The following is a 280,523-nucleotide window of genomic DNA, read 5'->3' as shown; positions in this document are numbered from 1 at the left end:
AGAGTAATCTGCCATAGGTTCATGATTGATGCATTTCCTCCATATTTCCTGAAAATCATCATCGGTTGTATACAACTCCTTTAAGCACTCGAAACCCACAACTTCTTGGGAAAGAGTGATTAGCAATGATGCTCGTCTACTCAAGGCATCGGCAACACGGTTTTGAGCTCCAAATTTGTGCTTGATAACAAATGGAAATTTTTGCAAGAACGTTACCCATCTGATATGCATTTTATTAACATGCTTCTGATTGTTAATAAACTTCAAGGCTTGATGATCCGTGAATAACACAAATTCTTTCTGAATGAGATAGTGTTCCCATTGTTTTAAAGCTCGAATCACCGCATAAAACTCCTGATCATAAGTTCTCCATTTTTTACGGGCTTCACTTAGCTTTTCAGAGAAAAAAGCTATAGGTCTCTTCTCTTGGGAAAGGACAGCACCCACTCCCACTCCACTTGCATCACATTCGACTTCGAATACTTTCTCAAAATTTGGAAGAGCTAACACCGGAGCAGTACAAAGCTTCTCTTTGATCAAAACAAAGCTTTGTTCTTGTTCATCTCCCCAACGGAACTTGCCTTTCTTCAAACATTCTGTAATGGGTGCGGTGATGGTGCTGAAATGCCGCACAAATCTCCGATAAAAAGTAGCCAAGCCATGGAAACTCCTCACGTCGGAGACGGACTTCGGAGTTGGCCATTCTCGGATGGCCTTGGTCTTCTCATCATCCACTTGAATACCATTTTCACCAACCACAAATCCTAGAAATAGCAATTTACTTGTACAAAATATGCATTTCTTGAGATTCATATACAATTTATTTTCTTTCAAAACACCCAAAACGTGTCTCAAATGCATCATGTGTTCTTCTCTGGTCTTGCTATAGATTAAGATGTCATCAAAGTAAACCACAACAAAGAGACCAATGAAGGGACGAAGAACCTGATTCATAAGCCTCATGAAGGTACTCGGTGCATTAGACAATCCAAATGGCATCACTAGCCACTCGAACAGTCCATCCTTGCTCTTGAACGTCGTTTTCCACTCATCTCCAGGCCTGATTCGAATTTGATGGTAGCCACTGCGAAGGTCAATTTTTGAAAATAATTTCGAACCTTCAAGCACATCTAGCATGTCATCTAATCGAGGTATTGGAAATCTGTATTTGATGGTGATTCGGTTAATAGCTCGGCTGTCTACACACATACGCCATGCCTTTTTCTTTTCCTTGTCTTTCTTTGGAACCAATAGGGCAGGTACTGCACAAGGGCTCATACTTTCTCGGATAAACCCCTTTCGCAGCAAATCTTCAATTTGTTCCCTCAAAATCTCATTTTCTGCAGGGCTCATTCGATAATGGGGAAGATTTGGTAGGCTTGCTCCAGGTACCAAATTAATTTGATGTTGGATGTTCCTCATGGGAGGAAGCTCGTTAGGCAACTCGTCAGAAATGAGTTCATGAAATTCCTCCAATAATTGCTGCACTTCTGAAGAGATTTGTTCCTCTTCTTTGTTTTCTGTCAATAGTCCCTTCATCACGATCGGAAAGAAAAAATATGCTTCTTTTATGGCCCCTTCAATCTCCTTCTTATCACTAATTAGAGTGAGGAAACTAGTATTCTTTGCTTTTGGTACTTCAGAGGGCGAAACATGAGCCATCGCAATCTTCCGATTATTCTAAGTAAATAACACCACATTATCTCGACCCTTCAATGTCGAATCCACATCAAACTGCCACGGTCTCCCTAATAGTATATGACAAGCATCCATATCAATAACATCGCAAAATACTTCATCACAGTAATGCTTACCAATGGAAAGTGGGACACGACAAGTTTCTGTGACATAGACGGAAGGTCCTTTCTTCACCCATCCAAGTGAGTATGGGGTGACATGAGGCTCCGTTGGTAGCTGTAAACGCTCCACCACTTTCTTGGCCACAAAATTTTCACAACTTCCATTGTCTACAATCATTTCGCAAACTTTGCTGTTGATGGAGCAAAGAGAACGAAAAATGCAATGTCGTTGCCCATCCTCTTTTGGTGTTAAAAGAACTCGCTGCAACACCAAAGCGAGACGATCCATTCCTTCTTCAGTTGCGAATTCAACGCCTTCATAGTCATCATCACCCACTTCTTCTTGGTCCCCTTCAGCCTCCAACAAATTGGCTTGTCTCCGTTCAGGACAAACGTTAGATCGATGCCCGATTTTGTTGCAACGATAACAAATGTCTCCCATAGGCTTGGCGTACGGATTCTCTCTTGGAGGTTGGTTTCTATTCTGCCCCTTGTTAAAAGTTCTGCTACTCCCTTCATTTGCTGCTTGAGAAGAACAACTTGAAGGTTTCAATTCTCCCGAACTTTGTGGCACAGGTTTTCCTTTGTCGGTGGACGAGACGACAGGGTTTTCAAAATGCTCCGTCACGTTCCTCCGGAAAGAGGTTTGTCGCCTTTCTTTCTCTATTATCTCCGCCTTCAAGGCCATGTTAATGGCCTCTTGCAAACTCCACAGATTTTGCAGCCCAATCTTTTCTTGAATTGAGGGTTTCAATCCATTCACGAACCTTGCAACCCTTTGATTTTCTGTCTCCATCAAATTGTTTCGCTTCGCAAGTCTCATGAAATCATCCGTATAATCAGTCACGTTTCTGTTGCCTTGGACGCAGCTGATGTACATACGATACAAAAGTTGTTCATAATCCGCAGGTAAGAAACGATCCATCAAGAGTTGCTTCATTTTTCTCCAAGTGCGGATTCGATTCTTTCCTTGCCTCTGCCGAGTATTTTGTAATTGATCCCACCAAACAGCGGCAGTTGCTTTGAGACGGAAGGCCACCATCTTCACCATCTTTGTCTCGGGAACCTCCATGACATCAAAGAATCTTTCTACTTCAACTAGCCAATCCAGGAAATCTTCGATTTTAAGGTTTCCTGCAAAAGTTGGAATGTCGGCCTTAATCCGAAAGTCATCAAAGTTGTTGCGGTTTTGATGGTTTGGATTGTTAGCTGCATGTGGTTCCACATCTTCTTCTTCGGACTCCGATTCGCTGTCTTGAACACGGAGCCTAGGAACTCGTAGATTATTGACTCCAACAGCTCTATGATTATTTGGACCAATGGCTTGGACCAAAATCTCACGAAGTTCTCCAATTTGAGTAGTCAAGTTTGTAATCTATTCAGCTAGAGCATCCAAGTCTGCTCGAGTGATAGGGGCAGGTTCACGATCACGATCACCCATGGATAGATAGGATAATCAACGATGCCAAGACGAGAGAAACTCGCTCTGGTACCAATTGACGCAGCACGAAGCAATGAAAGGGTTACCAGCGTAATCCCTTGTAGAACAAAGTTTACTGGAGTCCACCAGTTGATAGAAATCCCAAAGGATAATTTGATTAATTGATAAAAAGATGTCCAAATGATTACAAAGCCATGGCTTAAATAAGCCTTTTACAACCTCTTGGAAAACTCAAAAGACTTAGGAAATTAAAATGAAAATAACTGACATATAATAAAGCCCTTGAAACCCCAAAAGACTCCATTTATTAGTAGGCTGCTGTCTTGATGACTTTCTGCAAAAGATGGCTCAAGCCACTTTTGTGGGAGAATTATTTTAACACGTTTCTGCGAAAAGTGGCTCAAGCCACTTTTATGGGAAATTAATACCCCTTTTATGATTGCGCCCTTTTGTCTTCAGACGTTCCATCTCCTCCTCGATCCATTCCGCCATTTGTTCTACATCAAATATGCGAACACGCGGTAAAAATACAGCTACTTATTTTCTTTCTACAGAAGCACCAATGGAAAGAAAGCCTCCCATTAAATTTGGTTTATAACATTAATGTACTGAAAAGTAGTGATATTTAAAACAGAAAATCACAAAAGGAAATTCCACCCAAGCTGATTATTTTTCCTCACCCCACCAATGTCTACATTCTCTTTTACATCCTCATGTAACGGGAAAGAGGAGAATTAGTTTTATGCACAATATGTTCCAAATAATTCCTAGCCTTCCTTATGATCAAAACGATTGGAAGATAAAAATAATTGGAAGATAAAAACTATTTTTGGGTTAAAACCTAAATTTTCTGAGCTAAAATTTAGGTTTTAATCTCAACCACTGGAGTTGGTCTATGGCGAAATATTGTCGCACATTAATTACCCTCAGAAAAATGATCCAATAAATTAAGTCAAGTACTAGGGCGCCTATCAGGTCTAACTAATTCTATGACAAGGGGCTGTAACTTATGCTAACCATGCACCATTCCTCTAGAAGAACAATGGTCATCATTTATAAGATCATTCTGCAACAATTTAATGACACTGCAGTATAGAAGGGGCCATATTCATTACTACCAAACCAACGAGTCACCATAGTATAGGTTTCAAGATGCCTCGGTTTATCTTTCATTAGAGAAAAAGCAAAGGCGACATAGTTTTTAACTTTTCTTAGCAACATAATATAAGCTTTCAAATCGTATGCTCTTTCGAAGCTTGCAGGGGTTTGTTGCAAGTGCTATTTTCCTTGCGTATGCATGTATGATATGAAAGAAATACAATTGTCTAATTCAGTCTAATTTGAGGCACCAAATGAGCTTTCTGAGTTCTGAGTTAGAACAGACATGACAGTTGAATTATTTCGTCCTTCTTATCAACCAGACGGGTCTGCTAAGTTCTTAGTTAAACCGTGTGCGGCGGTTCGATTATTTCGTTTATAAGTCTTTCTATACTAATCAGGCAAGCCTTCTGAGTTATGAGTTAAATCAGGCACGACAATTGGATTATTTTGTCTATTTCGTTTTCTATTTCATTCTAAATCATGTGGATTATTCTTCAATTTAATATTAGATGTCGTATGAGTCATCTGAATTAGCTATGGCATGACAGTGGGACGACTTCACCTATTTCGTCTTATTATGGGATTCAATTCCAATTATCTCCTTTCTTGGTTTGATTCCAACTTTTGATGGGAAGTTTTGTAATCTCATCTTTAAGATTTGGAGGATTCCTCTTCCTGCCTCTTGGGGAATTTTAACATTTGAGCTTATCCGTACAACAGTTGAGACATCAATTCATCTCTCTCTGTTGGATCTGTTTTCAAGCCATGTTTGTCCCTTTTATTCCACAAGCATCTTTATCAATGCTGGGATTTATTGACAATTCAGCAAGTGCACTTATTGCAATTGGGGTTGAAGAGTCGTAAATTTCATTATTTACCCTACTCAAAGAAAGTGAGTCAAGGGTAGTTCTGATGTGTACTTAGATTGGATTGGATAACTAACAAGGTTCAGAATGGAAATTAATCACATAATATAGAAAGACGAAATAGATAAAATAATTTAACCGTCTCGTCCAGTCTAACTCAGAACTCAGAAGCTATGTTTGTCTCTTTTTGAGGGAGGACTGTCTTAGGTTTTTCTGGTATGATTTAGAGAAAAAGATTTAAAACGAGTTGATGAAATTTGTGGTCTGCCCCGTTGTTCTGATACAACTATTTGTTGTGGGGGAGGGGGGGGAAGCCTATGTCTTGTTGATGGAGATCCTGTAATTGTTGGGATGGAGCTGCAGGTGAAAAGGTTCCTGGTTCTGGCTGTTGAAGAAACATAAGATGGTCAGAATTATGGAGGAAAGTCGTTAATTGGCGCGACAAGGGTGAATTTGGTGGTAACAGTACATAGTTTGTTAGTTTGCATACGTGTTTTCAAAGCATAACATTACAACTCTTACTCGTTGGTGTTCTTGTGTAGGAATTATAGCCCTGTAATTTGTATTTTATAACCTCCGTAGTACACAAAAATCCCAGAAGGATTAAGGGAATATTGATAAATTTCAAATGTTGATCGATTGTCTTGAATTTGTGTAAAGGTTAAACAGAGATCATCTCAGTAAAAAAAGTTCAATTTTCATACTAATGATGGATTGTTTGATCTTGAATTATTTACAACTTTTGGCTCCCCTTTCTCTCCTAATATTTTGCATATCTGTTTAGCGCTGATGGCTGTCGAGTTGCTTGGGGCCTTTTTACGGTCTCTCTATAGCTTGGGATAAGGGGTTCCGTCATGTTCTTGTGGACATGATTTTGCTGTTGTTCATCTTGTTCTTATAGAGAATTGCTGTTGTACCCCAATGGAAGCTTTATTTTTGCCTTGCAAAACTCTATTACACAGGGATTGGGTCTGTCTCTAGATTAGGGAGTTACTGTTTCTGAGACTCCTCCTTGTTCTTAGAGATCACGATTTGATACAAATTTCTAAGCCGAGAGATGTTGTCGTGTAGTTTTTCGCTTTGTTTAGCCATTAAATTTGATATGTTATGTTTGGCAATACATACTCCAAATATTCTCCGGAGAGTTGAGTTGTGTGCTTCTTTGTTTGAGTTATTTGCTAGATATTTAGGTTGGTAACCTCAAGGGCTGAGATGACCCAATGACCTAAGGTAACCCAGAAGCAAGGGAAGGAAGATGAACAAGGCAATGTGGCAAAAATAAAAAGTTAGGACGATAGGCAAAAGTGGTTGTAGGATGGGGAGTCGAGCCGGGCAGCACGCTAGGTAAAGGCATCATCATCTGCGGGATCTGGGCAGCCGGACAGCTGTTGTACCCCTTCACGCCCCGGCCTAAAGCTCGTTGTTGGTTTGCTACCCACCTTTAGAGGGTGGGGTGCCCTACTAACCCGAGTAGCATAGGGCGTGCTTAATGCAACCTCACACCCCATACGATGGTTTGTGAACAGATTTCAAACACTATTACCCACCCGGGTCGAGCTCCACTTTCATCAACCACCTTAATGCCCTGCTTAGTTTCAAGCCCACGCTACTAGGCTCGGCAATATAACTGTGTGTTGTAACATCTTATAAACTGCTGTGTCAGTAATAGTATTGTTCGATGTGGGATTTGAGCAAGAGCAAAGAGGTAGGTGTATTTCCCCCGTTCAACGTGTTTCTTTTATTCAAGCGGCATGCCTCTTAGTCAATAAGAGATCAAATAATGCTTTGTACACACATTCACGACCAATGTGATCACTGCATCCCCAATTCCGTTGCTTCTGGTTGTCTTTGTTCTCCAATGTCACTTTAGCTTGGTTACTCAACTACTGGTCTCTCGTCATGCCTTGACGCACGTGAAGCTAAAGATCTTCTTACTGAACATGTTTTATTTCCACTGCTTCGGGTTTCTTTCCCCGACGACGCTTTCGTTGAAATGTTAAAAGAAAAGGTTAATAAGAGAACTACTATGTCCTCAAAATTAACTGATTAAATAAAACCAGCGGGTAATAGAGGTTAATTACATCGCAGATGAATTGTCAAGTGTCGAGTATTAAATTCTGCAAAAGTTTACGTATACAGGAACAATTAACATTTTGTACACCAAGTGAAGAACAGATGCCTAATAATTGCCGATTTCGTGTTTGCTTAGCACCTTAGCATTTGAAACCTCCGCAGGCGATAAGCCATATTATGATGATCAGGATAAGGACTCCACCTCCAATCATTAGCTTCATTTGGAGACTCTGCAGCCACATCTTACGTCGCAATTGCCTGCCTTGCCTCTGGAAGCTGTCAGCCTGTATTCAATACAAACATCCCAAGTAGCACGTCAACTACAAATGCCTAGTGAACTCAAACCGGTATTAAATTATAAGACCAGACCAGTTAAGTGAAGTGATGGCATGTACCTGGAACTGCAGATTTTCTGTTTTATCAACCAAAAGCTCAATTCTCTCACCGCGATCCAAAACCTGCCACCAAGAGATGGGATTGATTCAATCAACTCACAACGAACCACTCATGGGTTGGATGACTCGCAAATATGCGAACACGCGGTAAAAATACAGCTACTTATTTTCTTTCTACAGAAGCACCAATGGAAAGAAAGCCTCCCATTAAATTTGGTTTATAACATTAATGTACTGAAAAGTAGTGATATTTAAAACAGAAAATCACAAAAGGAAATTCCACCCAAGCTGATTATTTTTCCCCACCCCACCAATGTCTACATTCTCTTTTACATCCTCATGTAACGGGAAAGAGGAGAATTAGTTTTACGCACAATATGTTCCAAATAATTCCTAGCCTTCCTTATGATCAAAACCATTGGAAGATAAAAACTATTTTTGGGTTAAAACCTAAATTTTCTGAGCTAAAATTTAGGTTTTAATCCCAACCACTGGAGTTGGTCTATATGGCGAAATATTGTCGCACATTATTACCCTCAGAAAAATGATCCAATAAATTAAGTCAAGTACTAGGGCGCCTATCAGGTCTAACTAATTCTATGACAAGGGGCTGTAACTTATGCTAACCATGCACCATTCCTCTAGAAGAACAATGGTCATCATTTATAAGATCATTCTGCAACAATTTAATGACACTGCAGTATAGAAGGGGCCATATTCATTACTACCAAACCAACGAGTCACCATAGTATAGGTTTCAAGATGCCTCGGTTTATCTTTCATTAGAGAAAAAGCAAAGGCGACATAGTTTTTAACTTTTCTTTGCAACATAATATAAGCTTTCAAATCGTATGCTCTTTCGAAGCTTGCAGGGGTTTGTTGCAAGTGCTATTTTCCTTGCGTATGCATGTATGATATGAAAGAAATACAATTGTCTAATTCAGTCTAATTTGAGGCACCAAATGAGCTTTCTGAGTTCTGAGTTAGACCAGACATGACAGTTGAATTATTTCGTCCTTCTTATCAACCAGACGGGTCTGCTAAGTTCTTAGTTAGACCGTGTGCGGCGGTTCGATTATTTCGTTTATAAGTCTTTCTATACTAATCAGGCAAGCCTTCTGAGTTATGAGTTAAATCAGGCATGACAATTGGATTATTTTGTCTATTTCGTTTTCTATTTCATTCTAAATCTTGTGGATTATTCTTCAATTTAATATGAGATGTCGTATGAGTCATCTGAATTAGCTATGGCATGACAGTGGGACGACTTCACCTATTTCGTCTTATTATGGGATTCAATTCCAATTATCTCATTTCTTGGTTTGATTCCAACTTTTGATGGGAAGTTTTGTAATCTCATCTTTAAGATTTGGAGGATTCCTCTTCCTGCCTCTTGGGGAATTTTAACATTTGAGCTTATCCGTACAACAGTTGAGACATCAATTCATCTCTCTCTGTTGGATCTGTTTTCAAGCCATGTTTGTCCCTTTTATTCCACAACCATCTTTATCAATGCTGGGATTTATTGACAATTCAGCAAGTGCACTTATTGCAATTGGGGTTGAAGAGTCGTAAATTTCATTATTTACCCTACTCAAAGAAAGTGAGTCAAGGGTAGTTCTGATGTGTACTTAGATTGGATTGGATAACTAACAAGGTTCAGAATGGAAATTAATCACATAATATAGAAAGACGAAATAGATAAAATAATTTAACCGTCTCGTCCAGTCTAACTCAGAACTCAGAAGCTATGTTTGTCTCTTTTTGAGGGAGGACTGTCTTAGGTTTTTCTGGTATGATATAGAGAAAAAGATTTAAAACGAGTTGATGAAATTTGTGGTCTGCCCCGTTGTTCTGATACAACTATTTGTTGTGGGGGAGGGGGGGGAAGCCTATGTCTTGTTGATGGAGATCCTGTAATTGTTGGGATGGAGCTGCAGGTGAAAAGGTTCCTGGTTCTGGCTGTTGAAGAAACATAAGATGGTCAGAATTATGGAGGAAAGTCGTTAATTGGCGCGACAAGGGTGAATTTGGTGGTAACAGTACATAGTTTGTTAGTTTGCATACGTGTTTTCAAAGCATAACATTACAACTCTTACTCGTTGGTGTTCTTGTGTAGGAATTATAGCCCTGTAATTTGTATTTTATAACCTCCGTAGTACACAAAAATCCCAGAAGGATTAAGGGAATATCGATAAATTTCAAATGTTGATCGATTGTCTTGAATTTGTGTAAAGGTTAAACAGAGATCATCTCAGTAAAAAAATTCAAATTTCATACTAATGATGGATTGTTTGATCTTGAATTATTTACAACTTTTGGCTCCCCTTTCTCTCCTAATATTTTGCATATCTGTTTAGCGCTGGTGGCTGTCGAGTTGCTTGGGGCCTTTTTACGGTCTCTCTATAGCTTGGGATAAGGGGTTCCGTCATGTTCTTGTGGACATGATTTTGCTGTTGTTCAGCTTGTTCTTGTAGAGAATTGCTGTTGTACCCCAATGGAAGCTTTATTTTTGGCTTGCAAGACTCTATTACACAGGGATTGGGTCTGTCTCTAGATTAGGGAGTTACTGTTTCTGAGACTCCTCCTTGTTCTTAGAGATCACGATTTGATACAAATTTCTAAGCCGAGAGATGTTGTCGTGTAGTTTTTCGCTTTGTTTAGCCATTAAATTTGATATGTTATGTTTGGCAATACATACTCCAAATATTCTCCGGAGAGTTGAGTTGTGTGCTTCTTTGTTTGAGTTATTTGCTAGATATTTAGGTTGGCAACCTCAAGGGCTGAGATGACCCAATGACCTAAGGTAACCCAGAAGCAAGGGAAGGAAGATGAACAAGGCAATGTGGCAAAAATAAAAAGTTAGGACGATAGGCAAAAGTGGTTGTAGGATGGGGAGTCGAGCCGGGCAGCACGCTAGGTAAAGGCATCATCATCTGCGGGATCTGGGCAGCAGGACAGCTGTTGTACCCCTTCACGCCCCGGCCTAAAGCTCGTTGTTGGTTTGCTACCCACCTTTAGAGGGTGGGGTGCCCTACTAACCCGAGTAGCATAGGGCGTGCTTAATGCAACCTCACACCCCATATGATGGTTTGTGAACAGATTTCAAACACTTTTACCCACCTGGGTCGGGCTCCACTTCCATCAACCACCTTAATACCCTGCTTAGTTTCAAGCCCACGCTACTAGGCTCGGCAATATAATTGTGTGTTGTAACATCTTATAAACTGCCGTGTCAGTAATAGTATTGTTCGATGTGGGATTTGAGTAAGAGCCTAGAGGTAGGTCTATTCCCCCGTTCAACGTGATTCTTTTATTCAAGCCGCATGCCACTTAGTCAATAAGAGGACAAATAATGCTTTGTACACACATTCACGACCAATGTGATCACTACATCCCCAATTCCGTTGCTTCTGGTTGTCTTTGTTCTCCAATGTCACTTTAGCTTGGTTACTCAACTACTGGTCTCTCGTCATGCCTTGACGCACGTGAAGCTAAAGATCTTCTTACTGAACATGTTTTATTTCCACTGCTTCGGGTTTCTTTCCCCGACGACGCTTTCGTTGAAATGTTAAAAGAAAAGGTTAAGAAGAGAACTACTATGTCCTCAAAATTAACTGATTAAACAAAACCAGCGGGTAATAGAGGTTAATTACATAGCAGACGAATTGTCGAGTGTTGAGTATTAAATTCTGCAAAAGTTTACGTATACAGGAACAATTAACATTTTGTACACCAAGTGAAGAACAGATGCCTAATAATTGCCGATTCCGTGTTTGCTTAGCACCTTAGCATTTGAAACCTCCGCAGGCGATAAGCCATATTATGATGATCAGGATAAGGACTCCACCTCCAATCATTAGCTTCATTTGGAGACTCTGCAGCCACATCTTACGTCGCAATTGCCTGCCTTGCCTCTGGAAGCTGTCAGCCTGTATTCAATACAAACATCCCAAGTAGCACGTCAACTACAAATGCCTAGTGAACTCAAACCGGTATTAAATTATAAGACCAGACCAGTTAAGTGAAGTGATGGCATGTACCTGGAACTGCAGATTTTCTGTTTTATCAACCAAAAGCTCAATTCTCTCACCGCGATCCAAAACCTGCCACCAAGAGATGGGATTGATTCAATCAACTCACAACGAACCACTCATGGGTTGGATGACTCGCAAATATGCGAACACGCGGTAAAAATACAGCTACTTATTTTCTTTCTACAGAAGCACCAATGGAAAGAAAGCCTCCCATTAAATTTGGTTTATAACATTAATGTACTGAAAAGTAGTGATATTTAAAACAGAAAATCACAAAAGGAAATTCCACCCAAGCTGATTATTTTTCCCCACCCCACCAATGTCTACATTCTCTTTTACATCCTCATGTAACGGGAAAGAGGAGAATTAGTTTTACGCACAATATGTTCCAAATAATTCCTAGCCTTCCTTATGATCAAAACCATTGGAAGATAAAAACTATTTTTGGGTTAAAACCTAAATTTTCTGAGCTAAAATTTAGGTTTTAATCCCAACCACTGGAGTTGGTCTATATGGCGAAATATTGTCGCACATTATTACCCTCAGAAAAATGATCCAATAAATTAAGTCAAGTACTAGGGCGCCTATCAGGTCTAACTAATTCTATGACAAGGGGCTGTAACTTATGCTAACCATGCACCATTCCTCTAGAAGAACAATGGTCATCATTTATAAGATCATTCTGCAACAATTTAATGACACTGCAGTATAGAAGGGGCCATATTCATTACTACCAAACCAACGAGTCACCATAGTATAGGTTTCAAGATGCCTCGGTTTATCTTTCATTAGAGAAAAAGCAAAGGCGACATAGTTTTTAACTTTTCTTAGCAACATAATATAAGCTTTCAAATCGTATGCTCTTTCGAAGCTTGCAGGGGTTTGTTGCAAGTGCTATTTTCCTTGTGTATGCATGTATGATATGAAAGAAATACAATTGTCTAATTCAGTCTAATTTGAGGCACCAAATGAGCTTTCTGAGTTCTGAGTTAGACTAGACATGACAGTTGAATTATTTCGTCCTTCTTATCAACCAGACGGGTCTATTAAGTTCTTAGTTAGACCGTGTGCGGCGGTTCGATTATTTCGTTTATAAGTCTTTCTATACTAATCAGGCAAGCCTTCTGAGTTATGAGTTAAATCAGGCACGACAATTGGATTATTTTGTCAAATTCGTTTTCTATTTCATTCTAAATCATGTGGATTATTCTTCAATTTAATATGAGATGTCGTATGAGTCATCTAAATTAGCTATGGCATGACAGTGGGACGACTTCACCTATTTCGTCTTATTATGGGATTCAATTCCAATTATCTCATTTCTTGGTTTGATTCCAACTTTTGATGGGAAGTTTTGTAATCTCATCTTTAAGATTTGGAGGATTCCTCTTCCTGCCTCTTGGGGAATTTTAACATTTGAGCTTATCCGTACAACAGTTGAGACATCAATTCATCTCTCTCTGTTGGATCTGTTTTCAAGCCATGTTTGTCCCTTTTATTCCACAACCATCTTTATCAATGCTGGGATTTATTGACAATTCAGCAAGTGCACTTATTGCAATTGGGGTTGAAGAGTCGTAAATTTCATTATTTACCCTACTCAAAGAAAGTGAGTCAAGGGTAGTTCTGATGTGTACTTAGATTGGATTGGATAACTAACAAGGTTCAGAATGGAAATTAATCACATAATATAGAAAGACGAAATAGATAAAATAATTTAACCGTCTCGTCCAGTCTAACTCAGAACTCAGAAGCTATGTTTGTCTCTTTTTGAGGGAGGACTGTCTTAGGTTTTTCTGGTATGATATAGAGAAAAAGATTTAAAACGAGTTGATGAAATTTGTGGTCTGCCCCGTTGTTCTGATACAACTATTTGTTGTGGGGGAAGGGGGGGGAAGCCTATGTCTTGTTGATGGAGATCCTGTAATTGTTGGGATGGAGCTGCAGGTGAAAAGGTTCCTGGTTCTGGCTGTTGAAGAAACATAAGATGGTCAGAATTATGGAGGAAAGTCGTTAATTGGCGCGACAAGGGTGAATTTGGTGGTAACAGTACATAGTTTGTTAGTTTGCATACGTGTTTTCAAAGCATAACATTACAACTCTTACTCGTTGGTGTTCTTGTGTAGGAATTATAGCCCTGTAATTTGTATTTTATAACCTCCGTAGTACACAAAAATCCCAGAAGGATTAAGGGAATATCGATAAATTTCAAATGTTGATCGATTGTCTTGAATTTGTGTAAAGGTTAAACAGAGATCATCTCAGTAAAAAAATTCAAATTTCATACTAATGATGGATTGTTTGATCTTGAATTATTTACAACTTTTGGCTCCCCTTTCTCTCCTAATATTTTGCATATCTGTTTAGCGCTGATGGCTGTCGAGTTGCTTGGGGCCTTTTTACGGTCTCTCTATAGCTTGGGATAAGGGGTTCCGTCATGTTCTTGTGGACATGATTTTGCTGTTGTTCAGCTTGTTCTTGTAGAGAATTGCTGTTGTACCCCAATGGAAGCTTTATTTTTGGCTTGCAAGACTCTATTACACAGGGATTGGGTCTGTCTCTAGATTAGGGAGTTACTGTTTCTGAGACTCCTCCTTGTTCTTAGAGATCACGATTTGATACAAATTTCTAAGCCGAGAGATGTTGTCGTGTAGTTTTTCGCTTTGTTTAGCCATTAAATTTGATATGTTATGTTTGGCAATACATACTCCAAATATTCTCCGGAGAGTTGAGTTGTGTGCTTCTTTGTTTGAGTTATTTGCTAGATATTTGGGTTGGCAACCTCAAGGGCTGAGATGACCCAATGACCTAAGGTAACCCAGAAGCAAGGGAAGGAAGATGAACAAGGCAATGTGGCAAAAATAAAAAGTTAGGACGATAGGCAAAAGTGGTTGTAGGATGGGGAGTCGAGCCGGGCAGCACGCTAGGTAAAGGCATCATCATCTGCGGGATCTGGGCAGCCGGACAGCTGTTGTACCCCTTCACGCCCCGGCCTAAAGCTCGTTGTTGGTTTGCTACCCACCTTTAGAGGGTGGGGTGCCCTACTAACCCGAGTAGCATAGGGCGTGCTTAATGCAACCTCACACCCCATATGATGGTTTGTGAACAGATTTCAAACACTTTTACCCACCTGGGTCGGGCTCCACTTCCATCAACCACCTTAATACACTGCTTAGTTTCAAGCCCACGCTACTAGGCTCGGCAATATAATTGTGTGTTGTAACATCTTATAAACTGCCGTGTCAGTAATAGTATTGTTCGATGTGGGATTTGAGTAACAGCCTAGAGGTAGGTCTATTCCCCCGTTCAACGTGATTCTTTTATTCAAGCCGCATGCCACTTAGTCAATAAGAGGACAAATAATGCTTTGTACACACATTCACGACCAATGTGATCACTACATCCCCAATTCCGTTGCTTCTGGTTGTCTTTGTTCTCCAATGTCACTTTAGCTTGGTTACTCAACTACTGGTCTCTCGTCATGCCTTGACGCACGTGAAGCTAAAGATCTTCTTACTGAACATGTTTTATTTCCACTGCTTCGGGTTTCTTTCCCCGACGACGCTTTCGTTGAAATGTTAAAAGAAAAGGTTAAGAAGAGAACTACTATGTCCTCAAAATTAACTGATTAAACAAAACCAGCGGGTAATAGAGGTTAATTACATAGCAGACGAATTGTCGAGTGTCGAGTATTAAATTCTGCAAAAGTTTACGTATACAGGAACAATTAACATTTTGTACACCAAGTGAAGAACAGATGCCTAATAATTGCCGATTCCGTGTTTGCTTAGCACCTTAGCATTTGAAACCTCCGCAGGCGATAAGCCATATTATGATGATCAGGATAAGGACTCCACCTCCAATCATTAGCTTCATTTGGAGACTCTGCAGCCACATCTTACGTCGCAATTGCCTGCCTTGCCTCTGGAAGCTGTCAGCCTGTATTCAATACAAACATCCCAAGTAGCACGTCAACTACAAATGCCTAGTGAGCTCAAACCGGTTTTAAATTATAAGACCAGACCAGTTAAGTGAAGTGATGGCATGTACCTGGAACTGCAGATTTTCTGTTTTATCAACCAAAAGCTCAATTCTCTCACCGCGATCCAAAACCTGCCACCAAGAGATGGGATTGATTCAATCAACTCACAACGAACCACTCATGGGTTGGATGACTCGCAAATATACGAACACGTGGTAAAAATACAGCTAATTATTTTCTTTCTATAGAATCACCAATGGAAAGAAACCCTCCCATTAAATTTGGTTTATAACATTAATGTACTGAAAAGTAGTGATATTTAAAACAGAAAATCACATAAGGAAATTCTACCCAAGCTGATTATTTTTCCCCACCCCACCAATGTCTACATTCTCTTTTACATCCTCATTTAACGGGAATGAGGAGAATTAGTTTTACGCACAATATGTTCCAAATAATTCCTAGTCTTCCTTATGATCAAAACCATTGGAAGATAAAAATCATTGGAAGATAAAAACTATTTTTGGGTTAAAACCTAAATTTTCTGAGCTAAAATTTAGGTTTTAACCCCAACCACTGGAGTTGGTCTATATGGCGAAATATTGTCACACATTAATTACCCTCAGAAAAATGATCCAATAAATTAAGTCAAGTACTAGGGCGCCTATCAGGTCTAACTAATTCTACGACAAGGGGCTGTAACTTATGCTAACCATGCACCATTCCTCTAGAAGAACAATGGTCATCACTTATAAGATCATTCTGCAACAATTTAATGACACTGCAGTATAGAAGGGGCCATATTCATTACTACCAAACCAACGAGTCACCATAGTAAAGGTTTCAAGATGCCTCGGTTTATCTTTCATTAGAGAAAATGCAAAGGCGACATAGTTTTGAACTTTTGTTAGAACTCTTTAGGGAGAATATAAAAATCGAAATATGACTAATGTCAAAGATAATGTGGGACACACTTCTAATCTCTACTAAGACATTAGGCCTATAGCACAACTTTGATCTGGCAAAAGACCCAGATGAACATGGGGAGATAAACTGCAAAAGTATAAATAGAAGATTTGAGCCATGACCTACAAAAAGGGCCGGACTGAAATAAGAGTTAAAGCAATAAATAATAAACCAAATAAGCAAACCCATTGAGAATGCAGACAGCGTTAAGATCTACAGATCAGCACTCTTTTCCATGAGAAGTTGCCCCTATGAGGAATAGAATTCTTGCACATGACATGTATATATTTGTCCTTGTGCACAGGAATGAAGAAACAACACATAGCAACATAATATAAGCTTTCAAATATGAGTTGCCAAAGTTGCCACAACTTGTAGAGATACGTAGTGTCTATAGCAGTTCAGCTCCCTCCAGTACCACCCCCAAATACCGTAACCAAAAAAATAATAACATTAAGCCACAATATCATTCTTTTGAAAATCCAGGATGTAAAAAGCTCATAGTCTCAAGTGAAGAAGCCAGCATACATAAGCATAAAATAACCATATGCTAAAAAAGTTCCATAGCCAATAGTTATATAATCTTTTACCTTCTCAATATTGTCCATCATCACACCCTTCACCTCCGTGATTTGGGCCTTCAATTTGGAAAGCTTACTTATTTCTTCTGGATGCTCCATGCAATATTGCATGTGCTCCTTAAGCCTTGGCCTGTCAAAGAAAAACCCAATATTTACTGTCCATACTAAATTGCATAGAAGATTAATATTTAAACACCAAAAGGCAAATACACACCCAAATTCTCTGTCAAGATTGTAAGCGATGCTAAATCGATCTTCAAATAAGTCATCCTCTTCATCATCATCATCAAGAGGATGCGGCCCTGCATTCTTAATATCTGCAGCATACCGCTGCTTGAAATCCTCTTTCACTCGTTCAAGGAACACAAAAGGCACACTCCTTCCGGCCGATTCATCAGCAACAACAAGAAACACTGCAAACCCATTTAGCAGTTTAAATTATACATTCTGCAACTAGTATCTAAAACAAGCATAATTGCGATTCTCGGAACTTAAAAAAGAATGCGTACCGAATCCACTGTCAAGTAGGAAGTTAAAAGTGTAGCCATCGCACGAGTAGGTGTACTTGCTGCTGCTGGAAGGTAGCTTCTGCAAGCATTGAACAGCAATGGTACTAAAGTTTCCGGTGAAGGTCGTGTGTTCTGCTAAAACAACACTTCCTTTTGCAACAAAGCTATATATTAATCCTCTGTGACTCATATCTGGATTATCAATTCAAACGCGCGAACACCCCGCGAAAGAAATATCACCAGTACCTAAATGCAGCAGTAAACGTAGAGAAATTACACACAGTATCAAATCCCCAAACCCAAAATCCAAAATACAGGATTACAATTAGCTTATCATATTCAGGAAACCCGCCACCGCCAAGTAAATTTCTAAAATTCGAGTGCGAGTATTCACATATTTGAGTCAATAATAATGCTAACTTCAATTAGACGGGTTTTCGATGTGCTTGAAACCCCACCACCGTCACTTAACCAACCATAACCTCTCAATTTTCTCGGCAACCAAACAGAGAAAAAGAAAAGGGTATAAGAATTAGACAAATTAAAGGTCGGGGATTGCAAAATCTTATTTGAAAATCTTAAAAAACAAAATGAAATTACATCTTGATCTGCAAATAACACCGAGAGATAGGGAAGGAGGAGGAACATACTTGTCAGATCAATCCGAGAGAGAGAAGAGAGATGACTCCGTCGGGAAGTTGGGGAAATCCGAAGTCAGTAAGGCGACGTGGTCCAGGTCGTTGCTTGCTTGTTTAGATTGGTTTTATTGGTTTTTTGGTAAATAAATGATGTAATTGTGACTGACATTTCCAGGTCTGGCTTGCATTGGATTACTCAACTAGATCATGACGTCTTTTCCCGCAAAGGAATAAACTGTCATTCCATTTTCACCCCTTAAATTATCTGTCTGTTTCAGATTGATCCTCTTAATAAGAACTCAACCTACAAACAAGATAGACATTTATCGATTTTACCCCTCCCCGAACTTTAATTTTAGTCTATTAATCTCTTGAACTTTTATAATGAGCCAATTTTCTCTTAAACTTTAATTTTAAACCGATTACCTCCTAAACTTTTATATTTGGCTTTTTTTTTTTTTATGTTTTGCTAGTCACACTCTTCTATCTCAATAAATAAATGTTGAAACTTGAAATTAAAGAGAACTAGATTTGTTAAAATGAAGTGTGGGGTTAGGAGTATGAACGAGGACTTATATGGCACGGGTAAACAGTAGATCGCCATGCCAATGAAATGAAGACGTGTATGTTTTAGTCCACACGTCCTTATCTTATTGGCATTGGAGACGGTGTACATGTGCCATGTAAGTTTTTCTCAAGGCGTAGAGTCTAAAGGACATAAAATTACACATGCAATACGTACTAGTTTCAAGGAAATTGAGTCACAAGTTTTTACAAGTACAACATAGCATTCAGGAGAAGCTGAGCTCAAAAGTGTTTGATTTCCTTCTTCAAAAATCGAACGAATCTGAAGAATGATAACGAAGGTCACAATTATTGGAGTCTGCAATGGAACAACAAACAAGTACAACCCTCCAACCCCAAATGCTTTCTTTCAGAATGTTCATATTTGGTTAGCGACTGCCAGATATAGCGCCAACAAGAGACGGAGCTCTGCCTCTGGTTTCCTTGATGTAGGAAACATAGTCGTTGTGGTCCATGGTGCATAATGAGCTCTGGTAGCGGGTCAATCGTATGCTCTTCCGAAGCGGCTCAGTGATGCTGCCATTATATCCAGATTTCCGCATCAATGAGTCAATTGCTTCTGTTTTTGTCCAACCTGAAACCAAACCAAATCAGACCAGACTAAGAACCAAAACATTAACCAAACACAAATTCGCGCAGAAATCCCAGCTTAATGGTGATTTACAGCCCACACATCGCATTGCGTGCCTTAATTTTCATTAGAAACCTAGCTGCAATTGGATCCTTATTCCAAACTAAAGTAAGGAACTGTTTGCAAAGCATATTTTCAAATATAATATCACCTGACTTCTGTTCAATAGATGAGCAACAACAGAAATCATAAAGCATACATTAAAACCTGGGAATAGGTAACCCTGTGTCAACTAAATTTACAACTCAATCTACTGCGTCAAAACCTTGTCCATAAAAGATAGGGTCGTTTTAGTTTTGGTAAAAAAGACTTGGTTTATAAAACTATGTCGTTTTAGTTGAGTTAAAATTATGTCGTTTTTCTTTTTAGACATAGCAGACGTAGAAGAATTGTTTAAGGTTATTTTGGGCTACAATGTTGTTGAAACCTTTGAACAGTAACAGTCACAAAACTATATTATTCACAAACCTAATAATGACTGCATGAAATCCATACAACTGTGACTGAGTCGTAGTAACAGCTTACCTCAGTTGTTTTTCATCGAACCAGTTTAAGGCTTAGTTTTTCAACTTAGTTTCTAGACTTTAAAGCTCAAAGAACTCAAACCCAAATCCTATGCCCTAAATCCTTGTCTATCTTAAACTTCAACGAGACTCAAGCAGTGACACGAATGTGTGGCTGCAGTGAAGTTACAACACAGTTCTAGATGAAGGAACCATCTATATGAACCCATTTGAACGGTAACTTTGAAAGCCATACCACTCACCTTCTTCGTCATTTCCCAACTCTTCCCCTCCCCACCTTTAGCTTGCCATGGTATGCCATGGAAAGTAGTCGGTGTCTGTATCAGGGGCACCAAAATGGACTCTTATGCCCCTTTGAGGGGCCCATCACAGGCAACTGTCTTAGGGCCAGGGCAGCAGTATTCTTTTGTCTAATTTAAAATAAATAAAAGGATGTGGAAAAAAAAATAATCATGAGATATAATTGTAATTTTATTAATAAAATAGAAGAACCGAGCAAAGAAATGAGTTTATTAAAAGATCACATTTGTAATTCTATTTCCATTTCAAAGGTCAGCGTTGAAGTTGTACCTCCAGAATTTTCAAAGATACTACTTTAACTTATTTTTGCTCATAAATTTCAAGTAAATAATGAGTGGGGAGAATTACCTTCATGAGCAGCAACCTCAGGCAAGTATGTGGCACTGCGCCTTGTATTATAGTCAGGATCAGTAAATTCAATAATTATACCATGTTTCCCAATCTGCAATATTTATTAATCATGATAAGAGAGAAAACAAAACTTTAGTATCTATCAATGTTTTAAAAGGCGAAGGCATAGGTAAGATGTTTCACGGATAGCCCTGCCTACGCGAAAGCCTTGAGGCCTCACAAAACCTACATTTTTTAATATATACAATATATATAATTATATAGATATGTATATATAATATTTTGGTGGGATACAGAGTCTTAAAGGAGAAAAACAAGGATAACATAACGTTTATTTAAGTAAAGAATAATATAATGTTACCAAAAAAAAGAATGTTTTTTTTTTCCTGCTGACCAATCACCTTTTTTAAGGAAAGAATATATAACATTACAAGATGCTTTCATAGAAATGTCTTATTTTCAATATTTTGAGATCAATAAAATATTATTAGAAACAAAAAGTCCAACCGAAAGGAATATGGTGGGGTAACAAATCTCATTAAAAGTAGTTCAGTTTAAAAAGAAAAAAGAAAAAAGAAACTATAAAAAACACGAAAAATCAGCAAACATAAACCACTCGCAATGACGCCGTCTTCTTCATCTTCTTCAGAGTACAGCTGGCTCTGCAACTAAAAAATTTTTAGATTTCAACTAAAAATTTTTCAGATTTCAGCAACTTAAAAAAAAAAGAAAAAAAAAAGACGCCCAGTCGAACGCCTCAGACACGCCTCAACCACGTCTAGGCAAGTTTAAGCCTGCTCCAACTGGGCAGAGGCATTTTCATGGTTTCATCCGAAGCTGCCGAGGCACGTCTTATGGCGCGTTTTTTTTAAACATTGGTATCTCTATTCATTAATCTAAAAACAAGAGTATATTACAAACATAATTTAAGTAACGAAACCAACTATGTAGCATGCAAAATAGCTGATTAAGCCAAAACATTAAAGATCCTTACAAATATCCCAGCAGCGGAAGAACTTGAAACATACCTCCCAATCAAGGTAGTGACTAGCAGTTTCATAATCAGTCAGAATGGAAACTGTGCATTCCAACTGAGGTATTTCCTTTGCTTGTATTGGGGAAAACCTCCGGTCCTTCAAAGCACTGCAGAAAATTACAAACAGGAAGAAATCATTATATGTTGCACCAAAAAACAAAAGATCATAAAGAATAGAAAACCCCACATCAGCAGAGGAAAATAAAGTGCATTATGCAAATGCAGTTGGATGTCTCATGTATTCGGTGGTTTTTGCACAAGCCCTGTCCTAGCTCAAGCAATAAGCGTTGTTCCAAGGTATATGGCAGATCCAGGAAAGCAACACTGTAGCATAGTTCCATGGTGATAAAATGTGACAGCCAAAGTGCTATTTTCTAAGTCAAGAATCAAGTATTTCATTGAAGATCAAAGCATATTGATTCGTTATCACTGGAGTAGGGACTGGGTAGAGTTAAAGAAAATTAAGGTTCCAAAGGTTCATACAGCGGAGAATGCTTGTGAAACATCAAAAAACATGATGTGACCAATACCAGGAAGATCAAGAATGTGGATCCTACCAAGAAATGCAGTACAAGATTCAACCTTGTGACATCACCCAACAAGATTGCATACATTACCTAATCTCTTTTAACAATCAAGTGTATTATTTAGTGCAACGTATAAATCCTAATCTTAATTTAATTCCAGCAAAAAAAAAAAAAAAAAACCACGCACTATTTGAGCAAGGCTATAATCATCATAACACACACAAATTAGAAGGAATTTAGATGATAGCTAACTAAAGGGAATTTAGAAGCATAATTATAAGGGAGGTAATTGGTAACTAAATCCTCTAAAGGCTGAGGTAGCAACCTTGAGCACCCTTTTGGTGTGGGCTTCGCCAATTTCAACTCAATTTCTAGCCCATCTCCTTTGCAGTTCTTCAATCACTAGACACATACATGTGCTTTCCCACACACAACCACTCATAGGATCATCATAATACTGAACAATATGCTCTTCCACGAACAAATTATGATTTCAGAGTTCTGACACATGGTTCATGATTTAAAAAAACAAATGAAAGTTTCCCTAAAACATAAAAGGAAAACCCAAACAAGCATGCCCAAAAAATACACATGCACATGTACGTAGATCACATATGTATAGGCTGCCAAACACATCTCAAATAACACAGGAAAGAAAACATGCAGAGATAGTACTCTATGTACATGTAGGACCACGTATGATACAGTCAAGATGAAAAGTACAAAAGCTGTCATAATACCTGGTTAGAGCGTAATCCCTGAATCCATTAATCAAGCCCCGAGGTTCTAGTGTTCCTATGCATCCACGCAAACGAGGTTCACCACCATTCACCACTTTCTTCCAAGTAACGAACAATGGACTGAGACCCAAGCATCGTTAATGTCAGATGAGAACATCGAAAGAATCAATGTCCTGCTTTATAAGACATGAAGCAATCCATACTCTTACAATTGATATGCAAGTCTACAAGTTAAGTTCCCAACTTCACCCACACATTCCCAACCACACACACACACACACACACACACACATATAGATTCTATTAGCAGAAGAAAACATGAAACTAATATTACTGGCTATTTATAACTCATAACCCCAACGACAAAGGGTAATATGAAAAGCACATGCCACGTAATTGGAGTCAATGCAATATTTAAACTAAAAGCAAATAAATCTCACACCAAGTATTGGTAAAAGAAACTGCAAGATATATAGCCTAGTTGGTACATACACCACTCTTCTAAAGAGAAGGTGTCAAGTTCAAAACTTCCAGTCCCTAAATGTCATAACTGGTATAAGAAAATTATTAGATCTATCTATCCTTTGTCTGGCCCAAGAAAATACATAAAAGAACAAGGGAAAAAATAGGTCATTTAACATTTGTTGCTATACTTTTTCCTCCACCGTTGGATTAAGATCGAACAGTAAGCGACTGCAATTTCCTTGAACCATGGGTCTAGGAGACTAATAGTCACAAACACAACACAAACTGAAACCGTGCTCTTGCTTTTGCAAATGACTGCACTTTGCTATAAAAATAACAACACTGCAAAAATAGGAACAATTCACTCAACAAGTTCATTCTCATAGACAATCAAAAAGCCAATGCTATAAGCTAAGCCAGCACACCGAGCAGGCTCCAATAAAGGGCCTCCACAGCTCTACCTCCTCCTGCATATTGAAGCGAATTACCTAATCCAAATGGGCTTCAATCAAGTATCGAACTAATCATCCATCCTATCCCCTCTTAGGAAAACATGGGACCAATCCACGCAGCCTTCCAACACCACTCATAATTTACTGACCGACGAAAATGAATGTTGTTTTGAATGCCAATACAGATAAGCTGTACTGTACATGGCTGAGCTAATGTACTTTGGGAAAATTCAGCAATGGCATGAGAAAATCATCTTGATCTAAGCAAAGCCACTGAGACTGGTTCAATCAGTACACATAAATTAATTTTTTTTATATATATATTTGTAGTTCATAGTAGAAGAAAAATAAAACAGAATTATCATGGCAACAGATTATTCTAGAAAACTATCTATGCAATAAATAAATAAATGAAGCCACCCCACTAAATGCAATATCAAGAATCTGCAGCACAAGTAAAACCATGGCAACAGATTATTCTAGAAAAATTAAATATAATAAAATTGAAAAGAAATTGTGTACCTGCGTGCGTTTGAGTGAGATTGTATTATGTATATGTGTGTGTGTGTGTGTGTGTAGAGGGAGAGAGAGAGAGAGAGAGAGTACTGCTGGCCGTCGTCGAAGGCTGGAGGAGCAGGTTGTTCGATGCTGTAGTGAGCGAGGAGAGTATCGAAGCAGTAAGCCACCATGTCCTTGTCCGCCGACACCATTTTTGTTAATTATGTAATCGGTATGAATGATCGGTTAGTTCGTATTTAATTTGACCCTTGAAATTAGGGTTTTTGGGAAAGGAAGAATGGAAGTATAAAAACCAAACTTGTTTGGTCCCAGAAGAACCAGCAAGAAGCCAGAAATAATTGAAGGAGAGAAGAAAGCAGGAAAAAGAAAAAGTAGAAATATTTCTTTTCTTTGCTCGACCATCCACCATCCTCAAGTAACCGAAAAGAAAAAATTAAAAATTATTTCTCTTGTACTATAACGTGGGATTGAACTTCATCTACAGTTAATTTAACAAAATCTATTGTTTGACATTTACGGTAAATTAAGTAGGCTTGGTTTGGTACCAATGAATTTTGATTAGAACTCATATTGGGTTGGGTTAAGAGGACGTCTTGGATATGGTAAACCAAACCAAACCAAACTCAATAAATGATCGGATTGGGTTTGAGCATCCTTTTTTTATTATATCTTGACGAATAGAGTTTAAAATTGAAGCTAATTTTCACACGTCATTTGAAGCCTCTCACGTACTCTTGTTTGATTTATTCAGCCGAGTTTAAAAATTATCTTAAAAGTTAGCATTTTACTTTTTGTTGGCTAGAAATCTAATGGACGGAATACAAAATATCCAACTTGGTTGGAGAATGTAAACAAAAATGTCAATTTACATCTTTTCTTACATTAGGAGATGGACCTGGTTAGAATGAAATCACAAATTTACATATTTCCATTAAAGTAGAACTCATATTTACAGCTTCCCAAAAACGTAAATAAAATGTAAACGTAACTTTTACATCCCCATTTAAGATGCCCTTGAAGGATTGCTTCTATCATGCCGGATGCTAAGAATTTCCTTACGAATCTTTGCACACTTTTAATGTATTTTTCGAGAAGCAAATACAATTGCGGAACATGAATTGGCTTCACTAGGAAACCATGAATCAAATACTTTTACTTTATGTTTGGATGAAGAAATTTAAAATTACTATGGAATTTTAAAATGACGGAAATTGAAATGACAGGATTTTATTTTCTAGAATTTGTGAATTTTGTTGTTTGATTAACCTAAAAAAACAATAGAATTGAAAACGGAATTTGTTAATTTTAAACTCTCAATCATAGGAATTGAGAAATGACACCTATTTACATGGAATTTAAACTTAGGAATTGGAGGCCCCAAATTCCAAGTTTTTTTTTCACTCGGAAATTCTAAATTTCTATGTTATCAATCCAAACAAGGGAATTTGTGCATGTCAATTCATAAATTCTGACTTTTATCCAAATTCCAAGTTTATTTCCCTCATCCAAACATAGTGTTAATCTGGTTTGGTAATTTTCCTTCCTACGAAGATTTGAAAAGTATACATTTCAAGAGGTTGCATGTGTTCCCGTTTTGAAAAATTATTGGCTTATCAAATTATCTATTGAGTCATGAAAAAGATTCAACAAAAGACAAACAAATCCACTCTCTGTTTTACATCATGCAATACGTGGAGTAACTCCCGAACCATGAAAAAGTGTGCTCCATAGAAGGACGAGGCCAGTTCTCCTAGACCCAATGGTCCAAGAATATTATGATCACCGACGGTTCAATCTTAATCCAAGGTGGAGAAAAAGTACAACAACAAAGTTAAAATGTCCATGTGTCGGTCAATTAAGACCGAACAGTAAGTGACCACAATTTCCTTCTACCATGGAGTCTAAGAGAACAAGACTGGTAATAGGACATTCTTACCATATGAATCTCAAAATTCAAACTTTGCATGCAGAAAAAGGCAAGAACCAATAACATCGAAACCGTATTCTTTCAAGATGCGATCCAACAGTAAATATGAAAGAAAATTTGAACCTGGAATCGCAAGTATGCCCAAATTTACATAATCCTGTATCAAGCATTTCCACAGTAAATATCAACAAAGGGAGGCAAGCCATCAATAATTTGACCGAGATCATCTATATTTCTACATTTGTACAAACTATACACATCAAGCAGGGTGTGACACGAACACATATATGACGAGGGGTTAGGCAACCGTTAAATAATAATGTACAACTTCACTAGCATTGTGCTATGTATGTACAACATAATATCTATCACGTTGTCAATCACTTCCAAACCTTAATTGCCCCATCTCTACCACTTGATATTAAGTGTCTCTGATTTAACTTAACCGAGGCCAAGGATAGGATTGAATCGCGGTGGCAGCCAGCAGAATCAGTGGCAGCAGCCGCAAGGACTGCCTTGGCTGTCAGCTTTGATGTTAGAGGTCGTCTTTTTGTCTCCTATATTTAAACCAAAAACCAATTCAAGAATTACGTACCAAATTAAAATAATAATAGTAACTTTCTTCAACTTAGCAACTGATCTAGTATCATATTTGTTACAACGCAAACACCGAGACCAGGAACACAATAGAACAACGACCTGTGACATAAAGTTTAAGCAGCTTATAAAAGAAATATAATAACAGCAAGCACATCCTATTGCCAGTTCCATGAAGGTTCTTCGAAACTACCAAGTCATTTTATTTTAACTGTGGTTTTAGGAGGATAAGTTAAATAATCTAAAGATCGACGTCATCATACCCTTCCACCGAGGATAGTTTACTATGCCACCTAATTTCATAGATATATGACTACAACTGATTAATCATACCTGCACAACTTGCACACCAAAGCTAGATCTTGTTGCATAGAAATCATCATTACCGACTCCCTTCAAGTTTGGCCCACATATTGAGTAACTTCGATCGGGGCTGCAATATATGGATAAAGCCAATTAGATAACAAGACCCTTTAGTAAACCAAGAAAGTACTATTGAACTTGTGTACAAACCTGTAATGATCCCATCGACGTATCTTCAAATCGGTTCCTCCAGTTATCAAATCACCCCCAGGTAAGGGTAGCAATGAACGGATGCCAGGAAGACGAGGAGTGGGTTCATTTAGTTCATCAACTCTGTAGTGGGGATTGCCATTCCGTCTCATATCTGGTTTGGAACTTTTACTTGATGACTTAGCCAAGGCCCAAGGCACTTCAGACATTTCAGCATCACTTTCGTAACTTGCCACTCTCAGCACCTGCAGGAAAATAATAATAATATCTCAACATTTGAACAAATGAAGGTAAACCTAACAAAAAAGGGGCCATGTGTAGGTAATGAAAATAAAAAATAAAAAAGAGAGAAATAATAAGCATTTAAAAGGTTTGGTAAAACTCAAAGGCTGAACAGACCATCCAAGGGCCAAGAGGCACTTGATAGTTTTGTATATACAAATTTAACCTTTTTCTTAATCAACAAATTACCATCTCCAAAGTAAAAATTTGAATAATCCAATCTTAAGCACCCTCAAGTTTTGCATTCCTATTGGTTATGGGGTTCATGAGGGCGAGGGAGAAGCAGGGGGCTGATTCTAGGAGTCATCAAGAATCAGTAAAATAAAAATTTGGACTACAAGAAACTAATATACTACCATTCAGCTAGTCTGAAGAAAAGAAGTTGGAAATTTTGGTAAACCACAGAGTAAAACCAGCAATCCTTCAATTTTAACCTAAAAGAGGTGCATGGATGAAATGCCTCTTAACTCTCCAATTCATGATTTCTGCTCAAACCCCATCCTGCTTGTATAAAATAAGATCTGATCTTTGCTTTCAGTTTTCTTTGTTTTTACGCTTTGAAAAAAAAGGGCAACCAGGGGAGTGTAATCTATGCATACGATTTTATCATCTAACTTTTCCAGTACAATCCATATCTAATATCTAACATCTAACAAAACTTATATACGATGATTTCTGTGTTAAGTGTGCAAACCGATAAAAGATAATTTTTATGTACCTGGTGGCAGCTTCCATTTTCAGCATTCCAAAGTGAAACTTCGTTGCAACCTGCAGCAACATAAATAAGGGGCCTTGCAGCAGCAGACACAGAGGCATTAGGTGGAGGAAGAAAAAGGCACATTTTCTCTATAGGGCAAACAGAAGAATACTGCCATGAGTTTACAGGAATAAGGAACCTCATATCCCAAAGAGTAAGCACACCCCTCGAAGATCCTGACACAAACCAATTTTCACAGGAGCCTGTTACCAGCGAAGACACGTAGCCCTCCTCAGGAGTTGCTCTCAATGTCCAAGAATTGGTGTTCAACCTTGTATCCCAAAGATGGATACCACAATTTTGGGTGCTGTACATAACCATCTGATTTGTGCAGTTATCCGCTGAGAAATTCAACAAGCTCAATATGGCACCTTCCTTTATATCCTTCTTCTTGATATCAGCAACACCTGAATACTTTTCAACCACATTACCAAGTCCCCTGGAGATGTAATCAACAGAAAACATATGTATCATGCCATCACATGCTCCTACAACGACTCGAGCAGACCCCCGGAGCATTGCACTGCAAAGTGCACGGCTTCCCTCTAGATGATAAGTCAACCTTGACCGAAATGATATGTCCTTTTCCAACTTTCTTGAATCCCACACCTTAACAGTGGAATCATCAGATGCGCTCACAAAAAAGCTATGATCAGTTGAAATGGCTATGTCATTGACAGCAGACCGATGTTCTTGCAGGTGAGCAACCAACACCCCACGAGGCCTCCAACCAGAGTCTGGAATTGATGAATTTCGTGCAGAAGGCGGCATTCCTGTTAGATCACTTGAAGTGGATGCATCTTCCAAGGGTATGGCACTTCCTTTTGTAGTGCCAGATAATCCCATATTTTGAAGCTTGCTATTAGCAAAGGCGGTTTGATCATTATCCCTACCATCTGGCTCATGTACAACTCTATAGAACTGTTTGGAACCATTGCCAAAATTGAATGATCCTGACACAAGCTTAGGTGCTGGAACAGAACTAGCCAAACTAAATGATTTATTTACTGGCTCCATCCAAGGCATGGCTGATGCACCAATTCCTACGGGATTCACTTGTGAAGGAGAATCAGATGCTGGAGAAGGAACTCCCACTGCTCGCTTGTCCATGCTAAAGGAGTATAAAGGTATGCCAACTGATGATTTATCACACATGAAGCTATTCACATAACTTCCCTGTGGCCACATAAAACCTGAAAATTGCATTTTTTCAGAGGACAAAGGATCATGAATGTCAACTGTGCTAGAAGCGGGCGTAAAGCTTCCCATACTTCTCAACTTAGCCTCACCGTCATCACATTCAGTTAACTCTCCTTGTTGCAAGGCCTTTCCGGTAAGTTTATGATTTTCAGGACTCTGGTGCTCGGCTGGCCAGCTTTTTGTTGAACTCAGTTCCTCAACCCCTTGCTGAAGCAAGTCAACACTTTCCCATTGTTTAGACTGAGGCCAAGAGTTGTACCATATCTTTCTCTGTCTTTCCAACATGTCTGAACTCCTTGCATTTTCTAGAACTTGGTAAAAAACCTGTCTTGAGACTGGAGGTTTTAAAGACGAAAGGAGAGCCTTTTCAGAAGCAAGAGATGCTGGCTGTCTGCGGAGTAAGGGCCGAATAACAGGGGCTAGAAAGACATAGGAATCTACAGCACCTAAGCTTTCACTACTGGCTGCAATAAAAGTGACAGCTGACCTTCTTACCCACTGACTGGGATAGCATAACAATGGAAATGCACGCTCAATCATTTCTAGAAGTATCCTCTTCGTCAAGAAACCACTTTTGCACAAAATGGCCAGACAGTCCAATGCATTGACAATGACAGCCTCTGTTACATCACTTACAGCCTGCTCAATATAAGGTAAAAGATATTCTTCCACACTTCTTTGACCCACAAAGAAACACACATATACAATTTGCCCATAGAATACTGCTCTCAGCTGCTCATCTCGATCATTCAGAAAAGCAGGGAGAATGGGTAACAAAAAATCATTACTCTGTCTCTGGCCAAAGAAGCAGCATAGGTTGCTAATGTCCTGAAGGAGTGCTCTCCTGATATTTGGAGTTTGCTTTGGACCCATAACAAGTTCTTGAATGACCTCAGCTATAGATTTCCTCAACACTGCAAGCTGTGCATCGCTATTCACCCTCTGCAGTTGACCAGATGTCTCACTAGATGATACCAGCGGCTTTTTTGCAGAAGTTAATTCATCAAGTACCCCAGCCTCACTCAAGCGTATTGAGTGAACCAAGAAACCATAAGCAGTTAATGCCAGCTTAGCTATATTACTGGCATAACATATTCTCACGCTTTCCTCTGGGTCATCGGGAAGCATGGAAAGCATTGGCAATATATACTCCGGAAAAATTTTTGCATCACTGGGAGGAAAATCCTGGACTAGAGGGAGAATGTCACACAACGTCTCCAAGGCAGCACAACGCACAATTGCAGCTGAATCTGAAAGCATTGCAACAACATATGGAATTACACGTTGCAAACGATCTTCATCATCAATGTACAAGGCAGACGATTTCAGCAAGAGTATGGCCCTCCTCCTTAAATGAGGCAATTTTACATTACGTATGCAGGAACAGAGCAGCGAGGTAATCAGAACCATGCCCTCACATCTGATACTGTCTTCAGGTAAAGGCAGAAACGGCATGCCAAAGGTATCTGACTGGCTGTCATACTTGGACATCAATGAATTCAAATCATTCAATGTAATCTTTTTCAGAAAAGGATGATCGTTTCTCCTAAATGCATTGGAGATAGATTGAAGTAAATCACCAGGAGATTGCATGCCATAGTTTCCAAGATTCGGGGAAAACGCAGAATCAGGAATATCATTCAGCATTGCCTTGGTAGCAGAGTAATTATTACTTTGTTTAACATCCCGAAGAAGAGTATTGATATCACCAAGAAGTTCTAATTGATCACATTTTAAGCCTTTACCCATCTCTTCTCTCTTTGGAAACGAGCCCTTTGTCAAACTCTTGTTCTGCATTCCAACCGCCTCCTGAGAAGTTCTACCACTAATAGCATTGGCACTTGAAGGAGCTCCCAGTCCGTTTCCACTGTCCTCAGTTGACCTACTGCTCATCATTTGTTTAAGTATCTCATGAAAAACACTCTGGCAAAGTGCAACCTACATACAATAATTACAGAGTAAAATATTACTTTAACGTGAGTTCCAAAAATTATGAAATGCCAGTCTTATATTATGCACCAACATTTCTTACCCTCATATCTGAATGAAGGGGATTCCAGAAACAATGAAAATTATGCAGAAACGGAGAGAAGTAACTTGGAAACACAACAGTTGTATACTCCTGTAGGTAGCTATCAGCAGAAAGTCGCAGCTCTGGTTCCAACTGAATCATATGAAGTATCATCTTGCGAATCCCAGAATCAGGTATCTGCATTCAGAAGTGCATATAATAACCATGTACATCAGTTAGGCAACACTAGAACAAGTAAGATGAAATATAATATCCAAGGGTTGTCCAAAATATAAGGTTCAAGACTAGAGAAGCAACTAGATAAGGAGTAATATAAAACACTACGGCAAGAGATGTGATGAAAACTCAAACAGAATTGTATACTTAGTACTGAGAGAGTACCTTTTCAAGAAGTTGGCTAGGATCATACTGCCCTCTACGATAAGCAAGAAGTTGAGAGAGTTCGAATAGTGGCTGGCCCTCAAGGAAAAGCTCAGCAATTACACACCTAAAACAACGTCGTGAATATGATGATGCATCCCAAGAGAAAATCATAATGATTGTGGTGATGATTAAGCATGAGCACATTTGCATTCGGGCTTTGACAATGCAAGGGTTAACTTGACATATATCATTATCACTCTATATCTGAGATTTCAACTTCAAATGTGACATAAAAATGAAACAGTCATGCTCTGAAAAGAGAGATCCTAACATCACAAAAGCTCACCCTACAGCAAATATGTCCATAGATGGCCTTAATGGTGCATCTTGTGCAACCTGCATCTCACCTCCATGCTCATAAAATCTCTGAAAATGAAGGCATTTGAAGAAACTTAATAATGTAACCGCGTTATTAACGAAAGCACACATCATGACTGGTTAGTAAGATCATTCTTAAAATTAGTGGTCAAACTTCTAAGCTGACTCCTAAAAGACGCAGAAAAAAAGCTATTCAATAAATTTAGTATATTTAGATGCATAACAAGATGTTATAAATGGCCAAGTGAGTGACATAAACTATAGCCCGGTGCTAAGAAATACATTTTACGATGATTCGTACTGCATTGGAATTTGTATCAAATATTGTTCCAGGATAGCAGCCACATTATCAAATTCACAAACCCACTCCGATCAAGCTGGATCTTATGACTGCAAGCCGTATCCCTTTTATGAGTATATATGTTTGTGATGTATGCATATAATTACATAACCGCTTACAACATCAGAAAAAAAGAGAGAAAATGTATAAAAGTGGGCACCTCCTTGGTAGAGAAATGGAAAGAAAGCAAACGCAGAAGAGAGATAGAAAAGCGAACCTCAGGAGCAAGATAACAAAGCCTTCTTCCTCCAGTGTCAAAGAAAAAAGAGAAATCAGAAGGATCGTCATATGGTATGTAGGTGGGTTTGAAAGATGCGAAGTCAGCAAGGTAAAGCCAATTCCAAGAAGTCACCAATACATTCTCGCACTTAATATCACCTAATACGACAAAAAATAGAAAACCAATAACATTACCATGACATTGAGAAGATAACACTGGTGAAATTCCAGAACTAAACTGAACTGACCGTGACATATTCCTTTGTCGTGGCACTGCTTCAGAGCAAGAAGTAACTGCACCAACCACCACAAAACAAAAAGCTCAGCAGAACTACAAACATTACAAACTTAAAAATCAGGGAAGACAGACAGAGAGAGGGTGAGAAAGAGAGACCTGAAAAGCCAACCATTTCTTCTCGATTAGACTGAGAAAAGGGCGTGTGCTTAATCGGTCATGCAGATTGTTGAAGAAGAACTGCCTCACAAGATAAGCTGCTTTATCTGTCTCTTGCCAAAACTGCAAGAACAGGACATCGGGGGGCACCATATACTCAAAAGTTTGCTTCTTTATAAACTTGGAAACATCAAAGTTTGAAATGATACTACTCAGAAACATCAAAACAACTCAGACCCACTAGGAAACATCAGCTTCCATGCAAAACCCAGGAGTTTTAGCATTAATTAAACTCGTATGCCATAGTAATACATAAATTATACTAAATTAAACTAATTGAAAGTTGACTAATCCTGTTTATGCTAATCAAATACAAAAGAAATGGGAAAAAGGACCTGGAAGGGCCAAACGTGAGGGTGATCGAGAGCACGGAAGGTGTCCTTGATGTGGTAAAGACGGCGCTCGTATTCACGGAGATCAATGGAGTCGCCGCGCTTGAAATAGACCTTGACCAGGACCAAACCCTCGTCGTGCTTGCACTCAATCGACTTGAAGAAGCGGCTCCGCCCTAGAACCTCCTTCAGGACCAGGTTGTAGGACGACGGCAGGTCGTGGAGGTAGTACTCGGACGCCGACACTTGCGTCGTTCGAGCGATCTTGTTCCCCATCGATTGTCCCTTTGCCTTTGCCTCCCAATCCGCAATCAATTAGGGCTTAACATTAAACTTTGGGGGCACGCAACCTCCTAAACCAATTGAATGAGAAAAAAAAATGGGGAATTTAGAGCTTAGGATTTCTGCATGTCGGAGGAAGTGGGAAGAGGAAGAACACGAGGGGGTCGGGTGACTAAAATCTGGAGGAGGGCCGGACTATGACCCAGGCCCCAACCCAGCCCAGTCCGGCTTATTAAGCGGCAAGATTCGCCTTCAAAATATCGTCCTTTGCCGAGATTTTTCTTTTTAATTATGAAACGATATTCATTGTCCAATAAGGCCTCTTCCTGATGAAGACCAAAGAAGTACAGTAAGGCCTCGTTTGACATGTTTTATTAGGTCATCGGATAGTACTAATAATACGAAACAGGTGTTTGGTAAGTTTGGTATTAAATAAGCACCGGATTATTTAATCTAGCCTCACCATTTTAATACATGTCCCACCCGCTTCATTATGCCCTCCACAACCTTGGTATTATTAGTCAGACTCTTGCCAAAGAAAAATCACGGTCGCCTTTCTCAAACCTATCCTACCATCAGCTCTTGAGGGTCACAACCTCCGATTAACACCAAGCATATACGAAGAGAGGTAGCAAATTGAATGATTCACACCAAGCAGATACGAATAGAGAACTGGAGGTAGCAGATCGAACCCAAGTGGGCACCATGACCTCTGTTCATGGGCATTGCGACCTCTGGCATCGTGACCTCCATTCTTGGGCGTGCGACCTGATCACTCATATATTTCATGCATTTATATCATCCATTTCTAAAGTCTTTGTGATGTTTTTGTGTTAAAATTGTGGCATTTTACCTTACCTTGTGTTAATGTACAGTTAATTTTGTTTTAGGATTAATTTCAAACAAAATGGGCTGAAAAGAAAATAAAAGACACTGAGCAACATAAATAAATGCGACGGAAAGGAAAGCACGGCATGGCAGATAAGAAAATGCGGAAGGAATAAGAAAATAATGAAATGAGAAAATGATGGACTTGGTGCTTTGAATTGTCATTGCCCTTTGGCTAAAGGCAACGGACAAAGAAGAGAAAAACAAAGGGGCACTTCAGATACAACATAAAAAAATCAAACAAAGAAAGCAGAAAGCATAAAATCATGATGAATGATTAACATACAGCAGCAAATGCATGAAGGGGACACGGAATGAATGGCAAGCAGAAAAGAAAAATAAAAGAATAAGAGGTGGGGGAGAGACCAAGAGAAACGGGAGGAGCAGAAATTAAAAGAAGACGACTGACAGCGCAAGAAGAGAAGAGTGGGGATGGCAGTGGAGTGCAGCGCAGAAAGAGGAGAATAAAAGGAGTGCAAGACAGCGCAAAGGAAAGGACAGCAAAAGGAAAAATAATAAAATAAAGACTGAGAGCAGTATAGACGGTAAACAGAGAGAGGAAGGCTGATTGGAAAAGAAAAGAAGGCGGGCGCAGAAACAGAAGAAGAAAATACAGAAAATAGAGAGAGGACCGACTGGCATAAGAAAGACAGAGGGCAGGGAATTGAAAGCACAGGGCAAGCACAGAATAAAAAAAGAATAGACGCGGGGAGAGAGGAGACAGAGACAACGGCAGAGAGCAGGGAGAAGAAGTTTCACTTCATTTTTCTTGGTTTTATCTTCTCAAACCTATGTTTAACTTTTAGTTTAATTTGAGAATTATATGTAACTAAATTTTAGTAGTTAGGGGTTGTTTTGAAGCTCCGAATATGATCGTAAATTTGTTGTGATATTTTGTTTGAATGACTTTTATGAAAAGATGAAAATTGTTTCACTACTTATGTCATTGATAAATTCTTTATGTGTTTCTATGGATGCATACATAGTGAGCATATCTAGGATTTTAATGCTATGAATATATGTCTGTCTGCCCTTGTTGAATGAGGACCTACATATGTTCTAGAGTAGCACTTGTTAATTGTGGTTAACATGTGAAACGATTTCTAGGATAAGTAAGACAACACCAATACTTACGATGTCTTGTGATGACTCAAACTCTTTTTATTCTTAATGATTTCTACTTGTTAAATCTATGAACACACCATTTTAGATTGCATGTTAGGGACTAAGTTAAGTTGAAAACGCCATTCTCTTAACATACTACCTAAGAAAGAGTAATAGGTTGAGTTCTAACAGTGAGCCAACTTGAGCATCTTCATCCGGAAATAAAAGGGATTTGAATGAAACATAACATACTTACATGATTATATGGTGGTGGATAGCATGTCCCCTAACTCGTTTTCTTAACTTGTGAATTAAAATCTATTGGTATTATTTAAAATTGGTTTCTGTACTGTTTTTGTACGATTTAATTTAAATATCAAATCAACTCCAAAAATCTCAAAACTTTGTGTGAACATAGCTTGGTGTGTCTAGTTTATGTGTATAAAATTTCGTTGCATTTGGATAAGTTTAAGTTAGTATAATAATTATTGTTCGGTGGCTGGTCAGTAGAGACAGTCACCCCGTTTTTGTGACATTTTAAGTATTTGGATAAAACAATCTTCTGCGGGAAAGACCCTTATTTTTATATGCTACAATTGACAAATCTTAGTGTTAATAAGGAAAATTAATAGGATTATTGTGTGCTACTTTGTGGTGCGTTATAATTACTACCACGACCTCCGTTTCTGGGCATCGTGACCTCCGTTTCTGGGCATCATGACCTCCGTTCCTGGGCGTTGCGACCTCTATTTATAGGCATCACAATTCGAATATCTGGGTTTGTGGCTTAATTGCTAATTGATTTTGTTGGTGTGTGGGGATTAAATTCAAAATTGGGAGAGATTTCATGTGGGTAATGGTGTAATGGCTGATGGGTTTCCAAAGAATGTATTTCTGACGTGGATTAAGATCTCAATGGATACGAGGAAGCCAGCTGCGGGATATGACGAAGCCAACTGTGGCGGTGCCACTAACTAGGTTCTTTCTGCATTTGACAACTTTGTTTTTTATTTTTTCTATTCTTTTTCTTTTCCATTAATCATCAAACTGGGTTATTTTTGCATTTGACAACTTTGTTTTTTGTTTTTTTTATTCTTTTTCTTTTTCATTAATGATTCCTTTTTTTTTCTTTTAAAAAATAATAGTTATAAGTTTTCTTATCTGGTACCGTACAAACACAATATAAATAATACGACTATTAGTCTGATACTGCACCAAACGCTCGACTAATTAGTCAGTACTATCCAATGACAAATTATCATATCCGATTGAAATAGTCAGTGCAGTCCGAGCTACCAAACGAGGCCTAAAATATTTATATAGTCATAATGTTGGAATTAAACTAATTTTATATTTTTAGGGAGATTATTACTGAATAGAGATGTAGTTAAAAAAAATATTAGGGTTTTTATCACAATTAACTCTCACAATCAAGATGGTCTTTGAAATTAAAAATCAATCAATGCAGTCATTGAAAATAGGTGTCGCAAATCAATGTAGTATTTCCGTTACAATTCTGTTAAGTGCTGATGTGACACATAAATGGGTCTCATAAGTCATTTTTTTCTCACAAATGGTCTTTAAAATTGACCCACGACATCAAAATGATCTCTAAAATTAAAAATTGATCAATGTAGTCCCATAAGTAAGTGTCTCAAATCAATGTAGTAATTCCATCACAATTCTATAAAAAAAATTCTATTATGTGCTGATGTGACACATAAATGGATCACACAAATCTAATTAAATTAAAAAAAAATTCAAATAGGATTAATAATTTAATAGTTAATAAAAAAATTATCAACCCAAAAACTCAGTCATGCAATCACCTTCAATTCTAGTCCACATTTCTCTACCTCATTCGCTCTCTATTCTCTAAAAAAAATATCAATACACACATCTTTACACACTTAGACACCCTTCACTGATTGAACTTGGATCGATATCACCTTTGGTGATGGCTTGGCCCATCGGCAACGACTTCTAAGACATTACCGTTAACATTTAGGTGATCAACATCCTCACAACCTTAATCTTGGAAAGCTTGTTCGGTGCTTCCCTGGTGGTCTGGTGGTGCAAAGAACAGCAAGGTCTGCCTTGAGATAATGAGCTTATAACCGAGATGTGTCTATCGTTGGTTGAAAAATATTTCCACACCCCCTCTTAGGCCTTGGTTAAGCCTTCTGTCTCTGAGAATTTATGGAAGGGATCTCTCTTAGGAGTAGGCCCTATTATAAGAAAAAAAAATTCCATGGTGCAAAAAGGTATTTAGACAACTTTTTTAATTAATTATTACCCACATCAATACATAGCAAATTTTTTTACAGAATAGTGGTCATATTGATATACGACACCTATTTTCAAGGACTATATTGATTGATTTTCAATTTTTAGGGACCATATTGATGGTGTGAGTCAATTTCAGGGACCATTTGTGATAAAAATCTATAAATCTTGTGGGGCCCATTTATGTGTCACATTAGCACTTAACGAAATTTTTAACAGAATTGTGACGGAATGACCAGATTGATCTGCAACACTTTTTTTCATGGACTACATTGATTGATTTTTAATTTCATGGACCATCTTGATAGTGATGGTCAAGTTAAGGAACTATTTGTGATAAAAACCCAAAATATTATTCATTAGTTATGCTCAATAAAAGCGGTATAGGTAAGCGAAGCCAATTAACGCCCACACGGGTCACTTGACCATTCTCTCCATCTTGAAAATATATCTTCTTGTATGTTATATCCAAAAATTTTCATATTTATACGGTGATATTTGTCCCATTAATCATAATCTAATATCATATGTGCTGAAGGATCAGGAGACTTACGACATGTTGAATTAAAGGTGCATGTCACTTCATTCATTGCCTCAAGTTTTTTAATTTATTCAGATGTGTGTCTTGAGTTTGTTTGATGTTTTTAATAAATTTAAATCAGCATTTGATATTTTTATTATCACGAACGATATGCGTCCCTAAAGATTTTGCAACAAACCGCACACAACAAACATTGTAAGCAACAAACAAAGTCCCCCCTTGTTGTAATTACAACTGTAGAAGTCTTCTTCCTTTTAGCACCTTCACATTTAGCATCCAACATCTTGGTACTAATTTTGAATCTTGTTGGCTTAGAGATTAGCAAGAAAGGAGCAACATTAAGACAAAACTCAAATTTGAAAATAAAAATGGAAACCACATACAAATAAACCCAAATTGAGGAAAGAGTGTGGGAGAAAGACTCGGCGATGTAAATCCTGACTTTTATTGCATTAACATCTCTGTCTAGAATGTAACATACATCCCACATAAAAAACTTAAAGCATTTTATAACAACAGTGGAAAACAATCATGTCTATGCACCTTTGTGCGAGTTCGATATGAAACTTTCATGAAACATATCTCTTTCTTTTCCTTACTTCGTCAGAAACCAAAAATTGGAGTTACGCCTCAGATGTGTCCTGGGAGTTTGGATTTAGTTTTGTTTTTTCACGTTTGGAGGAAGCGGAAAAAAGGAATTGAGAAAACGGTTGTGGGAGGTTACTCGTGACCGTGAGTGGGTGAATGAAACTATAGACATCGAAATTTCGGTGAAATAAATGTTGACCAATAATTACAATTTCAATGCTCATGTGTCATATAAATTTTACACGTAGCGTGTGGCTAAACGAAAAATCAAAATAAATTGGAAAAGTCATCAAATAAGGACACATGTCAACACCTGGCAAAAATGATTTATTTTATCTGAATATTATATTCAAAATTAGGCCTTGAAAATTTCTATAAATACAAGGCCATTTCATTCATTTGGGGGGAGCAATTCATAACCAATTCACATCACACCAAAACCTTGATCAAGCCCAAAGTTCAATTCACATCACACCATCCTAAGATCAAGCCCTAACGGCCATTTGGATCAACAACATCAACAAATCCAGACATTCAACTGTTCTTCAAGATCAAGCCCAAAAGCCCTTGAAGATCCATTCATCAACTGTTCATCAAGATCAAGCCCCAAAGGCCCTTGAAGATCCATTCATCAACAGTTCTTCAAGATTAAGCCCAAAAGCCTTAAAGATTCGTTCATCCATCAACCTTCAAGATCAAGCCCAAAGGCCCTTGAAGAAACTTCCCTCAACCTTCAAGATCAAGCCCCAACGGCCCTTGAAGAAACTTCCAATTGTTCATCCAAGATCAAGCCTCGACGGCCTTTGGATCAATCGCACATCCACAAATCAACACCTTATGGAGATCGAATCGGATGATCAAATTTGAGCGAGATTGTAACCCCGAAATCATTAATACAAAATATTATTTTGTACACGTGTTCTTGTCTCATTCATCGCAGGAATTTCCGTGTTTACAGAAACATCTTATTTGCCCGCCCAGTAAATGCCATCGACCGCCCAACTCCACCCTGTTTCTTTTCTAAAAAAAATCAGCCCCGCTCTGTACCCGCTTCAAACCATACTCGCCCCGACCTGTGGGTCCTCGACTCGTTTGCCCACCCCTACTTCATCCTTTTAAGTAAATTTTCTCTAACAACGAAGGACACATTCCATGTTGATGAAGAAAAAAGAATTATTAGGGATTTCCGTGTTGAGAAACTATTTAACTGTTTTTTTGTCTTCGATTCTAAGGAAAGGTTGAGTGCAAGTTTTAAGGAAGTAAAATTTTATGAGGGGACCTTTCACGTCAAGCTCTCACCTTCTACACATTTATTATGCCCACTAATTTCCAACCCAATGAAACGAGAATGATTTACATGGAGAACAACTTACTAATTTTTTTATCCTAACTATGTTCACCCTTACTGTGCATCTCGGTCTACCAATTCAATGTCACTTGTAAATTTTTTTTTATCATGGAAAACAACTTACACATGATATTTTGTTTTAATAATACAATATCATGTGTCAAAAATTTATACATGTTATTGTTTGTTAAAAAAAGACATAATAATAGACGTGAACCCATCCAAATAAGTCATTTTCCTTCACATAACATTTGAACTATTTGATCGCAATGATACGGCAGCAAGATTCTCTTTCCATGAAATTACTTTCCAACAAGAATGGAATACTTAAACCAATGAGAAGTCTGAAACGTAAAGAATATGTAGTGCTAACAATGAGTTGTGTATAATAAGACGTACTCAAAATATGTAAATGGATTTTGTTGATGCACAAAACTGGAGGGGTCTTGGAACAACGTAAATTCGACCGTGAATCTGCAAGAAAGTAAATAACACAAGATGTATCGTGGTTCACCCCAATGTTTGGGTTACGTCCACACTGATTATTGTATTTCTTTGTGAGGGAGAGAGTCTCTCTGAATAGGAGAGTGAGGCTTCTAAGGGTGGGCATTAGGCCTAAGAATTGGCCTATGTTTAGGGGATGAGAGACCTCCTCCCATTGTGAGGGTGATGAGTCCCTTTTATAGAATAAGGGCTCCTCACTTATTACATATTTGCCCATTCCTTTATTACATAATTACATTTGAGTCCCTCGAGTATTTATACGAGATCTAAATACGGAGGCCCTAAGTATGGTACAAACAGTAGTCCCCCAAGTCTTCAGTCAAGAGAGTCTTTTGGTTTGAGACTTGAAATTCAGTCCATGTGTGGGCCGAAGTAACTAGATGTCGTCTAGAACCGGTACTCAATATGAGGCGGTGCCCAATCTGAAATGATGTTCAACTAGAAGTAGCACATGTTGTGAGGCTGCTCTGTTTGTGGCTTATGTTGCCTTGGTTGGCTCGACTTGCGGTGTTGAAGGTGAGAGAGTCCCTTTTATAGAATAAGGGATCGCTCATCAATACATAAATGATGGGCTAGAGTTGATGCTCGCGGCGAGGCGGTTGCTCAGTAGGCGGCGATGCTCTCTAATGATGGTGAGGGAGTTTTTTTTATAGAATAAGGGCTCACTCCTTAATACATAAGTGATGGGTTAGGAGTATGCTCGCGGCGAGGCGGTTGCTCAGCTGGCGGCGATGCTCTCTAATGAGGGTGAGGGAGTCCCTTTTATAGAATAAAGGCTCGCTTCTTAGTACATGAATAATTAGGGGTGGTTCGGTATGGGATCCCATACCGAAACCCTTGTCTCGATTCCCAAACCGAAATTTTCGGGAATCCCAATTTCAATACCGATCCCAAACCAAATTTTTGGGAATCCCAATTTTCGGGAATCCCGAAATACTTTCGGGATTTCGGGACAAATCGGGAATCCCGAAATGATTTTGGGCTTTTGGGCTTTTAGACTAAAATTTGACGTATTATGCTTTTAGGCCCAATCTGCTAATTTGTTTTTACTAATCTGCCAATCAAATGGCAAGGCTTGTTTCTACTAATCTCTACTTAATACTAACACTTAGTTTTCATTTCCATACAGAGAGTGATGGATCAACTACAAAATAGTGAAAGAAAACTAAGAAGCTCAAAACTATACACAAAAACCAAAATCAAGCAAAACGAAGAAGCTCAAAACTAAACATTGCAAAGTAACCTGTTAATCATGCCCGAAAAATTTGATCACAGAAACTGAGCAAGCATGCCAAGAATCAAACAAACCCCACAAGAGTCAAGAAATGATAATTGATCCATTCGAAAAGTACCCAGACAAGTTCTGTGCACAAATTTGACATAGTTTCATAGTATATATATAACCAATCTGCCCACTGCCCATATGTGCAGTGGTGAAAAACTTTATCAACTAAATAGAATGATGTGTTGAAAACTCTGTTAAAATCTCATGGCCATAATTTTTTTTCCCTTAAAGAACTTGACTTTTAAAATATCAAATTTTTTAGACTTTTATTTGGTCCAAAAACACTGGCAATGTGATAGCGAGGACCGCAATCACAAGCACTTTACGGCCGACTGCCGAGCGGCGTATTAAAAAACTAAGCAGTTCTTTAGTTAATGGCAAGGAGATTTAACAGTTTGTCTATCCACGTACAACACAACAACATTAATTTCCAAACGCTACAACATCATTGATCTTCATCCAGCTAAAATCCCGATTACCCATGAGTTCAAAGTTCAACCAAACAGTCTTAAATCCCAAACATTAATTCAAACAGAACGACATCTACATCCAAACAGTCTTAAATTTACGAGTAAGAAACACGAAAGTTACAAACTTTTTTACCTGAGGTGGAGGAAGAAGAAGAAGGAAGAGGATGCTTGAGGCGGACCGTGGGTTGTGGAAGGAAAGGCCGAGGAAGAAATGAAGTAGTGAACTCTGCAATTCATCAGGTGTAGTGGTGGGCCGGTGGCTGGCCGGAATTAGTCACACAGAGAGAGATGAGATAAAGGCTCGTCGGCTAGATGAGGGAGAGATCAGAGACGAGAGATTAGGGCTCGGCTGTTCGATTCGATAGAAACAATGGAACGAAAGTGAAGTTTATGAAATGGTATTCTGACCTAAAAACATATGGACGGCAAAGATTAAATCCAAAAGAATGAACGGTTGAAATAATTCTCTTATAATTAAAATATATATATATATAATATTTATTTTCGGTTCGGTACGGGAATACCGAAAATTTGAGATGTAAAACCAAATCCCATACCGAAAATTTCGGTTTGGTTCGGGATTTTTGGTTTGGGATCGGGATTTTTTCGGTTTGGTTTGGGATTTTTGGGATTTTTTTCCAGCCCTATGAATAATGGGTTATGAGTGATGCTCGCGGCGAGGCGGTTGCTTAGCTGGCGGCGATACTCTCTAATGAAGGTGAGGGAGTCCCTTTTATAAAATAAGGGCTCGCTCCTCAGTACATGAATAATGAGTGCTCTTTAATGAAAGTGATGGAGTCCCTTTTATAAAATAAGGGCTCGCTCCTCAGTACATGAATAATGGGTGCTCTCTAATGAAAGTGAATGAGTCCCTTTTATAAAATAAGGGTTCGCTCATCAATACATAAATAATGGGCTAAGTCCCCCAAGTATTTTTTTTATGAGGCCCAATATATGGTACATCGTGTAGTCCCCCAAGTCTTCAGTTAATACAGTCTGTTGGTTGGAGACTTCAAATTGAATCCATGTATGGGTCGAAGTGGCGATTGCTCGGAGGCGGTATTTGTATACCCTGCACTGAAGCTTTGTAGGTGAAGCTTTGCAAGTGAAGCTTTGAAGCTAGAGCTCTGTAAATGAATCTTTTGAAGCTAAAGCTCTGTAAATGAAGCTTTTGAAGCTAGAACTCTATAAATGAAGCTTTCGAAGCTAGAGCTTTTGTAAATGAAGCTTTCGAAGCTAGAGCTCTGTAAATGAAGCTTTTGAAGCTGATTGACATGAGTGATGCTCATGAATGTTTATATGAGTGATGCTCATGAATGTTGACATGAGTGATGCTCATAAATGTTGACATGAATGATGTTCATGTATGATTGACATGAGTGATGTTCATGAATATTTATGTATGATTGACATGAGTAATGCTCATGAATATTTATGTATGATTGACATGAGTAATGCTTATGTATAATTTGGAGTACTTGACGTACTTTTGATCACCTGGTTGGTGATAATGGCGGCAGGCTGCCGAATAATTTTTAGAGTACTGGGCGTACTTTTGATCACTTGGTTGGCGATAATAGCGGAGGGGTGCCGAATAATTTTTTGTAGTACTAGGCGTACTTTTGGTCACTTGGTTAGTGATAATAGCGGCGGGGTGCCGAATAATTTTTTGTAGTACTGAGCGTACTTTTGGTCATCTGGTTGGTGATAATAGCAGCAGGGTGCCGAATAATTTTTTGTAGTACTGGACGTACTTTTGGTCACCTGGTTGGTGCTATTTTGGGCTTATGGGCCTTTGCCCTCCACACAACATTCCAGCCCATTTATTTTGGGCTTTGCCGTTTTTTTTTTTTATTACCCTCTGATGGGGTTATACAGATGTCTCTGAAAGATAAGAAAAATAAATTACATCATTCTGGTTGGGTGTTTATTCCTTGCTTTTGCAATGTCCCCATGTGCCTCCTTTTTGCTTTCTCTTTATTTTTCTTTCTTTTGGCAGATGACAGACAAGGGAATAATGCCATTTCCTTTTTTTGCTTTTGCTTTTGCTTTCATTTTTTGTTTCCTTTCTGTCTCTCCGCTCCTTGCTTTTGCTTTCTGTATTCCTTTTCTCTAAAGTGACAACACTTGCTTTTCTTGATCTCTCTGCCCAGATGAAATCCAATCGCATCCCAATCTCACCCACCACAATCTGACAACCACTGTGCCTCTTGAACAGATCCTTGTTAACCGTCTCCAGAGACTCAGAATCCAGAACCAGACTTAGTAGCTAACGCGCCACCGGCCTTGCCTGAGAGTCTCCGACCACCACGACCCACAAGCCGTTGAGCAGATCGGATGCGTCGAAACGACCCAGATCACTTGCCCTCTCTGCAATGCTTCTGGGATGAGTTGCACAGCCACGCTTAGCACGGATTTTGCAAGGAACAGAATCTTCAGGGATGTGCAGTAGCTTATCTATTGTTGCCATTGCTAAAGATGTCTGGGGAAGGCTAAACTGAGATTCCAAAGCATTGAGGCAGTTAAATATGTCCCCATCCATATTTTTAGCTTGCTTACTTGGTGGAGCTGAAAAGACAATCGAATTGGTATTATCCCAGGATTCCATCCCAAAGCTAGTGGCGGGATAAGAATGCATGGCACTATGGTGGCCGTTGCCAGTGCTAACACCTTCACCAGCATTTTCACTTACTTCAGAGATTTGAGAAAGAGAATCTTACCTAGTGAAGCTCAACTGCGACTTTAATCTTGTTACTCTGTGACCACCATTATTGCCCCTTTGTGATCTATAGCTTCCAGTTCCTCTTGTAACTGAGAATCCTCCATTATTCTTAGGGGCGATGAGATGGTTGAAGAAGCCAGCTGGAGAGATTCGCTGGTGAACCAGAGCCGCCGACGACGTCGAAGAACTAGAAAAAGAGTTGAAAGATCCAATCTCGTTCAAACCGTGCGATCAGAGCAATGGCTTGGTGATGCTGGTGCCCATGTGGCTGCAATTGGATAAGTTGACTTTAAAGTTGGACTCGGAGATAGTGAGGGAGGGAGAGTCGCCGCCACCTTCTCCGGAAAAGTAGTGGCCTCATAAGTGCTGCGGTCGGAGGGATGAGAATTCGCGGTTGGCGGCGGCTTCCATAACGGAGTTCACGACTGAGTTTAGGAAGGATCCTGGGGCGGAGCCGTAGTGGGTCAGGCCCGTTGTGCTTGGTCTCGAGGCCATGGGCTTTTAAGGCGAGGAGGATGAGTTTATGGGATACATTTATATGTATACAGCGGCGGCAGCAGCAGCTCACTTCTGGTGTTTTGAGATTTTAGAGAGAGAAAGAGAGAGAGAGAAGGGAAATTGGTCTTTTTCTGTTTCTGGGTTTTTTAGGAAAGCTTGGGGTTCTTGGGTTTTTGCAGATTCACGATGGAGGTGAAAAAACGAAAGAGAACCGACATAGTTTTTCATGTCGATTCCCACAGACGACGCCAAATGTTGATGCACAAAACCGGAGGGGTCTTGGAACAAGGTAAATCCGACTGTGAATCTGCAAGAAAATAAATAGCACAAGATGTATCGTGGTTCACCCCAATGTTTGGGCTACGTCCACATTGATTATTGTATTTCTTTGTGAGGGAGAGAGAGCCTCTGAATAGGAGAGTGAAGCTTCTTAAGGTGGGCGTTAGGCCTAAGAATTGGCCTCTGTTTAGGGGATGAGAGACCTCCTCCCATTATGAGGGTGAGGAGTCCCTTTTATAGAATAAGGGCTCCTTACTTATTACATATTTGTCCATTCCTTTATTACATAATTACATTTGAGTCCCCCGAATATTAATACGAGATATAAATACGGGGGCCCTAAGTATGGTACAAATAGATTTCATGGGGGCCAAGTCCAAATATTCATTTGAAGAGAAGTGCTATTCTTAAAAGTGGGACTCGGATTCTGTCTTCTCAGGTATATATATTTTTTTAACAAACGATATTATTTACACTAAATGGTAGTGGATTGGGCTAAGCCTCATAATGAGCTAGCAATAATGTGGTTTAAATTCTCATTTGGCGAGAATCGAATCTAAGACCTCTCGCTTACAAGTGAAGATGAATATTACTAGACCGTAGTATTAAATGGCTTTGTCTCCTCAAGTTTTTGACATAATATTTTATAATGTTAGCACGGAAATTAATGTTAAACTGTGAGTAACAAAAAGTCTATAGAGTTGTTTTTTTTTTTTTTTAAGAGAAGGATAACTGGTGTCAAGTTACTGTTATCCAACTGGAAAAAAGCTATGGGTCAACTTTATTCTTGACTTTGGTTGACGTCTAATAATAATGGTATTGTGATTGTGTGGTCCCCTAGGTTAGGTTTTTCTTTTTCTTTCCTAGTCAAGGACTATTTTCTACAGTTGGTGGTGGAATTGAAGGGGGTGATTTGGATGGCTGAAAAAAGAGCCCCAAAAAAAAAAAAAAATATGAACTCGAACCTAACCATATTGAACTCGACCTAAAAAATCGAACCTGATAGTCCAAATCGTTCGGTAACTGAAATCGAATTAATGAAAATGTCATTGTAGTATTTGATTGATTTCCATGAAGGGTTGCTCGATAAGACAGAACCGAACTGAAAATATATTTTATTATTATTATTAAATGAATTAATATTAACTGTTGGACCTGGTTGAAATTGATATTCAACCGTCGGTTTAAAATCAACTCTCTCTCTTTGGTCTTTACTCAGTTTCACTCTCTGTCCTCTCAACTTCGACGCTTCCTCTCCGTCTCTCAACTCAGTTTGTAACTTCTCTGGCAACACCATACCATGTCACACCACCCTCAACTCTCTTTCTATATACCTTCAACCCTATCTTCCTCCTCTCCGGCGTCGTTCCCCACCACCAACTCTTCAACCATTTCGCCATCGACCACACATACACACATGTGTGCTCTCTCCAGCGTTCAAGGTACGATATTGCATATTATTAAGATAGGAATTTACAAATTGAATTAGGGCTTTTCGATTGAAGGGTTGGGGCATCACCTTCCTCAGACGAGATTCAATGTCGAATTTAGAGAAATGGCTAACGTCTTGGAGTAGTGGATTGTGTTGTTGGGTAGGGAACTTGTAAATATCAGTTTACCTGAGCCAACCGAATACTAAATTTGTTTTCGATTTTCTTGACTTTCAGTAAATAAAAAATAAGGGTTCGATTTTAGTTATTTTTTTTCTGTTACCGAAATTATCGTTTCGATTTTGGTATGAGGTTTTCTCTTATCATGAGAACTTAAATAAAATACATTATGCACCACGTGACATATTGATCTAATAATGCAATGTCATGTGTTAAAAACTTACACATGCCATTATTTATTGAAAATGAACACATTAACAACTGTAAACCTATTCAAATAAGTAATTTTCCTTTTCATAATATTGAATTATTAAATTGCAACGTCACGGTAGTGGTGTTCTCTTTATATGTAAATTGCTTTCAAACTAAGAATGGAAGTGAGAAACGTAAAGAATATGTAGTGCCAATTTTGGGAAAAAAGTTGTGCATCAATATAAGACTTGTATCCAAAATAGGTTAATGGGATGTTGCGGGTCCACTTTATTCTTGGCTTTGGTTGACGTCTAATAAATAATATTGTGATTTTGTGGTCCCCTAGATTCTAGGATTTTCTTTCCTAATCAAGGACTGTTGTCTTTTCCATAACAAAAGAGGACTGTTTTCTCTAGCTGGTGGCATTGAAGAGGGTGACATTTGAGTTCAAATTCAATGAAAAAGACATACTTTTCCTCGAAGAAGAGTCACGCAGCAATCAATAAAACAAATTTTTTATGGTGATTTGGATGGCTGAAAAAAATAGGTAGTGCTATTCACATTTTTCTTTTTACTTTTCACATACGTTCTGTTAATTTTTGTCTTTTGATATTCTTCAATGCATTCGATTTGATGATTGAAAATTTAGAGAAATATTAGAGAGCCAAAGTAGTTTCACCTAGCCTCTCTTTGAGACACTGCCCAAATCGTTACGCCTTTCGTGCGAGTTGATATTCTTCGGTCGCTAGGTCGCCTGTCATCAGGTCACCAACTTCTTCGACATTCCGACACTAGGCAGGCATCAACCCTATACATGGTCTTAAAATCGGTGTATAGATAACACCACCCAAAAAATAACCCGGACCTAACCATACCAAACTCGAGCTTGGAAAATTGAACCTGATAATCCTAAATCGTTCGATAACTAAACTCAAAACTTACCGAAAATGTCAGTATGGTATTTAGTTTCCATGAAGTGTTTGTTTGGTAAAATAGAACCAAACATAAAATATCTTTTATTGTTTTTATTAAATGATTAATGTTATATGTATGATTTGAGTGAAATTGAATCTTAATTCTCAGTTTAAAATCAATTCTTTCTCTTAGGTGTTAACTCAGTTTCACTTTCCTCTCTATTGACTCCTACACCTTCTATCGACTCAGTTTGCAACTTCTCTGGCCACACCACACCATCAACCCTCTCCCCCTCTCTCTCTCTATATCCTTTCGACCCTCTCTGTTTTTCCTCTACGGCGTCATTACCCACCACCAACCTCTCTATCATCTCGTCGTCGACCACACATGTGTAATCTCTCTTTGACGTTCAAGGTAGGATATTGCATATTTTTAAGATTAGAGATTTGATATTTTAATTTTAATTTTAGGAATTTGTACATCGAATCCGGCTTTTGATTGAAAGGCTGGCGACACCACCTGCCTCAGATGAGATTCGACACCGGATCTAGAGAAATGGCTATCGTCTTGGGGCACTGGATTTACGGTGACGATCAAGGAACATGCAAAAATTGGTTAACATGACTCGATCAAATAATGAATTTTTTTAAGTTTTCTCGATTTTCAGTAAACCGATAAAATGGGTTCGGTTTAGATTATTTTTTGCCTTCATGGAAATTATCGGTTCAGTTTTTTTGTAACCAGCCCTAAATATGAGATACTCCAAAAGTTTTATTGATTTTTTTTTTTAAAAAACTTCTTAGTATTGAATGATACGAAAAATGATAGCTGATATTAAAATAGAAAATCTAAATATTTGTGAAAATCAAATATACCAGTTAAAACACATGTAATATTAAATGATACGTAGTATGAAAATCATTTTAACAGTTAAGTTTTAATTTTGAAAATTTAAACAAGTATCTAACTGTTAAAAATTTCAAAACATGCCACTTAGTACTACGATTTAGCGGTATTCATCTCCACTTGTGAGTGAAACGTCTTAGATTCGATTTTCGTCAAAAAACGAATTTGGACCATATTATTACTAGTCCATTATAAAACTTAGTTCATTTCTTGACCTGATTAGTGCATGTAATATTGTTTGTGCAAAAAAAAAAAATGGAAACATGTTTATAGCCGAGAGTGCCGAAGCATCATATAAAATCTGAGAAGTCTAAGGGGTGGTTTGGGAGTCAGGTGCTTAAAAAAAAAGCACCAATGAAAAAAAGCTATGAGGGTTTTAGGTGTTTGGTAAACTGAAAAAAATAGCTTATTTTGGAAGCTGCTGTGAGAATAAGCTGAAATCAAAGGAAAAAGCTGAAGCTGCTATTTGCAGCTTTGGAAAACTAATTTTTTTTTCAAAGCACATGGAGCTACAGTGCTCCTTTAATGAAAAGACCCACTATCAGACTGCTTTTATTTTCCAAAAGCACTTTTACAAAAAAATTTACTAAACACTCTATTGATTTATTTCACAGCCGTTTATTCTCACAGAACAACCGCTTATTCTCAGAACAGTTTATTTTCAAACCTGCCTTAGGTCACGAACCCGGCGACTGGTGTGGGAGGGCAAGTAAAATTAATAAATGATGATTCGATACGGTACGGTACAGTAGGATGCCTTTCTATCTCTCTCTGTCTAAGTGTTGAGATTTCTGGGCTTATCAGAGCACACTAAACCGAATAGGAATCGGCGAGCGAGAGAGGGTGGGTGGTGCCACTGCAATCCTACTTCTTCTGCTCTTCCACTGCCTTCCAGGTATTTTCTCTTCATAATTTCTTGCTTTGTGCTCTTTCCAACTTATATTTGTTCCATTAATTTCTTCTTTTTTTCTCTCAATTTATATGTTGCGGTGAGAAATGTGTCCTTTAGTTTTCATTTTTCTGCCGGCGTTTGTGATGATTGCTAATAAAAGAAACGTTTGTGATTAATTGCATTCTTCAAAGTTTATCTCAGATTTTTTTTTAATTTGTATAATAAACCGTTTACTCGCATTCAAACACTTACTTTATTCCCCATTTTATACAAATCTGTTTGATTTTTTTCAACCAAAATCAGTGTTATTTTTTTCTTTAATTCGGTTTGAATTTTAAGAAATCCAACCGATGGTTAATTTGGGTCCTTTTTTTTACAGGGGTATTTTGGTTCTTGAGATTTTTTTTTCTTTTTTTTCTTTTGGTTCTTGATATTATCAAATATTTTTCATATTTTCTGTAATTTTTTTTAACTAAATAACGCTTGTGCCAGTACCAATTTAGTATTGTTGTGTTTAGATTAATCAGCATTCTTTGTCTATATTTATTATTTTTATCTAATTTAAAATATGAAGTAAACATTATGCATATTGTGTTGATTAAGTATTATTCTCTATCTCTTGCACATGAGATAAATTACCATGGCTGTTGTATCTGGTTAATATATGGTCGGCTCCTACTTTATACGTTGTGTATAGGTTTTCTTGGAAATCTTTTGGTACAGAGGTTGGTACTCACTATGTCTACACTGGAAACAACCGGGGAAAGGAAAGTCGATCGCTTTCCTTACACCATAAAGAGGCCAAGAGTTGATGCTGTTCGAGAATTCCCGATAGGATGTGGGTTATTTGATGCTCGGGTGCTACCAAGCAAGTCTGAAGATCGTGGCATCATAGACCAATCATCAAATATTGTTGGCCATACGGAGAAGAATGATAAGGTGTATGGGCTATTTTCTCAGTCCTCTAGTGTTATGAACATACCAATGGACAATTGCCTCTCACCTCGGAAGATGTTTAGAAGTATTCCTGTTGAGCGGGATTTTCCCCAAGGTTGTGGAAGGGTGGTGTCTTCTTCTTTGAGAATCAACTGCCCAGATGCTAATGTTATTCCTGAGTGCAAATCAGCAATAGGTGGTGATTGCAATAAACATGCAAATGATAGGTGCTCGTCTTTATTGGCCAAGGATGCTAAGCTCAAGAAGGATGTTATTAATCATGAGTTGAGTGTTGATGGCGTGGATGACGTACATGTAGCCTGGCGTTGCAAGGTGAAGGAGGCTTTGGGTGCATATCAAGAGCTATTTACTGAGCTTTCGCAAGAATACGCTAAAAAGTCCGACAAAAATGTTGGTTGTAAGATTCATATGGAAGTCGTAATGCGTCTTAAAGAGAAAGGAAAGTGTGTTAACACAAGGAAACAATTAGGACCCATTCCAGGAGTTGAAGTTGGTGATGAGTTTCAATACAGGGCTCAACTAGTTATTGTTGGCCTTCATCATCCTTATCAAAATGGTATTGATTACATGACGAAGGATGGGAAAAGTGTGGCCACAAGCATTGTGGATTCAGGGCGTTATGGTAACCATGTAGAGTCTTCTGATATCTTGATATATTCAGGTGAAGGTGGAAATTCGATGATCAAGGGTGAAGAACCAAAGGATCAAAAACTTGAGCGTGGAAACCTTGCACTAAAGAATAGCATTGAAGAAGGAACTCCTGTAAGGGTAATTCATAAACGTTTAGAGGTGGGTACTAATAGCAGATCTTCCACGACGTATGTTTATGATGGTCTCTACAAAGTGGTTGAATTTTGGCAAGATAGAGAAAAATTTGGTAAAATGGTCTTTAAGTTCTCATTGAGAAGGTATTCGGGGCAACCACGACTCACATTGGGAAAAGTTTTGGACAAGTCGAAGAGGCTAATAGTTTCAAAGGGTGGTGTTTATAAAAATGATATCTCCGAAGGGAAAGAGAGGATGCCTATTCGTATGGTCAATGAAATAGATGATGAGAGTACTCCATTTTTCAATTACACATGCAATATCATTTATCCAAATTTCTTCAAGGCGGTCACACTAAGGGGTTGTCATTGCCTTGATGGATGCTCCGCATCTGAACCATGTTCTTGTGTAATGAAGAACGGAGGAGTTTTGCCGTATGATAACAATGGACATCGAACGAACAAGAATGCCCTTGTGTATGAATGTGGTCCTTTGTGTAAGTGCCCTTCTTCTTGCAAAAACAGAGTGAGTCAACATGGCATTCGTTTTAGACTTGAAGTCTTCAGGACTAAATCAAAAGGATGGGGTGTTAGATCACACTCATTTATTCAAGAGGGAAGTTTTATATGCGAGTATGCAGGAGAAATAGTTCAAGATAATGACGACTTTGCTATTCGTTCCGCGGAACATGGGAACGTTGGAAGATTTGTCAATCATAGTAGCTGTCCTAATCTATTTTGCCAAGCTATCCTCTATGATCACGACGACTTGAGAATGCCACACATGGTGTTATTCTCCAAGAAGAACATAGCACCAAAACAAGAGTTAACTTGTGATTATAATTCTAGTGGGCGAAAGTTTGTAATCTAAGATGGGTACAAGAGCTAGCTTGTGATTGTAGTTCTAGTGGGGAAAGTATGTAATGGAAGATGGGTTTTCAAGATGAGATTTTGTTGTTGTGGTGGGATGTCCTAGTGGTTAGTGTGGGATGTCTTGGTGATTAGTGAAAGTAAATATTATTACAAGACTTCGATGAAATTACCTTTTGTCTTGGTTGAATTGAATGCTTGCTTACTGTTCTGATTGATTGTTTTACTAGGTAGGAAGGGCGTTGTGTTCACTCATATGGTAGATTCTTGAAATTTATATGCTTTGTTTTAAGTGGTGCATTTTTAAAGTTTCTATTGGCTTTCATGTCAAATTTGGATTGAGTTGTTTTTGTGTCGGGAAAGATGACAATTAATAGGAGCCAAGATAACCAACAGCATCCTCTCCGAATCCTTTTGGTAAGGATCTTGAGGATTCGTAAATTGTGTCTGTTCATCGTATATTGTATTTTTGTCAGATATTATTTGTATTTAATTTTAAATAAAAATATTTAAAATAATTTCTAACTGCACGATTTATGATGAACAGATATGATTACAATGATTTCCAGGATTCTCACAAAGAGAATCCGGCAAGGATCCGGATTCCCAAGATAAAATCTTGGTGGTCCTAGGATTTAACTTTTCCCACTCGCGTTATTAAAATGGGATGAGGATCTTCTCCGGATCATCTTTGTGATGATCTAGGAATCCTCATATCCTATCTGATCTCGTGTGGCCAGTTTTCATTAGGTATTGTTTGTGCTTAATTTTAAATAAAAAATAATTTTTGGCCGTACGATGTACGATGAATGAATAAGAAGTGAAGATCCCAGGATCTTCATAAGGAGAATCCGGATGAAATCCAAATCCATTAAAATGGGCTAACAAAATGTACAATATCTTCCACTATTAAAATTAAAGAAAATTAATGCAAATGACTTGAAAACTTTGAGTTTTTAACAAAAATAATTAAAATGTGTTGTAAGTGAATAGTATCAGGATTGACTTTTTAGAGTAAAAATGTAGTTTTTCGTTAAAGTAAACAGTCGCGAGTGTTTCTTTAAAGTTCTCTTAAAATAATAAGAATATAAACAAAAATGTGGATACACTCTTGGTTTTCTCTCGAGAGAATTTCTCCCTCACGTACAAGTGAGGCTTTGTTTTCTCTCAAACTCTCTCACTTTTATCTCTAAGTGGGGCTTTGTTTGGATTCTCTTTGAATGATTCACCTTCTCTGAATGAATGATTTGAGAGGATGAGGAATGAGGTTTTTATAGCCAACATTGTCAAATGATAGCCGTACAAAGAAGGGAAAAACTCTCTTGTGTTTCTTCCACCCATTTCTTTCAACATCTCTCGAACACTCTTTCCATTCCTTTTTAATATTTTAGGAAAAAATTTCCTAAGTTTTCTCTCCTATTAAGGAATCCCACATGTCGATCCGGCGAAGTTCATGTTGGAGGCGATATTAGAGGTATTTCAGGTGTGTGGTGAACGGGGAAGGCCACCAGAGGGATGAAAGAGAGAGAAATGGGATTGTAACTTGCGCGTGCAAACTAATACCAATAAAAATTTCAAAATTATTTCTGATTGCAGGATTTGTGGTGAACGGTTATGATGAATTGATTTGGAGATCCACAGAGAAGAATCCAGAGATGATCCTAGTCCTAAGTCATATCATCATGCTTAGTTTGCACAATCTTGTATGTAAATCTTTCAATCGTGGAATTTGTTAGAGCAATATTAGAAAATATAAAAATAACAATATAAATTCTAATAAGAATTCTAATAATAATAATCATAAAAACCACAAACTAAATATCCTATAGCAATAAGTGTGTATAAAATCAATGTAAACAACAAACAAAATAAGAAATACTAACAAATTTGAAGGTTGAGATTTGCATAAATGCAACATCCTAAAGATAGAATTTCGCCTCTACTTTTGTGCTTGTAGTTTGATAGGCGTCCGTCTCCCCATAATTCAACAATCTATAAACCGAAGTCCTCTATGATACTTCTGTTTTATGACTAATAGAAAAACTAATGAAAATGGTTTGAAAATTTTGAGTTTTAAAGATAAGGACAAAATAAAGGGTAAAGTGAATAGTATCAGGATTGACTTTTTAGTGCATAAATGTGATTTTTCGTTAAAATGAACAGTACCGGGTGCTTTTCATTAAAGTTTGTTTGTACCATACTTGACCAATCCCGAAACTACCGAGAACCGGTCAACGTTATACCGTCAAGGACCCAGAAGAGTTTCCCTCCAACCAAGAGGCCAATCACAGTGCGACACGTGTCGACATCAGAAGCCAATCATAACGCGACACGAGTCAACATCGGAAGCCAATCACAACACGACACGTGTTAATGTCAGAACAAAGCTAAAAACTCTTTTCTATAAAAGAAGATCATTCTCCCACAATATTTCATAATGTCATTTGTACTAAATCATTCACTAGTACTCACAAAAGGAGAGCTTGAACCTATGTACTTGTGTAAACCCTTCACAATTAATGAGAACTCCTCTACTTCATGGTCGTAGCCAATCTGGGTGAACCACGTACATCTTGTGTTTGCTTCCCTGTCTCTATCCATTTACATACTTATTCACACTAGTGACCAGAGCAATCTAGCGAAGGTCACAAACTTGACACTTTCTGTCGTATCAAAGTCTTCACTGATTTTTTGCATCAACATTTGGCGCCGTCTGTGGGAACGACACTTATTCCCACTCTCTTCAGCTTTGTTAAGCTGGTTTCCACCATTCGTACACTCTCTTTTGAAAAGACATCCCTTTCCAACATGGGGAGCGAAGGAAGCCACAGTACACAGAATGACACCCCTCTAGAGGTATATGAATCTAAATAAAGTAAAATTTTAAATCTAGAGGTGTATGAATCTAAACAAAGTAACGTAGACAGAAAAAAAAAATTCAATGAAACAAGAATAAAGCAGAAAATAAATAAAAAAGTTACCCTTTGTATCAAAAAATAAATAAATAAATAAAAAAGTTACATCGAAGTTTGCTAGCGACTGTACGCAGGTAACGTCGCTAGCAAAGTAGCGAAAATCCTCTACAAGTCGCTAGCTTCATACCGATCCTACCATTTCAATTTTTTTGTTTTTTTTGCTTTTATTTCTCTTATCATAACAACAAACTATCATATTCATGTTCTTCAAAATATATTTTTTATGCAAAATTATTATAATTCATATTTAAACACTTAAAATTAACGATGTAAAACCTACATTTAAAGATAATTTAAATGTAATAGTGGTTACTTAAATTTAAAAAAAAAGTAAGAAGAAAAAACTCAAAGGAAAAAAAAAACAAAAAATAAAAAAAATAAATTGGAATAGAGAAAGGTTGGGACCATGCGGGTGCACAACCATCATCCAGTCAATGAACCACATCATCAGTAAAGTGAGAGTTACACTTCAATTTATTTATCTATTTTTTTGCTTTTTTCCGCTAAACCCAGGCATATCATGGTGTCACATGCTTGTTTGTGGTTCAAAAAAATATTGTGCTTTTGTAAGGAATGTTATGCTTTGGGCATACATGGAATCAAACACTTGTTCGTGCCTTCCCTTCAATGTGCCTTTACATGCAGTTGTACATTTTTATGAAGGTTAGACGAGAACAAGCACGACATGACAAAGGCAAGGCTCAATTAAACATGTCATGCCAAAGCTTGGAAAAGGCATGAGAAAGGCAAGGCACGAACCGTGCCAAATGTTACTATTCACCGTTATGGGCAAAGTATAACTGACACTGATATTCACTCAATAGTATACTTGTACGCGTTCACATGCTATTCACCCAAAAGTCTAACGCCCTGCTTGGTGGGCGTGGAACAACACGATAGCACATGCAAAACAAGGCCGGCTTGGTGGGGGCAATGGCGGAGCCAATATTTCTTGTGAGGAGGGGCCTCACACAAGTATAGAAAAAGAAAAAAAAACAAATAGTGGTTATAAAATTACGAATGCAAAAACATCATAAAAATATCCAAATAATTAAGTAGTCAAAATTAACATATGCATTATAGTAATCATAATTATTCTTGACGAATTTCATATTTAAAACCATTGCATGATGTCATCTATACTACTGAAAGAATTAGTAAAATCAATGGAGAAAATTACTAAAAATTTTGCAAACCCTAAAACTCAAGTAAGGAAGGATAGAATAGAAACAAATATTTTATAGAGAATAATAGAGTTTTACAAACCTTATTTGTTCTTTATTCAATAAATTTGGGATTTGGAATGACTAAATATATGAAATTCAAGAAGAGTATGGGGACTAGCTCTGTTAGTGCATGAGTGAAAGACAATTTTATTAGTTAAAAGTGAATGATGGGTTTTAATTTAAAAGTTTTATTGATTTGTAATAAATGACCATTTGAAATATTATTCTTAATTCTAGGATGGGATTTGGATGAAAAGATAGATAAATAATTAGATAAGTGTTGAGAAGAGTTGCAAAGCAATAGAAATAGGTGTAATACTAATCTTGTTTTTTCAAGTCAGGGTAGGCCTAGGACTACTCTAGTCCTCATATGCCTCCGCCAGTGCATCCGGCCAAGTTGGTCAACATACTTGGCTCAACGAGACTGTCATTGGTAATTTTGTCCCCCACAAAAACTTAAAATTTGTCGAGCAAACATTTAAGCAACAATTTTTGCCAACCAATTTTACCCGACGAAATCTTTTCGTCTGGAAATGTTTTTTTTAGTGATATAATATAATGTGAAACAATATGTTTGTACCATACTTAGGACCTCTGTATTTAGATCTCGTATAAATACTCGGGGGACTCAAATGTAATTATGTAATAAATGAAGGGGCAAATATGTAATAAATGAGGAGCCCTTATTCTATAAAAGGACTTCTCACTCTCCTCATTAGGAGTGGCCAATTTCTTAGGCTTGAGATCCCCTCTCATATTCAGAGCAAAACTCTCCCTCACAATCCTCTCAGAGAAATACAATAATCAGTGTGGACGTAGCCTAAACATTGGGGTGAACCACGATACATCTTGTGTTCTTTACATTTTTTTGCAGATTCACGGTCGGATTTACGTTGTTCCAAGATCTTCGGTTTTGTGCATCAACACAATATAATTAAATAAACAATACAAATAATTAACCTATTCTTTTGAAAATAAGGGTCTCAATAGTATCTCAACGTTATTGACAAAAAAATAAATAAAAAAAATAAAAAAATAAATGATCTGACCACGATGACATTTCATCATCTTACATTTCAAGCTTGGTTCGCTACAACATTGCAGTTAAAATCAAGGGTTAGCTCTTGACAAGGTCGTATGTCCTTCTTAGCAAACAACATCATGTGTGGCATTCTCGGGTCTCCATGATCAAAGAGGACGCGTTGGACATACAGATTAGGCGACGGACTGTGATTCACAAATCTCCCCACATTTCCACGTTTCGCGGCATCAACGGCCAACCTGCTACTCTTTTCCCCTCCCGATGATGATAACAACATAAGAGGAAAACAGAAAGGCTGCTGCTTCTGCTCCTGCCGCTGCTCAGAAGCGTCTTGAAAACCATTGTTGTTATACTCAAGTACTACTACTTCTCCGACGTACTCACAAACAAAACTATCTCTTGGAATCCACGCGAGCGACCTAACATCCCATGCTTTTGATCTAGTCTTGAACACTTCAAGTTTAAACGTGGAACATACTCCCCGTTGGCTGACTCTATTTTTGCATGAAGAAGAGCACTTACACCCTGCACCACACTCATAGACAATGGAGGAGCTCCTATTCGTCCTACGTCCCTTGTCGTTATATGGCAAAACCCCTTTGTTCTTCATTATGCAAGGACACGGCTTAGATTCAGAGCATCCATCTTTGCAATCGCACCCTGTCTGTCTGGTCTCGGTGCTCTTGACGAAATCTGGATAAATGGTATCGGATATGTAATTGAAAGATGGAGGACTCTCATCACTGTCTACTTTATTGACTGCGCGAATAGGCGTCTTCTCTTTCCCTTGAGAGATGTCGTTTTTACAAAGGATAGGAGTAGCAGGCGTCTTCATCGACTTGCTCGAGACTTTCCTACGCGGGATGGCAAATTTTGGTTGGCCCGGCTCTCTTCTCAGCAAAAACACATAAACAAGTTTGCCAAATTTCGCTCTTTTTTGCCAACAACCTGTTACATTGTAGAGACCATCGTAAAAATAAGCAGTGCTGCTGGCCGATAAGCATTTAAAGCAACGAACTACCCTAACATGACTTTTTGCTTCCATACTATTCCTTAGCGCAAGATTTCCACGTTCAAGTTTTTGATCCTCGAGTCGTTTTTCTGAATCTGTAACGCCAGGATTTCCACCTTCGCCTGAGTATATCAAGGTATCCGGAGATTCTACACTGTCGTTGTCATATCGGGCAGAGTTAACGATGCTTGTGGCATAGATTTTCCCATTGCTGTTCTTGATATAATCAATACCCTTGCGGAACTGGCAATGAAGGCCAACGACAGTTAGTGCAGCCCTGTTCTGAAACTCGTCACCAACTCTAATCCCTGGAATTCGTCCGATTCGTTTCTTCATCATAAAAAATCTTTTCCCTTGCCTTCGAAGACGCATCGCTGCTTCAATGTCAGGCCTGTTCCAGCAAGTTTTCTTCTCCCATTTAACATCGCGTTCTTTCAAGATCTGAGTCAGTGTGTCTCGATATGCCTGCAAGGCCTCCTCCACGTTGGTACGACTTGTTCCATCTCTATCGGCATCAGCTCTCGGCTTCTTGGGGGGAAAACGGTTGGCTGCTTTCTTCTCAAGTATTTTCACTATAGCCATAGTTGAGTTTTTATTCTTGCACCAAATGATAGGGAATTGCAGGAACACCTGCATGCAATTTTGAAATTAATACAAAGTAGTTAGAACAGGCCATATACATATTAGCCAACTACTACGACAACTAATGACTGATCCAGAAATATTACTTCGATAAATGATGGTGTAAAGTTCAATTTAAAAAAAAAAAAAATTAGCAATGAGATATTAATATAAACAACTACACTATCACTCAACCAATGGTTATTAAAACAAAATACAAGAATGATCATTGAGTAATATTTATTTGGTCCCACAATTCCAACATTGATCAATGTCATCTCTGAACTTTAGTATAGCACATCAATTTGGTAATTCTGTTTGTACTTGTGAGTTCCATATGTTCACTACATCAACACACTAACATAATAATTAACCGAATCCAAAATGAAGGACCAAATTGATGTGCAATAGTCAAGTTCAGAGATGGCATTGATTGATGTTAGAATTGAGGCACCAAGTGAGGAAGGGTTAACTTTTGTGATGAAAAATACCTAAACCCTTTTTCTCACCATTCTTTTGCGGAAAAGAGAAGGCTAGGCAACTTGAGTTCAAGCTCCAATGAATGCATTTCTTAAGGTCACTGGCTCTGCTTTGACGTACTGTTTGACCCAAAAGCCAAAAGTTCGCTATCGTCTTATATGGTGCCAGAGCTACATGAGGAGGGGATTGGTCTATCACCAGGTAGATCGTGAACCCAGTGCACAATGCCTTGTGTCAACAACAATAATATTATAAGGAGATAAACAACTCAAGTTTCTTTCAATCATATATGTAGACATACGCGTATAGTCCAGATGGCTTGAGCAATGTGTTTCATTTGTAATCAAGTCTATATCCCCTTAGTATGGTTCGAACTTTAAACTAAATTAATGGCAATCATACTCAAGTTCACTTTTTATATAAATAAGAATATATATACACACACACACGCATAAACTCTTTGGCAAAAAACTAGTGTTGACCACGGGACAATGGGGATTTCAACCATGGGAAAACTTAATATAAGTCCAATTTTGTGAACGACTATTAAGACTAGTCCACTTGTTAAAATAAATTTGGTGATTAGGATTCTATGTCAGCTTATTAATACATTTATGCCAAATCTATCCCTAAATTAACTAATAAGATAACCAATGTATTCCCTTAAATATTGGCTTATTTATTTAATGAAATTTGTGATCCATTAGAGCATTTCCAAAGAAGACGTCAAATTTTAAGCATCAAAATGATTTTTGGTGGCTTGTGTGGGAATTTGACATTTTGTACAACATTTGGCTCCACCCGATATGTTAATAATAATGTCATTTAATAAATTTGACATCTACTATCAAATTTGACAGCAAAAGACTTTGCCTTCAAATGACTCAGCACCACGTAAGAAATTGAAGGCTCGGTTGAAGAGAGCTTGCTGCAATTTTTTACTGTTGTATGTCTACATTGTAGTTTTGATATTTTCTTTGGAGATGTTCTTAGGACTTCTTTACTTTCACTAATCATCATCATCTTCCCGGTAGCAGCGTCGTTGAAGGCAGTCAACATCTCAACGAACTTTTCCTTCCTTTCATGAAAGGTAAGCTAGATGAGGTTGCACCTCTTTTGTTCCTTAATTGACAACTTTTCAGTCTTCTTAGTTGTAGGATTAGGGTTTATTTTTGTATATTTACCTATAATACAGATTAATTATATTTTATCTATCTATATTAAACGTTTGTTGATAATTTATCTCAAATTAATTGCTTATCTACATATATTATATATTTTTTATTAATTTAATTCTATGTTTTTTTATATATTTTTTACCTGTATTACAGATTAATTACAATTTATCCGTTGTACCACATGTCTAATTGTTTATTTACTTACACAATATGTTTTTGTTCATCGTCTATCGTATTACATGTTTTTTATTTTTATAATATTTTTATCTAAAAGGACAAAATTGGTTTTAAAACATGTAATTAAATAAATTGACTCACTCTAAAAAACAACCTATGTTTTTTGACCTGGATTTAAAAGCCCATTACTCCACTGTGTGACCGATTAGATTGAAATTGTCAAAATTTAGCCCTATAGAATTTTTACAAAACAACTACTCCCAATAACTAGTATATTCACAAAGAGAAATATGTAAAGTACAATAAAAAGGATATATATGATCGAAGAAATACCAGGTGGTATATCTATATACACAGTAGAAGGCCAGCAGTTCACCAATAACTGTGTATTAATTCTCTTCAATGTTGTTAGGTTTTTCTTCTCACTGCAAAAACAAAGCCTGTGTACATATATAAATATATGTATTCTCGCAAGATATGTATGGCCGCTTATATATATATATACATGCTTGAAACTCGAATATCATTGCCCAAAATCTTAGCAGAAAACTTTGCAGCACACCATTAATTTATGACTCACGACTTTCCTTTTCAACCTAGGTTACCCTTTAGTTCTGAATTTTGGTCAACTGTTTGTACTAAAATTTCAACTTTTTCTCTTCTTTTTTTTGGGACTGAATTGGCTAAAGCCAATTTTATTGTGGATATTTAATGAATTTCTTTCCAGTTTGATTTAATTTAATGAGGATATTTATCTAATCAAATAAGAAGGTCGCTCGACTTGTGCTCCAAGTAATCTACCACAAATCCTACATAAAAAGAAGAAACAGAATTGCATAACTCATGGACCAACAAATGAAGAATTCAAATATAACAGATTTCATAGATTTCAGAATATTGAATGCGTGCAATATTTAGTCTTCTTTTCTATATTGGTTTTCTTAATTTCAAAGTAATTTCTTTGCTTTTCTCATGGGATTTAGGAAATATTTGAAAGTACTTTTAGAAGACGTTTTTGGTAATGTTTCAGAAGTTCTAGAATCTTACCATATTAAGGGGAGACTTAAAGGTTTTATGCCAATTTCAAGTCTCAAGTAAGTTCCTACATACACATCACATACCAAAACATCATCTACACATATGCAATTAAAATGAAAAACATAAATGATAAATATGCACACTAGATGTAGGATTTAAACGAGACAAAACTCACACCTGGAAAAACAAAAAAATAAATCCTCGAATTCCAAGCCATGACAAACACTAACCAAGAGGAAATAATAGAAAGGAGACTTACAAAACCCAATCTTACTAGACACACAGCAAGAAGGCAATTTTGTTTCCTCGCATTTTACTACTCGATCTTTTATTCTCTGTTGTGTACATGTGGCACAACACCAGACGCAACCATCAATTACCTAGACATGAACTTTGCACCACACTATCACCTCAATTAACTGATTACAGTTTAAAGCTCGAGACATAGTCTATGTGTTGGTGTGACTTGCGGCACAAACAAATATGATATTCATATCGCACACCTAAACGAGTAGGGCATTGCGGCAGCCCTCTCCAGTTTTGCTTTCCGCACAAGTGTATTTATATACACACGACTAGAAGACTTTAACGCACACTCAAACTTTTACTCAAAATTCAAAACTTTAAAATTTCTAAAGATTAAGATGATTTATGGTGAGATAAAGATGATAAAACATTTTAGAATTATCAACGTGATAAACATGCCCTAATACACCGACTAGGGTTTTCTTATTCTAAGATGAAACATGGGCTTTTTAATTCAATTGAAATAAGGTGTAGGCCCAATCTAATTTTTAAATGCCCAAATAAAGCACAACAAGATTCATTTTATTAATTAATAATCCTTTATTACCAAAAGAGCCATTTTAAATAAAAACATTCTAACCTAAAACAATTTCAATCAAATACCTTAAAATTTTAACACAAACACCTAGGGATGGGCTCAGAAAACCAAAAACAGAAAAAAAAGAAGCCGAATACCTATCGGAAGCTAAAATTTTGAACTGAAACTAAAAAACGAAACCAAAATTAAAAATACTTATGAGGAAGTGCTTTTTAAAGAAGAATTTTCAAATGGGCCCTTAATAATCAAGAGAAATTTTAAGTTTTTAATCAACTAACGCATAAAAAAGAACCAAATCAAACTAATTACCCCGCTTGATGCATATTGGCTTTTGATTAGAAGCAAAAACTTCTTAGCAATACCATCGTAGTTCATACAACTTTCTTACTTATTCCTAAGGCTGGAAATTTATATAAACACCAAGCAACCTACCTTTTTGTCATACATTCCCAACTGCACTACGAAAAGCTTACCTATTTTATGACTATTTTGGACCCAAAATCCCACATTGAAATATACCCTATTGTGGAATCAGTGTATGAGTTGTTGGGCACCCTTCACTTTTTTTGCCTAGTACAAGTGATAGACTATACTAAATAATTTAAACGAAGAAGAGGGAGATTTCATTTACGTGCGAACTTCTTGTGACCGAAACGATATTTGTCATTTGGTGGTGTAGGGAAACTAAAGCATATATATCACACTCTTAAAGTATATACCACAAAGAAACACAACCATTAGTCAAATTTGTTTAAACAATATTGGGAATGAAGAAACCAACCTAATTTTTGTAGGAACCCAGAATTGATGAAGTTTAAGCGACCACTGACTGGTTCGTCGTCTTCAGATTTCTTCAATTTGTCAGTGAATGAGTGTATATGTAATGCTTGTGAGTGACTGCGATTTGCTGCATGGAACCCAAAATTTCAAACTTTGGGGAGACAAAATTGCTTTTGTATCAATCCTGTTGACGGTTTTGAGAGGGGCCAACCGATTGTACTTAGTGGGAAACCAAAAGTGCGGTTCGTGGGAAGGGACGTGCCTTCAGTTTTTTTCTTTTAAATTGTCGTATTATCTAAACTATTTATTAATAGTCATTTAGTATTACGATTTACTGATATTTTTTTTCATTTATACCTAAGAAGTTTTAGGCTTGATTCTCGTCAAAAGCAAATATAAATTACAGTATTGCTAACACATTGTGACGCTAAGTGATAAACCAATATTTAAACTATATATTTCACCCTTTTATATTTCTTTTCTTGTCTAATTTAGTTGGAAGCTTTAAGTATTTATGATACTTTTGACATATTGTGTTTGTAGGAGTAACATGATCGAATATAGTGAATAAGTATGCAATGATGGAAATTTTCAGTGATTCCCTTCTAAGGACATCTCATTGTTGATTAATGGCCAACTTGCTAGATGGAAATCATTGAATGCATACATCGTGTCTCATCTTAAATTAGTTTCTCAACTTTGTGGTGCCAAAAGGACTTATTTTTCTGCTATGTGGGGTTGCTAGAAACTAAATGAAAATAAAAGATGCGGTCCATGTGGCTTTGCCAGGAAGGGATTCCACTTAATTTGCAGAAAATAGCAAAGAAAACAAAGGAGAAAGTGGAGAGCACGGTTGCCCACTCCATTGGCTAATAAAATAAGGTAAAGAAGGGGGACAACAATGATGGGGTTTCCACTGGTGGCCTTGGTACTTTGAAAAGAAATCATTGCCTTTTTTTAAGGCAACACACGGAACAGAGAGGGGAGAAGAGAAACGGAGAGACAGGGGGAGCAAAGAGTGAATGGAGCAGCAGAAAAGCAGGGAATTGCAGAGAGCAACATAGCAGAAAACAGAATGGATGCCGCAGCTTCAAGGGGATTGGAGAGCTCAGGAGATAACTTCCTTGTAATAAGGGTTGTTTCTTTATTTGATTTTTCATGGATAATTTCTTATGTATTCAAATAATTATGTATAACTATTTTTTTTTTAGAGTGAAGCCATGAACCACAACATGATTACGTAGATTTCTCTTTCAATTGCTTAAGTGTTGTTACATGCTTGTTTTGATATTTTCAATCACTGAATTAAACTATTTATATGCCTTGATGCTTGATCACCATTAGGATGCTTAGAAAAATCATCGGATGCAATTTTGAACGAATGTCACGTTCAAATTGGCTATGCTTCTTGTGATTGAGGATTGTAATTTCTCTTAAGGTAAATATCATACTCTCAGGGATTACATGGTTTAACAAAAGGATTTTCACCAAGATTAATGAATCACTCATGTTTATATTTGATCCAAATGTCATAGATAAATTGCATGTAGTGGTATGCGTTTTAGCTTGAATGTCACAAGTAAAACATACACAAGGAAAAAACCCAACCTTTAATGCATGTGTGTTTTCGATTACTTAAGCAATTAGAAGACCTATGTAGGAGTGTTGCTGGTAAAGGTTGAACTCTAGTGCCTTGTCAATCTACTTTTCTTCAATCATTTATTTTATCTTGAGTTTCTATGTTTACTTGTTTTGTTTAGTTGGATCACTATTTCTATAAGCAAGTTCCCATTTTAGATTTTTTTTTTTTTAGTTACATACAGTAGTATTTACTTTTGTCCAATTAGTCTAGTTCTCAGAGTTAACTAAGTTAAATACACAAAAACTCGTAAATTACTTATACCAGTCCTTAAGGAGATCGACCTTGCTTGAGTCATTCTATACTACAAAAACTTGTTTTCTTGCAAGAATTTTCTATGGTTTAACCTTTGTTTTACAGGTAGTAAAATCTATATTACTAAGCCTACCCCCATTAATGTAGATAATATTTTTCAAAAACTATCTATTAATAAAACTCTTTTTATCAATTAAAAGATAGTGCAAAAGACCAAATTAACTATGTAAAAAGTTATGGACAACATACTAAATGAAACACGAAATAGTTTTACTATTTTTTCAAAGCCTCATAGCAAATGGTTATCCAGCACCAATCGTCGAATGATAAAGATATGAACAACCTACATTGAAAATCATTTGAAGATTGTCATAAAAAAACTTTACCGACTATTTTATATATATATATATATATATGGTCAAACGATAGATTTTGTTATATTAATTGTTAGATTAATTACCAAATGAGTTTGAACCAACGGCGTCATGCAATGGCTCAACACCTTTCCACCACTGTAGTAAAGGGTCACTTGACTATTTTATATTTTTCTTTGTAAATTTTATTTTCTGCTAGTTGTATTTTACTCTTTGATATTTGATTGTTTTCTTTCATTATTTTTTTAAAGCAACGGTATTTAAGGGGTTTAATAAGAAAATTAAGTAGAGAAATAAAAAGGAAAATCTTCTACAAGATTTCAGTTAAGGAGGCTTTGAAAAAATTGGAGCTTCAAATTCCAAATTTAAAGTTGACGAGTTTTCACTCGGAAAACTATAATAGTTACCCACCTATCCTTTTTCACGACTATGTTCTTCGGCTAACTTCAATTAACGACGGAGGTTGAGACGATGACTTTTGAGTATCTTTTATAAACTATTACTATTCTTACTTAGATTGCAGAAATCCTTTGACAAACACCCTTCTTCTTTTATGAGTGTCCATTAATAAGTTAACGGTGTTTTTTATTTTGTAAGTGGAATTTCGTCAATTTAACTGCCTACAAAATTTGCATCCACAATGTGCATTCCCATTTCATCTTTACTATCACGTTGAACTGTGAGATTTGTAGGTGGAATTCCGTTGTTCTATTTCCATACAACTTTAAAAAAATTGTGAATCTAAAGTTTAATTATTGTAAGTATGAGAGTTGAATGTGGTAATAGATTGTATGAATGAGTGAATCTAATGATACATGTACCCGTAAAGTGTTTAGAGACGATTTGCGTATATATTCATTTCTCAGCATTTGTGATTAATAACCTGTATCTGCATTTTTTTGTGTACAAATCTCTGCAATTGCTAGGGATTTGGTGATTTTTATTTCCATCACAATTTTTTATTTATTAAAACTATCACTATTTGTTAAATTGAACAATGACTGTTTCTTAAACTAACTATTTATAAAACTAACATGGGTACTACACTTCTTATTAAACTCACTATTTATGAAACTGGCATGGGTACTAAACTATTTATTAAATTGATTGACTATTTATGAAACTGACACAGGTATACACTAACACTATATATGAATCTGACTGACTATTTATGAAACTAACACATGTACTACACTATTTATTAAACTCACTATTTATGAAACTAACACGGATACTGCATTATTTATTAAATTGACTGGCTATTTATGAAATTGACACGGGTACTACACTATTTATTAAACTGACTAACTATTCATAAAACTGACACATGTACTATACACTATTTATTAAGCAGACCGACTATTTATGAAACTACCACATGTAATACATTATTTATGAAATTGACATAGGCACTACACTATATTTATTAAACTAACTGACTATTTATGAAACTGACACGGGTACTACACTATTTATTAAACTGATTGACTATGTATAAAACTACAGCAAAAGAACCCACACTATATTTGAAGCAGAACCAAAATAACCCACACTATTTCTGAAACTACAGTAAAATAACTCACACTATTCATGAAACTACAACAAAATAACTCATACTATTTCTGAAACTAAACCAAAATAACACACACTATTTCTGTAAGGAAACAAAATAAACAATATTTCTGAAAATACATCAAAATAACCAACACTGTTTCTGAAATTGAACCAAAATAATGCACATTATTTCTGGTACTATCGCAAAACTATTTATGAAACTGAACCAAAATAACTCGCACTATTTTGGAATTACAGCAAAATAACCCATACTTCTAAAACTGAACAAATATAATTCACACTATTTCTGGAACTATAACAAAATTACACACTATTTCTCAAAATTAAATTAAACTAAAATAACCCACACTATTTTTGAAACTGAATCAAAATAACTCATACTATTTATAGAACTACAATAAAATTACACACTATTTTTGAAAACTAAACCAAAATAACCCACACTATTTCTGGAAGGGAACAAAAACCGCTATTTATTCAACACTATTCACTTTACAAACTTTCCTCAAATAAATAGTGAAATATGAGACAAGAATAGTAACCTATCCATTTTTCTTCATATGAATATAATTCATCTGATTTTTCTTAGGATATATAATAACGAATTATTCAAGTGGTTCATCCACATATTATCTATAACAGTTATTTTCCAAAATATCTATTTTAATACCTCCATACCCAATTCAAATCTTGAAACCTCAACCTTTAACTGAAACAATAATGGTGACTCAACAGAGGGCAGCAACATTGATCCAAAGAATGGGTTTTGTTCAAAGACCAAGACTTTCCACAGCTTGAGACCCAGATCCCAACCCTTTCCCCAAACCACGCCTCTTTCCCTCACCGACTACCTCCTCTCCCGCCTCCACCACTCCCCTCCCCTGCCTTCCACTCCTGCCCTCCTCGACGCATCCACCGGCCACCATATTCTCTACCCCAAGTTCATTTTTCCTTGCCGCCTCGCTTCAATCCCAGCTTGGCCTCTTCCACGGACAGTGTGCCTTCGTTCTCTCCCCCAATTCCCTCCACCTCCCCATCATCCACCTCTCTCTCCTCTCCGTCGGCGTTATCGTCTCCCCTTCCAACCCCGCCAGCTCCAATCCCGAAATTTCCCACCAAATCAGCATATGCAGACCCACCGTCGCATTCGTCACAATATTGTAGGTCAAAATAACAGAATCTCAGTGAAATTTCTGAGCAACCAAACAGGTCCTAACATTTTTCCCTCCGATTTAAAATTAACGAAGCAAGAACGAACAAAATTCAAGATGGGATTTGTGGTCTTATAAAATTATTGGGTTTTTTTTAAGGAGCTTTAATGAAAATGACTTCTCAAAACTTTTAATTGACTAAAAATCATTTACTAATTTTATTTAATAAAAATGATTTAAAATTTAATAAAAATGATTCAAACTTTAATGAAAATGACAAAAATTTTACATAATAACAAAAAAAAAAAAAAAAACCAACAAATAGTGACATGCGGGACCATGCGTCACATCACACACATACACACACTTTCTCACTCAACCGTTCAACCTCTTTCTCTCTCTCCCTCTTTCCCATATTCCCATCAATTTTTCTCTCTTGTTTCACCTCATCCATCCACATCAACTTTTTTTTCACCTCCCCACTCTTCTCTCTCCTTTCACCTCACTCCATAAATAATTTATTTTTTATTTTTATTTTTATTTTATTACTTGTTTATTTGACTATTCTTTCAAGTTTTTGAGAATAAACTAAGTAATAATATTACAAGATCAAAAATAAAGAAAAAATTTATTATTCAGTTTTATGAACACTTATATTGTCACTATTTCTTAAACAGGACATTGACTACTTCTTAAATTTGAACACTATTTTTTAAACCGAACATTGACTACTTCTTAAACCAAACACTATTTCTTAAACTGACCATTGACTACTTCTTAAACTGAATAATATTTCTTAAACTAAACACTAACTATTTCTTAAATGTAACACTAATACTATCACTACTTCTTAAAATGAACACTGACTATTTCGTAAACTGAACACTAATTATTTCTTAAACTGAACACTAGTACTATTACTATTTCGTAAACTAAACACTGACTATTTCTTAAACCGAACATCTTGTAAACTAAACAGTGATTATTTCTTAAACTTAACACTAGTACTATCACTATTTCGTAAACTAAATAGACTATTTATTAAACCAAGTAATAGTACTATCATTATTTTGTAAACTAAGCGCTGGTTATTTCTTAAACCAAACATTAGTACTGTCACTATTTCATAAACTAAACACTGACTATTTCTTAAACCAAAAACTAACTATTTCGTAAACTAAATACTAATTATTTCTTAAAATCGAACACTAGCACTATCACTGTTTTTAAACTGAACACCAACTATTTTATAAACTGAACACTGAAAGGTTCAAAATTTGAAGCTCTCTTCTCATTATCATATGAATCAATGACAATAATATTTATATTCTTACAGAGTTAGAATAATGATTTTCACATTCCTATTTGTTCTTTAACATTTCTTCGAACAATTTATTTGACTTTCCTTTAATTTATTCAATACAAAATTAACAACAAAAACATAAATGAGAGATCAGAAAAGCTAATGTGCTTTCATTGAGGATCATAATCTAATATTTTTTATTTTTAGGTTTTAGCTGGTTAGGGTTAAAATTAATAAAGAATTCCATAATTTGAACATAGGATGATGATGACATGCTACCCCACGTGTAAGGCTAAGTGGTAGTCATGTAGTGATGTTAGCAATATATTTTTTTATCTCAAATTTCTCTCTCTAAAATTTTTTGGGGTTTGCTGATGTCAGTTTGAATAGATTTGGTTGGCATTCTCTTCTCTCTACCTTCACAATCTCTCTCTGAACCTTTTCCTTCCCGATGAAATATTTAAAAAGTAATTTTTGTGTTGCTTTTGCACTGTTGGTTTTCTGTTGAATTGGAAGATGCTTGCTTTTGCACTGCTCGCGTGCACACGCGCTTTGGGTTGAACAAGTTTTTGTATTTTTTGTTTTTTATCTCTTGTCCTTATCATTAAATAAAAGTTATTAGGTGACTTTTGGTTAAAACTCAAAGTTTTGAAATCCTTTTCATTAATTTTCTTTTTTTTTAATGAGGAAATGGCATACTTGTGAAAAAATGAAAGTATATTTCTAACGGAAGTGGCTGACGGAGTGTGGTTCCGTTAGGGGTTGCTGAAAAAAAAATTATTTCATTTGGGCTTTTAATTCAGCCCATGTGTATTCAAGGTTTATAGGGCCTGATATATAATAGTTATGTCCTTATCATAAAATATAAAGCCCTTTTGGTTAAATAATAGTATATGGTGGTTTTTGGTTAAATTAAACTTAATCCAAGCTCCTTTCATTAAAACTCCCTTGAAAAAATTGGAGTTTCAAATTCCAAATTTAAAGTTGATGAGTTTTCACTCGGAAAACTGTAACAGTTGCCCCCTATTCCTTTTCACGACCATGTTCTTTGGCTAACTTCAATTGATGAAGGAGGTTGGGACTATGACTTTCGAGTATTTCTTATAAATTATTCTTACTTAGATTGTAGAGATCTTTTGACGGACACCCTTCTTTTTTTCATGGGTGGTGTTTTTTATTTTGTAGGTGGGAGTTCCGCCAATTTAACTGCCTACAAAATTTGCATCCCAATATGCATTCCCCTCTATACTCTCACTTTGAACATTGAGATTTGGATAGCGGGTCAGTTCAACCCGTTCGTACCGCACCAAACTCCTTTGGTTCGTCTTGAACCGACCCAAGTTGCACTCTTATTTGGACTACTGCGGAAAGCCCAAGAGTGAGTAACATCTAAGGTGTTTTTCCCCGTAGTAGTAGAAGCTTTGCGGCCCCTCGCTATTTGTCGCAGTATCTCAGTGAAGCGTAACGATGCATTGGATTTGGGGTTCGAAGATTTGTTCCACAAACTGCGGTGCTATTTGATGAACTGGGTTCCAAGCTTCTTCTCTCCCCACAAAACAACCCGTCTTATTTGCCGCGGTCTTCACGCGAGTAAGCAATTCTTACCCCCAAACTCCGACAACATTGTATTCGAAGCAATTTGTGTTAACCTTCGACAGAGGAGATGGAAGTTCTTAGACCAGATATCCCCCACTCTAACCGGTTCATTAGTCAGCCGTGTTGTTCGCGAGTTTCGGAACTCGCCGCAGTTGGCTTTAGAGTTTTACAACTGGATTCGGAGGAACCAGAGTTGTTGTCCTCAATTTTTGGAATCTTCTTGGACTTTAATTCATGTTTTGATCGATTCTAGGAGGTACGATGATGCCCTGTCTCTTATGGAGAGTCTAATGGGGGAAGAGGGTTTGCCCCCATTGGTTGTTTTGGAGGGGTTGGTTACTAGCTATGATGAAGTTTGTGGTTGTTCAATCCCTGCGGTGTTTGATGCACTTGTGAGGGCTTGTACTCAGTTCGGGGCCACGGATGGTGCTTATGAGGTGATCAAGAAGCTGAGATTGGATGGTTATTGGGTTTCGATTCACGCTTGGAATAACTTTCTTAACCATGTGATTAAGTTGAATGAGATTGATAGGTTTTGGAAGATGTATAAGGAAATGCTTTCAAATGGTTATGTTGAAAATGTTAATACTTTCAATTTGGTTATGTATGCTCTTTGTAAGGAGTGCAAGTTACTAGAAGCAATGTCGGAATATTATCGGATGTTGAAGAGTGGAATTTGGCCTAGTGTTGTTACTTTTAACATGATTATAGATGGAGCAAGCAGAATGGGTGATATGGAACTTGCCTTGAAGGTTTTGAGAAAGATGGGGGTAATGTCGGAGGACTGTGTTACGCCCACTTCAGTTACTTACAACTGTATCATTAATGGGTTTTGCAAAATTGGTGGTTTACCGGTTGCAGAAGACATTCGGGCTGAAATGACTGAGGCAGGTGTTGAGTCCAATTTGAGGACTTATGCAACTCTAGTAGATGGGTATGCAAGACAGGGGAGTTTGTAAAGATAAAGATGCCAAGTCATAACAGTTCATATAATTTTAGTTAGAAAATCATTCTTGTTATAACTGTATTATTACATCTGTATAGTTTAGTTAGGTGGTTATGTTTACAGGTTGTCATAGATATTTTGGTACATAGCCTTAACTATATATAGATATCGAAATGTAAGTGTAAAGATGAGTTGTGAAAAGTAAATGAGAAGAGGAATATTAAGATAGAAATCATCTCTCTGTTCTTTAAGTCTCTTTATGGTATCCATCGCCACCGCCTCACGGCTCTCTTCGATCATCCTCCCTTCCGCCGTGCTCTCGTCTCCGTTCACTCATCTCATCTTCGATCTGTGAGATATTACCAGTGTTGTTCTTCGATCTCGCATCTTGGATCTTGCATCTTGTTATCTGATGGCGTCGCCCACCGGTTCCTCTTCTCCGACTCCGAATCCCAATTCCTCTTCTTCAAACCCTAATTTGTCTAATTCGTACGCTTCTCTCACGATTCAGAACATCGGCAGCATGGTGCCGATCAAGCTCAAGCGTTCGAATTACCTACCATGGTGTGTTCTCAAGTCTCCAGTTCTTGTGGTTGTACTTGTCTATGTAGACGATATTTTGGTCAGTGGTCCGGATTCTTCAGCCTGCCATCTGTTCATTCAGAAGCTAAGTTCTTTGTTTCCTGTCAAAGACTTAGGTCCCTTACATTACTTCTTGGGACTTGAAGTCCAACGCACCACAGAAGGATTATTTTTACATCAAGGGAAATATTTGTTGGACCTTTTGCACAAGACAAAAATGGAGGGTGCTAAGCCTTGTTCGACACCTCTTGGTATTGTCAAACTGGATCACAGTGGTACACCTTTGGCCAATCCAACCGAGTATCGATCCATTGTGGGAGGTCTTCAGTATCTCACTTGGACTCGGCCTGATATCTCCTTTGCAGTCAACCAAGTATGCCAATTTATGCATACTCCTACTGACTTACATCTGCAAGCAGCCAAGAGAATTTTGCGCTTTCTCAAAGGTAGATCTTCTCATGGCATCTGGTTTCTTAAGGGTCCTCTTACTTTATCAGCATACTCTGATGCAGACTGGGCTGGCTGCCCATTTGATAGACGATCCACGAGTGGATTTTGTGTGTATCTTGGCTCCAATTTAGTCAGTTGGAGTGCTAAAAAGCAGTCTACAGTAGCTCGTTCTTCTACTGAGGCTGAATATCGGTCTCTTGCTCACACTGCCGCTGAAATTACCTGGATCTGCAAGGTTTTCAGAGATTTTGGTTTCCCCTTCACGCTCCAACCTACCATCTGGTGCGACAACATCTCTGCCATTTCACTTGCATCCAACCCTGTTTTTCATGCCCGAACTAAACACGTGGAAATCGATTACCACTATATCAGGGAGCTGGTCCTTGCCAATCTGGTTAAAATTCAGTATGTCTGTAGTCAGGATCAGATTGCAGATATTCACACCAAATCTCTGTCTAAACATCGGTTTCTCTTCCTTCAATCCAAGCTCTCTCTTGGAACTCCTAGTCTTTCCACGCTCAGCTTGAGGGGGTGTAAAGATAAAGATGCCAAGTCATAACAGTTCATATAATTTTAGTTAGAAAATCATTCTTGTTATAACTGTATTATTACATCTGTATAGTTTAGTTAGGTGGTTATGTTTACAGGCTGTCATAGATATTTTGGTACATAGCCTTAACTATATATAGATATCGAAATGTAAGTGTAAAGATGAGTTGTGAAAAGTAAATGAGAAGAGGAATATTAAGATAGAAATCATCTCTCTGTTTTTTAAGTCTCTTTAGTTTGGAGGTTGCACTTCGATTGTGCGATGAAATGGTGGAAAGGGGTTTGACCCCTGATCCTGTTGTTTACAATTCTATTATCCATCGGCTTTACATAGAAGGAGATACTGAGGAAGCTCTTTCCTTATTGTCTGACATGATTGATAGGCATATATGCCCTGATCAGTTCACCTACTCAATCCTCATCAAGGGGCTCACTAGAAGTGGGCTTGTGACGGAAGCGGTTAGATTTCATAACCACATCCTTGTAAAGAACCTTGTCGAGGATGTTTTCTCCCACAATATCCTGATCGATTATATGTGCAAAAGCAACAATTTGAGAGCGGCCAAGCAATTGATGGGCAGCATGTTTGTTCGTGGTTTACTTCCTGACACTGTCACCTATGGCACTTTGATTGATGGGCACTGCAAAGAAGGGAGCATAGGAAGTGCAGTTCAGATTTATGAAAAACTGATAGAGGGGAAGAAAAAACCTAATTTGGTGATATACAATTCTGTTATAAATGGGTTATGCAAAGAGGCATCAGTGGATATTGCAAAACTTTTGATGGATTCGTTACATAGGATGGGTGTTCTCGACATTGTAACCTATAACACAATGGTAAATGGGTATTTCATCAGCGGGATGATTGATCAGGCGTTTGTTTTGGTTCGGGAAATGGAAGAGAGTGGAATTTCACTCAATATCGTCACCTACAATATATTGATCAACTTTTTGTGCAAGTTTGGGAGTATTCAACAAGCAAAAGGACTAATGAAGGTAATGATTTCAAGGGGCATGATTCCGGATTTTGTAACATACACCACTCTCATTACCAATTTGAACAAGAATTGCAGCCCGGAAGAAGTCGTTGCATTGCATGACTACATGGTGACTAAGGGAGTAATTCCTGATTGTCTGTCCATATCTTCTAGAAGAAAATTCATAGATTAGCACGTTGGGTTGAGTTTCAACAGTACATCAAGGTGTATATTATGCTAGTTTCAATGTATGCGATCACAAAATTCATTAAAATGATTGCGACATTGGAAATCTCTTGCTGCTTCAAGTATTATTCTAGTTTTAATACAATGATCAATCATTACTAACGAATATTAATGATGAGCGTTGTAGCTCAAGTAGTCAAGAGCACGTAGTCTTCCATCTGGGGTCCTTTGTTCCCCTCACCCCCCCCCCTTTTCTCCAGCCATAATGTGTTTTTAACGTCTTATTTTCTCTTCAAGAGGTTCGAGTCACAAAATTAAATTTGAACATTTTCATTCTATTTATTTTGCCATTTACAAAAATAAAATAAACATTTGGTTTAATAAATTAGAGGACATCACATATGGTATAATAAAATAAACATTTGGTATTCATTTATGTACTTTCACGAACACGTCACATTTGGCTTTTTAATGGACTTACTGTAGGCATGTATTTAGAGGGCTGAAGGTGATGGAGTGCTAGATATACAGATTACTGGAGGCAAAAGATACAGTACATAAACTTGGACGTTTTATACTGATTGTTGTGAGTCTTGGTTTAAAACTCTAGTGAATGAGATTTTGTTTATGCAGGTGGTTGAGTTAAGCAAGGGAAACCTACAAAACTTGTTTGGAAAGAGATGGCTGCTCTGTACTATATGTTCAAACAGCTCTGCTTTTATTCTTTTCTTGTGTTACAGAAATAAAACATTCTTTTGGGGTTTTGTCTTGGAATATTTCCACGGCTAAACTGGATTAATGGTTCCCGTAGTGATAGGGGTAATCAAAAGATAGCCCTTGTGGTGAAGTCCGTGATGAAAAAATTCATATTTTTTTTACTTGAATCCTAACAGACTTCTTCACGAGGGTTTAAATTCGAATTTTTTCACCACGGAAGCTATTTTCCGATTACCCTATTACCACGAGACTATTAATCCAATTTAGCCTATTTCCAAATTTCTGTTTTGCCTTTGAAGACAAAGCATGTGTTAAAAGTGTAAGTGGGTGTATGTATTGATTCAATCACTAGGGACAGAATAAGCTTCATAATTTTTGGCATCAATCATTCTTTAGATTTAGCTGCACCCACTGTAATTATAAATAAATCGTGCACTGAATATTTGATAGGATCACCCGTGACTGTAAGATGTGAGGTTGTCTGGATAACAATCAAAAAAGTTTGTTTGTTTGCATTTGGCCACGAGAATAACCACTTTTAACGTCGATTTGCTATCTAGAAAATGACTGATTTGAACTATATATCGACATTAGGTACTAAATTTTTTCAGTAGTTTTCGCATTTCCATTTTCCTTACGTGCTCTCATTTTGTTTGTTTTGGTCTGTTGAATCTCTCTTTATTTCATTCAATCAACAAACTAGTTGGAAAAAATTGCATAAGCGGAGAAAATGTGAACGTGAAAATCACTTATTCTTTTTCTTATAACCCTTGCGTTATTGTTATTATTATTATTATTATTATAGCATGAAACCTCTTGCTGAAAATTTACTCGAAGATTAATTTTGGTGGATCTGTTGTTATGATTCAAAATTCTCTGGCTCCCCATTGTTGTTGAGACTCCTAATATTGGTGAGAATATGATTTCCCTTAAAGCACTTGCTCCATGTGATCCCCTAAAGTTTGTAAAGACGGGTTTTTGACATAGGAGACTCCAAACTCGTTATTGACAATGATTTTTCTTGTAAAATTTATTTTTTTAAAAGCCACTTAATAATAATTCAGTTATATTTTTCTTTGCTTGTAACTAGACGGTTTTAGGTATGAGCTTATTTGATAGGAACTCACGCTTCAACTTTTACTCAGTGTACAGTAAATAGTCTATGACTGATTAACAACCATTACAACGCAACCCATTCATCTTTCAACCCTTATTTATGGTAACTAATACAACTAATTAAGCAAACAAACCCAACAACTCAACTAATCTGGTACAATCAACTGACATGTGTCCAATCAACATGATGCCATTTGGCATCATATCACTCTTAGGTTGGAGGTCTTGGACTATGTATTGCTTTTTCTGTTTAATTATAGTTAAGAGTAATGCTAGGGAGACTAAATTAGTTACTTCTAACATTCAAATATGAGATTCCTTTTCACTTGTAAGTGAGATGTCATAAGTTCAATTCTCACCAAAAATGAATTTGAATTACATTATCGCTAGCCCATTGTGAGGCTTAAGTTCAAACAAAATTGCTATGCCAATTTTAAATTTACAGATATCTACACTAAGACTAAGAAGGTGGAAGAGTGGAGGGGGGGGTTAAGCCTCACATTATGCTAGCAATAATGTAGTTCAAATTTGCCTTTGGCGATAATCGAACCTAAGATTTCTTACTTACAAGTAAAAAAAAATATTACTAGATTGTAGTACTAAATGACATGTGTGGTTTTTATGTAGTATATAAAAATAAAAGGTTTATTCTCCGAGATAAAATTATAACATCTTTTCTCATTTTGCTTATCTTTTTCTCCATTTATCTTTTTTCTTTCATTTGTGCTGTTTTAGAGTTGATAAATGGTGTATTTAGGAGAGCAGAATGAGAATTCCGTGAACGACAGAGACATAGAAGTCAGAAGTTGAGAGCCCACTGCAATGCACATGTGTCACTTTCTGCCCGATCCTCAAACGGTGTTCACCCCACAACAAATAGGACCTGGCTTCTTTGCCCTCCCAGCTCTCATACATTCTCATCTCCTTCTATTTGTACAGTCATGCTTAAGTCATGTCAATATTTTATATTACTATTACTTTTTATTTTATTATCCTTATAAAAAAATTAATATAAAATATTAACGTGATTTAATCATGACAGTACAAAATAAGAGAGGATAAAAATGTATGAGAACTGGAAAGGCAGAGAAGCCGCAACAAATAATACTTCAAAAAGTGCATCCTATGTGAAATTAATAATATAAAAAAAAAGTGAACATCTCTCTCTCATTCATTGCTTAACAAGTTACTTCGAAAATACTTGGTCTGCTATTTATTTATTTATTTTTTAAAATTTGAGGAACTATTAGAGATGACAAATATGTGGATGTCCTTGGTAGTTCAGTCCACCAAGTAATCCGAATTTTAAACAATTTTCATCGTTAGGTTCAATTTTCATCATTTGATTTTGTAAATACAATTTTCGTCAATGATTTTTTGAACTACTCAGTACTCCTAAACTATTAAAGATAAAAATTGGACAATTAAGCGAAACCTAATTTTTCTCTCTAGCTTTTGTTTTGTTTAATATGTAAGAAAATTGAAAATTAATGATGAAGGAAAAAGGGTCTTGCTGTAATGCTACATCTCAAGTTGTTTAATTTTAGCAATTTTTTCACCAACAAGATCCTCTTCGGATTCCTTTGGTGAAGATTCTGAAAATCCGTAAATCATATTCATTCATTATATATTGTGAAGTCAGTTTTTATCAGGTATTGTTTGTATTTAATTTTAAATAAAAATATTTAAAATAATTTATAACTGCACAATAAATAAATACAATTCACGAATTTTTAGAATCTTTACAAAAGAATCTGGATAATTCGGATTCATTTTTTTTGCATATACTCAATTTTACATACGACTTGTAGTAAACTTGTAATGATTAGAAGACAAAAAACTCAACCACAACAGTCCAAAGTGTCCTTTTGGTAATGGAATGATGTGTCAGCTTGTGATGTGAAAAAAACAAATGCAGATCTGATACTTATCTGATCTAATTTATTATTTGCACTTGTCTTCGGTACACGCTTACACAGAGGATTTATAGTATAATCTCTTTTGCTTTGGGACAAGGGTTGTCTACCCTACTTTCAGTGTCATTCTGTTTTGTGTGATCACGCTTAAGCCACATCAACATTTTATATTATTTTTATATAGATATAATAAGATAAAAATGAATAGTAATATAAAATGTTAACATGACTTAACAGGTATCATACAAACAAGAGGACATGAAAAAAAAACCGAAAATGGAGGGCAGACAATCCTTGTCCTTTGCTTTGACCCTTGCCTCGTGGGTCACAACTTTTATTATTGGTATCGAGAATACGAAAAATAAATAATTAAGATTAAAAATTTATAAAAATTAAATTTAATGATTAAAACATTGAGTGCTAAATATTATTGAAGTCATAGTCCACTACTTTTAGTTTCTTTTAATGAAATTGGTGATGTTTAAAAAGAGTTTCACAACTTCCTTGCACCATAACAAATTTTACGATTACTTTTTGTAATTTTAATAGGTTTTTAGTTGTTAGATTTAAATTTTACAAATGTTCAAATTTTAACTAATTATTTTCATATCACTCAATACAATATTATTGAAAAGAATTGATACTGTGAACAAGTTTTTCAAAATTATTATTTATTATTTTTGAACAAACGATATTATGTGGTTCAGATTCATTTTTTAAGAGAATCAAATTTAAAATCTCTCATTTACAAGTAAAGAAGAATATCATTAGACCGTAATACTAAATGACGAATTATCATTATTGATCTACTCGTAGCCAATATGATGAAGATTCCATGCAGGGCTTTGATTAATTGCTTAGCAAACAAGATTTAGCTAAATTGGTTCAAGTGGAGGTTTCAAGTACATGCAAACGTTCTCGTTTCTGTACTCAAGTTTGAATAGCTGGCTCACAAAGTAGTTAAGATTATATTATAATCTGAATAGTAAGAAAAGACCAAGTTAGTTCGATGCAACTTAACATGTGATCTTATTTGCTAGCAAATCCGGCCAGAGACTGAGTTGAAGAAGGAAGATCTCACTCAACTGCTCAGTTGTTGTAAACTGTAACAATGGCGAACTCACATCTTCTTCTTCTTCTTCTGTTGACATTTTCCCTCCTCTCCGTCCACCACTCAGCTGCTACTCAGTCAGAGTCCGAGAGCCTTCTGAAAATCCAGCAGCTGCTCAACCACCCACCACCTCTAACCCGAATCAATTCCACTGACAGACACTCTCTGTGCAGCATTGAACCAACTCCTTTCCTCACTATTTCTTGCCACCAAGGCAACGTCACCCAGCTCCACATTTCTGGCGGCGGAGATGGAGCCGCCTTCCCTCCGCTGCCGCTGGACTTCTCAACCCACTCTCTGTTCTCCGCTCTCGCCGCCGCCTTCCCAACCCTCAAAGTCCTCTCTCTCGTTTCACTCCGACTCTGGGGGCCACTCCCTCCCTCCATCGCCCGTTTATCTTCCCTCGAGATTCTCAACCTCAACTCCAACTACCTCAGCGGCGCCATACCTTCCCATATTTCGTCTCTCGTCAACCTCCAGACTCTCATCCTCGACCGCAACAACTTCACCGGCCAACTCCCGCCGTCGCTGGGTTCGCTTCCGTCGTTGGCCGTTCTCAGTTTGAACCACAATCTCCTCAACGGCCCTCTCCCGAGTTCTCTGGCCTCTCTGCAATCCCTCAGAGTCCTCTCTCTCTCCCACAACTTCCTGTCCGGCGAAGTTCCCGACCTCACAGCCCTCACAAACATGCAACTTCTTGATTTGGAAGCCAACTATTTTGGGCCTCATTTTCCAAGCTTGCCTTCCAAGAACAAGCTGGTAACCCTCGTGCTCCGAAACAACACGTTTCGCGTCGGAATCCAAACCGGATTCCAAGGCGGTTTTCAGCTCCAGAAGCTTGACATTTCACTCAATGAATTCGTGGGGCCTTTTTCGCCGTCGTGGCTGTCGCTGCCATCCATCAATTATCTTGACGTCGCCGGAAATAAATTCACCGGCGTGCTCTCCAAGAACATGTCTTGCAATGTTGAGCTTGCTTTTGTGAATTTGTCATCAAATCTTTTGGCAGGGGACTTGCCCACTTGCCTCAAAAACCGGGGTTCGAAGAACAACAGGGCTGTTGTTCTGTATTCCGGGAATTGTTTGACGAATGTAGATCAGCAGCAGCCTTCTAACTTGTGCCACAATGAAGCTCTGGCTGTGGACTTACCGCCTTCTGGTGACGGAAAAATCAAGAGGCGTCATGATAATAAACAAGTCGTTGCATCAAGTGCCGTGGGAGGAATTGTGGGTGCTGCTGCAGTTGTTGTTCTGGCTTTCATGGCTGTTAAGAGGTTATTGTACAGCGAACAGCCTGTTAAAAGTCCCCCAACAAGGTTGATTAGAGATTCAGCTTCACCAGTCAACACAGCCAAGCTACTCTCGGATGCAAGTAAGTTCGAAATTTCTGTCCTTTTAGTTGTCGGTATGAGAAATTGAGAGTCCTTTATTTGCAGAATATATATCGGAAACAATGAAGCTGGGAGCTAGCCTTCCTGCTTATCGAACGTTTGCTTTGGAGGAGCTCAAGGAAGCTACCAACGACTTCGATGATTCAACATTACTTGGCGAAGGTGCACATGGACAGGTATTCAACATGATTTCGTGACATCGATACGATGTTCTCTCAATTTGCAATTTGCAATAGTTCATTGGAAGTCTACGATTGAACTGCACTAATACAAAAGCCTTCGAATTGTACAATCTCTTTCTTGTAGTTAATTGTCCTGGCGATAATGATATGAATATTTCTTAGTCTGTATGATCTAGTTAAATGCAAATTTCTCAGCCTAAAATTTGTGTTTTTCCGTAACAATAGCGCCAGATGTATAGAGGGAAGCTCCCCGACGGAACACTTGTTGCTATCAGAGGCTTGAAAATTAGAAAGAGGCAGGCTACACAGGTCTATACACACCTCCTTGAGCTGGTTTCGAAACTGAGACATAGCCATTTGGTTAGCGCTCTTGGACATTGCTTGGAGTACAATCCTGATGATTCGGGCGTCAGTAGAATATTTCTTGTATTCGAGTTTGTTCCAAATGGAACGCTAAGAGGCTTCATCTCTGGTAAAGTTACTTTTCATGTACTTATCCTGCTAACCATGATTAATGGTTGCATTTTCAGTTAACAGCATTTTCCATGAAGGTATAAAGAACGCGCGCTTACTCTGAATCATTCTTCTTCTACTCGTAGAAAGTGCTTTCAGAATCAGATGATATCCCGTACGCTACATAATTCTTGTGAAACCAAGAAAAAGAAAGATTAAAGTACTCTGTAGCATCAAATGCATGAAATTCCGAACGACATGTTATCATTATCTTTCATATCTTTTAGCAGAACGTTTCTAGGTGAAACCTATTAAATTGCTCAACATTGCACGCATATATGTGGCAATGGAGAGTCTTCCATTATGCTTCACTTATTTCTTCGTCTTCTTTGATTACTTCTCTTGGTAACATCTTTACATTTGGAGAAATTGGATACTCACATGTAACACTTGTTTGGCTGAAGGACCTCCAGCACGAAAATTTACTTGGGCGCAGAGAATAGTAGCTGCAATCGGAGTTGCAAAGGGCGTTCAGTTTCTGCATACAGGGATTGTTCCTGGTGTAAAATCAAATAATCTCAAGATAACAAATGTCTTATTGGATCACGATCTTCACGTGAAAATAAGCAGTTATAACCTACCTCTTTTAGCTGAAAACAACAGGGGAACGGTAAGGCCTACAAAAATTACAGCTTTGGTGAGTTAAAATCCCCCTCGACATTGTCCTCCGGGTTAACTTTTGCTTCTTAATCCGTCAGGTGGGGACTGCAGTTTCTTCTCCTGCACCAAAAGGAAGCATTCATACTAGGTAATAGCATGTCTACTTACCAAAGTTATACAGAAATCAATATTAGCTGCACTCTATCTCTTCCAAATGAATGCCCTTTCAACTTTAAACGCGTACGAGCTTGGCCTTCCTGTTAATCATCATATAAGTGCCTGTCTGGTTCGGTTGCTGATCATCATTAGTAACGATGACACCATTCTAAACGAAGTTCCTCGTCGTTGAATCTCCCTCTAGCTTCACTGAAATGCATTAATATGGCCGCCTTTTCTAATGAATTGTTTCAGTTAGAAGCTTTTTTATTTTGTGTATTTCATCAGCATTGCTACGGGACAGAGGTTCAGGGCCGAAGGGGTAGAGGAAGACCTAGGAAAACTTTGGAAGAGACTCTAAGAAAAGACTTAGAGTACTTGGATCTAACGGAGGACATGACACAAAACCGAGCGCAATGGCGTTCTAGGATTCATATAGCCGACCCCACTTAGTGGGAAAAGGCTTTGTTGTTGTTGTTGTTGTTGTTGTATTTCATCAGCATTGCCTGACCCGGTTACCCTTTCGCACAATCACACACACGGATGATTTTGTTAATTACTGTCATTTGCAGGGTTAACCATGAGTGTAAGAACGACGTTTATGACATTGGAGTAATCTTGCTAGAAATGATTCTGGGGAGACCTATCATGTTCCGAAATGAAGTTGGTGTTTTGAAAGACCTTGTGAGTGTTTTCTTTTAAATCAAATTGTTCTTTCCTTTCACTCTCAAACTTTTTTCCAGTTTCATCGCCGACACAAGTGAAACATCGTTCTTGAACCAACAAAAATTGCTTTCTCCAGCTAAACCAGCAATTTGCTTTTGGTTGCTTCTTACGCAGGTACGAGTAAGTTTGACGATTGATGACACAGCTCGGAGGAGCATTGTGGATGCAGCAGTGCACAAGGAATGCTCAGACGAGTCGCTGAAGATAATGATGGAGATATGTGTGAGATGTCTTATGAATGATGCAGCTGATAGGCCTTCAGTTGAAGACATTCTTTGGAATCTGCAGTTTGCAGCGCAGGTTCAGGAATCAGCACGAGAAGACTGGCCGAGTAGTAGTCAAGGCTCGCCCGTTTCATCACCCTGACTCCAACTAGTCTGACTTTCATCTTCCTCCTCCTATATTTCCATCAGTTAGGGAACACTCTGTGTATTATGTAACGTACCATACCAAATGGAAAATGTATAAGCTCTATAAGGCCTTAATTTTTTTATTTTATTTCTAGTATTATGTTATTATGCCCTTCAGTTTTGGTGTGACATTTTATAAAACTCCCCCTCATACCGTCGAGATTTTTTTTAGGAAAGTGATTTTCATACATCCCCTTTAGCTTCTCACACACCATTCTTTATCTATTGGCTAACGGATTGAATAAATCAAACGTTTATATATATACATATATCCCTTTTTCAAGACTCCAACTCCGGTAGTAGGAAGGTTGTATTGTCATGTCCTGAATTTTCTGCATAATCTTACCGTTACTGGTGTGATGGAGCAGCACCAAGGGGAAGCATTGATGTCGAGTTGCAATATGAATACATGCTAATGGTGCTCGGAAAAATACATAAAGTGTGAGAGAAATCAACATACAAAATTTCTTAACAAAGAAAAATAAACAAATTAATAAAAGTTGGTATGCTGATCTCAACTGTTTCTACCAGGTGAGGAGTGAGGACCAAGGCTCACTCCTGAGTCCTCCCACCGTGGAATCATTTTGTTTCATTTGTCAGCGAGGTCACGGATCAAATTGAGATGCAAATACTAAGTTTTATGAATCAAATGTTAAGAATTTAAGGTTTGCGTAACTCAAACTAATTTGGCACCTATCTCAGCATCAAATGTTATACAAAAATGCTGGAAATTCTCTCCACTAGCTTCTGCCTTATTCCTCCTCAAACAAACTAAGCTTATATAATCTACTCATGATACACATTCCCTCCCTCCCTACTACACTGAATAACAAAGACTGGAATATCATTCTAAACTGTGTATGTCGAGCTGAATGAGAGCCTTTACACGGTCTTGTCAAAACAAAATAAACTTGGATGAATACGCATTCCCTCCATAATCTAATTTACCGAACAACAAAGATAAGGATTTTAGTAGACAAACCTCATGCATAAGCTCTGCATGTTGAACTGAAGAGATACTTTACGTGGTCTCCTGGAAGGATTGAGATCGAGAGAGAGCTGCTGGATTTGCCTGTAAAACTCGATCAGCATCTAATGTTTGGGTTTTAGTATCTGATTTCTTTCGGAAAGCTTTAAAAATACCACCTCTAACTACAAGTTCATTCTTATCCTGTTTGATACGCAAGGTAGACCATATAGAACTCTTTGCAGCCTCTTCTGGGTCATCAATTCTCAAAGTCTTGGGTACCCAAAGGCACTGTTTTGTTATTACATCTTCATGTACATTTGCATCTCTTGCATATTTTCCCAAGGTTGCCGAGCTATTGCCCAAACATCCGCTGTTGCCAGAGGAAGACAAAGGTGACAAGCTGCCAGCAGATCCAACCAGCTGAGAATTCCATTTTCTGGAGTCCCAGCTTGGCATGTAACCCCAGTACGAGGAAGGCACCAATGGGAAAGCGAAAGTGGGAGTACAAAAACCAGGAACTGTAACCATAGGCAGAGGACCTATACGAGAAGGATTAGGATTACTGCTATCAGATCCAAACATCATTATGCCCCAACTTGGAGTCTTGGCCCATTGAGGAACAGGGCAATATTGCATAGTATACGTATGACTAGAATCATTGTCATATCCTGGCAGACCACCCTGCTTCATTTCTTTTGTCAGACACGCAATGTGCTGTGAAGCAGTGGCTGATAAGGAACCATCATCGCCGTCAGCTGCAGAGCCAGTCTCAGAATTTCTCATCTGGTGTTTCTGGTTTGAGGCAGTCTCTGTAGATTCAACTAAAAGCGCATCTGAGACAGAACTTAAGCCTTCCTTCATCTCATTGACAGGCTTTGGAGAGGCTGGAAGTCCACAAGGTGAAAGATGCTGTTGGCCAACAACGTTAAGGGTGCCTCCCTGGGTGACTGGTACTGCATTCGGTTGTCCCACTACCTGATGATACTGCGAAGATGAATGCTTATTCTTGCGCCGCCTAGTACCTAGAGGAACATTTCTTATGGTTCCCCCAGCAGTCCAATATCTTTGGCAGCTCTTGCAAAAGTGTCTCGGTTGGTAAACACTGTAATTATTGAAATAGCAAAACTTTGTTTCTAAGCTTTTGCAGCGAGGGCAAGGAAGAACCTTGTCTGGCTTTCTGAGAGACTTTTCTATGCCTCTCGTATCACTATCCACGCATTGGTCTTCTCCTTGATCACAATTAACTTCACCCTCATTCTCCTGGATTAGACCTTGGCGATTGTTTTCTCTGCTATTATCCAGTTCCGAAGATGTATCTTGCGTGCAGGATTTTTCTACAGAAGGGTCCTCCATTTCTCTACACTCACCCTGAAAATTCAAAGTTTTGATTGCTTACGAGTTCCGACACTCAAGTTGCAGCAGCAGCAGCTTATAATTAATTCACAGCATGTAGAACAGGGAATTTGGCATCAAAGGTGAGCTATAAGTTCAATTTTTATCACTCGAAATAAAAAGCTAAAAACAAATGAACTGCCATTAGGAAGAAAATGAAGGTGCAGCCACAACTATACCAAGTTAGAAACTACATAAAATCCCTCACATCATCCACACATTGTCAAATTACGATTTCAAAAATAGGTAACGACGAATGACAAACAATAACAAAATGTGCTTCAATGAGCGGGGATGGGTTTCGAACTTCGAAACTCATCCAATCTCCTTTCATTTGTTATACATTATACATATCAGTGAGAAGCTGCATAAGATTGAACTGCCCCATATGTTTGTAAACTAAATCCAGTAAGATTTCGAAACATTGATTTAAAACTTCAATTACAAATATCAAGTGGAAGAACACAGCTTACTCAAATTCAAAAGATAAACGAAGCAAGTAGTTCAATGTGAATATCTACAAAATTGAAAGAGTTCCATGGAGCAGCAAAAAGGAAGAAATTAGAAAGGAAAAGAGCAGAGAGACTTAGAGAGTGGATTGGATTGGTACCGTATCTGCCACCAAACACTCTTTATCGGCGGACAAATCGTGAATCTGAAGTTGTGGGAGCGGAATAATCCTCCCGAAGAGCTTAATGGCTGGATCTCCCACTTCGGACATTGCCTTGCTTCACCTTACAGTCTTAGTCTTAGACTCGCACAAAAACTCTCCATATTAAACACCACTGAACCAAACCCACTGCCACAACCATTTTCTTAGTATTATTTTTTTTCATTAGTTTTAACGAAACATTTCTGATACTGTTAATTTTCAACGAAAAAAATCACATTTTTACCTTTCATTGGTATTATTCATTACATCTTTATTTATTCTTTTCCATTAAAACTAAATTTTTTTTGAACTTTTCGTTAGTTTTACTTTCTTTTTTTCTAAACTATAAAGTAGCTTTAGTTGAATTACCCTAGAGTTTTGCCAGTACTTAACACTCTAGTAGGTAAGCATTAAATGCAAGAGAGGACATCACACTCTTAATCACACCCGCTGGAGTAGACACCTCTACCGGGCTAACGTGCTCTTCATGCCTCATGGTATTTTCAGTAGAGTACCTACATATGGACAATTATGGTATAAAATAAGTATAAAATTAACAAATGTAGAGATAAAATGAATCTCTAATAGATTGGAAAGTGAGTTCCTAAACTATAGGGGGGCGTTTGTTACGCCGGACTATCTCAGATTGGACTAGCTTCAAGGACTAAGCTGGACTAGCTTAGACTAGACTAAGCTGGACTAACTTAGTGAAGCGTTTGGTGAAGTTTGGACTAAGAAGCTGGATAATAACAAATTCTAATATTATATTATTTAATATATAAATTATTAATATTTTATTATGATCTAGGTGACCGGAGATGACAAGGAATCTATCGGGAGTGGTTGTTGAGCATAACGAGGACGAGAGAGGATAGTCTTAGCTAGTCCCATGGTTATTAGGGGGTCTCGCTAAGACCTCTTAGTGAAGGGTTTTGTCCATGCTAGTCCCCTTTAGTCTCATTAATGTTAGTCCCAGCATGGAACAAACACAGTATTGGACTAACAGCTAGTCCAGTCTAGTCCAGTCCTACTTAGTGAGGGCAAACAAACGCCCCCTAGAGGTTTACCAGATACATAATGTATGTCCTTACATATAAGAACTGTATAGGAACAACCTTGAGTTGAACAAGACCCACAATTTTGATTGAAGCTTTTAATACTTTTAATTTTAATGTTTTTAATTAATTAAAAAAAGGCTAACATAAACAAAAAATATGTATCTTGAATGAAAAACGAGGCCATAATCTCGATTGAAGATTTTAAACTTTTAATGTTTTTAATTTTAATGATTTTAATTAAACAAAAAATGTGCACCTAATCAAATTATCCCATAAAATCATAAAAACTTCAAATTTATGGATTCTATTATAAGGACTCTCCAATTGGAGGCAACATGCTTTTAAGGACACACATATTCCTTTTACTTTAGACATTTTACTCGTCATAACTGTCACGCTCCAATCCCGACATACGTTCAGGATCGACACATGACGTCACCAAAAAAAATGTATTGCTAACATACCCCGCCTCCGGGATATGGGGCAAAGCACAACTCAAGATCCCACTACGTAATAATGTTTTCGTACACTTTATGGCTGCATCTAACCTCCTCGTTAGACTGCCTACGTACCCTTAATAAGGATCAAGCTGTTCGTAGTTCACCATTCACTACACTCGAACAATTATCACATAAATCACTATGTCTCAACATAATACCACCCAACATGCATGCAACATCTCGAGAAATATTCGACGAAGCATAATAATATCCTCTAGTCATCTTGGTCAGCGAGTCTAATTAGAATAATAACAACTATAACCAACATCATCCAATAATCACATCAATCGATAACACAAATAATACACCGAAATGTAGGGCTAAAGCGACACAGTTCAGCCAAAGCCTACATCTTCGAAGCTGAAGTCAAATCCAATGAACCAACAAGTCAAATGATGCGATTTCAGACCACTCAACGAAATCCATCAACATCAGGTTCCAGACCACTCAACGGAACCAAGACACCAAAGGGGATTCCGAACCACTCAACGGAATCCTAATCAGGATACGATTCTGGACCACTCAACGGAATCACAGAGTAGAAGGGATTCTGGACCTCTCAACGGAATCCGAGTGGATACGATTCCGAACCTCTCAACGAAATCACGGAGTACGATGCATATCAAACCAAACCTACTCAATGAAATCCAAGCTAGATACGATTTCGGACCACTCAACGAAATCGAGGATCATGAGGGATTCTGGACCTCTCAACGGAATCCAGATGGAGCAAGGAACCAGACCACTTAACGGAACCCCAGTGGAAGCCCAGTTCCGAATCACTTAACGGAACCAAACTGAAATCCAAGGAATATAACAATGCTCGAAGAACAAGACATGAAACAAGGAATGGAACAAAGCACAAGGTACACAATTAGAACGGCTCAACGAAACGAGAAATGGAACAATGATACGATATGTGAAACAAGTCTCGAAGCAACAAACCCCATGGCATTGGGTTAACGGTCCACTACTAGCCTTCACATTTCATCACATCATACCAATTATGCAAATCAACCACATTTCAAATATGCACGTCAAATCACATATCACAATCATCATTAGTACACAAGCCAAATCATGTTTAATAAACATAGGTCAATGGCTAAATATATAAAAATCACATTTATAACACCAAGTCATGAAGGATTTATTTTGAAAAACATGTTCATTTGAGCAACATCATATAGCATGCAATTAACAATTAAAGGCGGAATCATGCTTGCATGCACTCAAAAACAAAACATTACCATGAAATTCAAAGCCTAGTAGATTGGTGAACCAATAATCATCTCAAAACAAAGTGAGTTGAAATTATTACCTTTGTAGATTCCTCTTTGCATAAGCAAAGGCTAATCACCCAAAGAGATAGGGCCTTCATTCCTTGCTTCTTAGATCCATGGATTTGGATGGAAAAATAGGTTTCTCCAAGTTCCCAAAATAGGGAACCTCTAAGTCTCTTCACCAAGGTTTGATTGTAGAAGAAATGAGTGACCTTGGAGTAGTAGGATTGCTAGATGTACCCTCCAAGGTGTTGGCCTCTTTAGAGAGAAAATGGAGAGACAATTCTCACCAATTTTCCCCCAAAATAAACCCTTAATCACTTAATGAATATTTGGCTATAAAGTCATTTATATAGTCACTTCTTTAAGTGACCTAAACAACCAAAAAACCCTAATTCATCTTCATGGCCGGCCATATAGAGAGATTTGGGCTTTTGGGCCTTAATGAATCTTTATTCATTAAATTGTCATACAACTTAAGTTAATGGGCTTGACGTTCGAAGCCCATTGGGCCTTAAGGTCCAAAACTATCCCGAAGTCTTTAACGAACTTATTCGTTTGATTAATTAATCTTTGCCATAAATAAATGATTAAACCATTTAATCATTCTTACTCATTTCCGTTTAATCTCCAATCTCTACCTTTTACGGTGTGCGATCCATTAGGTTCCTTTTAGCGAGGTAGTGGGCGATTAAAAACCATTTTACATCGATTGTGAATTGAAACTATTTTCAATTCTCCCTTTAGTGATTACACACGTTTAGGGCTTCCACAAACCATGAGTGACACCTAGCAGCATATCATGGTTACCCAAGCTAATCAGAAGAGGATAGAGAACCTATTCAGTTCGGGATTACAAATGCAATACGGTCTTTCTCTAATCTAATACTCTTGACCACATTGTTTGGTATGATAGTTTATTTACTCATGTCTACTATCCAATGTGAATCGTTTGCTTATATGATTTCCTTGAATGTGATTTGGAACGCATTCCCTAATCTCATTCATACTTTGGCCAGAGATTCCAAATCATATCATAGAGTATTCTCCCTCAACTGTTTGAAGGTTAGAGATCCCTTGTTGCGCATTCACTTGTCTCCATAGCTAAGTGGCTTAACCCCAACGATGCCGTGGACACCCCGAGGGGGTGACTTTGACATAATCAAAGATCAAGGACTTAACCACAAGACAACTGTGATGCCTCAGGTCAAAGGACTACTTTGCATTATCCCAACCATGAGTTCTTATGTGACATGAAATATGAGAACTCTTCGTTGATCACGTTCAGTGTACTCATTCTCTATTGAGCACCTACGTACTTGTCTTGATGTCACACACACCAATGACTCGAGACTAATCACTCTCCCTGAGAGAAGACATAGTATGTACCGATCTTTATGGACTGTCAATGCCCAATTGACAATCCTATGATCAGGAACATTTAGGATGTGTCTACGAAAGAATGGTCTCATGAATCTAACTTCATTAGATTACATTCTCCCAATCACATATTCCTTGGACTTTATCGTTTAAGCATATAACATTTATATGAGACGGCTCAAACAATAATCTTTGCCCTTTATATGTAAAACTAGATTAGTTTAACATGTGAAATGTCCGTAAAGTATCATCATATGATTGGCTTTAGGGCACATTTCCAACAATCTCCCACTTGCACTAGAGCCAATCAGCTTGATCATCAGTGATGATACCTCTTCTGTAGTCATTTCATAAATGGCTGAGTAGTAGGCCTAGACAATGGATATCTATATGTGTTATCCATAGAAGCAACCTTGAGAATAACGACGTCACCATTATACATGATTCTCAATCATGTGGTTCAGTCTCTCATTTGTGTTCGGATCTTGATGAGACCTTGATTCCCAGGCTTGAGCTATCGCCCCATTAGTGTCATACACTTTCTGGTTGGAATCGAATAGAGAGTTCATAAATGAACTTTCCCATCCAAACAACATTGTTGTAAACTTCTATATGGCAATATATTTTGCATTCATAATGGAACACACTAAAGTCATTACTTTAATGTTTCCATCCAAATATCTCTTTAGTCATAATAAAGAGATATTCGTTTATCTCTTCATTCATAATGAAGAAACATCCAATGATGGATTAGATTCATAATCTAATACATTTACGCTTCCATTACGTTACTTTGATTCTTCCTCGATCTTTGAGGAATTTTATCCTTTAGTATTTCTTAAATACTTAAGGACTCACTTGACAGTTGCCATGGTTCTGATCCTGGGCTTGCCATGGTTCTATAACGCAATAATGTTTGGTAATGATCCAATGGTTGGATCGTCGATTCATATAATGATCAAGTGATGTACCATGATGAAACTAGGTTCAAATAATAAAATCACATCATACGGACATCAAATTTGAAATCAGGGCATCTAATTGAATTTAGAAAGATATTGTCAGCCCACTGGCCACGCGCCGTCGCGGGTGGCGGTTGGCCACCCTGACTTGTTAAAAAAATTCAACTATTTTTAAAAAATTACTAAATTTTATAGGAAAGTAGATATCAGTGAGGGGATGAATTTTCATACCTGTGGACAAGTCCAATTTGTCTGGGAAACTCCTGAATTTGCCCACGAACCGCCAAAACCCTAGATTTTTGGTGTTCTTCAATTCGACCAATCCACAACACCACCGCCCTAAAAATGTTTGGGCTTTGTTCCTGGACTCTAGAGGAGTGTTTTGGTGCTGATAATTGAAGGATATCATTTCAGAATTGGTGGATCTCGAGCAAGGGTTTTCGCGGCACCCACGGTTCAAACTTCGTGAAATAGTAACCAATTCTTGTCGATTTTGGCTAGAATGGGATGATGTGATGTTGTGATGAGGTTTAGTGGTGATGGGAGGTTGAGGAAAGCTGGAAAATAGGTGGAAAACCCGTCGAAAAAGTCACAGAGAGCTGGTCAGGTCGTGGGTGAACAGGCCACAAAAAATGAGGGGTTCGGTTGTGTGTTTCCCTTCCTCTCTCTCATTTCTCTCCCTATTCTAATTTTTGATTGGGTAGCTCCCTTTCCCTCGTTTTCATTTCTCTCCTGCCTCTCATTTCCTTCCTCTCTCTTGCTGCCATATGGTAGCTTCCAGTCTTTCTTTTTGTTTTTTGTTTTTTTTTAACAACTAAAAATGTTTCTAATTTCTTTGTTTCAACTCTGATTCGCAAACGGTTTTCGCATACGCGCTTGTAGAGTCGAGTTCTATCCAAAAATATAAATTGTGACCCTGAAAGGTCTACGATTTTTAAATAATTAATTTCCAAACTTCAAACTTCGTAATTAGTTTAATAAAAATATAAATTCAAATAAATTAGTATAAATTCTTGAAAAATGATATAAATTCTCAATAATACGAATATGTAGATTATAATAGTGAAATCTAGAAACGGGATTTCACAATAACTAACCACGCACGTGATCCATTTATTAACTTGCTAAAAGAACACACGTATTCGTGCACATAATACCACCGTTAATGTTTCCTTTTTCGGTTACTAAAATAACATACATATTCATGCACATAATTTCATCATTAACTTTTTCTTTCTTTCTTTATTAACTCCGATTCACAAACGGTTTTCGCATACGCGCTTGTAGAGTCGAGTTCTATCCAAAAATATAAATTGTGACCCTGAAAGGTCTACGATTTTTAAATAATTAATTTCCAAACTTCAAACTTCGTAACTAGTTTAATAAAAATCTAAATTCAAATAAATTAGTATAAATTCTCGAAAAATGATATAAATTCTCAATAATACGAATACGTAGATTATAATAGTGAAATCCAGAAACGGGATTTCACAATAACTAACCATGCACATGATCCATTCATTAACTTGCTAAAAGGACACATGTATTCGTGCACGTAATACCACCGTTAATGTTTCTTTTTTCGGTTACTAAAAGAACATAGATATTCATGCACATAATTTCATCATTAACATTTTCTTTCTTTCTTTCTTTATTACAAGTATGTAGATATCCATGCACGTAGTCGCATGCTTAACCTTTTTCTTTATGTCGTAAAGAAAAAAATAAGGACTATCCGAAATATCATATTTATTCTCATCAATAATCCAATCTCAAGTTACCTGAAAATTCGTCTTTTACGAAGATTTAGCCATCATAGATATGCACATGGGAACAAAGCACACTTCACAATCCAAGCTAATTTGAATTTTGACGAGTAAATAATATATGATGACTGTAAATATCTCCACAAGAATGTGTAGATTTCCATTTACATTTAGCAAAATGATCTAGCTAGATATGTATACTCTTTCTTTTCTCTTTGTTGCCCTTTTTTTTTCAATTGTTTATGAAAAACAACTAATCCATCAATCCTCTAATCGACCAATATCCAAATGATTGTTATTATGTACATCTCTGATATTTTTATTTGAAAACAAGTTTTGACTTTTAATGGGGTTTTAATAAAGTGTGATTGTTTGGAAGATTTTGTATATTGATTATTCTAAGGTACAAAGAATAATGAACTTATACAAGTAATGAAAAGGTGATATGGTGATGTGGTGATGTGTGTCACTCGAAAGACACACACACCATGCCTAGACCCATACTTTACATAGTCTAAACCCTAGCTGATTACATCAAGGTCTAACAACTACAACCCATGCTAAGTATTAGGTATTCATTCTAACACTCCCCCTCAAGCGAAGGCTAGTATATTAATCAAGCCAAGCTGGATCATAAGTGTGCTGAAATGAACACGAGACAATCCCTTGGTGAAGATGTCTGCCAGTTGATCTTTGCTTCGAACAAACATAGGTTGAATGACATTGGATTGAGTTTTTTCTCGAACAAAATGACAATCCATTTCGATATGTTTGGTTCTTTCATGAAAGACAGGATTTGAAGCGATGTAAATGGCAGCTTGATTATCACAAACAAGAGGCATAGGTAGTGTTCTTTCGAACCCTAATTCGTTGAGCATACCTTGCAACCAAACTAACTCACAGGTAGCAGATGCCATGGCGCGATATTCAGCTTCTGCGCTTGATCGAGCCACCACGTTTTGTTTTTTGCTTTTCCATGTCACCAAATTTCCTCCAACAAATGTACAAAATCCAGTAGTAGACCTTCGATCAATGTTGGAGCCACCCCAGTCTGCATCTGCATAGCCAACAATATGAGTATTTCCAATTTTTCTCATAACAATCCCAGTACCTATAGTGCCCTTTAAGTAGCGCAGAATTCTTCGAGCAGCTTGTAAATGAGTTGATCGAGGAGCATGCATGAACTGGCTGACTAGACTCACAACATGCATAATATCAGGACGTGTAATTGTGAGGTAGATAAGTCTCCCTACCAATCTCTGGTACAAACCAATATCTGTCAATAATTTTCCATCTAATCCCAGTTTCTCCTTGCATGCTATTGGGGTCGCCATTGGTTTTGCTTCAAGCATGTTGAACTCTTGAAGTAAATCCAGTATGTACTTGCGCTGATTCAAGAGTAAACCTTTACTAGAAGAAGCAATTTCAATCCCTAGAAAATACTTCAGAGTTCCTAAGTCTTTGATGGCAAACTTTCTGTGAAGAAGGCCCTTAAGTCTTTGAATCTCTGTCAAACTGTCACCAGTAACAATGAGATCATCGACATAGATAAGGACGACCAGTTTACCTTTTGAACTATCTCGCACAAACAGTAAGGAGTCTGCATTGCTCCTTTTAAAACCGATACCCTCTAACACAGAACTTAGCTTGGCATACCAAGCTCGAAGGGATTGTTTGAGGCCATATATGGCCTTATGGAGTTTGCAGACCATGCCATTTCCTTCTTGTGGATGTCCCGGAGGCAATTGCATGTACACATCTTCCTGAAGCTCTCCATGCAAGAAAGCATTCTTGACATCCATTTGAAATAAGGGCCAATCATGATTGACAACGACTGAAAGAATGACTCTCACTGAGTTCATCTTTGCCACGGGTGCAAAGGTCTCCTTATAATCGAGACCATAAGTTTGAGTCAAACCTCTGGCAACCAGTCTCGCTTTATGCCTTTCCACTGAACCATCACTCTTAAACTTGGTCTTGTACACCCATCGACACCCAACAATTTTCATCCCCTTCGGCAACTTGGTGATGCTCCAGGTTTTGTTTTCATTTAGAGCCTTAAGCTCTTCATTCATAGCGGATTTCCAGATCAACTGAGAGTTAGCTTCTTGAAAGGAGCTTGGCTCAGATGAGGCAGCTATTTTGCTTAGAAATGCAGCATGAGAAGGAGAAACTCTTGAGTATTCAAGAAACTTTTCCATATGGTATCTTGAGGTATAACCTATATAATCTTTAAACCATGCTGGCTTTCCTCGGTTTCTACTAGGGTTTCTCCTTGGAGTGATCACTTCAAAAGTAGGGGCATGATTCTCTTCATGCAAAACGTGATCTTGGTCAGTACCTTCCGTTAGTTCATTTTCAACAACTATGTCAGATGATTGATCAAACTCAGCTGGATCAATCGAAGTTTCATTATTGCTTAGTTGATCTAGAACTAAAGATTGATCAGGCAATATGTTGGTTTCCACGATCGGCATGAAGCTTTGACCAAGAAAATCCTCCCCCAGAAGCTCTTCATCTCTGGTATTTGCAAAGAAAGGAATCTTCTCATCAAAGCTCACATCTCTGGAAACAATGAGTTTTCGGCGCTTTGTATCATATCATTTATATCCCTTTTGAACAGATGAATACCCCAAGAACAAACACTTTGCAGCTCTAGGATCCAACTTATCTCGATGTAAGTTTTGAATATGAACAAAACAAACACATCCGAACACTCGAAGATGAGAGAAGTGGATTTTCCTGCCTTTAAGAGTTTCAAGAGGTGATTTGAATTTTAGGACTTTGCTTGGAAGCCTATTAATCACATATGCAGCCGTAAGAACCCTATGGGACCAGAATTTCTTAGGTACATTCATTTGAAGCATAAATGATCGAGTCTTTTCCAATAAATCACGGTTCTTCCTTTCTGCCACTCCGTTTTGTTACGGAATACCAACGCAACTTGTTTGATGAATTATACCATGATCAATTAGGTATCAAGTGAAAGCATTGGACATATACTCGGTACCATTGTCTGACCTGAAGACTTTGAGTTGGGTTGAGAATTGATTTGTAACAAGGTTGCAAAATTCTTGGAATACATTAATAACTTCATTCTTTGATCTCAACAAATACAACCAAGTACATCTTGAGAAATCATCAACAAAGGTGACAAAATATTTAAAACCATCAAAAGAATCCACGGGTGCAGGTCCCCAAACATCAGAGTGCACGATCTCAAAAGGTTTACATGACTTGGTTGATGAGGAGTCAAAAGGCAACCTTGTTTGTTTTGAAAAATGACAGACTTCACAATCTTGAGTCATCACATTATCTGAAGTTTTGAAGAGATGTGATTGCACAAGATTAGAATGATGTCCTAATCTTCTATGCCATAGTAGATGATTCTGCAAAGAACTAACTTGAAGGCCTCTAGCTTCAACAGGTTGCACCGAGAGCATATAGAGACCATCTTTGTAAACACCTTCACCAATCTTCTTCCTCGTGATACGATCCTGGAAAACCACATTAAATGGCGAGAATATGACATCACAGTTTAAAGAGTTTGTCAGTCTTCCCACTAACAGAAGCTGAAATGGAAATGAGGGCACATAAAGAGCAGTTGGTTGAACATTTTCATCAAATATCTTCACTTTTCCTTCACCCAAAACTGATACACCAGTTCCATTAGCAACTGAAACAAACTGTGGTATAACTGCATCTTTAAACTCATGCATATCTCTTTTTATATTTATCATATGATCAGTTGCTCCGGAGTCTATTATCCAAACATTTGCAAGATTTCTGGAAGCAAGTGCAACAATAAAGGAGTTTAGAATACCTGACATATCATTGGAGGATGACACTTTGGTCTGGAGAAATTTTGCAAACTATTCAATTAGCTCAGTGGAGCTAACTTCATTGTTTCCCTTATGAGGGTTGCTTCCATCTTTCCTTTAAGTGGAGAGAGCAAACTCACTTAAGAGAGCTGAAGGATTCGACGTGAAGTTCTCAACAGTTGAGGCAGTCTTAGAGTGAGAGACTTGACTTGCACTGCGATCAGGTTTGGTTTGCTTGGCAAAGTTGGGTTTAAGATGCGGGTACAACACCCAACAAGTATCTCTGAGATGATTCTTCTACCCACAATGACTGCATAGCATCTCTCATTTCCTTCATTTGAAGTTTTTCTTTTCAAACTTCCTGTCACTTGCTGCAAAGGCTTTGGACTCAGGATCACTGATCTTGGTACTTATAACCTTTCTTCTTATTTCTTCTCGTTGGATGATGGTGCACATAGTATTGAGAGATGGTAGTTCAACACTCATTAATATGTGGCTTCGCATGTCTTTATAAGTAGAATCTAAACTGGACAAGAGCTGAAAAGCTTTGTCTTCTTCAGCTCGCTTAAGAAGAATTGTTGGATTTGTGGTGTGAGGACGATAGAGATTCAACTCATTCCACATGGACTTCAAATTTCCTAAGTGCTCGACGAAGGACTTTCCATCTTGATTTAGGACAGAAAGACCTTTCTGCAGCTCAAATATCCTGGCTGCATTATTCTGATTTCCATACATCTCCTTGACAGCTTTCCATAACTAAAAGTTGATTCTGAGAAACTGAAAATCTCAGATATCTTTGAGCCCATTGAATTAAGCAACCAGGACATGACGAGCTGGTTCTTACAAAACCACTCTTCATACTTGGGATCACCAAGCTTAAGAGCTACAACAGTTCCATTGATAAAGCCGAGCTTAGATCTTCCTCCAAGAGCTAAAGTGATAGTCCTGGACCACAGAAGATAGTTAAACTCGGTTAGAAGTGTGGAACAAAGACGTTGATTAGGATTTCCATCAACTTCGCTTGAAGAAGTTGATGAAGAACCAACGATCTCAGTTGGATCAACAAGAATATTTTCTTCTTCCATTTCAAATGTTTTTTCAGAGAACAGGTTCTTTTAGGAAGCCTGCTCTAATACCATGTGATTGTTTGGAAGATTTTGTATATTGATTATTCAAAGGTACAAAGAATAATGAACTTATACAGGTAATGAAAAGGTGATGTGGTGATGTGGTGATGTGTCACTCGGAAGACACACACACCATGCTTCACACACCATGCCTAGACCCATACTTTACATAGTCTAAACCCTAGCTGATTACATCAAGGTCTAACAACTACAACCCATGCTAAGTATTAGGTATTCATTCTAACATAAAGAAAAGCATAACTAACCATGCACGTAGTTCATTCATTAATTTGCTAGAACACACATTTATGTCAACGTAATACTACCGTTAACTGTTTCTTTTTTTATGTTACTAAAAGAATCTATATATCTATGCACGTAATCTCACCGTTAACGTTTTCTTTTTCTTTTAATTTACTAAAAGAACGTAGATTCGTAAATATGTCTAAGAATGTGTAGATTTTCATTTAGATTAATGATCAGGATATCCTTTTTTTTTCCCTTTGTTGTCGTTTTTTTTTCAATTTAACACAGCAACCCAAATACACATTTTTTTTCTTTTAAAACACATTGTTTTGTTTTAGGGAACTTTAACGAAAAGCTTCCGGTACTGTTTACTTTAACAAAAAATTATATTTTTACACTAAAAAGTCAATCCTGATACTATTCACTTTACCCTTTATTTTGTCCTTATCGTTAAAACTCAAAGTTTTCAAACCCTTTTCATTAGTTTTCCTTTTGTTGTATTTTTAGGTTTTGAAATCGTATAAAAAAAATGTAATCAACAATAAATAAAAATGAAAAATAGAAAGAAGACGCTCACACTCGTCGGATAAAGAGTGGAGCAATATCTGGAGTAAGATAAGATTAAAATTCCTACCAACCCTAGTGTCCTTCTGGAATCATCTACAGCCCCTATAAATTGAGTGAAGAAGCAGTGTGTGGACAAACAAACACGAGTTATACCATATAGCTCTTACAACACACGGCATCTTTGGGTAGAGAATATCTCTGATGGGTTGGAGATCAACCATGGCTGCCAAAGCCCAAGGTGACAATGAAGATGATGATCCTGATGGTGTAGAGAGCCTGATGATGGTTCTCAAATCGATCGCATCCATGATTTACCAGGGCTATTTGCCAGAGGTGATTTTCCTAACCTAACATCCCTTAATCGTTTTAGGGTTTCATTCATTTCCATTAATTTATTGTTGTTTCTGATGTTTTGGTCGCTGGATCTGAATCATCGGATGATATCTGTAACTAATTAACATTTTTACAAAAATATAACTGAAAACTGATATTTTGTTATGGATCAAATTAATGTATATTTATTCTCTTTTGTTGAAACCAGGTTTATGCCGATTCTGAAGGGGTACGCAGAAGATATAAACCGAGGCATCATCATCTCAGTCGGATATGTCATCCTGAGACCAAGAAATGTACTATGTGATTGTTAATGTCTTAACTTTTTTTCGTTTTCAAATTTTTGTTGCATGACTTGGAATTTCTTTTGCTATATATATACAGGAGCATAAACTGATCACCTTCGGTAGCATGCATACCCAACCTGGTGTGGTGGCGTTTCTGCACCAGTGAGATTGATGATTGAATACGAAGGAAGATCGTCATGTGGATTTGAAATACATATGCAGATTAGATGTTATTATATTTTTTGTAAAGCAAGATGTAGAAAATATATGATACTAATATGATCGTACCTCACATTTTGTAAAGGGATGAGTCATAGCTAATTTAGATTTGTAGAGTTTGTTGATTCTCCATACATTTTGTAAAAGGAAGTCTAAACTATAAGAATTCATGACTAGTACGTATGTTTATTTATGGTCTTCAATTCCTTCTTTCAACCTGGTGTTTGGGACATTCTTCTTCAACCACTAGTTCTTAGTTCAGAAAGTCATCCTCCCCTTAGTATAAATGTCATATTTATTTTTAAATTGGTTTTTTGCTGTTGTTAAAATGTTTTAATATGACTGGTGCATTCACTCCAACAATTTTATGCATCTATAAGCACTATCATCACAAATGTCATATCGACCAAAGTGAATCCACTACTTACATTATACACAATTTAAATGATACAAATGAAGAAGAAGAAAAAAGGTGCGACTACGTGCATGAATACGCACATTCTTTAACTAAGTTCATAAAAGAAAATTAATGGTGAGATTGCTTGAATTGATATATACGTTCTTTTCGTAAGTTAACAAAGAAGATCAGTGCGTCTTTTTAACAAGTTAATAAAGGAAGTACGTGCATACGTAACACATATTTTAACAAGTTAATAAAGGAAGTACGTGCATGGTAAGTTACGTTTTTGTTTATGAAAAACAACTAATCCATCAATCCTCTAATCAATATCCAAATAACCTACAAGCTAAGCCAATAAGAAGGCAACCGAGTGGTTCTCTAGCAATAATCTCAAAATGGAGTTGGCTAGCAAGTGAGCAAAAGTTACCTTATCTCTATCGTTCTCTTTTGAAGTTAGTTTCATTGAACTTTTCGGGATTCTTTTTATGAGAGAGAATAGCATAAACGAGTGTAAATTACTGAATTACCCAAATCATCTTTAGTAAAGTCATTGATTTTTGTACCATAGAGAAGGGAAAAAAACAGCAACTTAGTATTTTTATGTATCGGAGCGCTATTGAATTAAAATAACAAAAAAAAAAAACGTAACTAATTACAAAAAATAAAAAAATAAAAAGAAGAGAGAAGAGAGAAACGCACACACTAGTGAGACTTGATAAGATCAAAATCCCTACCACCTATAACCCTAACGTCCTTCTGGAATCATCTACTATCCCTATAAATTCAGAAGACGCTGCTGTCTTTGTCATGTGTGTGGAAAAACAAACAAACACGACATAGATAGCTGCAGTTACGGCGTGTTTGGTGGAGAGTTGTCTGACATGGCTGCCGAAGCCCAAAGGGGAGATGGCGACTTCGACGATGATGATCCTGATGATGACGAGAGCCCGGTGATGGCTGTCATGTCAACAATCGATCGAATCCATGATTTACCAGAGTTATTCGCCAGAGGTAATTTTCCTAAATTTAGGGTTTGATTCATGCATTTCCGTTGGTTTAGTTAGTGTTCTGGTATCTGAATCTGAATCATTGGATCATGGTTAGAATCTTTACAAATATATAACTGAAGATTGGTTTTTATTCTGGATCGAATCGGTGCGTATGTATTTTTTGTTGGTGGGTTATTTGAGATTCCATCTTTTTTTAAGTTTTTATATATTAGGCGGTGGGTTTTAGAGATTAATATTATTATATGAGAGATGGAGAGAGGCTAATCAGTTGGTTATGATTAGGGCTGTTGTTAATTTATGGATTTAGTTTTCTTTGTTCAGGTCAGTCATTTGAGATAATCCAGTGCTGATGCTTTTTTGTTTCTTTTGATTAACCAGGTTCATGCCGATTCTGGACCGGAGGGAGCATAGAACTTATAAATCGAGGCATTGTCTTATCGGCATCCTCGATTTAAGGCCGAGAAATGAAATGGAAGCCTCGTCTTTGTGCTTCCTTTTGAATAGCTGCAAGCTTCGACTCGGATGGAAATCTCTCGCCCAAATCTCGCTGGGATTTTGGATGCAGGTTAAGCCTTGTCTTCGGTAGCCTTCTCCAAGGATTTACGGGCTAGATCAAGAGGCGGATGTGACGTACAGGTTCTAATGAACCTTCTCAACATTAATGTCTCCACAGCCCTAACAGTGAGAAGATAGCCATCATCAAATGAAATGAAAGGATGGTTTTGGACTCGGGTGCTTAAAAAAAAAAACATCCATGAAGAAAAGCTGTGAAGGTTTTAGGTGTTTAGTAAATTGAAAAAAAAATGGCTTATTTTGGAAGGTGCTGTGAGAATAAGCTGAAATCAAAAGAAAAAGCTGAAGCTGCTATTTGCAGCTTTGGAAAACTGGTTTTTTTTTCAAAGCACACGGAGCTACAATGCTTCTTTAATGAAAAGACCCACTATTAGGCTGGTTTTTTTTTTCAAAAGCATTTTTACAAAAAAGTTTATCAAACACTCTGCTGATTTATTTCACAACTGTTTATTCTTACAACACAACCGCTTATTCTCACAGCAGTTTTTTTTCAAAGCACAACAATACCAAACCAGCCCGAACCTTCTTGCTTCTTCTATCACACCAGTGACTACCGAGTCCAGGCATTGCAGTCGGACTCTCTGCATGAACCAAATTCCCAACTCTGCGTGGACGTCCACGCTGCGCAATTTTGAAAGAGCTCGTTCCTTGGCTCTGTTGGTTCGTGCTGAACAGAAGTAGGGATGCTAATCGATTTCGCGCAATGCAGTGGCCGGCAATGGTGGGAAATCTCGGGTTTGATTACTCCATACATTTCGTAGAGGAAGAATGACTTGTTTACGCATTGTGCCCATTGAGATAGCAATTGTAAAAGAGTAATGTTAAGGGAATTAAATTTATAGACAAATTTTGTAAACTAAATGATGTGGGTATTGATGATTAAATTATTGTTTAAGTGTTAAATAACTCTTTAAAAAACTTTAACTTTGAAATTTTTTGTTCGAAAATTTTTTAGACAACTTTCTTTTATCATTTACGTATTCTTTATGTTATGGACATTTATTTTTACTTCAAGCCCTTCAAAAAGTGTGACTCTCTTTTTGGTTTTTTTCCCTCCTTATCATACATCTTAATAATACGAAAAGTTGTTGTCGTGTTTATTAATTAAAAAGAGTTTTGTGAGAGATTTTTTTATGGAAAAATTAGGTTCTTATCCCTATTTTTCCTATTTTATTGATTAAATTTTTATTTCTTTTCAAATTTTTATCAAGTTCGTTAGATTTTAATAAACGTTATTAATTATTTTAATACTGAAATATTTTTATTTCCAAATATATTCATTTAGTGTTAGAAACGTTATATTTTGTATATTTATATTTATGGTTAAAATTTTTATCATATATTTTTATTTTTAGTTTGTACTCATATTTAATTTGCAACCATTTTTTTAATTTGTACCAATTTTCTCTTCAGTTTTAATTTGTATACATATATTAATTCATTTTTTGTACTCATATTTTTTAAACTTTTATTTGTATTTGTACCCATATTTTTTAATTTATTTGTACCCATTTTTAATTTTGCTAAATGTACCCATGCTAATTATATGTACTTATTTTATGTTTTAAAATATATCAATTTTTTTTTTAAATATGTTAATAACTATGTGGGTACATTATTTTTTTGCTATATTTTTTGTGAAGAACAATACTTTAAAATTGATTTTTAAGTATTTATTATATTTTAAAAATATTATTTGAATTTGTTTAAATTTCATAATTGGTTGGACATTAAATGCATAAATGCATGAGTTAAATCTCTTAAATGAGGCTAAGGACCTTGATCAAAATATTTAAATAAACAAGGTTTCAGTCTAACAATTAGGTTGATTAAGGACCAGAATCAAAAATGACCATTTTTTTAATTACTGCCCCTTTGTCTCACCATTTTTAATGGTGATGATGTTCATCAATTTATTTATCATTATTAGATGATTTTAATTTAGAGATAATATGATGAATAGAGACAATCTTTAAAATTTAAATTCATTCAAAATTTCAACCTTAATAAATAAGGTTGCGAGCAAAAATACATCATTACAAAAAAGAGCTACTTGTATATCACAAATTTATCAACATAATTACGTCTGATGAGGCCGTGCCAATGACATAAGAATATAAGGAATTTTAACGAAAAACTCATGGTACTGTTTACTTTAACGAAAAATCATATTTTTACACTAAAAAATCATTCCTGGTATTATTCCCTTTACTCTTTATTTTATCTTTATCGTTAAAACTCAAAGTTTTCAAACATTTTTCATTAGTTTTTCTAAGAATATATAAAAAGAAATTAACATATATCTTTGCATTATTGGCCTAAAACAACGCGTAAGCGTGAATCGTGTCATACAAGTACTTCAAAAAGGCCATTTTTTAAATTCTTCCCTGAAATGTAAGAAAGGGGGAAGCAACAGCAAGGCTACCTGCAGAACCGGTTCGTTTCATTTCTTGGTAACCTATATTCTCCACCACCATAAGGATCAAACAATCAGCAAGCGACGTCGTTTCAACCTTCAAAGGGTTGGGCGTAGGAGGTATTGTCGTAGATGGAAGCTTCACGGAGTAACTCGGAAGTCCCAAACCTAAACCCTAGCCCGATAAGAAACCCGATTCCGATATCGTCTGCATCGCCGGCGTGGCCCACCATAGACGGCCCACTGGGCCTGTCAGAGGAAGAGTCAGTGAGCTACGCGCGTAGATTCTACAAGTTTGGCTTCGCCCTGCTCCCTTGGCTTTGGGCCCTCAACTGCTTCTACTTTTGGCCAGTCCTCCGCCACTCCCGCTCCTTCCCTCTCATTCACCACTGTATGCCTCTCTCTCTCTCCCCCCCAATTGATTTTTCTAGTTTATTGTGTTGTGGTTGTTGATTGAAGAAAAATTAAGCAAACCCAGTTTTTATTTTGGAGAGCATTTCTGGATTTCTAGGTTTCTGTTGTGTTTTGATAATATTAGATTGAATATCCGTCGCAGTTGGTTGAGGCCTCGTTTGGAACTGTACTTTCCAGTAAACCCGCTTCTTTTAGAAGCACATTGTAATTTTTGTGAAAAATGCAAGTGCGTCGTGGAAAAGCACTTCTAACTTATTTTGCCAAACACGGTCATAAGCGCTTTTACTTTTTTAAATGCACTTCCAAATAGGCCCTTAATTTTTCACGTTGCTGTTTTGGACTTTTGAAGGAATTAGGTGCTGTGATGTTCAAGCTTCTTCCATTTTGTTTTCATTTTTGGATACCCTGAAATTCCCCAAACTGACTTGGCGGAAAACCCTACAATTTTGGGGGAGGCAGGAAACTCAAGCAAATAACTAACGTTGATTGAACACTAGACCATGTGGCGCGGTTGCTCGACTGAATCCTTGTTGCTTGTCCCAAGCTTCTCCCATTTATTAACGAACATAATGAACTCGAAACTTTTTAAAACATCTCCTGCAAAAAATAGTGATTCTTATGCATTCTCTATGTCCAAAGGAGTTTTTACTGGCCTGTTGTATTTTGAAAGAGGGGAAGTTGGTGAATGCCGTTGGCTGCTCTATTAGTTTCTTGAGAGAAACTGCAGAATGTTGAATGTGAGAAACCAATTTCAGATATATTGTTTCTGGCTTCTCATTTACTATCTGGTTCTATGATTTTTGTTAGGAGGTGAAGTATTAATCATGGAGCTGAGAAAATTTTGACATGGTTTGTACACTTTTAATTTCCTTGAGGTCGTTTTGCTATTATTGAATTACGTTTTTTTGTTCTAAAGTGGTTATGTTAACCCCTTTCTTTACGTTTTCATCTAAAGTACAATTCGATCAGTTCTAGTTTGAAATTTCTAACTAGAAGAGCATTTTGGTGAATAATTATATGGTGTTTTTCATTCATGAGACAGTTGCTAGGAAGAGCATTTAGGTGAATAATTATCAACGGGGAAGGTTATGCTCAGAGGTTATTATCCCAAGATAATTTGATTGAATTAGATAGAACAGCGAGCTTTCAATTTTGTAAATGTTGTTTTGCAATGGAGAGTGGCTTATGTTATGTTTATCAAATATCTAATGAAAAAAATTTGGGATTTCTCAATTTCAGTCTCCGTAAATAGCCTTTATCCGCAGATTATATGCAAGCGGACAATGGAGTTGTAAGCTGTTAAGTTATTCAGCATCACTTTTGCACATTACACCATTGAGAAGAGAGAGACACCAATAAGGTTTCCTTCTCTACGATGTTTCAACTGTATTCACCTTCCCATGAGTAATTATCCAAGTTAGAACCCGTACCTTTGGTGGTGCTTTGGCCTTCCAAATTGTGTAGGAGCCTAGGAGGGACCAGAAAGCGACACAGAAGAGTTGTCCATTAGTCGATGTTAATAGGACTTAAAAGAAAATACGCTTGATGATTTCACCTCCCCGATTCTCCTATCCTACCGAGATAGTACTGACATGACGTTTTCAAATAGATGTGTTTGGTTGTTGCTACCGCATCATTTTTTATTTTTTTTAAACATGTGTTTTCGTTGTTGTCTTAGATAAGATTTAAGTGGTGCATCACCAAATGGATGTGCTGGGTTATTTGTGGGGTAAAATATGAGCTTTCTAATACATCGTGTCATGAAGTATATGTAATTGTTCGGCTTTATGGAACTTATATATTAACTATAGAGCTTCTGTTTATTGGCTGTTGTATTGCAGATGTTTTAAGATCAGCAGTTGGTTTCACGGTATTTACCGCTCTTCTCTTATCATGGGCCCTTACATTTGCTATTGGAGGGGAGCACCTTTTCGGCCATGTCTGGGATCAACTAGTTATGTACAATCTTGCTGACAGACTTGGCTTGACAGGTTGGAGCTAAGTCTATGCCTTCTCTTTCGAACATTCCGAAACACTTCTTTTGTGTTTACTTTTCTCTTCTTCGTTAAATCATATATTTGCATTAGTTTAACAGAAGACGGCAGGGTGTCAGTGTCAATTATGAAGGCATTGCCCTTTCTTAATGTTTGATTGGTAAAACAATCAGTGATGTTATATATTCGATTCGTGTGGTTAAACGTTGGATATCTTTGTAACAAGTAAAGAGTTCTTGATGCCTTTGCCTTATGCACTAAAAAAAATGTGATTGCGATCTCAGAACTCGATCATGTTTTCCACTTCTGGCTACCCAAAGTTGAGTAAACGTTTCAAATCAAACGTCAAGTAAATCAATGTCCAAGAAGCTAATAAATATGGAAGAGAACTTACATGTCATTCTACTAAAAACGTGAACAAAAGATCCAAATGAAACGAAGAGAGCTGAAAAATATGTATTAGATGGTCTCCTTAATCAGATAAGCTGATATCATTTTAGGCTGTTTGCACAACGCTTGCTCTCACAAGCTCCAATCTCCGACCTCCGTCGTCATTCGGGCAGGAAGAACCAATGGTGGGAACCCTTCTGCAGCGTTACCTTCCGTTACCCTCATAGTTTGTACCTTATACTAGTTTATATGGTTGAACAACATTGTAACTTTGAAATTAAAGTACACAAGTATTCCGACAGTAAACATAAATACAACAACAAAAAATTACAATTTACAAAACTATTGCATATAAGACATGATCTGTTAGAGGGAACAGCACCTTGTGCCAACAGCCGGAAAGGCATGGTCGTCGGAGCAGTCTCATTGCCCTCATTTTCCTAATTCAATCCAAAAGAAAACATCGCTGTGTATGATCATATTGACCCTAACAAAATTTTACCGATGTCTGCCCATTTCCCGGTGTTGACCACTGTGGCAGCACTCTTCCGCCACCGTTCTGATTGGTTTTCACATCCGGAACATTAGCTTCAAAGTCATAACCAGTTAAGTCTAATTCATCATCTATGAATACGCCGTAATCTGGCTCCACATAACTATAGGCCTCAATAGTTTTGCTCTGCTTCTTGAGTGCCATTTTCTTCAATCTATCTGTGCTTTTGAAGTCGTCATCTTCAACATTTTCCTTCCGATCTCTGTTACCATCTCTTTTCCTCTTTATATCATTGCTGTCACTGCTACCGCTGCTGTTTTTATCTGTTTTGAAGTATTCCTTTATGGCAGCTTCAATTGTTTCAAGTATTCGATCTCCATACCTGGCCGCCTTAACTCTGCATTAAGCCAAAGAAGTTCAGTGTATTGTTTCTTGGGTAGCAGCATATAACCATATAACTTGAAACTTACTGGGTAATGCCATTTATCTCAAGTAGTTCATCCTTCGTTCTAGGCATTCTGATGCTTATGTTTTTAATCGTGGTATTCCTGACTCATGAAAAATGGCAACTAATAAGGAAATATCTTTAAGGTTAAAGGGACAAATAGAGGCGCGTAGTGACACTCTAGGATAAAAATTCCCAACTCTGAACTAGTAGCAACTTTCCGAAATTACTTTTCATTCTCTTTTCTGAATACAAACTAGTATTGAACAGATTTATTCTATTGGGATGAGGAAAAAGAGTAAGAACCTTACTGAAATATGTGGTGTGCCATGACCCCATCACCAGCTTCTCTAATGAGATTAGTTCGAAGCATTTTCAAAGCAGAAAATATTTTCGTATACAGAACCTGTAATGGAATTTCATATAAATACATGTATTGACGAAGGTCAACTTAGCGGCCATGGTAGTCAGATATTTCAGCAAGCAGAATATGGTATGACGAAAGGAATAAATATGCTTTGTTTTTGTTGGGAAATATGCATTTTTATGCGCCTTGCCAACATATAAAAATAAAATATGTATCTGTGTATGCCTGTAATATGTGCGCATCTGTTCCTGTTTACGGCTTTAGGTTTCAGGCATAAAGGTCAAGGTTTAGAGTTCGGCCTAGCCACAAGAGAAACTGAACGAAGAAAAGAAATATATAAAGACCAGAAGACCTCTTCAGATCCTATATAATGCATCTAAAATCTATGAACATACCAAATCTCCTTTTGATTGAGGTTGTTCAGTGCCAGTATGTGGATGGCTCTGCATCCCAGACGTCAGTGAGCCTTGAGCTGAAATCGCTTCGGAGTTTATTTGTTTGGAAGCTTTAAAGGTGGAAGGGAATCTACAACATATTTAAGACGTCAGTCACAATATTATTGCGTGCAGTTTTTTAGGGCAGAAAAGTAACAAAAATTTACAGACTTCGATTGACATTCATAAGACTAAAAATGTTTAAGTGAAAAGAAGCATATCATAGCACATTATAAGAACAAATTTGATAAAAAGAATACGATGGTTGGAGTACAAACATGACCATCTCACTTTGAAAGAATGTATCCATAGCAATGAATCGATGATGAATATAAACCGTGTAAGATATCATGCAAGTTTGTGAAAGCTTTCTAATAGCAAAACTTGAGAAGCGTCAAAGCTTAGAAAACAAGACAGCATAGAATGTGTTGATGCACAAAACCAGATGGTCTTGGAACAACGTAAATCCGACCGTGAATCTGCAAGTAATGTAAATGACACAAGATGTATCGTGGTTCACCCCAAGGTTTGGGCTACGTCCACACTGATTATGTATTTATTTGAGGGAATAGAGAGGGAGAGGGTGAGAGCTTCTGAGGGTGAGAGAGGGGATCTCAGGCCTAGGAATTGGCCTCCCCCCAATTGTGAGGATGAGGAGTCCTTTTATAGAATAAGGACTCCTCACTTATTACATATTTGCCCCTTCCCTTATTGCATAATTACATTTGAGTCCTCCGAGTATTTATACGAGGTCTAAATACGGAGGCCCTAAATATGGTATAAACAGAATGTGTTCCAAACAGATTCTAAATTTTTGAGACGCAGTTTAGGGGAAACCAATCAAACTGAATGGGAGTGGGGGTCCTTTGAACATGGTGGATCTATCACAAGTCCGTCCCCAGCTGACAGTAATAGTATTAGACACACTGCACATGCATGGTCAATGGATATAAAAACAAGTTCTTAAGCATCTAATACAAAGATCTTTGACATATTAGTACAATACTTGTATGGAAATAGCAAAAATAGCGGTGACAAAGAAAAACAAATTATGGTATGACTAAAAATCCAAACCTTACTAGAATTGTCTTCCTGCCAGAGAAAAGTTCGCTCACTTTCAGTTCATTAGCCTGAAAAAAATGAGACATGTAATTACTATACAAAAACTAGCAAGCAGTGATGACAGTAAGTGGTATTTTCTTGCCTAGTTTTGCTCTTTTCAAGCATGATGATCTTTATAAAAAACCCAGCATAAGTGAACCGAAGGATTACAAGTACCTTAAGTATTGACGATACAGATCCATAAACTTCACTTTTCTTGACTTCCTCAACAAGAAAGTCCTCAGTAACAAGATGACGTAATACACGAGAAGCTTCACCCTTGGCTAGATGTTTTCCTGCTCCATGCAGGCTCACAGTCTGATGCCTGTGTTTCTTGACCTAACAATACAAATATAACATTACAATCGATAAACGAAAATAAGATAGAAAGGACAGTACATTTCTTAAAGTTAAAGCATACAAATTGGTTTAAGGAGCCCCTGTAGACTTCTAGAATATGAGATGACGAAAACTGCTGCCCAGTTAACTTCACCAGTTCAACCTGAGCACATGTGGCAGAAGTCAACACACAGACAATGCAAGGATTTGCAAACTGTTGCAAGGAATTGAAATTCATCAAAAGAAACATTGGCCAACATCTCCCAAAAATTATTATCATTACAAACCAGTTGCTTTGCAATCTCAGTGACATCTTTCTCACTGAAAGTTCTAATCTTCAAACAATTATCACACGTCTTTTTGCAGGTTGCAGAATCAAAGTTTTCTCCAAAATGAATGAGCTGTAGAAGTCGTCGGCAATCAACATCATTTTCACAATAACTGACCTGCAAATTTTTAGATCATTTTATTTAGAACATATGCTACGAAACAAGAGGTATGCAATATTAAACCTCAAAAACCACACACGAAGTCAAATCAAGTACCATGCGCAAAAGATTTTCGGTGTTTGTTTCCAGTACTCTCCCAGAATTAGCAGTATTGATACGATTGTATCCAGATGCCAGTGGGCTTTGCTCTATAACTCCTTGACTAATCATATGCTTCACTCGAATCTGCAAAAAAACTATAGAGATAAATGCAAGCAGAGAAAAATTAAAAATGATGAACATATTAATCCCTTACTTTTTTTAAGATGATCAAATTAAACAACCCAAATGTAAACGCTTTTATTTCCTCTTTCTATTTGCATTTATTTATTGAAATATTGACTTAGGCACCCAAACAGATGTTGAACTGGCCACATCACCCTCCACCTCATAAGTCATAACACTGACGAGAGGACATGCCACTTGACCTACAGGCCGTTCACATTCCAATGCTTACTAATTGTCCCAACGGAACTGACAAGAATCAAGTAGACAGTTTTACTACTCCAACTTACATAGTCACTGTAACTGTAATACAACACACAAGATGAACGCTGACCATCTCTACCAGCTCGACCACACTCCTGAAACATAGTGATGCAGTAAGCTAAAAGGAATTATTAATCTAAGCTTCCCACGCATAAACCATCACTCAGAAATAAGAACTTTGCTAAATTCCATAAGTTCAACACTCTGATACCTGATGGTAGCCTTCAATAGACTTCGGCAGAGAGTGATGGATTACAAAGCGGACATCTGGCTTGTTGATACCTGAATTCCAATTCCAATTCCAATATTGGTAATGGTGCCCTTTGTAAAGTGAGGCAGAAATCAGCAAAAAATAAAGTACCCATTCCAAATGCCACTGTAGCACATATAACATTGATTTCATCTTTACTCCACTGCTTCTGGACAAAGGCACGCTGAGCAGGATCCATACTACCATGGTAAAATACTGCTTTATGGCCACATTCCTGAACAACAGATACACTCTCAAGAAAAAACTAAGCAAAAAGAAAGTTAAAAAAATTCCATCATATCAAAAGTCATAGATTACACAATTAACAAACAGTAGCTACATTTTCAAGAAGCTTCAAGCATTAAATGATTATGCAACAATACAAGACTTTCCATGTATAAAATACAGAAAAAGAAGTTAATGTAAACATAAAAAGAGCATAAGACTCCATTGAACTACAAACGGACCATGATAAAGTCAAACCTGTAATCTTTCAGCAACTTTTTCACAGTCCATTCTTGAGAGACAATAAATTATTCCACTTTCATCATAATGATTTTCTTTAATGAACTTGTCAATGTCATCAAGACACTTCTTAGTCTTGGGAATAACAGAATACCTGCGATGTACAGAATGAATTGTCATTTCAACTTCAAATGACAGTTTGGAAAAAGTGATGATTTGGACATAGTACAGCAGATTCTTTGTTTAATACTTGCCGTAAATTTGGGCGATTAAAACTTTGCCGGAAAACAATGCAGTTAACAAGGCCAAGAGCTTGCACAACATCTTCTTTTACACTAGCAGTTGCAGTAGCTGTTAAAGCTAAAACTGGAGTATTTGGGAACTTCTGTTTCAAGATACCAAGAGCCTGGGCATTTTAAATAATAGCTTGACATTAAAATGGTGCAACAATCGAGAAGAAAAATCCCATTGCCATTTGAATACTTTTTAAGGCCACAACCTGATAATCTGGTCTGAAATCATGCCCCCACTGACTCACACAATGAGCTTCATCAACAACAATCCTAGCAAGCAATTGACGAGCATTTAAATTCTCCAACTGCCGTAAAAGAGCATCACTTCTGCACACAAGAACGATTGGTTTCTTAAAAAGTGATGCAGGACTCAGTACTTACACTATAACGATCGTTCAATTTGCAATTGCAACAGAAATTATTACAAGGCTGGGTATTCATGTTAGTGACTGAGAAATGACCTGACAAGGTCAAGTAACAGAAGATAATTAAATAAAAAGTGTTTAGTGTTCTCAATGATTCCAACAATAAACAGCCAGAAATAAATGCCACTTAATATTCCCTAATTAGCATACAACACAAATTACTTATTTCAGTTGTCAGATATATTTGTCACGTTCGACTACTGAAAAAGCCAATTCACATATAGTAGTTGTAAATAACACAGTTGTCAGTTTCCAGTACCTTTCTACTGACACTATACCTACCAATAAAGTGCTGTTTTTGAAGTAACAGAGGGAATACAAATGAACAATGTCTGCAAGCATATTAGATAACAAATACTCACTTAGCAACTTTCTCTGGGGTGACATATAACAGCTTGTATTTACAATATTCATAATTTAGTTCTCTAAGTATTTCCTGTTGTTCAGTCCACTCCATATTGGCACTTAGGTAAGCAGCGGGAATGTTTGCCTAGCACATACCAGAACAGGACATAAGCATACATTGTAATAGATACCAGGAAGTGAAGCAGTTAAATGAACTAAAGGATGGAGTGAAACATTACCTGCAATAAATGCATTATTTGATCTTGAATAAGTGACACAAGGGGAGAAATAACCAATGTTATTCCTTGACAAATTAGTGCAGGGAGCTACAAGATACATAAACCCAAGTAAACCCTTTAGTATAGACAGTCTAATGGCTACTTTACTGTACAGAATGAGACTACTCTACAAGGAACAAATGATGGAGATGCAAGGTACTTGGCCTACATATTGATGGATGATACAAATGTTGAAGAGCTTGCGGTAAAGAAACTGAACCAGTAAACTAAGCACGACCATACAAATAAAGACTACAGACTTAAGATGACCAAACAATATATCTGCTCCTAAAAGTGAACAGTTTATATGGTAAGCCTTAAATGGATATTACCATATCTCATAAGAGGCTACAACAACAACAACAACAAAGCCTTTTCCCACTAAGTGGGGTCGGCTATATGAATCCTAGAACGCCATTGCGCTCGGTTTTGTGTCATGTCCTCCGTTAGATCCAAGTACTCAAGTCTTTTCTTAGGGTCTCTTCCAAAGTTTTCCTAGGTCTTCCTCTACCCCTTCGGCCCTGAACCTCTGTCCCGTAGTCACATTTTCGAACCGGAGCGTCAGTAGGCCTTCTTTGCACATGTCCAAACCACCGGAACCGATTTTCTCTCATATTTCCTTCAATTTTGGCTACTCCTACTTTACCTCGGATATCCTCATTCCCAATCTTATCCTTTCTCGTGTGCCCATACATCCCACGAAGCATCCTTATCTCCGCTACACCCATTTTGTGTACGTGTTGATGCTTCACCGCCCAACATTCTGTGCCATACAACATCGCTGGCCTTATTGCCGTCCTATAAAATAAAATTTTCCCTTGAGCTTCAGTGGCCTACGACGGTCACACAACACGCCGGATGCACTCTTACACTTCATCCATCCAGCTTGTGTTCTATGGTTGAGATCTCCATCTAATTCTCCGTTCTCTTGCAGGATAGATCCTAGGTAGCGAAAACGGTCACTTTTTGTGATCTTCGCTAGATTGCTCCGGTCATTAGTGAGGATAAGTATATAAATGGATAGAGATAGGAAAGCAAACACAAGATGTACGTGGTTCACCCAGATTGGCTACGTCCACGGAATAGAGGAGTTCTCATTAATTGTGAAGGGTTTACACAAGTACTAGGTTCAAGCTCTCTTTTAGTGAGTACTAGTGAATGATTTAGTACAAATGACATTAGGAAATATTGTGGGAGAATGATCTCGTAACCACGAAACTTCTAAGTACCGGAGTGTGGTATCGTCTTGACTTTCCTTATCTGTCTCATAGGTAGATGTGGCATCTTATCTGGAAGTACTCTTCCTCCATCCAGGGATGGTATCTGTAACTGGTGGAGATGCACAAGGTAATGTATCAATGTCACTTGAAGCTTACTTGTAGTTTCAGGCTTGGTCAAGCGCGATACAAACCATGTAGTAGGAGTCCCCTAAGTCGCCGAGCTAGGGGATCTGCTGAAAGAGATGACAGACAAGGTAAGCAATCAGAGCTCCGGCTGATTGTTCACATTCTCCCTATCTTGCAGGCAGCATGAAGGATAAAGAGAAGAAAAATGAGAAGAGATGATATGGGATACTTTTGCTTTTGAAGAAGTAACTTTCCACAGGCTTATTCTTGAACTGGGCTGGAGGGTTTTTTGGTTTCCTCCAGAGTATAAGGCTGACTCAAGAATTTGAGGGTCAAAACAAGTCCATCAAATCTAGAGTACGTTCGACCCTGCTGATATGGGATACTTTTGCTTTTGACAGAGTAGTGGATGTATCGGCACGTGTGCTGTTACGCTTGTCTCCACATGCTTCCTTGTATCCTTCTCACCTGCCCTATCTGTTCTTCAGGCAGATGCGGTATCTTCCCTGGAAGCATAAGATGTTGAAGATGAGTACTCGAGAGCAATGTCAGGTAAGTAATCAGGTAAGGGGTTCCAGGCAGTTAGTTCCTGGCTTGAAGCTTGATTCCAAGTGCTGAATGATTGCTCTCTTTCTCCTTGTCTTGCAGGTAAGAACAAGGCCAAAGGAAAAGACGGGGAAAAAGCATGATATGGGATACTCTTGCTTTTAACCCTGATGATATGAGATATTCTTGCTCTAGTATAGCTTGTTTACAGAGGTATTATCGGGGGGAAAGAAAGCTGAATATTTCGAAAGGCTTCGTTGGGAGTGCCCTCTCAGATAAGAGGAAGGGTTGAGCATTTTTGCAAGTCTGCCTGTCCGTTGGGGATGGAGGTCGACATATATAGGAGTCTCCCTAACATCAAGTAATAATGCTATTCCTTTACCCTGCTTGGTCATAGCACGGTAGTGGGAGCTACCAGCTTCACAAGTTTTAACTCTGTCAGAGCACTTTGAAAAAGTGGTCTGTGGTATCTGGAAAGCTGAAGTTGCGTGTGAAGATTACAGACAAGCTTTATCCAAGGAGATCCAGCTCTTGAAGTTGGGAAAGTGGTGCCTCTTCGGTTTTCGAACAAGCAATCCTGTTGGGGATCCAGCTCTCGAGATTCAGAGAACGATGCCTCTTCGATTTTTGAGAAAGCAATCCTACTGGGGGTCTGGCTCTCGAGATTCGGAGAGCGATGTCTTCGATTTTTGAGAAAGTAATCATGTTGGGAGTCTGGCTCTCGAGATTCGGAGGGCGGTGCCTCTTCGATTTTGGAGCAAGCAATCTTGTTGGGAGTGTTTTCTCGAATGTGAGTAAAGGTTGGGCATGTTTGCTAGTCTACCTTGCCACGAAGCACAGAGGTTGACACACCGGGACTTTCCAATTATCCAGCAGTGGTACTGTTCCTTTACCCTTGTGGGTAATAATATGGTAGCTAGACCTTCAAAATTTATGTGTCTAAACTTTGTTAGTGTTGTTTCTTTGCTATTCTTTTACCCTTCTTGGTCAGAGCGATGTAGTGGGAGCTGCAAGCTTCACGTGTCTCAACTTTGTCAGAGAACTTTGGCAAAGTTATATGTGGTACCCATGAGCTACTGTTGCGTGTGGGAAGTGGGTGATTGAACAGTACGATTCATGTGCTTTCTACTTCACCAGAAATCTTCGACAGAATGCCCATAATTTCCACAAAGCTGAGTGTGCGTGTGACAGGTGCTGACAAGGCTGGAAAAGTAGGTGCCTCTTCGATTTCTAAGATCGGCCCTCGTGGTCTCTGAGCAGCCCAGCTTTTGAGAAAGCAAGCCTTTTCGATTTCTGAGATCGGCCTTCGTGGTCTTTGAGCAGCCCAGCTTTTGAGAAAGCAAACGCCTCTTCGATTTCTGAGATCGACCCTCGTGGTCTCTGAGCAGCCCAGCTTTTGAGAAAGCAAACGCCTCTTCGATTTCTGAGCAGGCGCCTCTTCGATTTCTGAAGCTTCGTCGAGTGCAGATTTTTATAGGGGCTGACATTAAGTTCCAAAGCACACTTGAATATCCACCAGTAGAAGCTCCATTCTTGCACTTCTAAGATCTTGATTTGTCCGACCTCTTCTCTCTTCAACACCTTTGAAAATGTCTGGCCCCTCCGACCGTCGTTTTGACTTGAACCTTGTTGAAGAGGCAGCCCCGCCTTCTCCAGACAACATATGGCGCCCATCCTTCGTCTCCCCTACTGGTCCTCTTACCGTTGGGGATTCCGTGATGAAGAATGATATGACCGCTGCGGTAGTGGCTAGGAACCTTCTCACTCCCAAAGATAACAGACTACTTTCCAAACGGTCTGATGAGTTGGCTGTTAAGGATTCTCTGGCTCTTAGTGTTCAGTGTGCAGGTTCTGTGTCTAATATGGCCCAACGCCTATTTGCTCGAACCCGCCAAGTTGAATCATTGGCGGCTGAAGTGATGAGTCTCAAACAGGAGATTAGAGGGCTCAAGCATGAGAATAAACAGTTGCACCGGCTCGCACATGACTATGCTACAAACATGAAGAGGAAGCTTGACCAGATGAAGGAATCTGATGGTCAGGTTTTACTTGATCATCAGAGATTTGTGGGTTTGTTCCAAAGGCATTTATTGCCTTCGTCTTCTGGGGCTGTACCGCGTAATGAAGCTCCAAATGATCAACCTCTTATGCCTCCTCCTTCTAGGGTTCTGTCCAGTACTGAGGCTCCGAATGATCCCCCTCCGGTGCCTTCTCTTTCTGGGGCTCTACCGACTGCTGAGACTTCTCCTAAGCAACCTTTATGAAGGCTCCCTCTTGTTTGTTTATTTTGACTCAAGTATATGTACATATTTGTAACTTATCGGGGATATCAATAAATAAGCTTTCCTTCATTTCAACGTATTGTGTTAAATACACCAAAGCCTTCTTCGCTAAGTTCTTTGAATTTTCTTTTGTTGAAGCTTGTATGTTGAAGCTTTGTGAGTGGAGCATGTAGGTTGAGGTAGTGTTCCCTTAATTTCCCGAGTGAGGAAAACTTCTCGGTTGGAGACTTGGAAAATCCAAGTCACTGAGTGGGATCGGCTATATGAATCTTAGAACGCCATTGTGTTCTGTCCTGTGTCATGTCCTCCGTTAGATCCAAGTACTCTAAGTCTTTTCTTAGGGTCTCTTCCAAAGTTTTCCTAGGTCTTCCTCTACCCCTTCGGCCCTGAACCTCTGTCCCATAGTCGCATCTTCTAATCGGAGCGTCAGTAGGCCTTCTTTGCACATGTCCAAACCACCGTAACCGATTTTCTCTCATCTTTCCTTCAATTTCGGCAACTCCTACTTTACCCCGGATATCCTCATTCCTAATCTTATCCTTTCTCGTGTGCCCACACATCCAACGAAGCATCCTCATCTCCGCTACACCCATTTTGTGTACGTGTTGATGCTTCATCGCCCAACATTCTGTGCCATACAGCATCGCCGGCCTTATTGCCGTCCTATAAAATTTTTCCTTGAGCTTCAGTGGCATACGGCGGTCACACAACACGCCGGATGCACTCGTCCACTTCATCCATCCAGCTTGTATTCTATGGTTGAGATCTCCATCTAATTCTCCGTTCTTTTGCAAGATAGATCCTAGGTAACGAAAACGGTCGCTCTTTGGTATTTCTTGATCTCTGATCCTCACGCCTAACTCGTTTTGGCCTCCATTTGCACTGAACTTGCACTCCATATATTCTGTCTTTGATCGGCTTAGGCGAAGACCTTTAGATTCCAACACTTCTCTCCAAAGGTTAAGCTTTGCATTTACCCCTTCCTGAGTTTCATCTATCAACACTATATCGTCTGCGAAAAGCATACACCAAGGAATATCATCTTGAATATGTCCTGTTAACTCATCCATTACCAACGCAAAAAGGTAAGGACTTAAGGATGAGCCTTGATGTAATCCTACAGTTATGGGAAAGCTTTCGGTTTGTCCTTCATGAGTTCTTACGGCAGTCTTTGCTCCTTCATACATATCCTGTATAGCTTGGATATATGCTCCTCGTACTCCTTTCTTCTCTAAAATCCTCCAAAGAATGTCTCTTGGGACCCTATCATACGCTTTTTCCAAATCTATAAAGACCATGTGTAAATCCTTTTTCCCATCTCTATATCTTTCCATCAATCTTCGTAAGAGATAGATTTGCCTCCATGGTTGAGCGCCCTGGCATGAACCCGAATTGGTTGTCCGAAACCCGTGTCTCTTGCCTCAATCTATGCTCAATGACTCTCTCCCAGAGCTTCATTGTATGACTCATTAGCTTAATACCCCTATAGTTCATGCAATTTTGTACATCGCCCTTATTCTTGTAGATAGGCACCAAAGTGCTCGTTCGCCACTCATTTGGCATCTTCTTCGTTTTCAAAATCCTATTGAAAAGGTCAGTGAGCCATGTTATACCTGTCTCTCCCAAAACTTTCCACACTTCGATTGGTATATCGTCTGGGCCTACTGCTTTTCTATGCTTCATCTTCTTCAAAGCTACAACCACTTCTTCCTTCCGGATTCTACGATAAAAAGAGTAGTTTCTACACTCTTCTGAGTTACTCAACTCCCCTAAAGAAGCACTCCTTTCATGTCCTTCATTGAAAAGATTATGAAAATAACCTTTCCATCTGTCTTTAACCGCGTTCTCTGTAGCAAGAACCTTTCCATCCTCATCCTTGATGCACCTCACTTGGTTTAGGTCCCTTGCCTTCTTTTCCCTTGCTCTAGCTAGTTTATAGATATCCAACTCTCCTTCTTTGGTATCTAGTCGCTTATACATATCGTCATAAGCCGCTAACTTAGCTTCTCTCACAGCTTTCTTCGCCTCTTGCTTCGCTTTTCTATACCTTTCACCATTTTCATCGGTCCTATCCTTGTATAAGGCTTTACAACATTCCTTCTTAGCCTTCACCTTTGTTTGTACCTCCTCATTCCACCACCAAGATTCCTTTTGGTGTGGGGCAAAGCCCTTGGACTCTCCTAATACCTCTTTTGCTACTTTTCGGATACAACTAGCCATGGAATCCCACATTTGGTTAGCTTCCCCCTCTCTATCCCACACACACTGGGTGATTACTTTCTCTTTGAAAATGGCTTGTTTTTCTTCTTTTAGATTCCACCATCTAGTCCTTGGGCACTTCCAAGTCTTGTTCTTTTTTCTCACTCTTTTGATATGTACATCCATCACCAACAAGCGATGTTGATTAGCCACGCTCTCTCCTGGTATAACTTTGCAATCCTTACAAGTTATACGATCCCCTTTCCTCATTAGGAGAAAATCTATTTGTGTTTTTGACGACCCACTCTTGTAGGTGATCACATGTTCTTCTCTCTTCTTAAAGAAGGTGTTGGCTAAGAAGAGATCATATGCCATTGCAAAATCCAAGATAGCTTCCCCATCCTCGTTTCTCTCCCCAAAACCATGGCCACCATGAAAACCTCCATAGTTGCCTGTCTCCCTGCCCACGTGTCCATTTAAATCTCCTCCTATAAATAACTTCTCCGTCTGAGCAATTCCTTGCACCAAGTCTCCAAGGTCTTCCCAAAATTTCTCCTTCGAACTCGTATCCAACCCTACTTGAGGTGCGTACGCACTAATCACATTGATAAGTTCTTGTCCTATTACAATCTTGATTGCCATGATTCTATCTCCTACCCTCTTAACATCTACAACATCTTGTGTCAAGGTCTTGTCCACGATGATGCCAACGCCGTTTCTCGTTCTATTTGTGCCCGAATACCATAGTTTAAACCCTGAGTTTTCTAGATCCTTTGCCTTACGCCCAACCCACTTAGTTTCTTGTAGGCACATAATATTTATCCTTCTCCTCACCATAACTTCTACTACTTCCATAGATTTTCCCGTCAAGGTTCCTATATTCCACGTTCCTAAACGCATTTTGCTCTCTTGAACTCTACCCTTCTGTCCTAGCTTCTTCACCCTTCCCCGTCTAATAGGATCAAAGTACTTCTTTTGTGTCCCGTGTAAAGTTGATAGGAGCATATGCTCCCAAACAACTTTGAGTGGAGTCGTTCGAAAAGAAGTTTCTATAGCCCCCTTGCTCATTTAACACTGCATCCGGGTGCCGATGGAGATACAGCGACCCTTGCTCACTTATCACTGTGCTCGGGCCACACAGCGCGCCACTTACGGGTGACGCCCTAGCTTTAGCGCGATTTCGTTCTGGATTCATTGGCTCCAAAAAAAATTCTTTTACCTGATATGTCAAGCTCTTACCCCCTCCAGTTGGCATTAAAACAAAAACATCATAGCCACTCATCGTAGCATTAATGACCTCTCTTTGGTTGAGACGGAAAGAGTGATTTCCAAACACTTTCTTGTTACCATCCTGAAAGTGGTAGCAGTAGAACAACAATTACAAAATAACAATGAAAGATAATACAAATATGAAATATGAAAATGATCTAGACCAGCACCTCCAGCTTTTTGGTCCACGGAAAATTATCGCTACTCCATTTTTTGTCCTTGGAACCTTCAATGTAGTTAACTTCAACAAACTTTGAAATGCATGGTTCCCTCTCAACAGGACAAGATGAGAAACCAAGCATATCAACAGAAGAGAACGAAACTGATGATGAATTACATCTTTCATATCCTCCAGACTCGTTATGTGGATGAACCTGTGAATCAAATCTCATGGGATCAGTCCTGAATGCAGTTGCTTGAGGTGTTTCACATTGGAAAGGCCTGGGAGTTGCTGTTGATGCAGAAAAATGTGACTTTCGTCTTTCTTCATCCAATGAGTTGTTACAAAGATATTTCTCAAGCTGCTGAATCTGCTTATTAAGCTGTAACCTAACAAAGGGAATTCACTGTTTTCTTCTCTCTTTGTAAAATATAACAAATAATAATAAATGTAAAACAAACCAAAAATCCAAAAATAACATTCTGAAGCTTTTGTTGCATGCTACATGACTTGTAGTAAACCAGAACTTTTTCCGCCAGTGCTTTTCTTTCACTTATTTATTTTTATCCACAATTCCCTCTAAAAAGATCTACCTTGACTCTAAAGGAAATCAAATCAAGATGAAAGGGGGTGGTATGCAAACCTATCTTGGCGAAGCTTATTTATTTGTTCTGGGCTGAGGTCATTAACATCATCAAGCAGTTGATTTGATATGATAATTAGGGTATCCTTCATTTCCTGCAAATGACTTCCAGCTTCTGGGCAAAGTCCTATCTGTATCAGATTCAGGAATTAGGCACATTAAGCTGCCCACATGATTAAATGGAGCCACAAAAAGCAGAATATGGATGATAAGCGTACCTTAAACCCATGATTGCAATTTAAACACAATTCTGGTGGCAAACTAGTCGCCTCTTGTCTGTTATCTTTATCTATAAAGGGAGTAAAAGGTGGAAGCTTGGAAATTGATGGTTGAGGTGTGCAACTTGATTGGTACTGTTCCACTATCTGGTCAACATCAATATTCTGAACCAAAGTAAATGAGTTCAGCGAAATCAACATTTGCATGAACAAAGACACCACAACATAAGCCTTCAGTAAAATAGAAACATAACACCATGTTCAAATTTTACACACAAGTAGTCCAAATGATATCTAATCAGTAACATGGATTGACTAGAAGCAATTAAATCACCATACAAAATAGCACTTAGTAGAACTGTAACAACCACATGCTAGTTAGTGAAATTCCATCTAGATCTTTACAACAGTAGCCTTATTCAACACATATTTACAAAAACTTTTGCAGAGTCTAAAAGACTAAAACAGATATGAATTACCTCAAGTATGTCATCATCATCGTCGTCCAGGTCATTAACAAAAACTTCTGCAGAGTCTTTCCCTTGGCTGGCATGAACACTATTGTTGCTAAGTGATCCATCCAACACCCGAGCATCAGAACTGTTGACCATCGATGCTCTGACCTGACTTTGCCGTCCAAGATTTTTTCCTGCATCTGCAACATTAAAATTACTTGATGGAAGCGGATTGCCCGGACAAGTTGCTGCTTCACTGTTCCTGGTATTAGTTCCATTATTGTATTGATGCACTTGCATATGTGCGCGACTCTTATCAATGTTGCATGAGCTTGGCAAAGCAGTTCTTACAACATCAGGACGATACTCGGCACTAACATCCTTAACTAGAAGAGTTTTTCCAGGTTTTGGGTAGTTCCTACAAGAAATCTGTAGATTGGAAAGGACATGCCAAGCCTGCCAAAATTTTCCCATTCAGAAGCAAAAGCCAAATCAGAAAAACTTTGCCAGGAAAGAGCTGGTAGGACCCCAGTTTGTTAAAAATATTGAAAAAACCAAATAACCAAGATAAAAAGACAAATGAGATTGACTACCCCTCATCCAACATGTGTACCTTTTGAACTTGTGCACTCTGTAATCTTTCAGTATTCTGAATTGGACAAGCCATTGAGCTAAAAGCATAAAGAGAACCTTTATTAGAAAGAAAAAAAAAATTCAAATAGACTCAAGATACATACCAGGTTAAATGCTTTGAGGTAGTAGTATAGTTAGTTGTATAAAAATCCATGTCTACCATCAAGAACAAGTAGTATCCAACAGTCAGAAATGATTGATTCGAGGAAAACAAAAAATGGAATTCACAAAGGCATCCATTCTTAAAATGATATATATTATACATATTTTTTTGAGAAGGATATATATTATACATATCTATCACAAACAGTGGCGGCTTTGGGCAATAGGTGCCCTTGCACAGGGCCCCCAATCTCAAGGGGTTCCTAAATGATGATATCATATGTACATATGTACCCACTTGGTTTCCGTAAAAAGAATTCAACTTAGGGAACTTTTTTAGGATTTGTATGTGAATAAGAGAATAATGGCCTCCATCTGTATTAGAGGAATCAGTTTTATGTTTCTTAGCTTGGTTCTAATGGCTTAGCTCTAAATTGCGTTTTACTTTCATGATTAGTGTTGATTTGAACTATAACTCATGATTAATAATACTCTATTTAGATACCATATTAATAGAACTATAGACACATAAATTAGCTTCACTATAGCGGGATTCTTTTATGCAGGGACCCATACCTCTAAAATCTCAGAACCGACCCTGATCGCTAAGGTAAGATGAAACTTAAAATTAGCTGAAACAAACAATAAATCATGTAACTAACACAAACACAAGAACTATATTTTACCCAAGCAAAAGACCACAATCACCAAATACAAAAACTGATGTCAAGTTGTCAGCAAATAACAAGTAATCATCAAGATAAAATGAAATAACAGTACAAACAAAACAAAAAAAAATGAAACAAGTATAACCGCGACATACCCGGAAACCATTGCCTCTTCGGCAAGAGGTTTTTGTGTTGGTATGGAGAAAATAAAATTTGAACTCAGAACACTATGCGGGCACGATAAATTATCAAGTGCATTGACATGTTCCAACAAATTAGCTTTAACAGGCGTCTGGGCACAGAAATCTTGACCCAGATTGGGACGACTGCACATACGCGAATTCCGAATAAATAACAATGGAAGCAACGTGAATATAATGCAAAGTAAAAAGGCTATTTCTTTGTTCCTCTTACTCTTGCCTCATATGAGGTGCCCTATTCATTGCTCCAACACATTTGTGTATTCGGGATCAATGGAGCTTCTTCGCGCCAAAATCTGCTACGGATTGAATGAATCGACAACGGGCTTTCTGCGAAAAGGACAAAGGGGTTGAAGAATAAGGAAAATATAGCAAATTTGGGATTGCTGAAAGTGGGATGATAAGGGAAAAGTTTATACCTTGAAAATTGCAATAATATAAAGAAGCCCTGCTGAAGTGAAACCCTAGAAATCCTTCACATTTGAATGCGGAGTGAGGCACCTGGAGACGTACGGTCTTCTTGGGTGGTCGATGCTACGGCAACTCATAGACAGACGGAGAGAGAGTAAGCGCTTCAAGAGAAGGCACGGTGATTAGTGGCGGGATACATTTCTTTTGCTTCAATTAGACTTGTTTTTCGTTAAAACCAAATAATTTGTTTTTGTCAAAATAAGTAAGGATGGAATTGCTACAATTGGGTTAAAGTTAATGGATTATTATTATAATTTTTCTCATTTGATTTTTTATATTTGCTTGTTGATTTAGTCTCATTTTGACGAACGTTCTGACAGAGTTGTTGAAAATGTTCATAGTTGCACGTTTTGTTGAATAAAGAAATCAATGGTTACGAATTTTTAGTTGAAAGATCATTGCTCTAATTGTGTTAAAATTGAGATAATATTACTACAATTTGCTTTTGAGATGAAATCTCTCTACTTTTGCTCCACTATACAGTTAGTTTATGGGCATTTAAAATCATAGAAAATAAATAAGATTAAAAAATTCAAATTCAAATTTAAAAAGAATTAAGATAGCGATTGATGCGTAGACGGAACATAAAAGACTGGAGCAGAATTAAGATAACGAATTTTTAGTTGAAAGATCATTGCTCTAATGGTTCTGTTTGGACCCAATTTTACATCATCGGCCCAAGCGATTCAGGCCGTTGAGTGGGCATGATTCTCAACCACCGGATGAGAAAGTGGAGATAATTTGATTATTAAAGGATAATATTATAATTATCTTTTAGTCCGAATTATCTGCATCTTCTTAAACCAGATAAACAAGACAAAATTATATCCCAACGGAGAGACATGTGGAACAGTCCAATGTAATTTGGATTTGTTAGCAGTGTACCGTGTGTGTTAGAGCAATTCGGTTTGGATGCCTATTATATAATTATATATATATATATGATTATATATATGTATATGCCGTAACATGCATATGACAAGAAAAGAAAGCCTAGCTAGGCTAGGCTTTTAAATATGATGGGATTATATTTTATTATGCATGCATGGGATAAAGGCTATGTTGAAGTTATCAAGACAAGAAGCCTAGGTGGGCTAGACTTCTAGTGTGATGTGATAAGACGAGATGGGTTTTTATCCTATTTGAAAAGTCACAAACAACAATCTGAAGGATAAGCCTCTGATACGGATCAATTTTTGCTCTGCAAGTTTGAGTTACAGCTGGACTCTACAATATTATCAGGTTGTGCCAAGCAGATATCCAAGTCCTATAAATACAAGAGGTCGTGCAACATAATAAAGACCCCTGCAAATCAACACAAAAATTGCTCTGCGCAAACTCTCACAACTTGAGATCTTTTTCTTTTCCTTTTTCGCTGACACATCTTCCGTTGGCATCAACAGCACTGTGGAAGCAACCGGTGATATCTTAAGTCGGCATAGATAGCTCTGTCACCGTAGAGTCGGTCGGTCTTGCAGTATCTTCCGTTGGCATCAACAGCACTGCGGCGAGAACGGTCGATTGCCTATCCAAGTCTCGGTCGAGAAGGGTTTTCGAATCCTTGTTGGTCGAGGTCATCTCATTAGCCCTCTCGGCGAGGTGAGGTGTTACAGTTATTACATTCGGCACATTGCAAGCCGAATTCGGTTCGTGAACTTTGTAAGAAATAGCAGCCTTGTCTTCAGGCTCGAGAACCCAAGAGGCCGAGACGCGTTCCTTTCTCGGCCGCAATCGCAAGACGCAGAAGTCTAGCGCGACCCAACGCAGCATCATCAAATTTACTCCTCGGCCGAGCCTCGGCCGACGAGTTGGCACGCCCCGCAATCACCGAAGGACGTAGTTAGCTTAGAATATATTCGGCCTGCACGCCACGTAGGCTTTGTAATTTCTAGGGTCAACAGGTTCGAAGGTACGTTTAGTACGTGCATGCTGAAATGAGTCAATTGTTCTGTTTCGAGTTTGATACTCAGGGCGGAATAGAAAGAAAAAAATTAAAAGGCCAACATAACCTTGCTTATTTTATGATATATTTGTGACATTGACACTTAATGAATATTAATATTTGTTGGTAATGAAGAAGTTCATTAGGTTCTTCTGGGTAATTATTTCACACTCATCGCAGCAGCCATATTCCCTGAAGCTTCTGAGAAGGAACAATTAAGAAACGATTAATTTTCTCAGCCAATAGTTGCATAAACATAAACACAGAAACGGATGTATACCTCTAAATTACACCCTTAATCCCAAACAGTGCAAAGCTTGTGGTACGGAAAATCAATTTCAGTGAAAACCCATAACTTTCTAGGGTTTTCCACTTCTACACAAAAAAACCATGGTCAATTGAATGAGGAAAATCACAACCATTTCAGAAAAACTGACAACTAAATCAAAGCGGGGAGATGTTGAGATGCTGCGACGAGAGAAGAGAGAGGCAGTGAACGAAGCAGAGAATGGAGCCTCGCCGCCGAGAAGACAACGAGGAGGAGAGAGGGTACGAGGAGAGAAGAAAGACACAAGATTAGGGTTTGTTTTTATGAATTGGTGTAGAATTATTAAAAAACAGAAGGGGTACTTTTGTGTTCCATGGGGTGGAATAAGTTCGTTCCATGGAGTGGAATAAATCTTTTTTATGGGGGAGTGTGGTACAAAAATTAGACTAAAATTCATTTCATGGTAGGCGCGTCTTATATTTTTTATCACATCAAACATGAGACGAACTTGTTCCGTTCCACTCCACATACCAAACGCCACAAAACCACATCTCTAAACTCTTTCTCTCCCTCTTCCCGAATGTTTCGTCCCTCCCAGATCATTTATGTTAATAGTGAGGCCTTTTAAGTTTTCTTTAATAGAATTGTTTTTGTGAGAAATATCTTTCAAATTTTCATGTTTAAAATTGGGTGTTTCAAAAGTCTCGAAACATTGTTGTTTTTTGGCGTTCATTTTTTTCATCCATCATAATATCTATGTCGCTCAAAATTAATAGAAATTGGAGTCATCTCACAAAGAAGGTAGTAAACTCTAAAAATTATGATTCGTAGATGTATGATCTTGCTGTTTATTTTTAATGATATGTTTGTTGTTTGAGATTGACGCATATTACTTTGTTTGTTGTAATTATCCTTCTGTGTGAACACATATTTACTTTCATATGACATGTGATACTAATTTAATTCATTTTTATTCATTTTAATCTGGACAGGATGCAAAAGAAGAAATCAGTAATCAATTGAAAAGGATGGGTGTACAACCAGAAGAAGGGATTTTGATGAAAGACAATGTTTTGTTGCCTGCTTGGAATCGAGTTGAAGTTCCCCCATTTTACAACAGGATGTGCAATTCACACTTTTTTTTACTTCTCACATATTTTCTGAATTTTAAGCCGTCAGATCAAATAAATTAAAAAATATCAAAATATAGAAATTAATAAGGAGTATGTAAGAAGTAAAAAATGATGTATGGATATATATATCCCTTTTACAAACCATTGGCATCTCCAGACGTGATCAAATTTTCCATCTCTAAGATGAGCGTGGCCTCTATGGCTTTAATTATTGACTGATATTTGTTTATAAATTTAATTTTTCTTAACTTTGTTTTTATAAATTTAATATGTGTCAAACAATGATTAGAAACAAAGACCACACCCATTTTGGCATAGAAGATTTGATCTCCCCATAAACTCAGTGATAAGACTGGCAAGTGAGAGATTTTTCAATGCGATTGGAACACAAATGATACACCACATGTAGGGATAGGCAAATATCCATCAGTTATGGGTAACCGCGGTTATCCGTCCATTTCAATTTCACGGTTACGGTTATGGATAACCGTTTAGATAAATAAACGGTTATGGGTATAACCGTTTACCCGTGAAATTTAAATGGGTGGTTATGGATATTAACCGCGGTTATAAACGGGTAACCATTTACCCATTTATTTTATATATGTAAAATTAACACAAACCATGTTCCTATCGGACAAAACTTAAATCAATGCTATTGACTATAGTGCATGATTTATGTAGCTAACATAATATAGTTTTCCTTAACCACTTTAAATTTCATGGTCCATTATATATTATGTTAATACTTTACATTCCGAGTTAAATAATCCAAGAATATTGTATTTTAACAGTTTTTATAACCCAAGAATACTTAGCAAATTTTATATTACCTTTATTGTTAACCATTAAAAATTTCGTCTGTAAACTATTATTTCAATTATTGGAATGATATAAGGACTTGAAAAATTAAAATGCGGAAATGTATGATGAATGTTATAGAACGGTGTTTAATTGTTAGAAAAATAAAATTATGACAAATTTTTCTTTTTTAATTTTCAAGTTGTTAAAAAAACACATAGACGGGTGAAAAATGAGTAAATGGTAAAAAAGAAAGGATAAACGGGTTAAAAATGATAAATGGGTAAACGTGTACTAAACGGTTACAGTTAAATAGGTACACGGATATGGGTATGGTTAACCGTTTATAAACGGTTATGGGTATGGGTATAACCGTTTAGACAATTACCCAACGGATAAATGGTTATACGGATATGAGAATAAACGGTTATGGATAAATAACCGCGGTTACCCGCCCATCATAACTGTTGCCCATCCCTAACCACATGTCACTCTACAAGTAAAATGATACTTATATTAAAAGATTAACAACTTAAAAAAAAAAAAATTTTTATTCACTTATTATATCAGTCGTATTTCAAACACAAAGAAAATTTTCTCTTATTTTCATATTCCAAATGCAATCTATTAATTAACCAAGTCAATGTAATTGCTACTTGCATGCACGATTAACGTGTGGGATCCACTGAGACTCACCCACACCACCCTGTCACTCGCACCAACCAAATATTAGGAAGTTGTCATTGTCAGTTAAATTATGGAAAAGGTCACATTCTCCTAGCAATAGCAATTGTATTCGTTTATCGTACATCGTACAGATAATTTTCATTAAGTATTATTTATATTTGAATTTTAAATAATTTTTTACCGTACGATGTACGATTAAAGGATTCCTAGGATGCGAGGATCATTTTCCTTAAATTATAAGGATTAAGACTATGATATGTAAAAAAAAAAATAAAGACTATGATTAACGTGTGGGGTCCACTCAAATGTTGACCAAAAGCGTATCAAGTCGTCTCTTGTTCTTCCTCACCTCCTCACCTCCTTTAACGTGTGGGGTCCACTCAAATATTGACCAAAAGTGTATCAAGTCGTCTCTTGTTCTTCCTCACCTCCTCACCTCCTCACCTCAACACTTTCTTTGAAGGACCAAAAAAAAAAAAAAAAGAGGGGAAGAAAATGGCAAGAGCTTTGATTGGATAGGCTTTTCTCTCCTCTTCCATCCAGTGGCTGTGCAACAAGATTGTTCTGACGAGTTCATGGACTTGTTCCGGCGGAAAAAAAACTTATTATTCACTCAGCTAAAATTGAAAGTGTCATAACTTCTCAATTCAGTTGAGATTTAAAATCAATAGAATTGATGCATAAGTTGAGTTTATCCACTATCAATCATTTTGACTATTCTGTGAAAAATCTCCGTTATTCAAGGATAAAATAACAAAAGTACTCTTAATTTTGTCAAATCATTTTGGGCCACATTTTATTAAATTAACGGTTTTTTTTTTTTTTGTCATTTTGGTCCTTTTGTAACATAGATGTTTCACAGAATTATCAAAATAATTGATGGTAGACAAATTTAGGGATCGTTTCTATTAATTTCAAATCTGATGAACCAAAGTGATGAATTATGTAAATCTTAGAGACCATTTTTCTAAAATGCCAAAAAATTCTTTTTGTTAGAAGTATCCTTTAGATCTTCATGTTTAAAACTTTGGTGTTTCATAGTTCTTGGAACATTGCTATTTTTTGGCATTCCATTTTTTTCATTCATCAGAATATCTATATTGTTCAAAATTTATAGAAACTGTATTCTTTACTTTGCTCTTCATGCTCTTCAGTTTAACTCTGTAGGAAACGGCTGTTCTCGGAGGTTTCCCCTTTAATATATTTTCTTGCTTCAAAAAAAAAAAAAAAAAAACCGGAGTCATCATCTCACGAGGAAGGCAAAAAACTTTGAAAAATATGATATGTAGATGCATTATCTTGTTGTTTGTTTTCAACGATATATTTGTTGTTTGATGTTGAAACAGAGTATTGATAACATCTTTTTTTGTAATTAATGTTTTGAGCATGTCTTCGTATGACGCATGATACTAATTTAATTCACCTTTATTCATTTTAATCTCGACAGACGGCCAAAGAAGAAATTGGTAACCAATCGAAAAATGGGTGGACAACCAGAAGAAGGGATTACTGGGTGCCCCTGGGGGAAAATTTTTGATGAAAGGCATTGTATTGTTGCCTGCTTGGACTCGAGTTGAAGTTCCCGTATTATACAACCCAATTATGTTAAGACCTTTTTCCCATTTAGACCCATTTCCTTAGTTTATTCCTTTATCTAGCAGTGGATCAGTAAAAGGATAGTGACTCAACATTTGTACCTAACACTCTTGTTTGTAGTGACGGATGTGGGCATATTATCCCTGTTGCAACTCTCATTTGGGATATGAATGAAAAACTATTTTTATAATTCCTCTGTCATTTTTCCTTTCTTTACATTTCTATTTCTTAAAGCTGCTGGAACCTACCATTTGGTATCAAGAGCCCAGGTGTGCATCCATGGGCAAAAGTAAGGCATCTGTCACGATGGCGGATGTACCGGAAGACGAACTGGACCATGAGTTTCAACAACATCAGATACTCACCCAGCTTCAGGAATTTCAGGACTCTATCTCGATGTTGAATGTTCGCTACGACGACCTGCAGCACTCCATGGCCGATCTCTTACTCCACCAATTTCACCAGGACCAACTGCAACAAAGAATTTTAGACGAAGTTCGTGCCCTAAAAAACCCTTCCCTACCCAAACCCCAAATCCCAATTTGCTCAATTCCCATTTCGATGGGACCCAAACCCTTCTTTGTCGTCCACACACCCATACCACCACCATCATGGTATCTCTCTCCATCTCAACCCTTCACAACAACCCAACCTCCGGGATCCCACCTAACGGCCAACCCCTCATCACTTTCATTCACCCCACGGCTATCCACCACCACCCAAGCTCTGAACCGACCCTCCACCTCCCGCTACCTTCCCCCATCCACGACTGAGCCCAACCCCTATTTCTTCCCTACCGACCCGTCTTACATCCACACCCCTCAACCCACTTCATCGACTTTTCCTGGGCACAAAAACCTCAAAATCAAACTTTCCTCGTTTCTTTGGAGACGACCCTTACCGATGGATTGCGACGGTTGAGGAGTTTTTAGACTATCACGAGATAACCGAGCATCGCCACGTCACAGTGGTAGGCCTTCATCTTGGAGGAGACGCGGCCCACTGGCTCCGTTGGTTCAAGATACAGTTTCCCCTCTCCTCTTGGGCCATCTTCATGACCCTACTGCGGCAACGATTTGGTCCAGTCGACTCTTTGAACCTTAATATGGCCCTGTCGCATATCACGCAGACCACCACGATGGAGACGTATGTGGGTCAGTTCATTCGCCTCTCATGCCGCACTCCGAACTAGACTGACGCCCAACTACTGGGAGCGTTTTTAGGCGGCCTCAAAGAAGAGCTGCAAGATGATGTTGTGGCCTAGAGACCTTCTCTGGCACGTGCCATTGAACTAGCTCGTATCTACGAGCACAAACAGGGTCGCCGGCAAGTGGTTAGTCTCGGGACCTCTCGTTCCTCCCCTTACATTTCTAAACCACCATTTTCCCCCTCACCTACCCCACCTAACCAACCCACTACATCTCGACCCCCTATTACCCCAACCAACCCACCAAAGCCGATCTTACGGCTCACCCGTTGAAAGCAGGGACTTTGTTTCAACTATGATGACCAGTATTGACCCGGCCACTAGTGTCGTCAATCCCACATACTACTGTTACTGGCTAATGAGGATGGTTCAGACCCTGTTCCCGAGACAAAGGCCCCCGCGCCACCGCTCCCTACAGTGGTGGAACATCCGGAGCATCCCATCGCCATCAACGCGATCTCAGCCACTAAGCGTAACACCAATCCAAAGAATTCATTTTCCAAACACCAATCCAAGTATTCATCGACTCCGGTGCTGATCAAAATTTTCTCAACCCACAAGTGGTGACTCGTTTGGGCTTGCACGTTGACCCGTCTCGAACCGAGGCAGTAATGGTAGCCACAGATCTTTTGCGCTAAAGGGGTGGCTCATCAAGTTTTAGTGTGCCTTCAAGGCTATACATTTACCAATTACTTTCACCTTCTTGCGATGACGGGCTGTGACATGGTCTTAGGAGTGGATTGGTTGGAAACACTGAGTTTCATCGGATGGAATTTTTTGCTCAAAATTATGGAATTCTCAGTGCATGGGACCAATTACAGATTGGTAGGGTCCTTTAACTCCCTTGTTATGCGCTCTCTCGTGTCCACGGGTATTAAGGCTGTTCCTGGCAAACCTTTCTGTGTTGTCTCCCAGTTGTCAAGCCTTACTCACCCATCTCCCCAACCTACTCCACCACCAACACCAATTCAATCCCTCATCACTAAATATCATAGTCTCTTCCAGCCACTAACATCTTTGCCCCCTATTGCGAGATCGATCATCGAATTCCCTTACTTCTAGGCACGGGGCCAATCAATGTTCGACCATATCGATACGGGCATGCCCAAAAAGCAGAATTGGAGCGCCAAGTTGACGAGATGTTAGCCGCTGGCATTATCCCCCCCAGCTTGAGTCATTCCTCGTCCCTGGCCTTATCTAGTAGTGGATCAGTAAAAGGATAGTGACTCATCATTTGTACCTAACACTCTTGTCTGTACTGACAGATGTGGGCATATTATCCCTGTTACGACTCTCATTTGGGATATGAATGAAAAACTGTTTTTATAATTCCTCTGTCATTTTTCATTTATCTACATTTCTATCTCTTGGAGCTGCTGGAACCTACCAAATTATAAGACCTGGCAAGGGATGAAACAAAAAAAAAGAGATCCCTTCCATTTATGAGTTTAACAACTTGTAATATAACTCCAATATATTGATTAACCAGGTCATGGATGATGACATGATAACATAATCAACAAAAGATAACAATTTTAATCTTAATTTAATCAGGTGATCAATTTAAAGATCCTGTGATGTAAAATTCCAACGTAATCAACATAAGATTCCAATCATAGCCTTAATTAATTAGGTGATGAAGCCCAAAGCAAAATCCCAAAACGACTTCTAATATCAAATTATCAACAAACAAAAGGGATGTTATGGTTAATTACTAAAAAATTGTCGGCCAACCGACACTCTCACACCAGCCAAACCAACTACCAGCAAATTGTGAGTCAAATAAGCCTCTATGATTAACGTGTGGGGGGCCAACCCACACTATCACACCAGTCAAGCCAACTAGCAGGAAATTGTCAGTCAAATAAGCCTCAATGATTAACGTGTGGGGTCCACTGAATAATTGACCAAAACACATCAAGTCGTCTCTTTCCGAAACGAAATTAAGCTTATAAAATAAAATTATAGGTAATAAGACTCTTCTTCTTCCTCACCTCAACACTTCTTTGAAGAGAAAAAAAAAAAAAAACAGAGAGAAAGAGAGAGAAATGGCAGGAGCTTTGATTGGAGAGGCTTTTCTCTCCGCTTCCATTCAGACGTTGTGCGACAAGATTGCTTCTGGCGACTTCTTGGACTTCTCCCGGGGAAAAAAGCTTGACCATTCACTCTTGGAGAGACTGAAGCTGACTTTTCTGGCCCTCGATGCAGTGCTCGATGATGCAGAGGAGAAGCAAATTGAGAAACCTCGTGTGAAAAAGTGGCTTGACGAGCTCAAACATGCCGTCTTCGATGCCGAGGACCTGCTGGCTGAGATCGATGCTGAAGCTTTGCAAAGCAGGGTGGAAGCAGAGGAATATCAAACCAAAACCACGTCCCAGGTGTGGAACTTCTTCTCTACTTCTCTTAATCCTTTTTATCAAGGCATGAATGGTAGGATACAAGAGTTGTTTCAAAAGGTGGAACACCTTGCGAAACAAATAGATCTCCTTGGTCTTAAGGGAGGCGTTAAGGAGAAGGTTTCTCAAAAAACTCCCACAACGTCCTTTGTTGGGCATGACTTTAGTGCTTGTGGTAGGGAAGGAGATAAAAAGAAGTTGAAGAGAATGTTACTATCGGATGATGCAAGTAGCAGCCACATATCAGTAATCCCCATAGTGGGAATGGGCGGGGTCGGTAAGACAACCCTTGCTCAGCTCCTTTACAATGATAAGAATATAAAAGAGCATTTTGATGTTACAGCTTGGGCCTGTGTTTCCGAAGATTTTGATGCTATGAGGGTAACTAAAACCCTTATTGAATCAATTATCTCAAAACCTTGCATTTTTCAAGATAGCTTGCTTCAAGTTGAACTTAGGGAACAAGTGAGGGAGAAAAAGTTCCTATTTGTGTTGGATGACCTTTGGAATGACGACTATAGTGCTTGGGATCTTGTACGGGCTCCTTTTACTTATGGGGCGAGGGGAAGTAAGGTCATAGTGACAACAAGGAACAAAAGTGTCGCATCCATTGTGCATACCGGTCCTATTCACTATTTGGAACAATTGTCGCATGAAGATTGTTGGTTGTTACTCAGAAAACATGCATTTAGAAATGAAAATCCTAGTGCGCATCCAGACTTGGAAGAAATTGGTAAGCAAATTGCACGCAAGTGCAACGGTCTTCCTTTAGCTGCAAAAGCACTTGGGGGTCTCTTAGGTTGTAATGTAGGTTACAAGGAGTGGTGTCACATATTGAACAACAATCTTTGGGAGACACTGCATGATAAAAGTGTTCTTCCATCTTTAAGATTGAGTTACCATTATCTCCCTACTTATTTAAAACAATGCTTTGCTTATCTCTCAATTTTCCCAAAGGACTATGAATTAGAAAAGGAATATATAATTCTACTTTGGATGGCAGTGGGTTTAATTCCACAAGATGAGAGTGGTAAAGGATTGGAAGAGCTTGGTGAGAGATACTTGGATGAACTATTGTCACGATCACTACTTCAAAGATCATGGAAATCAAGTTTCACAATGCATGATCTCATTAACGACTTGGCTGTGTCTGTGTCTGGAGAATTTTGTTGTAGGTTGGATGGAGAGCCACATGTTGAAGTTCCTAAAAAAGTTCGGCATTTGTCATATATGAGAGGAAGATTTGATACTGCTGCAAGATTTAAGTCATTGGATGAAATTAAGTGTTTGCGCACCTTCTTTCCTATGTCTTTAAGACCATACTATGAGTGGGATAAGAGCCTTTATGTAAGCATAAAGGTTCTAGATGATTTATTACCAGCCCTAAAATGTTTACGGGTGTTGTCACTGTCAAGATATAAAAATATCACGCAATTACCTGATAACATTGGTAAACACTTAAACTTGCGCTACATTGATCTCTCTCACACTGCAGTTAAAAAGTTACCAGATACGATGTGTACTCTCTACAATTTGCAAACTCTATTGTTGGTCGGTTGTTCCTCTCTTGTTGAATTGCCTGCAGACATGAGGAAATTGATTAATTTGCGTCATCTTGATATTAGTGGAACTTGTATAAAAGAGATGCCGGTGCAAATGGGTAGACTAAAAAGTTTGAGAACATTGACTGCTTTTGTGTTGGGGGAATCTACTAGGTCGGGTGGCATTGGTGAATTGGGGCAATTGTCGAACCTTCGAGGAAACCTCTCTATCTTGAATCTACAAAATGTCGTCAATCCTATAGATGCCTTGGGGGCCAATTTGAAGGATAAGAAAGATCTCAACGAAGTAGAGTTGGCATGGGGTCGTGAGGAAGCAAATGATTCCATAAAAGAGAGACACGTACTTGAAAGCCTACAACCTTCTGCAAATCTGGTGAAGCTGACCATCAAATTTTATGGTGGAACCAGCTTTCCGGATTGGTTGGGTGACTCTTCCTTCGCCAACATACAAGTCATGCGTATTAGTGATTGTGGTACTTGCTTCTCATTGCCACCGGTTGGGCGGCTTCCCGCTCTCAAGGAGCTCTATATAGAAAGGATGAAATTAGTCGTGAGTATTGGTGTCGAGTTCTACGGGGGTAATGGAGCTTCTCTAAGTCAACCATTTCAATCTCTCAAGAAGCTAGAGTTCAAAGAGATGCCGGAGTGGGAGGAATGGCTGTCGAGTCCAGGTAGAGGTCAATCTCCTGACTTTCCTCGTCTTGAGGTGCTCATTTTAGGGAAGTGTCCGAAGCTGAAGGGAAACTTGCCCGATCATCTTCCTTCATTGAGAAAGCTTCGGGTGTCAGACTGCGGGGTTCTACATGAAAGGGCTACCAGAACAAGATGGATACCTTGGTCTCTCATCGTCAACACGGAGTCCTTGCGACAATCTCTTAAACAACTGAAGATCGTTAGATGCCCTGGTCTCTCTTCGTTACTAGAGACGGAGTCGCTGTGCTCGCTTTGGAATCTTGAGATTCAATTTTTTAGTCGCCCAGATTGCTTGCAGCCGCACTTCAGCAGCTGTCTTGGAAGTTTGAGGCTCGTTAACTGCGCGTCACTCTTGTCGTTCCCGAGAAATGGTCTACCCACTTCGTTGACATATCTTGAAATAAAAAAATGCAGGAGATTAGAATTCCTATCTCATGAGATGATGGCCAAATTGACATCCCTTCGACATTTGGATTTGGTCTACAGCTGTGATTCACTGAGGTCCTTCCCGCTGGGCGTTTTCCCCAAACTTTCATATCTTAGTATCTGGGGCAGTAAAAGTCTAGAATCCCTTGCCATTGGAGAAGGAGCTGATGACGAAAATCTCACTCATCTCGACGATCTCTGGACCTCTTGCTGTCCAAATCTGGTCTCTTTTCCCCACGGGGGATTGCCCACTCCCAAACTGGCTCGATTTGTAGTCCAGAGATGCGAGAATTTGAAGTTATTGCCCGGCCGAATACACACCCTCACCGCCCTTCGAGACCTGAGTTTACACGAACTTCCAAATGTTGAGTCATTTGCAGAAGGGGGTTTGCCTCCCAACCTACAATCATTTCGAATCAGTCGTTGTGAGAAACTGAGGCCTTCAGTGGAGTACTGGGGTTTGCAACGAATTGTCTCCCTTCGAACATTTGATAGCTCAGGAAGCGAGGATGTGTTGGAGACGGTGCTCAAGGAACAGCTGCTCCCTACCACTCTTCACACTCTCGCAATCGGTGAAATGAAAAGCCTGAAATCTTTGGAGGGAAAGGGACTTCAACACCTCACTTCTCTTCAAGAGCTCAAAATTGGGTGGTGGGATAGTCTCGAATTCCTGCCAAAAGAGGGTTTGCCGGCATCGCTCTCTTTTCTGAGCATCGAAAAGTGTTCTTCCCTGAAGAAGAGGTGTCAGAAGAAGACGGGACAAGAGTGGAGCAAGATAGCTCACATTCCTTTCATCAAGATCGATGATCAAGTCATCATTTGAGATCTCAAGTCAAAGTCTGGTACGTGCATAACACTATGTTCAGATTCTGTAAAACTTTCTCTTCAATTGTTTACTGTCATCTATACTTTTACTTAGTTTAATTAATTAGTTAATCAGTCAGTTTTTAATTTTTTAATTCAACTACGGTAATCTAACAAAAACATGGTCCTTTAAATTTCAGGACAATATCATCCAAGGGCAACATGTGTTTGCTTACATAAATTACTAGTTGTCGAATCATGCCATGGCTATCTGTCAAGAATATGAGGTAACCCTGGATGATGTTTTTTTCCTTTCTCATGCTGATATGATTTGAGTGTGGTAGAATGCACATTCATCTTAAGATAAGGAAAAGATCCAGATTGTCAAACTTGAACGCGTAACAAACTGGAATTTAATTTGAAGAAGCTGTGCTAATTAGGTTCCACTGAGATATATGCTTGTTTTCTTAGATCACTCATTAATTTATAGTATCTTCAACTTTGAATTTAAGGTATCTTTCTGAGACAAGGTATGAAAAAGGAATGCGCTTGAGTTGACATCTGCCTTCAATATTGATGAGAAGAAACAAGCAACTTTTCGATTTGATGATGAATGGAAATGGGCGAAACCACGTGAAGGTAAAACTCCACACAAGCTTTTCTTTGCCTCTAATTCTTGTGAAGGACTTTGATATATATATATATATATTTTTTTTTTCCATCACAAGTAAAATTTGAATTTGTTTACTAGAGTTGTTTACTCAATATTTTAGGAATAAGAAATTCAGGAAAACTGGTTCCTAAATTTTCTTATTATTTTGCATCTTGGTACACCTCAAGTGATTACTACTCTGCTCCCACTAAAACTTTCACATTGCTATCTTTCCTTGTCAAATCATGTCTAAATTTTGTTCCCACTTTCATAGTTTGATTGCGATGATAAAATGGGAAAAGTAGGGACAAATGTGAAGGCACTATTCCTAAGGCTTTTGTAAATATGTTACATGTATCTGTAGAATTTTTCTTTAATCATTTAGGCTTATATATTAGTCAAATATTAACAGTGAAATTCAACTATGCTTTCAGGGCAAAATTAGAATGTCACTAATGTGTTCGTCGGCTTTTCTGATGCAGATAGCAAACTGTTGAACTGTAAAGATTGGATTATCAAAGGCCAACGATTTTAATGCCCATCTATTAGTTGTCCATGAATGGTTCTCCTGCAGTGTGGCATGAATGTGATTCTCCTTTCAATTGGATAGGTAACCCTTGGAATGAAGTTTTACTCATATACTGTTCTTTTTTTCAATAAAAGCAGCATGCCTTTTCGTATTCTCTTCATGTTGCTACCATGTTCGAATGGGTGCAGACTTTTTGTACAAACACAGCTGTTGGAGTGAGAACGGGTGACGATGACCACAAAACAAAAATGAGAGCCAGGTTTCTTTGGAGCACTGCCCTCATGCTTCTGCTTGTTGGAAATCAGTACATTATGTTACTTGAGCAGGAAGAGCTGATGGAAATTTGTTATGGCAGCAGAGATGGTTCTGCTGCTATGAGCAATAAGGATGTCAATGGCAAGGCAGTGAGAAAGCATCGTAAAGTCAAGGAGTGGGCCAGGAATATTGAGACTTAAGTGGTTGAATTTGGCAGCAGAGATGGTGGTGCTGTTGATTATAGTTATTTCTTTGTGAATGCATCTTGATATTGTTGTTGGTTGGTTTTAGTTCTGTTTAAGAGGGCTTATGGTCTCGTGTGTTGGCGGGCATATCTGTGTTGATTCACCTAGCAAACAAGGGAAGGAGACCACCCTTGATCAGAGCGAATCTGTGAATTACTTCAATCCAGGAAAGCAGGACGTGTTGATGGAAACTTGTAATGCAGCAGAGATGGTGCTGCTGCTGTGGATGAGAATGATGCCAAGGGCAAGGCTGCAAGAGGGTGTCACAGGGTCAAGGAACACCGCGTTGAGACCAGAGAGGTTGATCTTGAGCTTCCCCTACCTCAGGGCACCATTAGCTGCCGAGGATGTGGGAAATATTTTGAAATTCTGTGAAACTTTTAGAGAGGTATTCTTACTTTTGTTGTATTATATATTTGATTAAAATGTTGCTCTAAACTTGTTTTAATTGATTTTGTGCACCTTTTCTTAGGTGCTATCTCTTTTTTTATTCTTCTTCTTTTTACTCTAGTTTTTTAAAATTGAAAAGTGCCAAGCTGAACAGTGCTCCATTGTTCGATTTCATAGCTATAAAGTACTTTAGTAAGCACTCTACCTAGTATATTATAGTTATGCATAAAGTACTTTAGTAAGCTTTGATGGTGAAAATAGTTCATGTGGTTTACACCAACTTTATTTTCTCTAAGGTCTCTAGAGCAAGCAAGAACCAACTGCTCATGGTTCCGAGATTTGGAGAACCTGATCTGCGTCCAGGGTCGCTAAGGTTGAAGGAGCTGCCTGCAGGGTGTTTTAGTGGAGGCGGGGATGGATATGATGCCTTAAGCTTTTAAATTTCCTCTGTGATGAGGCTCTTAACACAAAGTAAGTAGAAGATACATATTATGCAAATTATAATTTTGTAATTGTCCTGTTTTCTGCATTTCAAGTTACAAGATCTTTTCATTCTTTCCTCCAGGACACTGAGGGGATGGATTGGGGAGCAAAATGAAAGATTGGCCAACGTAAAGAGGACTCGATAGCACAAATTTCATATCGGAGTTTGGGGATCGATAATATGAAGTTATTGCCCAAACATATGCACACCTGCACCACCCTTCAAAAATTGAGCACCTGGGATCTTCCAAATCTTGTGTCATTTGGTGAAAGGGGTTTGCCTCCCAACCTACAAACATTTCATAACTGAGATTGTGAGAAACTGAGGCCTTCAGTGGAGAAATGGGGTTTGCAACGACTTGTCTCCCTTCGAAGATTTCAGATCAGCAGCAAGGATGTGTTGAAGACGTTGCTCAAGGAACAGCTGCTTCTTACCGCTCTTCACACTCTTGCAATCTCTTATCTATCAAGTCTGAAATCTTTGGACAGAAATGGACTTCAACACCTCACTTCTCTTCAAAAGCTATATATTGGAAGGTGCGATAGTCTCGACTTCCTGCCAAAACAGGGTTTTCTGGCATCTATTTCTTTCCTGAACATCACCAGATGCCCCTCTGTGAAGAAGAGGTATGAGAACAAGAAGGGAAAAGAATGGAGAAAGATAGCTCATATTCCTTGCATGAAGATAGATGACGAAGTCATCATGATATGATCTCTCTCTCTCTCTCTCACCAAAACTTTTGCTTCTCATTTCACTCTCAACTCTCTAAAATCAGGTACTTTATCTTTTATTTGTTATATTGATTGTCTTAACTTTTCTACATAAAATCTACATAGAAATTTTTCTTTCATTTTTATAGTTAACCATTCTTACTTGTTTCGCCATATTTTTTTGTTGCACAATATATATATATATATACACACACACACACACATAAATGGTGCTGGTTCATAACTTTAGTGATGTAAAGCGGAGGAGTATCCTGTTTCATCCCCTATCTAAGATTTAAAGAGAGAGTGGACGATCCCGCTGAATTCTTTTCTAAGTTTCAGAGTTCAATTACTAAAATAAAAGGAACAGGGCAGAGTAAAATTTGTCACATGCATCTGCAGAAATTTCTATTGAATTGTTTAGGCCCAGCATACTGCATCGCTTTCTTGTTCTGTTTTCTTTTCCCTTTAAAGAAAAATGTTTCTTGAAATTTTCAGAAGAATGTGATGGGAATGACTTATTTATGTGCGTTCTGTGGAAATGGAAAGACATGATTATCTGAGGAAACCAAAATTACGACAAGTTTTAGTCCTTGAATGCCACTCGGTGGCTCTGCCTCTGCCCATCCGGCATGAATATGATTCTCCTGCATCGGAAAAGGTAACCCCACCTGAGTATGATGGTTTTCACATGCTGGTGTGGTTTGAACATGGCGGCATGATTTTATCATCTTTCAATTCCATAGCCAAGATTGTGTGCTGCCTCATGGCTGTGCTTCCTTGTAATGTATAGAGCTGGCTTGAATACCTGTACATTACGTTTACTAGACTAGGTGGCTTGCTGTTGTAGCAACAGATTTCATTCCATAGCCAAGATTCAGATTCTGTAAAAGTGTCTCTTCAATTGTTTACTGTCATCTATACTGTGAGTTTCTAATTGTTTAATTTAACTACGCTACCCTTTAAAAAATATGCTTCTTTATATTTCAGGACAATATCATCCAAAAGCAACACGTGTTTGCTTAAATGAATTACTAGTCGTCGAATCGGGCTATGGCTATCTGTCTTCATGAATATGATTCTCCTGCATGGGCGATGAGGTAACCCTGGATGTTGTTTTTTTTCCCTTTCTCATACTGATGTGATTTGAGTGTGGTAGAATGCATATTCATCTTATGATAAGGAAAAGATTCAGATTGTCAAACTTGAACGCGTAACAACTGGAATTAATTGGAAGAAGTGCTTTTTAGGTTCCACTAAGACATATGCATGTTTTCTTAGATCACTCATTAATTTATAGTGTCTTCGACTTCGAATTTAAGGTATCTTTCTGAGACAAGGTATGAAAAAGGAACACGCTCGAGTTGACATTTGCATTCAATATCAATGAGAAGAAACAAACATTTTTTCGATTTGACGATGAACGGAAGCGAGCGAAACCACGTGAAGGTAAAACTCCACGCGATCTTTTCTTTGCCTCTAATTCTTGGACTTTGATATATTTTTCTTTCATCACAAGTTAAATTTGAATTTCTCTACGGGAGTTGTTTGCTCAATATTTTAAGAATAAGCAAATTCAGGAAAACTGGTTCCAAAATTTTGTTCCCACTTTCAGAGTTTGATTGGGATGATAAAATGGGAAAAGTGGGGAAAAATGTGAAGGCATTATTCCTAATGCTTTTGTAAATATGTTGCACCTTATCTGTAGAATTTGTCTTTAATCATTTAGACTTATATACTAGTCAAATGTTAACAGTGGAATTCAACTAAGCTTTCAGGGCAAAATTATGTCACTAACGTGCTCCTTGCCTTTGCTGATGCAGATAGCAAACTGTGGAACTGTAAAGATTGGATTATCCAAGGCCAGTGATTTTAACGTCCATCAATTAGCTGTCCATGAATGGTTGTCCTGCAGTGTGGCATGAATATGATTCTCCTTCAATTGGATAGGTAACCCCAGGAATGATGTTTTACTCATATATTGCTTTATTTTCAATACAAGCAGCATTCCTTTTCATCTTCTCTTCATGTTGCTGCATCTTTGGGTGGGTGCAGATATGTTTTTATACATACACAGCTCTGTTGAAGTGAGAACGGGTGATGATGACCACAGAACAAAATGAGAGCCAGGTTTCTATGGAGCACCACCCTCATGCTTGCCCTCGTTGGAATTCTGTCCATTATGTTACTAGAACAGGTGGGTGGTTGCTGCACTACACATTTCACAGGAATGATATTTCTTATGTTGAACAGTGCAGATAATAAATATTGTGTTCCATTTCACTTTTGTTTCTTCAGAATTGTTTCTGAAAAGTTCATAAATAAACATCTTTTTTTCCTTTTAATTGAGATAAAGAGAGATGGTGTAGTCAGAGAAACGCTGATTATATTCATCAGTATAAAGAAAAAGTCCACTTGTTAACTGTGACGTAATATAATGAATAGCTCATGTATAAGTTGATGCTAATTCAATCTATTTATTAGTTGGAATTATTTAAGAAGCTGCACCAATTAGGTTTCATTTTAAGAACCATTTGCTTGTTTTCTACGATGAATTCCATCGTTTATAATTTCACCATATTTGAATTTAGCAGTATTCATACATGTTGAGCTGGGGTATGAAAAAGAAAAGCACTTGTGTTGGCGTCCTATCGAAACAGATATGAGAAGAAACAGGATTTTCACATCTTGATGTGGAAATGAAGTGGGAGAACGCATTGATCTGAAGGTAAAGCTGTCTTCTTTCACTGCATTAACTGTGCACATAGCCTCCATGAAATTTTGTTGGAATGTCCACATACTCCTTAAAGAGAACGATTTTAATCTGAAATTGTGCCCATTGTCACAGCCTATGAAGCAATCCAAAGGAACTGAGAGATTACAGCATTTTGCTATATCATTGGGGATGTTATGAGCTATCCCTTGAGTTGTATTAGGACAAAAAGGTATGTTTTCTATATGTGCGGTAACATGTGACTACAATTGGAATCTAATAAAATATGAGCAATCCCTTCGAGTATGTTCAAGCCGAAGAAACAAGGGGAGATGGATGTCGAAAGCAAGGATGGTTTGCCGCAAAAAATGTATGGATTCAAACAAGGTTTTAGTGACGTTCAAGCAGGTTTATGCCCTCGAGTTTTGATAGGTAACCGGTGTTGGTTCACCAAGAAAACGAGGGAAGGAGAAGTCTCTTGGTGGAAGCAAAGATATGTACTTGGATGCATCTCCGAATCTGAATCTGAATCTGTTCTTCTTGTTTGTTTTTACTCCAGTTTTAAAAATTGAAAGTCCGAAGCTGAATCTGTTCTTCGAGAACTGTCGCATGGAGGAAGTGTACGACAGTTTGTGATGGGAGTGATTTATTTGTGTACACTCTCTGGAATTGTAAAGACGTGGTTATCTGAGGCGACCAAAATTACGACAAGTAGTAGTCCTTGAATGCCGCTCTGTGGCTCTGCCTATCTGGCATGAATATGATTCTCCTGCATTGAAAAAGGTAACCCCACCCGAGGATGATGGTTTTCACATACTGGTGTGGTTTGAATACGGCAGCATGATTTTTTCATCTTTCACTTTAAACTTCAGGTAGAAACAGCGTGGATATGTTGAAGAGTGTGTGGGCTCGTTGCGTGCTGCCTCTTGGCTGTGCTTGCTTGAATACCTGTAGATTGGCGTTTACTAAACTAGGTGGCTTGCTGTTGTGGCAACAGATTTCCCCGGGGAAGGATACATCTTCATCCTGGTCATGAATACTGCACAATGTAAAAATATGAAGCGAGAAATAGGGTCACTTTGTCGCAATCCCCTACTCAGATGTATGTTGCAGTCAACACTAGGTGGCTTGCTGTAGGACGCTGGGCTTTGCAGTCAACACTTCATTGGCGCTCCTTCATTGTGTAAAGAATCTCAACGTTATGATTGAGTCAATTAAAATATTGATATGTATATTCCACAAAAAAAAAAAAATCTTAATTAATTGTTTCTGAGTCACCAGTTTTTATTTCTTTTCTTTTGAAAGGGATCGGTTAATAAAAAATAGGGTAAAAGACTGTTTACTACCCTCATGTTTCGTGGTTTTCAACATTTAGTACATCAAGTTTTTTTGTCTCAGAGTCATACCTAAAGCGTAATTTTGGGACAGTCTCATACATCCGTTAGTCAAACTGTTAAATGTGCCGTTAATTGTGACGTGGTGCCCATGTGGACAATGACTGGGCGCCACGTGTCAGCGACGTTTTTTTTTTTTCTTCCTCCTTCCTTCCTCCTTCTTCCTTCCCCTTCTTCTCCTTCTTCCTTCTTCTTCCTTCTCCCTTCTCCTTCTCCTTCTTCTTCCTCCGAATTTGGGGAAGTTTTTTTTTTTTTTTTTTTTTTCCTTCTTCCTCCTCCTTCCTCCTCCTTCCTCCTTCTCCTTCCTCCTTCTTCCTTCCTCTTCTTCTTCTTCTTCTTCCTTCGAATCTGCCCAGATTCGATTTTTTTTCTTCCTTCTTCTTCTCCTTCCTCCTTCCTTCTTCCTTCCCCTTCTTCCTTCTTCTTCCTCCGAATCTGGGGAAGATGAAGGTTTTTTTTTTTTTTTTTTGAGGAAGATGAAGAAGAAGGAAGAAGGAGAAGAAGGGGAAGGAAGAAGGAGGAAGAAAGAAGGAGAAGAAGAAGGAAGAAGAAGGAGGAAGAAGGAGGAAGAAGAAGAAAGAACAAAAAAAAAAAAAAGTTGCAGTCGGAGGAAGAAGAAGAAGAAGAAGAAAAAAAAAAAAAAAAGCCGAATCTGGGCAGATTCGGAGGAAGAAGAAGAAGAAGAAGAAGAAGATGAAGAGGAAGGAAGAGGAAGAAGGAGAAAGAAGGAGGAAGAAGGAGAAAAAAAAATAAAAAAAACTTCCCCAGATTTGGAGGAAGAAGAAGAAGGAGAAGGAGAAGGAGAAGGAGAAGAAAAAAGAAAAAAGAAAAAAGAAAGATTCGGAGGAAGAAGGAGGAAGGAGGAAGAAGGAGGAAGGAGAAGGAAGAAGGAAGAAGGAGGAAGAAGGAGGAAGAAGAAAAAAAAAAAAAAAAAAAAAAAATTCCCCAGATTCGGAGGAAGGAGAAGGAGAAGGGAGAAGGAAGAAGAAGGAAGAAGGAGAAGAAGGGGAAGGGAGAAGGGAGAAGGAAGAAGGAAGAAGGAGAAGAAGGGGAAGGAAGAAGGAGGAAGGAGGAAGGAGAAGGAGGAAGAAAAAAAAAAAAAGTTGCAGTCGGTGGAGGAGGAAGAAGAAGAAGAAGAAGAAGAAGAAGAAGAAGAAGAAGAAGAAGAAGCGTGGCTGACGTATGAGACTGTCCCAAAATTTACACTTTAGGTATGACTCTGAGACGAAAAAAACTTGATGTACTAAATGTTGAAAACCATGAAACATGAGGAAAAAACTTGATGTACTAAATGTTGAAAACCATGAAACATGAGGGTAGTAAACAGTCTTTTACCCTAAAAAAATATGTATATAAAATAAAACTTAAATTGGATTTTCTAGAAAATTTTAGCTAGTGTTTAACCTTAGAGAAAATAAAATTAGTGTTCTGCGATATGTCTATTATTACTTGGCCAGAATTTTATCAGATACTGGTGCACAAGGTGTCAGCACTGGTGGTGGGATCCCAACTCCAAACTGGGATGCCCTAGCTGACATTGATGCTGTTGGAGGAGTTACTAGAGCTGATGTTGTACCAATAATAGTGAATCAGCTTACAACAGAGGCTTCAAATGCTAATGCAGAATGTAAAGTATTTTTCAGAGTTTCTCGTAGTTTAATAGGCTTCTTTTTATCACTGCATTTCATGGTTTCCATTTTCGGAGTAACTTAGAGTAGTATGCTGTCTATTAAGAGAACGCAATGCACAAAGTTCTATATTCCAGCAGATACTAAGGACACACTTTATCTATTTTAAGTCTATATGGTCTTTGAACGTGGCGTGAAATGGACTTGGTTAACTAACCTTTAAATTCTGAGGGGTTTTGAGCTAGGTCTTCTAAACTATTTCTTGTCTTTTTCTTTTTTGAAAGAAAGAAACTCTATTAAACTATATGCACAGAAGTTAGTGGATAAGTATGTAAAATGTGCCATTTAAATGGAAATCTTTTATATGATAGTTTAGAATATGTCATATGATGGTTTGATTAATGTTCCTTTTGTTATAGTGCTAGAGATGGTAGGTGAAGTTTTTAGCCAGACTTCTGAGAGATCTTATCTAGTGTTCTGCTTATTCCATTAAGCTATTCTGTTAGTCTTAGTATAGTCTTCTTTTTCAATTGTTTAAGAATAACAGGTAGGAATTGCAGCTTCCTGGTGGTCGAGTGCTTTCTTTGTAATTACGGTTTTACGAGTGTTGTTGATTTTACTTAATTATGAAACTATGTGATGGCAGCTTCAGTATTCTCACATTGTAGTTGTAGATAGTGGGTTTTACAAATACAAACAACAACAACAACAACAAAGCCTTTTCCCACTAAGTGGGGTCGGCTATATGAATCCTAGAACGCCATTGCGCTCGGTTTTGTGTCATGTCCTCCGTTAGATCCAAGTACTCTAAGTCTTTTCTTAGAGTCTCTTCCAAAGTTTTCCTAGGTCTTCCTCTACCCCTTCGGCCCTGGACCTCTGTCCCGTAGTCACATCTTCGAACCGGAGCGTCAGTCGGCCTTCTTTGCACATGTCCAAATCACCGGAGCCGATTTTCTCTCATCTTTCCTACAATTTCGGCTACTCCTACTTTACCTCGGATATCCTCATTCCCAATCTTATCCTTTCTCGTGTGCCCACACATCCCACGAAGCATCCTCATCTCCGCTACACCCATTTTGTGTACGTGTTGATGCTTCACCACCCAACATTCTGTGCTATACAACATCGCTGGCCTTATTGTCGTCCTATAAAATTTTCCCTTGAGCTTCAGTGGCCTACGACGGTCACACAACACGCCGGATGCACTCTTTCCATCCAGCTCGTATTCTATGGTTGAGATCTCCATCTAATTCTCCGTTCTCTTGCAAGATAGATCCTAGGTAGCGAAAACGGTCGCTTTTTGTGATCTTCGCTAGATTGCTCCGGTTATTAGTGTGGATAAGTATATAAATGGATAGAGATAGGAAATCAAACACAAGATGTACGTGGTTCACCCAGATTGGCTACGTCCACGGAATAGAAGAGTTCTCATTAATTGTGCAGGGTTTACACAAGTACATAGGTTCAAGCTCTCCTTTAGTGAGTACAAGTGAATGATTTAGTACAAATGACATTAGAAAATATTGTGGGAGAATGATCTCGTAATCACGAAACTTCTAAGTATCGGAGTGTGGTGTCGTCTTGACTTGCCTTATCTGTCTCATAGGTAGATGTGGCATCTTCTCTGGAAGTACTCTTCCTCCATCCAGGGGTGGTATCTTTAACTGGTGGAGATGCACAAGGTAATGTATCAATTTCACTTGAAGCTTACTTGTAGTTTCAGGCTTGGTCAAGCGCGATACAAACCATGTAGTAGGAGTCCCCCAAGTCGCGGAGCTAGGGGTCTGCTGAAAGAGGTGACAGACAAGGTAAGCAATCAGAGCTCCGACTGATTGTTCACCTTCTCCCCATCTTGCAGCAGCATGAAGGATAAAGAGAAGAAAAATGAGAAGCGATGATATGAGATACTTTTGCTTTTGAAGAAGTAACTTTCCACAGGCTTATTCTTGAACTGAGCTGGAGGGTTTTCTGGTTTCCTCCAGAGTATAAGGCCGACTGAAGAATTTGAGGGTCAAAACAAGTCCATCAAATCTAGAGTACGTTCCACCCTGCTGATATAGGATACTTTTGCTTTTGACAGAGTAATGGATGTATCGGCACGTGTGCTGTTACGCTTGTCTCCACATGCTTCCTTGTATCCTTCGCACTTGCCCTATCTGTTCCTCAAGCAGATGCGGAATCTTCCCTGGAAACATAAGATGTTGAAGATGAGTACTCGAGAGCAATGCCAGGTAAGTAATCAGGTAAGGGGTTCCAGGCAGTCAGTTCCTGGCTGGAAGCTTGATTCCAAGTGCTGACTGATTGCTCTCTTTCTCCTTGTCTTGCAGGTAAAAACAAGGCCAAAAGAAAAGACAGGGAAAAAGTATGATATGGGATACTCTTGCTTTTAACCCTGATGATATGAGATATTCTTGCTCTAGTAAAGCTTGTTTGCAGAGGTATTATCGGGGGGAAAGAAAACTGAATATTTCGAAAGGCTTCGTTGGGAGTGCCCTCTTAGATATGATGAAGGGTTGAGCATTTTTGCAGGTTTGCCTGTCCGTTGGGGATTGAGGTCGACATATATAGGAGTCTCCCTAACAACAAGTAGTAATGCTATTCCTTTACCCTGCTTGGTCATAGCACGGTAGTGGGAGCTGCCAGTTTCACATGTTTTAACTCTGTCAGAGCACTTTAAAAAGGTGGTCTGTGGTATCTGGCTCTCGAGATTCGGAGAACGATGCCTCTTCGATTTTTGAGAAAGCAATCATGCTGGGGGTCTGACTCTCGAGATTCGGAGAGCAGTGTCTCTTCGATTTTTGAGGAAGTAATCATGTTGGGAGTCTGGCTCTCGAGATTCGGAGGGCGGTGCCTCTTCGATTTTGGAGCAAACAATCTTGTTGGGAGTGTTGTCTCAAATGTGAGTAAAGGTTGGGCATATTTGCTAGTCTACCTTGCCACGAAGCACAAAGGTTGACACACAGGGACTTTCCAATTATCCAGCAATGGTACTGTTCCTTTACCCTCTCTTCGATTTTGAGAAAGTAGTCATGTTGGGAGTCTGGCTCTCGAGATTCGGAGGACGGTGCCTCTTCGATTTTGGAGCAAGCAATCTTGTTGGGAGTGTTTTCTCGAATGTGAGTAAAGGTTGGGCATGTTTGCTAGTCTACCTTGCCACGAAGCACAGAGGTTGACACACAGGGACTTTCCAATTATCCAGCAGTGGTACTGTTCCTTTACCCTTGTGGGTAATAATATGGTAGCTAGACCTTCAAAATTTATGTGTCTAAACTTTTGTTAGTGCTGTTTCTTTGCTATTCTTTTACCTTTCTTGGTCAGAACGATGTAGTGGGAGCTGCAAGCTTCACGTGCTCAACTTTGGCAGAGAACTTTGACAAAGTTATCTGTGGTACCCATGAGCTATTGTTGCGTGTGGGAAGTGGGTGATTGAACAGTAAGATTCATGTGCTTTCTACTTCACCAGAAGTCTTCGACAGAATGCCCATAATTTCTGCAAAGCTGAGTGTGCGTGTGACAGGTGCTGACAAGGCTAGAAAAGTAGGTGCCTCTTCGATTTCTGACATCGGCCCTCGTGGTCTCTGAGCAGCCCAGCTTTTGAGAAAGCGAGCGCCTCTTCGATTGATTCGGAGAACGATGCCTCATCGATTTTTGAGAAAGCAATCATGCTGAGGGTCTGGCGTGCCTCTTCGATTTTGGAGCAAGCAATCTTGTTGGGAGTGTTTTCTGGAATGTGAGTAAAGGTTGGGCATGTTTGCTAGTCTACCTTGCCACGAAGCACAGAGGTTGACACACAGGGACTTTCCAATTATCCAGCAATGATACTGTTCCTTTACCCTCTCTTCGATTTTTAAGAAAGTAGTCATGTTGGGAGTCTGGCTCTCGAGATTCGGAGGACGGTGCCTCTTCGATTTTGGAGCAAGCAATCTTATTGGGAGTGTTTTCTCGAATGTGAGTAAAGGTTGGGCATGTTTGCTAGTCTACCTTGCCGCGAAGCACAGAGGTTGACACACAAGGACTTTCCAATTATCCAGCAGAAGTACTGTTCCTTTACCCTTGTGGGTAATAATATGGTAGCTAGACCTTTAAAATTTATGGGTCTAAACTTTGTTAGTGCTGTTTCTTTGCTATTCTTTTACCCTTCTTGGTCAGAGCGATGTAGTGGGAGCTGCAAGCTTCACGTGCTCAACTTTGGCAGAGAACTTTGGTAAAGTTATCTATGGTACCCATGAGCTATTGTTGCGTGTGGGAAGTGGGTGATTGAATAGTAAGGTTCATGTGTTTTCTACTTCCCCATAAGTCTTTGACAGAATGCCCATAATTTCCGCAAAGCTGAGTGTGGGTGTGACAGGTGCTGACAAGGCTGGAAAAGTAGGTGCCTCTTCGATTTCTGAGAGCGGCCCTCGTGGTCTCTGGGGAGCCCAGCTTTTGAGAAAGCGAGCGCATCTTCAATTTCTGAGATCGGCCTTCGTGGTCTTTGAGCAGCCCAACTTTTGAGAAATCAAACGCCTCTTTGATTTCTGAGATCAACCCTCGTGATCTCTAAGCAGCCCAGCTTTTGAGAAAGCAAACGCCTCTTCGATTTCTGAGCAGGCGCCTCTTCGATTTCTGAAGCTCCGTCGAGTGCAGATTTTTATAGGGGCTGGCATTAAGTTCCAAAGCACACTTGAATCTCCACCAGTAGAAGCTTCATTCTTGCACTTCTAAGATCTTGATTTGTCCGACCTCTTCTCTCTTCAACACCTTTGAAAATGTCTGGCCCCTCCGACCGTCGTTTTGACTTGAACCTTGTTGAAGAGGCAGCCCCGCCTTCTCCAGACAACATATGGCGCCCATCCTTCGTCTCCCCTACTGGTCCTCTTACCGTTGGGGATTCCGTGATGAAGAATGATATGACCGCTGCGGTGGTGGCCAGGAACCTTCTCACTCCCAAAGATAACAGACTACTTTCCAAACGGTCTGATGAGTTAGCTGTTAAGGATTCGCTGGCTCTCAGTGTTCAGTGTGCAGGTTCTGTGTCTAATATGGCCCAACGCCTATTTGCTCGAACCCGCCAAGTTGAATCATTGGCGGCTGAAGTGATGAGTCTCAAACAGGAGATTAGAGGGCTCAAGCATGAGAATAAACAGTTGCACCGGCTCGCACATGACTATGCTACAAACATGAAGAGGAAGCTTGACCAGATGAAGGAAACTGATGGTCAGGTTTTACTTGATCATCAGAGATTTGTGGGTTTGTTCCAAAGGCATTTATTGCCTTCGTCTTCTGGGGCTGTACCGCGTAATGAAGCTCCAAATGATCAGCCTCTGATGCCTCATCCTTCTAGGGTTCTGTCCAGTACTGAGGCTCCAAATGATCCCCCTCCGGTGCCTTCTCTTTCTGGGGCTCTACCGACTGCTGAGACTTCTCCTAAGCAACCTTTGTGAAGGCTCCCTCTTGTGTGTTTATTTTGACTCATGTATATGTACATATTTGTAGCTTATCGGGGATATCAATAAATAAGCTTTCCTTCATTTCAACGTATTGTGTTAAATACACCAAAGCCTTCTTCGCTAAGTTCTTTGAATTTTCTTTTGTTGAAGCTTGTATGTTGAAGCTTTCAGAGTGGAGCATGTAGGTTGGGGTAGTGTTCCCTTAATTTCCCGAGTGAGGAAAACTTCTCGGTTGGAGACTTGGAAAATCCAAGTCACTGAGTGGGATCGGCTATATGAATCTTAGAACGCCATTGTGCTCGATCCTGTGTCATGTCCTTCGTTAGATCCAAGTACTCTAAGTCTTTTCTTAGAGTCTCTTCCAAAGTTTTCCTAGGTCTTCCTCTACCCCTTCGGCCCTGAACCTCTGTCCCATAGTCGCATCTTCTAATCGGAGCGTCAGTAGGCCTTCTTTGCACATGTCCAAACCACCGTAACCGATTTTCTCTCATCTTTCCTTCAATTTCGGCTACTCCTACTTTACCCCGGATATCCTCATTCCTAATCTTATCCTTTCTCGTGTGCCCACACATCCAACGAAGCATCCTCATCTCCGCTACACCCATTTTGTGTACGTGTTGATGTTTCACCGCCCAACATTCTGTGCCATACAGCATCGCCGGCCTTATTGCCGTCCTATAAAATTTTCCCTTGAGCTTCAGTGGCATACGGCGGTCACACAACACGCCGGATGCACTCTTCCACTTCATCCATCCAGCTTGTATTCTATGGTTGATAAATTTGAAAATTTTCTTATCTGCTGTCACATTACTTGTAGGTGAGGGTTTGATAGAAGTATTTATGCATTTGAATTTTGAGTAGAAAGTAGTACTTTTTCTTTTCTTTTTTAATGTTAATTTAATGTGACTGATTAATAGTCTCACTATTTCATTGCTTTTTAATATTAACTTAATGTCACATAAGAGAATTAGGGGAGATATTCTTAAACAGGGACAAAGTAATTGCATCATCCGGGGTGTGTTTTTAAGAGTGGAGATATAGGTCATGTTTATTGACGTAGATTATTTTTTGTTGAAGTTCATGCGCGAAGACCGCAAGCTTTGAAGGCTCTTACATATGCTTCTTCAACCAATTCTGAAATAGTGTCCAAATTGTACGAAATAGTGTTTGGCGTTCTTGATAAGGTATGAGTTTGGGTTATCTCATATAAACTCATTTATTTCTTACAATAGGGCTATGTCTGAATCATCTTAGAATTGGGTTCTTGATGGTACAAAAGAGTAATTTTGGTATAGAGTGACGGTAACCTTCTAACCAAATAAAGACATACAAAATTATGAGATGTAAGGGGGAACTCTAAGCTTTATGAAGCTCTGTTATTGCGGCAGCTAATATATTTGCCTGTGTATGTGCCTTGGGGGAATCCAAATATCTAAATGTGGTTGTGGGGCTTTGAACACCTTGTATAGTTTTACGGATGGATTTGGATATCAAAAGGAGATTGAGAGTGCTTGCATTTTTGTTTATTGTAAGAATGCAGTTCTGGTTGTGAATGCCTATGGATCAATGCTACCAGCAGCATTAGATGTTGTCAATCCATGCAATATATCACTTGCATATCGATACAGCTTGGGATTAAATTTATCTTCCAACAGTAACATATATTGTTCAGTGCAGACAACATTTTGCTAAAGAGAATATTTTGCAAGATATTGATCCTTTTCTAAACTCTCTCTTTGAATCAATATCAGACAGATAATGGCTCTATATAATGTTTTTTTTACTGGTTTCATGGAGATATTCTTCAATTCTTCAAATGTCTTCTCTTTTCCGCATTTTAATTTCTAGGTTGCTGATGGCCCACAAAAACGCAAGAAAGGTATGTTTGGGACTAAAGGTGGTGATAAAGAGGTAAAGTACATCTACTCAAAGGTTTTTATTTTTAATTTTTATGCTGGAAGGAAGGCCTGGAATTGTATTTAATGGCGGGTTCCCCTACATGTGGTACAAGTGTTTTTTTCTTATGATTGAGAACTGGGTACACACCTTAATGCTAACGCGTACCTATCATTAGTGGGTCATGTAGTTTTTCTTAAATTTTTCTGTGAGTTATTTACAAGATTTAATATTGGGGAAGGGGCTTTTTTCCATGGAAGACAGATTTTGGATGCCGTTCTAATTGCAAATGAAGTGGAGGAAGTTAGGAAGAAGAAGATAGTTTGGCTGGTCACTGGTGTTTAAGATAGATTTTGAGAGGCCACATGATCACGTGAATTAGGGTTTTGGATTTGTTGGAATTTGGAGAAAGTGGATGTTTGAATCTGTATGCTTACGTAAAACCTGGGGGGTGGGGGTGGGGGTGCCCAAAGCCTGTGGTGCCCATAAGGATGCTCAGAACCTGACTTATTCAAACATCTCTCCTCTTTTTTTTTGGTTACAAAAACCTATTACAATTTCTAAAAAAATTCTTCTACTATGCACCTGCATTTTTTCTTGTTCCTTATCCCAACCGAGCTGATTACGTATGCTTTAGTTAATCCATGTTTTATATACATTCTTTAATTTTCATTTTCAACTTCAGTTCATCATCCGGAGTAACTTGCAATATGCTGCCCTAAGTGCTTTGAGGAGACTTCTGTTGGATCCAGGAAACCAGGCATTTCTGTATCGTGCTGCCCAAGGGTGTGTTTTCCTTCATTCTGGGAGTCAACTTTTCATTGCATAGAGATGTTGCTTGGGAATATTTTTCCATATCAATTTTCTTATACAATTTCGACAATTGCATGTGGCACATATCCATTTGTTTCCGATATTTTCTTCTGCCATATATGTATTTTTACTTGCATGAGGTTGAGTTTTAGTTGGAGAAGTTTTTTTTCGATGAAATATTTTCAACTGATTCGTTCTGTTTTTCTCATGTCCTTTTTAAGCTTTGAATCTATTTTTACGTATCCTTAAACTTTCAACACTTACTTAATTCGTATTACTTCTCAATGATTGGTGGGATATCTTTAGAAACTGTACCTCTGTTGTGAAATTGGTTCTCTAAGTCAAATAAGTTTATGTTACACTTCAGGGTTTCATTTGCCGATCCAGTTGCTGTACGGCATGCATTGGAAATTTTATCTGAGCTATCTACAAAAGATCCTTATGCGGTTGCAATGGGCTTAGGTGATTTGATTAATTTAACCTTTTTAAAGCTTCCGCTTTCTTATTGTGTGTGAAACTAAGTTTCATATCTTTATGCTTCTAATACTTTTCAATTCATTACTTTGTGCAGAGAAACATGCAGAGCCTGGAGGTATGTTTCCCAATATTTGTTTCTTAATCTGAGAAAAAGAAAAGATAACAAAGGATCCAATTTTTACCGTGGAAAAAGAAAATGGCTTTAGGTTCAGACAGGCTTTCTAGCCAATCATTTTAACTCGGGCTTAGCTAATATAGGTGACGAGAACATTTCAAATTTGTTGACAAAAAAAAAAGAACATTTTTAATTTTTTTTGTTTGCCTGGCTCCTTTAGAAATTGTTCATTCTATTTGTAGGAAGGCAAAGAAAATAAAGACATGTTCGTTTACAAGATATGGTTTTGCAATGAGTTTTGTGAATGAAATGAGTTTGGTCTCATCTGGTTCAATGCCGTTTTAGATTTCTTTTTTCATGTTGAAATGTCAAATTGTCAAATTGTAAAGTTTGTTTGTATCTTAATATGCTCAAATTGTTTGTTCTTACTGCATTTTGTGGTGCCTTGGTTTGTTCTATGTATCAGGAGCTTTGCAGGATGTCCTCCATTTGCATGATGTTCTTGCTAGAGTTGCTCTAGCGAGGTTGTGCTATACAATTTCTAGAGCACGAGCCTTGGATGGTAAGTCTATACGATGAATTCTTCTTCTTCTTCTTCTTCTCTCTCTCTCTCTCTCTCTCTCTCTCTGTGTGTGTTTAATTTATCTGTTTCCTTGTAAGTTATTTGTTTGTTTTTAAATGTGTCTACAGAGAGGCCCGATATTAAATCTCAGTTCAATTCTGTGCTTTATCAACTCCTCCTGGATCCCAGCGAAAGAGTCTGTTTTGAGGCAATTTTATGTATATTGGGAAAACATGAGAGTGCAGAGAGGTGTATTATAAGCCTTCCTTTTATATTGATTGCATCCCTTTTGTCAGCACAAGGTCGTAATTAGATGGTAGATTGTTGTATAACTCAGTGTTCGACCCACATATTCTCCCGGATATAATTTTCTTCATTTACTTGGTTCTAATTTCTATTTGCTTAACTTTTCAATATGTAGGGCCGAAGACCGGGGTACTGGGTGGTACCGATTGACTAGGGAGATTCTCAAGTTTCCAGAAGCACCTTCTGGGAAGGGTTCCTCAAAAGATAAATCTCACAAGACAAGGCGACCACAACCCCTTATCAAACTTGTAATGAGAAGGTTTAAGGATCTCTCTCTCTCTCTCTCTCTCTCTCTCTCTCCTTTTGGTATCATAACCCGGTGAAAATTGATGTTAAGAGTTAGTTTTTGAAGCGTATTTTCATATGTAGGAATCTGGTTGAACTTAAAATGTTGCAAAAATAATATAAATTTAAAAATACAAAATTCCCTTTGGTCAACTGTCACATGGGGCAAAGTTCAGGTGGTATTGCTAAAGTTTTCTCTTTGTAAAATTTATAAATTATATTCTCTTGATTTTGTGCTTCCTGTTTTTTACAGGTTGGAGAGTTCTTTCCGTAGTTTCTCTAGGCCAGTACTCCATGCAGCAGCAAGAGTTGTGCAGGAGATGGGGAAGAGTCGGGCTGCTGCATTTGCTATAGGAATACAGGATATCGATGAAGCAGTGCATGTTAATACATTTTCCGAGTCTCTCGATTCGCAGGATTATAATATTAATGAAACCGCGCATCCTGAAAGTAAATTTTCAACTTTTTTATCTTTTGACAGGATCTCTTGTAAGTTGTAACCTTTTAGATACTGGTCAATAGCTTCAGTAGCATCTTCCATCTAATATTTTAGAGGATCAATGATCATTAATATTGATGATATCAACTGTGTAGATTATGTAGCTATACAATGAGTGATGTGAGTCACTGGAAATATCTCATTAGTTACGGTTTATATACATATACATATATATATATATATATATATATATATATATATATATATATATATATATATAGAATTTGCATGTATGATTTTGTGTATATACATATGGGCATGTTTGTATTCCTTTTGTCCCAATGGACTTTGAGTAATAGGCATTAGAGTGCCTTTATACAACAACAACAACAACAACAACAAAGCCTTTTCCCACTAAGTGGGGTCGGCTATATGAATCCTAGAACGCCATTGCGCTCGGTTTTGTGTCATGTCCTCCGTTAGATCCAAGTACTCTAAGCCTTTTCTTAGAGTCTCTTCCAAAGTTTTCCTAGGTCTTCCTCTACCCCTTCAGCCCTGAACCTCTGTCCCGTAGTCACATCTTCGAACCGGAGCGTCAGTCGGCCTTCTTTGCACATGTCCAAATCACCGGAACCGATTTTCTCTCATCTTTCCTTCAATTTTGGCTACTCCTACTTTACCTCGGATATCCTCATTCTCAATCTTATCCCTTCTCGTGTGCCCACACATCCCACGAAGCATCCTCATCTCCGCTACACCCATTTTGTGTACGTGTTGATGTTTCACCGCCCAACATTCTGTGCCATACAACATCGCTGGCCTTATTGCCGTCCTATAAAATTTTCCCTTGAGCTTCAGTGGCCTACGACAGTCACACAACACGCCGGATGCACTCTTACACTTCATCCATCCAGCTCGTATTCTATAGTTGAGATCTCCATCTAATTCTCCGTTCTCTTGCAAGATAGATCCTAGGTAGCGAAAACGGTCGCTTTTTGTGATCTTCGCTAGATTGCTCCGGTCATTAGTGTGGATAAGTATATAAATGGATAGAGATAGGAAAGCAAACACAAGATGTACGTGGTTCACCCAGATTGGCTACGTCCACGGAATAGAAGAGTTCTCATTAATTGTGAAGGGTTTACACAAGTACATAGGTTTAAGCTCTCCTTTAGTGAGTACAAGTGAATGATTTAGTACAAATGACATTAGAGTACAAATGACATTAGGAAATATTGTGGGAGAATGATCTCGTAATCACGAAACTTCTAAGTATCGGAGTGTGGTATCATCTTGACTTGCCTTATCTGTCTCATAGGTAGATGTGGCAGCTTCTCTGGAAGTACTCTTCCTCCATCCAGGGGTGGTATCTTTAACTGGTGGAGATGCACAAGGTAATGTATCAATTTCACTTGAAGCTTACTTGTAGTTTCAGGCTTGGTCAAGCGCGATACAAACCATGTAGTAGGAGTCCCCCAAGTCGCCGAGCTAGGGGATATGCTGAAAGAGGTGACAGACAAGGTAAGTAATCAGAGCTCCGGCTGATTGTTCACCTTCTCCCCATCTTGCAGCAGCATGAAGGATAAAGAGAAGAAAAATGAGAAGAGATGATATGGGATACTTTTGCTTTTGAAGAAGTAACTTTCCACAGGCTTATTCTTGAACTGAGCTGGAGGGTTTTCTGGTTTCCTCCAGAGTATAAGGCCGACTGAAGAATTTGAGGGTCAAAACAAGTCCATCAAATCTAGAGTACGTTCCACCCTGCTGATATGGGATACTTTTGCTTTTGACAGAGTAATGGATGTATAGGCACGTGTGCTGTTACGCTTGTCTCCACATGCTTCCTTGTATCCTTCGCACTTGCCCTATCTGTTCCTCAAGCAGATGCGGTATCTTCCCTGGAAACATAAGATGTTGAAGATGAGTACTCGAGAGCAATGCCAGGTAAGTAATCAGGTAAGAGGTTCCAGGCAGTCAGTTCCTGGTTGGGAGCTTGATTTCAAGTGCTGACTGATTGCTCTCTTTCTCCTTGTCTTGCAGGTAAAAACAAGGCCAAAGGAAAAGACAGGGAAAAAGCATGATATGGGATACTCTTGCTTTTAACCCTGATGATATGAGATATTCTTGCTCTAGTATAGCTTGTTTGCAGAGGTATTATCGGGGGGAAAGAAAGCTGAATATTTCGAAAGGCTTCGTTGGGAGTGCCCTCTCAGATATGAGGAAGGGTTAAGCATTTTTGCAGGTCTGCCTGTCCGTTGGGGATGGAGGTCGACATATATAGGAGTCTCCCTAACAACAAGTAGTAATGTTATTCCTTTACCCTGCTTGGTCATAGCACGGTAGTGGGAGCTGCCAGCTTCACATGTTTTAACTCTGTCAGAGCACTTTGAAAAAGTGGTATGTGGTATCTGGCTCTCGAGATTCGGAGAACGATGCTTCTTTGATTTTTGAGAAAGCAATCATGCTGGGGGTTTGGCTCTCGAGATTCGGGGAGCAGTGTCTCTTCGATTTTTGAGAAAGTAATCATGTTGGGAGTCTGGCTCTCGAGATTCGGAGGGCGGTGCCTCTTCGATTTTTTTTAGTAAGCAATCTTGTTGGGAGTGTTTTCTCGGATGTGAGTAAAGGTTGGGCATGTTTGCTAGTCTACCTTGCCACGAGGCACAGAGGTTGACACACAGGGACTTTCCAATTATCCAGCAGTGGTACTGTTCCTTTACCCTTGTGGGTAATAATATGGTAGCTAGACCTTCAAAATTTATGTGTCTAAACTTTGTTAGTGTTGTTTCTTTGCTATTCTTTTACCTTTCTTGGTCAGAGCGATGTAGTGGGAGCTGCAAGCTTCATGTGCTCAACTTTGGCAGAGACTTTGGCAAAGTTATCTGTGGTACCCATGAGCTATTGTTGCGTGTGGGAAGTGGGTGATTGGACAGTAAGATTCATGTGCTTTCGACTTCACCAGAATGCCCATAATTTCCGCAAAGCTGAGTGTGCGTGTGACAGGTGCTGACAAGGCTAGAAAAGTAGGTGCCTCTTCGATTTCTGAGATCGGCCCTCGTGATCTCTGAGCAGCCCAGCTTTTGAGAAAGCGAGCGCCTCTTCGATTGATTCGGAGAACGATGCATCTTCGATTTTTGAGAAAGCAATCATGCTGGGGGTCTGGCTCTCGAGATTCGGGGAGCAATGTCTCTTCGATTTTTGAGAAAGTAATCATGTTGGGAGTCTGGCTCTCGAGATTCGGAGGGCGGTGCCTCTTCGATTTTGGAGCAAGCAATCTTGTTGGAAGTGTTTTCTCGAATGTGAGTAAAGGTTGGGCATGTTTGCTAGTCTACCTTGCCACGAAGCACAGAGGTCGACACACAGGGACTTTCCAATTATCCAGCAATGGTACTGTTCCCTCTCTTCGATTTTTGAGAAAGTAGTCATGTTGGGAGTCTGGCTCTCGAGATTCGGAGGACGGTGCCTCTTCGATTTTGGAGCAAGCAATCTTATTGGGAGTGTTTTCTCGAATGTGAGTAAAGGTTGGGCATGTTTGCTAGTCTACCTTGCCACGAGGCACAGAGGTTGACACACAGGGACTTTCCAATTATCCAGCAGTGGTACTGTTCCTTTACCCTTGTGGGTAATAATATGGTAGCTAGACCTTCAAAATTTATGGGTCTAAACTTTGTTAGTGCTGTTTCTTTGCTATTCTTTTACCCTTCTTGGTCAGAACGATGTAGTGGGAGCTGCAAGCTTCACGTGCTCAACTTTGGCAGAGAACTTTGGCAAAGTTATCTGTGGTACCCATGGCTATTGTTGCGTGTGGGAAGTGGGTGATTGGACAGTAAGATTCATGTGTTTTCTACTTCCCCAGAAGTCTTCGACAGAATACCCATAATTTCCGCAAAGCTGAGTGTGCGTGTGACAGGTGCTGACAAGGCTGGAAAAGTAGGTGCCTCTTCGATTTCTGAGATCGGCCCTCGTGGTCTCTGAGGAGCCCAGCTTTTGAGAAAGCGAGCGCCTCTTCGATTTCTGAGATCGGCTTTCATGGTCTTTGAGCAGCCCAACTTTTGAGAAAGCAAACACCTCTTCGATTTATGAGATCACCCTCGTGGTCTCTTAGCAGCCCAGCTTTTGAGAAAGCAAACGCCTCTTCGATTTCTGAGCAGGCGCCTCTTCGATGTCTGAAGCTCCGTCGAGTGCAGCTTTTTATAGGGGCTGGCATTAAGTTCCAAAGCACACTTGAATCTCCACCAGTAGAAGCTCCATTCTTGCACTTCTAAGATCTTGATTTGTCCGACCTCTTCTCTCTTCAACACCTTTGAAAATGTCTGGCCCCTCCGACCGTCGTTTTGACTTGAACCTTGTTGAAGAGGCAGCCCCGCCTTCTCCAGACAACATATGGCGCCCATCCTTCGTCTCCCCTACTGGTCCTCTTACCGTTGGGGATTCCGTGATGAAGAATGATATGACCGCTGCGGTGGTGGCCAGGAACCTTCTCACTCCCAAATATTACAGACTACTTTCCAAACGGTCTGATGAGTTAGCTGTTAAGGATTCGCTGGCTCTCAGTGTTCAGTGTGCAAGTTCTGTGTCTAATATGGCCCAACGCCTATTTGCTCGAACCCGCCAAGTTGAATCATTGGCGGCCGAAGTGATGAGTCTCAAACAGGAGATTAGAGGGCTCAAGCATGAGAATAAACAGTTGCACCGGCTCGCACATGACTATGCTACAAACATGAAGAGGAAGCTTGACCAGATGAAGGAAACTGATGGTCAGGTTTTACTTGATCATCAGAGATTTGTGGGTTTGTTCCAAAGGCATTTATTGCCTTCGTCTTCTGGGGCTGTACCGCGTAATGAAGCTCCAAATGATCAACCTCTGATGCCTCATCCTTCTAGGGTTCTGTCCAGTACTGAGGCTCCGAATGATCCCCCTTCGATGCCTTCTCTTTCTGGGGCTCTACCGACTGCTGAGACTTCTCCTAAGCAACCTTTGTGAAGGCTCCATCTTGTTTGTTTATTTTGACTCATGTATATGTACATATTTGTAGCTTATCGGGGATATCAATAAATAAGTTTTCCTTCATTTCAACGTATTGTGTTAAATACACCAAAACCTTCTTCGCTAAGTTCTTTGAATTTTCTTTTGTTGAAGCTTGTATGTTGAAGCTTTCTGAGTGGAGCATGTAGGTTGGGGTAGTGTTCCCTTAATTTTCCGAGTGAGGAAAACTTCTCGGTTGGAGACTTGGAAAATCCAAGTCACTGAGTAGGATCGGCTATATGAATCTTAGAACGCCATTGTGCTCGGTCCTGTGTCATGTCCTTCGTTAGATCCAAGTACTCTAAGTCTTTTCTTAGAGTCTCTTCCAAAGTTTTCCTAGGTCTTCCTCTACCCCTTCGGCCCTGAACCTCTGTCCCATAGTCGCATCTTCTAATCGGAGCGTGAGTAGGTCTTCTTTGCACATGTCCAAACCACCGTAACCGATTTTCTCTCATCTTTCCTTCAATTTCGGCTACTCCTACTTTACCCCGGATATCCTCATTCCTAATCTTATCCTTTCTCGTGTGCCCACACATCCAACGAAGCATCCTCATCTCCGCTACACCCATTTTGTGTACGTGTTGATGCTTCACCGCCCAACATTCTGTGCCATACAGCTTGTCCCCTGTATTGCACTATTTTTTAGTAATGAAAGTATGCGTCTTATACGTAAAACAAAAGGATGCTCTTAATTCAGCAGTTACACGTGTCTGGTGTATAAATTTATGGAATATTAACTTCATATATGTTTCAAGCCAAAGTCATGCTTGGTTTTTAGTTACTTTTATCATGGGGAATTTTGCACCAAATATACTTGAGAACAGTTCGTGCATGAAAATTTTGCAGATGTTTATCTGGCATAGGTTTGATGATTGAATTTTTAAATCAACATGTTTCACAGAGTGAAGATTTTATATTATTCTGGTTCTCCAGGACATGCATTGCTTTATAAATATATAGGTTTTTTATTTTTATTTTCCATTTCAAGATCAGGAAGGTAAAATGCGTCTGGTTAGAGTGTTTTTTTGTAGCAAAGTCATTTCAGTGTATATTTGATACTTTTTATCAAAAATTTCACTCTCAATTTTGTTTTTCTTTAATCTCTTTGGGAAAACGATATGCCATATTTAATTTCAGTTTTTTGTGGCTAGCATAACATAAGTTGGAATTTTCCATAAGGTCGTACCCAGTGCACAAGGCTCCTGCTTTACGCAGGGTCTGGGAGAGGTAAATGTCGGCTAGCCTTACCTCCATTTATGGAGAGGCTGCTCCCAAGTCTCGAACCCGAGACCTACCGCTCATGGACGAAGGCACTTGCCATCGCACCAAGTGCGACCTCTTTGGAATTTTCCATGTTAGAGTAAAATAGGTAGAAAACACATGATATGTTGTAACAAGGTAGGTAAATGTAAATGAGGCCTGTACTTTCTCCCAAAGTATTTGGGAAATATGTAGGACTTATACTGTTTGCTTGTGTTTTTACTAGCCATGTTCTTTTATATATTTTTAAAGGATGAATAGTTAGTACAGTGGAATGCGATCTAATTATGTTTCGTGGTTTCCCTTCCCACCACATAGGCATTCGAAGAACTTCTTCTGTATCTGCAGGAGTAGGTGGCAAGGATACAATTGCTAGTTTGTTAGCTTCATTGATGGAAGTTGTGCGGACAACTGTAGCATGCGAGTGTGTTTATGTTCGAGCAATGGTAATTAAGGCACTCATCTGGATGCAAAGTCCCCACGATTCGTTTGATCAACTAGAATCTATTATTGCATCAGAGCTTTCTGATCCAGCTTGGACAGCCACACTATTGAATGATATTTTACTCACTTTGCATGCTCATTTTAAGGTATGTAGTGGACAAGAAAGTACCTCATGGTGTGTCATTTGTTTGGAAGTGCATATGTGTAGAAATCTCTATTAATGAACTTTGGTACAGAGATGCTGAGGAAGCGAACCACTGAGTAAAAAATATAGAAAAACAAAAACCAAACCACCATCCCAAACCAGAACATCACACATTCAATAACAGCTAATGACGAAACCATTTGTTTTGTCAGGCAACTCCAGATATGGCTGTCACTCTTCTTGAAATCGCAAGGATCTTTGCAACTAAAGTTCCAGGGAAAATTGATGCTGATGTATTACAACTACTTTGGAAGGTAATCTCCCAGACCTTGCGTAAAGCGGGAGCCTTGTACATCGTATTATTTTCTTGCATTTCTTTTAGTGAAGTCTCTGTTTCTTGTAAAAGAATTTATTGCCGTATGTTTTCCACTGCTGCTTATGTGCGTAGTGAGTTATCATGATATGTTCTTACCTTTTCTTTTTCATTTTGTTTTAACATTACTTTTATAGGCTTGCGTCAGTTTTATGATATGGTAAACATTATCCCACCAAAATGAGGTAGAGGATATAGGATATTGGTGCAGTTCTGATGGTTTGACTCCATTTTATATTTAGTTATTTTGCATATCTATGGGCTTTATCCCATGGTATACCTTCTGCTTATACTATTTTCAAAAAACAAAAAACCGCATACAAACAATCTCTATTGATGATTGCAACTTGTATCAGTGATTTTGACTGATGTCATTGATTGACTTTCCAATTCCATACATGTCTTGTCGGAGCTGGTCCTGATGGGAAACACACAGCATTAGAAGCAGTTACCATAGTTCTTCATTTACCACCACCACAACCTGGGTCAATGCTGGGCATTACGTCAGTAGACAGGGTATCTGCGTCTGATCCAAAGTCAGCTCTGGCGTTACAGAGATTAGTACAAGCAGCTGTAAGCATCTTTTTTCAATAAGTAGATGCTTTATTTGTTTCTCTTCTAATTCATCTGTCAAATAACCTGTAGTACATATCCTTTTCTATTTATTGCTGAACAAATGTACTGTTAGGTATGGTTTCTAGGAGAAAATGCAAACTATGCTGCTTCTTAATATGCTTGGGAATCCTCAATTCCTCCTGGTACTGCATTGATGATGCTAGATACAGATAAAATGGTTGTTGCTGCCAGTTCTCGTAATCCTACTCTGGCTGGGGCGTTGACTAGGCTTCAGAGATGCGCGTTCAGTGGCTGCTGGGAGGTATTAACTTCCACCTCAGTGTCACCCAGTTGACATTTGTTACTGACTCTATCTTAGAGCGATAACAGGGTCTGGCAGTCATGGTTAAGGGTTACAATATTCTGTTGAGGCATGGTTTCTAAAGCATTTAGACAATGGTAGTGGTAGTTAGAGAATTATTATACTTTGCCTGTTGGTGGTTCTATAGTGGGAATCCAGGAGTATCCTATAAAACTCTAGTTTACTGATTTTCCGTGGTTAACATTTGACCTCACCCTCTACATTATTCGGAAGGGGACCCAGATACTATAGAATGTACACATATGCGCACACAAATTTGTTAACCAGTGAACTCACCAGCCACTCATTTGATTGTCTTATATGTAGTTTGTTCCTTTGGGATTCTCTAGGTTCGAATTATTGCTGCTCAAGCTCTTACATCTTTGGCAATAAGGTCTGGTGAACCTTTTAGGCTACATATCTACGAATTCTTACATACGTTAGCACATGGGGGAGTGCAGTCTCAGATTTCTGAGATGCATCTCAGTAATGGGGAAGATCAAGGAGCAAGTGGCACAGGCCTTGGAGCTCTAATAAGTCCCATGATAGATGTTCTTGATGAAATGTATAGAGCACAAGATGATTTGATCAATTAAGTGATACAAATTTCTTTTTTAAATGCGTCATTCTTTTTTTGGTATTCACAATAGTTTGTTGTGTGGGTAATCAGGGAAATACGCAGCCATGACAATGCTAATAAGGAATGGACAGATGCAGAACTTAAGAAACTATATGAAACTCATGAACAGTTGCTTGATCTTGTTTCGCTGTTTTGTTACGTCCCCAGAGCAAAGTATCTGTCATTGGGGCCAATAAGGTACAAACTCACTTATAGTGCTTATGTCTTTAATTTGACATATATTTATCTGTTGTAATTTTTTGTTAAGTCAGATATTTATCTGTTGTATTTGAAAGAATAAGAGGTGTGAGGCGTTTTTGTTATTTTGTGTGTAAAACTTGATTCCGGAATGTGGAGATGCAATTTTCTAGTTCTTTAGCAAGTGTCCAGAAAAAGAATGTCAGCCTTTTGCACAAATGCTTTAATTAGACTCTCTCTCTCTGTTGTATAGGTAAAACCAGAATTTCTCAAATATGTTATCTATTCACTACACAACACTAATTTTACAATGTCCTCTTTCATTTCCATGAAATTTTTGTTCTTCACCTTACTCCTAGTGTCTAACTGACACGCCAGATAACAAAGGTTGAAAATCTTGATGTCGGTGGAAATATTTGTAGTCCAAATGTTAAAGGAAATATTAGTAGGAATATCAGAATATATTATACATGTAAACATGGAAATTTGCTCCAAATTCCAAAACCTCCTGGAAATCTTAAAAAAAGTATTAAGCATGATATAGTAGTGAAATTACTGGTTTAAGGTTTGTGTTAGAAAGTGGAATTGGAACTATAGTAGTTAAATTTTGCATTTAACTTGTATGCAACATTGGCTTACAGTAGAATGTCTTGATCCACTTCAAATATTTGTAGTCCAAATGTTAAAGGAAATATTAGTAGGAATATCAGAATATATTATACACGTAAACATGGAAATTTGCTCCAAATTCCAAAACCTCCTGGAAATCTTAAAAAAAGTATTAAGCGTGATACAGTTAGAATATTGTCCAAAGTAACTATTAAACTAATTGTCACTGTACTTATGAGGTGCAAATAGAAGAAAAGTTTATTATGATCCTTGTCTAAGGATTTTAAGCATGTCTCATTTGGTATGAGCATTAGTCAAGAGTGAGGGTAATTTACGACTAATCACTGCTTAGTGCTTACAAAGCACTTTTATGAGGGATTGACTGTGTCAAAAATCATCGGTCTGACTCTAAATTTTAATGAGATGATTCCCACATACTAAAACTCTTTTCATTTGACAGCGAGTGTGATTTCTTTTGAATACCAGTTTTACCTTCTTTTCTATCTGCATTTCTTATTTGATTTCCCTTCATAATCTTTTGACAGTGGAAAACTTATCGACATCTACCGCACGCGGCACAATATTAGTGCATCAACTGCTTTGAGTGATCCAGCTGTTGCTACTGGAATTTCTGATCTTATGTACAAATCTAAACCAGCACCTGAAGATCCTGATGTGCTTGATGATGACCTTGTAAATGCTTGGGCTGCAAACCTTGGTGATGACGGACTCTTAGGATGTCACACCCTGATCCCGACCTACGCCCAGGATCGCCACGTGATGTCATTTAATACTCGAACATCCAATATACCCCGCCTCCAAGACATGAAATAAGACCACTCAAGGTCCAAATTTCATAATAATTTTTCGTAAGCTTTATGGCTGCATCTAACCTTCTCGTTAGACTGCCTACGTACCCTCATTTGGGATCAAGCCATTCGTAGTTCGTCACTCACAAAATCAGACATGTATCACCCCTAAATACACATGGTCCCCCATCGCGGATATACCAAGCATGACCACATTCTAGCTCTAGGTAGTGATCACCCATTGCGGATATACCAAGCATGATCACCCCTAACAGTACCCCATCGCGGATATACCAAGTAGGACTGTATCATATAGCTCTAGGTAGTGATCACCTCGAAGTGTGTGTGTGTATGGCCATACCAAGATATAAGGATTGCCTATCACTGATTAACCAAGCACGATCCATAGAAAATATGGTCCCCTAATGCGGATTAACCAAGCAGGACCAAGATAACTAAGTAGGTAGTGACCCTTTATCGCGGATTAGCCAAGCAGAGTCACATTTACAGAACTGTTAGGTAATGATCACCCATTGTGGATTAACCAAACACGATCCATAAATAATATGGTCCCTTATCGCGGATTAACCAAGCGGGACCACTAGTGACCCTCTATCGCAGATTAACCAAGTAGGGTCATGGTCTTCTACTAACCCTCAATTTTATGAACATTTCAATACACACGTTAAATCACATAAAATAAACAAGCATATAACAATATAATGTCATTAGTGCGTAAATCGAGGTGCACGTCAATCAAGGAGACACGTCATCACGATGAGCCCATCAAGCTTCATAACATCTCAACCACACTCTAAGATCAACAGCACACTAAAAGAACTCAAGCTAGTTGACTAAAAAGTCAACCATCAATCATGGTCGAGAGTAGGGTCCACAACCCTAGAAATCTAAACCGGAAGATCTGCCTATTAGATTCTTGATCCGTAACTTCCCAAAGTTCACATTATGTTTCTAGAACCACATACTAAAATTTCATTACAATCCGACGATCGGATCTCCGCCAATTTCAAATTCAAGTGGCGGTCGACATTTAATTTTACAAACTTGGAAATCCAATTAGGGAAGATTCGTACGTTGGATTCCTGATCCGTAAGTTTCTATGATCCATAAATATTATGTTCTATCACGCATTAAGGTTTGGTGACGATCCAACGGTCGGATCGTTGATTCATATTTTGACCAAGTAAGGTATCGTAATGAAACTAAGTCCAAACAATCAAATTACGTCATACGGATATCAATTATGAAATCAAGGCATCTATTTGAACTTAAAAAGACATCGTCGGCCCACTAGCCAGGCTGCCGCCGCACACGCCACCGAGGGTGGCGGTCGGTAGCCCCGACTTGCCGGAAAAATTCAACTATTTTTAAAAATTACCAAAATTTACAGAAATGAAGATCTCAATGAGGGGAGTAATTTTCGTACCTGTGGCTAAGGCCAATTTGGCCTGAAAAAGCCTCAATTCTCCATGACCCCGCCGGAACCCTAGAGAAGGGTGTGCTTCGATTCGGCTTCCATACGAGCTCCGACGCCTCCAACACTGCTTGGGCTTTGTTCCTGGAATTGATGGGAGTCTATTGGTGGTGGTAATTGGAGGAGGTAGCTTCAAATCCTGGTAGAATGGAATCCAACCCGTGCGCCCCCTCTTGTATGGTTTCACCCAAAATTCACCAAATTTTCACCCAATGTTCACATGAAAATGGAAGAGGGATCAGTTGGCCTCGTGGTAAGGGTCATTTTGACACTAACCTTGTCGTCCAAGGTGGTTGGAGATGGGAGAATCCACCGGGTCGAGTCACGGGTTGAGGGAAACCCGGTTCCTTTTTTTTTTTCTTTTCTCCCATTTTCCCCTTCCTCTCCTTTACTTTTTTTTTATGTTTTTTTTTTTTCTGATTGGGCTGTCCCCCCACCTTATCTCTCCCGCACTCTCTCCTGTCTCCCCTCTCCCTTGCTGCCACTTGGCAGCTTCTAAACATTTCTTTATTTATTTCTCAACAACTAAAACGTCTCTAATTTCCTCGTTATAACTTCATTTCACAAACGATTTTGGCCTACGCGTTCATGAGATCGATCTCTATTAGAAAATATAACTTGTGATCTCGAATGGTCTACGAATTTTAAATAATTAATTTTCAAACTTCAAACTTCGTAACTAATCTAATTAAAATCTAAATTCAAACAAATTAAAATAAATTCTCGAAAAATAATCTAAAATCTCAATAATACAAATACGTAAATTATAACAGTGAAATCCAGGAACGGGATTTCACATAGGAAATAATGCACCTGCAGTGAGCAGGGTAAAATATTTAATTGATTTAAATTAAATTTTAAAATTTAAAGAAATTAAATATATTAGTCCTGACCAAAAGTGAGATATTTATCAACATCTTGCTATCTTATGTCTCGACACAAACGCTAAATTTGAAAACGGATTTGTATAATTCTGATTTGAGAGATCTTTAGACATATTATTATAATTTCCTTCCTCTGTTGAATCTTGTAGTCTAACTTTTAAAATGAATTTGAGTGGGAATTTTTCGTAGATACTGTTTTTCCGTGTTATAAATTACTGGTTTAAGGTTTGTCTTAGAAAGTGAAATTGGAACTATAGTAGTTAAATTTTGTATTTAACTTGTATGCAACATTGGCTTACAGAAATGGATGACTATTTCACCTCGACTTCCTGTTAGGTTAATGAATTTCTTGCTGGTGCTGGAACTGATGCTCCCGATGTTGATGAAGAAAACATAATCTCTAGACCTTCAGTTAGTTATGATGATATGTGGGCGAAGACCCTTTTGGAGACTTCTGAGCTGGAGGTATGTGTTTTACATAATGTTCCTGAGCTGGCATTGCATGCAATAAGAGCTTGGAGTATTCATGTACACAATGAGGAGGTTGTCACTAATTATATTCATTTGGATTGTAGGAATATGAAGCGAGGTCATCAGGGACATCTTCCCCAAAATCAACGGGATCAGTTGAAACTTCGATGTCATCTCACTTTGGCGGAATGAACTACCCTTCATTTTTCAGTTCACGGCCGGTATGAGATGCATTGGTGAAATTCGAATAAATATTTTCTTTGGTTTTTTTAAACGTATACTTCCACTTTCACATTTGTTGAGGTTCTAGGCTTAAGATTTCTTATTAGGCTCTAGAACGTTAATGCAGTTCTAGATACTGACCATGCGATAATCATTATGCATTAAGAAGGGTCATTAAATATGCTAAATATGTTATTATCTTTCTAATATTTTTTTTACAGTTCAATACCATGAAGTTGGTTCAACCATGACTCAACGGAAGTATAGCTTTTATGTTTTTAAGATTTGAATTTTGAACTTTTTTTTTTCTAAGCATAGGGAACGGTGCAAAGCCCCACTGGGAAAAAGCTTTGTTGTTGTATTGGGTATTATGCAAAGGGTTGATGGACGGTTATCACTTGCTTATAAGAATTAAGAACAAAGCATTTTCTATACCCTTACAAACTCATTGCCTGATTGATGCCCGGAGTGGATTATAGATATTTCAATTAAAAAACACTCTATCGTCTGCCATATAGGATTCAGTTGTTTGATGAATTAATTATTTGTAACAGGAGAAGTCTGGAGGAAGCAGATATAGCAATCCATCTACGGGAGGTCCCTCATTCGGTGAGGGTTTAGGATCTCCGGTTAGTGCTCATTGCCTCTGTTCTAACTAGTTTTTTAATCTTATGATTCTGTCATAACTGTAATTCTTCTAATTCTTTGCAGATTATAGAAGAGCCTCCACCATACTCGTCACCTGTCGCACAAAGATTTGAGTCATTTGAGAATCCCTTAGCTGGGGGAGGATCTCAGAGTTTTGGTTCTCAAGATGACAAACGCATTTCTTCTGGAAATCTTCAGCATGGAACAACACTCTATGACTTCACTGCTGGTGGAGATGATGAGGTTGTTCGCGTCAGGAATTTCCGTCGGGGACGTTTCCTGGCCGATGAGCACATAGCTCCCCGGGAGGTTTGGCGCCTGTTAAGGGCTGCTGTCGGGCTTCTGCTTCACTGTCGGGCTTTGTCGGGCAAGTCTTGTCGGGCAAGACTCTTCGGGCAAGGCTCGTCGGGCAAGGCTGAAAGAGAAGGACAGAGTTAACTTTGAGAGGTGCCTTTGTGGTGCCTTAGGTGTAGGCCTTGAGGCTCGCAATCAAGGTTAACTTTTAGGTGCTCAGGCGTGCCACTGCCATCTTCAGCATGGCAGATGTAAAAATGGATGTCGAGTTTTAGTTGTATATATGTATATATCCGAGAAACCGTGTTAGTTATAACAGGTGCCTTTGTGGGGCCTTAGGTGTAGGCCTTGAGGCTTCCCATCAATAACTAAACCAGTGCTCGAACACATCATATTTGTTCTCGTGATTGCAGGAGTTTTATAACTATTATACTTCTGATTACCCGAGTCCGAGAGGTAGAATGAACCCAAATAGGTGCCTTTGTGGGGCCTTAGGTGTAGGCCTTGAGGCTTCCTATCAGAATTCGTTCTTATACTCAAACTCTCTAGATCGCAGAACGGAATGAATCCAAATGGGTGCCTTTGTGGGGCATTAGGTGTAGGCCTTGAGGCTTCCCATCAGAATCCATTCCATGCTCAAGCGTTCTATGATAATCATAATATAATAGAAATAAAACTAGAGGGTAGGTCGATTACTTGCGCCCCAAGTAACTTCGGACTTCTCGTTTATCAAGGACTGTCGTGGATGGGTTAAGTCCACATAAGGTTCTTTTTTATGCCTTGAGGCCAAAGACTTTTAACTGATCAGATTTGCATGCCCGAGGGCTTAGGACTTGGATCTGGTTTGAACACTGAAGATATATTCAAATCGGATCCAAGTATTGAGAAAGCCTTTTAATAGTCATATTGCTAGAAATAACTTGCATATAACTAGAAGTATACAACATATTATTAGGCTTAATGAATGAAAAGACAAAAACAAAGCAAAGAAGGTCGGGCAAGGTTAAACCTTATCAAGTAAGGCTGCTCGTCTTGTAGGTTCCTATCTTTGTAGTTTTGTCAAGGGTCTGAAAGCTTAGAGAGATAGGGAGAGAGAGAGATTACAAAAGATGAATCGATACTACAGCAAGGTTGAACAGGGTAGCAGAGCTATTATAAAGGTTTGAAGGAAGGGTTATCCCGCGAGGGATGAAGGCTTGTCCCGAGAGGGATGAAGGCTTGTCCAGAGAGGGATGAAGGTTTGGCTAACTACAGCTTCGTTTTGAAGGCAAATCTGGCTTTGAGCAGAGTTTGTGCTTGCATTTGTTTGTTTGATTGAGTGTCCTTATTCCTGGTTTCTCTTTCTTCTTATATAGACAACTCGGCTTGGCCTCCTGTAGTAGCAGCCTTGCCCGAATGCGGTTTGAGGGTGATGACTCATCAGCTATTTTACATGTAATGCCACCATAAAGTACTTTATGGGCTGTGTAGCTGGTCAGTCTATACCACTTGGCCTTTGGGTAGGTGAGCAAGTGGCCTTCATGAGCTGCATCCAGTCAGAAAAAGGCCATGTCCTGTTTTCTGGGCTTCGACTGGACCTTGGCTGACTATTCCTTTAGGCCTCCTTTTGGGCCAGCTCCTTTCTTGAGCCCAAAGTCAAGTTTTGATCCAAACAGTGCCCCTTTCAATTAATGTTAAGGTTGGAATCCCAGGCGCCAACATTGATTGAATATCCACATGCTTGTATATCAATTCTTTGGAACTTGTGCTTTCGAGACAGAATGAAGGCCACCATGTGCCCTTTGCTCTTCTCACGACCTTTGAACTATCTTCTGGGCCCTATAAATTCTGGCTCGGAATTTCTCATGTCAAGCCATCAAATCCTCTTCGGCCTTCTCTTCCATCTTCCTCGAGCGTTCAAAAACTGAGAAATGGGTCCTTCAGGCTTTGAGTGGGGTTTCCTAAAACTCCATTTTCGTGAGAAAAAAGGGTTTCATCAAATGACTGCTATCTCCAACATCCTTGGTCGAACACCCCGCTATCTCCAACACCCTTGGTCAGGTGGTTTCCTCTTGAAGGCTTATCTTCCTGCTTGTTGCGGTGATAAGTCGGGCTTCACCATCACATATGGTGACGGTTCTGTCGGAGGATCCTCTACCAGGCACATGTTGGCCGCACAACCCAATCACCTGATCGGACTCCATTCATGAAGATATCGGAAAACCAGCTGAAAGCATCACTATATCCAGAGAGAGTCAAATGTAATACGCAAGAATTGAATCTTTTGTTAATTTCACCAATTTGTCGACATGAAATAAATATTATTTTAGCAACTTTTGTCTTTCTGTCTTCTTTGAATGGTTGATGAACAAACACTGCATATGAAACTCCCGAAGCCTGCTTTACTTTGCCCCCTCCTCAATGTAACAATCTCTAACATCCCATAATGTAGGACAATACTTCTTCAAGAATTTAACATTAATGGGATGTTTCTGCCCATTTCCTTCGAGTTCCGCCAAGTAGTAGCCTCATTTATCCAATACCTGACGAATAATGAAAGGACCTTCCCATGTCGAGCTCCACTTTCCAAAACCCCGAAGCTGAGCTCCTAGCGGGAGGACTGTCTTCCATACTAAGTCTCCCTCTTTGAAAGACTTAATCTTCACCTTTTTGTTATAAGCTCGGGCAACATCTTTCTTTCCTTCCTGAATCTGGTTCAAGGCTTCAATTCGGGCTACATCCAAATCTTCAATTCCTTGACACATGGCTTCGATGTATTCTTCACTATGTAACCCAAATTGGTTTTGGATTCTAACAGAACTAACATTGATCTCCATGGGGAGCACTGCATCTTGCCCGAAAGTTAAAGCATAAGGAGTTGTCCCTGTTCCTGCCCTCTTGGAAGTTTTGTATGCCCACAAAGTGTTCCCCAGCTTTTCATGCCACTTTTCTGGACTATCTATCACCATTCTTTTGATAATGTTGACCAGGATCTTGTTGCTGGCCTCTGCCTGGCCATTTGATTGAGGATAGTACGGACTGAACTGGATCATCTTTATTTTGTACTTTCTTGCAAACTCCTAAACTTCTTTTGAAATAAAAGATGGCCCATGATCCGTTACTATAGTCTCGGGCACCCATATCTGTATAGAATCTTGGTCTCGATAAAATTCTTGACTGCAGCTGAAGTTATGGATTTTACTGCCGATGCTTCCACCCACTTGGTGAAGTAATCCGTTGCTACGATTATAAAAGTATGCCCTTTACTAGAAGATGGATAGATTTGCCCGATGAAGTCCATCGCCCATCCTCTGAAAGGCCAAGGCTTGACCACTGGATTTAAAGGTACTGAGGGCACATGTTGGAGAGGTCCGTGCCTCTGACACTCTTCACAACCTCGGGCATAAGACTTGCAATCTTTCTCCATGTCGGGCCAAAAATAACCGTACCTTCTAAGCAACCATCTCATCTTTGTCCCAGCTTGATGTGCTCCACATATTCCTTCATGTACTTCGGCCATTACTCTCATGGATTCTTCTTGGCCTAAGCATTTCAATAGTAACCCATCTGAGTTTTCCTTAGCAGGTCCTTTGCCCATAAGACATACTTGGTCGCTTGCTGTCTATTCTTCTTGCTTGTAGGCGAAGATGGATCCTTCAAATGATGAATGATAGGTGACCTCCAATCTTCTGTCTTGGTTGGTTCTAAAACCATTATATCCAGACTGAATCCCCTTTCTAAGATAGAAGGAAGGTTCATTCTTTGGATCTCGACATCTACCCCATACTTCCTCTCCTGTATTGGCACTCATGAGGCTAGTTGTGCCATTTCATTGGCCGCTAAGTTGGATCCCCTGGGAACATGATTGACTGATATCTAAGAATCCCAGAAACTCAATAATTGCGCAGCTGCCAAGTAATACCCCGCCATAGTGATATGTCTGCACTTGAACTCACCATTTAGCTGGTTTATTACTAACTCTGAATCACCAAAGACCTCTACCTCTGCTGCCTCCAGATCCATCAGGATTTCCAGACCAATTATTAAGGCCTCATACTCTGCCCGATTATTAGTATTTCCTTGGTAGTCGAGGAGAAATGAGTAATAATGATAAACCCCATGAGGGTTTACAATCACTATCCCAGCTCCTGAAGCCTTCTGAGTGTGAGATCCATCGAAATACAGTTTCCAATGAGTGATCCAAAGACCAGCTACTCTTCTTATCTCTTGCTGGACCCAATCTTCTTTGCCTGAAATATCTTTTCTTGGCGGGATCCAAATGCTAGTAACCTCTAAGCTTCCCAGGATATTGATCACCTTACTTTGAGATTCTTGATGCTCGGCCAGGAAGTCGGCAATTGCCTGACCTTTGACTGCCCTTTGGGGTACATATTGAAAACTGAACTCTGACAATCCTAGAATCCACTTCCCAATCCTTCCTGTTAGCATTGGCTTTGACAACATGTACTTTATCACATCTGTTTTGGCAATGATGTGTATGTGACAGGGTAACATGTAATGCCTTAGCTTGCTAGCAGTAAAATATAGAGCCAAGCATAATCTTTCTACGGGAGAATATCTTGTCTCTACCTCGGTCAGAATTCTACTGAGGTAGTATACGGCTGCTCTTTCCCGCCTTCATTATTCTGGGCTAGCAAACTCCCGATTGACTTTTCTGAAGCAGAAATATACAGCTTTAAGGGCTTTCCCCTTTGAGGTGGCACCAACACTGGTGGAGAAGTTAAATAGGCCTTGATGCTGTCAAAGGCCTGTTGGTGTAGTGGTCCCCACTCGAAGTTTTCTTTATCTTTCAATCTTAGTAGATGAGTCAGCGGCTGGATCTTGCCCGCTAAATTGGCAATGAACCTCCTCAAGAAGTTAATTTTGCCTAGTAGCCTCTGGAGTTGCACCTTATTGGTGGGTGAAGGTGACTCCATTATTGCCCGAGATTTGCTCTTGTCCACTTCTACACCTCTTTGATGCACCAGGAATCCCAAGAAGTTGCTCGCTCTTACTCCAAATGCGCACTTCTTTGGATTCATCTTCAATTTGTGGATCCTCATCCTTGTCAATGCTTGCTTGAGGTCTACCAGATGCTGCTCTTCTGTCTTAGATTTTACCACGATATCATCAATATATACTTCCATGCTTTGGCCAATCAGATCGTGAAAAATGGCATTCATTGCCCTTTGGTAGGTTGCACCAGCATTCTTGAGCCCGAATGGCATGACCAGATATTCATATGCCCCCACATGACCGGGACACCTAAAAGCAGTTTTATGTATATCTTCTGGAGCCATCTTTATCTGATTATATCCGGCATTTCCATCCATAAAAGATAAGACTTTATGTTTTGCCACTGCATCTATGGATAAATCGGCCATGGGCATGGGATACTCATCTTTTGGCGTGGCACTATTAATATTTCTGTAGTCAACACAACATCGTACTGCTTTTGTCACAGCTTTTAAAACGGGTACAATGTTGGCTAACCACTCCACATATTTGGCTGGTCTAATAAAGCCAGCTTTTACCAACCTTTCAATCTCTTCTTTGACCTTTTCTTCTATTTCCTTTGACATCCTCCGTGGTGCTTGCTTGATAGGTTTATATCCCTCCTTGATGGGCATTCTATGTTCCACCAAGGTTGGATCTAACCCTGGCATCTCGGTATAATGCCAAGCAAAACAGTCTTTGAATTCTTGCAAAAGACAAATAATCCTTGCCCGATCATCAACCCCCAATAAACCACTGATCTGTATTGGTCTCGAATCCTCTTCTGTTCCTAGATCAATAACTTCCAGAGGATCCTGGACTTCTGGTGGTGGCTTATCCGGTTCTGCACACAAAAATTCGACCAGCTCTAGGCTCTCGAGCAAGTCATCTGGCCCGTCTAGATCATATATGCACTCGGCCATTTGAATGGCCCTATCCAGTTCTTCTCCGCAAGATTCCTCCTTGCTTTCATGCTGGCTGGTTGAAGCTCACACCTGCCATTCCTGCTCTTCATTGTCCAAAAGCTCATTTTCTTGCTTTCTTCCCTTCCCATACACCAACAGTCTTTTAATCAGGGATCTGACTACCATTACCTGATCTTTCTTCTTTTGTTCAGTCATTGATGGTGTAGGGGATTTAAGATGATACAAGGTCTATCCCACTCCTCTTTAGTAAGGAGCATTCCTTGTTCCAAAAGCTTTTGGGCCGTCACCTTGGTAGGGCGGTCGTTCTGATCAGCTCATGAACACTTCAAGATTCCTACATTGGGGTTGTAGAAACTTGCTTCTGCAACATTAGCTGTGGGGAGAAATGGCCGTGACTCGGCCTCTACCATCTCCCAAAAGTTTGGTTCTTCTATGCCCGCTTCATGATAAACAGCCACTTGTTGATGAAGAGTGGAGGGTATGGCTAGACTTTGGTGGATCCAATCTCTTCCGAGTAAGGCCCCATAAGTGGAGGTGCAGTCCACCACAAAGAATGCCAGCATTATCTATTTAGATCCCAAATCTACTTCTAAAGGCAATATCCTATGAGTCTTGGTGATATCACCTGAGAAGCTAAAGACTGTGAGGTCTGTGGGAATAAGATCCTCCGTGCCTCTTCCCATTTTCCTCATTTGCTTGGCTGGTAACACATTAACAGATGCTCCCCCATCTATTAAAATTCTTTTGAAGTGCACCCCTTTCAAGTGAGCTGTAACGTATATGGGCTTTAAGTGATTGGCCATCGAGATGTTCGGGCGGCTGAACACCATCTCGTCTGTATAAATCCTTAGAGGACCCCCTTTGGATGCCTCTGAAGATTCAGCCTTGCCCGAGTCCTCTTCTTCAACTACCTCCACATTGACATGTGCCATCATTGGCTCAGTCGTCAAGTAATCACCCTCTATAGTAGCGGGTTGACCAGGTCTGGCACCAAACGTGGCGGATAATACATATGCCATGTTGATATAGAAATTACTAGGCTCGAGCATATCTTCTTTCTTGCTCCCCATTTGGTCCATGAATTCATCCAACCAGGCCATTGCATCGGCTGTAAGTAGAGGTTCTGGTGCCCCTTCCTGTTGCTGTTGATTCATGTCTGCATACAGTGTTTGTTTTGGAACTTCACCAAAAGGATCCACCAATGGCAGAGAAGGTGGTCTCCTCTCAGATGAAACAGTTCCAACGCAAATAGGCTCTAGCTTCCACCCAGGGGTTGGCACCATGATTAGATCTTCTTGAGCTCTTCTCAAGATCTTATACTTCCCAGGGTGTTGGCTCTGCGGCACGTGATCCCCCTCGCCTTCTGTCTTGCTATTGGCCTTTTCCACCTCTTTCTTGCTTCTCCAACAGAGCTGATTACTTCCCCCATATGTTGTTTTCTCCAGCTTTTGATTTTTGGAGGTTTCGGATGTTGTGGGGGTCTTCAGGGAATTCATGTAGGCTTTGTGCTGCCTTTGAACCCTCCTGATCATGGAAGCTCTCATTGGTTTGGTAGGCTGTCCGTTCTTCCCGACTACGTACCATTTTCGCCCGAGGTGGGCAGGATTTCCTTTTCTGACAGGATTTGTTATCCCATCAATCTTCTTGATTTCCCTCCCCATCTGGCCATATTGAGGATGATCTGCACCCCTCCGTACTTTGGCCTTCATATCTTCTGCCTCTTCAGAAGCTTCATGGTTTCAAAATACTTCTGATAACGCTTTGGGCTGGGAATCACCTCCCAATCGTTGAAAAACGCTTCGGGAAATGTCTTTTATTGTTGCCCGCTTAACCTTTTCGCGGGCTTCTCTTCTGACGTCTTCTTCCTTCATTCTGATCAGTTCGCGATCAATGAGGATTCCAGATGGGGGAATTTCGAGCTCACACTCGCATTGGCACTTGCTACACATAACCATCCCCTTGATTATGGCCGCTTTTGGATATTGGGGCGATTTGATCACCCCTCCTGTAGGTTTTTTAGCCAATCTTTCTTCCTCAGCTTCCCTTGTAAGTTTTTCTTTTCCCTTTTCAACCCATGCCACATTGATCATATTTATAGGGGCATCTGAAAAGGGAACTGCTGGTTGGTCCACCACCACCTCATCTGGCTGGCTGGTTTTAAGTCTCTTTCCCTCGGGAAGAATCAAGTCTATTTCGTTTCTGGAGCCCGTGGAGGCTTTCTCTAATCTTTGCAACATTTGCAACAATGTGGTTTGCAAATCTTCTGGCATTTTTGTCATATATATTCTGATAAAAAAGATATCCCACCAGGTGTGCCAAAACTATGTTCGCGTCAGGAATTTCCGTCGGGGACGTTTCCTGGCCGACGAGCACACAGCTCCCCGGGAGGTTTAGCGCCGGTTGAGGGCTGCTGTCGGGCTTCTGCTTCATTGTCGGGCTTTGTCGGGCAAGTCTCGTTGGGCAAGTCTTGTCGGGCAAGACTCTTCGGGCAAGGCTCGTCGGGCAAGGCTGAAAGAGAAGGACAAAGTTAACTTTGAGAGGTGCCTTTGTGGGGCCTTAGGTGTAGGCCTTGAGGCTCGCAATCAAGGTTAACTTTTAGGTGCTCAGGCGTGCCACTGCCATCTTCAGCATGGCAGATGTAAAAATGGATGTCGAGTTTTAGTTGTATATATGTATATATCCGAGAAATCGTGTTAGTTATAACAGGTGCCTTTGTGGGGCCTTAGGTGTAGGCCTTGAGGCTTCCCATCAATAACTAAACCAGTGCTCGAACACATCATATTTGTTTTCGTGATTGCATGAGTTTTATAACTATTATACTTCTGATTACCCGAGTCCGAGAGGTAGAATGAACCCAAATAGTTGCCCTTGTGGGGCCTTAGGTGTAGGTCTTGAGGCTTCCTATCAGAATTCGTTCTTATACTCAAACTTTCTAGATCGCAGAACGGAATGAATCCAAATGGGTGCCTTTGTGAGGCCTTAGGTGTAGGCCTTAAGGCTTCCCATCAGAATCCATTCCATGCTCAAGCGTTCTATGATAATCATAATATAATAGAAATAAAACTAGAGGGTAGGTCGATTACTTGTGCCCCAAGTAACTTCGGACTTCTCGTTTATCAAGGACTGTCGTGGATGGGTTAAGTCTACATAAGGTTCTTTTTTATGCCTTGAGGCCAAGGACTTTTAACTGATCAGATTTGCATGCCCGAGGGCTTAGGACTTGGATCTGGTTTGAACACTGAAGATATATTCAAATCAGATCCAAGTATTGAGAAAGCATTTTAATAGTCATATTGCTAGAAATAACTTGCATATAACTGGAAGTATACAACATATTATTAGGCTTAATGAATGAAAAGACAAAACCAAAGCAAAGAAGGTCGGGCAAGGTTAAACCTTATCAGGTAAGGCTGCTCGTCTTGTAGGTTCCTATCTTTGTAGTTTTGTCAAGGGTCTGAAAGCTTAGAGAGATAGGGAAAGAGAGAGAGAGATTACAAAAGATGAATCGATACTACAGCAAGGTTGAACAGGGTAGCAGAACTATTACAAAGGTTTGAATGAAGGGTTATCTCGCGATGGATGAAGGCTTGTCCCGAGAGGGATGAAGGCTTGGCTGACTACAACTTCGTTTTGAAGGCAAATCTGGCTTTGAGTAGAGTTTGTGCTTGCATTTGTTTGTTTGATTGAGTGTCCTTATTCCTAGTTTCTCTTTCTTCTTATATAGACAACTCGGCTTGGCCTCCTGTAGCAGCAGCCTTGCCCGAATGCGGTTTGAGGGTGATGACTCATCAGCTATTTTACATGTAATGCCACCATAAAGTAATTTATGGGCTGTGTAGCTGGTCAGTCTATACCATTTGGCCTTTGGGTAGGTGAGCAAGTGGCCTTCATAAGCTGCATCCAGTCAGAAAAAGGCCATGTCCTGCTTTCTAGGCTTCAACTGGACCTTGGCTGACTATTCCTTCAGGCCTCCTTTTGGGCCAGCTCCTTTCTTGAGCCCAAAGTCAAGTTTTGATCCAAACAGAGGTAAGTCAATATTCAGTCTCACCTTAAAGCATGGAGTTTCCCTTCCCTAACATGCAGCAGGTGTTCTGCTTGATAAACGATGCAGAAGTTGAAAATGATGTTAGCCTTATAAGGTTATACAATTAAAACACAAACGAATGAGTAACTCACCGGATTCCAACAACGGTCATGGAAGTCGAACACAAAGTAGCAGAGCACGGAAACACCATGATCTTCTATAAACTCCTAGCCGAATACAACTACTCTATGGAAAGTTGTGTGTTTTAGGGCTTATAGGGACCGGAGTTTTATATAGGCTAAAAGCTAGGGTTTCCATCCATAAAGGAAACCTAAACTTTACTTTCTTAGCTTCCAAGTCAAGTATCATAATCATATTCAATTAAGGATTTCATCAATCCTATTTCCAATATAAAACACCTTATATAGGAATGATATCTTTAAGAGATCAAATCATAATTAACATCATTCTCCAATATTACATTCCTATTACATATAATAGACCACTTAAATGTCGATTTATATTGGATAAATCCAACAAATGAACTTTTGCTGTCTTTTACAAGAAGGTGATTAATACGGTTTTTTCTGGACTTGCAGTTAAGTTTAACAGCGGGAGAAGAGGTTGACATTGAGTATGAAGTGGATGGCTGGTTTTATGTAAATATACAGATTGAATACTACTAAATAACGTCAAAAGGAAAACGAAAATTCTTGTTCGTGCTTTTAACGTTTCATATATTTGGATAACCTTGAGTTCGTATTATTATTACTCTTTTTTGTCTCGTTAAAGTAGAATTCGCCTAATATTTTTCATCTGGACCTCTGTTTTCTCTAGTTTCTCTTTGAAGGGTCATTCTCTTACGTCATCGCGAGGCAACATGGCGTATTCATGTCAGTTGCTAATGTATGGCATTTTTACTCCTTACAGGTCAAGAAGAAACGCCCCGGCAGGGATGGAAAAATGGCTGGGCTGGTGCCGGTTCTCTACGTTATCCAATCTTGAATTCCATATTGTAAGGCCATCTCCAACCGAATGAGCTATGTTCGATCCTCTAATTCTTCATTCTACACCATCTCGTCCGGCTATCTGGTTTCTTGAAGTCCCAGAGCTGCTCCAATAATTGTTTTGAGGAGTGCATTTTTGTTTCGATTGTTTTATATTTGTTTCCCTTCTTTTACGAATTCGAGCATGGGACATTATTCAATACTGGGAAGACATGAGCCCAATTTTGTTGAATTTTCAGACGGACTCATGTAAGTTTTGTTAAATTTTCAAAGAAACGGACTGGGGTTTCACCACCAGTCTCGTCGATACTGTCTTCGCTCAATCATCCGTGCAATATTTTAAAGTTAAAGTTAGAAAGTCAATTTTGAAGTCAAATTTGACTTCAAATGTTATATCATTTTAAATGCACATCAAGTAAGAATCAAATAATGGATCTGACTATAATGTTTACGTGTATTTAAATGCAAGTGACATATGTGACTCTTGGAGCCAAATGCAGAATCAAATACGACGTTGCCCTTGATTTTGGAGTCATATACGACTCCAACTTTTCCAATGCATTGGAGAGAAATTGAGTTAAATCTGAGGTTAAACTTGACTCCAACTTTTTATGTGCTTAGGGAATAGCATCTTCAAACTCCATTGTACAGTTCAAACTTTGTATATTTGGAATCAAAATTACACTTACAAAAAGTGCACAATGATATTTTTAAAGTGTCAATATCTACCAAGTTATGATGTCGTATTTCACTCCAAATGTGGAGGTGCAAGTTACTAAATCTAATGGATATGGAGTCAAATTTGACTTTTAACTTTTAACTCGTATGCATTATAGAGTCATTAAATGAATTTTAGAATTAACGGTATCTTTTAAAAGTGGAAGTCTAACTTGTAACTTTTGAGAGCACTAATGAGAGATGAAGTCAAATTCAAAATTAAGTATAACTTATGAGAGCACCTTGATTTGGTTTAGCTTAACTTTAAAAAAAAAAAATTGGTATGAAAAAAAAGTTGAAGAATTTTAAGTCTTTGATAAACACTTCAAATCAATTTTTTTTAAAGTTAATGATGAAAAAAAAAAGCTGAAAACCCAAAGCTGAGGAAGCAGCTTAAAAATACAGCTTATTACGGGGTTGAACTGAAACAAATAACTGAACTTATGACGGTAAAAAAATAAATAAATGAACTTTTCAAATTTCTAATTCTGCCCTCCTTTTCTTTCTATCATCAGTCTCTCTTCATCCGCCGCTGCCAAACTAGGCAGAGCAGAAAGCGACGCCGCCTCCAATCTCTAGCCTCCCCCTCTCAGTCGTCAGCCATAAACTCCAGGTTTAGTGCTTCTCTCTCCTCTGTCTATCCCTATCTACCATGGCTGCAATTGCCTAGGGTTTTCGTTTACTCTCTCAATCTTAAATCCTTCCAGGGTTTTTGTTTACTATCTTAAAATTAAGCCCTTCTAGATTTCAATATTCGTGAAGGAATTTAAAAAATAATAACCGAATTTTAGTTTTAAATTTATTGCCTAGCTGAACAGTTTCTGTGCTGCTATCTTCTCCAATTGAAGTTCTTGCCTGTGTAATTTCAACTTAATTTTCGTGTAAAGAAGAAACACAGAAAGCTGAATTTTAGTTTTAGATTAACTTTTTTTTTTTAGAATGTCTGGAGGAAACATGTTCATAGTTGTTGATTATCTAAATTGATTACTTCTTGATTAATTTTTTTTAGATTAATTTTCTTGTTTGTCATTATCTAAATTGCTCTGTGCACTGCTCTGAATTGCTCATTTCCTGAAAACGAAATAGAATTGATAGTTCTATTTGTTGGATCAATTTTTTGGTGGACTTTATCAACTTTTGTAAAAGCATCAATAAAATGTCAAATATTAACATAATATATAGAGGATATGTGGCATTTCATAGATGGTCCAAAACATTGTTCTAGTGATGGTCGTAATTCTTTTCAATAGCTCTCCATGTCATTAGATTCATACAATCACATCATGCACGACTTTGGCAGATTCTCAAATTTCATACAACCACCATGTGGCCTTAAGCAAATGCTCATCTCTTTTTTTTTCTGCTTCTAGAGCAAGTAATAATCTAAGAACAGCCTAGCTCTGTTCTTGCTGAGTGATTTTCGTTTCAAAATAACTTTTTATAAGAGGTTTTCATTTTAAAATAGTTATGGCAAGCGATTAGTAAAAAAGTGAGCTTGACAATGTCAAGGCCTAAGTGCAAGTAAACAACCATTCATGGACGGATTAAGAAAGATATATATATCTGTTTGTGGAGTTATGCTTCTGATTTGTCTTAGGGTTTGTAGGGACTGTTTTCTGATTTCATCCCCTGCCAATGCCTCCCCTTCTATATTTGATTAGTTTTTTCTTGGTTGTGTTACAATATCATTTGTTCTTGTTTTATTATATATATGTATATATACAAATCATTAGTTTGTATATATACAAATCACTAGTTGGTATCGATGGCAAAGAAGGGGGCGTCTTCTTCAATATCATTTGTTCTTGTTTTTTGGGAGATAGCCTTATATTCTTATATTTCAATTTTATATCTGAGTTTTTGCACTGGAGGAGAAAACATTGGACTCAAATCTCACATTTTGACTTTTACAATTGGGCTACTATTTACTCTAAATAGTATTTGCCTTTTTACAACTCCACCTGTTGGGTAAGGGCAATGGGAAGGGTGATACTATTCACAATTTTTATAATTTTATTTTATTTTTATGCTTTGTAAGTTTGTTCTTTGAAAATAAAATGATCGTCTAATTTCAATAAGATGTTGAGTATTTATAGAATAATAAAATGGTTGGGTGTTTATAGAATAATAAAATGTGGGGAATGGTTGGGTATTTATAAAAAAAATCCTATTTTTCCCTATGTTTTGTAATTTTTATTGCTGGGTTAATCCTTGCACTTGATTTTCAAACTCATTTAAAATCAAACGCACTAGAACGTGTCGTATGTCACAATGGTATTTCTTTTATACCGTTGGAAATCCAACTGCCTGAGATGTGCCGCGTCAGAGTCGTTGGGCTCTTTTGTTGCAACAGGGCTCACTGCTGCAGTTTATATCGGCTCACTATCCCTTTTGCGTGTGCAATGCACGCGTCATGCACATAAAAAAATCAAAGACCGTGGCTGACCTCGTGTTGACATTAACCTTGCTATCTGACGTCATGTTGACGTTAGCCTTGCTAGTTGACGCAAGGTTGGGCCGGCATAAGTAACGTTAGCCTTGCCAATTGATGCAAGGCGCAAAGCTGGGCTTATCTTGCTCGGTCTTTTGAGCGAGCATTGCATGGCCCACTACTTGCCCTCTTCCATTTTGGCCGCTGAAGTTGTTTTTGTGTTGAAGGACATGTATGTTTCAAGCACTTGTCCATGGCATCCCTTGATGGTGGGTGGATCTGCTCAATACCTACTACTAGCCCAGCTCATACCCAAAAAAATAAAATCCTCCAACGCTTCCTAGTACTCTGACTACTCTCTGCTCGGCACCTCAATCACTTCACTCAACTCGACCAGGAAGGAGTAGGAGCGTCTTCTGCGTCCAACTCTCCCTCCCTCCCTCTCCGACTCCTCCACTGTGACTCCTATCATTGATTGAACATCTTCACTTGTTCTTTTACTTGAGATGCCCTCAGAACTGAAACCCCCAAATCGAAACCAGGCTGCCTCTTGTTTTGGTCCGCCTTCATTGTTTGGATTTGGATTTTTCAGCGGGTTTTCTCTCTCTCTCTCTCTCTCTCTCTCTCTCTCTCTCTCTCTCTCTCTCTCTCTCTCTCAACAATACCTAATACTTGGCCATGGAATTCTGTTACGCTCAAGCAATTTTCGCTGTTGAGTTGCTTTTGACTAATTTATATCTTTCCACTGCACTTGTTATATCTTGGTCTTAGAATAATATTGTGTGCGTATTTTACTATGAATATTGTGAATAATTGATTATTCAATCAAATGGGAAATCAATTGATGAATCATAGCATAGTATCACACGTTGAGAAACACAATTGGTATTTGATAATGCAGATTTATGCAATGGAATGAAAAACATTATCAATTTAGATTTTTATTCAGTGTGAGTACCGAGTGTAGTGGTATTATAAGATTCATACAATTGACCTCACTTAGTGGGATAAGGCTTTGTTGTTGTTGTATTCAGTACGAGATTAACACTTTTTAATGTTATTATTGCCCAAAAAATTATTTCTAGCTCTAGCTGGTGGACTTTTTAGTTTGCGGGACTTGTCATCACAGCCGATATATGTTTAGGTTCCTTATTATAAAATTGTTGCCTAAAGCTAAAAGTTTCCCCTACACATTTGTGAATACATTGGAGGGGAAGTGGTTTCATTGATGATTGCTGCTTTATTACCATTACCATTTTGTATCTTCACTGATGTGGGTTTTAAGGGGAACAAAGCTTCAAGATTGACATGTTTTAGTAACAGTCTTATACAATATTTGGTTTTTTACTGGTAAGAAATAGGAGTGTAGGTTAACACATTGTATTTGGACATATTGCAGGCTTGGTTTTCTCTTGGGAAGTCAGTATGTTTGATGTGAATGATGGTTTCTGGATTATCGACTAGGTTGTTGAACATATGCATAGCTTCGTTTTGTAAGTCCCGGCTACTGGAGAGAGCAGAAGCCGTTATAATTGATGGCATAAGATTGGGGGTGATTCCAGATGTGGTAACTTACAATACTTTGCTCAATGCCTATTCTCGGTTTGTTAGCTTGGATTCAGCTTATTCTGTTGTTCATAGAATGAAAGAGGCTGGGATTAGTCCAGATGTCATTACATACAATTCTTTGTTATCTGGGGCCACCAGGAATTGCCTATTATCACAATCTCTGGATCTGTTTGAGGAAATGTTACAAGCGGGCATACATCCTAATGTATGGAGTTACAATATTCTGATGCATTGTTTCTTTAAGTTAGGAAAACCTGATGAAGCCAACAGAGTTTTTCAGGATATTTTACTTCGCAATCTCACTCCCCACCCAGCTACGTTTAACATAATGATTAATGGCCTTTCTAAAAATGAATACATTGATAATGCCCTTATGTTATTTAGGAATTTGCAACGTCATGGATTTGTTCCCCGATTAGTGACGTACAATATTCTTATCCACGGGCTATGCAAGGCACGCAGATTGGGGCAAGCAAGAAAAATGCTAAAGGAACTGGGGGAATCAGGTTATGAGCCAAATGCCATAACCTACACTACAGTTATGAAATGCTGCTTTAAGTTTAAGCAGTATGACGAAGCGCTCGAGATTATGTCTGAGATGAAGAGTAAAGGGTATACTTTTGATGGCTTTGCAAACTGCACAGTTGTTGCTGCTTTAGTTAAGACTGGGAGGATAGAAGAGGCAAATGCTTGCATGGAACAGACAATGAGAAATGGCATTGAACTTGATTTAGCGGCTTATAACACTTTACTTAATATGTATTGTAGAGAAGGTAAGTTTGAAGCTGCCTATAAGTTGATGGATGAAATAGAGAATGGAGGTCTGCAGTGTGACAAGTATACCCACACAATTATAATTGATGGATTGTGCAAGGCTGGTAATATTATCGGGGCTGAACAACATTTACAATATATGAAAATGATTGGCTTCCGTGAAAACTTGGTTGCCTTCAACTGCATGATTGATGGCTTGTGTAAAGCTGGTCAAATCGATCGTGCAATGGACTTGTATAAATCAATGGAGACTAAAGATTCCTTTACCTACACCTCTTTGGTGCACAATCTTTGCAAGGCTGGAAGGTTCCGTTGTGCGTCCAAGCTTATGATGAAATGTTTAAGAGATGGCAAGAAAATACTCAAGGCTACCCAACGAGCTGTCCTTGATGGTCTTCGTAGTACGGGGTATACAGATGAAGCAAGGAAGCTTCGGTGGAAAATTCAAGTGGCTAGAATATTACGTTAAAAACTGGCCGTGCTTTTGCTGCTGAAAATTAGTTTCATCATATTTGCATTCGCATTTTGGACAGCACCATTTAAAATCCCTCTTTTAGTCATATTCCGTAAACATAAGTTGTTTTGGGTGGTAAGCTTGTTCTACCCAGCACTGATTGTTAATGGTGAAGAGTAATATGGAATCTGAATGTAAGGCGACTAACTACCCTGCCACTGCCTTGCATTGCTAATCTGACAGTGGTTCTGCCGGTGTGCATAACAGAAAGACACTACTTGTAGCAAATACGCTACTTCCCATATTCATGTATGACTGGAAACATTTCTCAAATTCATCTGTCAGTCATGCTGGTTCTTCACTTGATGGACCCACTGTGAGTTTCTGTTCTTATTCCAACTGATTTAATAGATCTTCTTTGAGTTGTTAAATAAACTAATGCTCTTCAAAAGTTACTGAAAGAACACCAGCACTTTTTATATATTAATTTTCATTTTTAACTTCTTTTGGAAACAAATTATGAAATATGTGTTACTTTTGGCAGGGTAACCGGTTAGCATTATTGAGAGCAGTTTATTTAGAACTCAGGACAACTACTAACTACTCCTGAGAGGTAAACTTGTGTATTACAGCCTACTTTTCGTGTAAGTGATTTTTGACCTCAAATTTTGATAATTTGGTTTCTTAGATACATTTAATGGTTGTACGACAGAGGAATAAGAGAGCTTTGATTCTCAGACAGTGAAAAAGGATGGTTTACTATACAATGTATGCATCCAAAAGTTAAGAATTGCAAACTCTTGCATGTTTTATAAAAGAACAATTCTGAGGGAACCCTTGATTCTCTTTCATATTTGTTGGTCTATTTCTTAACCTGTAACAGCAATGATGTTTTACAATTCTTCAAGGTCTGAGATATTATATTTTAAATAATATTCTTTGTAAGCAAAGTACTCCAAATTTTTACTATAAAAGGTTGATTGTTTACTTTTGTTTATATATGTCTTCCTATATCTTTACATTCTTAATATGCTGATAAAGAAATGTTAGATCAATATTTGATTTTGTTCCTTTCATTTTAAAGGAGTTTTTATGATTGAGAGGCCTCATTTATTTCGTGCTTCTGTGTGTGCGTGCTTATAACTTGGGTCAGAACTCAGAAGGAGATGCATTGACAAAATAAATAGTTTTCAAAGAGCATGGGATAGAAACTAAGATGTATCATAATGTGCGCGGAGGTCCGGATTTTAAGCTCAGCAATACAATTCACGTATGTCATTATGCAGATGTAGTGGTCTAAACCAAACCAAGGTGACAGAGTAAGTAAAAGAAGGAAAGAAAAAGACAGAAATATGAATTGCTGGTTTACTTCATATTACTGTATTTTATGTCTTTAAAAATATTGCCTGTAGCTCCAAAGAGGATGTTTACTCGTTCGGCATAAAGGGTTTCTTTCCTTGATATCCTGGATCTGTTTAGGTGATCTAGTTTACTGAAATTAAATTCCCAAAATTTCAGTCTAGCGAATAAGAATATTAGATAACTGCATAAAACATCTGTCCTGGTCCTAAATAAAATTTTGTATATGACTGCACAAACAGCAATTCGAGAAAGGCTCATACTCTATCAGAATAAAGCTGTTTGAATTATTCGAACAATAAACAAAAATCATACAAAAATATAGGGGAAAGATTGAAATGTATCGAGAAGAGATAACAGAGCTGGTTTTATGAGCTGGGACAGCGAAACAAAAAACCAGCTGCTCAACTTCTTTGGGCTGGAACAGAGAAAGGAGAGAAGGATTGAGGTATGTAGGTGGGAGGCTGGTTCATGTCTGCTGGAAGGAGAAATAGGATATCGAAGAGGTTGATGGGGGATTAGGCTTCTCTGTTGGGTGGGAGGAGAAGAAGATGGTGAGGCCTTAAGCGAATACACACAATGGCGGTAGTTTTTGTTTAAAAGAAAAAACATTATCTAACAGATGACACAAATCCTTATGTTAAAAGTAAGCAATCACCAATGACCAAAAGGTGCCATTGCCGCTAAGACTTTTGAAAGCAAAAGTAGGTTTACTGGTCATCTTTCTTCTGGGGCTTTCGATGTTTCTCCCATTCTTGGCACCACTGCAAAATGGTTTGAGTCTTGCGCCGCCAAATCTTGGAATAAGCATTCCTTGCTAAACAATCATATGCCAGGGGAATATTCGGCCTTGCCCCAAAGTGCAACTAGCCGACTTTGAAAACACTGATGAACATGGTATTTTTTTATTCTTGCCTCATTGTTTTTTCTTATTTCTTTGTAACATGTTCATTGATTTATCATGTACCACTGTTATGAAGAATGACGAAGGTGGTAACTCTGTATTCACTGTGCTTCTCGAGGGTATAGTAACAGTATATTGGATGATATTGAAGGAGCAGTGGATGGCAGAGTGAACACGGACAAGGTAATTTACAAGGAACATTCAGAATTTTATATTGCTAGGCTTGTTTTGTTTCACCTCTGCAATAAATGCTAGTGTATGTATAACTTTTTAAAAACTTAGGGTCTGAACCATTGAATTTATATCTTCGCTATCATGATCGCATTAGAGGTCGCACTTGGTGCGATGGCAAGTGCCTTCGCCCATGAGCGGTAGGTCTCGGGTTCGAGACTTGGGAGCAGCCTCTCCATAAATAGGGGTAAGGCTAGCCGACATTCACCTCTCCCAGACCCTGCGTAAAGCGGGAGCCTTGTGCACTGGGTACGACCTTTTTATCATGATCGCATTCATTTCAGGCAACAACTGCTAGTGTATGTATACTGTTCTTGGAGCTGCAGCTATTGAATTGAGTGAGCTAGGAGAGTAAAGGAGTTATATTTTACAGAAACGGGGAACATTGTCATTTTCAGGCAATGTGCATTGGATGGCCGTGTTTCACATTCAGGTAATGTGCACAGACGTCGTATTTTGCTCACTTTCAGCGATTTCATATGCAATATGCCTGTTTAGTTTAAAATAAAAAAAAAAATAAAAAAAAAAAATATGCAATATTCCTGTTGAGGCTTGGGTTGGCCATGAGTGAAATAACGAACTAAAGAATCAATGATGTTGCAGATTGGACCAGTATACTGTAGCAAAATTTGCCGAAAGCTTTGACACTATGCCTAAATTTCTTGAGAAAAATGCTGGGCTTAATGCAACGGAGATCATCTTCTATATGTGCTGAACACGCATCAGGAAATACCAAAGTTTGCCTTGACTAAGTAGGCTGTTCCTTGTCTTGTAGCAGTTCATGCTTTTGTATGAGAGTTTCCATTGCATTGTATGTTGTTACAGCTGTGATGCTTTTATGTGATATTGGTTCTGAAGATTATTTTTTGTGCATTAAATTTTGGTCTAGGATTTGTCTGTATGTTGTTACGTTGTGGTGTGCGCTTGCTGGTAAATGATTCTTGAAGTGTCGGTGGTAATTTGGAGTGCTAGAGCCTTCTTTTCCCCAAACCGGTGGCTGTTTTGGGAGTTTGTTTTGCTTGCGTATTGTGCTGCTTCGTTTTGCTCAGTGCCTGCCTTTTTTTTGTTTTTAATTTTTGTGGCTTAGATTGTTGCTGCTTCTCAGTTCATACAATCACAAGGTTGTGATAAGTATTTATGAATCCAGTTTACAATCTCTTGCCATAGGGAGTTGTGTGTACTCTCTCGCTCTCACGTTTCATAGTAACTGTGATATCGCATACATAGCATCGATCAAGTGCAGCTTGAATCCACCTCCTTTGCCTGCTTCTTCAGGATATCCTTGAGGCGGCCGAATTCACCGGCAAGTGAAGATATCTGGTGCTTGTTTGCTTGTGCTTTGGTATGAAACTCTGATTCTACATTCTCAAGAACGATTTCGTAGCAGGGAATTGATGCTCACCACTGCAACTATATGTTGACTGAAATTGTAGGTAAGTTTGTTGAGGATGAGGATATGCTGAGGGGGTATGTCCAAACCACCGTAGTCGGTTTCATTCGGTTTGATTCAGTTTCGATCAATACCACTATTGAACCCAAACCAAACTATTATTATCGGTTGATTCGGTGTGTTTAAACCTATTTCTCTTACATCAATAGAAAATATCTAACATTTCAAGAGTTTTAATTTTTTAAACATCTATACATCTCACACATTCTATAATATGTTAATATGTGTACGGTTAGACATTCAAATAATCTATAATATGTTCACATGTGTAAAATAAGAATAATGATAATTAAAAAATAATGGTTCGTTTCAGTTTGGTTTTGATTAGTTTCAAAAGTATCAAAATCAAATCAAACTGATATAAAATCGGATGATTTTAAATTAATTGATTTTTTTCTTAGTCAATATCAAACCAAACCGACCAAAACAGTTCGAATTGGTCGGTTTGAACGGTTCGGTCGGTATAAGACCCACCCCAAAAGAAACAAGTTCAAAAATTCAAATAAAAATTCTATTTGAACCAATTTATTTGCTAAACATACCCATCCGATTTTATTACGTTAAAGAAAAAATAAAATAAAATTGCTAAACATACCCCTTTCCTTTCCCCCTCGTGCCGCAACTGAAAGCCGTCTCCCTCCCACCTCTTTTCGCAGTCTCACTCTTCGTTGGCTTCCCCTCCCGCCCTCCGCCAGCAAGGTATCAGGTAAAATTTTGAACTCCATTTTCTTGTCTAATTTTCTCGGGAAAATCTGGGTCCTTTCCCGAGAAAGTTTTTGAATTGCTCTGTTTGCAAATGTTTTAGGTTTGATAGACTTTGATTTACGTTGGATTAGGATAAACTCAAATCCATGTACACTCATCAATTTGAACATTACTATTCGACACAGACAGAAGATGGCATTAAGGCAAATGCTATTCAACACCAGATCAATGTTTTCGACACCGGGGTTGGCCAGATTCTCCACCAAATCAAACCCATACCTAGGTAACCCCAAATTTTGGTCGAGTTTTCCATTTTTTTTCATGGCTTCCAGAAAATGGATGGGAAAGAAATTTCTGGGTTATGTGCATTTGTTGATTTGCACTTGTTTAAATGTTAAAGAAAATTTCTAGTTAAGTAGCTTTGTTGGTGTTTGATGCCGGAAAAAGTGGAAAGAAATGGGAAAATAAATCTAGGGTTAGTTTTTGTAATGCTTTTAATTTAGGTTTTGATAGAAATAAATATGCTTTTTTTATTTTATTAGTGCTTGTTGGGTGGTTTCGAAGGAGCCGTTGAGTGAGAAGTTTAGAATACTGGATGGTGGTAAAAATGGGTACGTCTGGTGCTGCGTATTATTTGGGGTATTTGGTCATAAAGGAATCAACAGATATTTGAAGATGCTGGGGGATTGGAAATGGCGGAGGTGTGGGAAATAGTCAAGTTTTGGGAACTCTATGGACTTCTGTATTTCCTATTTATAAGATACACATATATCGACCATTATACTACCCTAAACCCTAAACTCTAAACCCATACAGGTATTTGAAGATTGTAGGGGATTGGAAAGGGCGGAAGTGTGGGAAAAAGGTCAAGTATTGAGCAACGTTATGGGCTTTTATATCTCTTATTTTTAGGAATATACCTCTATCAAGCATTATAATAGCTTGGATGCTAGGCTGCAGTGTCTTGATGTTTTAGTTTACTTATAGATTACTTGTGCATTACGTGTTCACTTTGATGTACAGCTTTTCTTTTGAAATAAATCTTTTCTTTTCGAAAAAAATATATAGAAGTGAAAAACTTTATTGGTCACTTCTCCACAAACAGTAAAAGGAATGGTTAATGAGGTTTGTTATGCTTGTGTTGCCACAGTTGTCTGGTTGCCAGGAAAGTTGGGGGATGTAAACAGTGTCAAGCCAAATGTTGAGTTTTGTTTTTCAATGTTTCTTCTTTGTAACTATCTATTTTTGTGAGGAAATTTTCTCTACTCCTGGAAATTGAACTTGTGTTGTGTTCCTTATTTTCGCTTTGCAAGTGCATTATCTATTTGCTTTGCTCTCATCTGGTGCTAAAAGATTGAGAATGTTGAATGGAATGAAAAGTGAATATTTTTTGCGTATAGCTTAGTCTATAACTGGCTGTGTTAGGGCTAAAATAGGCGCTCTACATTCTCGTGTCAGAATATCAAGCACTTCTGTGAAATTGAGGCTCTGTTGAATAGTGGATTTAATTTAGTGGGAAACATCAAGATTGGGTTTGCGTGGCTTTTTTATTTTTGATTTTTCTTGCAGTGAAAGTTGGGATACCAGAGTTTTTGAATGGCATTGGCAATGGAGTGGAATCCCATGTAACCAAGCTTGAGTCTGAGATCAGAGACTTCCAAAAGTTGCTTGTCATTCGTACTCTCAGGCTGAAGAAACTTGGCGTCCCTTGCAAGCATGTAAGCAATCTCTTATTCTAACACTCATGTAAACAATCTCTTAGTCTAACACTCATTGTACGGTATTAATAACTGTATTATTCAGCACCCGCTGGGCATTAACACAGTAAAGTATCTGTTTTTTTTATTTTATCAATTCTCGTAATTTAGGAATGTATAGCTGTAGTACCTACTTAGCAGCAGTAAAGTTTCTGTCTTGCTGATTAATGAGTGTGGAACGAAAACCGTGTCTCCCTTTCTTTAAAAAAGGAATAAATTTCAAGGATTTGAAAGTTGCAAACTTGGTGTTCATTTCATGGTGAAAATAATTTCACTACTGCACCTGGACTTGTATTTTAAAATTTGATAGCTGGATTCTTTTGCAGAGGAAGCTCATCTTGAAACACACTCACAAGTATAGGCTAGGACTCTGGAGGCCTCGAGCTCAGCCCATCAAACCCTAGTTAGTTTAGGAGTAGCGCGTCCTTTACACAGATTTTGTCTGCCGCAAAATGTGACTGTCGGACACTTGATGTTCTGAGATTTGAAAGAAGAGTTTTACTTGTTTGTTAGTCGTCCGTCTCCTTTATTTAATTTATAATGAAGTTTAGTGCTTTAGGTATTGTTTGGTATGCAGATGGGACGGAACGGAATGGGACGGGATGGGACCGAACGGAGATGGAGCAAAGATGCCCTCAGATGGAAACAAGGGAGAAGAAAAAGGAAACAGAGAGATTATAATTTTGTGTTCCACGAATATGGAAATAGTCATTCCAGGGGGTGAGGCGGAACGAAAATTCACTCAAAATTCGTCCCATGGAACAACGCATTCCACCAATTTTAGGCGCATCAAATGTGCCTCGTCCCACTCCGTTCCGTCCTGTCTCACGTACCAAACAGTACCTTAGTGTCTGATATACTGGATGTTCAGTTTCATAAATAACAATAATTTTTTAGCACATTTAATTACGTATTGCTCTTCGCATCTCTCATTTGTGTGGAACTCGTACGTAGAATCCTATTCGTATGTGTAAGAGATGTGATCTACCAATTTTCGGTACATGTATCATGAATATCTGCAGGACTGAAAATTAAGCTCCGAGTGTTGTTCAATTGAAGCGATGCAGTTGGACCAAGTTTTTCGATACTGAGGCAGTTGGAGCATGTCTCGTAGTATCAACGTAGCATTCAAAACTGGACATTAAAGCATAAGAACATATTGACACTCATATGTTTCGATGCCCATGCCGTTCGATTGATTGTAACGAGTCTTTAACTGAAACGGTCACAACCAATCTCACAAGCTTGCAAACTCATAAATTTTCATATCTTTAAGCTCTCAAGGAAGGAGAGCCCCCAAAAACCCTACAGATGGTGACAAATTCTCGATTTAAACCCTAATCCCCCTAACAAAAGCCTACTAGGATAAGTACTCCAAAAGCTTGTACACCAAGGAAACCAAAGGAAACATCACACTTGAGGAACCAAAACACAATGTTTCATATGATAGTGTACTTGAGCTCTCAACATGACAGATTGAGAAACTAGAAACTACAGATGGTGACAAATTCTCGATTTAAACCCTAATCCCCCTAACAAAAGCCTACTAGGATAAGTACTCCAAAAGCTTGTACACCAAGGAAACCAAAGGAAACATCACACTTGAGGAACCAAAACACAATGTTTCATATGATAGTGTACTTGAGCTCTCAACATGACAGATTGAGAAACTAGAAATTTCATACGGTAGTAGACTTCCACCAAAAAACCGTAAATTTCTCCAAAAATTAGACTAGTTTAAAATACTAACTTGTATAATAAAAAACAAATTTATTAAAAGTAAATAACTAATTAGAATTAATTAGAAGAAAAAAAAATCAACATGGTTTTAAATAATTACACGTGTATTGAAGGAGGCGGCTTGGACGGATCTACCCCTCTCACACACGCGAGAATGATGAGCACGATTGAAGTGAACACACATTTCAAAACATGTGTATGGCTTCAATTGACGAGCTTGCAAAGGTACCTAAGGCCATCTCCAATTGAGGGCTGGTCAGATGGCTCGTTTTAGCCATCTGATCCTCAAAGATATTAATATTTTAATAAACAGTACAAGGTTATATTTGTCTCCGTCTCCAACCGAGAGCCAAATGGCCAAACGTAATTTATTATTTAAATTTAAAAACTACAACAACTTAAAAATTCAAATCCAACAACTTAAATTTAAAAACTACAACTTATATTTAAAAACAACTTAAATTAAAAAACGATAAATTAAATTTAAAAACTACAAATTAAATTTAAAAACAACATTAACTTGAATTTAAAAACTACAACAACTTAAATTTAATATCCACAATCAACATCATCTTCACCATCCGCCATTGTATAATTTATATGTTGGTTAATGTTATTTACTATTGTTTCATATTGTTTAACGTTGTTTCATGTTACTTAATTTAATTTAATGTTGTATAATTTGTATATATTTTTTTTATATCTTCGATGTAGAACTCTATCTTACATCTGTTCTCTAACACTAGAAACCCCTGTACTTTTTGGTCGATTTCAAGTTAGTATGAAGGATTCAATCTGAACACATCAAAACTTCAGTGGTAAAATTCATGTATTGTATCGACTGTCTAATTCTTCTCTCTTTTAAACAAGTCTAATTACACCGAATGAATCTTAAGGTACAGCAAAACAAAAGAGGAACACAAAATATAAGCCTGGCACTACAAAGTTACAAACCCTATCCTTCGGATAGCAAACAATAAACAATGAGGCAACTACGAGAGAGATACTCTGAAGCAGCCTAAAGAATAACATTTTTACAAAAGATACAAAAAGAGGGAGATGTCGAAAGCAATAACATCACCTTCTCATCTCCTACGCAGGTCCAAGATCGCATCCATTTCTATTTGTGCAGGGTTTGACGCGCTTGGATTGCCGAACTTCTCAAATTCTCTTGCAATTTGAACATCACAAGGTCTATAGTACTGATACAGAAACTTTACAACAAAGCGTGGAGCGATTGCAGCTGTGACGATTGCCAACAAACATAACCAAAACGATGCAGTCTTTGCGACTTGAAAAATGGCCCTGTCAAATTATATTGGAGTTGCAAAGATTAGCATATACAAATGCAAGTGCCATCTATAATAGAAAATTTCAGAAATGCATGTGGGGAGCTTCTCAAAGCACAATAAACTTGTTGGCATTTGTGACAATGACTATTTTCAGTTCCAGTTAAAAAAATTACATTAATAAAGTTGGTGATGGCGATTTCTTAGATGGCGATTTCTTAGATGGCTTTTTCGCTATTTCTAGGAGAGGGGAAAAAGATAACGAATATCATGTCCTACCATGAGCTGCAGATAATGAGTTTAGCACTTCATGTAACCAAAGAAAAGGGTTCATGGATAGAAACCAAGATGTAATACTTCTAACAGAGTTTTTCATTATGTAAAGCGACTTGAGACTGTTCGTTACTAGGAAAGTTTTGAAAGAGATTCAACAACCCCGATGTATTTCAGATAATTTTTTTTCTGGAAACGATGTTTATTTTGGGAATGGATTGCAGAAGCATGAATTCTGCCTACATTAATATTTGGGATAGATGTACTGTGCCTCCAATGCAAAGAAACACTTGCATTTAATTATTTGTTGAAATTAGTAAGCAATCATGAACTAAATTAACATCCAGTTTTGTGTTCTTTATTTGACTCTGTATTGTGAGCTATTGCACTTGCACTAATTGAATGAGTCTACGAGTTTGAGAGGACCTATATATCATGATATCGAATCTTTTGATCATTGCATGACATAAAATGCAACATAAATGCTTGCCGCTGCTTCTTATAGGGTGTCATAGTTTAAACAAGTTAGAAGCAATTATGTTTGTGCAAAAATAAAGATATACATGCAATACTACGATTAGAGAGCATACCAGTAGCCAACCAGTGAAGGTATAGCATCAATGACAATGACACAAATCCAAGTCGCAATTATAGATCCCCAAATTGATGCATGTGTAATCCAATTCCACCGGATAACATCCATAGCCAAATGAAAATTAACCAAAATTACCACTGCAAGTGTCCAAAGATCTCCTATACTTGATGTATCAATGCTGCTGCCCCAATACGCAAAGAGAGGGATAAAGAAGACAGCCAGACTTTGCCACAATGTGTCACCGATCGTTAACCAAAATAATTTTGAGTTGTAGCATTCTTGTCTCTGACCAGCTCCGTATAGCTGCGGGTAATCTAGAAGTGTCCTTCTACTTAGGTCCTTGTCAAGAATCCCAACAACAATTGTAGGTGCTGCAGTGTAAATTATAGAATACAACATGCTGCTCCATTCAGTGATCGCAGTTGTCAAACTAAAAGAAGTGAAGAGCACGTACCTACACAGACCACATGAAATATAGTCAGCTAAAATAATAAGAAAGACTTCATACAGATTCTTCTTTCTTTTATTTTCCTTTACTGGTTAGCTCCATTCAGTCCTCCCCTTCAAAAGAAATAATAATAATAATAATAATAATAGTCACACCATGATCTATACGTCAATTATAATTTCAAACAGATTACACTTCGGACACAGAGACCTATTTTGGCGCAAATGTATCCAAATCTGACTAGCTTCATACTTTTAGCATCACGTTCAAATGTCATTTCCACAACATTTCTAGCTAGAAATTAGATGATGAATTTTTTTTTTTTTATGGAAGCCAGAGATTCTTCCTCTCAATGACAGTGAGTTCTGACATAGACAACCATGTGCAATCCTCTCCCTAGTATTTTGTTTATTTAATTTTTAAAAGAAAAACAATGTCCAAGACAAAGTTCAGGCTCAAGGAAAACAATTGTAATCTGCAGAACAACCACACAGTGTAACTGAAAATTTATCTGACGAAGAATTACTCACCAAAACAAAATAAGAACAAACACTGCATTCCTATAGAAATTGTATAATATCATATAGCCCATCCGCTGGTAATTCCAATGACCGTGTACCAATAAAAGGGGAACTAAGAATCTGAACTGCCCCATTGCAAAATCGGATGCCATGACAGCTTGCCGACCTTCTTGGCCACTGATGCCAACTCCCACATCAGCCATTTGGATCATTGAAACGTCATTAGCACCTATCAATATAACAAAAGAACCTTCTACTGTCAACACCAAATGTAAATGAGAGTGGGCATATACTAATTCTGGTATTGGAAACATAAGATATCTACAGAAGTGAAATAAATAGAATAGCGTTTACCATCCCCAATGGCAAGTGTCATATCAGTCGTCCTGTTCTTCACAAGGGCTACAATTCCAGCCTTTTGCAATGGAGCCACTCGGCAACAAAGCACCACAGCACAGTTACTTGCTAGTTCAAAGAGCTACAGTAAAAATATGTTAGATCAGCATATAAGACATCATCTCAGAATAAATAAATAAAACACATATGGCATTGTCTAGATATGTAGAAAACTAAATAGGTAGGTCTAAAAGCAATTACCTTTTCCTCAAGTTCACTGTCAAGAATGTACACAAGGCTGGTGCCGTCAATAATTAAAGCTACTTGAGTTCCACCATGTCCAGAGTTTCCTCCGTCGGTGTGTGTATCTGCAGACACCGTCAGGAGCTTCCTAGACATTAGTACGGCATCCTCTAAACCCCTTCGACATGAATCCTTAGAGCTACTGTTAATTATAATCTGTGTCATTCTTCTTGTTAGAAGCTTTGAGGAGTAGCCGATTGATATGGCAGTTTCTTGCTTGTCCCCTGTCAAAACCCATACCTGAACCCCTGCTGTTCTTAGAGAGTCTATTGCTTCAGGCACCCCCAGTTGCAGTTTATCTTCAATGCCAGAGGCACCTAGTATAATGAGATTGTTTTCTATGTTGCCCGCAACATTGCGAAGTAGAGCAGCCCTACCAATTAAAGCAGTGCTTGCTTCCTCAAAAGACAAGTGCCACTGCTCGAATTCTGTAGCACTCAGTTCTCGCATGCCCACCACAAGTGTTCTCAAACCCAAAGAGGAGTAAGCATGAATATGGACTTCTGTTGCTCTTATTATATCCAAGTTCAATCGTTTGTCTATTACACTGAACATGGTTGTGTCAGCACCTTTTACAAAGACTTTGACAGTCTTATCAGGGCACCCCAATATAACCGACATTCTCTTCCGATCACTATCGAACTCATGCAAACCCAAGACATTGAACCTGCACTGCCCGGGAATGGTAAGTTATGAACTAGAAATAAAAGGTCTTTACTCTCTAAAGGAAGTTCAGTATTAATTTACTAGATTGTAATCACAGGGATTACACAAGCATGATTACTCAAAGTCAAAAGTATCTATATATAAATTAATTAAAAGACATTGTCAAATTACCTTTTCCTGTCCCCTTGGATATCAATAATTATATGACCAGAGGTTCGTTCAATAAGCATAAAACCATAGGCGGCGGCAGCATAAACCAATGCTTGTTCATCTGGGGACTCCCCTTGGTAATCTAATAATCCCACATTAGGATCAGACGTGTCTACAACAAGAGGCACAATGGTATTACAAGCTGCCAATGCCAGGAAGAACTCGTACACATGTTTGCCTTCATTTGTATTCTTTCCACTTCTGAGTAATTGCTGAAGTTCTGGGTCAGCCTTCACCTTCATCTTTGGCCTCAAAATCTTCCCATCAACTGATACCGAACAAGAAAAATAAGATATTGCAAACTAGTAAAACAATTGGAAGTACTAAACAGAAGAAAACATAATCAAAAGAAAAACATTTATTACCTTCAACAGAGTACCCCACTTGCTCCAAACTGCTTCTCCCACCGTTATAATCTACTCCCCAAATGCTTGCACATTGAAATTCCATTTTATTTTCTGTCAGCGTACCAGTTTTGTCTGAGAATACATACTTAATTTGTCCTAAATCTTCGTTGATATTCAAAGCTCGGCACTGAAATCTTGAATTAGAGGCCTCATCATACATTTGACCATCCCTGATCATGAAGTAAGCCTGACCCACCCGGACAAGCTCCATAGAAATGTACAATGAGATGGGGATCATGACCTGGAACACAATGACAGACATAAGGAACGTGAAAATAATCTCTAAACCCCATCCATAATAGTTATAATCGTCCACTTTCCCCTCTGAGTAGTCCTTCTTCCTGTAGAAAAGTATGTCATCCAACTTCTCATTGTTGCGTCTCAACCAAACAGCAGCACATAATGAGACAACTGTACACAAAGTAACAAGAAATCCAGAGAGCAAAATGATCTCAAAGTTCATACGGGTCTCAAGGCGACTCCTCTTGGATGGGGCTCCAGAGTTATTGAGCATAACTTTGGTCTCACGACCGGCATATACAGCAACTCCAAGTGCCCAATGCGTATTCTTAAGCTCACACCCTCGAAGTACAATGTTAGAGGGTCCCAGTGACAACCGCTTCCCATCAATTTCCATGAATGCGTGAAGGCCGTATATGTTCCTGTTGGGATTTTCACAATTAATCACCCCAGTAATCTTCTCCTTATCAGGTAACTTGGAGAGGGTTTCTTGTTTAGCGTACCTCGTCTTCAAATTTGACTCCCCATCTAAATTGATAGTCTGCACATAAGCAACCCCAGTTGGATCACTCGTTGAGAGCAGTACCATATCACAAGGTATAGCCTCATTTGCTTCAATTTTGATGATTTCACCAACTCGAACATCCTTCCACTTTTTCGACTGGAACTGGTTACCAACCAAAACTGATGCCAGACGATTGTTCTCAATTCTATCAGACCGATGCCGCCTGTAGTCCTCGTAGGCATCCTTAACAGCAGTAACAAGCAACACAAATGCCAATGGCAATATGGAAACTCCACGGCCAAAAACCGCCAGCTGGGGGAGCTGATTGAGCACAGCAATCACAAGAAAATATATGTATGCTACCCTATGAAACTGTTCAAACAAATTTCTAGGCAAAAATGTAAAAATTGAGTACTTTGCCGTCCTAATTGAATTACCAGAAAACGCAAACCTCTCATTTGTTTTAGCAACATCATCTATATAAACAACCCTTACATTCTCCTCGTTCAACTCCTTCTGGGACATGCTGAGCGCCTCGGAATCAGCTCCTCTCGATCCATAACGCACTGGCTTCGATCCGACATCGCCGAAACTCACTTCCCAAACAGAATTGTTCTGGGAAGCCTTGGATTGAAGGGAAGAAACGCTTCTAAGGGAGGTAGAATTGAGGGTGGTGGGTTCAACGTTGATGGAATTGTCAGCTGCAGCTGGGTTTCTCGAATCCATGCCGGAAAACGATCCAGTGCCACCGGAAGTGGAATTTAAGAAATCAGAATAGATGGGCAGAGTAGGGAGGTGTTGGGTATTGGGGGTTCTTGGAGATGGGATCAGAAAAGGCCGCTTCGAGGTCATGATCCGAAAATGATTCAGATCACAGAGGCCTCTTCCAACAGCATTCAGTCAACAATCATGAAATCCACGAAATACCCAGATGCCGAATCCGATCAAAGCCGCAAACTTTCACAAGAACAGCAACGAAATCTCGAAAACAAACGAACCCAGAAAAGAAAGCAAGCGAATAATCCAGTAGAGTCAGCTAAACATGCAAGAATTGTACATACAAATTAATACAGAAAGTTGGGAGTGAGAGAGAGAGTCTTTGGGTTGAGCTTAGTGGGTTAGCATTTAAGAGGAAATTGAGGAATTGCAGACAACAGTTGAAGGAAACGTGTGATGGATTGGAAATGGAGGATGAGGAAACGTAAAAGGTCAAAGGCAGGCATTATGGAGTCTGCGGAGGAAGGAGGGCGGCCAATACAAGAAATGTGGAAGAAGAACAAGTCGTAAAGGGTGGCCACAGCAAACATAATCAAAATTCAAAAATATTCTTCTTCTTTCTCCTTTCTTTATTTTCAAATATTCTAGAAGGAAGGAAGGATTGGCAGTGCTAAGAATCCAATTATATTAATTAAGCTGGGGATTATCATTAGTTTTTGTATTCAAGGTTATAAACGTGCGTGGTTGTCTGAGTTTGACTGGACGGTCTTTTATTTCCATGTTGTTTCCTTTTCTGTGAGAAATTTTCAGTACATGCAAGAAATACAATCTGATACGTTATGTATAATAATTCACTTTGTTGAAATTTATTTTATAAAGTTTTTAATTAATCGTGTTATTATCCTTAGTATACTGATTCATGCTCTTTGTACACTAAAAAACAGGGTGTGCTATTCATATACATTTTTTTACTTCTCACATATCCTTTGTTAATTTCTAACATTTGATCTTCTTCAATTCACCTGATCCAACAATCGAAAATTAGAAGGAAAATTAGAAAGATGTGTGAGAAGTAAAAAAATATGTGTGGATATTACACCCCATAAAATATCTCATTTCCTACTATTTATGTAATAAATATGATAAATTTCTTGATTTTTTTTGCCATGCAACGGGCATTGGCTAAATCGAAAAAAAAAGCTACTCATATGGTTATAAATCCGGAATATATAATATTACAAGATGGCCAACCATGATATTATCTACATTAAGAGAGTGGGAGAGTGGATCAAACCTCGCAATAAGTCAACCATGATATTATCTACGTCTACATTAAGAAAGTGAGAGAATTGATCAAGCCTCATAATGGGCAAACCATAATGATATGGCTAAAATCCGTCTTTAGAGAGAATCAAACTTAATACCTCTCACTTACAAGTGAAGAGGAATACCACTAAACCGTAGTATCAAGTGACATTTATATTCTAACTAGATTAAAGGAAGAGAGAGATTGAACTCGAAACGCAGTAGTTGTAAATTCTGTAGCGAAATTTTAGTCATCTGATATCTTATGTGCTAGTCATATTTTAATATTTTTATTAGTCTATTTTGGTTTTCATCGATCTTCCTACGAGAGTTTGGGTGCATATATAACCATTACAATCTTCATATCTAAACAAACATGCATCGACCCCATTGATCCAGCATATATCTCAAATAGAGTTGGGCAACACAAAATCTTTGAAAGCATGACAAGAAACAGATTAGAGGCAAAACCCCAATTATTCAATCCAAACAAAAGTTAATAATTTAGATCTGCAAACCCGTTACTTCATAAGAGGATCATAAAGCCGAAGTGATGGAAGTGCTTTGTCCTTGAGCTTTGCCTTGGTGTCAATGTACTCATTCCAATTAGTGACCGGCCGGTAGAGGGGTAGGGTGGCTTGGGCCAACTGGCTGTGATAGGGGTGCGATTTTGACGGCTGCCGGCGGTCCATAATTAATGTTAAACAAGTGATATACGGTGTTGTGCCCGTTTCACCAAGACCGATGGAGGACACTTGAGTACAACCCGTTGGATAATATGCTCATGAGGTCACCAACATAGACCACCAGAATCGTGAACCAACCGGTTCCCTCTCAAAAAACTTGCAAGCCATCGATGTTGATCTGGTGGGCAATGGAAACGAGGCTCGAACCAGTATGGGGAACAAGGTCTAGGGCCCGATCCGGATCCGGACAAGACGGGTAAGAGTTGAGCCGGAAGACAGCAAATGCATCTTGGTCATCACCTTTTGGACAACGTTATCCTTGGATATTCTTAACAAGGTAAGCATTAGCCACATGAGCCTAGAGGCAAGCCGCTTAATCTCTTTCTCAAATTCTTCGGTAATGCAACTGAAAATAGAGAAGATTTTAAAAAAGCTTGGTCAGTCGGTACACCCAAATTAAGTAAGAACCTCTTAGAAAAGCGGAAATTAAAAGGCGTAATGCTACATGGACATACATATTTGTTTACATATTCTAATGCATGTACGTTTCTTCAACAAGCTTGGACAGCTTTTTTCTGTCAAAGACTTGGGTGCATTGCACTACTTTTTGGGTCTCGAAGTCACTAGAGCTGCAGAAGGTATTTTCCTCTCTCAAAATAAATATGCACTGGATCTTCTTATTAAAATTCACATGGAAGGTAGTAAGCCTTGTACCACTCCTCTTGGCACTCAAAAACTGGATCATACTGGTTCTCTATTACCAAATCCACATGAATATCAATCAATAGTTGGTGCATTACAGTACTTGACTTGGACAAGACCTGATCTATTTTTCGTTGTTAATCAATTGTGTCAATTTCTTCACTGTCCACGAGACACACTTCCAAGATGTTAAGAGAGTACTACACTTTCTCAAAGGGTCAGTTGATAAAGGACAATGGTTCAAGAAGAGCAATCTTAATCTAACTACATTTTCATATGCAGACTGGGCCGGCTGTGTATTTGATAGAAGGAGTACTAGTGGCTATTGTGTTTATCTAGGCATCAATCTTATCAGTTGGAGTGCGAAGAAGCAACACATTGTTGCTTAGTCTTCCATTGAAGCTGAATATTGATCTCTCGCACATACTTCTGCCGAATTGACTTGGATTTGCAAAATATTCAAGGACATTGGATTCCCCTTATCTCAGGTACCAGTTTTGTGGTTTGACAATGTTTCTGCTATTTCTTTAACTTCAAATCCAGTTTTTCATGCTCTACTAAGCATGTCGAGATCGATTATCATTATATTAGAGAGCTTGTTCTTGCTCATCTTCTGAAAGTTCAGTTTGTTCCCAGTCAATTTCAAATTGCTGATATTCTTACTAAAGCTCTGTCAAAGGCTAGATTTTAGTTTCCACGATCCAAGCTCTCTCTTGGTTCCCCTCCGCTCAGCTTGAGGAGGTGTAAAGACACAGATCAACAATGTAGCTCCATGTTAGCTACACAGTCAGCAATATCTTAGCTAGGCTATCATAGTCTGTTATGGTTTGTTACAACAGAAATGTAACTAATCTTAGCCTAAGTTTAATTAGTCTTTACTTAAGTCCTTGATCATTTTTGACAAATGTATAAATACCACAATGTAATATTGTTTGGACCCAAATTTACACCATCGGCTCGTGCAATCAAGACCGTTGAGTGAGCATAGCTCCCAACCGTTGGATGGAAAAGTGAAGATAATTTTATTATTATTAAAATATAATATTATGGTTTTTATCATAATAATTATCTTTTATTATGAACTATCTTGACATATTCTTAAACGAGATAAATAGGATGCAGATTATATCCCTGAACAAGCGGTACAATTCAAATTGATGTGAATATTTGGCATGTGGACGTGTGGTTTGGATCAATTTTGGTTGACAGATATGCACGACATCAGATAATGAAGCATGATTGATGGGATATTATCCATTTAAAATATGGTGATAATAAAAAATGAATTTGAAGTTCCTGATGCATGCGGCAGTTTTGGTAAAAGATGATGAGAGCCTAGGAAAGCTAGGTTTTTGGTGATGATGTGGTGATGTGATAAGCCTAGGATTGGATGGTGATGGAGTTATGATAAGAAGCCTAGGTAGGCTAGGTCTTTGGTCATGATGGGATAAACCTAGATGGGTTTTTATTTGAAAAGTCAGCCACACGGATCATATTTTATTCTGCAAGTTAGAGTTGCAGTTGGACTCCATAATTATCTAGTTGTGTCAAGCAAATATCAACCCTATAAATACAAGGCGTTGTGCAACGTAAAGGGGACCTCCAACTCAACACACAAACTGCCCTGCATAATTCCTCGCTCAATGCGAAACCTCTCAAACATCTTAAGATTTTTATTTTCTTTTTTGCCAACACATCTTCAGTTTGGATAAACAGCACTGTGAAGGCAACCGGCGAACATCTTCATCTTGGATAAACAACATTGTTGTCGTAGAATCAGCCGACTGCGAAGCACCTTCAGTTTAGATAAACAGCACTGGGACGAGGCTGACTGGCTATCTATCCAAGTCTCGGTCGAGAAGGATTTTCAAATCCTTATTGGCAGAGCTCATCTCATCAACCTTCTCGGCAAAGTGAGGTGTTACCAGGTTACTACATTCGGCACCCTGAGAGCCAAATTTGATATTAAACTTCGCAGAACAAACAGCCTTGTCTTCAGGCTCTAGAACCAGAAGGCCGAGACGTGTTCCTTCCTCGGCCGCAATCGCGAGTTTCAAAAGTCAGCAGCGCACCCAACGCAACATCAACAAATTTTACTCGCCGGCCGAGCTCGATCGTCGGGTTAGCACGCCTCGCACATAATCGAATGACATAGTTAGCTTATTAATTACTCAGCATGCGCGCCACGTAGGTTTGGTAGTTTTTAGGGTCAACATTTTGGCACGCCCAGTGGGACCAAGTGCTAAAACTACGAAGTTCACATGATATATCAAGATCACAATCAGGATGAGATTCAAGGCCTATTCAAGGAAATTGTCGAGCAACAAAAACTCCTTGACCGAATCGTTGAAGCAAATGAAGAAAGGAAAAAATATTTCTCTCAAATGATAAAGGTGAAGGTTCATCACAACTTACAAGATCAATGGTTAAAAGAAGATAGAGCTCAATTTTATGAGTGGCTCGATAAAAAAAAAACATCATTTGGGTTCAAATCAATTCCATTTGAAGAATGGTTGGATCAAAAGGTCAGGGGGTAATTTTTCGTTCTGGCCATAACCAACATTCGGCCTAAGAAGATTGTCGAGACGGTCGAAGAAGAACCTAGGCCACCTGTTTTTTCAATTGAGACTGAAATTATGGTAGGCCTATAAACAAAAGCTCAAGTTTCTAAGCCACAAATCGACTTAGCAAATGATTCGTTAGAAGAGTGTTTCGATGATGAACAAGGTCGATACACAGCTTTGGACGAAAAGGCCACATCAATTGATATGGTAATTGGAGACATGGTCTTACACGTCGAAACTACGCCAATTGACATGGTTATTGGTGATAAAGCCGATATGGAGAAATCCCATACGGCTAAGTTATTTGAGTTAAAAGCCGAAATTAACAAAGTAATTATGCCTAGGGGGCATAATAATTGTTCGACACATTCGGCGGCCAATAACAAATCTTTCGTTAAGCCAAACGTATTTAGAGATGATATTTTATTCAGCCTTGGAAAGACTCAAATTGAAAATTTTGATAGAAAAATATCTCAGCTCGGAATAAAACATCGTTGGCCTCCTCCTCTTTATAGTTCGGCCACTTTCGTTTTCTTCTAAAAAAAAAGATAAGAATAAATTATTTTCTTAATCATCTGGCTAATTAAGCCGATGCATAAGAAAGTAAGGGGGGCAACAAGATGGTGCGGCAATCCAAAAGATGGTGTGCTCGGCTTAAAAAGTTGTTCTTTAGCGGGGCCGAGAAAAGATGTTCGCAGAAGGCCACTTGTGCTAGGTGGTAGGCCTTCGTGTAGCCTAATCCTCACTCGGCGAGATTGGTTTTGGAGTCGGCCGAATGAAATGTTACATATAAGTACACTTTCTCAATTTGACCGATGCCATGCAGACCTTGACAGTGATTGGGGACAAGTGGATTCGGTTACCAATGTTGCAGTCCCTTAGATGCGTACATACAATGTTCTTCCTAGTGGTTGCCGAATTTTTCAACAAAAGTGGATTAGTTTTTGCCGAATAAATTTTTTTGGCGATGGTTTCTTGGTAGTTCTCGACCATATGTTTTTCTCGACCAACAAAGATTTGATAAGCAGTCGTGGCATTTGTAGCATGAACTCATGTTAAGAGGACGTAATGCTTAGGCCGAGGGTTAAGAAGGATTTAGTTGGATCAAAAAGGACTTGATCTTAATGACCGAGGGTTGTTGGTCAAGCTCGACCATAGTATAATTTGGCGAGGCAATGTTTACAACAGGACAAATCTTGTCGAATTGAAATCTTGGCCAAAAAGTATGGCATGCAAAGATTGGCATTTGTTTGGAATTTCTTAATCATGGCCGATAACATCATTTAATAGGTCACGAAGTGATTTCTTTTATGACCTTGGTTTTAACAAGGCCATTTTTCTCGGTTCCACTCTCTTTCTCTTAAATGTAGTGGATAGACGAGTAACATGTCGAACAGTTAAGAGCCAGACACAAATGATTAATTTCCTTAACCATTCGGCTTACAAGCCAAAGCTTAAGGAAACTGGGGGGCAATGTTTGGACCCAAATTTACACCATCGGCCTGTGCAATCAAGGCCGTTAAGTGAGCATAGCTCCCAACTGTTGGATGGAAAAGTGAAGATAATTTTGTTATTATTAAAAGATAATATTATGGTTTTTATCATAATAATTATCTTTTAATGAATTATCTTGACATATTCTTAAACGAGATAAATAGGATGCAGATTATATCCCTGAACAAGCGGTACAATTCAAATTGATGTTGATATTTGGCATGTGGACGTGTGGTTTGGATTAGTTTTGGTTGATAGATATGCACGGCATCAACTAATGAAGCATGCAGGATCGGATATTATCCATTTACAATATGGTGATAATAAAAAATGAATTTGAAGTTCATGATGTATGCGGCAGTTTTGGTAAAAGATGATGAGAGCCTAGGAAAGCTAGGTTTTTGGTGATGATGTGGTGATGTGATAAGCCTAGGATTGGGTGGTGATGGAGTTATGATAAGAAGCCTAGGTAGGCTAGGTCTTTGGTCATGATGGGATAAACCTAGATGGGTTTTTATTTGAAAAGTCAGTCACATAGATCATATTTCATTATGCAAGTTAAAGTTGCAGTTGGACTCCACAATTATCTAGTCGTGTCAAGCAAATATCAACCCTATAAATACAAGGCGCTATGCAATGTAAAGGGGACCTCCAACTCAACACACAAACTGCCATGCGCAAACCCTCGCTCTACGCGAAACCTCTCAAACATCTTGAGATTTTTATTTTCTTTTTCGCCAACACATCTTCAGTTTGGATAAACAACACTGTGAAGGCAACCGGTGAACATCTTCAGTTTGGATAAACAACATTGTTGCCGTAGAGTCAGCCGACTGCGAAGCACCTTCAGTTTGGATAAACAGCATTGCGACGAGGCCGACTGGCTATCTATCCAAGTCTCGGTCGAGAAGGATTTTCAAATCCTTATTAGCAGAGGTCATCTCATCAGCCTTCTTAGCGAAGTGAGGTGTTACCAGGTTACTATATTCGGCACCCTGAAAGCCGAATTTGATATTGAATTTCGCAGAACTAGCAGCCTTATCTTCAAGCTCTAGAACCCGAATGCCAAGACGTGTTCCTTCCTCGGCCGCAATCACCAGTTTTAGAAGTCAGCAGCGCACCCAACACAACATCAACAAATTTTACTCACCGGTCGAGCTTGGTCGTCGAGTTGGCACGCCTGACACACAATCGAAAGACGTAGTAAGCTTATTAATTACTCGGCATGCGCGCCACATATGTTTGGTAGTTTTTAGGGTCAACAAATATTCTATTCAATCAATGAAAAGATATTTTCTCAATATGTTGCTTGTCCCAAAATGCAGCTATAAGATAGAAGCCGTAGCCGAAAATTTGACCTGGTGAGCAGGCAGCTTTGAGCTTTTTGTGGGCTGGCAGGGAGAAAAGGCTTCGAGCAGCAGATTCCTTGTCATGAACCAGAGACTGGGGGACTTGGTAACTCATGTAATGAGAATCTGGTAACCCTTCGTTGAGGGTTGTTCATGCATGAGAATCTGGTAACTCATGTAATGAGTTCAATTCATCAGGGACATGGTCCAACACCATATTCACAGAGTTGCCTTTGTAGGCATCAGGGACCACTCTTGCACTTGCAGGCATGGTAGAGAGAGAGAAAGAGAGAGAGAGAGAGAGAGAGAGAGAGAGAGAGAGAGAGAGAGAGAGTATTTGATGCCCTTAGCTAGTGAATATATAAGCATTGTCAAAGCTTCTCAAACCCAATAATTAACCTCTATCACATTTATGTACTATATGACGTGACAAATGATATGTTAACCTCACTGAATGAGATAAACTCATTAATAACATGTACAAATCACTTACCACATCAAATCAAACACTAATGTGGTTAATATTTTCCAACAATAAAAGAAAAGGATTGGTAGAAAAATAAGAGGAGTCAAATTCTCAACTCTATAAAATATAAATTAAGGAAAATATCAAGGAGATTATATTTTTGTACCACATTTGTATATCATTCTGATATAATAAGTGGTGTGTATATGTCACGTCAATTAATAAATTTATCTTAGTGGATGTTGATTGTATGCATCGCTTTCCACATGAAATGGTATAAATTTGTGATCTCCCTAGCAATACTTATAAATTAAACCTTTGAATTTGATTTAATGAACTAAAACATTTAAAATTGAAAGAAAATAGTGAAATACGAAAAGAAAAAAAAAACAAATTCATTAATAAAAGTGGGATGTGGCTTCAATGTTATAAGTATCATTTAATGTTGGTGGTGTTTAAAGCCTTAGATTTGATCTCCACAGCTATTTACCCATAAAAGTAGGATATAAAAGAAGAGGATGAAAAAGGAGTCAAGATGATGACAGGACGTCAGGACCGACAACACAAAAATGAGTGAAATGATGAAAAATGTGAATAATATCTTCAAAAGATGTGCAATTGGTAGAAGAATAAAAGAAGACAAACGTAAGTCAATACGTAACTGAAATATTTTATCTGTAACCGTTGTTTGTTTCTATGAACTTGAATATATTTTGCCAAAATATATTAGAGGATTATCAATCCATGCATGAATGTAAATGAGAGCATAAACGAGGAACTTGCCATGGTAAAGTAATGAATTGTCCTGGTGATTAGGATTTTCTTTTTTTTTAGTTTACATTTTTTCGAGTTCAAACCCTTACTCTTCTCCTTAATGTGAACTGGTATAGAATATCACTTGTAAAAAAAATAACAAATAAAAAATAAAAAAATAAAAAAACAAAGAGAAAGTTGCCACCGTCTCTATATATGCACACAGTCCTCACTCTCTCTCACACAGTCCTCTCTCTCTCTCTCTCTCTCTCTCCCTCTCTCGTATTACTATTATCTACTATGTCGAGTGGAAAACTCTCAGATGCATTCAAATCCCACCCTATCTTTCTCCACAAGCAACACCCAGACGACTTCAGCTCATTACAGGAATTACCAGAGTCGTATGCATGGACGTCACAGCTTAACGAATATCCGTCTTTCGAATCATTATCTTGCTCAGAGTCTGTGCCGGTGATCGATCTCGCCGACCCAAATGTCGTTGAACTCGTAGGACATGCATGCAAGACTTGGGGCATGTTCCAAGCCACAAACCATGGCGTCCCCCAAAAACTTGTTGACGACATGGAATCTACTGTTCGAAGCCTTTTCTCTCTGCCACCCCAACAAAAGCTCAAAGCAGCTCGATTGCCCGATGGCATTTCCGGTTACGGTTTCCATCGCATATCTGCCTTTTGTGAAAAGCTAATGTGGTCTGAGAGCTTCACTATCGTTGGCTCACCACTTCAACATTTTTGCCAACTTTGGCCCCAAGATCACACCAAGTTCTGGTATGTACGCATGCATGGACGCATTACTCCAACCATTAATAATTATATACGCTATTTAGACATACAAAACTGGCACTCTATCTAACAGAGGTGTGCTTTACAATATATTGTGTATTCGAAAATGCGTTAGCAATTCAGTATGTTAGTTTTTTGTCTTTAAATTGCATACTCAAATATATATTGCTTATATATGTGTATATATTGTGTTTTTGCTTTGAACTGTGTTTGATTTTTGTTTGGTCAGTTGTGTTACTGAAGAATATGAGAAAGAGATGAAAAGACTTGCAGCTAGGTTGATGTGGCTAATGCTTGGCTCATTAGGCATATCCAAGGAAGACATCAAATGGGCGGGTCCAAGAGGTGAATTTGAAGATGCATCTGCAGCCTTACAATTGAACTCATACCCCGCTTGTCCGGATCCAGATCGGACCATGGGTCTTGCCCAACATACTGATTCAAACCTCCTGTCAATTATCCACCAAAGCGCTAAGGCCAGTGGCTTGCAAGTTTTCCAAGAAGGGAAGGACGAGGGCCGGGGGTGGCTTATGGTTCCACCGGTCCCGGGGGCTTTTGTGATCAATGTGGGTGACTTCATTCACATATTATCAAACGGATTGTACCAGACCCCCCTTCACCGGGCAGTGGTGAACCGGAGCCAGCACCGTGTATCAGTTGCTTACTTATATGGTCCTCCGGAGAATGCTCAGGTCTCTCCCCTCTCGAAATTACTCGGCCCGAATTGCCCTCCGCTGTACGCGCCCGTCACTTGGAATGAGTACCTTGGAACCAAGGCAAAGCTTAACAACAAGGCACTTCAATCACTCCGACTGAATGCTCCTCTGAATTAGTTGCTGAGTGTACTCATATAACTATGCTGCGTCTTCCTTTGCTTTCTTCTTCCCCGTAACAAAATAATAAAACTTTAATTTCTGCTACATAAGAAATTAAGGATCTAAATATTTCTTTCTTGCCTTTTGACTTGATATAATATTCATGAATTTAACACAAGGAAAAAGATAGGAAGACAAATATAATACATTTTTGTACAAAAAGTAGAATTTCTAGTCTATGATTTCTTCCTCTTCTTCCCCAGGTCTCTCTGTTCCCTCTCCTTCACCATCATCTTCATCACTGCTATCAACAGAATTCCCGACATCGTTGTTATTTCCAGAATGATTGTTATAAACTCTTCCAACCATGGATTTATCACTTCCCTTAAAAGCATCTTTCTCTACAAGTGAGGACAACTTTTGAGCCACCTCTTCGTCACACGAACTTTCTTTTACCGCTACAGTAGGGAATTTCAAAGGTTTGTCTGGACAATCTTTGAAGAAAGAGTTTGTAACCATGAACCTAAACACCTGCAGCAGGTGGCTTCTGTCTCTCCTAATATCTGCACTAAGAAGCTTCTGCAGCAAGGTTGGCTCCCTTTTGTTTGGCTCCCTTTTGTCAAAAGAAGGGTCACTAGACGAATCCCTTTGATGTGATCTTTGCCTCTTGGAAAACCGATCCTTTCTATCATATTTTTCTCTCTTACCAAACTTGTTTGATGACCTCCCCTTCTTGGTCAATGTTTCATTATCTTCTTTTATATGCCCTTGATTTGAATCTGCGAGGTAGTGCGATGGTACTTCGGCAATTTGAACTCCCAACTCAGCCTGCTTTGTAAGAATATCCTTGAGTTGCTGCAACGAAGAATAAGTAAAACTATCAAATATAAGAAAATGGTGGTAAAGATTTACTTCTTCAAAGTCCGGAACAAAGTCGAGGAAAACCAGTATATCACCTTCTGAAACATAAACATCAAGCATGATACCAGTAATAGAAGAACATTAGTCTCTAGTAACTAGGTTCTGAATAACTTCCAACACTTACGAATCTAATTAAAAGAAGATGGATGAAAAGACTTGGATTGATTGCATATCAACTAACATCCTCACCCAGACAAAAAACTTGAAGAAGTAACAAATAACAAAGAAGAGCAGTGTCAAAGAGCTCTCATGACTAGATCAAAAATTTCAGGTTTAATGTAATACCAGTGATCTCCTTGAGTAACAATTAGACATATAAGCTACGATGCAGCTTATAGACATACTAACAAAATGCAAAAGTTAACTAGAACTAGCACAGTTGGCCCAGGTGATAATGAGTTGAGCAAAAGTATTGCTCAGTCTTGTAAAACGAGTAGTGTACAAATAATCAGCACGAGCGTGCACACACACAGAGAGATAGAGAGAGAAGTAACCAGCACACCTCTCGTCGAATGTTGGCCTCTCTTTCAATGACCTCTGAATTTATCAGCTTTTCACTTATCTTCTGCAAGTAGCATTTTAATATTAGAAAATCTACATTTCGATGGAAAGAAAAAAGAAGGCATGTCTCACAGTCAGCCAAACCTTCTCTATGTTGGATTTCGATGGGTAGTGCTTCCTACGTTCTTCCCGCCACCTCTCAATCTCTTGTTCCGTATATGACAAGAAAAGAGATCTTCTCATGTGAGACAGAAAGAAGGCACATCCATACACATAAAAAGAGCGATGAGTTTCTTTAAGAAACAGGAGAGTGTGATCACTCAGAAGGCAAGATGTAAGGATTATGGATGCTGAGAACGTAAAGCTAATTCATGACTAAATTTTGCACAAATACATATTATTGTTTACTCCTATCGGTGAGTGCCTAGGTACCAAGCCCATAATTGTAAAAAGTTTTAAGACTTCTGGAATTCATATATGGCAGTTACAGAAATACTCATCTTAAACTAAAGCGGAAGTATCTTGTTATCTATCCTCTTTCTTCGAGAAACATTATGGTATCATCAATTCTGGGATTACATTAAAATGGTATTTTCAAAGTCTTTGGAACTACAGTCAAACTATGGCCTTTATTGACAAAACCGGTGAAGTTTCAATACTAATATACTGTGCTGCAAGGCAGAAGAACAAGAGGCAAAAACAGTAAGGACCCAGTTGGTATTATCAATACAGTAACTAGCACTGCCAATTTGGCTGAGGTAGCTCAAAGCCCAACTTGTTTAGCTAAACATTTTAGGTTTAGCTGTCTTTGAACTTCGAGTAAGCTTATTCTGGATAAAAATTTGTAGGCCTAAAAAACAGCCTAAAGCATAGATCAGCCCAATTTAGGCCTCACACAGTATCTTCAAATAATTTTTCCATGCCAGCCTGCTAGTATCTCAGCCCAAATACTGCTCTACATAAAGGGCATCTGATCCCTAGGCTCAAAGGTTGGGCTGGGATCAACTCAGGCCAAGGAAATCGTATCTTAGTGAAGTTCAAACATGCATCAGCCTGCCAATTGAAAATCCTACTTTGACTACTCAACTACTCAACCAAGGATTATATTTTGTGACACTGTAACATGGCCATAATAAACTAAGGGCCTGTTTGTAACACTTCCATTTTCGGTTTTCGGTTTTTATATTTTAGTAATAGGCAGTGAAGAAATGAAAGGGAGAAAAGAGGGAGAGATAACGGACAGGGAAGGGAGAGTGATGGATGAGGGATGCAATGTAAACGAAATGACCTACAAGGAAAACCAAAATTTAAACCTCAACGCAATTCCAACAAGAAAAATTAAACACCAAAACAATAGTGTTACAAAACGAGCACTGAATAATTGAATATGATTATATCTAATGATGTTCTCAACTGATCCTTTTTATCAAATTCCCCTGTGAGAAAAAAGTTCACTAATTACCACTAAAGATTTGGCAGCCTGAAGTTATTCTCCAAATGAAGAAATGGCTCTTTGTTAGATTTTAGAATGCAATAAACTAAGCCAAAAATAACCTCAAAAGATGTAGTGAACCCGCTTTGTTGAAAACCATCTAAACAGAGACAAGTATAATTTAACCAAGAGTATGTTGTTAAACTTATAAATGGGGGTAAGGCTAGCCGACATTCACCTCTCCCAGACCCTGCGTAAAGCGGGAGCCTTGTGCACTGGGTACGACCTATGTTGTTAAACTTATAAAAGAGCAAAAATATCTTCAAGACAGTCTACAAGCCTGAGTGGTGAAATTTCAATTAGAGAAAACTCAGTAATTTGCGGTGAAATTGCAATTAGAGACAACTCATTAATTCGCATTCAAAACTATGATATGATAGAGCAGAGGTTACCTCTTCCTTTCCCTGCCCTGGTTTGAAGAGTTGGCCAGAGAAAACTTTCCTTCACTCTCATTTCTTAACCCTGCAATTTTGTGGACAGAGAGAGTGAGGGACTGATGAATGAACATCATGCTTACAAAAAGTATTCTTTTGAAAAAAAAGTAACAGGAAATCATGGTTTATGATATCTCTGCAATCCATGCTCAAGCATGCACAATGACATTAAAAGAATAGGGAGGAAAGATACTATATAAACTTGGTAGACAGGTATAAGTCCATACCTTTTCCCTTGTGCCCATTAGGAAAAGAGAACTTTCCCTTTGCATTTTTCATATGATGCGCCTGAGGATTCTGAAATCTACAAACCTATTTATTATGAATCACAAGTATTGGTCCAAATCTTCAGAAGTAAAATAATGAAATGACACTAGTATAACCTACCCGCCTTGGTGATTCTTCGGATTCTTTGTAAAGCTTTTGCTTGGTGATTGTTTCCAATTGGAATTTGAATTGTAACCACCACTACTATTTGTTTTATTTTCCTGCACAAGCTGACAACATTTTTATCAACCGCAACCAATGGATTTACTTCAAAGTAATATATTCTATAAGCAACTAACTGTTTTTAAGAAAATGTACTTAATAAAAAATGATGGCAAACTATCTATATCAAAGTTAACAGAAAAAGAAGGCAGGAAATTTTGACAGCAAATGATGTATTTTAAAAAATAATGGCCTTACTATATCAATATAATGTAACAACCTTGTCCATCGAATCGTAACCCACAATAAAGTGACCTACTAATCAGTATATGTAAATTAACCACCAAGTACACACATATACACAGACAACGGTTATTTCGGAATTTACCATGCCCTTGTAAAACATTACAAACTAAGTCTGTTACCAAATTTAAAGAAAACAAAAAGTAAGGGTCCATTTTATAACCATTTTGGATTTAGTTTTCATTTTTCATTTTACTTTTCCAGTTAGAGATAAAGGGGAAATACATGGGAGCAATTAGGGATATAGAAGGGTGGGAGGAAGGATGGTGGAAGAGATGTAGAAGAAATGTATAAGGAAATGTACACAAAATGAAAACTAAAAACCAAAAATAAACATTTTGTTTTCATTCATACATCTTTATTTCTTCCCCTCTCTCCCACCAACCTTCTTCGTCCCTCCTTTTTCCCCATATCTTAAACACAAAAATTGAGAACAAAAAAAACTAAATACGAATTGGTTATCAAGCAGATAAATAAATGCAGGGATATTCAAGTAAAACTTTTTGCAACAAAGAATATTAATTCATATCCGCAAGGCAAAACAAAGTTACCTGTGTCCCTTGCACTGGGGGTAGACCCAAGTTTTGCTGATTTTGGTTAACTTGCTGGCCTGCCTGATTAGAATGCAGATTAGCCCGGTTATTTGCAAACAATGGGACACTTTGAGACATTGTGGTCTGAGGTGCTTGATTTGATACCGGAAAACCATAATTAGGACGGACTTGTGGTGGATTTTGCATTTGCATTGGCACAAATTGATTCATGTTTTGCATTGAATTGGGCAAACAAAATTGTCCATACGGCAAACCCATATTCTGGTTCATCTGTTGCTGTAAATTTAACATGTTATGCCCAAATATTTGCCCAGGCACTTGAGATGACATCAATTGATTCACTTGCTGCACCAAATTGCAGAATTGAGGCATACCTTGCGAACCGAAAAACCCAACATTCAGCTGACCCGGTTGAGATGTAGGGCCAATGGAACCGAATTGAGGCATACCCAGATGGTTATTTTGCATAGGAAGAAGGTTGTTTGGTAGATTCATGAAATTGGGTAGAGCTATCATGGAATTGGAATTACTAAATTGGACTGGAATTTGGGGATTCCTGATACCCAATTGAGGTTGCATCTGCATACGCATAGAACATTGCAACATATCAGCAATGGATTAGATTCCGTAACCTCCTGCTGCTGCTTAAACAAACCATAAAAGCGAAAACCCAGAAAGCAGAAGCAGGTTGAAGTTAGTGAAAGGAGTTGTATTTTGGAATGTGGAAGAAAATTACCTGGTGAGGAGGTGGAGCCAAGCTACCAGTTGTGTGAGCTTGGTTTGAATGGCAAGGAAACGAATTGTAGTGAGGTAACATTTTGCAGCATTCGGACTGATACAGTGAGTTCTGGGTACTTTGAGGCAGGGAAGGAGGGGGAGGAGGAGGAGATAGGGTTTAAGAAGGGTTTAGAGTGCCTCCTTGTTCGCTTTGTCGGGGGGAAGGATTTGCAGTGTGGAGGAGTTTCTGGATTGACAAAGCCAAGAAGTTGGGCTTATTATGTTTCTTTTTCTATTTTTTACATATTGGGCCTACAACTTTAAGCCCAAAATATGTATGAGTCCTGATCAGGTGACGCATTTTGACACCCACTTTATAAGGCTAACTTCGTAATGTATTTCAACAGTCCAACTGTCTATCTTTCAGGTCTTCTCTTAAATATCATGTTTACCAATAATTATTCAAATTGGAATAAATGATAGCCATTTTAGTGATTTTTTTTTTTTTTGCAAAACCGTATTCGTCCATTTTATTCACTACAAATGAGCGTCTTAAAGGTTTTGGATTTATATAATTTTTTTGTAAGGATGATCTATAAATGATGAATTAAAATGTAGCCAGTTCAGATCGTGAAACAAGTTACAAAGTGGTTCGTACAAATGGGTGTATCCTAACTCAAATGTATATTTATGGTTAGGATCCGAGGACACGCTCTTTTAACACACGTTTTGAGGAGGCCCACTCTATAATATTTTTCAATGATCCAATCAAAGATTCATTTTCTTTACTACAAATGAATGTCTTAATCATTTTGGATTTATCTAAATTTTTGCAAGGATAATCTATCAATGATGTAATAAAATATAGATGATTCGAATCGTTGAAATACATAACAAAGTAAACACCACAAATTTGTGTCAGAAGCGTGTGCCCTAGATCCTAACCCATAAAGGGATGGATTTTTTTGTCAAATTGTCATGCCAACCGAATTGTCAACCATGTCATACCCATTATGTGCCAATCGGCAATGGTATGGTATTGTACCGTAATGAAATTTTATAGTATGGTATTGGTAATGTATATCGTTACCACGGTATTATCGTACCGTACTAAAAATATAATATATTAGATGATTTATAAATTATATAATATATAATTATATAACACAAATTTATAATATATGTAGTTGATAAGTTCCGATCATGGTATAAAATATCGATGATATCGGAAATATCGGTAGTCCAAAAACATGGAAATTTCAATGGAAATATCGGGATATTATTGATATCAATAAAAATTGAATAAAAACCACGGAAATTGTAAGAAAAACTTGGAAATTTTATTGAAACTTTGCAAAATGTTTATTTAGTCAATTATATATTAGTTTATCAAAAAAAATTAGAAGGAAATGCATTACATTATGGATTTAACTGATTTAAGTTGATTATACAGCGAGCTGGCAAACACTGTGAGTGTCGAAAATATGTAGTAATTAATGAAAAAAGATTAAACACACCATAATCATTTATATATAATGATTTACTACAATATTTTACACTTTATACATTGCATGGTAAGATACATGAGTGATTTAGTACCACATAAAGTTCCTATGAGGTTCAAAATTTTCACCATCTTCATCATCTCTATGTGTAGAGTAAGTTTATTGTGAAGAGTATTCATCAAATGATAAATCCCCAAAATCGTTTTGCATGTAATTGTTAACATGCCACTCATATAAATATAAATATTTGAGCGTATTATCACTAAAACATAAGTGATATATGGTGGTTACGGTGTTAGAGGAGTAAAATGGAACGGGTTCAAATCCCCTTTGTATTTTTTTCCTCCCTTTTTTTTCTTCTTTTTCTTTTTTTTTTCCTTCCTTTACATCGATATTTTCGATATTTTAGCTATATTACACCGATATTTTGACAAAATATTGCTGAAGTGTGAGCGAAATTATTGACATCGATATTTTCAGACTATGGTTCCGATGAATGAGCTTATACAAGAAAGGAGGGAGCAACACCTTTTGGATATATCCAATGAAGTTGAGAAGTACTTCGCCACTCCTTATATTAGCATTGTTATTGGTGGCTTTGATCTCTTGAGTTGGTAGAAATCAAATACAAAAGAGTTCCAAATTCTTTCACAAATAGCAATGATATCTTTGCAATTCTCACTTCTATCGTTGCTAGTGAAAATGCATTTAGCCTAGGCAGGAGGGTTGTGGACCCTTTTAGGGCATCCTTGACTCCTAAAATGTTAGAGACACTAGTGTGTACTAGTGATTGGCTTATGGTGGATGAAGTAAACTTCTACAAGGAACCAACAAAAGATATGCTTCAATTTTACAAGGAAATGGAAGAAGTGGAAACAAGTAAGATATGCTTTAATTTTTTTAGTAAATTTGTTATTAAATGGTTTTCAACTTTAATTCTTCTTGCTACTAATATGTTTTCTTTGTTTATAATATAAGCTTGACACAAGTTCAATGCCTTCTCCAAAAGTTTCAACATCTCAAACTTGAAGAATTGATCAATGGATCTTTTTGAAGTTTAGTTCCAATTTTCATTTGGTTTGAAACTTTAACTTCTATTTGTTTTGGTTCGTAACTTCTATTTGGATTGTAAGCATAATTTTCATCATGAATCTTGATACATCATTTGAACTATTGTGTGTGTGAATTGTAAATGATGAATAATAGATGAATTTAGGCTACAATGTATCAGATAAAAGTGCAAAAAAAAAAAAAAAAAAAATTTTGCCCTTGAATTGGGTTAAAAAACAAAAATAGATTTTGTCCCAAAGCAAATTGGCAATTACCATTACCATACTATGTTAACCGAACTATTTGACAATACCAAATTTCGGTATAACGAAAGTTTGGTATAGTATTGTTAATAAATTTTGTCAAACCGAAAGTATGGTATGGTATGGTAATTGGTACTAGGGTTTTGGAATGATAACCATATCAAACCCACCCCTAAGCTATATGTAGAGAGAGCCCCCATCAATTGAGTGATCCCTCCCATCGTATTTTATTGGTACAACCATCATCTTCGCAAAGGATTATACAGGCTTTTAAATCTAGGTCCAAAAACATAGATGATTTTTCAAATAAACCACCCAAATTCAAAATATTTGACCTTTGGATTAGACAATAGTCATACTGATGTTTCTTTGATAAACTGACTTTGTCTATTTTCTTCACAATAACTGGATGCCTTAATAATTTTGAATTTGTTTAATTTTTTACAAATATGATCTTATGAATAATAAATCGAAATATATACAGTTTGAATCCTGGAAAAAGAGTTATAGATTGAACTTATAAAGTGTCAAAATGTGTCCAAAAAAAAGTCTCATCCCGACCCCTATACATAGGGTTAGAATCGAGACACGTTTTTTGACACATTTTGATTTATGAGACTTAACTACGATACATGCAGTTAATTAATACATTAATCATCTAACAGTCAGATACATGAAAATATAATAATCTCTCTTTTTTATTGCATCTGCAGAGGGTCCTCTTCTTGGAATGAGTGTTGACTTATTCAACATCAAAATAGGTATGTATGGAGATAGAATGAATTTCCTTCCACTTGCATGCTACTACAAACTCAAATCAAACAATGAGATATAAGTAAAGTGGATCAAGTAGATTGTGTACTACTAATTATCACCCTGATCACATTCTCATGACTAATCACAAGCTCATAGTCATACCATAACAGCTATAAAACCAACACACACCAACCAATTAACACCAAGCCGACTAGACGGGAGACAAGCTGAGTTTGTTCAGATTCGTTACACCGAAGCTGTGACTAGTTATGCTTATGCACGAGAATGTGATTAGACTATGATTAGTAGAATACAATTCCTAAATATTGAGGCACCAAGGGCCCATTTGATAACCATCTCGTTTAGTTAGTGTTACTTTTGTGTTAGCATAGAGATGGAGGGAAATACACGAGAAATGAGATATATAAGAGGGAGAAAGGATGGTGAGAGAGATGTAGAAGAACGTATAAAGAATGTACACAAAATGAAAACTAAAAACCAAAAACTCTTCTAAGTTGTTTTCACTTTCAAGTTTTTGCTTTCGTATAATCTCCTTCATTTCTCCCTCTCACCCTTCATCCTTCTCCATTCCTTATATATTTCCCTCTATATCTAGCAAAAATAAATTCAAAAACTAAAAGCTAAAACGAGTTGGCTGTCAAACGGCCCTAAATTAATGAAAGCTCGTTATTTTTCAGCCTGGTCTCACATTACCAGAACAACAACAACAACAACAACAAAAATACCAGAAAGAACACAGAACAAAGCCTTAAATATCAATCCAAGAATCAATCAAACATAATCAAACTTGGAGGCGTGAAGAAAAGAGAAAACCACAGTAAAAAGACATTTACGAAAATGGCGCAATAATTCTCCATGTTCCAATAAGCAAATGGGAAGGGGGAAAGGTGGGGAGATATAGAAAATTTCAATAAATATAATATAAAAACGCTTCCCTCCCCACACAATTCTTTCCTTCTTTTCTGTTCAATTACAAAGTCGATGTATTTGTTAAAGGCAAGGACCGGAGACGCCAACTCTCAAGAAGCACATATATGCCTATAATTCTATTATATTGGAGTCAAGTATGCCCTTGATGCATCCTTGTGGAACTTTATGTCTGTGCATCACCCCAAAATTGAAAGTTCGAAGTTTTCCGGGTAATTAAGTGATAAATAGGAATAAACTCACCTGAAAACATTCGGCATTTATCAATTTGTTTACGTCTTAACTCCTGATTTCAACAGCGTTAATCCATTTATGTCAGTCTTATTTGCTTTTGATTTCAGCCACATGAAAATGGAGAAAGGGATTACCGCACAAATCACCTCTCATCCAGAAGCAGACGCCGCCCTCAACCATGTGTGATAGATTCCATAATCTTTCACTCTGTCCAAAGACAATATACTTATTACAAACAAATAGATAATGAAAATGTATTGTATGTACATAATAAAAATAAGAGTCAGTCCTACCACCACCTTGTCATCTACATTAATTTTTTTACAGAAATACATAAATGTGACGTAGGATAGTTTCAGGGTGTAAACTTCAAGATGTATCCAGTACATAAGTAGATCGAGGGTTTGGGATGGTTTAAAGAAAAAATTGGGGCATTTTTCAGCGGTTCAAGGCTTGAAATTTAAAGTCACAGGGTGGTTATGCTAGACTTTGACAGTAGACATTCGAACTGCTAAACCTGTCACTCTTTACACATGAGAATTCGCGGACCCATGCATTATGTGTGCTATCCTAATGTCATAGCCTCATAGGGTTCCCATTTATCCCTTGTTTTTGTGATATCCCCACATGCTTGCATACCTAATATTATGGCCGGAAAACTAAATATACATTATCTACTATAGAAGTTGATCTAATGGTAATCTTTTTGAAGATGCTTAAATTGTAAAAGGTCGGTCGTACCCAGTGCACAAGGCTCCCGCTTTACGCAGGGTCTGGGAGAGGTGAATGTCGGCTAGCCTTACCTCCATTTATGGAGAGGCTGCTCCCAAGTCTCGAACCCGAGACCTACCGCTCATGGGCGAAGGCACTTGCCATCGCACCAAGTGCGACCTCTAAGATTTGAAGATGCTTAAATTGTATAAAAAATAAATTGAATCACTGGGAGACACAGTAACTAAGATTTGACAAACAAGTTCCTTCAGGAGAAGAGTGTGAATAATAACATCAAATAAGGAGAAACATAAGTCTTCAATATCAACGACAGATTTTTCACTTACAGGTACAAGTCATTTGGATCGATTTCGGGAAACAGGTTGATATAAAAGCGAAAGCCATCAGGGCTTATATCTCTGCACAGCAAACCTACCAAAATATCCAAAATTAATCAAAATTCAACCATAGTACTAATATATAATTTATAAAAACACACACTCTTATGAAGAAAACAACATCAGAGTATTGTAAAACAATGTTGTGCAGCAGTGTACCTTTGCTTTCAGCAGTAAGAAGATGCTCCTTGGCCATGCCTGGTGCAATACTTAATGTAATTGCAGCATCACTAGCACTTATCCCAGTTCTAAGAGCATCAGGCTTTGTTACAAGGGTCTTGATTCTAGCGAAAACCTGATTTAAAAAACACAGTGAGTTGTTTCATGCAACTTGAAATGGCTTCTGATGTAGAATGACAGATGTCATAATCAAAGATGCAAAACAAAGTACATTCTAGCATCGTACATGGCCAGGATGCGTTTTTCATCATTTTATCAAACGAAAAACAAAAAAACAATGTGTACCATATAGCTTGAATGGAAGAATGAAATAATTCTCATTCCTCCCTATTCTAGCCTTACACTAAAGTAATCAAGGGAAACATAGGTCCCATTTAGGACCTGCATAAGATCTATCTCATTCCTGTTCAGGAATCAGATTCCTTGTGAGGAACTTGGAATTAAATTCATTTGCACCAGAACAAATATTTTCTCTCTTAGAATGTTAGAACTGAATCTATCTTCTTTTTCGAAACCAATATCCTTTAGTCTTGTTGTGTACGAAAACAATTCATTTGAAGCAGGACAACGCAAGGGTTAGTTTTAAGTACGGTTATGGTGGGCCTTAATGGTAGTATTAGTATACATGCATTCCACCATTTTGGCTCGGAAAGTGCAAGGGGAATTTGTTTCAACCAAAACAAGTACACAATTTTATCAATATGAAACAGCTTATAATGATATAAGATCACCTCTTCGTCACTGTGGGACTTATTCTGGATGACCATGACTCCACTATCAAACTTTCGAAGCATTACTGGGCTGCAAATATAGAATAATCAACAAGATGATATCATCGTACTCATGTCACATAATAATGGTGCAGACACGTATTCATTTTTTACTCATTACAAGTAATGTATACTAGCATTTATAGTTTGCATTTTCACTAATGTATTTCCATGTTTTGAGATAAACAAATTGAAGAAATTCCTACATACACATCAAATTTCTCCCAGAGCGAACACGCTTGCAGCAAATCCTCTGGTGAGATCAGTTCTGCATAAGGAGAGATACTAAGCCACTTTTCACCCTTCAAAAATACCAACATGAACTTGAAACTTAACCAATTAGAGCTAACACAATTAAAAACAAGAGATGAGGTATTATCACACAACACCTGTGCCTCGAGCACGATTGAAGAGACAGTAGATGTCTATAAGATTCATCATTCCTCCAGCTCTCTCAAGTGGAAGTCTGACAAAATCTGCCAACTATTTATCAGAAACAACAGAAAATTAGTTTTCTTTTCTAAGACGAAGAAATTGAGAAAATAATAAATGACATGATGCATTTTTCGTGTGAGCGTTAACATCCAATAAGAATGAACGTAAATAGAGCTGATTTCATTCACACAAAACACGGAAAGAAGACAACCTGACGGGACAATTGTTGGTGATACTGAGCACCAGCAGACTCCTTAGTAACGGGCGATATAATACCAACACTCAGCATCCAATCCTGCATCTCTTGTTTGGAACCCAATTCCTCATCATTTGGCTGCGAAGTCGAGCCAGATAAAAGCTTCTGCCTCATTTTTTCTGCTAGCATCACCATCTCTTTAGCCTTACTCTGTAAATTTAATATTACTCTACAATTTAAAACCATTCACAAACAGAATGCACGCACACTCAACTCCAATCGAAAATTATACAAATTGAAGAATTCAAATGCAGCAATTAAAATCCCTGAAATTCAAGAAAATGTTTATCATGGTAACCGAAAGACGACATTTTTATTACCATGAGAGCATTCAAGTCCTGGAAAGCATCCTGCAAGCTCTTATCAGTACTCTCCCACATTTCCTGCTCTTTCCTCAATATCCCCGAAACTCCAACCATCCTCACCGTCCCTTCCCTCGTATACAACCCGGAACTGGACGCCGAACCCGAACCTGAAGCCGCATCGGAGCTGCCCTGCTCGTCCGCAATCTCCCAGGCTCTACCCCGCCAGCTCTCCCAAAATTTGCTCAAAAACGCGTCCAAATCGCCCTTCCCCCTCACCACCACCGTCACAACCACCGACCTCGAACCCGAACCCGAATCCGGAACCCGGCCTTCGGGCGAAACCGAGAGCTGGAATCTGACCCGGGGCCAGGCGAACATGGACTTGATTGACTTTTTGGCGGCAAAGATATGGGCGATGGCGGCGAGAGGGATGGCGGAGGCTGAAGAAGAGGCGGTGGCTGTTGTGGTAGTGGAGTCGGGAAGCCATAAGAGGCGGTGGGTGGTGAGAATGAGGAGACCCAATTTAAGGTGCGGGAAGTTGGGGAGGTCTTCGCATTCGAGGTCTACGGCGGAAAGGAGGGAACATTCGATCTCAGTTGGGAGAAGGACTGGGCGGCCACTCGTGGTTAGCTCCGCGGCTTGCAGGCAGTTCCCGGCCATTTGACGACCATGTGAGTCGTGAATCGTGATGATGATGACAATGTAATCACAAGTCTGAAATCGTGTGTTGTATCTTATGATGATGACTCGGTTTGGTTTGAACTTGAGCATGTGGGAATGGAAGATGAAACAGTACAAGTCAAAATTATATGGCTCAAATATTGGTGTGTAAATTTTAATTTTTTTTTATATTAGTTCACGAACAAGTTCGAATTCATGCCGTCATGCAAGCGCTCAACTCATTTTCACCATTATGCACTATGGTAAATGACATATCGCTTTGGTGTGTGAAATTTCAACATGCATTAATTTTTTTTGGTCCGGTAGACTCTGGCACGTTAAAAGCTCGGGTAAAGAGCAAGCACTGTATGATCAAAATATAAAGAAAAGAAGATACAATACTTCTACTTTCTCAAGGTTATTGCCTGTCTTTTCTACGCTCATTTTCGACTAACATCAGTAAAAAAAATAAACTAAGTGGTACATAGATCTCATTCCCCTTCAATCTTTATTAAAGGTTTTCTCTTAGTTTTGCTTATTTATAACACATTATCAGCATAACATCCTAATTAGGTTTTTATTTTCCTCAAAATGTTTCCTATAAGAATTTTACGGTTTCTCTTTCTTTTCTTCATCACATGTTGAGTGCTTCATCGCCACCACGATGAACATCTGAAACCTCCATGCGTTGTTCTAATCCTCATGTTACTAACTACTTATATTTTTAATTTCTTGTTTGGTGTAACACTTGACTACTAACTCAATATTTGTTATGCTAATTCTGTTACTAACTTGAGTGACGTAGTATAATCGTCCCCTGCATTACATTATTCCAGTAAAGTGATGCACTACAATCTCACTCCTCATCAACTTTTTTGTGGTGGTAATACTAGATACTAATGGCAGTGTCTGTGTAGCAAGTATCACTAATTATCTAACCATTTTTAATTAATATCCTTATAAGTTATCCTGGAGTCTGAGTTTCAATTGCTTATCAGTTTGTTCTGGAGTTTAAAAATGAAAATTTTGTAAGAACCAAAAGTTTGTCATAATTGACATCACTAGAAAGAACCACCTTACATTGGTCGTAGATGCAAAGATCCATCTTGAGGCAGGAAATTTTGGGGTCACCATTAGGAAAGAAAACACTACAACCTCCCAAGATCGGGCGAAAGCCATGATATTTATTTGTCGCCACATCCATGAAGGATTGAAGAGCAAACACCTGGCGGTTGAAGAGCCATTGGCTCTTTGGAATGCCTTGATATTGATATAATCACCAGAAAATGGTGACTCTCTCTATAGCTCGTTATGACAGGACACACTTGTGAACCTAGGATTTTAAGTTAGTTGCTGAGTATAATTCTGTAATTTTTAGGATCAGCTCCCAAATGAAACTTTATGAGGGAAATGTCACTAAAGCATACACGCCAAAAAAAACATTCAGTACTTTACAACCTCTAATTTGTTCTCGCGGTAGCAATATAAAGAGTGCGGGTTTACATAGTACAATCAGCCGATATTAGTACTCTTTGTGATTGAGCAGAATAATGTGTGTTTTGATAACAAATCATTAGTCCCAACCAATTGGATCAACGCCATGCTTAGAAGTGAATGATGCTTCCCTTGAAGCAAACACTTGAGCTATCTTGTGAACTAATATTGGTTTCTTATCTGATATGCATAAAGTCCGCTCAGAAACTGGAGATGTGTTCACTTATAAAAATACTGCAATATCATGGCGCTTAACAAAACAAACTCTAGTTGCTACATCTTCCAATCACCCAAAAATACTTCCTTGTTAATATCAATGATCCATAACATTCGGAACTCATGTGATCTATCTTCAAAATGAAACGCTCCAACTATCGTTCATGAAGATAATGTATTGTGTATTGCTCAAATGAAGGAATGTTTCATCAAAGACAACAAGACTAAACACATATCTTTAAAGTTTTTCAATACACATGAGCTTCAGAAGGCTAAAGTTATGAAGTCAAACAAACTCGTTCCAATAATAATCTAGCAGACCAATTCATCAAATTTCTACCAAACTGTACGTTCCAGAAGCTAGTGCATGATATATAAATTTTTAAATTGCATTTTGTAAACCACATTTAATTGTTGATGGTTGATCTCCATTTTTTAACTCTTTGAATATGTCACCAATAGAAAATAAGCACGTTAATTAACATTTAATAATTTAATCTTCAACATCTACATTATTTGGCTTACAAAATTTGGCTTAAAATTTTGATTTCTTGATTACCCTTTCTTAATTGGGTAATGCTAGAGAGAAGAAATTTTATAAACTAAATGACATGAGTGTTGATGATTGAATTATTACTTAACGGGTAATGCTAGGAAAACTAAATTTATAAACAAAATGACATGGAAGTTGATGATTGGATTATTGTTAAGCGTTAATAAACGTGCTCATCTATATTGATGATAAATAATTTAATTTGCAAATTTTGTCTACAACGTAACCTTACGTAATTGTTGGTACTGTGGTGACTTTGTGATTTTATCCATAAAAAATAAGGAAAAGTAATGAAAATGTCTTGAAAACTTTGAGTTTTAACGATAAGGACAAAATAAAGGGTAAAGTGAATAGTAGCAGGTTTGATATTTTAGTGTAAAAATGTAGTTTTTCGTTAAAATAAACAGTACCGTGAGTTTTTCGTTAAAACTCCCTAAAAATGACATTCTTTTCTTTGTTTTTAAAAGTCAAAGATAAATATTAACTCCTCAATCCTCGTCGGAATTCCCAAACCAGATAAGAAGAAAATAGTTTACTTATTCATTTTTTTACGTGGAACCATCAATGTCATCCATGGAGACTTACCTTTCCCTTCCCCATCTGTAGCAAACCCTCCCTTCCCGTCCCTTCCGAATGATTACTTTTGTTTGTTGAATTCTGTAGAATTTTCCTTCTTCTGGGTATCGGCGTTGGCATTGGGCATTGCATAATAATGGATCCACACACAAGTGAAAGAGGCACCCTTTGAAGAAGAAGAAGATTTTTGAACACATTTCCAACCCCTTCATTGCAAAAATGATGCAGGTAATACAAATCATGCCTTTCTTTAAAAAACTAGTCTTAAATTGTTTGCAACCAATAAGTTTTGCTATATATATATATGTGTGTGTGTGTGTGTGTGTAAGGAATTTGAGATATTTCAATTGGCCAGCACCCAGCAGGCAGCAGATTTTCATTTTTCTTATTGTCATTACCTGGAAAATGGAAATCATGATCGTAATTGATATGAATTGTAAAGAGTAGATAAGCATTATGAATAACAAATGTTGATCTTTGAACGTGTTTAGGAGAATATAATGTCAAGAGTAATGTAATTTACTTGTATGTGAAAAAACAAAGGATTTGGTTTTTTGTTTTGAATTTGAAGATGAAGAATTCGATTTCAAAATCGTTCGTTGAACATTCTGTTGGAAAATAGAACTTACTGGTTAATTTGGTGTATTAAAGGCTGAAATTGTTTGTAGGAATTGTCAACCATTGATGATCTGCCTGCAAGTAATGTGGAACTCAAACCGGAAAAGATTGAAGACGGGAAGGATGGAGGTCCTTCGTTTCGTTGTGATCTTTACGACACAGAATTAGTTTACAAGATAGCTCAAGTGTTCATCCCTGGATTAGCTACAGCTTGTGTTGACAACACATCTGGTGATATCTTCAGGACCGCTGGTTCAGTGGCTGCTGATCTCAGAAAGGAAATGGTGGAGTATATTACTCAGAGAAGCGAAAATTTTGTAGCGGAGTCTGTTATCTTAGAAGGTGGGACGGATGCACAAGTCTCTGATCATCCGTATGACATCATTTCTGATTTTGTTGATGACTTTGCAAGTTCCAAGAGAAATCTGTTTAGTCGGGTTACAGGATGGCTGCTAAGTGAAAAAAGAGAAGATAACATAGATGATTTCGTTCAAGAGATGGAAATAAACGGGTTTTGGTTGATTGATAAAAGAGAAGCAATAGCACAGACTCTGCTTAAGAATGTCGACTTTAAGAATGAACATCACTGCAACATGAAGTTTAACTCTCAAGAAGCGGTTGCCGAGCATGCTTCAAGCTGCAGTTTTAGGTCTATGACTTGCACAAATGAAGGGTGTACTATTGTATTTTGTGCAAGTCACATGGAGAAACACGATTCCATTTGCCCGTTCAAGATAATTCCATGTGAACAAAACTGCTCCAGTACCATCATGAGACGCGAGATGGACAGACATTGTATTACCGTCTGTCCAATGAAGCTTGTTAGTTGTCCTTTCTATGCAGTGGGTTGTCAATCTCCCGTACCACACTGTAAAGTTGAGCAACATCGTTCGGATGATCTCCATTCTCACTTGCTTTTCATTCTTCAAACTATTCACAAGGAAGCATCTGCAGAGGATCTAAAGAAACGGGTGGAGCAAATAGAAAAGGTGAGTTTCTTCGTATTTTGGTTGCATTTTTGTTGGACATAAATTTTAATGGAGATTAAAAACAATGATCTACTAAGTAAGATGAGCACATTTCATGTTTACATGGCAGGCATCTTCATCGAGTCAATTAGCTGATGCTCGAGATGTGAGATCGTTAACATCTGCACTCAAGGGTATTGAAGAGAAACTTGGTCCAATGGAGATGAGCAGCAAACACCCAGAGGATGTTGAAGCAAAGCCAGGACCAGCAGAATTGAACGGCGAACATCCAGAGGATTTTGAAGCAAAATTCGGGCCAACGGAAGTGACCAGCAAACCCACCGAGGATCTTGAAGCAAGACTTCAGCCGCACGAAGTGAACAAAAGTACCCCAGAGGTTGTTGAAACAAAACTAGGGCCAAAGGAAGTGAGTAGCAAACCCCAAGAGGATCGTCAAACTAAACTAGGGTCAAAAGAAATGAGCAGCAATACCTCCAAGGATCCTGAGGCAAATCTCGGGACAAATGAAGTGAGCAGCCAACCACGAGAGGATCTTGAAGCAAACCAAGGGTCAAAGGAAGTGAGCAGCAAAACCTCAGAGGATCCTGAAGCAAAGCTTGGGACAAAGGAACAGAGCAGAAAAGTTGAAAAAAAACTAGCGCCAAAGGAAGTGGACAGCAAACCCCCAGAGGATCATGAAGCAAAAATTGGGACAAATGAAGTGAGCAGCCAACCCCGAGAGGACCATGAAACAAGCCAAGGGTCAAAGGAAGTGAGCAGTAAACCCCCAGAGGATCCTGAAGCAAAGCTTGGGTCAAAGGAACTGAGCAGAAAATCCCCGGAGGATGTTGAAAAAAAACTTGCGCCAAAGGAATTGGACAGCACACTACCAGAGGATCACGAACCAAAAACCAGGACAAAGGATGTGGACAATGAATCCCCGAAGGATATTGAAGCAAAACGTGGGCCAAAGGAAGTGAACAACGAATCCCCGAAGGATATTGAAGCAAAAGTAGGGCAGGATTTTGAAGCAAAAGTAACTCCTAGTGAAAGCAGCAGCAAACCACCAGAGGATCTTGAAGCAAAACTGGGGCCAAAAGAAGTGAGCGGCAAACACAAGGATAGTAAAGAGAGTAGAGAAACCTCAACTTCGAAAAATGTCTTGGAGGAAGCTCAAACATGAAACCTAAGTTACCTAACCTGCCAAGTATCCTGTTTCACGTAACCTTATTCGCGTTTGATGGAGCCATCGCGTTGCCAGAAACTGACAACATCTGTACCTGTCCACTTGTTTCCCGACCAGTAAGTTTGATCATTACGTAGATACTTTTATGATCAGCTTATTTTTTGCCTCGTTGTTCATTCTTTGTTTACCTTAATCATTCTTTGTTTGTGATAAAGTTTATAGGTTTAACCATGGGATTTGCTTTAATTATTTTGACTTTTGGCAAAATGTTGTAAACAGTTTTGTAAATGAGAGTTTGAATGCAAGAATTTCTCAATCTTTTTGCCTGTGATCTAAAGTTGAATATACCTGGACGGCTTCGAATCGTTTAGCGTTTGATCGTGCAATCTTCTTCTCGGGTTAGTGATACATTAGGTGATATGACTGTGATGTTATTTTTATTTATCAATGGTCTGTTTGGCTGGGGAGAAGGTGGAAGAAAATGGAATGAAAAAATGGTTCAATTCATTAAGCCGCCGAGTTAAAACATCGGTGGCGGCGACATCTCTTTCTGTCCAACTTTCGTATTCTGGAATGAGAAATATTACAGAAACAAGAGGGAATACTCATAGTATAGCAAGAAATGTTAAATCTTTCCAACAGCTTAAGTTGACAAATACTCACAATTTCTTCGACTATTTCAAGACGAAAGTAGAGCTGCAAATTTAAACTCGAAAGACCAAATGCAAACAGAGGCCACGCAAGGGAAAACAATGACATTATAAAGAGTAGGTTCATTCGATAGATAAATGGAGTTTGTGGAGTTTTATCTAACTCGTCTACTGAACCTTCAAGAATGATCCAGCTTGAAGTTTACAACTCGGAGAAAGAAACATGGCTCCGGTACTCCGTTATTCTTTGCCAACACAAGGCATTTGCTCTCACGGATAGAGTTACCGGCAAATCTATGCATACAGATCAACGCCCCAAAACTTGGCAGGTTGATTTGTCCGGTGTTTCCTGTCTACCTTCCCAATCAGGTCCATGTCCTCTTTGGTAAGCTCAAAGTCGAAAACTTGGATATTCTCTTTCAATCTCTCAAGTTTTGATGTCTTCGGGATGACAACCGTGTTGCGTTGGATGCCCCACCTTAGAACAACTTGGGCGACAGTCTTTTTGTATTTCTCAGCCAGATTCTGACAAAAGAGGAATGTGATTGAGAGGAAACTAATCTTACTATTAGCAAAGAAAATTAATTTATTTTCCTCGTAATTTGAAAATAAACCTAGTAATACAAGTGATAAAAAAGAAAAAAGCAAGCTTACCTTGATAACTGGATCATCCAGACATGAAACTGAACCAAACCATTCGATGTTGGCGGCAGCACCTCCAAGAGGAGTGTGGGCAGTGACACAGATGCCATGCTTCTGACAGAATTTGACAAGAGATTCACGCTGGAAGTATGGGTGAGTCTCAATCTGATTCACGGCCGGCTTCACTTTGGAATAAACTAAGCAATCTCTCGTTAGAAAGATATCATAGTTACTGCAATTAATTGTTTCATCAGAGCACAATTCATAAGCAAAAGAATTGACAAATGAATTAAATTTAAAAACCAGAATATAAAAATAGGAATCTTCCACTAGGGCCAGTGCACATTGCAATAAGCTGATCAAGGAGATAAAGAAAGTTGCAAACAGGGCCACAACTCAGAGAATGCCGGTTTATTGACGTAAACCTAGTGATATTGCGACATAACTTATAATCTTTCTCTAACTGCACATCATGTGTAAGTTTGTACCATGCAGCAACAAGCAATAAGACACAATAGTTAACCTCTTCCTGAACTCGACAATATAATCTCCACTGAAGCTGCAATTGTAAAAATTTATTACCATTTTAACGTGCACACACACAAGGTTTCAATTTTCTTCAGCACATTCACTTACATTTTCCTAAGTTGTATAGCTAAAACAATAATAATGCATATGGAATAATAGGGAAAGCTACTCTAAAGACACAATATCATTAATTTTGATTCATGTAGTCGTTGAATGAGCTAAGCTTTTAAGATCACCTAATTCCAATGCTACGAACTAAACCCATAGAGACCAGCTCTTCCATAGCATGCCAGGTAGTTTCCAAAGATACAGTGGTGTCTATTTCTAGCACCCCATCCTCATCCAAAGCACTGCCAGTCGTACCAACTCCTGCATGTATGTAAATTAATAGACAGATGAATTCAATAATCAATTTAAGGATGAATAAATTTGAAAACTAAAAGAAAACAGTTCATATGCTAATTCAAGATGGGAATGAACATATATTTTTTTATCTTAATCATCAAGCCGCCATTTTAACTCAATAGAGTTTTTTTAAATAGTAAGTAATTTGTAAGCCAGCATGCATGAAGAAGAAACTAAGGTTGTGTCTGGTACTCTTGATTCTTGAATTGGTTCTCCAACATATGGAAAGCCCATTTCCCCAATATAATAGAATGAGCACCCACTAACATTTCTCCCCCACATCAATTCCATTCCTACTTAACACAATAGAAAAGAAAAGCCTAATAACTTCATCAACTCCTTTCCACGACCTTTCATGCCTCACTTGCCCCTCACTGTCTGATTCTCTCTTCACTCTCCTCACATACCATAATCAGTTTGTCCTTTCTGTCCCTCCCAAATCACTCGCATGCACTTTGGCTCTCAGCCCTCAGCGAGTCATTGAGTTTAGAATTATTCCTTAACCCTGGTTTGGTTTGGATTAGTGAATTGGAATAGTATTGCTTTCTGTTTCTTACTGAGCTCTTTTAGCCTGCAGTGAGTTTGGCTAGATAACTTAGATAACTCAGGAAAGGTTATACCCTGAATTTTCTTTCCGCTTATCAATCATGTCCTTGACCATCCAAGCTGTAGAGACATCAGTTGGTTGCATGTAAACTGTTTTCACTTTTTAGTTATCCACAGTTTTCAATCACACACTATTATTGTCAACAAGATTTCAAAAATAGTGGAGTACATATACATAATACAGAGAATTTTTGCATAAAGCATGAGAAAAGCAAGAATAAATACCAGTATGCTTGGTGGCAACAGGAAAGTGAACAAGGTACAGATCTAGATAATCCAACCGAAGTTTCTTCAGACTATCTTTACAGGCCTCTACGACATGTCCATGATCTGAATTCCAAAGCTGCATTAAGGATGAAGAAACAGGGAGAAAAATAAATGCCATAGTCTGGACAATGAAGAATATGGACTAGTGAACTGGAGCAGAAAAAGAAATCTTGATTGAAAAGTAAACTAGCCTTGGTGGTGATGAAGAGATCCTCTCGCTTAACAAGCCCAGTCGAAAGTGCTTCTGCAAGTGCCTCCCCAACTTCTGGTTCATTCTTGTAATCAGCTGAAAGCAGCATTAACTCGTCAATGTATATTACAACCACACAGGTAAGTTGTGCTACAAGCTACAAATAATTACCGCCCATATAGGGCAAAAATGAGTAGAACCTAGATTTAAATGTTTTAGCAAGCACAAGAAAAGCCAAACCCAAAACCTGAACAATAAACTGTTTCATGACTTCTTGTACTGGTGGGGGCAATATCACAGTGAAGAGGCCAAATACGGTTCAGATACAAATTGGCAACTGGCAACCACCCCAGGGAGAATGCTAATAAGCGCTATAAGCCTAATAGCTTCAATTTTACAATGCAATCTTCTTAAATTTGGTGAACTTCGAATGCATGTTTATCATCAGTCATCACACACACGCACACTGATGGAGGAGCCAAGTTAAAAATTCAATAAATTGGTCTCTTTACTTTCTTTTGTAATCAATGCAGTTCAGTCTGCAAGTTCTTTGCGTTTGGGTCTCTCTATGTTACAATATTAATAATTATGTGCCATAAGTTAGTCTTTAGAATTCCTACGTATATTAATATGGATTTTTCCAATTTCATATGCCAACTAGCCTATAAAAAGGGCTACTTTGTAAGCTTTTAAGATTAGTGTTGGTGGCAGAAATTCTGGAAATTCCGGTTTCTTACTTGTGGGCGAGGCACAACAACCTTGGAGTGATTCCAAGGAACCTTCAGCATGAGGCTGAAGGGCATTGTGATGCCAGAATTTTTCTAATTTCCCTATCGGAGTAATTCCAATACACCTTTGGTTTAGTGCGATGCCAAAGGCCGGTAGTGAGTCCGGACTACATCAAGCAAACACAAGGCTTTTACTCTACCAGAAGTAGTTGATGCAACTAAAACCCAAATCACAAATTAATTGAGCTACATCACAATCTAATTCATAATTTCATATCGAAACCGAAGTACCAATAATCTAAGGAACCCTCTTGACATGGTGTAATTAGAGCATTTTGAACGAACCCAGATCACAAATTATGAAATGAAAGGAAAGAAATCAAACCCATATGAACAAACAAGAAAATGAATGAGAGAGATATGGGATGATGGATACCAGCGCAATCGAAATGGCGATAGCCTAGGTTGAGGGCATTGAAAACGAGGTCTCTGATTTCTTTTCCTTCCATGCGCCAAACACCCAGCCCCACTACTGGCATCTTGAATCCACTGTTGAGTGTTATCGCCATTTTTCGACCTTCCTTTCTTTCTTTCGAGTCTGCCTCTGCCTCCTCGTCTGCCTCACTGTGCTAATATAGCTGCTAATCCTCCGTAAGAATGGGATTGAAAGAGGATAATGATATTCACACAATTGTTTAATGTTTAGCCCATTGATTTTTTTTTAGGGAACTTTAACGAAAAGCTTCCGGTACTGTTTACTTTAACGAAAAATCATATTTTTACACTAAAAAGTCAATCCTGGTACTATTCACTTTACCCTTTATTTTGTCCTTATCATTAAAACTCAAAATTTTCAAGCCCTTTTCGTTAGTTTTTTTTTTTTTTTTAAGGGTTGTTTTATTGGCATCCCATATTTTGTTGATTACACCACGTACTAAAAACACCTCACATCTACATTTTAAATTAAAAAATATCTTAATACACCCCACGTTCTTTTCCAAGCTACCCTCACACCCTAAACTCCTCACATACACCCCACGTCAAACCCGCGTATTCGTCTTCACAAACTTGTTTCTCTAGTTTTCTTTTCAATTTTCATATCAGTAACCTAATATAATTCTTCAATCTTTCTTTTAGTCGAAATGGGTTTTCATTAAAGTAAAGGCAAAAGGACACAAGCCTCACCCAAACTGACTCGAGGGGAAAAAGGGTTTAAGTCTTGCAGTTGGTTGTATGTGTATAATAATATTGAAGTGATGGAGTTTTCAAACTTTTACGAAAAAAACTTGTTCATTCTTTTTTGGAAAAATAGTCATATTGCTTATGTGATAGCGTAGAAGTAAATTTTAGGCATGACTCAAAAAAAGAACTTAGGGTGTATTTAGAATCTTCTTTTTAATTTTTAGAACATTTTAGGGCTTAAATAGTCATTTTATGAGCAATTTAATATTAAATTATTATGTGGGGTGTAGTCAACAAAATATGGGATGTTAATAAAAAATCTCTTTTTAAATTCATTTAATTTGATGGCTGGAAATTGAAACGAATGTGTAAGAATTAAAAATAAATATTTAGATAAGAGTACATTTAAAGATGAGAAATGACCAAGGATATAAGGAAATTAGATGTAATATAAAGATTTTAAATTTAGAGTTCTAAAATAGAAAAAACGATATGAATGACATGAATGACAGAAATAAAAACATTGAAAATGTCTAAATACCCTTGTTTATATTTCAATGACGTTGACTAAATGACCAAGGGACATGTATTCAGTTAGAAGTTTAAAAGATTTAAAAGACTTTACAAATTCATATGTATTTAATCAAGATTTAAATGAATTTATGGAAGTTCACGAGTATTCAAACAAAATTTTAAAGGGTTTATAAAAAGGAAAACTAATGAAAATGGTTTAAAAATCTTTAGTTTTAATAAAAAATCATGTTATAAGTTTTGTTTAATAATTAGCACAAGACCCATATTAAAGTAGTCAAACTAAAAATGACCCAATTATAATAAATTATGATTTGTCAATTTTACCCTTAACTTTTTTACGTTGAGCTCCTGATTTTCGTCGTTAATGGAGATCATCGTTGTTTTGCAGACCTTCTTCTTTTTCTTTGAAACAAAAATATAGATCATCATGCTATTTAATTTATATTTTGTATTATTTCGTTAAAATGTGATTGTCGTTATTATTCATAGTGTATTCGAAGTACTTTTTTCAATTTTTCTTCGTCAGTGGAGTTCATCGTTTGTTTCTCTAGAAAAGAAATTTGAAATCTGCATGTTATTCAATAATAATAACGGGTCACTGTTTCTAGACTATAAAAATAAACTGTTTCTGGATTTTAAGTAACACTGTTTCTGGAATCTAAGTCATTGTTTTTGGAATCTAAGTTACTGTTTTTTGAATCTAAGTCACTGTTTTTGGATCCAAATGAAATAGACATACTGTTTCTTAAATGTAAGTTAGAAAAGAAATAGTGAAATTCACTGTATTTGGATTCAAAGCAAAATAAGCACCCTGTTTCTTAAATATAATCAACAAAGAAACAGTCAATGTTTAGGAATGTAAGTCACTGTTTTTTAAATTTAAGTAACTGTTTTTTAAATTTAAGTTACTATTTTTGGATTTTGGTTCTTTATTTCCAGATACAGTGTTTGTTTATGCACAGATAAAACAAATAATGTATCTGATTTTTTTTTCTAGAAGCAGTGTTATGTTTTAAGTTCTCCAAAAACAGTTTTATGTTTTGGATCTTTTTTTTTTCAAGACACTTTTTTGCCAGTTTCTGCCATTAAACTTCTTTGAACTTGTTTTAGCGGCTTTGTTTTGATGAATGCTTCATTTTTCAACTTTGATTTGGTTGTTTTTGAAATGGGGGAATTCGATTTGATAGGAAGACATGGAATTATTATGACGGTTTCATGTTGGGTTGAGGTTGGTGAAGAGTGAGGACAATATCAAATCATTTAGGGGTATTTACGAAAGTGTAGATTTGTAGTAGGTTGGGTTTGTAAGTTTGACCTGTGGATAATAGTTTTAGATGGTTTTTATTAAATTTTGAGCCATTTTGGTTAAATAACATTTTGGGATGGTTTTTTGTTAAATATTTGTTGGCTCAAACCCTTTTCATTAAATCTCCTTTTATAAAATTCTACAGAAATCAAAGTGAATTTATTATGAATATCAAAGTAGTTCATAAAACTCTATGGGCTCGTTTGGATGTACTTTTAAAATAACTGAAAGCGCTTTTAGTGAAAATATTTTTAGAATCAATCCTTAGTAAAAATGCAAGTAAATTATGGATGAAGCACATAAGCACTTCAGGTGCTTTTGAAACTCAAAAATATTTTCTCTAAAAGAGCTTCCAGTCATTTTAAAAGTGCATCCAAACAAACCACATATGTATTCAATTATGATTGGATTTTAAATATTCTGAAAGATGAAATTTTAATGGATTCAAAGAGATTTTATGGTGTTTGTTTCCTAGGCATTAGGAAATCTTGCCTTAACCCCTAAGATTTCTAATGATTTCATCCATCACGTGGAGTGTATGAAACTTATTAAACTCCATGGATTTAAAACCCTGTTTTAAATATTTCAAAATCTCAATTCAATAATCCAAGAGACGAAAGGGGTTGCATCCAATTGAAAATTTAAAGGTTTTTAAAGGAGCTATAAATCCCTGAAGTTTGATGAAGGTCTAGCGGAGTTTCATGCACGTGTAAGATTTCAAAATATTAGGAAGAGAAGCCTGATGTTAATGCATTATTCGACAAGGGCGCAATAATGAAAATGAAAACGTTCCATGTAAATCACTCTCTAACTTTAGGGCCACATGTAGTATTTCTATTCTCCGAGGTGGGTTTGGTTTTCTTAAATTCATGTCTTTGTTAATCATTTTACCCTAAGGGTAATATTGTCCTTTACCACTAGGGTAAACTTTGAAATCTGAAGAGTAAATTGTAGTTATAATCACTTAACTTTAATTCAATTGGAGCAATGGTCCCTCAACTAAAAATTAATTACCATTGGTCCCTCAACTCATCAAAACGTGCAGCTATGGTCCCTCAACTAAAAATTAATTACCATTGATCCCTCAACTCATCAAAACGTGCAGCTATGATCCCTCAACTAAAAATCCATTATCATTGATCGCTCAACTTTAATTTAACTGGAGAAATGGTCCATTAACTTTAACCCAATTGTAGCAATGCGCCAAAGTCATCTGCAGGAGAAGCTTACATCCTGGCTGCAACAGATTACTTCTCCAAGTGGGCTGAAGCCATACCCCTGAAGGAAGTCAAAAAGGAAACTGCCGTCCGTTTCATCAAGGAACATATCATCCACCGATATGACGTGCCTCGCTACATTGTCACTGACAACGGTGGTCCTTCCAACATAACTCGTTGACACAAATTTTGACGTAGTTGACAAAAAGGACCATAATTACATACTTTGATGAGTTGAGGAACCTTAATTATATAAATGGTTATTCCTACATAACTTATTTTGATAAAATTTTGACAAAATTGACGAAAATGACTATTGCTACATATTTTGATAAGTTAAAGGACCAATAGTAATGAATTTTTAGTTAGGGGACCATTACTCCAATTTGATTAAAGTTAAAAAATCATTGCTACAATTTACTTATCTGAAAATAGTTAAAAGGGTAGGTTAAGCAAGGACACCCTTACCAGACGACCGATATCGATATTCATTAAATATAACTATTGCAATTTAAGGGACATCACAACAGTGGAGAAACTTTGTTTAGGGTTTAGCGCTACTAATTGGTCACCCTTCTCACCAGAATCCGGTCACCAAATTTGTGGCTTAGCTTAACCTGTACTGCTGTACATACATTTTAGCGCCACAACGCTGGCCAACACAACGATTGAATAGCGCCGCAAAAACCAGCCGGAACACAACGATTGATTAGCGCCACAAAAACCGGCCAGAACAAAACGATTGATTAGCGCCAAAACACCAGCCACAACAACAAAAAAAAGGGTTTGGCGCTACAAGTTGATCCTCCAATTTCTAAGAGCTATTCACTTGTTAAGGTTAGCAGTTAGCCATGTACGGCAGCTTCAACTTCTACCTCCTCAGGCTCCTCGTCCGTTGCTGACATTAACGAAGCAGACTGAATCTTTCCAGCATGATCAAGCCGCATCAAAATAACTCCCCTGAAAACATGTATATCGATACAAAATATGTGAACTAGCACAATTTCAACCATGGCCACATTAAGAGAGAACAAGGGTTTGACATTTTAACACATGCAAATCCTATTGTTCCATCATACTGGTATTTAAATCTAAATTTCAGAATATAAGGAAAGAAAATACTGAAGTTGAAGTTTACCTTGCATAGCGGGACTGTATTGAAATATCCCGCACCTTAATTCTGTTGACTGTGCCGCTTTGGCTTACTAGAACCACTTGTTCATCGCTTTCTCCATCTTCTGTTAATTTACATTTAAGTTAAAAACAGCTCAAGAGAACACCCGTAGCCATCGGAAAATAGACTACAAAGTAATTTACAAACATCACCTGCCACAGAGAACCCGACCACAAAAACTGCTGCCAAGCGATCCTCTAAGGCAAACTATTTAAGAGCAGTGAGAAAGGAATGAGCCCAAAAGCTGAAGACAAAGAACAGATCACAAAGCTTTCAAGAAAGAATTTTATATGATCATAAGCACACCTTGTACCCTATCAGACCAACCCTATTCAACCGGGAGGAGTGAAACCTGCTCAAGGGAACACGCTTTCCAAATCCACTCTCAGAAACAAATAATAACCACGGGCCCTTCAGACTTCTAGTACTGTGGAAAAAATCAACACAAAACATAAGATTAATGTATCAGATAATTCTGGTTACACTGCCTCTGGAGAATAATTGATTCCAATAACTCGGGTCAACTTTCCTTTAGGTGATGATAATTATATCATTGGTTACAGCTTTAACCCATGCTACTTTTAACCTCCTTCCGGCCATTTTTGTTTGCTCAATTTAAACTATTGGTTCTTGGTAATTATCCCACTAGGTACAAAATACCAACTCATGTTGAATGACTCTAACCCCGATTTTTTGCTAATCAACCCCTACCATAAATTAGGTTTACTTTACATCTTAATCTAACTACAGATTGGGTAAGTAACCCAATTATCCAGGAAAAAGCACTTTATTACTAGGTTTTGGTCAGTCAAGCTAACCCAGCACCCCTAAAGTCAAGTATCAAGCTGATCAACAATTAGTTAATGACAAGCGAGAAACAACTCATTTTACTGGTAAAGGAATTACGTGTCTTGGGGAGCTTCAGACACCCTCTCCAAGTCTTTCCACATAGCTGCTGGTATAATGTCCACGCTAGCCATCTTATCCCCCTCTCTAAGTCTCATGGCCACTGCACCCCTAGTGTTTCTCCCTTGTGCTCGAATCTGGTACAGAACATGAAAAGATGCAAAATGGTAAGTAAAGATATCCTTCAGGGATTTTTACATCAATTGTTAGATAAACTTTGTGATAAATCGGATTGGAGCACAGATAGTACTACCCATGTACTAGTTCCAATGATTTGGGACCTGCAAGATGATGGACACTTAAACATAAAAAGGGAACAAAAGTACAAGGGAGATACAAGATGACCCCAGGAAAGAGAATATAAATGCGAAAGTACAAGGGAGATAAACAAACTGATAAATCCTTGATCTTCCCTTCAAGAGTGTTCACATTAGACACCACGAGAAATTCCCCAGATAAAAACTCTTACAACTTCCCTAACCTCTATTTGAACTAAGCAACAGTAATGGCACAGCCTTGGCATCACTTGTCATCCGGTATAAAAAGGTCGTACCCAGTGCACAAGGCTCCCGCTTTACGCAGGGTCTGGGAGAGGTGAATGTCGGCTAGCCTTACCCCCATTTATGGAGAGGCTGCTCCCAAGTCTCGAACCCGAGACCTACCGCTCATGGGCGAAGGCACTTGCCATCGCACCAAGTGCGACCTCTACTTGTCATCCGGTATAAAGAAAGAAAAAAAAAGAAAGATATAAAGCTATCCATGAAGGCTAAATTAAAACACTGATAAAAGAACCGAACTCCAAATTCAGCTGCTATAAACTATAAAGCACTTGACGTAACATATGGATGACTTAGATCAAAGGTAATCACGATGCAGATGCATCTACAAAAAAAAATCATAGGGACATTGGTTTACTTGAATCTCTTGAAAGTAGCATAAGCATGACTGATATGAAACAACTTTTAAACCGAGTTTTTTACTAGGATATCCAGAAGTAGCATAATTATGACTCACATAAGTCTTCTAGAAACTGTTTACACCATCCTAGCATTGAAATTCTAAAATCATTTAGGTACTTTCTTTTTTGGTAAAGAATTTTAAAGTATTTTCTCACTTTCAAAACATATACAATTTTGGTAAGCACAAAAATTATCAAAATTGCACTCCACTTCTGCAGTCTTTTGTATCATTGCTTTCTGTACATACAAACAAACTACAGGAATTGATATAACAATACTGATATGTGAATAAGAAAACAAAATCAATCAAGGGTAACATTTTTTCAGAACTCTATTGGGAACCGCATGTATATCCTCGTATTTCTTCCTGTACCTTTCTTTCTAAAAGATTATATGAAGTGATGAATCTTACTTAACATTACCTATCATATCCAAACTTATTTTAAAGTAGTGTAAATTAACCATATTGTTTTACCCTTGCTCGACCACATAGGGGTGCAATAGGAATATCCGATTCATATCCAAAACTGAAATTCCGAAAAAAAAATCCAAAAATTTCAAAAAAGATGGGTTTTGGCCTGTTTTGTTTATCTATAAAAAAAAATAAAAAATGACTTCTTCGACTTGTCTTCCAGCTCAAACTAGCCAAGACTCCTAAGCCATTTCCTTTTATGCTACCAATTTCTTTTATGCTACGCTACTCAAAACTTGCATAACTCTATTGCATACACTTAATTATGTACTTAATTGACTTTGAATTTGTAATGCAATGTACTCAAATATGTAACTATTTTTTCAATTACAACTCCCTTGAATATATTAATACAAAAAAAGAGAATTTGAGAACTATAAAATTTTATACTATGTAGAGAGAGCAATGGAGATGACATATTTTTTTCTCTTGGTAATAGATGAAATCAGACAACTCCCATAATTTTGAAATTGCGAAATAATATGATTTTCGAAAAATACTGGATTCGGCATGAGTTTATGAACTTCCGAAATTCTCATATATTCCGATCCGATCCGACCGAAAATCAGGCCTATGACCTCCTTATATAAGTAGCAGTTTTGCATCAAAATAAAATAACAATTAGCAGTTTTGCAAGCTCCCATTTTTGCTGTCACAATGTGGCAAATCATGTTTCATGCAAACAATGATCAGAAATAAGTCCTGGACTTAAATAAAAAAAGAAATGATCTTCTTTCACTGGTCATGAATAACTACAGTGCCGCCTCATAGAGACGAAAAAAAAAAAAGTTGTAGTGGTACTAGTAATTATAAAATAGTAGTTAATAGTTTTAGTAGTAGTTGTAAAAGTAAAAATAATGTTATAGAGGTTTGAACTGCAAATGAATGTATGAACGAGATGGAAATTGCTGTATACTTACTATACCAGAGGAACTTAAGATGACCATTCCATTCTGAGAGGCCATTGCTACAAGGTCATCGTTTGTGCAGCAACGAACCCATTTTAGTTCATCACCAGGAACCTGTCATATAAATGATGAGCTGTGAGCCAAAAGAAAATTTTATGGATGACCAGTAATCAAGTCAAAAGCAGAGAAAGAGAACGAACCAATTGGATTGCTATGATTCCTGTTGACCTGATTGACGAAAAAGAACTCAAAGAGACCTTCTTGATGTATCCATTCACTGTAAGCATAAGTAGAAACTGATCTCCAGCAAATTCACTCACAGGAATAACAGAAGTAATCCTTTCACCATCTGACAGTGCTAAGATCTGGCTCCAGTGTAAAAACAATGATAATAATAAGTAACTTTTAAATGAATGTCTAGAAAAAAGGGATTGATTAGTAAAAGCCAAAGGTAAAAGGTAAATTACCTGAACCAATGGCGTCCCAGCAGCTGTGCGAGTGCATTCAGGAATTTTATATGCACGACCAGAGTAAACTGTTCCTTTATCACTGCAAATAACTTTCGTAAGTCATCCATCACCAAAATGTATCACAACTCTAATTCTGGAACCAGATGGACAACAGCAGATTCTTTGATAACTTTCATTGGGCAGGCCATAGGGCATGACACCAAGAACTAGGTTTGCAGTCTTTTAGGATTAGGAGCTCCCAAATCAAATACAACTACCTATAAAGAAAAGATTTCACCCAAGTGACACCCTTACAAGCACCAGTAAAAGCATTTAACGTTACAGAATGTCAAATCTACATTATTGATTGTCCATTGATGATTTATCAATATATTTTCAACAACTTGATATTTTCTGGGGTTCAGCATAAAGTAGGCTATAATTAGTAAATGCATACGGAACAAGTTGGAAACCTCTGAAAATCATTACTGTTTTTCAACTTCTGATATCCTATGTGACGACAGTAAACAATTAGATGCATAGGGGAATGTCATGATGCCCCTGACATAACCATACAAGGAACTAATCCATACTTAAAATCAAACCACATGGGGAACTAACACAAACATAGAGTATTGCAATATGAAGTGCAAGACAATAAAAACATGGTTAGAGGGAAATAATAAGGAGACTAGACATGCCAAAAATGAGTATATTAAACGGGCTAGAACCCAAGCTAAAGTCGGATGCATGTCACACAATCTATATACAATCAGCTTTCTCAGTTCTAGCCTTCTAGGTTAACTGGAATGCTGTAGGTTGTGATTAATAATCTGTTTCATGATTTAACATGTTTTATGCAACATCTTGTGTGTGTAGATTTTAATCCCTCTTAGTTGATCTTGTTTATCAATAGTCTCCAGTGTTATGCAAACTTATAAGATGATGCTATGCGAATATATGAGCCATGAAGTAAACACGCCACACACAAACAAAAAGAATTTAGCGCGGCTCGGCGAACTTTGCCTACTCCGATCTCTCTTGAGAAATCACTTGCACTACGGAGAATAACAACTCAATTGCAAGAACTTAGTGAAAATCTTAAGCTAAAGCCATAACCTTGCTTTAGATCTCTCTACCCTTGTATTCTCTTTAATGTTCTTGTGAATAAAACAGCCCCCAACAAGCCTATTTAGAGTACATAGACCGATGGTTACAAGCCTTACGAGTATAGGATTCCTAAATCCTTATAGAATAGGGAAAACTAACTTATTTCCTAATACTAACCTGACTGGACAAAGACATTGTTGAGAAACCGATGGCTTTTCCCGGATGAAATGAAAATTGGATTCATGTAACAAGAGAAAGATTTCCCATTCCTTAGCCGGAAAGATATGGATTACAAAGAAAACCTATTTCCCAATTCTTATGCGAAAAAACCCGTGCATATTCCTTTTTATCCTTTCCCAACACTGATTGGAAACATAATTATGAATAATCTAGGGAATGAGATCAGTATGCATTTTAAGTATGTTTCGTGTGCATGATACCTAAGTTCCTATGTGGTGGCATTGTGGTAATGAAGAAAAGTCATGTGCATGATTCGGCAACTATTCATGATTCCTAAGCTCCTACATGGTGGCAGTGAAGAAAATTCCAGTTGGTACAACAAAGGATATAGGGCCTTATAGTGTCTCATCATGTTGAATGATGTGAACCAACCATTGTGATATATAACATTGGTAATAAAAAGGACAATTGGATCTAATTTTACTTCTCCAAATACCCCTTTAGCAAAGGAAGTATTATGTTTTCAACGTCAACTGCACCACATTATGATGCTCAATGTACCACTTTACAAGTCCTCGAGTACAGATAGAGAGTATGTTAATCCTTCAAATCATTAGACAAAGTTAGGGAGAGAAGTACCTAAAGTATAGAACATGATCGTGCGCGCGACAAACAATAAAGTCTGACATTGCATCATTTACCCTCAATTTCCCAACAGATTTACCAATGGTTCCTCTATTTTGAAGATTGAAAGTGTTAGGTTTCATCCGCTTAACATAGCCCTTTTCACTGAAGGCCTGAAAATTATATGCCCAGAAAACTTGAAGAAAGAAATAAATGGTTTATTTTATTTTATATTTTTTTTCTTTGGAAAAAGGGCCAAAATATAAATTCCATGAAAAAGATGATATTAGCATGTACCAAAAGCATTTCTTCATTAGGAATAACATCTATGTCATCAACGTGGCCACCATCACTGTCCTCTAGCACGGAACGCCTCGGACTGGAAAACTTGCTTTTTAACTCGTTTGCTTCTTGTTCAATCAACTAATTGAAAGAAAGAAAGAAAAAAAGCATTGTAATTCAATCTGAACCATAAAGCTTTCATACATGTTTCTTTTTTTCAGTGCAGAATGCTTCATAAATGTTTCATAATAATGGGGACAAGATGAGTCCAACTGGGCCATAACCTTAGCCTAATTAGGCAGAGGTACGGCACAGGAGGTTAGCAATAAGAGGAAAATCAATAACATCCTATTACTATGTGACTGAAAAATAAGTAAATGCATAAACACCTTTGCAATACACGCAACCAATTGGAATTATATTTTTACCTGTAACATGGATTTCTTGCTTGACAATAGTTGTTCTAATTTTGAAATTTGCTCCTTTAATGATTCACTTTCATTTACAAACTTTTTCCTCTGCACAATATGAAGAATAGGATACGGAATTAAGAAGCAATGCATCTCATTAAGCAATCAAAAAATGCATTTGAATGGCACAACTGTTATGCACCTCAAGCTGGGTAATTCTTCTTAGGCTAATATCTAATATGGCTTCAGCTTGTTTCTCAGAAAGATTGAACTCTGTATAAGAGAATACGAGAAAAATATTAGTGCTTTCACACCTACAGCTGAAAAGCAGCCATCACAATTAAGTAAATGATATGAAAACAAACTGAAAAAGATATTCACCGTTAGTGAGAATAAGGAAACTTGGAAACCAGCTAAGGTGTAAGTTGACATATATTGCAGTTAGACATGTATATGGCTTCACGAATTATTGGGCACTTTTAAAACTAGCACATCCAACCCAAAATCAATTGGCAATGGACTGAGACTCAGAATTTTGTGGCTTCAGCTTGGGAAGTAGATTTTACCCACAGTTGATTAAGCTAGATATCCAATTGAGAAAAATGAAAAGAACATATCAGGTTATGGACCGAATACGGATTAAAGAGTACGCATTCCAGAGATGATAGAACTCCAAATACAACAACAACAACAACAAAGCCTTTTCCCACTAAGTGGGGTCGGCTATATGAATCTTAGAACGCCATTGCGCTCGGTTTTGTGTCATGTCCTCCGTTAGATCCAAGTACTCTAAGTCTTTTCTTAGAGTCTCTTCCAAAGTTTTCCTAGGTCTTCCTCTACCCCTTCGGCCCTGAACCTCTGTCCCGTAGTCACATCTTCGAACTGGAGCGTCAGTCGGCCTTCTTTGCACATGTCCAAATCACCGGAGCCGATTTTCTCTCATCTTTCCTACAATTTCGGCTACTCCTACTTTACCTCGGATATCCTCATTCCCAATCTTATCCTTTCTCGTGTGCCCACACATCCCACGAAGCATCCTCATCTCCGCTACACCCATTTTGTGTACGTGTTGATGCTTCACCATCCAACATTCTGTGCCATACAACATCGCTGGCCTTATTGCCGTCCTATAAAATTTTCCCTTGAGCTTCAGTGGCCTACGACGGTCACACAACACGCCGGATGCACTCTTTCCATCCAGCTCGTATTCTATGGTTGAGATCTCCATCTAATTCTCCGTTCTCTTGCAAGATAGATCCTAGGTAGCGAAAACGGTCGCTTTTTGTGATCTTCGCTAGATTGCTCCGGTCATTAGTGTGGATAAGTATATAAATGGATAGAGATAGGAAAGCAAACACAAGATGTACGTGGTTCACCCAGATTGGCTACGTCCACGGAATAGAAGAGTTCTCATTAATTGTGAAGGGTTTACACAAGTACATAGGTTCAAGCTCTCCTTTAGTGAGTACAAGTGAATGATTTAGTACAAATGACATTAGGAAATATTGTGGGAGAATGATCTCGTAATCACGAAACTTCTAAGTATCGGAATGTGGTGTCGTCTTGACTTGCCTTATCTGTCTCATAGGTAGATGTGGCATCTTCTCTGGAAGTACTCTTCCTCCATCCAGGGGTGGTATCTTTAACTGGTGGAGATGCACAAGGTAATGTATCAATTTCACTTGAAGCTTACTTGTAGTTTCAGGCTTGGTCAAGCGCGATACAAACCATGTAGTAGGAGTCCCCCAAGTCGCCGAGCTAGGGGGTCTGCTGAAAGAGGTGACAGACAAGGTAAGCAATCAGAGCTCCGACTGATTGTTCACCTTCTCCCCATCTTGCAGCAGCATGAAGGATAAAGAGAAGAAAAATGAGAAGAGATGATATGAGATACTTTTGCTTTTGAAGAAGTAACTTTCCACAGGCTTATTCTTGAACTGAGCTGGAGGGTTTTCTGGTTTCCTCCAGAGTATAAGGCCGACTGAAGAATTTGAGGGTCAAAACAAGTCCATCAAATCTAGAGTACGTTCCACCCTGCTGATATGGGATACTTATGGGATACTTTTGCTTTTGACAGAGTAATGGATGTATCGGCACGTGTGCTGTTACGCTTGTCTCCACATGCTTCCTTGTATCCTTCGCACTTGCCCTATCTGTTCCTCAAGCAAATGCGGAATCTTCCCTGGAAACATAAGATGTTGAAGATGAGTACTCGAGAGTAATGCCAGGTAAGTAATCAGGTAAGGGGTTCCAGGCAGTCAGTTCCTGGCTGGAAGCTTGATTCCAAGTGCTGACTGATTGCTCTCTTTCTCCTTGTCTTGCAGGTAAAAACAAGGCCAAAAGAAAAGACAGGGAAAAAGCATGATATAGGATACTCTTGCTTTTAACCCTGATGATATGAGATATTCTTGCTCTAGTATAGCTTGTTTGCAGAGGTATTATCGGGGGGAAAGAAAGCTGAATATTTCGAAAGGCTTCGTTGGGAGTGCCCTCTCAGATATGATGAAGGGTTGAGCATTTTTGCAGGTCTGCCTGTCCGTTGGGGATGGAGGTCGACATATATAGGAGTCTCCCTAACAACAAGTAGTAATGCTATTCCTTTACCCTGCTTGGTCATAGCACGGTAGTGGGAGCTGCCAGTTTCACATGTTTTAACTCTGTCAGAGCACTTTGAAAAAGTGGTCTGTGGTATCTGGCTCTCGAGATTCGGAGAACGATGCCTCTTCGATTTTTGAGAAAGCAATCATGCTGGGGGTCTGACTCTCGAGATTCGGAGAGCAGTGTCTCTTCGATTTTTGAGGAAGTAATCATGTTGGGAGTCTGGCTCTCGAGATTCGGAAGACGGTGCCTCTTCGATTTTGGAGCAAGCAATCTTGTTGAGAGTGTTTTCTCGAATGTGAGTAAAGGTTGGGCATGTTTGCTAGTCTACCTTGCCACGAAGCACAGAGGTTGACACACAGGGACTTTCCAATTATCCAGCAGTGGTACTGTTCCTTTACCCTTGTGGGTAATAATATGGTAGCTAGACCTTCAAAATTTATGTGTCTAAACTTTGTTAGTGTTGTTTCTTTGCTATTCTTTTACCTTTCTTGGTCAGAGCGATGTAGTGGGAGCTGCAAGCTTCACGTGCTCAACTTTGGCAGAGAACTTTGGCAAAGTTATCTGTGGTACCCATGAGTTATTGTTGCGTGTGGGAAGTGGGTGATTGAACAGTAAGATTCATGTGCTTTCTACTTCACCATAAGTCTTCGACAGAATGTCCATAATTTCTGCAAAGCTGAGTGTGCGTGTGACAGGTGCTGACAAGGCTAGAAAAGTAGGTGCCTCTTCGATTTCTGAGATCGGCCCTCGTGGTCTCTGAGCAGCCCAGCTTTTGAGAAAGCGAGCGCCTCTTCGATTGATTCGGAGAACGATGCCTCATCGATTTTTGAGAAAGCAATCATGCTGGGGGTCTGGCTCTCGAGATTCGGGGAGCAGTGTCTCTTCGATTTTTGAGAAAGTAATTATGTTGGGAGTCTGGCTCTCGAGATTCGGAGGACGGTGCCTCTTCGATTTTGGAGCAAGCAATCTTGTTGGGAGTGTTTTCTCGAATGTGAGTAAAGGTTGGGCATGTTTGCTAGTCTACCTTGCCACGAAGCACAGAGGTTGACACACAGGGACTTTCCAATTATCCAGCAATGGTACTGTTCCTTTACCCTCTCTTCGATTTTTAAGAAAGTAGTCATGTTGGGAGTCTGGCTCTTTAGATTCGGAGGACGGTGCCTCTTCGATTTTGGAGCAAGCAATCTTATTGGGAGTGTTTTCTCGAATGTGAGTAAAGGTTGGGCATGTTTGCTAGTCTACCTTGCCACGAAGCACAGAGGTTGACACACAGGGACTTTCCAATTATCCAGCAGTGGTACTGTTCCTTTACCCTTGTGGGTAATAATATGGTAGCTAGACCTTCAAAATTTATGGGTCTAAACTTTGTTAGTGCTGTTTCTTTGCTATTCTTTTACCCTTCTTGGTCAGAGCGATGTAGTGGGAGCTACAAGCTTCACGTGCTCAACTTTGGCAGAGAACTTTGGCAAAGTTATCTGTGGTACCCATGAGCTATTGTTGCGTGTGGGAAGTGGGTGATTGAACAGTAAGATTCATGTGTTTTCTACTTCCCCAGAAGTCTGACAGAATGCCCATAATTTCCGCAAAGCTGAGTGTGCGTGTGACAAGTGCTGACAAGGCTGAAAAAGTAGGTGCCTCTTCGATTTCTGAGATCGGCCCTCGTGGTCTCTGGGGAGCCCAGCTTTTGAGAAAGCGAGCGCCTCTTCGATTTCTGAGATCGGCCTTCGTGGTCTTTGAGCAATCCAACTTTTGAGAAAGCAAACGCCTCTTCGATTTCTGAGCAGGCGCCTCTTCGATTTCTGAAGCTCCGTCAAGTGCAGATTTTTATAGGGGCTGGCATTAAGTTCCAAAGCACACTTGAATCTCCACCAGTAGAAGCTTCATTCTTGCACTTCTAAGATCTTGATTTGTCCGACCTCTTCTCTCTTCAACACCTTTGAAAATGTCTGGCCCCTCCGACCGTCGTTTTGACTTGAACCTTGTTGAAGAGCCAGCCCCGCCTTCTCCAAACAACATATGGCGCCCATCATTCGTCTCCCCTACTGGTCCTCTTACCGTTGGGGATTCCGTGATGAAGAATGATATGACCGCTGCGGTAGTGGCCAGGAACCTTCTCACTCCCAAAGATAACATACTACTTTCCAAACGGTCTGATGAGTTAGCTGTTAAGGATTCGCTGGCTCTCAGTGTTCAGTGTGCAGGTTCTGTGTCTAATATGGCCCAACGCCTATTTGCTCGAACCCGCCAAGTTGAATCATTGGCGGCTGAAGTGATGAGTCTCAAACAGGAGATTAGAGGGCTCAAGCATGAGAATAAACAGTTGCACCGGCTCGCACATGACTATGCTACAAACATGAAGAGGAAGCTTGACCAGATGAAGGAAACTGATGGTCAGGTTTTACTTGATCATCAGAGATTTGTGGGTTTGTTCCAAAGGCATTTATTGCCTTCATCTTCTGGGGCTGTACCGCGTAATGAAGCTCCAAATGATCAACCTCTAATGCCTCCTCCTTCTAGGGTTCTGTCCAGTACTGAGGCTCCAAATGATCCCCCTCCGGTGCCTTCTCTTTCTGGGGCTCTACCGATTGCTGAGACTTCTCCTAAGCAACCTTTGTGAAGGCTCTCTCTTGTGTGTTTATTTTGACTCATGTATATGTACATATTTGTAGCTTATCGGGGATATTAATAAATAAGCTTTCCTTCATTTCAACGTATTGTGTTAAATACACCAAAGCCTTCTTCGCTAAGTTCTTTGAATTTTCTTTTGTTGAAGCTTGTATGTTGAAGCTTTTTGAGTGGAGCATGTAGGTTGGGGTAGTGTTCCCTTAATTTCCCGAGTGAGGAAAACTTCTCGGTTGGAGACTTGGAAAATCCAAGTCACTGAGTGGGATCGGCTATATGAATCTTAGAACGCCATTGTGCTCGATCCTGTGTCATGTCCTTCGTTAGATCCAAGTACTCTAAGTCTTTTCTTAGAGTCTCTTCCAAAGTTTTCCTAGGTCTTCCTCTACCCCTTCGGCCCTGAACCTCTGTCCCATAGTCGCATCTTCTAATCGGAGCGTCAGTAGGCCTTCTTTGCACATGTCCAAACCACCGTAACCGATTTTCTCTCATCTTTCCTTCAATTTCGGCTACTCCTACTTTACCCCGGATATCCTCATTCCTAATCTTATCCTTTCTCGTGTGCCCACACATCCAACGAAGCATCCTCATCTCCGCTACACCCATTTTGTGTACGTGTTGATGTTTCACCGCCCAACATTCTGTGCCATACAGCATCGCCGGCCTTATTGCCGTCCTATAAAATTTTCCCTTGAGCTTCAGTGGCATACGGCGGTCACATAACACGCCGGATGCACTCTTCCACTTCATCCATCCAGCTTGTATTCTATGGTTGAGATCTCCATCTAATTCTCCGTTCTTTTGCAAGATAGATCCTAGGTAACGAAAACGGTCGTTCTTTGGTATTTCTTGATCTCCGATCCTCACCCCTAACTCGTTTTGGCCTCCATTTGCACTGAACTTGCACTCCATATATTCTGTCTTTGATCGGCTTAGGCGAAGACCTTTAGATTCCAACACTTCTCTCCAAAGGTTAAGCTTTGCATTTACCCCTTCCTGAGTTTCATCTATCAACACTATATCGTCTGCGAAAAGCATACACCAAGGAATATCATCTTGAATATGTCCTGTTAACTCATCCATTACCAACGCAAAAAGGTAAGGACTTAAGGATGAGCCTTGATGTAATCCTACAGTTATGGGAAAGCTTTCGGTTTGTCCTTCATGAGTTCTTACGGCAGTCTTTGCTCCTTCATACATATCCTTTATAGCTTGGATATATGCTACTCGTACTCCTTTCTTCTCTAAAATCCTCCAAAGAATGTCTCTTGGGACCCTATCATACGCTTTTTCCAAATCTATAAAGACCATGTGTAAATCCTTTTTCCCATCTCTATATCTTTCCATCAATCTTCGTAAGAGATAGATTGCCTCCATGGTTGAGCGCCCTGGCATGAACCCGAATTGGTTGTCCGAAACCCGTGTCTCTTGCCTCAATCTATGCTCAATGACTGTCTCCCAGAGCTTCATTGTATGACTCATTAGCTTAATACCCCTATAGTTCATGCAATTTTGTACGTCGCCCTTATTCTTGTAGATAGGCACCAAAGTGCTCGTTCACCACTCATTTGGCATCTTCTTCGTTTTCAAAATCCTATTGAAAAGGTCAGTGAGCCATGTTATACCTGTCTCTCCCAAAAGTTTCCACACTTCGATTGGTATATCGTCTGGGCCTATTGCTTTTTTATGCTTCATCTTCTTCAAAGCTACAACCACTTCTTCCTTCCGGATTCGACGATAAAAAGAGTAGTTTCTACACTCTTCTGAGTTACTCAACTCCCCTAAAGAAGCACTCATTTCATGTCCTTCATTGAAAAGATTATGAAAATAACCTCTCCATCTGTCTTTAACCGCGTTCTCTGTAGCAAGAACCTTTCCATCCTCATCCTTGATGCACCTCACTTGGTTTAGGTCCCTTGTCTTCTTTTCCCTTGCTCTAGATAGTTTATAGATATCCAACTCTCCTTCTTTGGTATCTAGTCGTTTATACATATCGTCGTAAGCCGCTAACTTAGCTTCTCTGACAGCTTTCTTCGCCTCTTGCTTCGCTTTTCTATACCTTTCACCATTTTCATCTGTCCTCTCCTTGTATAAGGCTTTACAACATTCCTTCTTAGCCTTCACCTTTGTTTGTACCTCCTCATTCCACCACCAAGATTCCTTTTGGTGTGGGGCAAAGCCCTTGGACCCCAAACATCAAGGAAACGTGAAATAACAAAATTGAAAAACATGATTAGATTAACCGTTGCTGAATTGGAATTCTAGCCTATTACAGAAAAAGTCTCACTAAGTGAGGCACAAATGAAAATTTACCCCTAAAACCCAAGTTAGACAAAAATAAAAGCTCACTGAAAGGTTCTGACTGGTTAAACCATCACTTTCCATAACTTTTGTTGCACTAAACCCCAAATAAGTGCCAAAAAATTATCATCTTAGCAAGGGTAAGTCTCACCACAGAAGCAAGAAAACATAAATACCGCAAAAATTATAAATCCAAAAAACATAAGTTTAATGACAATGACAGAATATCATGTCTCAGTTCTTTTCAAGCATAACTTATCTACTTAAGTTGATGACAAGAGAACACCCAAAAACATAGGGCAACTAACCAGTCCTTAAACCAGCTGATGCAATTGCATTGCTCGAAGCTTCCCTTAGTATACGAATTACTGCATCCAAATTATCAAGGCCCACAACAATGCCCTATTTAAACAAGAACATACATATGAACAATGAGTCTGTAGTGTTGTGGCATAAATATGGATATATCTAAGTAGAGTCACAATAACATAGCAGTGCATAAAGACAAGCTAGAATAATATGAATGAAGTCTTCTCCAAGTTCTCACCTGTGGTTTAAAGCACACATACATGGATGTCCAAAAATCCCTTTATTATCATTATGACAACTTAAGAATAAAATTCATTAGAATTAGGAAAAAGAATAGCATACCTCAACAATATGTCTTCTGTCCTGTGCTTGTGAAAGTTTGAACTTAGCACGTCTCTCAACAACAGAGCATCTGAAGTCTAAGAATGCCTGTCAACATTTAATAAACAAAGTAACACTGAGCACAGCCTTAACATTTAAGAAATTGAGAACCTTGTATCAGGACAAGTACCAATATCTTAAAGCTAGAATATGATACTCTCTAAAAGACAATGATTGAAAATAGATTAATCTTCAACACTTAGGAGTTAGGAGTGATGAGCCAAATTAGGAGAGGTTCCATCATAAAACCAATTGGCAATATGGGGAGTAACCCAACCTCGTATAAACCCTTGCATGGTTTGGTCCCTCACCAATGTGGAACTTTGTCCTCACATTCTCACATGATGAACCAAATATCAACCATTAGTTGCATGCTTTAGAACCAAAAAGAATAGAGGTAAATGAAAAACAGTAACAAGATAGGTTTGAGTTAAGAAAATTTATCCAAGCAGTTACAATAAAATCATTGCAAATCAAATCAGACATCTAAATTTCCCAATGACTGCTGTGCTGACTAGATTTATAATAGGAGCAGGGGAACTAAATGGCTAACTAGAAAAACCTGGAGCCTCAAGGATCTGAACTACCCAACCCGTACAAGTGAAATATTTCTGAATTTTGAGAACGTTTGCCTTTAATGCAAGTATAGTTTGTCAAGGAACCAGCCCACCTACTATGTACTGAATTCAGTTACAATTTGGAGATAGTTTAAATATAAGGAATAGGAATTTGAATCACTTTGATTCCTTAGTTACCACTGTTTACTAAAATATGGTTAAGGGAATCATTTTCATTCCTAAATTTTGCCCTGCATGTACTTACACGCAAGGAATCGGAAAAGTTCAAGTTTTCCTTAAAATCCGTAATCAAATACCTAAACATAAGGAATTAGATCGACTAGGAAGGACTCGTTGATCTGATTCCCTTTCCTTGCTTCTTCTATTTTTAAGCTCTCCTATTAGTTCATTTTTCCATTTCCGTTAAGTAAGCATGCCCTCGGTGCAAAACCATGAAACCGAAATAAATTCAACTATCAAGTATCCACTAATGAAACGACATCAGCCCCTATCCTAATGAAACAACATCAACCCAATTAGCATTAATGAATTCTTAAGGGGAAAAAGGAATCAACATTTTCTTAAAAGAATTTACCACAATAAACCAAAACAGTCAGGTTTTCCAAGAGAAATTTTGAAGAAAATTTTTGTTTAAGCATTATATTTTCTATGATATTATTATATGCATGAGTGAGAAAATGGAACAGTGCTTGGGCATGCATGCTATAGAGTCCAAACATACGTACCTGCAGCAATTCCTTTAGACCCATCTGCTTAGGTTGCCCATTATGAATACTGTGAATGGTAAAAAATACTAAATGAAAATCCAAGTAATGTGATGAATCATGTGCGCAGAAAAGTTTAATAAGAAAAATACAATGTAATTTTCAAAAAGAGAAAACCGAAGTTCACGAACACCAGAATCATTTAGAAGGAAGAAATTCAGCCCATCGGATTGTTTATTAATATATTGTGTGACATTGCAATAAAGGCTACATTGGACACTTCACCAGTTTGGTTCTAAACAACTTCCCAATGATACAAGAATAGATGATGTCAAATCCAAAGATATGACATCGATATGAAAATTGAAAATATTTGACAATATTTCGCTGATATTTCTGCTTTATAATGAAGAACTAATGGCAGTTTACAGCCATCCGATGCAAGCATAGTCGACAAGTGTTCCACAACTTCACAGATTTAATTACCTTGTGTTTGTCTGAGTCTATCTCCCAAAGCCTGCTTCAATCTCAAACTCAACGGCCTAAAGTCTAAAATCATTACTTTGGATTGAACCCTTCTCATTTTGCAATAAGACATGTGTAGTTGGTTGTTGCATTTATCACCCAACCTTTTGAACATTACAAAAGCTTTCATTAAATTTGCCTCCAAGAGATCCCGAGTTCCGACTCCCAACAACATTAGAACAAATACAATGACAACCCATAAGGCCCTGGGCCTTGAAAATGATGGCTTTGTGTGTAATGTTATCAGACAGCCTTGTAAACCACTACAACATTTGAGAATTTTTTTTTACAGGTTTTAACTGAAATAACTTAATCCAACAACAATAGACTAATTTCATTTTCCTTACGAAATTAGTGTACAAATAGGAGTTCCAACCATGTATCTTGGTTCCTTGAAGTCAAAACATTTGAGTAAAAATCAGTTAGTTTCAATTTTAGCTCAAAAAATCAGCTAGAGCTGTTTAGGAAAAAAGGGGAATTGTTATTGGCACTCCAAAATCTCATTTTGCACTCCAAACTTTCTATAATTAGAAAGAAAAATACACTTGGGAGGAGTGTAGAATGAGATTTTTGAAGTGCTAATAACAGTTCCTGAACTGTTATTAGCACTTCAAAAATCTCATTCTACACTCCTCCCAAGTGTATTTTTCTTTCTAATTATAGAAAGTTTGGAGTGCAAAATGAGATTTAGCCGACCCCACTTAGTGGGAAAAGGCTTTGTTGTTGTTGTAATAACAGTTCCTGAAAAAATTATTTACACCAGTCAAGAACCAAGAGCCAGAAATTTTAACTCTCGACCCGCATTCGTAGTTATTGAGAAAAGAAACCACTCACCCCACCATGTTACAACTAAAACTGCATTGAAGAGATGTGAGGCGATAGAGATTATTTAAAACAATTGATGGGTCGGATCCTCGCTTGAGCTGAAAAAAGGATGTAAACAGATCACTATCAATTGCAGAATAATTGTTTTTGTATTTGACAAGAACTGCAGACCCATTTTACAAACTAAATTTCCCAAAGTATGTGAGTTCTTAAGCATGTTTGTATTTAAAATCTACAAACCACACAGAGCAACACACGGCATAAAACTAATTTCATACCTCAATGACTACACGCATTCCAGAACGATCACTTTCGTCCCTAATATCACTTATGCCTTCTAAAATCTGAAGGGAGAAAAAGAAAAAAAATAATTTAAGAAAAGGGAAACATCAAAAGAAATAAAAAGGCGACAACAGTTAACAACAATGTATGACCTTTTTACTTTAAGTGAAGAATTCAGAACTTTTGAAATGATCGTTTGCTACTTGCAAGAATGTCACCTTATTTTCCACAAGTTCCGCTATCTTCTCCACAAGAGCTGCTTTGTTGGTTTGGTAAGGGATCTGATTTATTCACAGAGCACAATCAACAAAACAAGTAACTCTTTGATGAAAACTAAGACTGCATATTTAGTGCAAACTATACAATGACCAAGATGGTTACCTCTTTTATAATAACTGCATTTCTCTTTGTTTTAGAATCAAGCAATTCAACATCAGTTTTCCCTCTTACAACAATACGTCCTTTTCCGGTTCGATATGCATCTAAGATTCTTCAAGAAATAAGCATATATCCAAAATTAATGAATGCATAAGGAAGCAGCCAGCTAAGAAGAAGGGATAATTATGCCACCATGGCATTCCTATATTTCTCTCATAAACTTATTTGATATCTTCAATCACAGTAGGTACACTATTCTTCCTATGTCATTCAGAAAATGTAATAAAACTGTCTGCATACAAACTACAAACATAGCCATATCCATGAAAATAACAGCAAGTGTGATATCACCACTTCCATCAAACTATTCAAACGAAAACGTTGAAAATGATAAGAACTAGTAAAAACCAAGGAAAGAGCTATTAAAAGGAGGATGCTATCCATACTTCATCTGAGCATATTACAATAGATCATGTTTCTAATTGCAAATTATTAACTGGTTCCCACTTACCCAAGGTTGCCCATAATCAGTCCTCCAGTTGGAAAATCGGGTCCTGGCATGTATTCTAGTAATTCTTGCAACTACCACAGGGAAAACAAAGTGTCAAAAATTCAAAAGACAAAATGAAAGGGAAAATGAAGAAAAAACAAAAACAAAATAGAATTAGTGGAAATTAAAGATCTCTTTAGTTAAATCGAGGGTTGAGAATATCCCCATTCAAATCTCTTACTTCAATGAAGAAAAGTGACAGCAATGCTATAGTCATACTTAAACGTTAATGTGTATGGCACAATAATGAGATGCTTTAATATCAAAGTTTCAAATCATCCTAATAAATGGCTTAACTTCAAGAGCAATTTGAAAGATATCAAAGCCCACTGTAGCCCATGGTTATATTCGTAATTGCTGCATTTCTACAAATCAAAAGAAGTACTTTTGAATGGAGAATAGGTTATAAGTCTGTTTGAAAGAACAAGGGTTCCTGCACCTATATAGGATGAAAGTATATCCATCAACCTCGTCAATGGAATAGGAGCTGCCACTGTGTGAGGAAAAGATAGAAACAATAATGTGGCTGGAGATAAAAGAAGAGACGGTCGAGCTCTGTTACAGTTGGCTTTTGTTAACGGACTCAATTTTGTTATTTACAATGAAAGTCTTTTCAGGAACAACAAATTGTGATAGTCATTTGAATGATACAGCACATTTTTATAAGTATTATCAACATGCACTATGAACCAATTGAAAACTTAAAGTACAACAGAACTTCTATTTTCCAAAGGAATAACTGTAATATACCTACACGTAAACATGAAAAGGATAAGAGAAAAAAAAAATTCACCACTTACCGTGGCTTCTGGATTGTGAATTAACACGCTAAGAACATCTACCAATTCCCCAAGATTATGTGGAGGAATGTTTGTTGCCATGCCGACCTGAAAATATATTTACCGATGCGAATATAGAATTACTGAAGAAGAACAAAACAGAGGCAGCAGCTTTTGATTATGAAGGACAATTTAATCTTAAAAAAATTACCGCAATCCCAGAAGCACCATTCAGTAATAAAGTTGGAAGTCGAGCAGGTAAAACTGATGGCTCTTTTTGTGAATTATCAAAATTTGGAGTAAAATCAACCTGCACCACGTTATTCACATTGTTCACAAACATATTAATGATGTAAGTATATTAGCTGTATGACTAGATAATGAATGGCTCTGACCGTATTTTGATCTAAGTCTGCCAATAGCATTGCTTCTGTCAGTGCCTGCAAAAATAAGCATATTAATGACGATTTCTAAAGATGAATACATTCCTTACAAACGCAAATCCTATAGGAGAAAGGGGACTGATTGAACGACTAATGCACCCTAAATATCAGCATGCCTGCTACAATATCATGTCATAACTTTAATGGTTATCCGTAACAGATTTTTTAGGGCCTGAATAATGACTTTTAAGAAAGAGTATTACTGATGATGGAAACTATTCATGATGGTTGATGGCACATTTACTTGGACAACCAGCTATGTAGCAAGAGAGGTGGTCATGGAAAAAGCAAATGAGATGGGGAGGGGGACGCGAGAGAGAGAGAGAGAGAGAGAGAGAGAGAAAAACGGAGAGAGAGGTTGACCGATTGCTGAAGTAAACATGTATGATAAAGATCTTAATATTCATTCCAATATCATAAATATAAGAATAGCCTGTAAGAACCAATATGGTATTCAAGGTAACTACAGCATATGAACATACTTCCAATCTGCATTCCGTGTAACGCATGGCAGCTGCAGGATCAGCATCAATAGAACCAAAATTCCCATGCCCTTGGATTAGTGGGAATCGTAAGGAGAAATCCTGGAAAATTATGATTCAAGGAAATTAGAACACTTGAATTAACTAATTACGGTTTGATCACATCAGAATTCAGCAAAGAAAAAGAAAATTAAAGAGAAAATTCAGCATAATCCAGAAGCTGGAATTTCTGGAAACGAGGTTTCCTTAAGTAATGGCATTTTATTGTAATGACATTAAGGGGACATTCCCAAGTGTACTAGCATACAGACATTAATATCCATAAAGAGAGAAAATCAAAAGATGCAGCAAAGGATGGTGTAGCCTTTCTTGTACATTCAAAGAGTTATCAATGACGTTGAGCTTCTGTTCTCCAAATTGATTATTCTACCGTCAAAATCTATTTTTCTTTCCAACCATAAATACCAAAGATGTGCGAGTTTGTTGGTAAGAAAAAAAAATTCATAAGCAATCCACCAAGAGCAGAAGGAAAAATAACCCACAGAGCCACATCTGTATGAAGAAATTAAGATTGAACAAGGCACCGCACCCTTCCAATTTAGTGTAAATGGTCAACAGGGGAAAAAACTCTATTAAAAAACAAAATAACATATACTGGACATGTTATCCACCAAAACAACACGTCAACATAACCTGAACAGCAAAGGAAACAGTACACTTTCTCTCATAATCGGAACAAAAAACTACAAATTGCAAGCCTGATTTCCATTCAGTTACATAATAAAATAACGTAGAACAAAACTCAATGACACAGAAGCCAAAAGTGAGGACCAAAATCTGACTTTTTTCCCAATAACACCTCAATCCCCACTTCACTATAATTCTCCAAATCCTCTTTTCCATCAAACATTGAGCAAAGTTGTTTCTCAATATATATTGCGATTACACTTTTCAATAAACTTACAATGTCATCCAGAAAGAAATATTAAAAAAAAAACAAGACAGGCACACAAAGAACCCCAAAATGAAGAAAGAACATATTCAAACGTTTCGGAATAGTTCTATAGAAACTAACTCCTAAAGTTGAGAAAACTCAAAATTTGTAATAAATGAGAAAAATGAAACACTACAAGGAGGCTATCCAGAAAAAATAGAGCACATAAGTTGCGGTATTTTGTACATCCACAACTAGCTTTTCCATTTTAACTTTAGCAATGTATTCACTTGTGGGTTAATAGGAAATGCTATAGTTACCTGAGCCATTCGCACCAACGAATCATACACAGCAGTGTCTCCATGGGGATGGAATTTTCCTAGAACCTGCATTAAAGCGTGATGATATATGTTAAGCGTAAATGTAAAGATACCGGGCTTCAATTAAAAGAAACAAAAAGGTCTCGGAATATCAATAACCTCTCCAACAACTCTAGCACATTTCTTGAAGGGTTTCCGCGACACAATACCCAATTCGTGCATTGCATACCTGTAGTTTGAGAGATATGCAGAATATGAGGCATCAATCTGAGTCTCTGACTAATAATTAGTTAAGATGCCAAAAATTACTAGGGTTATTAACCATTTCCTTTCCCTACAACTTCTCTCGGAAACCAGACAAAGTATAATCAAACAACACTTACAAAATCCGGCGGTGCACGGGCTTCAAACCATCACGAACATCAGGCAGGGCGCGGCCGAGCAGGACAGACATAGCGTAGGCCATGTAGGCTTCAGTGGCCTCCTTGTGGAGCTCAACACGGACAATCCTTTCGCTATTCTCGCCTATGTCCTTGACCAGCACACTCCCGTTCCCATCTTGCCCCTCGACAGGGTCCTCCCTCTGGGATTCGTCAAGGAGCGTCGCTTTAATTGGGCGGACGCGGGTCCTGGGGCGGGAGGATGATGCTGAAAGGAAGCGGAGCTCCGAGAGGTTGTGGCGGAGACCGGAAAGTCGGGTCGGGTTGAGCGGGGCGGCGAGGCGGTAGCCGAGGATGGAGGAAGACAAGCGGAGACGGGAAGCTAGGGCCATGGTAGGGGGGTGGAGGGAGACTGAGGGTTTCATAGAGATAGAGCAGAAGGCGCCATTTGGGTTTTGGGGGGTTTTAGACTCTAATCTAAAACCCTGGCTTTGCGAAATGCTTTTGGAATTTCGAGGTTCTTGCGCGCCAAGATGGATGGGGTTTCGATTGGGAAGCATGCACGTGACTTTCTAGCCGGAAAAGTTTTAGGGCGCGTTTACTAATCCGTAATCAGATTTAGCGGAATTGAATTGAGGGGGAATTGGAATGAGTTGGAATCAGAATTGGATTCCTGTTGAAGTTGTTTACCAAAATTGTTTGGAATCGGAGTAGAAATGACAGTGATCTATATAAACTATTTACTAATTCATATGAATCGGAATAAAATCTAATATAATTACTAATGTACCCTTGCTTAACTAATTTATTTTATTTGCTAATTATTTTTTATAAAACTTTTACTCTTTCATTTTTTTTTTGTAGAGATAACTTTTTTTTAATAAAACTTTTAGTACAAATTTAATATGAAACAAGAATTTTTTATTTGCTTCTTCATATTTGAGAAGACTCTCACCCTAATTTATTTCCTCTCCTCTCTCTCCCCCACTCCCTAATCTTTCTGAGCAACCGACGCTCTCACCCACACCATCCTCTCCAATACCCACCACCACCACCATCTCTCCTCCCTCATCTCCTCCCTCATCTCCTCCCCCATCCTCTTCTCTGTCACCCTCCACCGCCTCAACTCACTCCCCCTCATCCACAAGACTCTCCTCATCGCCAACCACGTTCTCTCTCATCCTTCTTCCCTGCCATTCGTGGCTGTTCACCAAATCCTCGATGACAAACGCCTTGGGGAATAAGGGTCTGCCGTTCACACCAATCCAAGCAATCAATTTCTGACTTGCATCCTCAAATTGGTCCGCAACATTCGCATAAAGAAGGGTCTGTCGTTCCAAGGCTCATTCAGGAAGAAAATGACTCAACCCGGTGCTCCACCTGGGTTTGCAGTGTGTAAGGGCGGTGTCGTGGTGGTGGTCAAGGTGTAAGGAGTCGGCGGATGAGAAACGAAGGAGAGGGTGCGCTACTAGTGGAAGGTATAAGGGTATTTTTGGTAGAAATGTTTGATTCCAGAAGGAGGCTTCATCCGGGAATTCAATTACCACCTCCATGTAGGTAATTGAATTCCGGAAGACTAAGGAGTTTGATTCCGGATTTTAAATGGGTCCCACTTACTTTTTCATTCCCTACCTGTTAGTAAACGCCGGAATGGTTCGGGAGGAATGTGATTCCGTTTCTTTCCATTCCTTTCCCGTTTGGTAAACACGCCATTAGGCTAATACGTACATTTTCTTCCTTCGTAACATAACCGTCAATTAAGATGAGCATGGGGTGGATTAGTCGAGTTAGATCTCAACTCCTTGGCCAACTCAATAGTCTCAAGTTGGCTTTGATGAAATTCATTTTCAATCAAGAAAATAGACAAACTAACCCTTCTAAATCACTCTTAAGCTAATTAGGTCGAGTGAGTTCAACTAGGGGTGGGCATCGGATGACTCGGCTCAGTTTCGACCTGAAACCATTGGCTGACCCAATATCCTCGGTTTGAAATTATTTCAAGAGTAAATTGTAGTTATGGTCCCTTAACTTTAACTCAATTGGAGCAATGGTCCCTCAACTAAAAATTTATTATCATTGGTCCCTTAACTTATCAAAACGTGCAGCAATAGTACCTCAACTTTAATTCAATTGGAGAAATTGTCCCTTAAAGTTAACCCAATTGTAGCAATGATCCTTCCAACATAACTCGTTTTAACAAAAAAAATTGACGTAGTTGACGAAAATGACCATAATTACACACTTTGATGAGTTGAGAGATCCTAATTGTATAAATGGTCATTCCAACATAAGCTTTTTTGACAAAATTTTGATGAAATTGATGAAAATGACTGTAGCTACACATTTTGATAAGTTGAGGGACCAATGGTAATGGATTTTTAGTTGATGAACCATTACTCCAATTTGATTAAAGTTGAGAAATCATTGCTATAATTTACTCTTATTTCAAACCATTTTCATCCAAGACAATAGACAAACCAACCCATCTAATTCCTTTTCGGTCGGGTTGGGGGGTGAATTTAACGGGTTGAGTTGAGTTTCTAGATGGCAGTGCATTTTACAGATGAATTTAACGGGTTGGATTTTGAAAGGGAGGAAAGATGCAATGATGTCCGTGGGCCAATTAAATTTAGACACGTATGCAACATAACTATGAATATATTACACTGGTGGGTTGGTATCCGTCTATGGGATTTTTCAAACCGTCCATCAACCGGTTCATATGCGGGTGGCCGGGCCACAACCCATTATTCATCTTTTGAAGTTCTAATCGGCTCAAACTCATCCATTTCAGTTGGGTTGATCGGTTTGGACGGTTGATCTGTAAAAGTATCCATGGGTCGTGATTCGGGTCAGATAACCCGATAATCTTTTTCATTTTATTTTTGTGAAAAATTAGGAATATTTAGGGGATTTGTAGAATGATCATAATGCCCCTTCCCCTAATGTTTTCAACTTCTTTGTTCAAACTCGAAATCATGGGATATAGATCTATTTAATTAGTTGAAAATCACAATCAAAAGGTCAATAATACAATCCTATTTAGGTCAAACCAACTATAATCTGGTTGTTGATGTAAATTTTGTACCTTAATTAGGGCAAACGTATTTATTACCAAATAACGCTTAGAACATTTACAAGGAAATACCAACTGAGTATCAAACTAAAACTTACTCTATCGCGTAGAAAAACATCCCTCCTATGGAGATAGCAACCCATTTAGCATAATAAAAAAGTAGTAACTGACCTTGTGTAGGTCAGTTGTTACTTTTTCAAGTTAGGAAATTGGATCTTGTAATATATTTTATTCGTAAGTATTGTTTAGTAAAGAATTTGGACCCCACAAAATAAGATAAAGTTAAAATATTAATATGTTATAGTGAAAGATAAAATTTGAATAGATTGTACTGATATGTTTTTTTTAACTGACAATATTATCTATATTAAGAGAGTGAGTTAAGCCTCACAATGAGTTAGCAATAATATGGGTCAAATTCGTCTTTGATGAGAATTGAACCGAAAACATCTCACTTATAAGTGAAGAGAAATATCACTATACCACAATACTAAGCGATTGTAGTGATAAATTTTTAAATAGCATGAAAGTGCCAAATGAACAAAGAACTCATCGAAAATTACTCTTTTGGAGATACAGTGCGGTTGCCGAAAAGGGTAGATAACTTCTTCGAATCTATATATCCGGAGCCCATGGATCAAATAGTCATGGCCTTAAAATTTGATCCTACGACCAAAAGCAGAAAAGTTAGTGAAAACTTTTAAGAACTACAATAATTTTTGGTCGCATGATCAAAATTTAAAGGTCAGAATCATTTGATCCTTGATGTATAGATCCAGAGATTGATCCTACGACCAAAAGCAGAAAAGTTAGTGAAAACTTTTAAAAACTACAATAATTTTTTGTCGCATGATCAAAATTTAAACTTCAGAATTATTTGATCCTTGATGTATAGATCCATAAATGATCTATTTCCTGCCCAAAGGGCCAAACCCGTGAAAGTAACTAACATATATACACGGCAGATACTTCAACTTCTAAAAGTCCGAGGATACATACATACATACACAACTCGCAGATAGAGAGATAGATTCTCTTTTGAAAACTTAATAGGATGGAAGAAGGGCCAGCCAGCGTGGAGAGCAATTTGGGAATGGTAGCATGGCTGACTGCAGATGCCAAGTGTAGGGTGTTTAATTAACTCTTGAGTTAATTTAACCCACCCCCCAACTTTAACCCCTGGTTAACCTAACTTCACTTAAACCCAACAAAACCAACAGATTAGCATGAGGTGGATTAGTCGATAAGGATGAGCATGTGGTGGATTGGTCGACTAGGGCAATGTATTCATTACCAAATAACGCTTAGAGCATCTACAAGGAAGTATCAACTGGGTGTCAAACTAAAACTTACTCTGTCACGTAGAAAACGTGTTGGAAAATATTAGTATTTAGGTTTACTTTAATGTTTTGTTTTCTGGGCTTAGCCCGTTAGCATTAGGGTTTAGGGTTAGTTTATTATAAATAAAGTACTTTGTTATTCATGAGAAATCAAGTCATTCACAATGTAGCCTCTTAGGGTTTTGTAGCCGTTCCGGCATTCTCAGTTAGTTCAATAATATTCCTATTATTTTGTAATCTTGTTTGTTCCGCACTCTGATATTCAACTAAACGCACCTCCTATGGAGATAGCAACCCATTTAGCAAAATAAAGAAGTAAAAACTGACCTGGTATATTTACAAGGTCAGTTGTTATTTTTCAAGTTAGGAAATTGGGTCTTGTAATATATTTTATTTGGAAGTATTGTTTAGTAAAGAATTTGGACTCCACAAGATAAGATAAAGTTAAAATATTAATGTTTTATAGTGAAAGATAAAATTTGAATAGATTGTAGTGATTTTTTTTTTAAAAAAAAAACTGATATTATTAACACTAAGGGGTGGGAGAATGGGCTAAGCCTCACAATGTGCTAGTAATAATGTAAGTTAAATTCGTCTTTAATGAGAATCGAACCGAAGACCTCTTACTTCTAAGTGAAGAGAAATACCACTATACCACAATACTAATCGAGTGTATTGATAAATTTTTAAATAGCATAAAAGTGCCAAATGAACAAAGTTATCTTTCATCGAAAAATTTGCTAACTCTTTTGGAGATAGCGTTAAAGAAGGCTGCCGAAAGGGGAAGATATCTTCTATGGATCTATACATCCAGAGCCAATGGATCAAATGATCATGACATTAAAATTTGATCCTACGACCAAAAGTAAAGAAGTTAGTGAAAATTTTTAAAAGCTACAATAATTTTTGACCGTAAGATAAAATTTTAAAGATCATGATCATTTGATCCCTAATGTATAAATCCGTAGATGATCTCTTTCCTGCCCAAAGGGCCAAACCCATAAAAGTAACTAACATACATATACGGTAGATACTTTTACCTTTTAAAAGTCTGAGGATACATACATACATCAATAATGTTATTCTTACCATATTTTTGTACCACAATTGTATACCACCTTAGGTGATATCTGATGTGGACAACCACATCATCTAAATTAATTAGCATTTAATTTCAAAATGTTAATCAATAATTAATGAAAATATTGTTAATTAAATGATGATTGTGGTATACGGACGAGTTTTCTTCTGACACCTAAGATTATTTAAGTGTTTTAATTAATAAAAAAGATTGAAATTAAATGATGTAACTTGTCCAACTCATCTGCCACCTAAGATGATAAATAAATATGTTAAGAATAACATTACTCTTCATACATAAACAACGCGCAGAGAGAGAGAGAGAGATTCTCTTTTGAAAGCTTAATAGGATGGGAGAAGGGGCCAGCCAGCGTTGAGAGGAAGATCGGATTGGTAGCATGGCTGACGGCAGATGCCAAGTGTAGGGTGTTTAATTAACTCCTGAGTTAACTTAACCCACCCACATCTTTAACCCCTGGTTAACCTAACTTCACTTAAACCCCACAAAGCCATCAAATTACTAATTAGTCCTCCTGCTTCTTTACTTCCACAGTATCTCCTCCCTCCCCGCTCCCTTTTTTGGTAAACCACTTTTGAGCTTTGGCTACCAAAATGCCACTTCTTCTCATGCTTCTCAAAGCACTCCTCCTCCTCCCCCCTCCAACATTCTCACCATAAAACCCCTCCCATGCTTTTATTTATACCATCACCCCCAATCCCAACACTTCTTTCTCCATAAGTCCTTCAACATTCCTCATAAATTCTCCTCCTTTCTTTTCTTCAAGTCCTCAGAAAATCTCCAGATGAAGAGGTCATCCAGTTTCTCCTGCTCTTCTTCTTCTTCTTCGTCCTGCGCCGGGCCGGAGATTCCGAACCACTGCGTCCAGGTGGAGATTCAGAAACCGAAACCGAAACCGAAACGCGTTCGGAAGAAGAGAAAAACCTCCGGAGCAGCAGCGGAAGAGAAATGCCAGAATGCCAACGCCCCGAATTCAGGAACGGCAGGCGGAAGAAGCTCCGTTTACAGAGGGGTCACCAGGTAAACCCATCTTTTTTAATTAATTAATTTTCCAATTTCTGCGCTGAAATTGCATGCCAAATTCTCAATTTGCATGTAGGAAATTGTATTACATTTTTTTTTTAAATTTTGGTTCGGTGCAGGCACAGATGGACCGGGCGGTTTGAAGCTCATCTGTGGGACAAGAGTTCATGGAACAACGTCCAGAATAAGAAAGGACGGCAAGGTAGTAATTTTAATTTCTAAATCCGGATTGGATCAATTTTTCTTGGTGTTTTTGTTCTTTCAATTTAATATAAAAAAATTTTCTTTTTATTTATTTTTTTCTTCTGTTTCTGACTATGTTTTTATTCCTGTAAATCTCTGTCAATGCAACGTTCATCCGCACCACTTTTGCCGCTGCTTATTTAGTTTATTTGGGTAAGTCAGACTCTTTCTTACTTACTCACTTGCTCTTCTGTTACATTATTTTCCGATCTTAATTTTTTATTTTATTTTATTTACCCTTTATCTTTCCATTTTTTTATTTTAATTTTTTCTTATTTAAGAAATCCAAAATGATTTATGCATAATTCTTCATTTTAATTACTGAAATTTAAAATTGATTAAAAGTGGTTTTTGAGATCGTCCATCATCAATTGTTTTGGTGCTCTTGTGAGATATGTGTTAAATTGAATGGGTTTTTGCCAAATCAACATCTCTCCTTAAAATGATAGTTTCTTCAATTAATGGAGATTTTTTCATTGAAGAACCAAAATAATTGATTGCAGATAATCTTATTGACCATTTTATTGATTTTAGTTAAAAAAAACAAAAAAACAAAGATTATTCTCTTAAGTAATCCTTAATTATATGGCCATGGTGGCTGCCGGTGTGGTCTTTAATAAAATTTGTTAAACTTCCTCTGCCTATGCCTGCCTTTTGACGTACCCACTATTTTTATGTATTATTTTGTTAATATATATATATATATATAAACATTTAAAGTTATATATAATTTTATATAAATTTATTAATGTGATTGGTGTTTTGCATACAGGGGCCTATGATAGTGAAGAGGCTGCTGCTCATACCTATGATCTAGCTGCCCTTAAATATTGGGGTCCTGGTACCATACTCAACTTCCCGGTACATTTATTCTCCCACCCTCTATTTCTTTTCCAAATAACGCAACTCTTCTTTCACATTAAAACGTAACACACGTAATTCATCTATGGTGTGACTGTTGAGCGTTAAAGATTGTATTCATTACTACATAATAACGTCTACTAATCTTACCGCTAATTAATGATTGAATGTGAATTTATGTTGCAGCAAGAAACATACACTAAGGAAATTGAAGAAATGCAAAAGGCCACCAGGGAAGAATACCTAGCATCATTGCGCCGGCGGAGCAGTGGATTTTCAAGAGGAGTTTCAAAGTACCGTGGGGTAGCGAGGTATGTAAATTCGCACTTGCACGCCGGAAATTGGCCAAAATCTAGCTAGCGTTGTTCAAGATCACGCTCTTATTGAAATCAATGTTTAATTTTTCACAGGCATCATCATAACGGGAGATGGGAGGCGAGAATCGGAAGAGTATTCGGAAACAAGTACTTATACCTCGGAACATATGGTATGTACTTATAACCCCCATCTTTTTTCTTTTATTATGTTTTCTGCACTTTTAGATGCAGTTTCCAAATTGCTTCATTTTTCATTCACTTTGCATGCCTTCTCGTTTTGTTTGTCACACGCATAAATATCCGGCCTTCTGTGCAATTTTCAGAACACAAAATTTCAGACCAGTCAGTCGGTCCAGCTTAATTTTAATTTGGATCTTTCTGAAAAACTAGATGCTGCCAACTGCTCTACTGACTTTCTGTGTGAGTTTGTGTGTCTATATATATATATATATATATATATATATATATATATATATATATATATAAGCTTTTGGGTCAGTCAATTTTCACAGAAGTATACGTGGATTTAGGTTTTCATTCCGGTCCAAAACTTAAAATATACATGTCAAATTCAACCTGTGTTTCTTTTCCGTACAAATAAAACTAATAATAAATTATCTTCTGTTTTCTTTTCTGAACTAATAATACTAAAAATAATAATTAATTAAACAGAATAGTTACTATTTTGTAACTAAAAAAATCAGAGTTCGAGTTGTCCAAACAGCTTATTTGATAGACGCTCGTAAAGCGGATAACCTAAGCTTGGGGTCGCCCATCCTATATATCTTCTAATTTTTGGGTTTTATTAATAGTTTGGAAAATAAAACTAACCTTAAAAATGCAGTTTGGTAATAAATGTTAATTAACTAGTAACTTTAGATTGCTACTCAGTATTACGACCTGGTAGTATTTTAATTCCCTTGGAAGTGAGAGATTTTATATTTGAATATCGTGGATAGAGAATTCGATACTAAATTAGGTTGTCTATTATGTGATTTAACCGAATTTTCTCTCTTTTTAAAGTAAAAAATATCAATGTACCAAAAATAAACTAGTAACTTTGGATTGAATTACAGAACTTTATAGGTTGCCAGATACAGAAGGTAGGTAGTCCTAGGAACGTCCCACAAGTAAATTCCACAGGTGAGACGGGCCCACCAATTTTGCTACAAAATTGTTTTAGCCGAATTTGGTAGATCTGCCCCTAAATAGTAGTACTTTGTGTTGTGGGGTTTTGGGTTTAGCACGGCACCGATCTGGTACACCCGGAACTACAGTAGCAGGCGACACGCAAGCATTTGACTAGATCTGGGTTTAAGCGGCAAAAAGAGTGAATTGGCAGCAGTGGTGGCGGCACGTGACTTCCTTTTGTGAGGAAAATAAATAAATAAATTAATTAAAAGTCGACTGTTTTCCTCTTTCTTCAAAAGACAGGATCAGATTTCAGACTTTTTATTTATTTATTTATTATTTTTTCTTTTCTTTTTCATTTTTAACTTTCGGTTTTGATCCGAAAAACATTTTAAAAAGCGACAGGCACGGGTGGTCACGTGTCTTATTGCTCCCCTTGTGGCTCTCTCTGGGTGTGCCAAGTCTTCCGGGACCTGCGTTTGCTTTCCTGCCAGATCCTAACCGTCCAAATCTTGTCTGTGTTGAGTGTCTGCTTCCCATTTGTCCCATCTTTATTTCTTAGAGAAAAAGAAAACTAGAAACCTTGTGTCCATTCTCATTCGCGTGTGGACGATTTTCAACAGTTGATGGATGCAGCTCTCGTTGTGTGGATAAAAGGGCAGTTGCGCACGCGCACAAGAGGGAACAAATTTAGGGTTTGAAATTCAAGATAAAACATATTTTAAAGCATGAATTATGCAGTGTTAGGGAACATAGATTCATTGCTTTAGGTTCGGTGTATTTTATTTTCTCTGTATTTTTCAAATTTGTTTTCCAATTTTTATTTTGTTGTTTGAATTGAGACCCCAAAGGAAAATTAACAAAAATAAATAAATAAAAAGGAGAAGGAATTTGAGAAACTTAGATGTGAAAGTGTACTAGTTGTCTTCACCTAATTCCTACCTTCTTTTTTGCTTTTTAATGCATCAAAAATTAGGTATTGTGGGGCATATAAATTCTCAATAGATTAACTGCATGTTGCAATTGTACGGATGAATCTTCACTTATATGTAATTTTTACTAAAATATTGTCGTTAGAAAATTATAACGCTACTTATGTATCGCACTGTAGACTGCGTCACTGGTAGAGATGGGTATGTTGCACAAATATATGGAATTACGTGTCTCGCTTCTGTTTGGGGTTGTGGACTACAATGTAGTTCACGGATGTAGTTTTATTAGTCGTTTAATGCTCGTTAACTGTTTGTTTTTTTTTGAAGATACACAAGAGGAGGCAGCAGCTGCATACGATAAGGCGGCGATAGAGTACAGAGGAACAAATGCAGTGACCAATTTTGATATCAGCAACTACATTGACAGAGTCAAGAAGAAAATCCATCCTCTGGATCATCAAGAATCAGAGGGTCAACCGCCTTCCACATGCTCGAACATTGGACCACCCCAAGAAGAAGAAGAAGAAGAAGTCGACCGCAAAGTGCACCCATTACTACCACAACAGCAGCAGCAGCAGCAGCAACAAGAACAAGAACAAGAACAAGAACAAGAACAACGCAAAGTGCACCAATTGCAACCGCAACAGGAGCAGCAGCAGCAGCAAGAGCAAAAACAAGAACGAATGATCTCGCCGCAACTTCATTACCCTCATCTGCTGCATTGCATTGAAAGCAATACAATGGAGCAAGTAATGGATCCTGAGCATGCAAAGGAGCACCAGTTTAGTTGGAACTTTTTGGACACCGGAATGATGACTCAGCAGCTTCCAGTTCCCGAAGACATCCACCTCGACAAGTCGTTGGAGTTACCGGACTTGTTCGAGGACTTGGGGTTCGAAGAGAACTTTGACTTGATATTTGGTGCAGCTGGGGATGGCAGCTTGGGTGGCTTGATGGAATCTGCTGGGAGCGGGGTGGATCAGGTGGGTGTCCAAAGAAACTTGGAGGACAATGGGTCTTCTTTTTCTCCATCATCAACAACTACCTCTCTTTCTTTTATAACTTAATTGTGTTTGAAGTTTGAAGGGTGTTGGTCAATGTGGGAGGGTTGGGGTTGGTCTCAGTTTGTTGTGATTCCATGTGGGTGGGTGGACAGGGAAGATTGTGGACCAACAAAAATTATAAAACAAGAGAATGGTTCTGGCTTTTTTGTGTCTTTGGTTTTGGGAGAAAGAAAGAAATTTTCTTTATTTTATACAAGTAGATAATCGCAAAGGGAACAAAAAGTGGGAATCTTGATAAAGATTTTCTCTCTTTTTAACCCTAAAAAATTAGATTCGTATGTTTTGGTGCGGAATTTCAGAGTAACGAGATTGAAAGTCAAAATATAAAGAAAATGCTCACAAAAATGTTGGGTAGGGGTATTTAAGAAATGCACTTTTGAACGTTACAAGGGCATGGAGGAGAAGAGAAATGCATTTTCTAATCTCTCTTACCCAACATTTTGCGATATTTTCCTTTGTTAAATGGTTTATACTTAAAAAATCTGTGTTATTGCCAATCAGTACTACAGTCTAATGGTATTCCTTTTCACTTGGAAGTGAAATGTCTTGAGTTCGAATATTGTGGATGATGAATTTGATACCAAAATAGGTTGTCTATTGTGTAGTTTAACCGAACTCTCTCTTCCTCTAATGTAAAAATATCGATGCACTAAAAAAAATTCTATGTTACGCACTTTACAATTTATAATACTTATTAGTGTCAACTAAAAAGTTTGACCTGACTTTGAGAGCAAAGAGTTACAAGAGGCTCTCTTCAAGTAGCAAATCGGTAGTTGCAGATGGAGGTTCAGTCATTGAATCATTATTTACAGGAAAAACCAGTTCAGTTTGAAAAAACTAACGGGCACGGCAATGAGCTGCAACGTTTGCTTGGAATCGAATCTTCCACAATTTTTCCAACGATCAACATATTAGGAGAGCTTTCGTTCGAAGTAGAGACAATTTGGAAAGAATCACTCTCAAAAATAAAATTGTGGAAATTGAACCTCATTTCCTGCACCAAGCCATGCCTTCTACAATTATTTTGTACGCGTGTTGTACGAGTTGTTTTAAGGCATTCATCTAACAAAAAGTACACAAGCGCTAACTTGTAACGATCCTCTACGTCCATGTAATTCAAAACTTTCATTTCTAATCTCTCATTGTAATTTTGACCAAAAAAACAAAATAAAATCTCTCAGTGTAATTAATAACTTCCCACCAAAATGACTATAACCATCCTATTAGGATTTTGACATAAAATATCTATACTCTAACGATGTGATTAAGAGTATCACTTTAGAAAAAAATCGAATTGCCTTCTAATTCTAACTAACAGGTTTCCGATATGTTGTATATTGGCTTGAGTAGTCATGACACACAACTAGGTGTCACTCATGGCTTATGAGGTCTTCTTAATGACTAGTCATATTGTGCGACATAAGAATTAAAAGAAGGATTTAATTGTATTAGTATTAATCACCTCACAAATTAAAACCTTATGGATCCCACACCGAGGCTAGTGTATTGAGATAAGTACAATAGAATGATGGAACTAATTAAGGGTGAGATTAATTAGATGGTCTTAATTAATCACATTAACGATTAGCCGTTGACCACTAGCCTTGAAATAGTTTGCATTTCTAGGGCCCATTAGCTTATATTTGGACATAAAGATGACTTTAAGTGTAAAAGGCCCAAAGAAAGGCCCACTACACTAGCTTCTTTCGATCATTGGTTCCACCTTGTGTAGTTCCTCCTGTTAGAATCCAAAGTAGAAGCCCTTTACTTTTCGAAATCTTCTTCATACGTACGTGAGAATACCACTAGACCGTAGTATTAAGTGGCTTGTTTACTTGTTTAATCCCAATTACAAAAGGCTACCTAGCTCACTAACTAAACCTGAAATTTATAGGATAATGTTATCCAGACACCCATTTTTACTTCTCACACACAACTCTTAATTTGTGACCTTAGGGATCGAATGAATAAAAGAAGGGTATATAAAAAGTACAAATAAGTGTGTGAATAACACTATCTGTTTTTTTATATTGATACACAATATTATTTGAACAATAGCATTTCTTTCTCTTTGCTTCCAAAACCCTAGATATTCATACATTTGCACCATATATTATCATCAAGTTCATCCCACTCTTTTGGTTCAAACTATGTGTATCATTGCTCTCTCTTTTTCGTCAATAGAGGTTTTAATCTGGAGAACAACTTACATAAAATGAATTCACCGTCACGTGACGTCTCGATTCAATAATACATTGTTATGTGGAGAAAAACTTGCACATAACAATGTATTATTAGACAAAAAACAAAAAAACCATAGTAACGACAAACCGGTTCCATACGAGTTCTTATTAGTTTGAATTATTTCCTAGTTACAATTTTTTTTAATAAACAATA

General features: G+C 38.2%; 21 protein-coding genes, 2 long non-coding RNA genes and 4 pseudogenes across 77 annotated transcripts; 13 read left to right on the top strand and 14 right to left on the bottom strand.

Annotated features, from left to right (window-relative positions):
- Positions 1 to 1,680: 1,680 nt before the first annotated feature.
- Positions 1,681 to 3,732, bottom strand: LOC126629069 (uncharacterized). The gene is made up of 2 exons (XM_050298960.1): positions 3,669 to 3,732; positions 1,681 to 3,146 (listed from the first exon to the last, which is right to left on the bottom strand). Exons 1-2 carry the CDS (start codon positions 3,730 to 3,732, stop codon positions 1,681 to 1,683), a joined length of 1,530 nt encoding a protein of 509 aa, XP_050154917.1.
- Positions 3,733 to 7,308: 3,576 nt separating this feature from the next.
- On the bottom strand, positions 7,309 to 18,566 carry LOC126628018 (vesicle-associated membrane protein 727). Of its 6 annotated transcripts, none has more exons than XM_050297595.1 (6): positions 18,401 to 18,566; positions 17,751 to 17,996; positions 17,456 to 17,654; positions 17,251 to 17,371; positions 11,719 to 11,781; positions 7,309 to 7,564 (listed from the first exon to the last, which is right to left on the bottom strand). In XM_050297595.1, the coding sequence occupies exons 2-6, from the start codon at positions 17,938 to 17,940 to the stop codon at positions 7,421 to 7,423; spliced, it is 717 nt and encodes a 238-aa protein (XP_050153552.1). In that variant the 5' UTR covers positions 17,941 to 17,996; positions 18,401 to 18,566; the 3' UTR covers positions 7,309 to 7,420. The 6 variants fall into 6 exon arrangements, with proteins under 6 accessions (XP_050153552.1, XP_050153553.1, XP_050153551.1 ...); XM_050297596.1 differs by lacking the exon at positions 11,719 to 11,781 and adding an exon at positions 7,676 to 7,738; XM_050297594.1 differs by lacking the exon at positions 11,719 to 11,781 and adding an exon at positions 15,763 to 15,825 and having other exon boundaries at positions 7,310 to 7,564.
- A 545-nt stretch (positions 18,567 to 19,111) lies between these two features.
- LOC126628020 (uncharacterized protein At2g38710-like) lies at positions 19,112 to 24,905 on the bottom strand. The gene is made up of 5 exons (XM_050297597.1): positions 24,606 to 24,905; positions 23,083 to 23,202; positions 21,808 to 21,922; positions 20,777 to 20,870; positions 19,112 to 19,547 (listed from the first exon to the last, which is right to left on the bottom strand). Exons 1-5 carry the CDS (start codon positions 24,707 to 24,709, stop codon positions 19,342 to 19,344), a joined length of 639 nt encoding a protein of 212 aa, XP_050153554.1. The 5' UTR covers positions 24,710 to 24,905; the 3' UTR covers positions 19,112 to 19,341.
- Positions 24,906 to 26,505: 1,600 nt separating this feature from the next.
- Positions 26,506 to 34,472, bottom strand: LOC126629088 (serine/threonine-protein kinase VPS15-like). Its single transcript, XM_050298975.1, has 11 exons — positions 33,916 to 34,472; positions 33,521 to 33,643; positions 33,375 to 33,420; positions 33,125 to 33,285; positions 32,536 to 32,615; positions 32,208 to 32,313; positions 31,827 to 32,003; positions 28,556 to 31,732; positions 27,556 to 27,800; positions 27,376 to 27,475; positions 26,506 to 27,002 (listed from the first exon to the last, which is right to left on the bottom strand). The coding sequence occupies exons 1-11, from the start codon at positions 34,186 to 34,188 to the stop codon at positions 26,826 to 26,828; spliced, it is 4,665 nt and encodes a 1,554-aa protein (XP_050154932.1). The 5' UTR covers positions 34,189 to 34,472; the 3' UTR covers positions 26,506 to 26,825.
- Positions 34,473 to 45,477: 11,005 nt separating this feature from the next.
- LOC126629068 (transcription factor bHLH128-like) lies at positions 45,478 to 46,464 on the bottom strand (annotated as a pseudogene).
- A 4,585-nt stretch (positions 46,465 to 51,049) lies between these two features.
- Positions 51,050 to 54,025, top strand: LOC126627953 (histone-lysine N-methyltransferase, H3 lysine-9 specific SUVH5-like). Its single transcript, XM_050297532.1, has 2 exons — positions 51,050 to 51,225; positions 51,920 to 54,025. Exon 2 carries the CDS (start codon positions 51,961 to 51,963, stop codon positions 53,812 to 53,814), a length of 1,854 nt encoding a protein of 617 aa, XP_050153489.1. The 5' UTR covers positions 51,050 to 51,225; positions 51,920 to 51,960; the 3' UTR covers positions 53,815 to 54,025.
- A 4,941-nt stretch (positions 54,026 to 58,966) lies between these two features.
- LOC126627972 (histone-lysine N-methyltransferase, H3 lysine-9 specific SUVH5-like) lies at positions 58,967 to 65,380 on the bottom strand. 5 transcript variants are annotated; one of them, XM_050297549.1, is made up of 4 exons: positions 65,188 to 65,379; positions 62,858 to 62,964; positions 61,199 to 61,397; positions 58,967 to 60,698 (listed from the first exon to the last, which is right to left on the bottom strand). In XM_050297549.1, exons 3-4 carry the CDS (start codon positions 61,199 to 61,201, stop codon positions 59,091 to 59,093), a joined length of 1,611 nt encoding a protein of 536 aa, XP_050153506.1. In that variant the 5' UTR covers positions 61,202 to 61,397; positions 62,858 to 62,964; positions 65,188 to 65,379; the 3' UTR covers positions 58,967 to 59,090. The 5 variants fall into 5 exon arrangements, with proteins under 5 accessions (XP_050153506.1, XP_050153505.1, XP_050153508.1 ...); XM_050297548.1 differs by having other exon boundaries at positions 62,858 to 62,949; XM_050297551.1 differs by lacking the exon at positions 65,188 to 65,379 and adding an exon at positions 63,822 to 63,840 and having other exon boundaries at positions 62,858 to 62,949.
- A 7,046-nt stretch (positions 65,381 to 72,426) lies between these two features.
- Positions 72,427 to 76,789, top strand: LOC126629066 (pentatricopeptide repeat-containing protein At1g11710, mitochondrial-like; annotated as a pseudogene).
- Positions 76,790 to 81,394: 4,605 nt separating this feature from the next.
- LOC126630001 (probable inactive leucine-rich repeat receptor-like protein kinase At3g03770) lies at positions 81,395 to 85,724 on the top strand. The gene is made up of 7 exons (XM_050300177.1): positions 81,395 to 83,001; positions 83,066 to 83,196; positions 83,428 to 83,674; positions 84,120 to 84,325; positions 84,414 to 84,463; positions 85,044 to 85,155; positions 85,312 to 85,724. The coding sequence occupies exons 1-7, from the start codon at positions 81,630 to 81,632 to the stop codon at positions 85,561 to 85,563; spliced, it is 2,370 nt and encodes a 789-aa protein (XP_050156134.1). The 5' UTR covers positions 81,395 to 81,629; the 3' UTR covers positions 85,564 to 85,724.
- A 500-nt stretch (positions 85,725 to 86,224) lies between these two features.
- On the bottom strand, positions 86,225 to 88,779 carry LOC126630002 (cyclic dof factor 3-like). The gene is made up of 2 exons (XM_050300179.1): positions 88,580 to 88,779; positions 86,225 to 87,945 (listed from the first exon to the last, which is right to left on the bottom strand). Exons 1-2 carry the CDS (start codon positions 88,688 to 88,690, stop codon positions 86,629 to 86,631), a joined length of 1,428 nt encoding a protein of 475 aa, XP_050156136.1. The 5' UTR covers positions 88,691 to 88,779; the 3' UTR covers positions 86,225 to 86,628.
- Positions 88,780 to 101,467: 12,688 nt separating this feature from the next.
- LOC126629889 (uncharacterized) lies at positions 101,468 to 102,380 on the top strand. Its single transcript, XR_007625886.1, has 3 exons — positions 101,468 to 101,664; positions 101,873 to 101,960; positions 102,049 to 102,380. It is a non-coding gene; the product is annotated as an uncharacterized LOC126629889 (long non-coding RNA).
- Positions 102,381 to 106,534: 4,154 nt separating this feature from the next.
- On the top strand, positions 106,535 to 109,217 carry LOC126630789 (probable gamma-secretase subunit PEN-2). The gene is made up of 2 exons (XM_050301001.1): positions 106,535 to 106,960; positions 108,825 to 109,217. Exons 1-2 carry the CDS (start codon positions 106,702 to 106,704, stop codon positions 108,983 to 108,985), a joined length of 420 nt encoding a protein of 139 aa, XP_050156958.1. The 5' UTR covers positions 106,535 to 106,701; the 3' UTR covers positions 108,986 to 109,217.
- Positions 109,218 to 109,611: 394 nt separating this feature from the next.
- LOC126630767 (ATP-dependent DNA helicase Q-like 4A) lies at positions 109,612 to 126,952 on the bottom strand. 12 transcript variants are annotated; one of them, XM_050300947.1, is made up of 26 exons: positions 126,720 to 126,950; positions 126,521 to 126,630; positions 126,256 to 126,426; positions 125,311 to 125,368; positions 124,722 to 125,153; positions 124,243 to 124,407; positions 124,025 to 124,155; positions 123,392 to 123,770; positions 123,172 to 123,303; positions 115,541 to 115,627; positions 115,319 to 115,446; positions 114,738 to 114,858; positions 114,493 to 114,644; positions 114,257 to 114,392; positions 113,885 to 114,008; positions 113,735 to 113,805; positions 113,550 to 113,618; positions 113,092 to 113,220; positions 112,834 to 112,992; positions 112,629 to 112,709; positions 112,385 to 112,546; positions 112,181 to 112,236; positions 111,068 to 111,197; positions 110,617 to 110,711; positions 110,331 to 110,408; positions 109,612 to 110,257 (listed from the first exon to the last, which is right to left on the bottom strand). In XM_050300947.1, exons 2-26 carry the CDS (start codon positions 126,541 to 126,543, stop codon positions 109,855 to 109,857), a joined length of 3,672 nt encoding a protein of 1,223 aa, XP_050156904.1. In that variant the 5' UTR covers positions 126,544 to 126,630; positions 126,720 to 126,950; the 3' UTR covers positions 109,612 to 109,854. The 12 variants fall into 12 exon arrangements, 8 of the variants coding, with proteins under 8 accessions (XP_050156904.1, XP_050156902.1, XP_050156906.1 ...); XM_050300945.1 differs by having other exon boundaries at positions 126,515 to 126,630; positions 126,720 to 126,949; XR_007626103.1 differs by having other exon boundaries at positions 110,136 to 110,257; positions 110,612 to 110,711; positions 126,515 to 126,630; positions 126,720 to 126,951.
- Positions 126,953 to 136,385: 9,433 nt separating this feature from the next.
- Positions 136,386 to 147,527, top strand: LOC126630764 (putative disease resistance RPP13-like protein 1). 12 transcript variants are annotated; one of them, XM_050300933.1, is made up of 15 exons: positions 136,387 to 140,324; positions 140,487 to 140,573; positions 140,799 to 140,925; positions 141,421 to 141,548; positions 141,656 to 142,355; positions 142,654 to 142,828; positions 142,923 to 143,467; positions 144,050 to 144,212; positions 144,542 to 144,651; positions 145,330 to 145,501; positions 145,607 to 145,748; positions 146,146 to 146,279; positions 146,400 to 146,496; positions 146,824 to 147,047; positions 147,137 to 147,527. In XM_050300933.1, exon 1 carries the CDS (start codon positions 136,454 to 136,456, stop codon positions 140,303 to 140,305), a length of 3,852 nt encoding a protein of 1,283 aa, XP_050156890.1. In that variant the 5' UTR covers positions 136,387 to 136,453; the 3' UTR covers positions 140,306 to 140,324; positions 140,487 to 140,573; positions 140,799 to 140,925; positions 141,421 to 141,548; positions 141,656 to 142,355; positions 142,654 to 142,828; positions 142,923 to 143,467; positions 144,050 to 144,212; positions 144,542 to 144,651; positions 145,330 to 145,501; positions 145,607 to 145,748; positions 146,146 to 146,279; positions 146,400 to 146,496; positions 146,824 to 147,047; positions 147,137 to 147,527. The 12 variants fall into 12 exon arrangements, with proteins under 12 accessions (XP_050156892.1, XP_050156888.1, XP_050156897.1 ...); XM_050300941.1 differs by lacking the exons at positions 144,542 to 144,651; positions 145,330 to 145,501; positions 145,607 to 145,748; ... (1 more) ...; positions 146,400 to 146,496; positions 146,824 to 147,047; XM_050300934.1 differs by lacking the exons at positions 141,656 to 142,355; positions 142,654 to 142,828; positions 142,923 to 143,467; ... (2 more) ...; positions 146,824 to 147,047; positions 147,137 to 147,527 and having other exon boundaries at positions 146,146 to 146,220.
- Positions 146,597 to 184,947, top strand: LOC126629063 (uncharacterized; annotated as a pseudogene).
- LOC126630793 (uncharacterized) lies at positions 159,981 to 164,089 on the top strand. Its single transcript, XR_007626110.1, has 3 exons — positions 159,981 to 162,168; positions 162,633 to 162,956; positions 163,169 to 164,089. It is a non-coding gene; the product is annotated as an uncharacterized LOC126630793 (long non-coding RNA).
- A 1,226-nt stretch (positions 184,948 to 186,173) lies between the features above and the next one.
- LOC126630783 (pentatricopeptide repeat-containing protein At5g46680-like) lies at positions 186,174 to 194,347 on the top strand. Of its 5 annotated transcripts, none has more exons than XM_050300993.1 (7): positions 186,174 to 186,279; positions 189,497 to 191,270; positions 191,439 to 191,507; positions 191,979 to 193,150; positions 193,234 to 193,340; positions 193,673 to 193,821; positions 193,992 to 194,347. In XM_050300993.1, the coding sequence occupies exon 2, from the start codon at positions 189,536 to 189,538 to the stop codon at positions 190,907 to 190,909; it is 1,374 nt and encodes a 457-aa protein (XP_050156950.1). In that variant the 5' UTR covers positions 186,174 to 186,279; positions 189,497 to 189,535; the 3' UTR covers positions 190,910 to 191,270; positions 191,439 to 191,507; positions 191,979 to 193,150; positions 193,234 to 193,340; positions 193,673 to 193,821; positions 193,992 to 194,347. The 5 variants fall into 5 exon arrangements, with proteins under 5 accessions (XP_050156950.1, XP_050156949.1, XP_050156948.1 ...); XM_050300992.1 differs by having other exon boundaries at positions 189,497 to 191,029; positions 191,138 to 191,270; positions 191,439 to 193,150; positions 193,992 to 194,276; XM_050300991.1 differs by having other exon boundaries at positions 191,439 to 193,150; positions 193,283 to 193,340; positions 193,992 to 194,276.
- Positions 194,348 to 195,327: 980 nt separating this feature from the next.
- On the top strand, positions 195,328 to 198,206 carry LOC126630790 (uncharacterized). 7 transcript variants are annotated; one of them, XM_050301006.1, is made up of 4 exons: positions 195,328 to 195,537; positions 195,644 to 195,826; positions 197,113 to 197,261; positions 197,860 to 198,206. In XM_050301006.1, exons 2-4 carry the CDS (start codon positions 195,736 to 195,738, stop codon positions 198,022 to 198,024), a joined length of 405 nt encoding a protein of 134 aa, XP_050156963.1. In that variant the 5' UTR covers positions 195,328 to 195,537; positions 195,644 to 195,735; the 3' UTR covers positions 198,025 to 198,206. The 7 variants fall into 7 exon arrangements, with proteins under 7 accessions (XP_050156963.1, XP_050156962.1, XP_050156961.1 ...); XM_050301005.1 differs by having other exon boundaries at positions 195,328 to 195,544; XM_050301004.1 differs by having other exon boundaries at positions 195,331 to 195,537; positions 195,729 to 195,826.
- A 1,645-nt stretch (positions 198,207 to 199,851) lies between these two features.
- LOC126630766 (phospholipid-transporting ATPase 1-like) lies at positions 199,852 to 206,174 on the bottom strand. 2 transcript variants are annotated; one of them, XM_050300944.1, is made up of 8 exons: positions 204,832 to 206,174; positions 204,047 to 204,750; positions 203,643 to 203,949; positions 202,764 to 203,472; positions 202,521 to 202,644; positions 202,176 to 202,395; positions 201,193 to 201,651; positions 199,852 to 200,345 (listed from the first exon to the last, which is right to left on the bottom strand). In XM_050300944.1, exons 1-8 carry the CDS (start codon positions 205,683 to 205,685, stop codon positions 200,126 to 200,128), a joined length of 3,597 nt encoding a protein of 1,198 aa, XP_050156901.1. In that variant the 5' UTR covers positions 205,686 to 206,174; the 3' UTR covers positions 199,852 to 200,125. The 2 variants fall into 2 exon arrangements, with proteins under 2 accessions (XP_050156901.1, XP_050156900.1); XM_050300943.1 differs by having other exon boundaries at positions 204,047 to 206,174.
- A 1,046-nt stretch (positions 206,175 to 207,220) lies between these two features.
- Positions 207,221 to 208,338, bottom strand: LOC126629062 (gibberellin 3-beta-dioxygenase 1-like; annotated as a pseudogene).
- Positions 208,339 to 215,041: 6,703 nt separating this feature from the next.
- LOC126630787 (gibberellin 3-beta-dioxygenase 1-like) lies at positions 215,042 to 216,622 on the top strand. The gene is made up of 2 exons (XM_050300998.1): positions 215,042 to 215,657; positions 215,902 to 216,622. The coding sequence occupies exons 1-2, from the start codon at positions 215,086 to 215,088 to the stop codon at positions 216,503 to 216,505; spliced, it is 1,176 nt and encodes a 391-aa protein (XP_050156955.1). The 5' UTR covers positions 215,042 to 215,085; the 3' UTR covers positions 216,506 to 216,622.
- On the bottom strand, positions 216,602 to 222,089 carry LOC126630777 (uncharacterized). 2 transcript variants are annotated; one of them, XM_050300969.1, is made up of 8 exons: positions 221,858 to 222,089; positions 221,119 to 221,700; positions 220,223 to 220,332; positions 220,063 to 220,139; positions 219,794 to 219,863; positions 218,054 to 218,144; positions 217,911 to 217,973; positions 216,602 to 217,342 (listed from the first exon to the last, which is right to left on the bottom strand). In XM_050300969.1, exons 1-8 carry the CDS (start codon positions 221,936 to 221,938, stop codon positions 216,719 to 216,721), a joined length of 1,698 nt encoding a protein of 565 aa, XP_050156926.1. In that variant the 5' UTR covers positions 221,939 to 222,089; the 3' UTR covers positions 216,602 to 216,718. The 2 variants fall into 2 exon arrangements, with proteins under 2 accessions (XP_050156926.1, XP_050156927.1); XM_050300970.1 differs by having other exon boundaries at positions 220,223 to 220,323; positions 221,858 to 222,088.
- Positions 222,090 to 225,140: 3,051 nt separating this feature from the next.
- LOC126630781 (vacuolar protein sorting-associated protein 36-like) lies at positions 225,141 to 230,427 on the bottom strand. Of its 11 annotated transcripts, none has more exons than XR_007626107.1 (10): positions 229,665 to 230,427; positions 229,300 to 229,494; positions 229,043 to 229,136; positions 228,864 to 228,921; positions 228,615 to 228,684; positions 227,863 to 227,998; positions 227,653 to 227,737; positions 226,729 to 226,801; positions 226,604 to 226,646; positions 225,141 to 225,460 (listed from the first exon to the last, which is right to left on the bottom strand). XR_007626107.1 is itself a non-coding variant. In XM_050300980.1 (10 exons), exons 1-8 carry the CDS (start codon positions 230,418 to 230,420, stop codon positions 226,744 to 226,746), a joined length of 1,452 nt encoding a protein of 483 aa, XP_050156937.1. In that variant the 5' UTR covers positions 230,421 to 230,427; the 3' UTR covers positions 225,141 to 225,460; positions 226,604 to 226,646; positions 226,741 to 226,743. The 11 variants fall into 11 exon arrangements, 9 of the variants coding, with proteins under 9 accessions (XP_050156937.1, XP_050156941.1, XP_050156938.1 ...); XR_007626108.1 differs by having other exon boundaries at positions 225,141 to 225,457; XM_050300980.1 differs by having other exon boundaries at positions 226,741 to 226,801.
- Positions 230,428 to 233,056: 2,629 nt separating this feature from the next.
- Positions 233,057 to 236,236, top strand: LOC126630772 (uncharacterized). Of its 2 annotated transcripts, XM_050300964.1 has the most exons (4): positions 233,057 to 233,376; positions 233,817 to 234,755; positions 234,865 to 235,248; positions 235,300 to 236,236. In XM_050300964.1, the coding sequence occupies exons 1-4, from the start codon at positions 233,368 to 233,370 to the stop codon at positions 235,915 to 235,917; spliced, it is 1,950 nt and encodes a 649-aa protein (XP_050156921.1). In that variant the 5' UTR covers positions 233,057 to 233,367; the 3' UTR covers positions 235,918 to 236,236. The 2 variants fall into 2 exon arrangements, with proteins under 2 accessions (XP_050156921.1, XP_050156920.1); XM_050300963.1 differs by having other exon boundaries at positions 234,865 to 236,236.
- A 297-nt stretch (positions 236,237 to 236,533) lies between these two features.
- On the bottom strand, positions 236,534 to 240,620 carry LOC126630788 (NADP-dependent D-sorbitol-6-phosphate dehydrogenase-like). The gene is made up of 6 exons (XM_050301000.1): positions 240,373 to 240,620; positions 239,210 to 239,304; positions 238,977 to 239,094; positions 237,977 to 238,109; positions 237,225 to 237,444; positions 236,534 to 237,095 (listed from the first exon to the last, which is right to left on the bottom strand). The coding sequence occupies exons 1-6, from the start codon at positions 240,503 to 240,505 to the stop codon at positions 236,865 to 236,867; spliced, it is 930 nt and encodes a 309-aa protein (XP_050156957.1). The 5' UTR covers positions 240,506 to 240,620; the 3' UTR covers positions 236,534 to 236,864.
- Positions 240,621 to 244,639: 4,019 nt separating this feature from the next.
- LOC126630768 (DNA gyrase subunit A, chloroplastic/mitochondrial-like) lies at positions 244,640 to 267,626 on the bottom strand. The gene is made up of 27 exons (XM_050300954.1): positions 267,044 to 267,626; positions 266,820 to 266,889; positions 266,661 to 266,726; positions 265,407 to 265,508; positions 264,877 to 264,921; positions 264,693 to 264,791; positions 264,503 to 264,589; positions 263,664 to 263,734; positions 263,156 to 263,264; positions 262,993 to 263,055; positions 262,771 to 262,836; positions 262,502 to 262,590; positions 261,164 to 261,212; positions 259,822 to 259,908; positions 259,479 to 259,572; positions 251,852 to 251,922; positions 251,668 to 251,757; positions 251,255 to 251,380; positions 250,973 to 251,130; positions 249,062 to 249,143; positions 248,795 to 248,959; positions 248,607 to 248,708; positions 246,256 to 246,392; positions 245,656 to 245,776; positions 245,502 to 245,556; positions 245,314 to 245,413; positions 244,640 to 245,135 (listed from the first exon to the last, which is right to left on the bottom strand). The coding sequence occupies exons 1-27, from the start codon at positions 267,598 to 267,600 to the stop codon at positions 245,021 to 245,023; spliced, it is 2,976 nt and encodes a 991-aa protein (XP_050156911.1). The 5' UTR covers positions 267,601 to 267,626; the 3' UTR covers positions 244,640 to 245,020.
- Positions 267,627 to 273,093: 5,467 nt separating this feature from the next.
- On the top strand, positions 273,094 to 278,404 carry LOC126630786 (ethylene-responsive transcription factor WRI1-like). Its single transcript, XM_050300997.1, has 7 exons — positions 273,094 to 273,575; positions 273,698 to 273,780; positions 273,966 to 273,974; positions 274,594 to 274,682; positions 274,869 to 274,993; positions 275,093 to 275,169; positions 277,390 to 278,404. Exons 1-7 carry the CDS (start codon positions 273,340 to 273,342, stop codon positions 278,127 to 278,129), a joined length of 1,359 nt encoding a protein of 452 aa, XP_050156954.1. The 5' UTR covers positions 273,094 to 273,339; the 3' UTR covers positions 278,130 to 278,404.
- The last annotated feature ends 2,119 nt before the right edge of the window (positions 278,405 to 280,523 follow it).

The sequence above is a fragment of the Malus sylvestris genome, chromosome 7 (genome assembly GCF_916048215.2).
Source record: "Malus sylvestris chromosome 7, drMalSylv7.2, whole genome shotgun sequence".
NCBI lineage: Eukaryota > Viridiplantae > Streptophyta > Magnoliopsida > Rosales > Rosaceae > Malus > Malus sylvestris.
Note: the sequence above shows the minus strand (reverse complement) of the source record. Positions and strands in the feature narration are given on the sequence as shown.

Coding starts and splice junctions, on each gene's coding strand:
- LOC126630790 (XM_050301006.1), top strand. CDS start 195,736: ATGGCATTAAGGCAAATGCTATTCAACACCAGATCAATGTTTTCGACA. Junction 195,827..197,112: donor CAAATCAAACCCATACCTAG/GTAACCCCAAAT, acceptor TTTTTCTTGCAG/TGAAAGTTGGGATACCAGAG. Junction 197,262..197,859: donor TTGGCGTCCCTTGCAAGCAT/GTAAGCAATCTC, acceptor TTAGTGCTTTAG/GTATTGTTTGGTATGCAGAT.
- LOC126630788 (XM_050301000.1), bottom strand. CDS start 240,505: ATGGCGATAACACTCAACAGTGGATTCAAGATGCCAGTAGTGGGGCTG. Junction 239,095..239,209: donor ATCTCTTCATCACCACCAAG/GCTAGTTTACTT, acceptor TCCTTAATGCAG/CTTTGGAATTCAGATCATGG. Junction 237,445..237,976: donor GTTCGTAGCATTGGAATTAG/GTGATCTTAAAA, acceptor AATTAATTGCAG/TAACTATGATATCTTTCTAA.
- LOC126630781 (XM_050300981.1), bottom strand. CDS start 230,420: ATGCTCAAGTTCAAACCAAACCGAGTCATCATCATAAGATACAACACA. Junction 228,922..229,042: donor CAATCGTGCTCGAGGCACAG/GTGTTGTGTGAT, acceptor CTCCTTATGCAG/AACTGATCTCACCAGAGGAT. Junction 227,999..228,614: donor AGTCCCACAGTGACGAAGAG/GTGATCTTATAT, acceptor TTTTTAAATCAG/GTTTTCGCTAGAATCAAGAC.
- LOC126629088 (XM_050298975.1), bottom strand. CDS start 34,188: ATGGGGAACAAGATCGCTCGAACGACGCAAGTGTCGGCGTCCGAGTAC. Junction 27,801..28,555: donor AAAATGGAAGCTGCCACCAG/GTACATAAAAAT, acceptor ATTTTCCTGCAG/GTGCTGAGAGTGGCAAGTTA. Junction 27,476..27,555: donor CGTCGATGGGATCATTACAG/GTTTGTACACAA, acceptor CATATATTGCAG/CCCCGATCGAAGTTACTCAA.
- LOC126628018 (XM_050297595.1), bottom strand. CDS start 17,940: ATGAGTCACAGAGGATTAATATATAGCTTTGTTGCAAAAGGAAGTGTT. Junction 17,655..17,750: donor CCTACTTGACAGTGGATTCG/GTACGCATTCTT, acceptor ATGGGTTTGCAG/TGTTTCTTGTTGTTGCTGAT. Junction 7,565..11,718: donor CAGAAAATCTGCAGTTCCAG/GTACATGCCATC, acceptor TATTGAATACAG/GCTGACAGCTTCCAGAGGCA.
- LOC126630001 (XM_050300177.1), top strand. CDS start 81,630: ATGGCGAACTCACATCTTCTTCTTCTTCTTCTGTTGACATTTTCCCTC. Junction 83,002..83,065: donor CAAGCTACTCTCGGATGCAA/GTAAGTTCGAAA, acceptor CTTTATTTGCAG/AATATATATCGGAAACAATG. Junction 84,326..84,413: donor CTGAAAACAACAGGGGAACG/GTAAGGCCTACA, acceptor TTAATCCGTCAG/GTGGGGACTGCAGTTTCTTC.
- LOC126630789 (XM_050301001.1), top strand. CDS start 106,702: ATGGAAGCTTCACGGAGTAACTCGGAAGTCCCAAACCTAAACCCTAGC. Junction 106,961..108,824: donor CTTCCCTCTCATTCACCACT/GTATGCCTCTCT, acceptor GTTGTATTGCAG/ATGTTTTAAGATCAGCAGTT.
- LOC126628020 (XM_050297597.1), bottom strand. CDS start 24,709: ATGGTGTCGGCGGACAAGGACATGGTGGCTTACTGCTTCGATACTCTC. Junction 21,923..23,082: donor AGGGATTACGCTCTAACCAG/GTATTATGACAG, acceptor AATTTTCTGCAG/TGCTTTGAAGGACCGGAGGT. Junction 19,548..20,776: donor TGAGGTTGCTGCTCATGAAG/GTAATTCTCCCC, acceptor GTTTGGTTTCAG/GTTGGACAAAAACAGAAGCA.
- LOC126630787 (XM_050300998.1), top strand. CDS start 215,086: ATGCACACAGTCCTCACTCTCTCTCACACAGTCCTCTCTCTCTCTCTC. Junction 215,658..215,901: donor CAAGATCACACCAAGTTCTG/GTATGTACGCAT, acceptor TTGTTTGGTCAG/TTGTGTTACTGAAGAATATG.
- LOC126629069 (XM_050298960.1), bottom strand. CDS start 3,732: ATGGCGGAATGGATCGAGGAGGAGATGGAACGTCTGAAGACAAAAGGG. Junction 3,147..3,668: donor AGGGCGCAATCATAAAAGGG/GTATTAATTTCC, acceptor CTCAAATTGGAG/AACTTCGTGAGATTTTGGTC.
- LOC126630764 (XM_050300941.1), top strand. CDS start 136,454: ATGGCAGGAGCTTTGATTGGAGAGGCTTTTCTCTCCGCTTCCATTCAG.
- LOC126630783 (XM_050300993.1), top strand. CDS start 189,536: ATGATGGTTTCTGGATTATCGACTAGGTTGTTGAACATATGCATAGCT.
- LOC126630766 (XM_050300943.1), bottom strand. CDS start 205,685: ATGACCTCGAAGCGGCCTTTTCTGATCCCATCTCCAAGAACCCCCAAT. Junction 203,473..203,642: donor ATCCAAGGGGACAGGAAAAG/GTAATTTGACAA, acceptor CGGGCAGTGCAG/GTTCAATGTCTTGGGTTTGC. Junction 200,346..201,192: donor CCTTCACTGGTTGGCTACTG/GTATGCTCTCTA, acceptor ATAATTTGACAG/GGCCATTTTTCAAGTCGCAA.
- LOC126630002 (XM_050300179.1), bottom strand. CDS start 88,690: ATGTCCGAAGTGGGAGATCCAGCCATTAAGCTCTTCGGGAGGATTATT. Junction 87,946..88,579: donor AGTGTTTGGTGGCAGATACG/GTACCAATCCAA, acceptor TTGAATTTTCAG/GGTGAGTGTAGAGAAATGGA.
- LOC126627953 (XM_050297532.1), top strand. CDS start 51,961: ATGTCTACACTGGAAACAACCGGGGAAAGGAAAGTCGATCGCTTTCCT.
- LOC126630767 (XM_050300945.1), bottom strand. CDS start 126,543: ATGAATAGGGCACCTCATATGAGGCAAGA. Junction 113,619..113,734: donor CTATTGAAGGCTACCATCAG/GTATCAGAGTGT, acceptor ACTATGTTTCAG/GAGTGTGGTCGAGCTGGTAG. Junction 113,221..113,549: donor ATTACAGTTACAGTGACTAT/GTAAGTTGGAGT, acceptor GTTTTTTTGCAG/ATTCGAGTGAAGCATATGAT.
- LOC126630768 (XM_050300954.1), bottom strand. CDS start 267,600: ATGCTTCCCAATCGAAACCCCATCCATCTTGGCGCGCAAGAACCTCGA. Junction 262,837..262,992: donor CGGAACTTGTGGAAAATAAG/GTGACATTCTTG, acceptor TTCTCCCTTCAG/ATTTTAGAAGGCATAAGTGA. Junction 245,414..245,501: donor GGTCGGGTTCTCTGTGGCAG/GTGATGTTTGTA, acceptor GTAAATTAACAG/AAGATGGAGAAAGCGATGAA.
- LOC126630777 (XM_050300969.1), bottom strand. CDS start 221,938: ATGTTACCTCACTACAATTCGTTTCCTTGCCATTCAAACCAAGCTCAC. Junction 221,701..221,857: donor TGGCTCCACCTCCTCACCAG/GTAATTTTCTTC, acceptor ATGCGTATGCAG/ATGCAACCTCAATTGGGTAT. Junction 218,145..219,793: donor CAGGGCAGGGAAAGGAAGAG/GTAACCTCTGCT, acceptor TCACATGAGAAG/ATCTCTTTTCTTGTCATATA.
- LOC126630772 (XM_050300963.1), top strand. Junction 234,756..234,864: donor GGGTGGAGCAAATAGAAAAG/GTGAGTTTCTTC, acceptor TTTACATGGCAG/GCATCTTCATCGAGTCAATT.
- LOC126630786 (XM_050300997.1), top strand. CDS start 273,340: ATGAAGAGGTCATCCAGTTTCTCCTGCTCTTCTTCTTCTTCTTCGTCC. Junction 273,576..273,697: donor GTTTACAGAGGGGTCACCAG/GTAAACCCATCT, acceptor GGTTCGGTGCAG/GCACAGATGGACCGGGCGGT. Junction 275,170..277,389: donor CTTATACCTCGGAACATATG/GTATGTACTTAT, acceptor TTTTTTTTGAAG/ATACACAAGAGGAGGCAGCA.